Consider the following 281,139-nt stretch of genomic DNA (forward strand, 5'->3'; position numbering starts at 1 on the left):
TCCCCTCACTTTACTCCACAATGGGACAGGGGTTGTCAGCCGGCGAGGGCCAGGGCTGAGGGCCGTGGTTGCAGGTGCCCCAGGTGTACTGGAGGAGAAGCCCCTATGTCTTGGATCTGTACTGGCCTCCTGCAGCCTCCATGCTGAGGGGCTCAGAGGGCCCACAGGCGGTGGGCCCCCTGCTGATCTCAGTACCACACTTGGCATCACACTGGCAGGGATCCAGCCTGGCTGTGCTCAGTGGCCCGCAGGAGGTGACACCGGATTTCCTCCACACCTGTCTGGGGCCAGGTGCTTGCCCGCAGTTGCTGCAGAGAAGGAGTCAAGTTGGACCCCTGGGAAGCGGCTGTTTCCGTCCCTGGGATCTGAAAACAAGATACTTCCCTTTGCTAAGGCTTGGGCTCCTCATCTTGGAAAATGGGTGTGGCTGGCCTGGGCCTGTGGCATGTGGACACTTCTGGGGAGGGCTTTGAGTTGCCCCTTAGAGCTTCCTGAAGGTGGGGAGGGAGAGCTGGGCTCCTGGACCCCTCTGCTCCTAGTACCCACACACTTCAGCTGCTCCAAGGTGAGCGGAAGCTTCCATTTGAAGAAATGTCAGCAGCTTAAAAAATAAAATTGAAATGCTGAGCTAGGATTTCTCTGAAGGACCTTCTGGAGTGAGAGCCCGAGCTTCCCCACCAGCTGCAGGATTGTCCCCCATGCTTTGTCAGGGCGCCCATGGTCCTGGACTGGGCTCCCTGCAGGAGGTGGAAGGGGTGCAGATACTGCATTTCTTATCTGATCTTTCCGGGGACCACCCAGCCCCACCCTGACCCACTCCACGCAGCTCCTACCCCCTCTTCTCTGGAATCAGACAGCCAGGGGGAGCGCCCTGCCTCTGCCTGGACTCAAGGCTCTGTGACCTTGGGGAAGTTGTACAACCTCTCTGATTGGTAATACGCCTTCCTAGGGTGACGGAAGATAAAAGGGATGCTGTGTGGAAGGCTTTTTGCTTAGGGCCTCCAGCATCAGGCCTCAGACATTTACTTTAAAATGTTATGCATTAGTCCACCGCCCTGGGGCCACCACCTGCTCTCAACTGGGACGAGCACTTGGCTGCCTCCAAGCCTGTTTCGTCCTTGAAAGGTACTTCCAGCCTTGAAAGCAAACTTAGATCCAGAGCAAGTCCCAGCTTCAGGGCCTCTGCATTGGCTGTTCTCTTTGTGAGTCTCCTTTCCTGCGGCCACCTGCTGACTCCTGGCACCTTGTGTACCCTGGGATGGCAATCCCCTGAGCAGACAGTCCCCTCATGCCTTTCCTGCGGTGGTTCAGATGCCCTATCAGGGAAACATTAACACCCTGGATCCCAGGACAGCCGTCCCCACCCAGCGGGAATGCTGCGCCTGCAGTGCCGCCCAGAACCTGAGAACTCGCCGGGCCAGTGACCACGTCTGGGGCTCCAGGTCCACACACAGCCCAGGCTCCTCTGCCAGCCCCTCCTCTGGGCCTGGCACCCGCACATGCCCATGCCACCCACAGAGCTGATACCCTTTTATCAGGGTAGCCACCTCACTATGGGCGAGCCCTTATCCCCTCCACAGGGGCTAACTCCCTGCATATCTCAACCCACTTGACCCGCTCCACCCACTCCAGCCAGTCTGACCTTTGACTTGATAGGGTGGGAGGAGTCCTTGGTCTGGGAAACAGCTCTTCCCTTGTCGGGGGTGAAGGAGATGGCCAGGCAGAGTGCAGGGTGGTGAGGAGCAGGGACCCTGATGCTTGCCAGTGTCCTTTCCCACTGGCCTCAGCCTCCCCTGTGAATGGAGCTTTGGTCCTGTGATCCCTTGGGGCCTTGCATGTTAGGATGTCACGACTTTGGCAGAGGATGGGGATCAAAACCCATGATTCTGCTTTTGGGGCAAGAGCCTCAGCGGGGTATGGGGACAAGAGGGGCAATGGGCAGAGAGCAGGTATGGGTGTCCCCAGCTTCTTGCCCCAAGGGTAAGACCTCAGGACAAGGCAGGGATTTGGAGGAAGAAGTTACAGAAGATCCAGGTGCCCATTGACCTGGGGCAAGATTTACCTGGTGCCCTCATGGCCGCAGCAGAGTCTTCCTCACCCCTCTCCCCTCCACCCCCCGCCAGACTCCAGATCCTGGTTGTCACTGGTGACAAACCCTAGACTTACAGATGGCAGAGGTGCAGGGGTGTGCATGCACAGGTGCCTGCGTGCATGTGTGTCTGTGGCTGTACTGTACCATCCTGGGAGTCAGGGTGCCAGGCCCAGCCCAGGTAGGAGGCAGAACATAGGCACAGGTAAGAGGGACTGAAGGTATGTTCCACAAGATCTTCCAGGCTCAAAGGCCTCTAATGGGCATCGGGGCAAGGCCAGGGGCTCACAGCATCCTTAGAGCCCTATCGCCCAGTCCCTTCATTGTATAAATGAGAGGGCTGGGGAGGGCAAAGGACTCACCCAAGGCCACTCAGTGAGCCAGGGGTTGTCTCTACCTCCTGGTTTGGGGCTTCTGGAACCCTGGGTCCTACTCCAGAGTCCCTGTGCCCCTGGGGGGGATCAAACACACCCTACCCAGATCAGCTGGCTGTCCCTGCTGACTATCCTGAGGTCACAGGCAGAGAAAGAGGGGGGACAAGGGCCTACTCTGGTGCCCTCTCCAGCCCTGCTGTAAGATGCAAAACCAGGTGGGGGGCCCCTGAGGTGCTGGCCCCACTGAACCTCCTGGCCCTTCCCTGGCACGCCCAGCTTGACCTGCCAGCTGAGCCAGTCCAGAGGTGGGTGGTCAGAGAGCACTGTAGGGGCCACCAAGAGGCTAAGTGGCACATTCCTTTGGCCTCTCCCCAGGCTTGGGTGTCAGACAGCCCTAGGACCCGCCTCCATGCCATGGCCTACACCCGTAACACTAGGCTGGGATGGCACAGGCCCAGTTGTGGGCACCAAATGTGCCACTGCATGGGCACAGGGGCCAGAAGACAGACTGGTCTCTAGAGCTTTCCTCAGCCCCTTCTGGGGCTCTCTGTCCCTAGCACTCGGTGCACTAACCAGGGGAGTCCAGCAGAGGCCAGTCGACCTGAGCCCACATGTGCCCACAGCTGGTCCCAGGATGAAGATGAGGAGAGGGATGGAGAATGAGGATGTCCGCAAGGTGGCGTGTACCAGTCCCTTGCCCTCCAGAGACCTTCCAGAAAGCCCCACGTGGCTCCAGTGGCGGTGGGTTTTTGGGAGCTGTGGAGAGTTCCCAGGAAGAGGAAGCAGGGCCATTTATTTGGGTCACTTGCCTAAAATTCTTGGCCTGGAGTGCACTTCAGGGAAGAATAAAGGAAATTCTCTTCTGAGCAGGAGTGTAGGGGAGGGGGAAACAGTGGCACCCTCCCTGGTGCCCAGGCCCCTTCCTCCATCAACACCCAGCCTGGCATCAGGCTGGCGCTAATCAAGGAACTGAGAATAAAATTAACTTCTTTTATTTCCAAAAATGTAGGTGGGGGAAGCAACATGATAAAAATTAAGATCAGTTCCCTATGGATCCATTCCGCCTCTGGGGAGGGACAGTGGCCCTTTGGGCCAGCCAGTTCTCAGCCGGAGGGCCTCAGGCGCGTCCATGTTGCAACAGCAACTCGAAGGTCTGTCACAGGAGGGCTGGTCCCTCCTAGCTGGCCGGAGCTGGGGGAACAGACACCCTCCCCTGAAAGCCCCCACTCCGAACTGGTTCCTGTCCTATCCCGCCCCCGAGACTACATACTGGTTAGTGGGTTAATTTCCAAATGCAGCAGCGCTGGGTCCTCCCAGTGGCGCCAGGCTCCGCACCCTCCCCTCTCACTTTCCTGTCCCCTCAGCTGCCTGGCCTCCAGCCCTGACCCCTCCTTGTCCCACTTGGTCCTCATTAGGTCCCCTCCCAAGCCCCTGGATCCTCAGGGTCACCTTCTCTAGGACTTCTTCCCTCTGTGCCCCGTGGCCCTCCTGACAGTCAGGGCCACCATGGCCCCAGTGAGTGAGCCCAGCTCAGCCCACTGCAGGGCCTGGGGAGGCTTTGAGGGGCAGGTAGTCAAAGGCAGATTGTCACAGGGCCCAGTCCCACTGCCCCCATCAGAATGTACCTGTAGCAAAAGCTTAGAAAAACCAGGAAAAGACACAAGCACGTGGAAGACCACGAAAGAGCACGTCCGCTGGTAGCCGCAACCCGAGGAGGGGCTGTGATGAGCACCCCCCCACTCCAGCGCCCTCTTGCGGCCTATAGGGCCCAAATGACCAGGTTCTGGCTGGCAGTGCCTGGCAGGTAGCGGAACATTTGGGGGGAAAGTTCTGATTGCTTCGGAATCTTAGGCCTCCCAACCAGGACACACATCTGAACAGGGATAGGGAACAGGGCTGAGCCTACAACCTGGCCGCTGCTTCTCCTGAGCCCATCTGTGGCCCTGCTCCCTGGGACCCAAGGTCACAGGCTCTGGAGATGGGATGGAACTGTCCTGGAGTCCTGGGTCAGACGGCTCCAGTGGGCCCAGGAGGACATTTCCCTGGTCCCTGAGGCCTGAGCTGGCTGTGCTGCAGGCAAAGGGAGCCTGGAGTCAGGGCTAGGGCCCCAACATCTGAAGAAAAAGCGGGGCCTGCAGGGATGCCCCGAGTACTGATCTCGGCAGTGGGAAGAAGCCCTCAGGCGCAAAGTGCGCCGCCCCATGTAAGGGCAAGCGGTGGGCAGCTGGCAGAGGGCAGAGCCGGGCCTGCAGGGCCAGGGAGCCATCCTACTGGCTAGGACCCAGCCCCTTGGACCTCAAGAGCATCTGAGGGAGAAAAGAGGGTGGGGGTGAAGCCTGGAGGCCAGGCCGCAAGGGGGGGTCACAGGCAGCCCTGGTGCACCTCTGGTCTGGCAGCTGTTCAGGGGCCAAGGGTGAAGGCCGGGTTGGAGCCACCTGGCTCTCTGCTCCTGGCTGGGGAGAGCCGGGCTGACAGCACAGGCCCCATGAGGAAGGGTGAAGGCAGTGAAACCAGACAGCAAAACAGGAAAGACCAAAATCAGAGTCTGCAAGCCAGCATATCCCACAGCTTCACCATACCCCTCAGAATAAAATCCCACACTTCCCTTTGACCATCACCCCCACCAGCTCCCCCTTCCCCATGGGTGCCCTGAGGGCTGCAGCTTCATTTATGGAGATAGGCGTCCAGCCACAGCTGCCCAGACTTCTTCAGGGACCTGGGAAGAAAGGGGGAGGGACAGTAAGGGACCAGGACACAAGAGGCCAAGGCCTAGGGATCCCTGGGAAATGGGGGGTTGGGAGTGTGGGTGCCTCCTCTCAGCTCTCAACCTGCAAGGGTGTTAGCTCAGGGCTCCCCAGGGGACCCCATGTGGAAGGACCATGGGAAGGTCCTCATCCAACCCAGAGAGAGGTCAGGCAACTGACAGTGAGGGCGGGCCCTGGTGGGGACACCAATGCCAGAGGTGGCTGGACCTCTCTTGTCACCATGGTCTCCAGCAGGGATGGTCCCAGAAAGGTGCATCTCAGTCCCCTCCCTGTGCCCCAGGGACCTCAAGGGGCCCTGGCACCCAAGGGCCCCCTTACCCGGTGATGTCCTGCAGGGCCTGCAGCAGCGGCTTCTCCTGGTACTCGATGCCGTGTTTGGCGCACAAGGACCTCACCAGCGGGGCGACCTTGTGCAAGTTGTGCCGGGGCATAGTGGGGAAGAGGCTGGGGAGAGCGTGGGGGGCCCTGGTGTAAGGAAGTGCCTATCTCCTCCCCTGGCCTACACAGAGGCCAGCCAGGCCTGGGAGCCCTGTCCATCCCCCTCTCCCCATGTGCCCACTGGTTGGGGGTAGGCACACGGGACTGGCATGTGGAAGGCGGAGGGCTGGGCTCCCTGTCAATAAAGGGACTGATCACCCCAGCCTGCTAGGTTCACACAATCAAGGGAGATGCCAGGCCACACGTGAGGGGGTGGTCAGCACTATGACCACACGGCACAAGGCACGCGAGCCCCTCTCCTGGCCTCAGCAGGGCTGGCCGCAGAAACATGTTCAAGGGCCAGTGGGAGACCTCACAGGGGAAGAGAGGCAGCCCCCATCTGCCCACCTCTGCCCAGGTGGGTCTGGGGCCCACTGCCCCCCACAACAGCCCCCACGCCTGCGCTCACTGGTGCTCGATCTGGAAGTTGAGGTGCCCGCTGAACCAGTCGTTGAAGAAGGACTGCTCCACGTTGCAGGTGGCCGACAGCTGTGGTGGGGGAGGGGGGTGAGTGGGCGGGAGCAAAAGCACGAAGGGCCCGTCTCCTTCCCACAAGGCCCAGCCTTACCCGGGTCTCACTGCCCTGCCCAGATTCCCCACTAGTCGCTCCAAAAGCTTCCTGCCACCCTTTCTTGCCCAGCCCTGTGCCTCCCAGCACGACGCTGGGTCCACCGGGCAGCCAAGTTTCTGAAGGCCAAGGACATGGATCTCGGTCCAGGCTCTGCAGGGCCCCGTGGCCAGCTTTCTGGCCACCCTCACCTGGCTGCTGAACCAGTCACGATAGGCCTCGTTGTCAATATCCATGGGGATGTGGCTCATCTGCGTGACCCATACAAACCAGTGGCTCTCCAAGAACCTGGAAGCGAGCACGGCTGGCTCAGTCTTCATGGTGCCCAGGCACCTTGTGGGAACAGAGCCTCCCTCCCAACCCGAAGCAGCCCAGGGCAGGCGTGGGGGGTGAGTGCAGCCCCTGATGAGGCGCTGGGGCAGGAACTGGGGACTTCTGAGCCTTTCCTCGCAGGCCTTCACATCAAAGCCCCCATCAACGCCAGCGCTTGAGGGACCAAGGATTATTAACCAGCAAAGCTCAGGCACCTGATGAAGTTGAGGAAAAGGATGGATCCCAGGAAACCATAGAAAGGGATGTAAGTGATGAAGAAACGGGCATAGTAGCTGACGGCCCAGGCCAAGTCCTGCGGAGAGAAACACGGTTAGATGTGGGAGTGCCCCACTCTCCCTGGGATGGTGTCCTGACCACAGATGTGTACACAGCGCCTCACACTCACCGCTAGGCAAAGGTGGCCAAGAAACCCCAGTGGGCCTTCAGGGAGCTGGGCACCAGGCCCACTGAGGACGCGACACCTGCCAGCACAGAGTGTGCGCAACACTCCAACACTCTCTACGTCTAGGGAAATGCTGAGTGTTTCAGCAGACCGAGGGATGCTGTATGCTCTGCGTTTTAGGGAAACAAACAGGGATGGGGCCCAGCAGATGCGAGCCGAGGGGCAGCCACAGGGAAGGGCCGGGGGTCAGCAGCCCTTTCGTAGTCCCAGAGATTCTAAAGGTGGATTTACCATCTGCACAAAGCCCCTGACATCTGCATGCTCACAACTGCACAGCAGCATCTAGACCTCCTCCTGGCCACTCACACCAGAATGATAAAGGCCGGGGACGCCAGACGTCGCCTACCTCAAGGGCCTCCCAGCAACCTCTGACGCTACTGGCCTTCTTCCCAGACCTGATTCTCCTCTTGTCCCCTCTTCTACTCTGCCCTCACTTCCTGGGCAAGCACGTCCCCTGGCTGCCTCTGCTGCTCTGCCCGCCATCATAGCCTTGTTGGCAAGCACCCAACCTCCTAACGGCCCCTCAAGGCCATGTGCTTCTGCTGGACACAGCAGTAGCCTCCCACTGGTCTCTACAGTGACCATCTTAGCTCCAAGAAGACGATCTTCCCCTGCAAAGCCCTCCCACCCCACCCAGAATAGCTCACGGGGACTGGGAACCACTTTCTCCTCAGCCACCCCGCCCCAGCCTGTTCCCACCTCAGGGCCTTTGCACTGACTGTTTCCTCTCCCTGACCACTTCTCCTCCCCACAGACTCGGCTGGGTAGTGATCAGAGCACAGGCTCCAAGTCAGGCTGCTGGGGTTAATTACAGCTTCACCCCGATTCTGTGTAGTTGTCAGTAATCTGAGCTGTGTCTGCTCCTCCGTCCGCACAGTGGGGAAAGAACATTCCCCTGAGGTTCTACGTGGCTTGAAGTTGTTACAACGGTAAGCACAGCCCACAAGTATGAGCTCTAACAACTCCAGTCTGGTCCCTGAACTACCGTGCCACCAGAGATCTTCCTGACATGCAAACTGGATCACATTATTGCCATCCTCAAAGCTGTCACTGGCCTTCTTCTCCACTGAGTGACAAAGGATAAAAATCAGCCCCTGGGTAGGACGCACAGGACCTTTACATGCCTGCCCACTGGCATGGCCTCATCTGCAGCCAGCCAGTCTCCAGAACTCTGTGCTGCCCGGCCAGGCCGTGCTGCGGCGCCTGGGCTGTATCCGCCTGGAGGCTCTTTCTCCCCTTATCTGCTCGGCAAACTCAACTTTCAAACGAGCTCTGTCCAGTTAGGCTCCACAAAAATTCAGTGAATGCCTTCTCTGTGTCAGGGGCTGAGTTAGGTGCTGGGGGCAAAATGAAGCCCCTCAGAAGCCCCTCATCTATAAGGACAGACTTATACAGAGATCCCTCCAATGTCATACAGAAGGGGACACATTATTAAGGGGTGATGGGAGCATGGCGTGAGCTCCCAGCACAATTCTGGTTTAGGAAAGGTCTCCATCAGGAGGTGGTGCTTGAGGTGGGCCAGGATACACCAGAGGTGAGCCAAGTGAAAAACAGTAGGATGGATGTTTGCAGAATGACGACAATACAAATGAAAGCCCAGAGAGGCGATCGGGCAGGGGCTGTGTTTAATACATTTTATATGCTCCATATACTCCAGCCCAAGAAGGTAGGGCCTTGGCCACCTGCCCTCGGTGAGAGGTTGAGGCCAGGTCACGTCCATCTGGGGAGACTGATCTCTGCCTCGCTCGCAGTGAAGACTCATGGAGAGAACATGGTCCCATTTGGATCATAAAATCAATCCCAGCCAAGTGGAAGTGAGGAGATTATGTCCTTTCAGTAGCTCAGGGATGAAACGATGATGGACGCCCAAACCAGGACCCACAGCATTGATGAGGGGGTAACAGATTACAGAACTATTTAGGAAGCAGGGGCAGCTCCATCTGGCGACTGCTTGGTCATGAGGAATCTAGGCTGGTCCCTGGTGTCAGTGTCTTGTGCTGAGGAAAAGGGGTCAGGGGAGCAGGTGGGGAGGGGAACCTGAAGGGCCGGTAGCGGGCAGAGGGCAAGACCTCGGGGCTGAGGTGATCTTTAAGGGGGTAGAGGAAGCAAGTATTTTCAGTTCTGCTCCTACTTTTCATCACATTCATTTAAATTCCTTTTTTGTGTGCATGTAGTGCAGTAGTAGGTACATATGTAATTTTAAGAATATATTTTTGTTGTTGTTGATGGAGGTACTGGATGGGATTGAACCCAGGACCTTGTGCGTGCCAAGTATATGCTCTACCACTGAGCTGTACCTCCTCCTGGTTCATGTGTATTAACAGGAGTTATGCTTACTTATTTTTGTGCAGAGTGATTATGTGACCCCAGGACCACTGGCTTCAGGGGGTACGAGATGAAGGAGGTACAGGAAAACAGATGGAGGAGAACCAGCAGAGGTGGGACTTGGAAGCTGACAGGGAGAATTTCAAAAAGGAGCAGTTAGTGGTGTCAGATACAGCAGACCTCCAGGAAGCTGACGGTTAGCATGTGAGTCTGGACAATGCTCAGTTGTGGGGGGCTGTCCTGCACACAGTGGGATGTTTAGCTGCCTCCCTGGCTAGATGTCCACTAGACGCCAGTAGCTCTCCATCCCCGCCCTGAGCTGTGACCATCAAAAATGTCTCCAGATATTGCCAAGTGGCCCAAAAGAATCGCCCCTGTTGAGGAACACCACCCCATGTTACAGCTGCACGTGGCCCTGAAGCTCACTGCTACTGTAAATCAGAAAACCACAACACAGGGATGCCTCTGCCCCGTGCCAGCCCCTGAGGGGAGTGCTGGGTCTGGTGCCAGGCCTGGTTGCAATCAGCCAATGTTTTGCAGAAGGAGCCCAAGCTTGAACCTTATTCCCTGGCACGAGAGCCCTGCCCTGAGGGCCCTGATCAAATTTCCCTGGCTCTGCTGTCTGCCCCATTTGGATACATAGTCTGATTCCCTTTTCTGCTGTCCCTGTTTAATACTTCGTTCTTTAGGGAACAAACACAGTTTAAAAAAATTTTTTGAAGGATTAAAAATTCACGTCAGGAGTCACCTGCCAGAAAAACAGATGATTGTGCCCCCAGGAGCAGCACCATGATCCTTTTCAGCTGTGACCCCTTCTAGGGCCCAGGTGATCCCTGGTGGAAATACCACAGGGGTAGGAAATTAGGGTTCAAATTCCCACCTCTTAACTGATCCAGAAACCTCTTCCCTCCGGCCCATACCTACCGAAACAGGATTGGTTAAACAATATAACGTAGGCAACAGTGGTTAAACGATGTAACTGTTCCTGAAACACAGTACTAATTAAAAAGTATACCTTACAGGTTTTACTGGCACAGGGCTTGGCAGAGAGTTCAGAGTCACACCTCCTCTCCAAACACCCCTCCTCCACCTGAGCCCCAGGCTTGGCCCTCTTAACATAATTAGTCAGCACCTTTGCCCATAAAGCCAAGGAGAGAATGTAAAACAAAGTACTTGGAAGCCCTTAAACTGTTTTACAAACATGAGGTCCTGCTATTACAGAGCGGAGGCTGAGGTGTGGGAGAAGCGCCGAGGCTGCGGGACTGGGAGGCCCTTGTCACCTTGGGCAAATCTGCAACTCTCCAAGTTTCAATATCCTCATTTATGAAACTGGGTTAAAAAAAAAAAAAAAAAAAAGACCAGCTAAGTGACTATCCACTTGGTCCCAAGGGCAGGGGTCCTGTTCCTGTCCCAGTGAACCCCGCTCTGACAAAAGCAGGCTCTGCCCAGGGTGACTGTCCCACCTAGGGTGTCCACTGTGGGCGCACTGTCATCTCTGCAGAATCAGGCCTGCACACCTACATAAAGCCTGCGCCCCTTGCTGCAGGGCCGTCTCCAGGGGCCCTTGCTCTCTCTAGGGGTAGAATCCAGGGATTCCACCAAGCCTGGTGTTATGGGCTGGACCATGTCCCCTAAATACGTGTACGTTGAAGTCTTAGTCCCCAGGACCTCACTGCATGACCTTACTCAGGTCAGTGCCCATGTAATTAGTTAAATGAGCTCATTAGGACTGGCCCTGATCCACCACGACTAGTGTCCTTATACAAAGGGGGAAGTCTGGACACAGACACAGAAATGCAAAGGGAAGATAATGGATAGGGGAGACTCAGAGAAGACGATGGAGTGTCCACCCACAAGCCAAGGAGAGAGGCCTGGGCCGGACCCCTCCTCACAGCTGTCAGAATGACCAACTCTGCAGACACCTCTGTCCCAGCCTCTAGCCTCCACAACTGAGCCAATACAATTCTGTTGTTTAACAGACGTGCCCCTCACTTGGTGGCCCTTTCTTCTGCAGCCTTAGTAAACTAACACGCCTGTCATCTCACCCAGTGCCTGGCTCCTCTCCATGTGCCACCCAGAATCCGTTCACCGGGTCTTGGAGGTGGGAGTGGAGCCTTAGATGGGTGGCCTCTGCACTCAGCTCTCATCACATTGCCTTCAGAAATTTCTGAGGGGGCCATGCCAAGGCAGTGGCTTTCTCAGTGGATGCCCTGTGTTAGGGTTGGGGTGCTATGGCCTTGCTGGGTCCTGGTAGCCTCAGAGCAAGTCCCTTTCTGAGACTGAAAGCAGCCATCCCAGGAGGAGACACCTGGGGCCCCACAGGCCCCACCCGCCCCAGTCACCCTCCTCCCCCCACTCCTGGGCCCCCTGGACTCACCACCCAGTCTTTGTGAACAATCATGGTCATGATGATCTGGTACTGGAAGTATATGGGGATGAGCAGGGGCGGCCCAACTGCAGGAGAGAGAGCAGAGGTGCTTAGAGTGGCCTGTCCCACTGTCAGGGTTAGGTGACAGGGAAGAGCCAGGGGCAGAACACTGAACATGGCACCAGCTCTGCAATTCATGGGCAGAGGCAGCTGGGCCTCGGGGCCCGGGATGGGGCTGGGAGCAGACAGCACCCACTGGCACCCTGCCCAGGATCAGGGAGTGTGGGACCCGGGGCAGGTGCCTGCGCCTCTGGGTCCCTTCTGTATTACAGGCCAGGAGGGGTTTGCCCAGGATGGCTGCTGAGGTGTCTTCTCCTCTGACAGGTTTGGTGTTACTTTCTGGGTCTGGAAGGGCATCAGGTGGGAGGGGAGAGAGATGCCACAATGGGCTGAGAAGGGGGTCCGAGGTGTGGTTATGGGGGTCCAGCACTCACTCAGGTAGAAGTACTCGTGCTGGTGGTTGTAAGGCAGGTATTTCAGCTTCTTCTGGCCGTACTGAGGAGAGAGCAGAGACCATGAGCACCCAGCATCCCTCAGCCACAGGCTCCCATGCCCTCCTCCGCATGCTCTGCAGCCACGGTCCCCTCCTCCTGCTCCAGGACCTGTCTGTCTGCACCCTGAGCCCCCAAGGCTGGGCCCCTCTGGGCTCCCGGCTGCCCCGGGACTTCCTATGCCTTCGCTGCTCCTGCCCAACCTGAGCTAGGTCCCCTGCAGGCCTCAACTCACACACTCTGTGAGCTGAGGCTCAAGGTCAAGTCGCCGCCCAAGCCTGGCCCCACAAGAAGTGGCCTGACTGGGACCCGAATCCAAGAAAGCTGAGAGCCCATGGAATAGCACAAAATAAAAAGTTTGCTAAGCGAATGCACAATTCAACAACTCCTACAGCAGGCACGGGTACCCGGAGGGAGCTCCTTGGCCAGTCTTCACCCCTTTGGGAGAGAGAAAAGCTCCTGGATCCCCCTGAGGAGATCCCTGGAGCCCGCTGTGGCTGGGAGAGCTCAGGTAAGAGACTGGGAAATTGTAAACAGTCACCGGGCAGAAAGCACCAACCTCTGCAGAGCCTCCCATAATTTCCAGGCTGAGGTTTTTCACTTGGAGGATGCCAGCAGGCCAGGAGGTCACCATGTCCCACCCAGGAGACCCAGCTGCCCAGACGTTTGCATAAGGAGAGCTGGCTAGGGCATGGGCAGCCTCACTGTACAGAGCAGCACTGGCTGCACTGAGCCTGAAGCAGAGGGGAGCTGTGGCCTCACAGGATTCCTGCAGCCCTTCCACTCCAGGGACCAGCCCACCCTGCTTCTCAGAGACCGAGACCCAAAGATGCCGCTCACAGAGGGGCGCCTGCTCTGGCCTGCGATGGTGGGGGCTGTGCAGGGTGGCCTTGGGCTCTGCCTCTCCCCAGCACTTAGACCCTGCACAGGTCACTTAATCCGCCCGAGCCCTGTTTGGCATCCAAATCACTGGTCGTTAAGGGGAGCCAAGGGGCATAAATGCCACAGGCTGACCCCTGGGACACGCACCTCATCTGCCCCTCCTCGGTTCCAACGGTCAGTGGCACCCTCACCCAGTGATGTCCACGCCTGCTTATTGCAGCTGGGAGACCAAAGAAAGCTGCAGATGGAGAAACCCTGCACGTCCTCTATGCTGATGCCCCTTTCTCCAGGTGAGAACACAGAGTGGGAGCCCATTGTCAAAACCATAGGGAGGGCCCAGAGACTCCCGAACGGAGGGGCCCTGGCAGGAAGCAAAGCCAAGCCTGTCCCCAGGACATGCAGCTTGGCACCAACGACCGTGGCCACAGCACACCGGCCGAGGCATCACCAGAATCGATTCCCTTGTTCCATGTAGCCTCCTGCGCCTTGGCAGGGGTCTCACTTGTTCCCAGAAAGTTATGTCCTTTGCATGAAGACTGTCATCAAGGCCAGGACTGAGGTTGGCCTTGGAGCGGTCCTAGCCAGGTGGCTTCAGACACAGTCTCAGATGAATTTCCAGAGGAGGGAAAGACTAGAGGCACCCCCTGAGCGGCCAGTCTGGTGGTCTGGGATTCCAGGGAGCATGTGGTCTACAGAACAGGCTCCTGGTTTCTGCTCTAACCTCCTCCCAGACAGGAAACAGGCCTACCCTGTGTCTGCGGGCCTCCCGGGCTCCAGACAGGAGCCCTCCCCACCACATCTCTGCTGCAGGTCATCCCAGGGGACAGCCTCAGGCCCAGAGGACACTCTCTACTCTAGGAGTGAGCACTTAGGGTGGCCCAGGCAGGCCAGCAGAGGCCAGAGGGTCCCCAAAGAATGACTCAGGGATGGGTGCATGTGGACAGTTCGTTTGAAGCTGCATTTGCCCAGCAAACACCTTGTTTGCACTTATTTACGGTGCCCATTAGGGGGCGACGGCAATTCTGGGGCTGACGCTCCCCCAGCTGCCCCCGCCCGGTCAGCACTGCGGCTCCATGTATGTCCCTTCAAGGCCTCAGACTATCCCTCGGGAGCTGACCGGTCCCAGCCCTCGGGCTGCGGCAGGCCTCTCTGTCAGCCCGGGGCTTCCCAGCCTTCGAGAGGCGGGGGCTCCAGGCTTGGAGTTACTTCAGCAAATTGCTTCACTCCCCACTCCCCGCTCCACAAGCTTTGGGTTCCCTGTTTGTCAAGTGCAAGTACGATGGGTCCTTCACAGGGTGGTGGAGGGTCCAGACGATGGCAAGGCTATGAAAGCACTTCAGGATTGTGAAGGGAAGGCCAGTCACGGTGACACGTGCGCCGGTGGCTGGTGACACGATACGTCACGCAGCATTTGTTCCCATCTCAATGACCTCAGCTAGCGCAAGGCCGCCCGCCCGTCAAGGTACAGCTGCCCCGGGGCGCTGGCTTTCCTCTGAAAACCAGGAAGCACAGCTGTGGTCGCGGGATGCCAGACCAGGCGTGGAGCGGCCTTCTGGCTCTTGATTTCCACACGCTGAGCTCTTTGCAATGCTCAGTTGTAGGTCAGGGCGCAGGGAGGAGCAGGGAGGGATATTTTAGAATGTACCAAGCTAGCAGGACGGGCTCCTGGCTTCTTAATTCATCAGGAAGCTGGGAGGAACCAACACACACTCTCCCCTTATGTCCAGCAGATGGTGGCTTCTGGCAGGACCTGGGTGGTAACGCTGCCTTTTCTAGCTGTAACCCTGAGCAAGTTATTCCACCTCTCCCAGCCTCAGCTATTTCATCTATAAAATGGGTTTGATGATAGCTCCTTCCTCAAGCAGGATTAAGTGATGTCCCACATGAGGTACTCAACACAACCTGGGCCCAGGGACTCACTCAGCAGGAGTCAGCCTTCCTCCCCACCAGGGGCCACAGGGCCTGGAGGACCCACATGTGCCTCTGCCCTCCAGTAGGGTCGTCACACATCAGGCTCGCTTTGACATGTCCTCAAGCTGAGGCTGAAGGGGACACAGGTCAGAAGCAGAGGGAGGGAAAGCACTTCCAGCCCTGGTGGCCTGGTGTCTGGAGACCCACAACCCTGGGCCTGGGCTGGCCGACCCTCCTGGGCTCAGCCTCTCCATAGACCACAAGGCCAAGCTTGGATTATGGGCTGAGGGGCAGCCAGGGGCATGTGCAGGGGGCTTTTCAGCTTTGAAACAAAATGTCTGAGGAATGACAAGGGCCTTCATTGCCTGTTCAGGGTTGGGGGAGGGGAGCTGTTGTAAAGCCCAGACCCTGCCTCAGGGAACCTACATCTCACACACACACACACACACACACACACACACACACACACACACACACACACTCTCACACACACAGAGAAATGAGGAACATGGCCAGGCAGGCATGCGAGGAATGGCAGGACTCCAGCCCAAGGGTCCTGAGAGGAGGGCCATGGGTGCCCCAAAGGAGTACTGGCCACTTGGCCTGTTCTCAAAAATCTGCCTAAAGCAGGAAGCCTGGAGGCTCAGCTCAGACAGTCAATGGGACAGGAGAAGCCTCCCAGTTGGGTGGAAAAACAAGATCTCAGGCGGGGGGTGGAAACACTCACGGCTTCTGAGAGCCCATTAACAGAGCTACAGGGATAATGGCCTCACTGGTCCCCAACATGATATGACAAAAGGGGGGTGGGGCGCAAAACAAGATTGCCCTTGACATCACCACTATTTAACTCTGTTCTGGAAGTTCCAATAACGTCATAAAGACCAAACTAGAAGTAAGAGTGTAGAGCTACTGCAATTTAGAAAGGGTCTAAATTTTCATTATATTTTTAAAGATATGATCTACCCAGGGAATTCAGAAGAATCAACTGAAAAAAACAATTGGAATCACAGAGATTTAAGTGGACACTAGCTGCACATAACTAGGCAAATATCAAGTTTTCCTGAAAACTGGAGAAACCGCTATCATGATGACAAAGAAACAAATTATCTAGAATTCAACTGAGACACCCATGAGACACACAAAGAAAAGGTTAAAACCTTTCCCAGAGATTAATGGAGAAAGATGCCATATTCCTGGATGGAAAGGCTGAATCTATAGACATAAATCCTTTCTGGGAGGGGTAAGTCAGCCCATGAGAAGCTTACAGTGAGCTAGCGGGGGCCACAGATAGATCGGCGTGACGCCCGCATCACCCAGGCAGCGTTCCTCACAGGGACACTCAGCCCAGACCAGGCGCTGGGGTTCAGGGAAGAACAGCCTCCCACGCGGAAGAGGCGATGTGACCCAGGAGGGGGCTCCAGGGAAACTGGCTGACTTCTGAGAAAAGTGAGGCTAGGACAACTTAGTCAAACCCCATTTGGCAATAGTGAAACATTCAAAAGTGAAACCAGAAACATTGAAACGATGTGTGAAGGAAGAACTTTCTAAGCATAAAAGAAAGGTCTCTTTCAGACAGCATGGTCTGGTGGACACTGGGGTGTGGCCCCACGAGGAACCCAGAAATGGCTGGCCTTTCCCCCACCAGTGTGGGAGAGAGGGGATTTCACGGAGCACTGTGGCCCTGGCTGTGGTCTTTCAAATGCCACTGGCTACTACTGGATGACCAGATCCCCAAAACTTCCCACTGCACCCTCTGCCCAGAAGCCGGCATTCGAGAAGGGGATGTTGGTAGAGACTGCACTGGCTACCACGCAGAAAGGAAAGGCACCTTCTCGCCAGCAGAGCTGGTGAGACTAGATTTTGTTGTTAGGGACACAGAGAACATTTGTCAGGCCAGCCAACAGATCTACAACATGAAGCCTCACCCAGAAAGGGAAGCCTCTGTCTTCTTATCAGGTGGACCCAAGTTAATCAGCTCTACTACCTAGCCACCTCAAATCAAAGCCAGCAAACTGTCTCCTAGAAAGAAAACGCAAGCACGGATTTTGGCAGAGAATAAAACCCCTGCCCAGCTGGAGGCTCCATGCTTCCGAAGTGCTGAACTTTGGCTAATTCCCTCAAAATTGACTATGTCACAGAAAACCCATGTTTCTGTTCAGATATTCTGTCGGGTGGATGTGAAACGGGAGAGGGGTTGCTAATTGAAGGAACAGACTCTCTCCTCCCCGTGTTCCAAGCCTTGGATGCCAACACTGCTGGGAATATGGCCGATTCAAGACACTGCTCCTTACCGAGGGCAAAGGTGCCTCTCCTGACAAATGCTTAGACTCCCTACAAGGTCACACTTAAGATCTACATAAAAGCAGCAAGGATCTTCTAAACTTTGGTTTACATCATCAATGTATTTCTGAAAAGTAAAAAAAAATACGGTTTTTTTTTTTTACATAGAGGCTCTACTTTTTAAAGAACGTTAAACAAGGACACTGTTTAAATTCTTTAAGTGCACTGGGGGTGACTTTATTAAAAGAATTAGCAACACCAAATTTTCCTGTCTTACAAAATAGCGTGGGTTACGTTTCGGTATAGAAAATACAACAGAGCACTGGACAGCACCAGGTAGAGGCCAATGCACTTGGACTCCCGGAAAGAAGTCCACATTTGGTGAGGCCGCAAGTTGCAAAAAAAAATGCCTATGTTTAAGTTTTTATTGTTAAAAAAGATATGTGCATGTTTATACACACACAGGAAACATGTAGAAGGATTTATAGTATGTTGTCAACAGGGGTCACCCTTGGGGGTGTGACACCAGAGGCAGAAGGAAGATGGCAGAGATCATAGGAGATTCACGTCTTAGTTTTGTCTATTTCTGTATTATTTAAGTGCTTGTAACAGGTATGCTCTATATTTATAATAAAAAATAAACTAATACAAAAACAGGACAGCGTGATAGAGTGGAAGGAATGGCCTAGCTGTCAGATCTGGGGACTCATCCAAGAGTCGTCACCATGTGACCCTAAACCCGTGCCCTCCTCCCGCTGAGCCTCACTTTGCCTCTATGGTGAAACAGGTGGGACCAGACCCTGTCAAGGTCTCTCCCAGCCTCTGGTACTCTGACTCTCCAAGTAAGATTTTCTTGAGCTAGTGTTTGGGGACCAAGCTTGAGCCCTGGAATTGTGCCTTCCTGCTAAACTGGAAAGAACAAGACAGGAGATGCTCTTCATCGGCCCACAGGAGGCAGGGAGGCACCTAACACTCTGATAAGGCGTGACATCTATTATTTACACAGGAGGCCGTTCCACAGAAATTCCAGTTTGAATAATTCAGGGCATCCAGGAAAGGTTTCCATGTAAACATCAGGCAAAGATGTGTCTGATGACTCTCCTCCCTACCAGAAGCCTTTGCTGATCCCTGCTCAGGCCAAACAATTCCCATGTCGACGCCCTCCCTCCGTCCCCTTCATCGTACCTCAACGGGCTGCCGTTCTCCCAGGACAAACAAATGCAGCATGTTCACATCTGGATCCTTCTGGAAGATGTTGGGCTTGGCATGATGCTGGAAGTGGCGATGGTTCCACCAGTTGCCAGAGGCACCCTGTTGGGAGAGGAATGGGGGTGAGCAGTGCAGTCCTTGAGGGGACCACTTCCTAGCACCTTCAACATTCAGGGCCGACTCTCCGTGACACACGCCTCGGGCCCTGAATGCTGGAGGTGCTAGGAAGTGTTGCTACCATTACTGAGTCCAGAGTTGACCAGCCCCTGGACCAGGACTTCTGAACTGAGCCAGGTCACTCCATCCCCCCAGGCCTGTTCCTTCAATCATAAGATGGTGCTGAGGATGGACAGCATGGTAAGGGGCTTTAGCAGCTGTTGGGGAGTCTCAGATCTCTGTCAACCCCAGACTGAGCCTCCACACCCATTATCCTCTGTTCATCTCCTGTGTGCACGTGTTGTACAAGGAAGAACATTTCTCTCTGTTTCAGGAACATTGAGAAATGGTGCCTACCGTACGACCCAGCATTCCACTCCTAGGCATGTGCCCAAGAGAAATGAAAACACGGCCACACAAAAACTTGTGCGCACACGTTCCCAAGAGCATTATTCAAAATAACCAAACAGTGGAAACAACCCAAATGTCCATCAACTGATGGATGGATAAATACAACACGACAGACCCATACAATGGAAAACTTTGGCCTGGCCATAAGAAAGTACGAGGTACTACAACATGAGAACCTGGAAATCAATGCGAAGTGAATGAAGCCAGCCCAAAGGGCCAGGTGTTCTATGGTTCCATTTATACAAAGTGTCCAAAATAGGGAAATCCATGGAGACAGAAGGATGAGTGGTTGCCTAGTGCTTAGGTTGGGATGAGGGGGTTGGGAGGTGATGGCCAAGAGGTGTCAGTTTCTTTTTGGGGTGATGAAGATGTTCCAAACTTGATTGTGATGGTGGTTGCACAAATACACCACAAGCCGTTGCTCTGTATACTTTAAACGGGCAAATTGCATAGTATGTGAATTATACCAAGAAAGCTTTTTTCAAAAGAACAAAAAGGAGGGGGAGTGGGTATAGCTCAGTGGTAGAGCACATGCTTAGCATGCTCAAGTCCTGGGTTCAATCCCCAGTCCCTCCATTAAGATAATAAAAACAAAATAAAAAATAGAAAAATAAAAAAATCACACACACATACACCAAAGAAGACCACAAGTGGTCCTTGCTCCCAAAGGGCCCACTGAGAGGCAAGGGACAGCCCAACAGCTAGACACGCCACTGCTCTCAGGGCTGACAGGTGAGTCACATCACACACAGAAGGCCACAGGGAGGGCTCCATAAGCAGTCACTAACAGAGACAGGCAAGAGCTTCCTGGTTCTAACAGGTGAATGCAAAATGATGCTTCTCAGAGACAAGAACCATTACATGAGTATGTCTTTCAAGGCCATGAATTTCTGTCTCACTCGTTCCAGCTCTGGAAACATTTTAAGGGCAAGTCTCTCCGCAAAGTCATGCAGTGATGCAGACAAGACTCTCCTGACTCTCCGGCATGAGGACTTCACTGGGGCACTGCTGCTGGATCAATCAACACTTTGGCCAAGTGTCGGGAGAGGTACAAAAAGGCCTAACTGCAAAAACAAACACTGTACTTGGAAGATGTTTTGGCACAAACCCAGTCTCTATTCACTCAGTGCCACAGGCGGGAACAGCTCTGAGCGGCTGTGGCCTTCGCGGTGACCTCAGGCCCCAGGAAGCAGGAGGGATTGAAACCCAGCAGAACAAAAGAACGTCGGCCAATGGGAGCTGAGAGGATTGAGAAATCAGATGGCACATTTACCTCTCCAGCCAAGAGGCTGAATTCCTGGCAAGAGTGCAATGGAGTCTCTGGCACAGAGAAATTAAGGGGCAAGGCAGTTATGAGTAAGGAGGTTTAGACTACACCAACCAAGAGAAGTGTGGGAATGAACAAACGGAGGAAGGACAGGCTGTGAGCCCCTTGGGGATGAGAGCCGGCGAGGTGGGGCCGTCCCTGAACTTGGCATCGGGTGTAATGATGAAACATCTTTGGATGGCACTGTTCTCTGCTGCAATTCTCTTCCACTGCTCTTCACTCGGCAAACCCTGCATATCCTCCATGAACCCTGCCTCCTGGGCACTGGGAAGTCCTGTCTACCCTGGAATGACCCAGCGCTGTGCTCTCGGAATGTGGTGCTGATGCTGCCCTGCCTGCCCTGGGGATGAAGTGGGGAAGAAGGCAAGCCCTTGTCTAGTGAGGGAGAGTAGGGTATTACCCTACCCTATGATGGGGCATCACCCCCAATATGGGGGCACCACACCTGATAATATGGGGCATCACAACAGTGTGGGCGTCGCTCCACACTGGGATGGGGGCATCACACCACAGTGAGATGTGCCAGTGGAGCTGGAGAAGTTTCAGGAGGCCACTTAGGTGAACTGTCCTTGGGCTGCAGGCTGGGCAGGAGGGAGCTGGGCACAGTGAAGGTGTCTTTTCTGACAGCGGGAAGAGTCTAGGTGAAGGCCTTGGGGAAAGGGGAGTGTAGACTGTTCCAGAAGCCAAAAGAAGGCCCTCTTGGGCCAGCAGTGCTGGGCAGAGCCATAGCAGAGCCAAAAGCAAACTCATCAACAATATTTTCAAAATCTACCCTTTGGCTCACCTTGTTTTCCACTGAGACAACCGCCAAGTTTCATTTCTCTCAACCAAGGGTCAGTCTTAAATAATTTTTAATTAATTTAAACTGAAGTAAAATAATAATAAATTGTTTTTTATAAATGATACACTTAAACTTCATGTTGGGGCTTTTAGTTTTTAAATAGTTTTCAACTACTTTAATGCTCTGGGAAGAAAAATCATCCATTAAAAAAAAAACACATACAAATACATATGTAAGGTAAAAGTTTTCCTTTTGCTTCACATTCCAATACGATTCAGCACAGCCCTGATCTTCATTTTAACTGCTGGTATTTTGTTCATTGTGGATTTCTTTTTTTACATTAATTTTGCCTTTTTTAAAAAAATATTTGCATTAAATAGTTATTTATGTCAATTACTGACTCTTTCTGGTGTCCCCTTAAAATCTGAGGCCCTGCGAAGTGCCTCACCCGCCTCACCTTAGTCCTGGCCCAGGACAAAGCTGCAAAAAGGCTGCGGGTTCCAAAGATTCCATCTCCACGTGCAGGGTCTAGATGGCACGTGCAATGCCTAACAAGTTAAAGAGTTTTAAGCAGAGGTTCGACCTCTCAGAACTGTCACTGTAGAAGATCACCCTTCAGTAGGATTGTCCACCAGAAGTGACGTGGGCTGAAGGAAAAGGGGAGGTCGGGAGTGGGGCGCTCACATGTGGACTCCTACGGCAGGGCAGGCCGGCAGTAAGAAGCGGGTCCCAGCCCTTCGGGGCTCCCGGCACCCTGTTCGCTGCCCTCACAGCTATGCTAGAGCACCCCGAGGAGCGCCCCGCAGCCAGCTCCTTCCTGCCCCAGCAAAGGGACCCGAGAACGGCTGCACCTACAAGACTTGTCTGCAGCTGTGTGGCCACGGGATGCCAGCAGGACTTCAGGAAAGCTGTGACCCTTCTGGCTCTGGGGCACCCTGGCTGAACTGCTCCGCCACGCACTAACTAAGGACACAGCCAGCAGGCGGCTGGCAAGCCCTGGGCAGAGCCCATGTCCCTGACTTCCTCTCATCTCCCTGTCACCCAGAGCTCCGATTTCACAAGCCAACATTCGACAGGGGGGCCAGTCCTCTGTCCTTGTCATATTCTGTCTGACACAAGAGCTCTGTTCCAGGGCCCCTCGAGGACTGAGAGCCATCACGCAGGAGAGGCCCTCCCGGCTCCTGCCCAGAATCTGCAAACAAGACACAGTCCATCATTGTTACACGTGTGGGGATAAAGCAGGTCGGGACTCAAATGTTACTTTCCAATTCTGAGGAGGGTTTTCTCCGACAGAAAAGAATATAAAATGAAACAAAGCATTCTACTATGTGCATCTTCTCCCTTCACCCCTGAAATTCTGGAAAGAAACCAGGTTCTCAGACAGCTCCAGGCTCAGGGCCAGGCAAACTGCTCCCTGTGGAAATGGTTACTAGTTCAATGGTGGTTCACCCCCAACCTGATCCAGAGCCGGCAAGCCAAAGGCTAGAGGCATCCTAGGTCACAGGGGGATAAGCTTAACCCAGACATCCAGCTCTTCCCAAGCCAGGGTGGAGAGAAATGGAAGTCTCCAGGACAACGCCTTTCTTAGGAAGCAGCTGGATGCTGTTGGGGTACGTCTGGGGTGGAGGGTAATACGCTTCAAAAAGAGAGTTGGCAAGAACTTATGTCCAAAACCAAGGAGAAAAAGTCCATCAGATCAGCCCAAGGTCACTGGCAAGTCCAGCTAGTCTTTTTTTTTCTTTTTTACAAACTTGGCCAACCTATTAACACTTTTGCAGGTCTGCCTCCTTATCTTCTGAGTTTTAAACAGCTCTTGTCTTTTGGCTGAGTTGATCATTACATTGTTTGATGTCCCTTATCTAAAGACTTATATGATGGCAATATTTCCTCTCCAGCCCCATGTACTTCCAAAGTGTATTTGAGATGGCTTCTGATAAAGGATTCATATATAACAGAATGGTTATAATAAAGATAAAAGCGTCAGTGACATAGACTGGGAGGGGAGGATATGGATAACGGGAAGATGTAGATTAGGGACAGTGCTCTTCCACATTTTGCTTTGCGTTTCCTGGCACCCAAGGAGGGAAAAAATAGAAAAGAAGAGGAACACAATGTATTAAACAGCAAACACTACCCTGTGAAGGAAAGTATACCAATTCATCAAGAGAGACTGCTTCTGTACTGGCCTCAAACTGAAAGGGGATTATTAGTAAGTCCTTGCTTAGGTAAGAAACGAATATCATCAACGGAGAAGCGTGTGCCTGTTTTTATAATTAGTACACTGGTTCTGTGTGTCTAATGTGACAAGGCTTGGAAGGTCAGAGAAGCGGGGGATTGGTAGGTCCTGGTTTCAGAGTAAAGTGAGATAGTGCTGCATCAAACGCTAACTGACGGGACGGACACCCATGGTGGCTGACAGTTACCTTTAAGTGGCCTATGGTGAACTTGTGGACGATGTGGTTCCACGTGGACTTCTTGTAAACAGAGAGGTGGCCAAAATCGTGTTGCAGCCATCCAGCTTGGGCCTGGGGAGAGAGGGCCATGGATGCTTTCACAGCATCAGCACCCAGACACCAGGCCTCTGGGAGTTGGGGGAGTCGGGGGTGGGGGGAGGAGGCAGGGGCTTCAAGTGACAGGTGATGGTGTCACACCTCACCTGAGAGGCAGCAAGAATAATGGCCGTAATGATGGTTGGAATCCAGCCATTGCCAAAGTAGAAGACGGTGAACCACGCAATGGTCTCCATGACGAAGATGTGGGCCAGGAGGAGGAGGAAGAACAGGTGGTTGGCCTTGAACAGGTTCATCTGCTCAGCAGTCTTCCTCAGGGCCCGGAAGTCCTCAGTGATCTGCGACTGTGAAGCAAGAACACAGGAAAGGACTCAGCCACCCAGCCGCTTGGGAGAGGACCAAGCCCAAGTCCCGCAGGAGCCCAGCCGCCGTGCATGACCACAACAGCGGCCGCTACCATGTGTCTGTCGGGGCCTGGCACAGCTCTGGGACTGTCCGTTTGTCCACAGCCAGTTAAGATGCAGAGAAAGGATTTAACTCAAATTATAAAAGCTTGCATTTTGCACACCCATATTCACAGCAGCATTATTTGTAGGAGGCAAAAGGTGAAAACAACCCGAATATCCATTGATGGATGAATGCCTAAACAAACTGTGGTCTATACATGCAATGGAATACTATTCAGCCTTAAAAAGGAAGAAAACTCTAGGAGGGGAGTGTATAGCTCAGTGGTGGTGTGCTTAACATGCACGAGGTCCTGGGTTCAATTCCCAGTACCTCCATTATAAATAAATAAATGAAAACCCAGTTACCTCCCCCCTAAAAAAACCTGAAATAAAAAATATTTTTTTTAAAAAAAAGGAAGAAAATTCTAAAAAAAAAAAAAAGAGAAAATGCTAAAAAAAGAGACACATGCTATTAATGAACAAGCCCTGAAGACATTAAGCTAAGTGAAATTAAGCCAGACACAAAAAGACAAACACTTATGAGTCCCCTTATATGAGGTACCTAGAATAGACAAATTCACCAACAAAAAGTAGAATAGTGTTTACCAGGGGCTGGGGAGTTAGTCTTTAATGGGGACAGAATCTCAGTTTGGAGTGATAAAAAAGTTCTGGAGGTGGATAGTGGTGACGGTCACAAAACAATGTGAATGTACTCAATGCCACTGAAAACTGTGCACTTAAAAATGGTTAAAATGATAAAATTTACGTTATGTCTGTTTTACCACATTTTTTTTTTAAAAGGGGTCTATTTCCCACTATCTGACACGCATTCCTTGCTCTGGACACCACAGGCAGGGGGCACTGAGTGGGTACTGGGCATGTGGTGCCAGGTGTCAGAGGCAGAGTCGAGGGTGGCTCTGGGGAACTAAGGGCATCACTTGGAGAAAGAAAGAACCTGGGAGGCAGGGCAGGGCAGGAGGGGGGAGAAAGTGGAGGCCAGGGGGCTCAAGCCATCCACTGGGATATGCCCAGGGTACTCTGAAGGGCAGACAGGCATACGTGGAGGAAGCCAGACCTGGGAGCCTAGGTGCTAAGTGGTGGAGGATCTGAAGAGGGCTATAAGCCCAAGTGAAATGTGGGGAGCAAGATCAGGAAGGGAAGCCTGCAGGAGGGGAGAGGAGGAGCCTGCAGGAGGGGAGAGGAGCTGCCTGCCTGGAAGGGATGGAAAATACAGTTAGGATGGAATCCCGGGTCAGCTCCAGGGAGGGGGAAGCCAAATACAACAGCGGGGAACCAGAAAAGAGGGAAAGACCCTGTGCCCAGCCTGGCTCCACTGAGGCCCCAGAGGTGGAGAGGTTGGGAATGAGTTACTCCAAGGTGGGGGCCAGCAGAAGGGGTGGCCCACAGGGCCCGCAGAGGCTCCAAGTCCTCCCTGACCCTAGGAGATGGGCAGTGGCTCCCCTTGGTCTGGCATAAAGGCTCCTTTGCCCCATGCCCTGCACTCTCCGTGTCTGAGTGGGGACCTGACCCCCTATGCCAGCAAACCCTCCCTTCCTTTATCCCTCCGACTCACGTTCTTGCTGTGGTCCTGGCTGGGCTCCTCCGGGGCCAGCTCACCGATCAGCAAGGGCTTCATGAACTTGCGCACGAAATCAAGGTTGCGGTGGAAGGCGAAGAAGGCATCCTGGGGAGCAGGGGTGCAGGTAGTGAGTAGCAGACCCCGACCACCGCCAGCGCTTCTGCCCTGGGGAGGGCAGGGCTCACCAGCAGAAACTCTGTCCCACTCAGACACCAGGACACTGAACGATACGGGGCCTCCCATGATCCAGCCCCAAATGCTCTCTCAGCCTCATCCCAGCAGGTGGCAGGGTCCCTCTGTGCCCAACTCAAATTGGAGGTGCCATCTGGGGCTCCGCCCTGACAAGAGACCCCAGAGCTTGACAAAGGTTAGGTATAAACACCGCATAGTCCTGCAGCGAGTCAGAAAAATGCGCCCCTCTAAGGACGGGCACCACAGAGGCCAGAAGCCACAGTCTTTTGCAGGCTGCCTGGTTCCCTGCGAACTTCACCACCTGCTGCCCCCACACACTGCTGTCAACAAAAAGAACAACAAGAACAATGCACCTAGATCATGTTAAATCAAAAGCAGATGCAGAATGAGGTAAAAAGCATTTCTGGGGGAAAACGTTTTTTCCACAATTTAAAAAGGTATGCAAATAATTACAAACATTATGAAAGTATTTTAAACTATTATGTGTTAAGGTGGTGGCGCTATGCCTTGCTTTATCTTCATTACTTTCCACACGTTCTCTGACATTGCAGTATTGCTTTTTTTTTAAACGTTGGGCTTTTTAATCTTTTTATTTGGATTATAAATAATGTGCATTCGGCAAATTTAGAACATGTACACAATAAAGAGGAAAATGAATACCACCGTTGTTTCCAGTCTTTTTTCTATACATGTTATATATAATATAAAACAAATACAGCAGCTCCATTAGAGATGAGGCGACACTAGGTCCCCCTGATGGGACATAGTGTGATGTCCCAGTGATGAACAATGTTTACCTTGCATCAAACCAAGTTTCAAGGTACATCAACTATATTTCAATTTAAAAAAAATTTTTTTTGAAGCTCTGAGACTTTGCTAGGAGAGAGTAACAAGTCTAACTACACCATGAGAAACTATTAGAAAAATCAAAGTAGTGGAGAAAAGTGAGGGTGCGTGTCTGTGCTGGGGATGGGGGAAGGTGGGGAGGATTAAAGAGACAGAAGAAAAAGTTATTAAAAACTGCAATGCTTGATTTGAAAGACTCATTTGGAAGGAAAAAAAAAAAAACCCAGCTCAGCCCCTAGCGAAGTATCTCACAAGAGTACTTGCCAGTCTTCTCCCGTTTCCTTACTTCATCCCTGGCATGAAGTCCTTTTGCCTGATCTTTATTCTATTTGTGTCTAGAACAGACTTACAAAGCAACACTTTGTGCAGAGGAAAACTGGGCCCAGAGTCTTTAAAAAAAAATGTCTGCACCCCACTCCCCCCACTCCCCAAGAGCTGAACAGAAAGGGATGGTAGCAGAGGATCAGAGCAAGGGTATCTTCAGAGGAGAGATGGGCTGCTATTCTGGAGGCCCTGAGTGGGCAGTGAAGAGCCTGGGGTCCACTCTGGGCCAGCAGCCCCACTCCAGCCTGTCTCCTCTGCACATGAGGACCCTCCTAGCTCCAGTGCTCGAAGGTCCTGGGAAAGGCCCCGTCAGGAGCCAAAGTCAGGGCCCAGGCATTGGTGTATGGTGGCGAGCACAGCTGCCTTCCAAAGTCAGCCTAAAAAGGTCCTTTCGTTGGTCCTTACATTAGATCATGGCTTTTGAGAAACCAACTGCAAGTCCCTGGTAAGGTAGTTTCCTGAGGAATAGCTGTTTCTGATAATGAAACTCCCCAGTCTTCACCGGGGGGCAGTCTGCAAGTGCGCCCATCGCTCATCCAGATCCCGCTGCCCCTACCACGTCCAGGTCACACCTCCAAGTCCCTGCCTGGGCTGAGGAACCTGCTAGAGCCAGGCAGATTCTTGTCCTGACTGAGGCCTTGCCTGGGCCGTTTCCAGAGAGCTCTCAGGTGGCCTCAATTCCACGCGCCAGGCAGGGAGCCAGGAAGGTTCTTCTATTACCTCCCAGAACCCTCAAAGCCCCATTTGACAGATGAAGGTACCACAGTGCGGGGAGGTGACGGTCAAGTGGCAGAGCCAGGGTCAAATCCAGGTTCACCTGACCCAGGGTCTGTGTCCCCTCATGCCACACAACCACACACAGGTCTAAAAAGCCAGACGCTGCTGAATTGCCTCATTGTCTGTAGTAGATCTGGCAGCTTTCCGAGCAGGCCTGGTGGAAACCACCCTTGCTTGAATCCACCGAGCTCGTTCCCACTCCAGGGCCTGCGGCTCTTCCTTCTGCCGGGAGCCCTGCTCCAGCGGGATCCCTTGGCGGGCTCGCAGCCCACCACCCTACCTGAATGGGCCATCTCCCAGCCTCACGCTTTCTGGGACATTGCCTGGCTTTATCTTCTTCATAACAGCTTCAAAATTACAAGCTGTATTATGCGCTCACTTCTTTGTCATCCTGATTCATTCTTTATTGAATATAAGCTCCATGACAGGGCCAAGCCTGTCTCGTCCGCTGCAATAACCCCAGTGGCTACAGCACTGCCCAACTGGGGCTTCCAGGACTCGACAGCTGTGCACTCTCTAAGCCCAGGGGCCTTTCCTACTGTGAAAGCATGTTCAGACCCTTTGGCCATTTTGCACAACCTGGCTTCTGCTTCGGCCTCTGGGACATCTTCGCCTCCTCCAGCACCCACATATCAGTGGTGGCGGAGCTGCCACGTGCTGAGATTACACAGGTCAGCTTCTGACCTCCGGGTTTTGTGTACATAAGCCACTAATTTTTCACTAATCACCAAACTCTGTGAGGCGGGTCTCATTTTAGAGATGAGAAGAGAGGCTGACGGAGGCGAAGTTATTCATCCATGGTCACACTCCAGGTATGCCTAACTCTGCTGTTAGTACAAAGGCCTCGATCAAAATGAGCTTCCGCCTCCTGAGAGCTGATCATCTTTTGGGTCTCCCCCTTCAAAGTGTCACAGATGTGCCTGACGAACTTGCAGAAGGTTCCCAACAGCTGCTTAGTTACAAAAGTGTCTGGCTGGTGCAAGGTAGACCAAGGGGCAAGGCAAGACAGGGTCAACCCAAACTGACTTTTGAACAAGAACTGCAACCAGGCTCTATCCTCATCTGACTGAGAGATTGAAGCCAAACACTTTCCAGAAAGAAGGTTGGGGATGCAGGTGAAGGGGAGGGAGTGACCAACGGTTGGGAGCGGAGCAGAACCACCATCAAGGAGGCAGGCGTGTGTGTTTGGGGGTGGGGAGGTCAGGCTGAGGACACTTAAAGAATCCCAAATGAAAGATCTTCACGTGTTCCTGCTCCTGCAGGATCACCCAGCTCCCATGCCAGCCGACTTCTGCAGGAAGAAATCTCCCTGCCTGACCCCACCCTGAGTAGAACTCACAGCAACTCCTCCTGCACCGGGCAGCAAGAGCTAACTCTTGTTTCTGGCTACATCCACCTTCTCTGCAGAGCAAGGCTAATCCTTAATCCAGCTTCCCACATCCTGGTACTTGGCCAGGGATTGGGGAAGTACAGGAGGAGCAAGCTCAGGTCATACAAGGCTGCAGGTAGCAGCTCTGGGAACCAGGACTCTGGAGCAAGAGGTTAGAGAAGGAGAGGCAGAGGAGGGACCCTGAGTTCTCAGCTGGAAACAGGGACGCTGACTTCCTTTCCACTGCAGAGATGCAGGCAGGGCGGGAAAGTGCCTTGTCCTCTGCAAGGGAAAGAAGAGATGGAGGCTGGTGGAGTGGTGCTCTGTGGCCAAAGGGACCTTGACGAGAGCGTCCTTGCAGATGCCAAGGACAGGCAACCTGGGCGTGAAGGTATTACAACAGGAAACACATCTCACCAAAGTTACCAGGGATGCTGGGGCTGGGTACTGGATCCTTCCTGAGGCTGCAGACCGCAGGAACTGGACTGCTCCTAGCTGAGGGGGTGGAGCTGCCTCCAGGCAAAACCACAGAAGGGATTTCATGTGCAACCAATGCCTTTTACCTTTGGCATAAATGAGGTCACCAAGGTTCCTGTTTCAAGGGCTTGCTCTTTTGCTGCTTATGGAACTCCCTCCTCTGCATGCTGAATATGCACACTTGTGCACAGGAGGCAAAGGGACCCGCAGCAATGATCCCTCACACCTGTAAAGTGTTCTGAAATTTAAAGAATGATCTCACTCACAGCCAATTTGAGCCTAATAATAACCTTCCCATTTCATAGACCTGGAAAGTGAAGTTCAGGCTAAATGTCCTGCCTAGAATTCCTAAAACTGGGACTCAGAATCAGGTCCTCTGCCTCCAAATACCATGGTCTTCCTGCCCTAAGGAGGCTGGAGATTTGTTCCATTTTCAACCTGTTGCCTTTTCTCAGGAACAGCAGAGGAGCAGGTTAAAATATGGAATGAATCCTGACCTCTTCTTGCCTTCCCTGGGTTCTAAGAGGCAACTGATGCAGACAGGGCAGGAAAAGTTGCCAAGGCAATGGGTGGAGGAGCTGGTGTCTAGAGGCAGAGGGTCCAGATTCAAGTCTCAGTTTGAAAGGAGAGAAGCAAACCCAGCAGATATGCTGACTATCTGTGCTCAGGGCCAGCTCGGAGCCATAGAGACACTGGAAGAAATGTGCCATGAATCTTTGTTAAAAGATTAAAAGTTCTGCAGCGGTGGAACTCTAAAAGATGAGAGACATCCCTGGACACAGGTGAGGGCTCCTTCTGCCCACAGCAAGGCAAAGACCAGAGATGTGCCAGAGGACCAGAGCGGAAGAGACCCGGGGTGGAAATAGGAAGGAAGGAAGGGGGTTGGGGGAGGAAGGAAGGGAAAGTGGGCTGGGAGGTCTCTGTGATGGCAGATCCTGAGTCTAGGTCCAAGGGCTGCCAATAGGTCAAGGTTTTTAAATCCAAGAGCAATAAGGGCTACCACCTACAGGGCTGATCTGAGCACTAAATGATGTGATACTTACAAACGTGCTTTGAGAGTTGTAAAAATTTAGTTTTATTTTTTATTCTTGCAGGCAAGGCCAAGTTCTAACCTCTCTAGAAAGACCAGATGACAACAGCACTTCACTAGGCTGTCCTGACTTCTGAGGTCTTTTCTTTAGTAACAGGAAAATCCCCCACTGAGGCCCCAGATTATCTGGCTTCCTTGGTTGCCAATCTCTTGTGAGGATATTACTTCATTGCAATTGGCTCTTAACAGTGCATTTGAATGCTCCTGGGTATCAGACCTCTATCTCCTGATCAGTCCTTCCCAAACTTCACATGATCCATAAATACTCTCCTTCAACCCAGGCTCTGAGGTTGAAGTCCCTGCCCCAAGGGTAAAGCCACCTGCTCAACAGCTGGAAAACAACGAGTCAAAGAGCCTCTCAATTCCTAGCCTGTTTCAGCCTCTCTCAAGTCCCCTGCCCATAGACCCCAGACTTCCTGTGGCCTTTTCCCTACCTGGTTCCAGATAGTAAAGAGAGAGGGAGAAAAAAATCCAGTTGTCCACCATTATCCAGTTATATCCCCAGTTAGTACATTTCATGCTCAGAAAGTTTTATCTTGGGCCGCCCCTCTCTCTCCCTCTTCGGTCACTCTGTCTATGGAGTGTGTACCTACTTTTAATCTGAACGCCCAATCCCCATACCTTGTGGCCTTTCTCTTGCCTTTCAATGTATCTCTCTGAATAACTCTACCTTCACTCAAAAAAAAAAAAAAAGTATCTTGGAAGGCAGCAAGCTTTGAGCATAGAGATTGTCTTTACGTCTTACTACACGAAATAGAGCTGGCATAGAGTTTTTGAAATTTCCTCCAAACCCCTCTTTGCTTAAGTTACATTCTAGCTAATAATCTTCACCCCGAGGCTCACCTGTCTGATAACACTCTGTCGCATTTATCTAGTTCTTACAGTTTATGAAATGCCTTGCCACATAACAAAATATATTTATTTAACACTACTAAATAATCAGACTAATCCGTTGGATTTGACTTTTTGGTGAAGGCCCAACCAGGGCAGGAATCTTTAGATTTTACCCATGAAATCGTGAACAGACTAGCACAAGTCCAGCAACATGGAATAGCGGAAAGACCCAACCAGGAGTCAAGTCTTTTTCTGGGTAATTGTTCTTACTCCACCTCCTTACAGAGTTATGGAAAAGTCTCAGTGAGCTAATACACTGAGGATGCTTGAAAATCGTATACCCATCTAAGTTATGATCAGTATCACCAGCCCTAAGGGCTCAAGCCATGTTCGCAAGCAGGTAAAACAGGATGGGGCCAGAAGCTGTAGGCACTATCAGTGACCTACTTCATCAAAGCGGCGAGCCAAGGGACCACTAAGATTATAGCTGCCCGGTTTGCCCCCCACCCCTAGGGTATGCCTGTCCCAATGTGAAAGACAAAGTAGCAAGATCAAGAGTTCCACCAACTGACAGGGGCCCATACTACTTGGACAGCAAAAGCCAAACAGCTGAGCATGCCAGACCTCCAGGTGGAATGAGCCTTGTCAAGCTGATCCCTCCCTATTCGCCTTTGCGGAGCTCTCCATCCCACCAGACTTTTCTGCCACCAGGAGAGCCCCCTTTCTTTCCTCCCTGCCTCTGTTCTTTTCCCGCTAGCTAATTTGAATCCACAGAGATCCTGCTGCACCTTAAGGAAATGCAAGATTTCGGATTGGGGGTTGGGGTGGTGTCGTGGGGGTGCTGTGTAAACACAGAGCTGCACCTTTGGAGCATAAAGGTGAAGGGAAGATGGGCAGCCCTGGCTTCGGGAATATCCCGGAGCCCTACTACCGTTAAGAGTCCAAAAGGAGGTAAGAGCATTCCTGGCAGGATTTAGGAACAGAGGGCCATTTAGTTGAAGTCCCAGAGTAACCTCGGGTGCAGCTTGACCTGCTGCCAAGCCAGTCTAATGCTGCCAAATCGTCGCGTCTCACGGTCCCTCTCTACCTGGGCTTTGCAAACTCCAGCCCTTTTTCTTTTCCACCATTTCCCACCCAGGTCCCCCAAGAAGGCCAACCCTTGCAGTGGGCACTGGTAGTCTTTTGAGAGCGTGGAAACAAGAGATACCAGGCGGTGTCTCCGAGGCAGCCATTGCGGATCTTCTGAGACTGGAATTCAAGCAGGAGCGAACCCAGGCTGGGTCGAGCTTTCCTTCCCGGCTCTCTAGTCTGGCTGGAGCCTGGGGGACGCGCGCGGGGTCCCACACCTGGCTCCTCTCTCGCGCCTTTTCGCGGAAACCAGGGGCGGCCATCTTTCGCGCTGGGGGCGCCAAAGCCCTAAGGTCCCAGCACCCTCTTTGGGGATTTCCTGGCTTGGGCTGAACCCTGAGTAAGGAACGGACGCACGGTCCCAATGCGCATCCGGTAGGTCTTACGCGCTTCTCCTCCCGGGCTCCAAAATCCGACCCCACAGCACGTTGGCCCAGCTGTCTTGGAGGACGAGGATTCCAGGAGGGAGAGGAGCGCAGTAGGCACTTCCCATCCCTCCAGGACGCCCCAAATCCACTCAGCGCTGGAGGCCTTGTTTGGCGCCCTGTTGACTCCCTCCTGCAAAGAAAGGTGGCGAGAGAGGCCCCAGATCCTTACCGTAGCATCTTCCCCTGCGTAGTGCCCGATGACCCGAAAGCCCCCCGGATGCCGTCTGGACCATTTGGTGATGTTGTAGACTTTGCGGTCGATGACGAGCCACCTGTCCGTTCGCAGGTTGTGCTTCTGAATCTCCTCCCAGCTGAAGGTAGGCATCGGCGCCTCGCGCTCGGTAGCCCCTTCGCCCTGGTTCCCCCCCTTCCCCATGCTGCTTGTCTACTAGTTGTCCAGTTCACAGCATTGGGTGCGCCCAGGGCCCTCCTAGCTTTCGGCTTTTGTCTTCTCCTACTCCTCCTCCCACCGCGCCCCCTCCCCCAGCCTCCTCTCCTTCGCCCAGGAGTATCCCTGCCTACCCCCAGGTCTCCCAGTGCCCCTAAGCGGTCCCCTCCCTCCTCCCCTCCCTCCGCCCACCAGCCCCTAGTGGACTTTTGCCTCTACTAAAAACTCCCGGGTAGCTCAGGGAATGGAAGCCTCCTCCAACCGACCCTCTGGCTCCCCCCGCCCAGGGCTCTGCATCCTCCCGCGTTCCCCTCCGCCTGGGTTTCCACAGTGATCAGCAGAGCGCCTGCACCAATCCGGGCGCATCGCCCCGCCTGCCATTGGCCCAGGAAGATCTTTCGAAGGCCAGAGGGCTGGAGCGGCGGTCCCCCGCTCCCCCGCCTGCCCGCCCACGCGGAGTTGAGCCCAGCCAGAAGACCAATTGTGTGTCCGAACTCCTCCCGCCGCCGATCGAGCCCCCGGAGCCCGAGGAGATCCCAGGGGAGCCTGGAGATTTTGCAGGGGGTATGGAGGCTGGGTTCGGAGCGCCGCGGAAGCGTGGGCGCACGCCCACGCCCGGTGCTCCAGGGCGCTTGCACCTGATGCCGGCACAAAGAGGGCCTTGCTGCCTGGCGCGCCCGCGGTGAGGACCCCCCAGAGGCCAACTCGGCTGGCTCCCCCGCACGAAGGCGGCGCCCTGCCTCTAGGCTGGCGAGTCCCATCCTGCACATTGTCTGCGCTTTCCAGATTGGTGTCCTCCTACAGCTTCCCTGAGGGAATGTGCCCGCCTCTGGCTGGCCCAGGGCTCTGAGCCCTGTAATCAGTGGCTCTTACAAAAGAATTACAGAACCTCTGCTGTGCTTTCCCATGCTAGGCTCCATGGTTGGGGGAGTGGGGACGCCAGGTTGAACAGGACGCGGTTCTAATGCAGGAAAAACGGATGTGGGGTGTGAGAAGGTCCATGTCTCAGGCTCCGGTTGAGCCCCTGGGACGTGCCCCGCCAAGTGTGGGTCCTTGGCTTCCTGCAGGAAAGAATTCAAGAGCGAGTCACAGTTGAGTAAAGGTAGATTTATTTAGAGAGATTCTGCATGGTGTGTAAGGCAAGAGAAAGACAAGGAAAGAAGTATGGGAATTGGGTGCTTAGGTTAAAGTAAAAGTAGTTACTCCATAGACAGCGTGCAGGCCGTCTCCAAAGAGGAGGGAGCAATAAAAGGCCGCTAGGCATGGTGTTCCAAGATTTTATGGGCTCAGTAGCTTCACACACCTACAAGTGGGACCATTCCAACTACCCCGTGGAAAGGGCTGGGATTCCCAGGAACTGGGCCACCACCCATTCTTTGGCCTATTGCGGTCTGCCTTGGGACTGTCATGGCGCCTGTGGGCATGTTATTTATCCCTCTGTTATAATGAGCATATAATGAAGCTCAAGGTCTACTAGAAATCAAACCTCTTAATCCTCAAGGCCAACTAGGAGTTGAATCTTCCACCATTTCGGTGAATCTTCCCCCATTTTGGTGTTAAATTGCTGTCATTCCTTGAGTGGCTGTGCCCTGCCCCCTTCCCTCCTGTCTCATTCCTGTCTCAGATTTTACTCCCATAATCTTACGGGTTTGCAGAGGGGTGATGGTCCGTCTTCTGAAACTACTTCCAGGCTGAGTAGGGGCATTGACCCTGCCTGTCAGAGAGTTAAAAATCTCTGAATGCCTAATCTTGGGGCCCCAGGGGCAGGACAACCTTTTGTTTTTGCATCTGAGTGCCCTATGAGCTGGAATCCTGATGTAGAACTGTTGTAACTGCTTTCATAACCTTCTTATGAATCTTCTTGAAGATGGTGTACCTTTGTAACAGCAGTTTAACTTTCTATAATGACAAAAGACTTAAAAGACATTGTTAAATACCTGCAATTGATAGAAATTTCTTTACAATTATTAAAATCATGATTGATTACATTTGACAACATACCACATAATTTTAATTAATTTAATATCTAAGATGCCTCAGGGCTCCTTTAAAGCATCTCAAAGTTAGCTAGGGCTACAAAGACCTTTTAGAAATTGTTAAAAACTTAAATTCCTGATTGTACATGAAACTTTTATTTATTTAATTATTATTATTATTTTTTGGCATACCGAAATGTTTTAGGAGCTTTAATTGGATATATTCAAGCAATTGTGAACTGTGGTAATCACCACTACATGATATTATTTGTTTTTCTTACACAGGTACCTGAGGTCTTGCATTGCCTCGCAAGTGTAGGTCTCTCCTGGCTCCTGTTGGGGCTTATAATGTTATGGAAATGACAGGCCAGCCAAGAAACAAGCACCATTCGGAAGGTTGGAGTACTCAGATGTATTACGCTGGCGGGCTCAGAGGGGCTTCTGCTCTGAGGCTCTGAGCACCTCCAAGACGTGTGCATGAGGTTTTATAGGGTTAATTACAAGCTTGGGGTATTCGGCCAATAGGCATGGAACAGCTTTAGCAGCATTATCATCACAAAAGTAGAAGCAGGGAGGCAGCAAACCAACATTTCAAGGCCAGATATGTCTCTTTGAAAATCCAGCTGGCTAGCAAAAAAAAAAAAAAAAAAAAAAAAAAAAAAAACCATGAACAGGGACTCAGCAAACTGACACTTGTTAACTTAGATTTACAAATTAGCCCAGCAGAACTCAGATCAGTAATCTGACACTTGTTACACTTAGATTTGTGAGTTAGCTTGTTAGCCAAGCCCGGCTTTTCCTTCACGTTCTCCCCTCTTGATGCCTTCACAACCGTTCTTGGAGTAAGCATCATCACTTATCTGTTGCAAGGGCTCATAGTTGGAGGCTAATATCTGAAGTTTTATAGCCTCTATTTGCTCACTGACAAAGCAGGTCAGGAAGTTTAGGACACAGGGCCCAAATAGCAGAACTGCAAAAATCAGGAGCAAGGGACTTATGAATGGTGCCAGCCAGGAGGTCCAGCCCCACGGGCCTGTCCATCGGCTCTTGTCTAAAATATGTTTTTTATTTTTCACTTGGTCTTGTAACTTTTGAAACATCCCTCTGACAATTCCTGATTGATTGGCATAAAAAAACAGCACTCTTCCTTTAGGAAGAGGCATAGTCCCCCCTCGTTGGCCGTGAGTAGGTCCAGGCCCCTCCTGTTTTGTAAGACCACCTTGGCCAGAGAGACAATCTGATTTTGCAGAGCTCCCAGGGTTTTTGTTATTTGTTGGAGATCCTGGCTGAACTCACCTGTAAGCTGATAATAGTAATAAGAGGATGAGGCTATGCCACCAATTCCTGTGCCCACCCCTGCTGTCATTCTGAGCCCCACTAGTAAGGGGAATGAGGGCATTAGCACCAATAACATCAGCCTTATGATTATCTTAGACATGATGCTGCAGTGATGGCATTAGTTATAACAAGGTATAAAATAGCTATCAGGATCCTATGGCCTATGTTTCAGTCAGGTGGGGTGGTGCTGGCCAGCCCCACTGCTAATATGCATGCTAGTATAGTAAACAAGGAAAGAGGCAAGGGAGCACAAAAGGAATACATTTAACAGTTCTGTTGAGCTATTCTCAAGCTTTGGCCGAGCGTTGACTAGCCAGCTTCCGGGTGTGCCTAGAGCAGGGCTCGTCGATCTTTTTCTGGCCCTTCTTGATCTTGAGCTTGATCTTGAGTGGGTCTCCTGGGACACTCTCAATTTTTTAGGGACCCTCTGTCTGATGTGTAGGCCCCTGTCTGAAGGCTCTAGAGAATAAGCCATGGGCTAAACTGATAAACAAGCTGTGAGGAATGTCGCGTATCCAGGCTGGATAAGAAATGGCCTTCTTAATGTATCCAGTATGGACGGCTGGATAGCCAATGACGGGTAAGATCCTCAGAGGAGGACAACCTAAGACAGGCAGAGCTGGCTGGATAAGAGATGGCCTATTTAATGAAGTTTCATGATGAACTTTCAAACAATCTGTCCTTGATCATGTAGCATCCTGTGCTTACTGCAGGAGCTTGGGGACCTAAATAGCTAAGATTATTAACATTGTTATAACTTAGATGATATGTGAGGCATCGTGCATGTCCTATGTAAACCCTTTTCTAAGAAATAATAAACAGAGAACTGCTTTGCTTCTCTCCGCACAGTGTTCGTGTGTACATGATATTGTGCCACCGACATGAGGTGAAGTTGCTCTCTTAACCCTGGAGTGGTGGATCCAAGGGATGATTACTGCAACTTTAACAGGTTCCCTGAGCTTTGAGGCCAGTATGTTATGTGTAGGTTTCAGCAGATGCTCAGTGTCTTTGCCACTTGTACAATTTCTGCCATGAAGGCGGCTCCATTGTCGGACCTGATGGAGGTAGGCATTTTAAACCGAGGGATGGCATCCTGAGGAGAGCCTTTGTTATCTCTCTTGCTTTCTCTGTCCTGGTGGGGTAGGCTTTACCCACCCTGTGAAGATACAGACGAAAACCAGCAGGTACTTATATCCCTTACTGGGCCCAAGTTCAGTAAAGTCCACTTTTAGATTTTTGAAGGGAGCCAATCCACATCATTGTATTTTCATTGGCCCAGTGGGCTCTTGCTTTGGATTGTTGTGAGCACAGAGCAAGCAGCATTAGGAGACTGATGCGCACAGAGTAGGGAGACGAGAAATTAGGAAATATCGCTTTAGGAGGGCCTCCAAAGCCATTTTTCCCATATGTGTGGCTTTGTGTTGTTGTTGGACTAGACGATAAGCTAGTCGTTCTGGGATGAAAACCCTTCCATCTGTCATGATCCACCATCCGTCCTTTCCTTTCTCTCCTTGTTCGGCCTGTGCCCACTTGTTTTCATCGTGGCTATATTCTGGGGCAGTGGGTAGCTCTGGCGCTGCCATAATTTTAATTACTGGGTGTTCCCGGGTGGCTGCCTCTCGCCTTTTGATCAGCCAGTCTGTTCCCCTGGCTCACAGAGTCATTTCCTTTTTGGTGTCCCTTACAGTGAGTAACAGCCACTTTCTTTGGATCCCATACTGCCTCCAGTAACTGTAAAATTTTTTCTTTGTTTTTGATTTTCTTTTCCCAACAGTCAAAAGTCCTCTCTCCTTATAGATGGCTCCATGTACATGCAAGGTTGCAAATGTGTATTTGGAATCAGTGTATATATTGACTCATTTTCTTTTCCCTTCCCTTAGTGCCTGGACCAGCGCCCAAATCTCTGCTCGCTGAGCAGACCATCCTGGGGGAAGGGATTTTGCCTTTACAACCTCTTGGGTTGTTGTTACAGCATAACCTGTTCACCATTATCCATCCTGCATGTAACTTGCTGCCATCTGTGAAGAGTTCCAGTTCTGGGTTTTGCAGGGGCTTTTCGGTTATATCAGGCCTACTCACGTACACTTTTTGATGATTTTTTTTTTACAGTCGTGGCAGGCTGCCCTTCCTCCTCAGGCAAATATGTGGTTGGGTTTAAGCTTCACACAGTCTCTAGACGGACTCTTGGATTTTTACATAGAAGCCCCTGGTAGTGAGTCATCCTTGTGTTAGTTATCCATTTGTAACCTGGGCTGTTCATCAGGGCCACCATTGAATGGGGCAATTTTACATTTAAAGTCTGTCCCAGTGTGAGTTTGTTTGCCTCGCTGACCAGGAGGGCTGTGGCAGTGAGGGCCCATATAGAGGGTGGCCATCCTGATGCCACAGGGTCCAGTCTTTCAGACAAATAGGCCATAGCGCGCTGCCACATTCTGAGTCAGGACTCCAAGAGAAAGTCCCAGTCTGGTCTGGTGTCAGGGGCCGTGTCATGGCCCACCCCTCAACATCCAATCTGTCCCTGGGGACTCGGCCCTGCAGCCATTTTCATACTTCATTGATAATGTGTCTCTTTTTCTCCGTGTTGAAAAGTCGGAAGCAGCTGGCGAACATCTTCCCAGGTGGGCCAGTGAGAATGAAAGACAGACTCTACGAGGTCAATCAGCCTGCGGTTTGACAGCCTAATTACAGTCTTCACATAGCACCAAGGAGAAATCATCGTTTGTTGGACAGAGACCAAATATTGGCATGTCTTCACGACAGAGCCCCGAGACTGTTCCAGCATCGCTTTGGGACTGAGCAGGGGCTGGCGCTCCCCGACAGTTGCCATTGCGGCTGCGGCAGTGGCCAAGGTGGAGGCGGGGCCGGGGCTGCAGGGACTGCCGCCGCCGCCGCCGCCGCCGCCGCTGCCGCCGCCGGGCAGCCGTTGCCGCTGCTCCACCCGCTGCCGCCGCTCGGCGTGGCCCTCCCCCAACCCCGACGTCTTCCGCGGCCGGCTCCGACAATATTTGTTCCTTTTCTTCGGAGGACAGGCCAAAAATCCTGACCAGTTTACCTGTGGCTCTTCATCTGCTATTATTGTGGAAGCTCTTCTTTTTAATTTTGTTTAGACCATGATGTGGTTGAAATGCCTGCGGTTTTTCAGAGTAGGAAGGAGTATGATGGCGCCAGTTGAGAAGGGCTGTCATGCTAAAGGGTTGATAGCAGAGTACGGGGTGCCCAGGCTGAACAGGCCCATCTTCCCCAGCTTGCTGCGGCCTTTGTGTCTCCCACAGCAGCATTTGGAGGGCCGGCGGTGCTGGTCTCCTGGCTTGTGCTGAGCGTAGTCTCCTTCCTACCAGCTCAGGCTGGGGGCTGGCCGGGCTCTGCCTCTGGGTCCTCAGGTTGAGGAGGTGGTGACACAGAGGGTGGCGGCGTCTCCAGTGGGACTGGAGGTGTTGGTGCCCCAGGGGCAGGCACATATTGTCCTCTGTGTCTCCCTGGAAAATAGGCTTTTCTCTATCTGTCCTTTTTTTTTTTTTTTTTTTTTTTGGCCTGGACCGGCTGAGCTGCTAATATCTTGCATTGTCCAGGTCCATTTGAGCAGAACCAAATCCATGGGGGTAGATTCTGGGTGATATTTAGCCAGGAGTCAATTTAAGGGAATTGATCTGGGTGGCCTGGGGTTCTGGTAATTATTCAATAGCTTACTTGCATTGTTGCTAGGTCCAAAGTTTCTCATGAGGGCCACCCAACTCCAAAGGTCTGCCATTCAAGTTCACACAAAGTACAGAGCCTGCCAGGGGTTATTTAAACTCCATAGTTTCCTGAGAACTCCTTTTTGAAATTTTTAATCATGAAGTTCAGAACTGTCAGCTTTGATTTAGAGGCTCCCATTATTATTAATTGACAGATTTTATGGCCTATTGGTGTGGGTCTGCTCCTGGCACCAAGGACTGTGACCCCAGTATTTCTGTTTTGTTTTTTTTTTTTTTTCTTTTTCTTTTTTCCTACTCCTCAAAATAGTGGAGTTTTTTTTTTTTTTTTTTTTTTTTTTTAACTCTGCTGCCTCGCTGGGCCTACTATCTATCTGCTTGGCTGCAAGTGCTGCCAGTGAGTTAGGGTTTCACGACAGGCACTTGTCCCTGAGGCTCCCCTGGGCCTGGATGAGCTCTAGGGGGTCCCTGCACAAAGCCTTCTCTATAGCCTAAATTGACAAAATATGAGGCTGGGATAGCTAGCTGGTGGCAGAATAAATGGACCAAAAGGGGACCTCAAAAGAGGGTTCCAGCCAGTCCTGGGGTAGCTCCCTCTGGCTCAGGTCTTGCCAGCTTTATTTTAGACAGAGGGGTAGTATTGAGGCTGGTTTATTAATCACAACTGGATATTCCGGGGGACTGGTGACAAGGTCGCATCTGAAACTTTTTAAAGTAGCCTCGTTTTAGTCCCCAAGGGCACAGGCATCATTTACTTCTACCCTGTTTTATGTCCCTTTCCTCCCAGTGTAGCCACCCTGTGCCGGTGTCGCAGACAAGACAAGGGACGGTTTTTGCTGCGTCTGCCTGGCTGTTCCCCTCACAGGGACGAAGGTGCCTCTTAGCTTTGGCGGGTCAGTATAAGCCTCTGACTCCGATCGGGACCCTGAGGGACCGATACCGCCCTGAGCCATATGAGGTCACCATGGAACCACAGGTTGGGACTCATTCGAACTCTGTAGCAGAATGCCGTGGAGCTACAAACTCGAGCCTGATCGCATGCTTCACAGGCCACACCTTCGTTCACACACACAGAAGTTAACAACAGTCCTCCCACCAATCCCAATATCCTGTTTCCTGTAGGAGGGGATCCGCCTCCTCTTCTGTCCACTGGGACAGGACCTTATTCCTGACCTGATTACCCCATCTGGAATACTGTCAGATGGAAAACCTGTAAGAGGGTATCAGCCTCTTCTTCTGTCCAATGGGACATGACCTGATTCCTCCCGGGGGTTCCTACCTTGTCTGGACAGCCACTTGGTGAGTCTGTCCATCCCTCCATTGAGTCTAGCTCTGGCTGTAGCCCAGCCACCCAGGGGGGCCGAGTCACGGTCATGAAAGAGAACCCGGAATACCGTCGGGCGGCGCCACTTCGTTCGCTGCCGGAGTCCCGTCCCCCGGTTGGCAGGAGCCACCAGTCCAGCGGCTCAAGGGGCTGGCGTGGTTGAATCTCGCTGGGGCCTCCAGAAATGTTGTGGAAATGACAGGCCAGCCAAGAAACAAGCACCACTCGGAGGGTTGGAGTACTCAGATGTATTACACCAGCGGGCTCAGAGGGGCTTCTGCTCTGAAGCTCTGAGCACCTCCAAGATGTGCGCATGAGGTTTTACAGGGTTAATTACAAGCTTGGGGTGTTCGGCCAATAGGCATGGAACAGCTTTAGCAGCATCATTATCACAAAAGTAGAGGCAGGGAGGCAGCAAACCAACACTTCAAGGCCAGATATGTCTCTGAAAATCCAGCTGGCTAGAAAAAAAAAAAAAAAAGACCCAGGAATCAGCAAGCTGACACTTATGAACTTAGATTTACGAGTTAGCCCAGCAGAACTCAGATCAGTAATCTGACACTTGTTACACTTAGATTTGTGAGTTAGCTTGTTAGCCCAGCCCGGCTTTTCCTTCACAATAAGTTACAGGTTTTATTCTGGACAGATGTACCCAACTAGCAACTCCTCGTAGCTTAAAGGCAGTTGAGGTGCTTAGTAATATCTGATATGGTCCCTTCCATTTTGGCTGCAGCTGGTCTTCAGGGGACCCCCTCCTTCCAAGTTTTTAGTAAAACAAAGTTCCCTAACTGGACAGGGACTTCAGCCTTTTCCTCTGTGGGAAAGGGCAACGTTGTTTCCATATTTTTAATGGTCTCTTTGAACGTGGCTTAAGCTAACAAGATAGGAAGCTATTTTATGGGTCTCCACATCAAACAAGGAACCTGAAGTTCAAAAGAGCCTCCCATAAATCATTTCAAATGGGCTAAGTTTTAAAATTCCCTTAGAGGCCGTTCTTATTCTTAGAAGGGCTATAGGCAGGAGGGGCACCGAGGTTTCTAGAGTCTCTGGGCATAGCTTAGCAAGTGTTCTTTTCAGAACGTGATTTGCTTTTTCTACCTTGCCTAAAGACTGGGGCCTCCAGAAAGAGTGGAGGCAAAAGTTAATACCTAGAGCTGAAGAAACCTGTTGAGTCACCTTGGCAATGAAGGAGGGTCGATTATAATTCGGTAAGCTTTTTGTTAGCCCAAATCTTGGGATTATTTCTTTGAGCAGAAATTTTGACACTTCTATTGCTTTTTCCATTCTGGTAGGGAAAGCTTCTACCCATCCTGCAAAGGTGTCTATGAATCCCAACAGGTATTTCTATCACTTACAAGAGGGCAGCCCATTTGCCAGTCTTCCCTTGGGTAAGTTCCCCGATGTTGTGTGGGCCAGAGTAGGGGTGAGGGTATAGGGTGGCTCCCTGGGTCATTGCGGGCACAGAGTTCACAGGCCCTAGTGACCTTTTTAACCATTTGGGACAGTCCCTTACCTGGGAACACTTGAGAAATTAGTCTGAGCATGGAGTCCCACCCTAGGTTGGTGGACTCGTGGAGATGCTTAATTATTTTCCATTGTTTGTCCCCAGGAATGAGAAGCTTATTATCTTTCATCAGCCTCCCTGAGAAATTCTTCTCTAGCCCTCTGAGTTTAGCCTATTCGACCTCTTCAGGTGTATAGGACGGTGCCGTTGGGAGAGGCTGGTCCTCAGGTGGGAGACCTGCAGCTTGTGAGACCGGCTATTCTCTGGCTACAGCTTTGGCAGCCTTGCCTGCGAGGGCGTTTCCCTTCATAAGGGAAGATTCACCCTTTTGGTGACCCCTGCAGTGTGTAACTGCAACCTCTTTGGGAAGCTGGACTGCTTCTAGGAGTTTTAGAATTTCTGCCTGGTGTTTCATAGGGGACCCAATGGCTGTTAGCAGTCCCCTTTCTTTCCATACGGCAGCATGGGCAAGTGACATGAGGAATCCATATTTAGAGTCAGTATAGGTATTGATTCTTTTTTTTTTTTTTTTTTCTTGAGGGGGTGTAGTAACTAGGCTTACTTATTTATGTATGCTAGAAGGGGGTTGATTCTTAAACCTTTTCCTAATTGGAGTGCTCTTAGTTCAGCCTTTTGCGCAGAAGTCTGGGAGGGTAGAGCTCCAGACTCAACGACTGTTTATAGGTTTACTATAGCGTAACCAGCTCGCCTTGTTCCGTTATGTATAAAGCTGCTTCCATCTGTAAACCATTCTGCTTCGGGACTGGACAGGGGCTCACCCCTGAGATCTGGCCAGCTGGAGTAAACTTGTTCAATAGTCTCCACACAGGAGTGAATAAGGGATTCCTGGGATGGGGATCCGGCACTAGAGTGGCTGGACTAAAAACCTGACAAACTTTAAGAGTTCTGTCTGGGGAATCAAGTAGGAGGGCTTGGTATTTAAGTAGTCACCCACCTGTCAGCCAGGGGTGTCCTTCAGTCTCTAAGACTCCTTGTACCTAGTGGGTGGTTAGAACTTCCAGTGGCTGCCCCAGGGTAAGCTTATTGGCCTCATCTACTAACAGAGCAGTGGCAGCTACTGCCCTAAGACATCCTGGCCACCCTGTGGCCACCTGATGAAGTTGTTTTGAGAAATAAGCTATTAGTCTAGGCAGGCCCCAGAGCTTCTGGGTGAGGATGCCCAAAGCTCCTCCTTGCCTCTCAGCTACATAGAGCATAAAAGGTTTTTCTAAGTTTGGAAGACCCAGTGCAGGCACAGTTCCTAGTTTCTGTTTTAAAGGTAGAAATGCCTGTTGACAATTTTTGTCCCAATTTAGGGGTCCGTGGTCACCCCTTTTTAGGGCCTCATAAAGAGGCTTTGCAATAAGCCCAAATCCAGGAATCCAGGTCCTGCCAGATCCCGCCACCCCCAGAAAGGCCCTCAGTTGCTTCTTAGTCTGGGGGTTGAAGGGTCCTAATAGCTTCCTCTCCGTCTTGGGCTAGAGCTCTGGTCCCAGGGCAGAGCATATATCCCGGGTACTTAACCTGCTGCATGGAAACCTGGGCCATGTGGGGAGAGACTCGATATCCTCCTTCCCCTAGGAAGCTGAGAACCTGAGTAGTGTTTTTATTTGAATCCTCTCTAGTGGGGCTACAAATTAAGAGATCATTCACATACTGTAAGAGAGAGCCATTGGTCAATCTTAATTCTCTCAACTCTTTTTCTGATGCATTTCTGAACAAGTGAGGGCTGTCCCTGAAGCCTTGGGGCAGCACAGTCCAGGTTAGCTGAGAAACACTACGAGTGTCTGGATCTGTCCCCTCAAAGGCAAAGACGTATTGGGAGTCTGGATGCAGAGGAATGCAAAAGAAACCATCCTTTAGATCTAGCACTGTGAACCAAGTTGCATTTTCTGGGACCTGGGTCAATAAAGTATGGATTAGGGACTATTGGGTGAATTGGTACCACTGCCTCATTAACTGCCCTGAGGTCTTGAACAAACCAGTATTCTCCATTTTGCTTTTTGATGGGCAGGATAGGAGTATTACATGGAGATTGGCAGGGTGGTAACAGCCCATATTTTAAGAACCTGGTTATCAAAGGCTGGATACCTCATTGGGTCTCAGGCCTCAAGGGATACTATCTCCTCCATGGGTAATTAGTATTTGGCTTTAATGAGATCTGAACTGGGGGCACGTTAGTAGCCTTGCCAGGGACCTCTGTGTCCCAGACAGCAGGGTTTACTTGAGAAACAATATGAGGTGGAAGGGAGATCTCCCCTGATTTAGTATTGAAGTGGGTTCCCAAGGCCCAGAGCAGTCCTTTTTCTTGGTGAGTGCCTTCTTCATGAGGGTGTCCAAATTGTATTACTGTCTGGAATTTAGTGAGTAAATCCCTTCCCAACAAGGGGATGGGGCACTTAGGCATGAGCAGAAACTGATGTGCAAAGGTAAAATTTTCTAGCAGGCAGCTAAGCGGTGTGTGTGTGTGTGAATCGCTTGGTTTGGGGCTTCCCATTGATCCTCATTATTACACAGGACTGGGGGACAAAGGTCCAGGGAAATCAGTTAGCACAGAGTAGGTGACTCCCATATCTAATAAGAAAACAACCTTTCTACCTGCATGTCAAGGGTTACCCGAGGCTCCTCCAGAGAAGTGACCAGGTGTCCTGTGAGAGACACTGAGGGCCTCGGGCCCCATCAGTCTTCAGTCATCTCGGCCATCATTGGTTTGGGAGCCCCAAGCCCCCTTCAGGACTGGGGGCAGTCCCATTTCCAGTGGCCTTTTTGTTTGCATATCGGGCAGGGTCCCCGTGGACCTTTTTCAAACATAGGGCATTCATTCCTCCAGTGGCCCTCCTGGCCACACTTAAAACAGGTCCCTTTTTGGCAAGACAGTGGATCTGATCCAGGCATCCTGGATCCTGTCTTTGCCATGGGTCTTCTTGAAAGAGGGTAACCCTGAGGTGGCGCATGGCTTAGGGCAGCCGCTAGGAATTGTGCCTTTCGCTGTTGTCCCTGGATCCTTCTTGCCTCCCCATCCCTGTCTCTATTGTTAAATACTCCGAATGCCAGCTCCACGAGCTGATCCCTGAGGGCCTGTGGTCCCAGAGCTGCCTTCTGTAATTGTCTCCTGATGTCTGGGGCCCGACTGAGTGATAAAATGGGTGTTTACCAGGACTTCCCCCTCAGGGGTTTGGGGGTTAACATTAGCATACTTTTTAAGGGCCTCCACTAAGCGGCCCTGGAAGAGGGCTGGATTCTCATCTTTTCCCTGTGTTACTTCCCTGACTTTGTCATAATTGACAGGCTTAACAACACATTTTTTCATCCCCTCTATGAGGCAAGTTACCATACGGTTTCTGCATTCAAGCCCTCTACCTCCCTGGTGGTAGTTCCAGTGGGGGTCTTGGTCAGGGATTGCATCCCCCCAGTAAGGGAGATTATACATCCCTGGTCACAGGCAGCCAGTTCATTGGCATACACCCAAGCTGCACCGAGGATCCAGCTTTTTTCCTCGAAAGTGCAGCAGGTTGAAGGAGGACCTGTAGGTCCCCCCAGGTAAGCGCAGAGGCCATTGTCAGCCTGGCAAATTCCTCCATGAACCTACTGGGGTCCTTGGAGAAATGCCCAAATTTCTCTTTGCAAGTAGCCCAATCAGTCATAGAAAAGGGGAAGTGAACTCTGATTGTTCCTCCAACACCAGCTGGCACTTCCCTCAAGGGGCAGAGTTTGGTAGCAGGAGGTTGGCAGGTGGCCCCACTTGGAGTAGCACTGGCAGGACTTTCCTCTGGTGAGGGAGATGCTGGGGAAGACTGTTCCCCCTCAGAGTTGGGGGAAGTAGGAACTTCTGGCTGTGGACCTTGAGGAACTGGATGCATAAGAGGGTCATCTAGAACACTGAGCTCCTGTGGTGTTATGGAAATGACAGGCCAGCCAAGAAACAAGCACCATTCGGAAGGTTGGAGTACTCAGATGTATTATGCTGGTGGGCTCAGAGGGGCTTCTGCTCTGAAGCTCTGAGCACCTCCAAGACGTGCGCATGAGGTTTTATAGGGTAAAGTACAAGCTTGGGGTATTTGGCCAATAGGCATGGAACAGCTTTAGCAGCATCATTATCACAAAAGTGGAGGCAGGGAGGCAGCAAACCAACATTCCAAAGCCAGATATATATCTTTGAAAATCCAGCTGGCTAGCAAAAAACATGAACAGCAAACCAACACTAATTAACCTAGATTTACAAGTTAGTCCAGCAGAACTCAGATCAGTATTCCAATACTTAGATTTGTGAGTTATCCTGCCAGCCCAGCCCAGCATCCCCTTCACTTTCCTAGACTTGTGAGTTACCTTGTTAGACCAGCCCAGCTTTTCCTTCACAGTGGGAGATGCTTTGAGGGGACACGGGCCAGGAATATCCAGCAGGAGTTCCTTAGACCAGGGTTTTTGGTATAGGATCAGGAACATTTGGATGTATGGGATTTCCCCCTGTTTACCTCCTCTGGGACATGCCCCACCAGGTGTGGGTCCTTGGCTTTGCCCAGGAAAGAATTCAAGTGTGAGCCACAATTGAGTAAAGGTAGATATATTTAGAGAGATACATGCTGCATAGAGCGTAAGGCAAGAGAAAGACAAGGAAAGAGGTGTGGGAATTGGGTGCTCAGGTTAAAGTAAAAGTAGGTACACACTCCATAGACAGAGTGCGGACTGTCTCCAAACTGGGAGAGAGAAAGAGATGGCAGCCACGAGGCACCATGTTGCCAGTTTTTATGGGCTCAGTGACTTCATATGCTAGTAAGTGGAAGGACTAGTCTAACTATCCTAGGGAGGGGGCTGTGATTCCTAGAAATTTGGCCACTTCCCACTCTGTAACCTTTTATGGCTAGCCTTGGGACTGTCGGCATGTTATTCACCATGTTAATCTATTACAGTGGGCATATAATGAAGCTCAGGGTCTACCAGAAGTCATATCTCCCACCATCTTGAGCCTCAAGGCCTGCTGGGGATTGAATCTTCCACCATTTTGATGTTAATTGCTGTATTATTCCTTGAATGGCTGTGCACTGCCCCCTTCCTGTCTCAGTTCTTGCCCTGGACTCAGGAATTTCACAGCCTAGTTGGGAAAGGTGACATGGCAGCAATATAGGACCTCCTGTGGTTAACTGTTCAGTGGTGTTGTACAGACTCTAGGAAATAAAGATGGGGAAATCTAAAGGCTAGAGCTGTGCAAGAGCCCAGACCAAGGGGGATGGAGCTGCTTAGGAACAGCGACCTAGCCAAGGGACTGCCTGAAATCCTGCATTCAGAAGGCTGAATTTCTCTACTTGCCTAGGTTTTTGGCTGGTCTAGTGATTAAACTGATAGAAGACATTAACCGGTGGAAAAAACAAACATTTAATAGCATGTATACCTCCTGTTTGCATGGGAGACACCCAGAAAAACTGAGTAACTACCTGTCCCACCAAATTGCAAAATGGCAGAAGCCTTTCCATTTAAATACCATTTTCAGTTAAAAACAAAAGATGTTGGGGATAGAGAGCCAGGGAGGTTGCCTGGAAAACTGCAGTAAACTGTTAGGGAAATGACAGGCCAGCCAAGAAACAAGCACCACTCGGAGGGTTGGAGTACTCAGATTTATTACGCCGGCGGGCTCAGAGGGGCTTTTGCTCCAAAGCTCTGAGCACCTCCGAGACGTGTGCATGGGGTTTTAGAGGGTTAATTACAAGCTTGGGGCTATTAGCCAATAAGGCTTGAACAGCAAAACCAAGGAATCAGTACACTGGAACTTATCTATTAGGAACAGATCACGTTACTGACACTTGTTGAGCTTGGATTTACGAGTTAGTTTGTTAGCCCAGTAAACTGACACTAAACTTCAGATTTATGAGTTAGCCCAGCAGAACTTAGATCAGTAAACTGTCACTTGCTACACTTAGATTTATGAGTTATCTTGTTAGCCCAGCCCAGCTTTTCCTTCTCAAACAAGGTTAGGTTTTTGTGCAGTAACTCCTTGTCTCATGCGTTGATAAGTGTTTCTAGGGTAGAGGGTATAGCTCAGTGGTAGAGTGCATGCTTAGCATGCACGAAGTCCTAGATTCAATTCCCAGTACTTCCACTGGAAAAAAAAAAAGAATTTCTAGAGATAAGGCCTCTTCCTGGTACAAATGGAGATTTCCCCTATATATGTGAATACCTCTTACAAAAGGGTAATGTCTACTCAGTTTTCAGGGCTTCTCACTGCCTGCAGTTTCTTAAAAATCATCAGCCTAAAATAACCCTTATGCCAAAGATTTATTTTGTGGTGGTAAGTTCTGCTCCTCTACAGTGCCGCCTTTGAAAATTCCCCAAGATGTTTCACAATCCAGATAGATTGCTCCATATCTCATTGAACCAGTTTCCCAATGGTGAGGCTTGGCGAGGTCCATTAACACCGCTGTCTCATTTCAGGAGGCAGGTGATGCAGCTGGGCTTCCAAAGTTAGACCATATTATGCAGGAAATCAGGTATTTAATAAGAGGAATTTCTATAGAAGCAAAACAAAAACAAAGGTGGTTGAAGCAAATTATAAACCCAGCATCTGAGTCCTGAGAGCTGCCAGTGGGAGCTCACATGGCTTCTAGATGTCAGACTCAAAGCTTCAGATGGAGTGAGGGCAGGCAGTGGCAGTCTGAAAGATTTTCCTGATTTGCAGTTTGAATGTCTCTGATGATGTCATTGGGCGTACTGGTGGCCCATGGAGCATTTCTGAGTGGCCAGATAGGCAACAAGCACAAAGAAGATTGTCTAAACATGAGCTGCTGTGATTTCTCTGAAATTTATATCAAGTCATTCACATTCTGTTTGTAGGGCTTTCGGGATAAGAGCAGCTTTTGTTCTCAGTGTTCCAAGTCAAAAGGGTAGGGGAAAGTTGAAAATGTTACTTTGGAGAGGCATAACCAGATACTGGAGGAAACTAGAAGAATTCAGAATCTAGTTCAGTTTACAAGTAAATAAAATTTCAAAGACAGTGAACACCACTAGAATCTAATATCCACTAAGATGTGCTATTGAAACATAGCTTTCCTCTTTAAAATCACACTAATTTCTACCAAAGACAGCCAAATTAACACTAATTTGTTTGCAAAACAAGTCTAATCTTATTAAATTTGGCCAGGTTATTTATATAAATGCAGCAAGAATAGCAATTGATAATATAGGCTCTTTAAAATCTGCTTTGCTGGAACTTTTAGAAGGAATCTTCAGATTGAACTTTTAACGGCCTCTAGAGGTCAAGAAGCCAAGCCAAGCCAAGGGCCTGCCATTTTGAAATTAATAAACAGAAACCTCACTTAAAATGGAATTGGCCCCAATGTTCATAGCAGCACTATTGACACTAGCCAAGACATGGAAGCAACCTAAATGTCCATCAACAGACTATTGGATAAAGAAGTTGTGGTGTTTATATATAATAGAATACTACTCAGCCATAAAAAAGAATGAAATAATGCCATTTGCAGCAACATGAATGGATTTAGAAAGTCTCATACTAAGTGAAGTAAGTCAGACAGAGAAACACAAATATCATGATATCACTTATATGTGGAATCTACAAAAATGACACAAATGAACTTATTTACAAAACAGAAACAGACTCACAGACATAGAAACACACTTATGGTTACCAAAGGGGAAAAGGGTAGGGGGGAGGGATAAACTAGGAGTTCAGGATTAGCAGATACATACTACTGTATATACAATAGATAAACACCAAGGTCCTACTATATAGCACAGGGAACTATATTCAATAGCTTATAATAACTTATAGTGAAAAAAGATATCTATATCTACACCTATATATATCTATAGATATATCTGAATCACTATGCTGTGCACCAGAAACTAACACAACATTGTAAATAAACTATACTTAAATTAAGGAAAAAAAAGTTTAAAAAATTGGGAGTTGGGAGGCCAGAAGAGAGAGCTGTCATGTCTCACCAATGAATGTCAATTGCAGATGCAACAGGAAGTGCTTTTGTTTCTCCAACATAAAGAAAGTTACTACTTACTCCCCAGCAGGAGGAAGGAAGAATTTCTCCTTGCTGGGCAATGATAGACTCATAACTCAGCCAATAAAAAGCCACTACCCTCAAATTCCCAGTTTCCTTCAATAAACTTTCTATTTTAATAGCCTTTCCCAACTCCTCCTTCTCCTCTATAGAAGAATGGTCCTCTCTCTCCTTTGTTCTCCTGACTTACTTGTGATTTGCCATTGGTTTTATGTCCCAAATTAAAATTCTTTGCTCTTCCCATACTAACCCATTTTGCTGGTAAAATAACTGACTGTTTTGTCATTTTAGCTCAACCCCATCAGACTCAGACTCATTTGCAATATCTGTAGGTTTGAGTGAATTACTCTTTTCAAGGTCCCCAAAACATCCTGAGATTCCTGTACCTGCCAGGAAGTGACCTTTCCTATTCACCTGGTAAGTTTGCTGGTAATCTTGTAAACAAGGTACCAAGCCGATTTTCCCAAGAGGCTTTTTTCACTCCGTAAAGCCAACCTTAGTTCCTTGAAGATGTCTAGTCACATCTCTCTCAAATATGACATTCAAGTCAAAGCTTTGGAATATACTCAACATTTCCTGTTATGTCCTGTTACAAGGAGAATAGATTCTTACTGAACTTATGCAAATAACTATATTGTCATGAAAATAATACTCCTAAGAGTTTCTGAGTTCTGGAGGGATCAAGTAGGGAGAAAAAGATAAATGTTTCATCTTTGTTCACAAAGATATATTTTACCAAATTGCTATAACCATAGATAGCTTAAGAGAAAAAATTTTTCCTTAAATCTGGAAAAACAAAATATTAGAGAATCAGCAATAAAACAAATCACAAAAATTATAATCATTCTTATCAGTTCATTCAGTTCCATGCTATTACTTCTTATTGATTTCAATCTTTTGTTAGAAGTTTTATGAATCCAGTTTTTCCTTAGAGTTCTGTAAATTCCTACCCAGGTCAGTTTTATGATCTTAAGGTTATCATGAACTTGTATTTGTCAAAAATCCTTTCCATGAGTCTCCTTGAAAATGATATACCTCTGCAGGAACATTTTTGTTAAAGCATCTGGGTAAAATGATAACTCTGTAAATGACAAAAGACTTTAAAATGTCAATTATTAAAGATCTGATGAGAGTTTGTTATAATAGAATTGACAAGAAAATTTGGTTATTTCTATAACATACAACATTTTAAGATAATAGCTGCAATTATGACTGATAACACACCAGGATATATCAGATTTCCAGAAATTCCACATAATTTCTAGAATACTTATTATATATACCTATACAGACACACCATAAAGAAGGCTTCGTATTACTTACTTAACAAATCTTTTGAGATATTCCAGGGACCCTCTGGAAAATTTCAGATTTAGCCTTTATTTAGAATTTGATTTTTGGAAAGTTTGTCAAAAATATCAAAAATGTTTGAAAACACGTGGTCAAATAGGATTATAGGTCACTGTGAAACAATACTTAGTTATCCATTTAACCAGAGTGACAATTAAAGACTTCATAGGCAAACATAGATGGTTAGCGTAGTTCTAAGCAAAACTTAGCTATTTTAATATCAAGGGGACTAGGTTTACTTAAGTAAACAAAGACCTGATAACACAGGAAAATATTTTGGCTAACTACAGAATTCTTGTTTTCTAGGCAGATTACTTTTAAAGATAAACAAAACCTTTTACCATCTCTTATCAAAAGCAGACCAATAGTCCAAGAAAACAATCGTTCAAGAAAACTTTGTCCTTTCAACAAAGAGAAAATCAAATTTCACTTTTACATCAGTGTAGTTTTGATATTGAAACTCATTTACTTAATTCAGTTTACTCGATTCCTAGCTAGTCCTGAGCACACGTAAAATTCCTTTTCAAATATTCCTTTTCCATAAACCTTCTACAACTTTCTTTTTTACATTCAGATTTTGTCCTAAGTTTTCCCTCTTTCCAAGCCTCTCTTTAGGACAAGATTACTTTCTTTGCCCTTAACAAACTACACTTTAATTCTTTGTGTCTTCTTTCACTGAAAACACACATCTTACTTTCCTTGCATACAGAGATGTTGCCCTTGTTATTTCTAGCAGCTTCAATCACATATATTAGATTTTGTTTTACCTCTTAGAAACCCTTAATTTCTAATGAAGGCTAAGAAGTAAGCAATTGTGAACTGGATGTTACACCAGTATTTTTTAGATTGACAAACTTATGATTACATTTTATAATTTCTAGAGACATATGCTTCCACATAGTTCAAGTCTTCAGTGTTTGAAATATGTTTACTAATGGACCCAAATATTTTTAGTTTTTCTGAAAAAAGAAAACAAAAGTTAGTAAGCCTATGTTCAGTAATTAATGCTCAATACTTTATTGTATTAGAAATGATCTAGATATTTGAAAATTTTCCACTATTTAACTCAACTTAGCAAAACTCCAAAGCTTCAAGTTACCAAAAAAATTTTGGAAGCCATTTTTAAGTACACATACTATACAAATATAATGCTCAAGAATTCATCTCAAAACCTTTTTATCCAACTTTCATCTATTTGATTTACTTGTTCTTAAGAATGATGAAAACTTCATGAGACATTAGACAGTCAACTATCATCCCAATTTATTTTTCTAGCTGACAAATTTTGTAACAGAAATAACATGAACTTATTTAACTAATAAACCCACAACCTTATTTGACTAACAAACCCAGGTAGTATAAAAGTTGTTTATCTTCATTATATTCCATGCTGATAACTCTGAAGGCATTCCAATTTTAATTAAGCCACAAACTTAAATTTGCTTTAATACTATTTTCTCAAATCACATGAACCTGAAATTAATATGGGTTAGTTTCTATATTTCTGAGAATTTTAGAATACCTGATCCTTAGTGAGTGTTTGCCTTCAAGCCAACTAAAATGAGCTTTTTTACACATTAATTTTGGCATTGTCATCTGAAGTTAGAAATATGTCACACATCTACAACATAGGAATATAGACACACATAAACGTATAGTCAGACACAAAGGCCTCATAGTTATGAATATTTGTGAGGATGTTTCATTTGCCTAATTTCCAAATACTTCTTTTTCTTTTTTAACTTTTGATAAGAAACATCTCTTTAAAGTATGCATTTCAAAGAATATTCTCTCTGAGGTCTGAGAGAATGGGGTGGGGGGTGTGTAGAAATCCACATCACAAAGGCACAGAAAACAAACAAACAAACAAAAAACAAAGGCACAGAAAAAGAACACAAGTTTTCTGTAAGATGGAATTTGGGGGCCATATTTGCTTATTATCAGAGCTTTAGTGTTGTTACTATGTCGATTTAGGTTTTTCCTTTATCTTTTTTGGGGGGAGGGCATGGTAATTAGGTTTATATATTTGTTTGTTTATTTATTTATTTGTTTGTATGTTTAATGGAGGTACTGAGGATCAAACCCAGGACCTTATGCATGCTAAGCATGTGCTCTACCACTGAGCTAGCTATAGCCTCCCCTCTTCTTTATCTTAAGTGCAGGACAATTCAGTTTCCAGTGTCCCAATATCTGCAGGCATTTTGAGATGAAAAGGGAGGTTGTGAGCTTGTAGGGTTTTGAATTACCTCTAGACTTACCTCTCTAGCCTCATAGAGGTTTGCTTGGCAAAGACAGTTGTTTCCAGTTCCTCAAAGAATTGTGTTGTTGCCTAAGCGACATGAGAGGACTGTTACACCCATCCACCTCTCTGTGTTGGAGTGTTATTTCTTTTCCTCTAGGTATATTTAGTTTAGGGGAGAAGGCCTAAAAGAAATCCCCATCAGGGTCTGAATATCATCTATCATCATGAGTTCAGCCTCCCATCTTATTTTTTTCCTCATTTTTATTTAATGGCTAATCTCAGGAGGTAATCCACTTAAAAATTTTTTTCAGGATTCTTCAGGGGTTTAAGAAATTCTTTAACTATGGCCCTTAGTTCAGCCCTTGACCAAGGAGTGAAAGGTATCTGAGGAAGGTCACCTGCAACCTCAAATGGCTTTGAACAGGATGGAAGGGGACAGGGCACAGCCACTCAATGAATGACAGCAATTAAAACCAAAATGGTGGAAGATTCAACTCCTAGTTGGCCTTGAGGATTAAGTTGGTGGGAGGTTTGGCTTCTAGTAGATCTTGAGCGTATCTGCTCATTGTAACATGCCCGCGGCCTCCATGACAGCCCAAGGCAGACCACAATAGGCCAAAGAATGGGTGGTGACCCAATTCCTGAGAATCCCAGCCCCTTCTCCAGGGCCGTTGGAATGGTCCCAACTGTGTGTGAAGCATGTGAAGCTACCAATCCCATAAAAACTGACAACACCACGCCTAATGGCCCTTTTCACTCCCTCCTCTTTGGAGATTGCCCGCACTCTGTCTATGGAGTGTGTACCTACTTTTACTTTAACCTAAGCACCCAATTCCCACACCTCTTCCCTTGTCTTTCTCTTGCCTTACGCTCTATGCAGTATGTATCTCTCTAAATAAATCTACCTTTACTCAACTGTAGCTTGCACTTGAATTCTTTCCTGAATGAAGCCAAGGATCCACACCTGACAGGGCACATCCCAGGGGCTCCACCAAGACCTGGGACACAGCCCTCGTCACGCCCCACATCTGTTTACCTGCATTGGTTTTGTTTTAAAAGCTAATTGTTTAATAGTCTCTTCAGAGTGGAAAGGCATTTCAGACAAAAGATGACTAGAATGAGTACTCAAATAAAGGAGGGTAGAGAAGAGCAGTAGGAATTGTCAATCTTACAGACTTTTGCTTTAGGTACCTCTTATCTTTACTTTTTTCCTTAGCCTTTTACAACAAATCTTTCAGTGAAGCTATTTTGGGAGGCTTCCACATACCAATTAAAATGGATATCCCATTCTGTTTGATTTGGAAGCCCTTGCTTTTAAGTGCACTTCCCAGATGATCTGATCTTATTGGGATAATGGCCATTGTAATTCTAGGCTATAATTTCCCTGAGGGCTAGCAGCAATTTGGTAGGACTCTAGCCACAGATAGGGTTTAACCTACAATTTCTGTGCAGCCATTTCTAGCTGCAAATGTGGTGCAACCCACATTTCTGTCCAGCCCTATTTTGGAGCTCCCAACCTGAAAGTTAGCCAAGTCCCTAGGACATACACAAGCTTAGTAAGATTTCCCCATTTTTGTAGATATCTACAACTTCTAGGACCACAGTTCTTAGACACAAAACAAGCAGGTGTGCCAGAAGATGGCATGCTCTTTGGATGTGGAGATTAATTTGTGTTCCAAGTGTAATTTTTGTCCTGTCATTTTGTTAAGGGAGTCACTAAGGCTAGTCATTATATTTATTTGTATCCATTTTTTAACTTGGTCTTTCCAGAGGTACTAATGAGAACTGTTTAGGATGAGAGCCCTCTAAAATAGTTTTTTCTTTCTTTTAAATAGCGCCAATTCAAATAGCAACTCAAAGCAATAAGCCTTTTTATGGCTTAACCAAGGATGCAAGAGACGTTCTATAAGAGAGTGAAGAAAAGAAAAATGCAGCCCTCACACAATCCAGAAGGTTCACTCTCAAAGATAGTCTAAGAAGTCAAAGGCCTTTTTTGCTACAGCTGGTAAGAACGGTGTGGTGAAAACTGTACCTCCAGTTGCCCAAGAGAAAGTGGGGTGCCCCTAGTTAAAGAACTGCTAATCTGTGACATCAGGCAGGCACTACTGGAAGGGGATTTTTCCAGCACTAACAAAGCAACAAAGGTTGAGAGGACAAAATCCTCATATAGACCAGGACCCTGTATGACAAAATCCCCTGAGAGCTGGTACAGTGGACAAAGAATATTGCGAGGTCAGCTGCAAGCCTAGGTTGTTACCTGAGCTTCTGACCAACTGGCTTATTGGCTCCATAGCATATATGGCCGCCCACTAGGTGCATGGCGGTCCGTGCACCCTCCTGTTGGCAGAGTCCTGAGAGAATATTCTCACTGATCAAAAAGCCAAGCTCTCAGGACATAGATGATGGAGACAAAAGAAAACAATGATCATCTCTGGGAGGAAAGGGGTCAACAGGAAATGAGTATTCATAACAAATTTTTACCAAACTCATTAGCGCCAAGGATTTAATTCCAAAAATATTTTCTCTTGCTAACCTAAAGTTACATAAAGAAAAGGACCCTCACCATGCTCACTTCCATCAGACCCTGCAGGCAGAGAAGAGATCTTCAAGACTGATGTGGTAAGAATTCTTACATTCTGCCAGCTTTTTTTTTTTTCTTTTTAAAGCTTGAAAGTTATTTTTTATTTACTCTCTTCCTCTGTCTCCAACAAAGCCTGTTAACAATTCTCAGGAAATAAAACTAGAACCTGGGTAACAAAATAAAGTCTAATTTTTTTTTTTCCTTTTCCTTTTTGCTTAGTCTAGTGTCACTTGCTCACAGGGTACCGTGTGCAGAGGCCTTGTCCCCAGAGCTTCAGACCAGACTTCCTGGTGCCAGATGGCTGCACCGACACCTCAGCTCAGCGGGGGTTCTAGAACACAAGCTAACACCTCTCCATTCTTTGATCAAAGAATAAAACTTTCCTTTATGTTCTGCCAGCTTTTGATGGCAGTCTTAGGTCTGTCCCAGAAATCCTGGAGCAAGCAGTGTTCACCCAGTGAGGTTTAACCTGCCAAGTATGCCTACTGTTGGGGAGGAAAAGCTTTTCCTCTACCCTTCTATAGTCTTCGGCTGATCTAACAATTAAATTGATATAAGACAGAGTAACAGGAGAAAAACAAACAAACAAAATTTAATAATATGAATACCTCCTATATACATGGGCGACACCCAGGAAAACTGAGCATTCCCAACATGGCGGAAGCCCTCACCTTAAACATCATTCTTAGCTTAGAAGACAAAAGATGTTGAGGGTGGAGAGTTAGTTTTGGGAGGTTACGAGGAAAAGCACAGTAATCAAAGGTAAGATTGTTATGCAGACTTAAGTCTTTGCCTGCTGTACAAGAGTTTCTAGAGGTAAGGTCATCCTTCCTTTCCTAGTACATTGAGGGAGATAACCCTTATACACGGAGATTTCCCTTAAACGTTTGAATGTCTCTTATGAAAGAGTAAATTTGCTCAGTTTTCTGAGCTTTTCCTGTGTCTGCAGTTGCTTAAAAATAATCAGCTTAAAATGATCCTTATGCCAGAGACATTTCGGGGTGGCAAATTCTGCTCCCCTTTAGTAGTGAAGATGAACAGAGGGAGGTAGAGGGTGAGGACGGCTGTGGGGCTGAGTTAGGAGTGAATAAGGGGCCCTCACATTTCAGTGGGATGATTTCCAGGTCCCTGAGTTGTGATACACCCTGCTCACTAGCTTCTCACCCCAACCCTGTGAGATGAACAGGATTCACACTGTCTAACTTAAACATGGAGAGACGGCGGTTTAAGAAAGATGAAACAGCCAAATACGCATGGTTAGCAAGTGGCGCAGACATCGTACTGCCTCTCTCCTAATGAGGTCAGTGGGAAGGAAGCATTGTAGAAACTGCTGGAGAGCAGCTTGACGCAGCAGGGGGGTAGGAATGTTGTGGGAGAATAGGTTCTTGCCTAGCACAAGAAAGCATTCAAGAGCAAGGCATGGTAAAGTGAAAGCAAGTTTATTTAGAGAGATACACACTCTACAGACAGAGTGCAGTTGGTCTCACTCCGAAGGGAAAACAGCTTAGGAGATACACACTCCAAAGGCAGAATGTGGGCCATCTCAGAAAGGTGAGAGGGAGAGAGACAGAGAGGTGTGGAGATATTTAGTTTAAAGTAAAGAAGGCAATAGAGAGCGACCATGAGGTGCAGAGCTGTTAGGTTTTATGGACTCAGTAATTTTGTATACTCGTGAGTAGGGGGGTTATTCCAACTACTTTTGGGAAGGGGAGAGGATTTCCAGGAATCTGCCCCCTCTACCTATTTACTTTTTATGGTCAGCCTAGGAACTGTCACGGCATGTGTGAGTGTGCCTGAGCCCCAAGGTCTACTGATAGTCAAATCTTCTGCCATCTTTGTTCTAACCAGTTTGTCCTGTCCTCAATTGGCTGTGTCATTCCTTCAAGGGTTGTACCTGCCCCCTTCACTCCTGTGTCAGGAAGATCTCTGGCCAACTGGTTGCAGGGAGCAGGGCAGTGGAGGGCCACACTGGGTCTCCTTCATGCCATCCCCACAGTGGTCAGCCTCCTCTCTAGGACTGTCATATCATGCTGGTATTGATACAGGAAAATGTAGGGCACGTGAGAGGATGGTCAAGTCCCAGGTCTCGGTCGAGTCCCTGGGAAGCACCCTGCCAGGTGAAGGTTTCTGGCTTTGCATAGGAAATGAAACTAACAAGATGAAAACTAACAAGATGGCTATTGAGTTGTTCAAGCCTGTATTTCTACTTAAACTGATCTTATGATGAACATGTTCTCCTCCCTGTGCATTCTTTTCTTAGAATAACTTATCCTTTCACCCTAGAGTTCTTTAAAGAAGGTCATGGACTGAACCTCAAGAAAATGGGCAGACCCTCCTCAGGCCCTCCATAACAACAGCAAGCTCTTATCAAGACGAAAAGAAGGTAACATCTTATAAAATAGCCTGATTGTTATCACCTTTTCTATTCCAACCGGTTTTTCTATAAAACTTCAAGACCCCAACCTCAAGAGGGGCTCACAGTCTTAAAGGCATTAGCCTGCTGTGACTCCCTTTGACAGGCAAAGCAATAAAGCTGTTCTTTTCTATCCTCCCAAAACTCTGCCTCTGACTCTCAGTTCGGCTATCAGGGTACAGAGGCCAGTTCTTTGGCAACAGAAAGAATTCAAGAGCAAGTGAGTTATTGAGTGAAAGTAGATTTGTTTACAGAGGTGCACACTAGAGTGTAGGCCATCTCAGAAGGCAAGAGAAAGGCCAAGAGGTGGAGTGGAGGGGGGTGGTTAGAGTATAAGGAGATACACATTCCATAGACAGAGTGCGGGCGGTCTCACAAGGTGAGAGAGAGAGAGAGAGAGACCTCCAGCCACAGTGCACTAGTTTTTATATGCTAACAAGTGAGAGGATTATTCCAACTGCTTTGGGGAAGGGGTTGGGGATTCCCAGCAATTGGGCCACAGCCCTCTTTTTGACCTTTCATGGTAGCCTCAGAACTGTCATGGTGCCTGTGGGTGCCATTCATCATGCTAATACATTACAATGTGTACAGTGTAGTTCAAGGTCCACTGGATGTCCAACCTCCCGCCATCTTTGATCTCCAGGTCTATTGGGAGTTGATTTTTTCGCCATCTTGTGCTAATTGCTGTGTCATTCCTTTAATGGCTGTGTCCTGCCCCCTTCCTTTCTGTCTCAGTATCAGTTCCAGATGGAGAGAAGGAGGCCTCTCTAGCTTTGAAGACTGGGAACAGACACCCACACTGAAAAGCCTCGCTCATCAGATAAGAGAGGATGAAGCAAGCACCTGGGAGAGTACACTGAGATTTATGCCTGTTGGAAGTTTACTGAAATGGTAACCAAGATTGTTATTTTTCTAAAAGGGGGACTAACACAATACATAGATAACTTTAATGAAAATTTGTAAAAAAAAGTCATGGAGCTCAGAGGAAGGAGTGATATCTGAAAGGAAGATCCAGGAACTATCTCATGGAGGAGCCTCCCAGGCTGAGAAAAGGGCATGTGAGAAGCCCTAAAAGGCAGTGAGTGTGTTTAGGGTGAGCAAGAAGTGTGGACTGCCCAGGGGGTGGGGCTCCCAGCAATCCCAGCTTAGCACTACTCAGAGTAGACCCTGAGAATCATCTTATGAAGACACAAATGAATGAATGAATGAATGAATACAAGAACAATGTGGAATGGCTGCAGGATGGTTCTGGTGAGAACTGCCCTGGGCAGGATTCAAATCAGGAAAAGCCTCGCATGCTATGCTAAGGATGGAGGATTTTGTTCAGGAGGAGGCAGGGAACCTCATAAAGCAGGAATGTGTGAGGACCAGATCTAGGGTGTAGAAAGAGATGTTGGGGACAAGTTGGGGCTGGGATAGAATGTCAGGGACAGAGCCTGGCAACAGCAAGTTCAGCTCAGAGGTGCTGCAGTGCCTCAGCAGAGAGACAAGAGGGAGCCTGGATGGAGGGAGAACTTTAGAAGGCTGGAGCCCGCAGGAGCACTGCCTGGCTCCCCTGCCCTCTTCCTCCTCTATTATTCATTACTCTCACTATTTGGATGGACTGATAAGACTGCTGCCTTGGAGAAAATCCCAAACTATCTGACCACAGAGTCACTTTGGAAATGGGGTGATCGCAGAGAGGGAGGAGCTTCCCATGGCTTCCTCCTACCCCACGGGACCTGACAGCCCCCCCACCAGCCCAAAACAGTACCAAGAACTACAGCTTTCTGGGGATCTTGCCAGGACCTCGTGATCCTTGCATTTTATCAGGGACAAAACAGACCAGTGTGGGTGGCTTGGAACCCAGGTCCTCCCAGCCAGCCAAGTGGGTGAAAGCTGGGCAGAGCAGGGAGGTGCCCAGGGAGACAGAGCCTGGAAGGATAGAGCCCATGCCCCCGCGTCCCTACAGAAGCTGGCGAGCAAGGTTTTCCATCTTGTCCTCACAAGGAGTCTCTGACGTCTCCTGTAGACTGGTAGCATCACAGAAGTAGAGACTGGTTAATCAGAGGGAGAGTGAAAGGAAAAAACACCCAACGGGAGCAGTCACTGGGGCAATGAGAGAGAATATGATTCTGACACAGAGCACCTCCCAGGTACAGGACCAGAATCGAAAGTTCTTCCTGGCTACTTCTGTCTCTTCCTTTCTTTGGTTGATAAATATGGCCAACTCACCCCTTATCTTTAAAAAATCTTCACAGTTGTATTTTTCTCAAGCCATCACTCCTTTTTCACAGCCCATTTATTGTTGAATTTTGTGAACAGTCAGTCCTTTCTGGGTCTACTTTCTGTCTTCCATTTATTTCTTGGACTGTTACAATCTTCTCCAATTCTGTTAGCACCGATAGGAATCCCTCCCTTTGGTCTATTAGGTTAGGGTGTGCGAGGGGCTCTCAAACAGTGGATGAAAGCCCTTGGCACAATGTCTTCCCCCTCTTCATCTCATTCCTAAGGTAGACCTTATTACTCCATCTCTGCAAATGAGGACACGGACACTCAGACCCCTGAGAGGCATCTGGTGGGTTGACATGACTTGCCCCTGGCAATGCCACATCCCTTGGCTCTTTGACAATACACAGTCTTGATTCTACTGTTAGATTGCCCCTTCTTTTATCTCCTCCATTTATTTCCCTTCTTCTCCCTTCCCCCTAAATGTTCTTGGTCCTTGGCTATTACTCAATATTTTGTCCTTTAGGGACCACATCTAGGATAACTCTGCATCTCAAACCACATCCACTTACCTCCTATGCATACAAAACTAACTGTCCCACTAACTCAACGTAACTCCCTGAGTCAAGGGACAGGCCTCACCAGATGTGCTCTTTGGGACTATCTAGGTCTAACCTTCCCTGCTTCCGATATAAAACTGAATTTGTCATCTTCCCTTCCAAAAGCCCTTCCTTTTAACATTATCATTTCTATTAACGTTTCCACTCTTCTGCCTGTCACTTCGTCTCAGAATTCTAGAACATCTTCTACTTCTCTTGCCTCCCATCTTTGCAAAAAAGTTGTGTTCGACAGATTCTACCTCCATCAGTGTTTCCTATCAGCCTCTTTTATTCCGATGCCATTGCTACTGCCCTGATTGAGGGTCCCCAACATTCAGCCACTGTGTGCCCTGCTGAAGTGCCATTTTCCTGGGCCCAGCTCTTACTAGGACTTCTGCCCTCATACCTTCCATGATTTCTTGTTGTCCAGTCAATTAAGTAGGGATAGTGTGAGAAAGGAAAGCACACAAATATTAATAGTTTCCCTGAAGACACTGGCTTTGCCTGGAGATCCAACCCAAAAGGCTAAAAAATATATATAGGATGTCATCAAAGAGGACGATAGGGGAGGTGGTGGGGATTCTCTTATCTTTGTGCAAAATCATGGTAGGAACATCCCCTGTCATTCTGATCATGAGACCAACTAGTGACTAAGGAGATGGATGTCCTACTGCAAAAGAGATGCTCCTCATTAGTCTGCAGAGTGAAAGAGGATCAAAAAATAAAAAAGGATGGGCTAAGGGGAGATCACTAAATCCTAGAATACCAAAATAAGAAGCCTCCTGGAGACCTGAAGAGGAGAAGGAACACAACGATACATATAAAGAAAAGGCTGACATTACCTGGTGGGGAACCAGTGTGAGAATGAATGGGTGATGCTCATTTTAGAATCCTTGGAAAACCCAATATGCTTATCTTTGATTCTCACATCAGATAAAACTAACATGCATTTTTTTTTTGAGGGGGGAGGTAACTAGACTGGCATGCATTTTTACAAAGCATTTGGGTCAGGGGAGGACAATGGCATGGACTATGGGCCAGACCCCAGAGAATACTAGTATTACAATGTCCAGATTTTAGCCCAAGCTCTGGCCCCTGTTGGCTATGTGACTTTCCTTGACCAGGTCACTTTATTTCTCTGAGCCTCAGTCAACTCATCTGTAAAATGGAGGTAATACCTATCTCACAGGATTATGAAGGTAAAATCAGACAAATACAATAAAAACTAAAAACACTTGAACAGCCTACACCCAATATAAGGAATGTATTATTCTTACTGTTTTACTGTTATGATATCAGTAGTGCCAGGGTTGTAGTGCTGTGGCCACTGTTTGTTTCTTTGGCTGTCAGTGCTGATAATGAACACTTCTTGAGCATTCCTAAGCCTATGTTAAATCCTTTAAATCCATTATCCATTTTAATCCTCATAATAGTCCTATAAGGACCACTAAGGACATTAAGGCTCAGAGAGGTTAAGTAGCTTGCCCAAGGTCCCACAGTTTATAAGCAGAGAAAGAATTTGTCTGATTCTGTAGCCCACACTCTTTCCACCAAATGGCACTCATCAATGAGAGTAGTGTCTAAATGGTAAGTGGTAAAACCTAAAACCATTCATTCATTCATGCAACAGCTATTGACTGAGTGCCCGTTCATGCCAGGCTCAACCGGAACAAGGCGGCCAAAGTCAGAGGATGGAGCCATCCTCCACTGGGAGGAAGAACTTCACTGGGGACCTTTGGTTCGGCTGTGAAGTTTACTAAGTTCAAGCGCATTTGCTTATTTCATAATGTTTCCATAGTTTTTAGATCTGGAAGGACCTCATCACACCACCAAGATGACGAAGTCCCAGTGGGGATGAAGGACTTGACCAGGGCTGTGTGGCAAATTAAGCGGCAGAACAAGGACTAGAAACTCAAGTTTTCTGAATCAAAGGTCAGAGCTCTTTCATCTGTGATCTATTTGCCGACAACAAACAAGACAAACACACATGGCAAGATCCAACACCACAAAGCTGTCCTCGGCCACCTCTAACTGGAGGCCGAGTGAAGCAGACTGGAGCACTGCAGTGAGAAAAAACAGCAAATGAGGGCTGTATAGGCCTAAGTTCATTGTCCTCACTTTGCATCTTGGGGCTCTCTCCTTCCTTATAAATAAACAAAATGGTTTTGAACAGATAATCTCTAAATTCCCCAAATCACAGAAAATCACAAAAATCTGTGATTCTGCTTTAGAGAGATAGGTTGCTTCCTGGTGAAGGTACCACTTCCCCTGTTTCAAGGTGGCCGACCCAAGGAGGCAGTCGGGGCAGTGTAAGCAGGGGCCATGAGCAGGGGCCAGCCCAGCCCCCGTGCTGGCCACTGAGAGGAATCACCTGCCAGCTTCTGAGTCATCTGGGAGTCCTGTTTAGACTAGCAGCGCTAAGGGCATACACGCCTATAGGAGATGTCTGTCCCAAGACCAAACAGGTTGCCAGCCTCATATCTCCTTATCTCCTTACCTTCTGCCCTAGTCCCTGACAGGAAGGGGAGGTGTCTTCCTTAGAGGCCATTGCTCTGAGCCCCCACATTCAAACCTACACCCTCTCAAGCCCTCAGAGAGATCCCACTTCCACCCAACTCCACCTCTAATTACCTCTGAAGTGTATTTCCTCCCTCCTCCCCAAGGCACTGCCCAAACCCTGGCATCTTCATCTTTCTGCAAGAGTTCTGCAGCCAGCAGGTAAGATCTTTTGTGGTCTGGTGCCTACCTCACTTTCTTGGCCCTTTTCTCTCTTCTAGTCGTCCTGTCCTGCAGCCATGGAAAGTAGTGTGTTCCCCAAGCACAGCCGTGACCTCAGTCCTCCTGGCTTTTGGTCCGTGCTCATCTCCTGGCCAAAGTGCCCTTCCCACCTCTTCTGCCTGCAATTCTTACTTGACCATAAGATTTAGTTCTCGAGTTGCCTCCCTGTGGCTAAGTCAGAAGCTCCCTTCTCTGTGCTCCCAAAGCACTTCTTCTATATAGCATGGAAATTATAAACGCATCTACCTCTATCACCAGACCAATAGGTTCCTGTGGGAAGAGGATTCAGAGTTGAATCCTTAGCGTGGGGCACATGCTACATGCTTGTTAAACATTTGTGAAAATGAAATAAACTATAGTTCAATGAAAAATCAAAACAAAACAATACAAAAACAAATTTTAAAAAAACCTTACTTTTCCTGAAATAAATACATACGTACATACATACATACAATCTGTAAAAGCTGGTGTGTGGGGTGCTGGATTCTGTGAAAACTCCAGGGAGAGCTTTAAGGAGAGATGAAGTCAGAGAAGTGGGACTCACACCAGAGCAGGGGGTGGCCAGCCTGTGGCCCCAGTGCCACGCTGGGCAGCCAGGTCCTCTCTGGAAGTAAGTGAACTGGGGGGAAGCCCCGCCCTTGGCCAGAAGACATTCCAGTGCAACCACTCCATTGCTTGCTGTGTGCCCCTGGACAAGTCATTTCTTTTTTTCATTAAGCATTTCTCAGCGTGGTGGTGGCTTTGGAGTGTGTCACATTAGCTAAGCTGAATGAACTACCTTTTCCAGAACTCCCCTCCCTGTGGGGTTCTGGGGTGGGGTGGCCACAGAGAGAAATGTGTGCAAGACTTGGAGAATGCAGGGGAAGCGTGGCCCTTTTATGCTCTGAAGGTGGAGCAGGGCAGATGCGGGCAGCTCATGCCCGCTTGCTGGTGTGGGGCGGCCGCTGGGCCCACAGCTCCTCCAGCTCCTCGGCCAGGTATGTGCAGCTCTGGGGTGCGGGGCCCTAGCTTGTCCTAGAGATTGCCAGTGGTGAGAGCCATTCCAGTCTGTCCCTCGTCTCCCCCAGTCCGTGTCTACCTTCCCTACCGAGCTTGCCCTGCTGAGCCACAAAGACAACACCTTACACAGACCACAGAAACAGCCCCACCAGCGCAGGAGCCCTGACCCCGAGGACAAACCCCTGACTCTCCGTGGCTCATAGGGGTTCTGCTTCTCGGCTTGAACCCTGCCAGATACTCTGTGACAGGCAACATCCTAGGCGCAGGAGATAGGAAAATAAATGTGAGCCCTCTTCTGGGTCTCGGATTCTCTATCTGTACAACGGGAGGAGGGGTACTTAAATAATTTTTAGGATTGCAACTGCTCTCCCAATTGTCTGATCAGCTTAGCACACGGAACCACACACTGCACACCCTACGGGCTTTGGGAGCCGTTCCCCTGGACAGGGCTCCATGGGTTGAGAAATCCTCCAGGAGCCAGGCTTCATGATGTTAAGGCTGTGTCTGCCTGGGGCTAAAAGGGAGACCTTTGGGATCTATCACTTCGCTCAGCCAATTAACCACAAGTTATTTTTTCCTTTCATCCTGTGATCAAAGATCCTCCCCGCAGTGGGTGGGAGGTGGGAGGCACAGTCTCTACGCTGTGCTTTTCAAACTATCAGTGGTGAAGGACTAGCTTTTTTATTTTTATTTTTATTTATGTATTTATTTTTTGTGGCAGGAGATAATTAGGCTTATTTATTTTTATTTTATTTATTTTTAATGGGAGTGCTGGGGAACCCAGGACCTTGTACATACCAAGCATGCGCTCTACCACTAAGCTATACTCCCCTGCAAGGACTAGCTCTTTTTAAAAAACTTCCAGTCTACCACAGATCCATGCTTTCATAAAATACAATAAAAATAAATGAAAGCAAAACAAAACAAAACAAAACAAAACAAAACCCCAATATCCAAGACCAGAATTATTAAGAGTTCATAGGTACAAAATTCCTCCATCAAATTGTTATAAACATTTCTAGATGCTCACTGTCACTTTCTGTACTTACCTCGGCATGTGCAGGCAGCAAGCCGCTCACGCATGGTGCGCCCATCTGAAGGTAACAGAGGTGCACAGCCAGCTCCTCAGTGTGGACGAACTTGGGGAAGCTCCTTGTTCTCCTCATGTGGAACAAAGAAAGGTGGCCTGGGAACCACTCACTCTGTAACCTTGCTTCTGGCTGGACCCCGTCCAATCTCAGGTTTCTTTTCTGTAAGAACCACAAGTGCAGACTGTGAACTCTCCACCGGGAGTGAAGACCATCTGAGCCACAGCTGGGATTTGGCTGTGGCTGCTAGTCTGTAGTTGATAAAAGGGCTTGTCAAGGGGCACGTTTCAGGAGGCTGGGAGGCAGGCATGAAGCTGGAGAGACAGTGGTGTCTTGCCCAGATCTGCCTCATTTGGCTGAAGGATATTTTCACGGGATCTCTCTGGGATGAAGGGAGCACATGCTGCCACCGGCCTGGAGGCACAGAAGGTGCGGAGAGGAGAAGGCACTTGAGACATCAGCCAGGTTTGGGGCGGCCAGGTTTGCAGGGGGTGCAGTGTGTTTAGCTCCTCAAAGTCCCTGCTATTGGGAGTGTGTGAGGGTGACCTCGTGAAGCACAAGGTCTTCTGCAGCATTAGCTAAGCAGGGGCAGCTGCAAGGCAAGTTCTTTCAGGAAGTAAAAGTGGACATGTTGGAGAGACATATGAGATATTCTCTGGGGCCCCATAATAAGTGGGGAGACTTTGATCTCCAGCTTGCGTTCTCAGCTGGACAGAATCACCCCCAAGGGGACAAAAACTGATTCTCAGGGGGTGAAAAAAATCTTGCTCTTTCTGTATATAAACACAGATATACATACAGTAAGTAAATAGACAACTATGGTATTAAACTTTTTTTCCCACTTTTAAATTGTTTTTTGTTGTATCTTTTCCTATTTTTCTTTTTTTTTTTTTGTATTAAACTTTTAAGAGGGGTTATGATTGTGGAGAGAAATGTCTAAAATGGTTCCTTAGGGGCAGGAGAATGAAAAAGGTTTACTCACAGTAACCTAGAGGGCCTGAAGTCCTGCCATTATGTATATAGATGCAATAAGCCAGTGGAATTCACTCACATCCAGGTTATCAGAAACAACAAACCCCAAATTCCTGAATATCCCACAAACAGGGACATCAAAGAAGTCTTCAGCATTCCCATACCCACTGCTTTTCAGCACTAGGCGAGCCTCTTGCAAAGCACTGACTTGTCCGCTTGTCACTTCTCGGCTCACTGGGACCTCCAAGCTGTCATAAGAAGCTGCTAGCTCATCTCAGGCACTGCATGAGAGAGTTTAGGAGGTCTGGTGCAGCCTGGTTAGGTCTAACGAGCCAAGTCTCTGCTTTTATACCAGATTCTGCATGGTGGTTCCAGACACATTAACTGAATGGGGAGCTCTTCCCCCCTCACTCCCAGATCCTGCCCCACGCAGAGTCTGTCTGCAGCAGCAGCACCTTCAGACTTCCTCTCCCTCCCCCACAGAACCCCCCACAGAGTGCTGTCTCCCAGCTCCCGCTGGCTCCGGCCCCGCTCCACTCAGCTTGAGCCATCTAAGACGTGCACTGGACCCTGTCACTCTGCTGCTTGAAACCTTTCCCATTGTACTTAGATAGTCCAAACCCCTCACTTCATGACTGTTTTCTGATTTTGAAAAGTCAAGTTCTTTCTTGTTTCATGACCTTTGCCTGAACTGCTGGCTTTGCCCCGAGATGTTCTTCCTCTCCCCCTGCCCATGTCCAGCTCCAAAGTTCTCCCTTGGAGCAGTTTTCTCCGTCTCCCAGCCATACCTTAGCCTCTACCACCCTGTTTTCTTTCCTTCGTAGCAATTGTCTCACTTTGTTTACTGGTTTGTCGACTTTCTTCCCACTAGATTGGAAACTTCCTGAGGGCAGGGACCAGGCCTTTTTGCCTCCTACTGTGTACTCCACCCCTAGCTGAACGCCCAGCACATAGTAGGCTTCAGTGGCTATTTGCTGAGTGAGTGAAAGCATGCACATGCCAACACCATGTTGTGAGAAGGAGCAGGCTGCAGTGATTTCACATGTAAATGGTCCTGAACTGGAAGACTGTCTCTCCCAGCGCCTTTCCCCCACACTCAAGCCCAGCACTGCCATTAAGGATCCCCATGGGGAGGTAACAAGAAAGGACTGAAGCCAGAGAGCCCAGTACTCTCCAGGGGATACTACCTGAGCGACCCTGGGGGACATCACGTTGTTAACCGTCCACAAAGCTTATTGATAATTAACCCAAGAGAGAAGTTTCAAACTCTTACCTCCTCCCCAGGATACTTGGTCAATGAGCTGGTAGGAAGGGTGATTCCTTCTCTGCCTGCTCCAGTGAAAATGCCCCCAAGCTGGATAGGAGGGAAGAGGGGGCTGGATAACCATGCCTACAGCACTGGCAATGTTAGCAACCTCCATGCGCTACAGTGTCCTCTTTACTTTTCAAGGCACTGGGTGACTTCCATCCAATCTCCGTGGAGAATGTCCCCCCAGCCTGATTCAGCCATGCTAATTCATTGTGCTATTAGTAACAGCCATGGGTGTCTATTTTCAAAGATTTTCCTGTCTTTGGTCTCCCTGATTCAGCCAACTTAATGCTATGATGAGCCCAACTGATCAGCTCTGCTGTGCTCTGGGGAAGAAAGTAGAAAGACTATCCGTTAACTAGTGTAGGCTGGAACTCTGCCAGTGCCTCCCATGTGTTATCTCACAGGTGAGGCACCACCTGTGAGGCAGGTTTTATTATTTCCATTTTATAGAAGAGGAAATATAGACTCAGGGACAATAAAAATGTACTCCAAACCACAAAGATACTAACTGAAAACACATTAAGAGGTCTTCATCAGGACAGGTTGTATTGTTAAGTCCTAAGTATATGTGATAAAAGATTTATATTTGGATTAAATTTAGACACCACTATGTAATCCATGATCAGACGAGATTTCACTAGAGAGGAGTCAATGTTAATAAAGTCAAGTAACATCTTTTTATCAGCCAGCAAATGCGCAATGGGGGTGGGCCTCTGCCAGGGGCCAATGAGATTAGAGGACTTTTCGGTGGCATGAATGAAAGCTGGGCGGCCTGAGTTCAGGCCCAGTCTTGTTTTTCACACATAGTGTGCCTTTAGGCCAGCTCCTCACCTCTCTGGACCTCAGTTTCCCCAGTAATAAAACAAAGAGGTAGAACAATATATCACTTAAAAAGTCCCTTCTAGCTCGAGTGTCCTATGAGTGAATCATTCATACCTGGACACACCAGCTTCTTTCCTGAATTCTTTTCTAACCAGTGTTATCATATTTCCTGGCTCCAAGTCACAAAAGCTCAAGATCCCCATTGTCCTGTCACCCCCGACCAATATTCTTTCTTTCATGATATTCAGATTTCAGGCATTCCCATCCATCCTTGCCACCCCTATCCTGCTGCAAGTTACAGTCGCTTTCCGACTAGTCTTTCCTTTAGCCTTGGTTCGTCTGTTCCAGCCTAAGGATGCTACCAGACTGATCTTAAGAGGCCATAAAACTGATCTCTCTGCTGTAAACCTTCAATGACTCCTTTGATGCTACAGCCTCTCAAGTTCCAAGGGCTGGACCCAACTCATGTCCTTGCCTCTCAACTAATCCTGTGGACACATAACATCTTGTGACATCTCCTTTTCTATAAAATACACAGAGTGGATAAGGTCCTGCTCAAAAATGCCCTAATTCTGCTAGAGCCAGAAGGATTTTTCTGCTGCCTCTGGTGTTTTCCAGCCCCCGGGCTGCCTACTGTCCATATGTCTCATGAATCACCGTAGGTCTGGCTGGTGGAGAGAGTGGGAGGTCTAGGGCCACGATCTGTGCTCATTCTATGACACTGGGTGTGATATTTCACTCCCCTGAGCCTGTTCTGCATCTGCAGGAAAGGGAAAGTCATTCTTTTCCTGCTCCCTTACAGATTTGTTGAGAAGATGAAATGGAGGAATGACTCCAAAAACAACCTTTCTTTCCTTCCTTCCTTCCTTCCTTCCTTCCTTGAATAACAATCTTATGTTCGAGGCACTTTCCTAGGCATTGGATATCATGGTAAACCAGACAGATTCAATCCCTACCCTCAGGGAGGACCTTACACTGTAGACCAGTGTTGTCCAATAGTACTTTCTGGATTGATGGAGATACAGTAGCTGCTGATCACATGTGGCGACTGAGCACCTGAAATGTAACTAATGTGACCAAGGATCTGACTCTTCAATTTTATTTAATTTTAACTCATTCAAATTTAAATAACTGCATAGGATTACTGTCCTGGGCTGTGCAGATCTAGACGTCTAGGGGTAAGGAAGACATCAAAAGTAAATTAATGATTTTTCAAAAAGTTAAACATAGAAGTCCCATATGACCCAGCAATTCACTCCCAGGTATATGCCCAAAAGACAGGTATTCAAACAAATACTTGCACAAGAATGTTCATAGTAGCAAAAGGTGGAAACAACCCAAATGTCCACGAATGGAGAATGCAGCATGTCCATATGATGGGATAGTATTCAGGTACGAAGAGGAATGAAGTACTGACGCATGCTGCCAAGCAGATGAACCTCGAAAGCATTATGCTAAGTGAAAGAAGCCAGACCCAGAGGCCACATATAGTATGATTCTGTGTATATGAAATGGCCAGAAAAGGAACTGTATAGCGCCAGAAAGCAGACTAATGGTTGCCAGGGGCTGAAGGAAGGGGAGTCCCCCCAGGGAATGACTGCTTAATGGGTATGGGGGTTCCTTTTGGGATGATGACACTGTTTGGAACTAGATGGAAGTGATGGTTGTACAACATTGTACATGTTCTAAATGACATTAAATTGTATACTTTAAAATGATTAATGTCAGGGAACAATATTCAGTAACTTGTAATAGTCTACAATGAAAAAAATATGAAAAGGAATATATATATATGTGTATAACTGAATCACTATGCTGTGTACCACAAATTAACACAACATTGTAAACCAACTATATTTAGATTTTTAAAAAATGGTTAATTGCATGTTATGTGAACTTCACCTCAATATAAATACATAAGTAAACCTAAATGAATGCATATTGTGATCAGTATTATAAAGGAAAAAACAGGATGCAGTGGTAGAGAATACAGGAGAGCAGGTTGATCAGGAAGGGGATTCAAGTGAGACCAGATGGTGACAAAGGTTTCTGAGAGGAGTGGGGAGCAGAGGGCTCTAGAGAGAGGCAGTGGTGGCAGGACTGCCTGATGGGGAGGGAGCTTGGCAGATGGGAGCTGGAAGGAAGCCAGATTGGGGGTACCACAGCCCACCCTCGGTGGGGCTGGCAAGGTAGGCAGGGCGCTCTCCTCTCCTTGCTTCTTTATTCCTTATTGCCTAGACTTTGGAGAGTGTGTCCTAAAGGGCCTCCTCTTTCCTATTCTTCTCCCAGACAAGCCTCTGGCCCTCCAACCCCTAGACACTCCCCATTGGATGGTCCTGCCCCTTTCCTCTCCAAGCACCATCTTCCCTGAAGAGCAATGAAGTCCCCAGTGCTGAAGATCCTTCCCTGCAAATTCTTCAGCCTGAGAGTCCCCTGAAAATCTGTGACTCTCTGCTCAGCTCACTTACGCTGGCCTCATGGAAGGAAAAGTGAGCCGAGGCCTTGGAATCAACTAAAAGGGATGTCCAGGTCCCTGGTTTGCGTGCCTCCCTTGATGGAGGTAGAGAAGGCTCAGAAGTAGCAGAGTTGGAGGAAAGCACGAGCTCCAGGTTTGAAGGTCCTGCACACATGCCTTCCTTACTTTCCAGGTGCTGCCCAGTGCTCCATGTGGAGAGCCGGCAGGAGCTAAAGCCCAGGACTACTGGCAGGGGTGCCAGGCAGAGGTGGTAGAACATGACTGTCAACAAGCTAGCAAGAAGGGCAGTGGTGTTCCCAGCCATCTGGACGGTGCTTCACACTTCGCAACACACTCCATTGATTCCCATTTGATTTTCACAATCACCTGTGGGTGATTCCGCCTCACTTTACAAGATAAGCCCCAGAAACTGACTGCTTCAAGGTCATCCAGCGAGGGTTAGAACCCAGGTCTCCAGACTCCCCGACCCCAAGATCTACCTGTTACCTATTCTCTGATGCCTCCTGGTGACCTCCCAAAGAGAAAAGCCCTGCTCTCTTAAAGAGCATTTGCCACTATTGCTAGGGTGGTGGAAGGGCAGGAGGAATGAACTTCTTCAGTTCTGGGAGTTCCCTAGATGAACAAGACTGTCTCTGGCCTTGTAAAGATAAGATGTCAAAGTCCTCTGCACATAGATGCTTCCTGAATTGCTCTTTCTGAGACAACAGCCAGTGTTTGGCTGGGCTGCCTCCGGCCCCACCTGACATGCTCCTGCGTCCGAGATGCCCACCAACGGTCTCGACAAGGCCAGTGGTACTTGATTCTGCCCAGAGGCTCAGGGACTGCTGTAGATCTGGACCGTTTCCTGCAACTTGTATTGCAAAGCTGCAGCCAAAGCAAGCAGATGGGTTCGCCCAAGTTTGCTGGGGTACAGCAAGTCAACAGCAAAATGATGCCATGAAATAGACACAATCTTTGACCTGAGCTATTCCAGGCTTAGCTTGGGTTCCCTGGAACGGACTCTGCAGCTGGGACTTTATCCCTGCCCGTACCTGGCACAGAAATTGCCAGCCTGGAAAGAGCACTGCCACTGTTTGCTTGTCTGAATGTTAACTAAATTTACCTAATAGGATCAGAGATGAGAGGTCGTGGGTTCATTTGGTAAGAGGCTGTAGATCCCTCTGTGGGCCACATAGCCTCCAGGAAAGAGTGTTCACCCTCTCCCCAACCCTAACTTATGCAGACTCTCAGCCAGAGTTGAGTTCAGTGGGGGGGGGGGGGTCATTTTGACAACACACTTAGGCACTAATTTGCTGTGTGACCTTAAGCAAGCTCTTCCCTCCGAGAACCTCTAGAAACTTATCTGAGCAATAAGGTCCCTAAGATCCTCTTTGCCTCTGCAGTCCTTCACATGGAGTTTCAGGGCACTTAGCGTGGTACCATCCACCAGGCTTGGACACCTGGGAAGTATGTTGACATCCCACATCCTGCAGGAACGTGGTGCCCAGGCCCCAGCATTCACACCTCTGTCTCCTTCTACAGGACACCCCTGGTAGGGGAGCAGGCATGCTACTGATGGCCCGGAGGACCCAAACCAGGTGGACTTGGCCAGAGTAACCTGGGCATCATGAGCACACACAGAGCTCATCCTGAGGCTTAGGGATCCACATGCGAGGGGCAGTCACTAACAAACACCGTCACTACGTTATCTCACTGATAACCCCATCAAAGCCGTTTTGGGGGTGTTATTGTATCTATTTTGATCACATGAAGAATTAGAGATGAATAGAAGTGTGAACTAAGCAGAGTAAGATCACACAGCTAGCGCTTCGGAGACCTAAATCTACAGCTTAGCTCTTTATCTCCTCAGTGCTCCTTATCTGTCCCCACAGCCAACAACATCTGTGCTGGCACCCATCCTGGGCTGGCTACACTGGGAATCAAGGCCTCGCTTCAAGAGATGCTGATGCAAGAATCCCGGCTTCCTGTGCCCCCAGGGGGAAGGAAGAAGCTGGGTTGAGTCACAGAGGCCTTTGAGTAGTGGGATCAACTCCCTCATTAGCTCAGGCTCATGCCACAGATCTCCCCACAGCTGGCCCTTCACCTGATCTGATTGGCTGCCCGTTCCAGGGCCAAGGCCCAGTGGGAGCAGCTGGATGTAGCTACCACACTTGCCAGGAACCCCCACGGGTGCAGCTGAGAAGGACTCCAGGAGGGCAGTGGCCTCATCCGAGAATGAGGAGAGAGGGCATGGAAAGAGAGCAGTTGATGTCACCTGATGCTACGGGTGCTGGGCCTGGGCTCTGTGAGGCTACATTCTGAGACCCTGCGCAGCCAGAATGGAATCAGGACGTCCCAAAATTCCCACGGACACAACGCTTCCTTTATGCTCAGTCTCACTGACTCCACCTCCTCCTGCCTGCAAACGGCTGGCAAGTGCACTGGAGTGTCAGTGTGACAACAACAAGGGAAGGATGGCTGTGCCCATCAGGAGTCCTCACAGTCCAGTGAAGAAGATAAAAGGCTGTCGTTTCCAGCACAATGTGATAGCACCACGGAGCTGCGGGAGCTTGAGAAGGTCCGCTCTCAGAGGAGGGCAGGAGGCTTCGGGTGAGGTGACATCTGAGCTGGCTCTTTGAGGAAGTGGATGGTTTTGTCAGCTGGAAAGGTGGGAGGGAAGAGGGCACTCTAGGCAGAGAGCATGTCGTGAGCAAGGCACAGAAAATTTCGCAAGGCCTCAAAACTACCCACAGATAGATAGAGGCCTGATGGAGGGAAAACATCTCGTTAGAAATCATTTCACACAGTGGGAGGGTAGAGCTCAGTGGTAGAGCATGTGCTTAGCATGCAGGAGGTCCTGGGTTCAATCCCCAGAACTTCCATTAAAATTAAGTAAAAATAGATAAATAAACAAACCTACTTACCTCCCCTCCATCTGAAAAAAAAAAAAAAAAAAAAAAAGAAATCACTTCACACATCCAAGGGTCATAGCCTGAGCATTGACTACATGGAAAGCTCTACAGTGGGTGCTGGGGACGGAGATTAAAGAACAAATTAGCTTCTGCCCTGAAGGACAATCGGTCTGTCAGGGGAATAAGGGGAATACAAGTAACTGAAGATTATGAAGTTTTATCTATAGGTGGAAAGTTCCAGATGACCTGGCCCAATTTCCTCTGTTTAAACATGGAGAAACAATATGTGGACTGACTCACCCAAGACAAGAAGCCAGCTAGGGAGAGAGCCTGGAGTAAACTTGGATTTTCAGATTCCCGTTCCATGCTCCTTCCCCTGCACTGGGTGTGACACACAGACACCCAACACAAATGTTGGCAAGGTTGTGGAGAAGCTGAAATCCTTGTGGGTGCCATTGCTGTGGGAAATAGTATGGCAATTCTCCCCTGACCCCGCAAAAAAAAAAAAAAAGTGAAAATAGAATTACCATATGACCCAGAAATTCCATTTCTGGGTTTGTATCAAAAAAGAAAAAATGGAAAGAAAGCAGGGAGCAGGGTCATGAAGATATATTTTACATCCACATTCATAACAGCATTATTCACAATAGCTAACACATGAGAGAACCTAAGTGTCCACAGGCAGATGGATGGATAAACAAATGTGGTAGATACACACAACGGAATATTACTTAGCCTTAAAAAGGGAGGAAATCTTGGAGGCGGCACCATTTGAGAAGGGCTCGAAGGTTGAGAAAACTGGTGGGCATGAGAGTGGGTGCAAATCAGGGAAAGGCTGGACAAGTGGCTTGGGGCTGGAACTAGCAGGCCCGGCTGAGAATGTGCGCCAGTGGACAATGGCTCAGGGATCTCTGACCCCACCCCAAGGCCTCATATGGTCTCCTGCCCCAGTCAGCCTCCATCAGGGCTGATGCTGGAAGGAGAGGCAATAGAAAGACATTGAACTTGGGAGGGCACAGGACAAGAGTGGGGTCCTGGCTCCAGCACTGCGTGATCCTGAGTACATTTCTTAACCTCTGAAGGTTTGTGTTTTTGTCTACAAATAAAAATAATAATAGTAATTGTGGAATTTGTACCTCACTGTCTCAATGGCCCCAAAGGGGACATGCTTTCCTGTGCTGATTCCCCACAGCTCTGATCCCACCAGTGCTCAGGGCTGCCCCAGGCCTCCTGGGCTTAGGCTGTGCAGCAGTCATCTGCTTTCTGCCTGGGAAGGGGGGTGACAATGACATCCCAGGGAAGGGACTTATCCTGGCTGGGCAGGCCTCAGCCAACACCACTGCACTGCTCATCCCCTCACTCCGACCATAAACAATCGCTGAGGCCTAACACAATGTTCTATATTTACAGAGCCATGTTTGTTCTTTCTGGCGAGCAATGGTCAGGTGATTTCCAAAACACTCCGGGTGGTACAGAGAAACACGTGCTGTTAGCCCACTGTACCCGTGAGTAAACCGTGGTTCGTGGGGGAAGGTGTCACCAGGAAGCCACTGGTAGGGCCTGCCTGATTGTGATTCGTTCCCACTTCATCCTGCTGTGAGTACAAGGAGTGGTGCTAGCGGCCGGCCGGGAGGCTGCCCTGCCCTGGGTGCCCCAAGACCAATGACTGTAAGTCAAACGATCTCTAAATTGTTTCTAGGCAGATTCCAATGATGTTACAATGTGTCTGTTGTAAAAAGTGCTCCCTAGGTTTCAAGTGCAGTGGAAAGTCTGCAGCACCCCAGATTGAACCCGAGGGCTATGGGGCTCTGAGCTGGCAAGGCTCTCTCTTCCTGACTTGATGGGGATCACCACCCCCTCTGCCTCTGGGCTCTGATTTGCCTGCCATGGTGGCGCCACAAGCCGAGAGCCTCAGGAGCTCAGGTCCTGCTGCGAAACAGACCCTGGCCTGAGCCCAGCTAGCCTGTCTGCAGCTGCAAGGATGTGAACTTATTCCCGTAAGTCACTCATTAAGCTGGGGGCCCAGTCACAGGCCAGATAAACAGCCAGAAAGGTCAGTGAAATGCTGACCTTGGAAAGAGCCGATCAGCCTTGCTCCAGGTTTCAGGGATTGGGCAAGATGACCTTTCTGCAGTCTTGGGGTTCTTTGGGTCATTCTCCAGCTGCTGTCCCTTCCAGAGAGAGATAACCTTGTCAGGCACATGTGCGTCTCATCATGTCAGAAATATTCTTACAGCTCCTTCTGAGGCCTCAGCCTTCACGGACAGGGCAAATCCTTGCAAAGCCTTCTAAGTGATCCCTTAAGAGACAAATCATGAGCCAGCAATTCCACTCCTAGGTAGATCCATGAGAGAAATGAGCGCAGATGCCTGTGAAAAGACACGTACAAGAACAATCAGGGCAGCTCTCTTCATGGTAGCCCAAAACTGGAATCATGCCAAAAGTCCATCCACAGTGGAAAGGATAAAGAAATTATGATGGAGTCACACAACAGAATACTACTCAGCAATGAAAAAGAACGAGCTCTTGCTAATCGCAAGCACTTGGAGAAATCTCACAGATGTATGATGAGCAAAAGAAGGCAAACATGAGCTACTACATGCTGGGTGATTCCATTTTAGATGACATTCAAGAACAGGCAAAATTAACAGATGGTGATGCGAGTCAGAAGAGTGGTTACCTTGGGGTGGGGAGATTCCTTGGAAAGGGGCCTAGAGAAATTCCAGGACATTGGAAAAGCTCTTGTCTGGGTGGTAGTTGTAGAGGTGTGTGAGTGAGTGTGTGTGTGTGTGTGTGAATTCTTCAAGTCGTATACTTAAGATTTGTGCACTTTACTAATGTGTATGTTATGCCTCAATTTAAAAAATTTAATGACCACTCTTTCTAGCCAGTGCTGAGCGATGGGCATATCTTGGGACAACTGGCACAAGTGCCACAAGACCGGGGCAAGAAAAAGCCCCATGACTTGAGGCAGAAGTATGAGCTGGGATGCCCCACAGCCAACACCAAGGCAGGCTCTCACCGCATAAACACCGTCCATGTGCGGGGAGGCAACAAAACATACAGGGCCTTGAGCCTAGATGTGGGAAACTTCACCTGGGGCTCCGAGTGTTGTACACACAAGACAAGGATTATAGATGTTGTCTACAATGCATCCAACAATGAGCTGGTCTTCACCAAGACCCTGTACCGACAGTGGTACAAGTCCCACCATGTACTGCCCTTGGGCCACAAGAAGGAGGCCAAGCTGACTCCTGAGGAGGAAGAGATTTTAAACAAAAAATGATCAAAGAAAATTCAGAAGAAATATGATAAAAGGAAAAAGAATGCCAGAATCAGCAGTCTTCTAGAGGAGCAGTTCCAGCAGTTCCAGCAGCTCCAGATAGCTGGAGTGCTATCTGAGGAAGATCAAGGCCCGGAAAGGCAAATAAATTCTCCCTTAGCCCATGTAATAAAGGTGTTTATTCTAAATAAATAAAAATAAAAAATTAAATGACCAAATACATTAAAAAATTTGTCATTTAGAGTGTACATTCTGACTCTTTTCCCACCAGTGGAAGCACCCCAGCCGCACTTGCTATCTTTGTCAACTGGATGCTGGTTTGGCCGGTTCCATAAATGGTTCTTCAGAGTTTCCTCTGAAGCAGGTGATGCTCGGACGGAAGCAGCTCCTTCTCTTGCCTTCATTTCCCTTAGCTTCTGTCTGCCAATATAAAGTGCCAAGGAGAAAGATAGAAGGGGAAGATGGGACCTGGGACATAGGAAGGTTTCATGAAGGGGTGAAAATTTGAGCAGGGCCATGGAGGAAAAAGTTCTGGGAGGATGTTTACAACCCTGGCAACTGTGATTAATTCTGCAGAATCACAAGGGGAACAATGACATTTTACCTCACATATTTCTGAAAGGGTTTTTTTTTTTAATTTTTAAAATAAATTTGATTTATTTATTACTGTATTATTTTTATTATTTTTTTGGCAGGGAAAGGTAATTAGGTTTTATTATTTATTTTTAGAGGAGGTACTGGGGATTGAACCCAGGACCCTGTGCATGCTAAGCATGTGTTCTAACACTTGAGCTATACCTTCCCTGTCAGGTTGATGTTTTTAAATAAACATGAATTTTTTCTGTATTTTAAAATAATAATAGTACATGACCACAAAACTGGTGCAATCCAACTTTCTCAGTTGGCCAGTAGAGAAAGTGGAGGCAGAGGTGGGAGTGCTTTGCTTGAAATCACACCACTGTCCGACTGCTGGCCAAGGCTGGTCATCAGGCCCTTTGGTTACTCTTGTCTTGCTCTTTGGAACTTGTTTTGTACAGGACCCGGCTTGGAGTTATAGTTGACTGCTCTTGGATGCTAAGAATTTCATTTGTTTCTCTTACTGAGATTTTCTTGGGGGAAATCTAGTGCATCTTTTAGGATATATTATATATTAAACAGCTTAGACTACCAGAACAAAATACCATAGACAGGATGGCTTAAACAGCAGAAATTTGTTTTCTCACAGTTCTGGAGTCTGGAAGTCTGAGATCTGGGTGTTGCATGGTTGGGGTTCTGGTGAGAGATCTCTTCCTGGCTTGCAGATGAGGCCACCTTCCTGCTGGTGCTTTTGATGCAGGAAAAGCGGATGTGGGGTGTGAGGAGGGCCATGTCCCAGGCTTAGGTTGAGCCTCCGGGATGTGCCCTGCCAAGTGTGGGTCCTTGGCTTCATGCAGGAAGTAATTCAAGAGCTAGCCACAGTTGAGTAAAGGTAGATTTATTTAGAGAGATATATCAAAAAGCAAGAGAAAGGCCTCAAGATGTAGGGGTTGGGTGCTCAGATTAGAGTAAAAGTAGGTACACACTCCATAGACAGAATGCTGGTGGTCTCCAAATGGGGCGGGGGTGGGGTGGGGAGAGAGAGAGAGGCACCCTGTTGCCAGTTTTTATGAGCTTCATATGCCCAGTCTAAGTAGCCTGGGGAAGGGGCTGGGATTCTCGGGAAGTTGGCCATTCCCCACTCTTTGACCTCCTGTGTCTAGATTTGGGACTCTCATGGCGCCTGAGGGCATGCTATTTACCATGCTAATATATCAAAGTGGGCATATAATAAAGCTCAAGTTCTACTAAAAGTCAAATCTCTCATCATCTTGATCCTCAAGGCCTACTGGGGGTTGAAACTTCCGCCATTCTGGTGTTAATGCTGAGTTATTCCTTGAATGGCTGTGCCCTGCCGGCTTCCTGTCTCACTTCCATGGTGATTCCTTGGTCCACGTGCACAGAGGAAAGATAAGCAAGCTCTCTAGTGTCTCTTCTTAAACGGGCACTATTCTCGTGAGACCTGGGCCCCACCTCTTTGACCTAATTACCTCCTCAAAGCCCCATCTCCAAATGAGGGGTAGGGCTTCAACACATGAATTTGGTGGTGGCGGGGACACATTCAGTCTATAACACATAATAATTCCTCCCCACTGTATGATATGGTTTTGAATCCTTTTTCCATCTTGAACTTTTTCCCCCTGAACTTTATTTAATTCAATCAACGAATATTTATGGGGGCACTTATTGTGTTCTAAGCTCTTGGGATACATCGGTAAACAAAAAAGACAAAGATCATCCCTGCCCTCATGGATTCTCCTTTAGTATTGAGGGCCCCAGGGCTCAGTCCTTTGTTCTCTTTCTCTTGTCTGAATCTGCTGTCACCCTCTTGGTGAACTCATCCAGTCGCATGACTTTAGACAACATCTTAGGATAAAGACTTCCACCTTTCTGTTGCCAGCTCTAGATATCTCTCCTAGCTCCAGACTCATTGAATTTCCTACTGACCCTACATCACTTGATTGACTAATATCTATAGAGGATCCTGTGGGATGCAGCCTAGATTTTTCCCCTTCATGTTTGAGGTACTCATTCCTCCAGCTGCCAGTAGCGTTGGCTGCTCACAACTGAGTCCTTCCTCAGGAACTGCCCTCAGCTGAAAGGAGCTGACTCACCCAAGGTTAGACTCCCTCCCCGGGACAGCCTGAATCCAGTGGCTTATTAAGTAAGACAGAGGCCCAGCCCTCTTGCTTCAATTCAACTCTTCAAATCAACTCTGAGGTGTGTGGTATGCAGCCACTGATATGGTGAATGAGTTCTTTTCTATCCTTATCTAGAGGGAGGACGGGAAATTGTCCACATTCACAAGGGATGGACAATAGCATACTGATGGTCTTGGTCCTCGGCTATGTCAACTCTTTCGTCTGTCCTGTGATAGACTGACAGGATTGGGACTATCTGGACATTCTGTAGGATGTCTCACTGATCCACTATATCAATGAACAAATGTGGAAAAATATATTGGAAGATTTGACCAGACATATTTGTTTCAAAGGATGAGAAATAAATCCCATGAAGAGTCAAAGCCCATCTCAAAATGTATGTCCAGCTGTACACCAGAAATTGACACATTGTAACTGACTATGCTTCAATTAAAAGATAAAAAACCACATATGTCCACATAGAAACCTGCACACGGATGTTTATAGCAGCTTTATTCATAATTGCCAAAGCTTGGAAGCATCCGGCATGTCTTTCTGTAGGTGAAAGGATAAATAAGCATCCAGACAGTAGAATATTATTCAGCAATAAAAAGAAATGAGATATCAAGCCATGAAAAGGCATGGAGGGAGCTTAAATGCATATCACTAAATGAAAGAAGCCAATCTGAAAGGCTGCATATTGTATGATTCCAACTATATTGTAAGCACATAGGTTAAGAGGTCCCTGGAGAGAGAACCAGGAATGGCTTTCTTGACATAAGAGAAGCCATTTTGGTCTAAGCCATTTTGTAATCTAAGCTTGGCCACAATGCTGGCCCTTGAACAGGTCTCAGTAATTAATGATCTTAAGGGAACAAAGAGATGCAGGAACAGAGAACAGGCAGGCAAACAGTAGTGCAGCAATAAAGCAGAGCCCTAGTTTCTCCTCAAGGGACATGATACATAATAATATACCTTTGAGTTCTGCAGAAACTAAGGCCCCACCCAGCAGGATGGAATGATGACTTTGACCCTCCTGACTTCAGTCAACTAAAGCTTGGACTCTGTCGACCTTTCCCCCAATTCTATGCTGAATTTTCCTCTGTCCAAGCCCCTTCATGAATATGCACGTACCCTTAGCTTAAAGCGTCCCCAGTTTTGCTGTTTGGGGAGACAACTCTGCGAAAGATCCCTGGTGTTCTCCCTACCTGCTGCAAGTGATAATAAATCCTTCCTGGGGAGGGTGTAGCTCAGTGGTAGTGTACATGCTTAGCATGCACGAGGTCCTGGGTTCAATCCCCAGTACCTCCATTAAAAAAAAAATCCTTTCTTCTCCCCATCTTTGGCTTGGTTGTGTCTATTGGCTTGACACCCACCAAGAGGGGAACCCAGTTTTCAGGTAAAAATATGACATTCTAGAAAAGGCAAAACTCCAGCTCCTCCCTGTGGACCTTCCCCAGGATCTCCTTCTCACTCTCCACAGTCTCCCTGAGGCAGCTCAGCTGCTCCTCAGCTTCACTCACCACCTAGGGGCCAACAGCCCCCAGACCTAGGTTTCTAACCAGAGCTCCCTCTCCAACTGCTGACTGGACAATCTTGCCTGGTGTCACACAAGCTTCTCAGACTCAGAATATCCAAACTTAAACTCATCATATTCCCTTGGTCTGCTCCTGTACCCCTTTCTTCCTTCTCTGCCAATGGCAGCCCTGTTTGCCCAAGACAAAAAGTCACTGTTGGTTTCTCTCTGCCTTGCTGTGTTAGGTCAGCTTCAATACTATACACATATCTCATCTCATCTCACTCCCTTGTCGTGACCCCTCTCCAGATCACCATCCACTCCCACAATGCAGCCGGGGGGGTCCCTCATGACAAATCTGATCATGCCCCTTTGCTACTTAAAACTGTTTCAGATTCCTCGATTCTATTAGAAAAAAATCCAAATCTCTGCCTTGCATACTGGCCAGGGCCCATTTGTACATTTAGCTTCCTTCTTATCAGTCCCCATCTCACCTCCATCCCTCTCTACTGAATGTCCAGTCCCAGAGTGGGCCACCTTCCCTTCTAGGTTCTCAAGTGTCCTCCCTTTTCCCACCCACATGGTTCTGTGTACCTTCCTTCACCGCCTCCTTGCTTTCCAGAAAATGAGTCTTTTTACCCAAACCCGCACAGAAAACTACCAGAACAAAGGCTGAGGCCAACCCATTCCTGGATGAATTTAGAAAAACAAAAAACCACATTTCTCCAGAAGTCTGTTGACAGAGGAGAGAGAGAGAGAGAAATGGGGAGAGAGAGAAACAAGTCCTCACTAGCAGATAGTCTAGAGCCATTTCTTCACACTGGTAGGTAAACTGAGGCCCATTGGTCATCAGGGCTCCAGGCACCCCTTTCCTTCCGGAGGCAGTCCCCAGATATCAGCCCAAGGCTTGGGAGGGGTTCCACGGTCACTGATGACATCCACCCCCTGCATTCATTGTGTAATGCCAAGAGCCTTTCAGGAAGACTAAGGTTGGTGCCTTACTCAGTCTTCTGGCTAACAAACCATCAGTGGGCCTTGGCTTACCTACCAGAAAATAGTGAGGAGGTTGTTACTGAATTTTGACAAGATTTGAGGAAACTCTAATAAAAGGAGAGCTCCAAAACACACTGGAAATGCCCTGACCTTGGATCTGGCCAAGCCTGCCACACCCCCTCTTATCCCACCCTGAAAAAACCCAGTCCTGTTCTCCCTGAACCTCTGAAGTCCAGTAAACCATGTCTTCTGAATAAGTCACAGTTTTTTTGACCCCAGAACCTTCCCCAGGGCCCAGAACTACATTTGGGGGACTTCACCAGCATTACGGAAACAGACTCCAGCTCATCCCAACTCTTGGAACCTCTCCTCCTGCTAAGATATGCTTAAGCAGGACAGGTTATGTCTAACCAATGGGACTGAAAACAATTGTTTTATCTGGATGCAGGACCAGACCCGATCACTCCCAGGAGCTCAAGGTGCCCACAGCTCCTTTGTCTGGCTCTGCAGGGCCCAGAAGGGTCTTGAAGAAAGGCCAGCTAGCTCTTCATTCATCCTGGGACTCCCGAGCTTGCTACGACTGAGTTGCTATACTTTCTCTGAAGTTGCTCACCTCCCAAGGACCCAAAGCCCCTATTGGTTTGTTCCTTCAGCCAGAGAGCCTAGACCAGATTGTCCCCAACCTTCAGAATTCACTTATGGAGTTCACAGACTACAACCCAGAAAAGCGTGGAGACCATCATGACTGGTAATGACAAGAGCCCTTCAAGACAAAGGTTTTAAGAGTTTTCCTTCGCATCAGGGAAGAGGAGCTGAGTGATTGTCTCACAGCTGTGCCTCTTAAGTTGGGGGGCCCATACCTCTGATGGTACACAAGGCCACAGGATAAATTGGCCCATGCCCAGGGTTCCAACTCACTTTCCTCTGCCATCATGATACTTCAGTGGAAGAGTCTAGACTCAATTTCCAATACATCTCCAGAATCGCTTGAGTAGATAATGAGTGCCTCATATATTTATATTCATTCTTAAGTATCTACAAGCCAAGCACAGTATTAAGTATTGCAAGTAGAGGCTGATGTCCTGAAATATACTTAACTACAAATTCCCCAGGCTTCCCTGCTGCTAAAGGCTAAAGGAAGGACATCTGAACCAAGCTTAAGCTTCGCAGGGCCCTCCGTGGAGACCCTGGAGGACAGAGAGCTACCCAAGGCCCGGCGGCCACCATACCTGAGTTTCAATTTTTAAGGAAGTATTCCCCTTCAGATATTTCAATACTAAATGCAAAGTAGATATTATTTCCAACTTGCAGCTTGGAAAGATTAAGCCCAGGTTCGCACAGATAAGTGACACAGCTGGCTTTAGAACCTAGTCTTGTCTGACACTAAACCTCATGTTTCTTCTTTCCTCTAAGCCCCAAAGCCCTTGAAAAAATAATCTTAGTGCCAACCCTGGTACTCAGAAATCTTGTGTAAAAAAGGGCTTCTCTCAGGGGCTTGGGGGGAGGTGGTGGATGAGGAGTAACTGCTTACTGGGTACGGGGTTTACTTTTGAGCTGATAAAAACGTTTCAGATGTGTTCACCTCAGCACCCTCAGCACCCACACTTCTTGGCTGCATTTGGCACATTTGAGAGGAATCATTTATGACTTTAATGTCTTCTTCCTTAGGGTCCTGCTCATCCCAGCATTCTCCAGTGCTCAGCCTCATGCCCAAGCCCCACAACTGGAAAGTGGCAGAGATAAGACTTCAGTGTCATTGCTCTCAAATTACCTCTGTTGTAACAAGCAATTCTATGGCTTCTGCCTCCCCAGCATAGAATGACTGTCTCAACTTAGTCCATGGTTGTCCTTCTAATATCTACTATCAAACACCCATCTTTTCTGTGAGCAAAATGGGCCAGGAGAGCCTTTTGAGAGGGCCAGAGATACCCTATTTGTATTAGTCAGGAATCTCCAGAGAAACATAACAGGATATATATATACATATATATGTATATATATATAAAGTCTCCAAAGTCTGCTGGAGACCCAGAGAAGAGCCAGGGTTACAGACCAAGTCTGAAGGACATCTGAATGCAGAACCCCCTCTTGCTTGGGGGAAGTAGTCTTTGGTCTATTAAGACCTTCAACTGATTACATGAGGCCCACTTACATTATGGAGGGTAATCTGCTTTTCTCAAAGCCCACTAATTTAAATGTTGATCTCATCCAAAAAAATACCCTCACAGAAACATCCAGAATATTGTTTGACCAAATATCTAGGCACCGTGGCACAGCCAAGTTGATACAAAAAATTAACATCATCATCTAAGAAGCCCTCAGACACACTCTCTCTGTGAAGCCTTCCTCATCCCTACAAATATAAGTTTGTAGGGAGGGGTTGATCTTATTCATTTCTGTGCCCCCAGGGCAGATGTACATGGTTAATAAATCTTTCCTCTTCCTCCTTTACTTACTCTTTCCCTGTTGTCTGTCTTCTTTTCCTCTCCAAGAAGAATGTTCTAGGCCTAGGTGAATGACTGACTTTGGCCCTGTGCAGGAATGGTTTGTCTTTCTCTTCCATGCTGCTGGTCTTCATCCTTGGCTGATGTTTTACACCTATTAATGAAGGCAAGGTTGGTTATTCTTGCAGTCAGTAGGCATTGCCTCTTTGCCCACAAAGCCTCTCTCCTTACTGGTTCATCTGTGTACCTGGGTAGGGCTTGTTGATTTCATGTGATGCTTTAGGGTGGATGAGTGACTGGGCAAGGAGCCAGCCTTGGGGTTGTGTGAAACTTTAAAATGGAAGAATGGAGAGGAACTCTTCTCTGGGGCACTAACATTCATATTAGCTGCAGTTCATTCAGTTTCTTTGGAGAATATTCTTCCTGGCTTTTAGGCTAGGGCTATATGGCTGGCTATCTACTGGCACAGGAGTGAGGGTGGAGGAGGGTATGGGAGTGGGGACAGCTGATGGATGCAGCTGTTCAACAGATGGACTTTCATTAACCCCTGACATGGCCTTGGCATCTCACTCCCACCCTCTGTCTGGAGGTACCCTACTTTCTGAGATTTTGCTCAGCAGGTTGGCTGTATCCTCCAGTGCTTACTCTTGCCTGTGGTTTCCTGCACTCCATTCCATCCATCAAGACATGTCTATCTACTTTATATCTTCCAGAAATTCATTGAAATTCCTTGTCCCCTGATGGCCCATCTTATTCTCCTCAGTATTATGAGTTTCATTTTCTTTTTCCTTTTCTAATTTAATGGAGTATCAGAAGGGGGAGGGGAGACAAAACGCATGTGTTTAGTTTGCTATACTGCAAAGGAAGTCCAGAGTAACCTTATAAAAAAGCTCAAAGTTCTTCTTTTTACAAAGTTTTGATACATACCAAAGTTCAAATGTCCCAAGAAATGTGTTGCTCATTGTTATGAATGTGTACGTCCTCGTATAAGTGAAAGCTTGGAGCACATTTTCTGATTAACAAAGCAGCCCAATCAACAGGAGGTCTGTCTAGATGTCATTCGTTATATGAAGCATCGTACATGCACAACGCACTTACTGTGCATGGAAACCTAATGACGGAGGTGTTAAGAGCCTCCATCTTAAAGCTGAGGTCACTGGGGCTTAGAAAGGTAACTAATGTTTACTTATTCAGTAAATATGTATCAAGGGCCTTCTGTATGTTTGCCCTTCTGGGTGCACAGGATACAGGAGTAGGCAAGAGAAAGCCCCTGCCCTTCTAAAGCTAGGCATAGATGGATAATAAACAAACCAACAAATAAATATATACCTTGTCAGATGGTGATTGTGCTATACAGAAGAATAAGGCTGGGAAAAAGGAGGGGAAAGCCAGAAGTTGAAGTAGGGTACACTCTTACACTAGGTGGGAAGGCCTTCTGGAGAAGGTGACATTTGAGACCTGAAGGAGGACAACACAAGCCCTATCTTGGGTGAAGGATGACTAAATAATGAGTCTTCTTTCGAGAAAGGAATCAGCTGTAATTGAATGGAGACCATGAAGGAAATCCTTGGACCAAAATGTACTTTGGTTATTTGGGTACTGTATAGGTACTTCTGTGAGAAGCTGACTTTTCCATCTTAGAGAATTGCACCAAGATCCTTGAGGAGCTGATGAAGTACTAAGACAAAAGTACCAAGTGAAACTAAAGTGCAGTCTGTTCTGTTCTCTATCATAAATTACAGATCTTCTGTTTTATCTGACATAAAGAGATAAGTAACTCTCTTGTCAGATTGTTTGACAACAGTCTGTCGTCAGCATCTAAAATATAATCTTTTATGTTTTGATAAACATCAAGGTTTGCAAAACCAGTTTAAAATATTTATAAAAAGCCATAAAATAGTATGCTACCATTTACGTAAAAAATAGGAAAAAGTATAAACACACACACAGAGTACATCCACTTATATTCACAAACATATGCAGTGGTAGACTGCTAAAAAGAAAAAGAAAAAAAGCCACAAATTCTTCTTATTCCTGCATGGATGCCCTTTTGCAATATGATTTTAAAGCTCTTCCCATGAAAATGTGGAGTCTATTTCTCCAGACCCCTTGAATCTGGACTTGGCCACTTGCTTTGATTTAATTTGGTTTGGCCAAAGGTCCATTAGCGAATGTGATGAAAGCAGAGGGTCCAAGCATGCTTATGCATTGGAGCATGCCCCCTTTTACTGCTGGGAACTGTTCTGTCTTCACATGAGGGACTCTGGTCTAGCCTGCTGCATAATGGGGGGGGGGGTATGTGGCTGTCACTCCAGCTGACATTGAGCCAACTTCCAGATATGTGAAGACTCCCTGGTCCAAACAGCCTGCCAACTGCCAGACATGTGACTAAGGCCATTCTAGACCACCCATCCCGCTGAGTTAGCCCAGGCAAGAACCACCCAGTTGACCCAGAGAATCTGGAGCAGATACAAATGCTCCTTGTTTTAAGCCGTTGAGTTTTGGAGTGACTTGTCATGCAGCCAAAGCCAATATATATATGTAGAGAATATCTCTGGAAAGATTTCTTTACTGGCTACACTGGTTGCCTGGAGAGAGGGAGGACTGGGTCAGGGATAGTGATGAGAGGGAGAATTTTTACCATATCCATTTTTGGACTTTGAATTTTGAACCACATGAATGTACATAATATATTCTGAAAGATAAATACAACTGTAAAATGTTAACATTATAAAGCATGACTGGTGGAGAAGAGAGTTTTTGTTCATCAGTTGCACTGTTTGTTATTCAAGAGTAAGTCAACTGAAAATGAACATACAGGGCTTGTTGTTTTGTCTCCTTTTCTCAAATAGATTTAAGACCTTTGTCCTCAAGCACAATAACAGCTTAAATGTACTATCGGGTGTTTGAGACAACAGTCTAGTCTCTTGTCCCCTCTGCAGTGGCTTAATAGAAGTGCTGCTGCCAGTTTCTAAAGTTCTAACACCATAAAGCATTGTTTTATCCACATCTTGTTAAGGATCTTACTCCAAAGCCCACATTCTTCCCACTATGATTTAGTGCTGCTTCCTTTAGGGCAAGAAGAATGAGGGCGCTGGGGTGGAGGCATACTGGTTGCATGGGATAAAACTTGGACTGGCTCAGGAAAAAAGAGGAATTTGTTGCCTCCCTAAATTCAAGGAAAGATGGGATAATCCGACCATGAAGGTGGGGGTGGAGGGGCTCAGGTACCCCATGTAGGATCTTGAAGGCTTCCAGGTCTCTCCCTCCTCTGTTCTTCCTTGATGTCATTTCCTTCTCTCTCCTGGCAGACCGCTGTCTGGTGGAGAGATGGCTGAAAACTACTGAGTCTTAGATTCTGTGGCCTGCTGCATTGGAAGGCAGTGCCTTCTAATCTCTTGAGGTGTAAACACAGGAGGAAGAACTCTGACTGGCATGCCATCCTTGGATCAAGTTCCCACACTTGGATGAATCAACTATGGCCTGGAGATTGATCTCAAGCAGTCCACATGCTGGAGTGGGGAAAGGAGCCATTTTCAGAAGAGGAGAGTGTTGCTTCCAGAAGGAAAGAGAGTGCTAGGTGGAAAACCAGAATCTGAGGGCAGGAACAATATGGGTTTGTGAGTCAAGACAGGCCTGGGTCCATGTCCTGATGCTGCCATCATTACAGCAGGACTCTGGAAGGTTACTCACTCTTTCCAAGCCTCAGTTTTGTCATCTATAATACCTATCCCATGGGGTTGTTTCAAGCATTAGCAATAATATGCTTAGTATATATAGCAGGGTTTTCACTGTTTGCTTAGGACCAGCAATGACGACATCTACTTTGGATAGTTCTGCAGCACAAAACCTACCTGTGCGTAAAGTCTCAGACTATTAGGACTGGAAGGTATCATTTACTCTGTCCAAGTGCTGGTCCACAAGCTGGTTCCAGATATGACAGAGTTTTCAGTAGTCAGTCAAAAAATTAGAAAAATAAAGGAAAGTGTAGAGTTTTCCATAAACCTAAAGGTATTCAATTTAAGTGATTGTCTTTTATTTAAAAATTATGTCCTGGGAGAGAAGCAAGATGGCGGAGTAGGACACTTGTAGCTCACCCTCTCTCATAAATACACCAAAACTCACATCTACAGACCCACTCAGCCAACCAGAGCATCTGCCGAACTCCAACAGAACATTGCCCTTTTTGAAAGACAAAGACACCAAAAATCTGGTAGGAGAAAAGGAAAAAAGAAAGAAGAAAAAACAAACAGTGTGGGACCAGTCCCGTGGGGAGGGAGCAGCAAAGGAGGACTAGCGCTTGTTCGCTGGGTCTCCCCTCTCCAACAGAGAGGCCAACAGGACAGAGGGGGAGCCTCTGAGGCTCAGATCTGCCCTGAGCAACCCTTGACCAACAGAACTAAGTTAAACGGGTGTCCCCACGACACCCAGCCCAAGATGCGAGTCGGCAGCTGGGGCCGGGGCAGGCTGCCCAAGCTGGGCAGAGGACTGAGGTGGCTGCACTGAGGCAGCTGCACTGAGGCAGCCCTGAGGGACTGCAGGGTGCTGTGCTCTGTGGCTGAGAGGGGATATGGAGCAGAACAACCTTGGTCCACAATAAATTGTGAAAAAAGTGAAGCAACAATGCTGGTGTGCCCTAGGAGGAGGGGCACTGTAGCCTTTGTCTCCTCAGACCCGCGGTGCCATTACTGGTGCTTCTCCCAAGAAAAGAGGATGGAGCAGCCACAGTCACCATCTCCTCCTGTGAGCAGCGCCTGGGCAGGGGCAGGGCTGAGCCCTGAATCCGCACCCGGGGGCTCCACAACCTCCTAGGCAGGACTGAGACTTGTTCACAGCCTGAGGCAGATAGGATCTTTCTGCCCTGGCACCTCAGAGAACTCACGCCACCAAGACAAACAAGGAGCTGAGATTTGGCACAGAGCAGGGGCGGGGCTGTTCCATGGTCTTCCCCGAGCCCATCTACGAAGTGCTGACCTGAGGCCAAGCAGGCAGCTGCACAGAGCAGTGGAGCGACTAGCGCTGGGAGAGAGCGGGTGGCCACCTGCCTTCCTGGCAGGAACGCAGCACCTGGAGGGGCGCGATCCACCCATCTGCCTCACCTGAGCGCAGCATCTGACTGGCATTGAGAGGGGGAGTGACCTGCCTGCCCACCAGCCACAGTGCCAGAGAGATATGAGCAATATGAAGAAGCAGAGGAACCATTCCCAATTGAAAGACCAAGAGAAATCCCCTGAAAGGACGATCAAGGAAATAGACATTGATGGCCTACTAGATCAAGATTTCAAAAAAGAACTGATCAAAGTACTGAAGGAACTAAAATAAATAGTGTTTAGAGATATAAAATATGTCAAAAATGAAATAGAAGCTATAAAGAAGAACCAAGTAGAATTGGTAAACTCATTTGCTGAGATAAGAGCTGATCTAAAGGCTGTACAAAGCAGATTAGATAATGCAGAGGAAGGAATAAGTGACCTAGAAGACAAGACAACAGAAAGCACCCAATCAGAACAGCTGAGAGAAAAACAAATAAAAACCAATGAAAACAATATAAGGGACTATGGGATAATATAAAGCATGCCAATCTACGCATAATAGGGGTTCCAGAAGGGGAAGAAAGAACAAAGGGAATTAAAAAGGTATTTGAAGAAATCATGACTGAAAACTTCCCAAACCTAAAGGAATCAGATATCCAAGTACAGGAGGCTCAGAGGGTCCCAAACAGGAGGAACACAAACAGAACCACACCAAGACATACCATAATCAAGATGGCCAGAGTCAAGGATAAAGAAATGATCCTAAAGGCAGCAAGAGAACAACAAAGAGTGAGTTACAAGGGAACCCCCATTAGGCTCTCAGCTGATTTCTCTACACAAACACTACAGGCCAGAAGGGAGTGGCAAGATATAGTCAAAGTCCTGAATGAAAAAAAGATGCAGCCTAAGATACTCTATCTAGCAAGGCTATCCTTTATAATAGAAGGAGAGATAAAGAACTTCACAGACAAGCAAAAACTAAAAGAGTTTAGCAACACTAATCCCATGCTTAAAGAAATATTGACAGGTCTACTCTAAATAGAAAAGAAGCAAGATGCTACAAAAATGAGAAACTCATAATTGGAAAGATGATAACCACCATGAATTACAAATAGAATAAACACAAAATTGTAAAAGAAGACATCAAAATCATTAAGAGTGGGAGAGGGAAGCAAGGAAAGCCACTGTGGAAAACAGTATGGATATTCCTCAAAAGACTAGGAATAGACTTACCATATGACCCAGGGATCCTGCTCCTGGGCATACATCCAGAAGGAGTCCTACTTCAAAAAGACACCTGCACCCCAATGTTCACAGCAGCACTATTTACAATAGCCAAGACAGGGAAACAGCCTAAATGTTCATCAACAGACGACTGGATAAAGAAGAAGTGGTATGTTTATACAATGGAATACTATGCAGCCACAAAACCCGACAACATAATGCCATTTGCAGCAACATGGGTGTTCCTGGAGAATGTCATTCTAAGTGAAGTAAGCCAGAAAGAGAAAGAAAAGTGCCATATGATATCACTCATATGTGGAATCTAAAAAAACCCAAAAAACCCATAAAACATAAATACAAAACAGAAACTGACTCATAGACATAGAATACAAACTTGTGGTTGCCAAGGGAGCGGGGGGTTTGAAGGGACAGGCTGGAATTTTAAAATGTAGAATAGATAAACAAGATTATACTGTATAGCACAGGGAAATATATACAAGATCTTGTGGTAGCTCACAGTGAGAAAAATAATGTGACAATGAATATATGTATGTTCATGTATAACTGAAAAATTGTGCTCTACGCTGGAATTTGACACAACATTGTAAAGTGACTATTACTCAATAAAAAAATGTTTAAAAAATAAAAATAAAAATAAATAAAAATTATGTCCTAACATTTTGTACTAAAATATTTTTATAATGAAATGGTAACAGTAGATGGTGGAATTTTAAAAATGTTTATTTGACAAAATGAAAAGTTGGCAACCCTATACTGATTTCCATTTTTAATTTACTTCTTCATGAAACACTAAAAAGCACAAGACCTACTGATCTAGCCCAATTCTTCATTTTCAAGCAGAAAGTAAATCCAGTCCTGGAGTGGTCACATGACTTGCTTAAGCCCCAGTGTTAGAAAGTGGGTACTACAGAGATCACCTAGCATTTTGACTCAAAGTGGGATTACATCTGACAGCTGTTTTTTGACTTTTAAGGTCTCTTTCTTTCTTTCTTTTTTTTTTTTTTTAAAGTAAGCTTTATTATTTAGGGCAGTTTTAGGTTGAACACAAAACTGAACAGAAAGTATATGGAGTTCCCATATACCCCCAATATTTCCACACACACACGGAGCTTCCCCCAATATCAACATCCCAAATCATTTGTTACAACTGACTAACCAATATTGACACACTAATTTTACCCAAAGTCCATAGCTTACATTAGGGGCCACACTCTTACTGCTACATACTCTATAGGTTTTGGTGTGTATCTACCATTACAGTATCACACAAAAGAGATTCACTGCCCCAAAAACCCTCTGGGCCCCACCTTTTCATCCCTCCCTCCCCTCTAACTCCTGGCATCCACTGATCTTTTTACTGTCTCCATAATTTTGCCTTTTCCAAAATGTCCTATAATTGGAATCACACAGTATACTATGGACTGAGTATCTGTGTCTCCTGGCAGATTAATATGTTGAGATCTAATCCCCAATGTGAAGTGTTTGGAGATGGGGCCTTCGGGAGGTGATTAGATCATGAGGGTGGAGCCCTCATAAATGGGATTAGTGTCCTATAAAAGAAATCCTTGGCCGTCCCACCACACGAGGTTAAAGTAAAAAGACAGCAGTCTAGGAAGTGAATCCTCTCACCAGACACCCAGTCTGTCAGCACCCTGATCTTGGACTTTCCAGCCTCAAGAACCATAAGAAATAAATTTCTGTAGTTTATAAGCCACTCAATCTATGGTATTTCTGTTACAGCAGCCCAAATGGACCAAGATGCATCCATCCTCTCACACATCCACCCTCTCACCCTTCTGCGTGGGTATATGGTGAGAACATTTAAGATCAACTCCTTTAGCAATTTTCAAATATACAATCCAGTACTGTTAACTGTAGTCACCAGGCTGTACATCAGATCCTGGAACTTATTCATCTTACAACTGGAAGTTCGTACACTTTGATCACCATTTCTCTCCCCACCACATCCTCCCCACCTCTCTCACTACCACCATTCTACTCTCATTGAGGTTGGTTTTTTCAGATTCCACATATAAGTGAGATCATACAGTATTTGTCTTTCTCTGACTGACTTACTTCACTTAGCATAATGCCCTCAGGGTTCATCCATATCACAAACGGCAGGCTTTCCTTCTTTTTTATGGCTGAATAATATTTATGGCTGAATAATATTACATTTTATATATATATATATATAGCATTGGAGGGTTTTAAGTGGAAGAGAGAAATGGTATGGGTTTTTTTTTTAAGGCTATTTTGGCTTATGTATAAAGAAGGAGTTGTAAAGAGGCAAGAGTGGGAACATGGAGTCTAGTTAGGAGACTACTGTGGGCAAAAGAAGTGGCTTCAGTCAGGACAGAAGCGATGGCGGTGTTGAGAAGTAGATAAATTCAGGGTCTTGGAGGGAGAATCAAGACCTACTGATGAGTTAAATGTACCAGGTCAGGGTGGTGATGAAGGAATGAAAGAAAGCAAGGAAGACTCCTAGCCTTTGGCTTGAACAATTGGGTAGATGGTGATGCGAGTTATCAATGTGGGGGAATGGAGTGGATGTAGGGATGGAAAATTCTGTTTTTAGCTTTAGGTTTGTAATACCCATCAGACACTCACATGGAACCACCAAATAGTTTTCAGTACAGAGACTTTGTGTATCTTTCTTTAAAATAGATCCCTAACTATTTCACATCTCGTAGGCACTGATGTAAATGGTAGTTTTAAATTTCATTTTTTCATTGCTAGTATATAGAACTACATTGATTTTTACACATTGACCTTGTATTCTGTGACCTTGTTCAATTCACTTATTAGTTCTAGCTCAGTTTTTCGCTATTTATTTTGGTAGATCCTATAGAATTTTCTATATACACACCCCATTGTCTGTGAATAATGTTTCATTTCTTTTTCAGTCTGTATTCCTTTTTCTTGCCTGTGGAACTGGCTAGGCTGTCCAGTACAATGTTGAACAGTAGTGAGAACAGATATTCTTGTCTTCTCTCTCAGAGGGAAAGCATTTAGCCTTTCACCATTAAGTATGATGTTAGCTGTACGATTTTCATAGATGTCTTTATCAGTTTAAAGAAGTTCCCTTCTATTCCCAACTTGGGGCTTTTTATCACCAAGGTTGTTGAATTTTGTCAAATGCTTTTATTGGATCTATTGTGAAAAGATCATAAGGTATTTTTTTTCCCTTATACTGCTAATGTGGTGAATTGCACTGATTTTCAAATTTGAACTAGCCTTGCATTCTTGAGATAAACTCTACTTGTTCATACCCTTTTTGTATATTGCTAATTTGACTTCCTAATATTTAAATAGGGAATCTATGCCTATGTTCGTAAGGGATATTGGTCTATCATTTTATTATCTTGTAATGTCTTTGTCAGGTTTTGGTCAGAGTTATGCTGTCTTTGTGAAATGATTGAAGTTTTCCCTTTTACTCAATCTTTTGAGAGAGCTCGCATAGGATTGCTAATACTTCTTTAAATACTGGACAGAATTAATCAGTGAAGAACCTAGGCTTGGAGTTTTGTAGAAAGATTAGGAATTTGATTATTTAATAGGTAAGGGGATATTTAGATTTTTAAAAATTGTTTCCTATACCCATTTTATCAAGCTGTATTTTTTAAGGAATTTGTCCATTTCATCTAAGCTGTTGAATTTATTGACAAAGTTATTTACAGTATTACCTTTTTATTTTTTTTAAGTCTTTAAGATCTGTAGTAATATTTCCTTTTTCATTTCCATTTTGACAATTAAATTTCTAATATTTGGTAATTTTGTTTTCTTTTTTAATTCATTATTCTTGTTAGAGATTTATCAATTTTGTTTCACTTTTTCAAAGAACTAATTTTTTATTGTATTTACTTTCTCTACTTGTATTTTATATTTCATTGATTTTATACCTTTTCTAAAATAAGCATTTAAATCTATAAATTCCCCTTTAAGCACTGTTAGCTGTATCCCACAACTTATGTTATGTTTTCATCATCACTCATTTAAAAATATTTTCTAATTCCTTGTGATTTTTTTTGACCTATGGGTTATCTGGTGATATGTTAATTTCAAAATATTTGGGGATTTTCCCGGATATTCCATTGTAATCAACTCCTAATTTAACATAGTTGTCAGAGAATATTCTGCATGATTTCAATTATTTTACATTTAGTGATATATATTTATTTTATGACTAGCATATAATCTATCTTGAAGAATGTTCAGTGTACTCTTGCAAAGAATGTGTATTCAGTAGTTGGATGCAATGTTTGAGAAATGTCAACACGTCAAGCTGGTTGATGATATTGTTCAAATATACTATATCTTTTTTTGTTGTTGTTGTTTAGTTTATAAATTGCTGAAGGAAGGTGTTAAAACCTCCAACTATGATTATGGGTTTGTCAATTTCTTTTTTTAGTTCTGTCAAATTTTGCTTCACATATTTTAAAGCTCTGTTATTAGGTACATACAAATTTTGGATTTTTATGTCTTCTTAATGAATTAGTCATTTTCTTATTATGAAATTCCCTCTGATAATAGTCTATCTCAGAGTCTATTTTATCTGATATTAATTAATTTAGCCACTCCAGTTTTTAAATAATTAGCATTACATTGTATATATTTTCCATTCTTCTACTTTTACTTACTTGTGTCAGTAGATTTAAAGTGCAACTCTTGTATATAATTGAGTATTGCTCTTTTATTCAATTTGACAATCTGGAATATATGGTCCATTTACATTTAGTGTAATTATTGATATGATTGATTTAAGTCTGTCATTCTGCTATTTGTTTTCTCTTTGCCTCACCTATATCTTGTTCCTTTATCTCTCCTTTCTTGATTTTTTTGAGCTTTTTTTTTTTCACTTTATCTCCTCCACTAGCTTTTTAGATGTACCTTTCTTTTAATAGTTGCTCTGGGAAATAGAATACACATCCATTATTCATCACAGTCTACCATGAGTAATATATCATTTTACATAAAACCTAAGAACCTTACATGATGTTATAAACCTCACAATATAGTGTTATTATTTCTTCTTAACAGTTAATTAATTCTAAATAAATTTAATAATGAGGAAAAAAGTACTTTTATTTACTCACAAATGCAACATTTCTGATACTTATCATTCCTTTGTATAAATCCCAGTTTCTATCTCGTATCATTTTTCTTTGACCTGGAGAACTTGCTTTAACGTTTCATTTCTTGTAGTGCAGATCTGGTGAATTTTCTCTGCCTTTTTGTCTGGAAATATTTTTATTTTGCCTTTTTCTTTTAAAAATAGAGCAGTTTTAGATTCACAGCAAAACTGAGTGAAAGGTACAAAGAGTTCCCTAAATCCTTTTGAACCACCCCTCCCTCCTACACCAGCCCCCACAGCTCTTCATTTTTCAAGAATATTTTCACTGGACAGATTCCCAGGTGAACAGTATTTTTTCATTGTCTTCTAGATAGCATTATTTCTGGTGAAAACTCAGTGTTTCTTCTTATTGTTGTACTCCTGCTTATAATGTATGTTTCTCCTCCAGGTACTTGCAAGATTTACTCTCTATTTTTCATTTTTAGCAATTTGACTGCTATGCCTAGGTGTGATATTCCTTGTATTTTTTTCCTGTTTGGTGATCATTGAGATTCTAGGATCTATGAATTGATATTTTTCTTCAAATTTCAAAACATTTTGGCCACTATTTCTTTAAATATTTTTTTTCTACACCAATCTTTCTCTCCTTTTATCCTAGAACTGCAATCATACATATGTTAGACCATTTGATATTGTCTGGTGGTCACTGTTCTTTTTTCTTTTTTCCAGCCTTTTCTCCCTCTGTGAGTATCACTCTGGAGAATTCCTATGTTCCTATCTTCAATTTCATTGACCTTTCCTTCTGTAGTTTCCAGTGTGTTCTTAATTCCACCCAGTGAATTTATATTTCACATGCTATACTTTTTTCAGTTCTAGAATTTCTTTTTTTTTTTTTTTTTTTTTTTTGCTGTTTCTATTTTTTTCAGTGAGCTTTTCTGTCAACTTACACAGCATGTTAATCTTTTCCTTTAAATACTTAAGTATATTCAGAATAGCTGTTTAAAACTACCTGTCTGCTCTTTTAACATCTCTGTCACCTATGGGTCAATTTCTATTGTCTTTTTTTAAAATCTGGTTATGAGTCACATTTTCATGATTTTTTTTTTTTTCATGCTTAGCTATTCTACATTTTATGCTGGACACTGCAATGCTAAATTTTTTGAGTGTCAGGATTTTGTTGTGTCTTGTTCTGGCCAACAGTTCATTTACCAGCAGATGTGTTAATCCTTTTGAGGCTTATTTTTAAGCTTTATGAGAAAGGTCTAGAGTGGTACATAGTCTAGGGCTAGAGTAGCCTTACTCATAATGCATGACCTTTCTAGGGCCTCAATTGAATGCTCTGAGTATTTAATGAGGCCTCTTGATTCTCGCTAATGAAAACTCCTGTGTCTCCTAGTGCTGTGAAAGCCTATAGCTATCCTCTGCCAGGCCTCTGAGGTCTCATCCTGCACATACTTTAGTCTTTGGCTGAAGACTTAAGAAGATCCATATGCAAATTTCTGGACCTCCTTTTCTGTACACCCTTCTCTCTAATACCCTGATCCACAACTCCCAGCTGCCTTAACAGCTTCAACTGTTAAATTAATCTCTGCTGTGTCCTGCTTGAATTCCACCTCATTACAGAATCAGAAAGTGCCATCAGGCAGAAAGCCAGGGAGACCTTGGGTTTCATGTGGTGGTCACACTGCCTATTTTGTAATGTCCAAAAATAGTTGCTTCATGTATTTTGTTCAGTTTTATAGTTGTTTAGATGGGAGGGCCATACAATGTAGGATTTCCAGTATCAAATTTATGTAACTTGTTCCCTACTTGGCTAGACATTTAGATGGTTCTAAATGACAGTATAGCATGATTAAGTGTGTAGTTCTGGGGTAAATTCCTAGCTCTGCCACTTACTCACCGAGGGTCCTTAGGGAAGTTACCAGCTAATTACCCCAAATGCAAAATGAAATATAATGATAATAACCACTTCGTAGAGTTGCTCTGTGAAGTATGTGAAATGCTTAGAACAGTTCCTGGAATACAGTGAGTACTCAAAAATATTAGGTGTTATTATTCCATATTCTTACTATTACAAAAAATGGTACAATAAGCACTCGAACATATTTATTTGCCTTCTTATGCAAGTCTGTCTCTGGACTTCTTGGGTCAATGAATATATGCCTTTTATAATTTAATACTACCAAAAGCTTTCAAAAAACACTGCACTAATTTATTGTCCCACAACCTATTTTTCCAAATTCTTGCCAAGTCCAGGAAGTATGGCCAAACCTTGAGATCTGGGCAATCTGATATATAAAAAGGGCAATTACCCTCCTTTTAAATTATGGGACAGAGACTGAGCATCCTCTTGTATTATTTTTTCTTATGACTTCCTGTTGGTATGACTTATTTGGGTTTATTTTTTCTTATTGACTTTATTCATTCATACAACTAATTGTTTTGTGTATATATTAGGGATACAATAGTGAACAAGAGAAAGCCTCTCCCTCATGAAGCTTATAATCCAGTCAGGGAGACAGAAAATTACCAAAGAAAGAATAAAACAATTACAATTCCTGTGAGAAAAAAATCAAAGCGAATGTCAAAACCATGAGTAAACAGCAGTAGGGAGAATCTTCCTTAGAAAGAGTGGTAGTCATGGAAAGAGCATTTGAAGAAATGAAATTTAAGTTGGGAACAGATGGTTGAGAAGGAGAGAATCATGTGAGGAGCAGGGAATCATATTTCAAACAAAAGGAACAGCCATATGCAAAAGCTCTAACTCAGGAATGAGCTTAATGTGTTTCAGGAACAGAAAACTGCTGTGTCCTTGGTAAAGGGAAGAGAGCCACCAGATGAGACTGGAGAGGTAGGCAGGTGCCACAGGAGTATGAATTTTATTTCCAGTGCTATTGGAAACCAATGACAGGTTTTAAGCTGGAAACTGACGTGATCTTAAATTCTCAAAGACCGCTCTAGCTGTTCTGTGAATGGATCGGAGGGCGTCAAATATGGATAAAGGCAGGAAGGCTACTTAGGAGACTAATGTAGGAATCCAAGCAAGTGACAACAGCTTGGATAGAGTACAGACACTGGAGACTAAGAAAAGGGAGGGCATTTATGATATTTCTGGAGGTATAACTGGCAGGACTTGGTAATCAATCAGCCATAGGGGCTTGTGGAAAATGAAGTTTCAAAAATGACTTCCAGGCCTTTAGCTTGTCCCACTGAATGAACAGAGCATTTATAATGATGGGAAAGACAACAGAAGGGGAGGTTTGGGAGGTGAAGTAGGAGGGGGATAGCTCAGGCTTGGGCACGATGATTTGGATATGATGGTAAGACACCCCAATGGAAGTGGCAACAAGGCATTGGATATGTGAGTAAAAAGCTCAAGAGTCATCGGGACTAAACATACAAATTTAATGGGAGGGATTTCTGGTCAAGCTGGCAGAGTGGTAGGACCACGAGCTCACCTTTCCTCATGACTACAACAAATCCACGACTGACTGCTAAACGGCCATCAAAAAAAAAAGACTGGAACCCAGCAAAAAAGATCTTCTGCAACTGGCAACATAAAGAGGGAACTACAGCAGGATGGTAGAAGGGGTGTGCTTGCGATGATTGGGCCCCATACCCCTGGGGTGGGCAACCCATAAGCTGAAGAATAGTTAAGTTGCAGAGCCCCTCCCACAGGAGTGAGAGCTCTAAGCCCCACGTCAGGCTCCCCAGCTTGGGTTCTGGCATTGGGAGAAAAGGAGACCCCAGGACATCTGGTTTTGAAGGCCAGTGGGCCTTGGTGCCAGGAACCCCACGTGACTTGGGGAAATGGAAACTCCATTTGCTTGGGAAGCATACACGGAATCTCATGTGTGCCAGGTCCAAGGGCAGAGGCAGTGATTACACAGGACCTGAGCCTGGCATGCCTGCTAGATTCGGAGGGTCTTCTGGGGACGTGGAGGACGGCTGAGGCTCACCCAGGGGACATAAAAGCTGGTGGCAGACACTGTGGGAGTGTTCATCTACATGAGCTTTCCTGGAGGCTGACATCTTGATTGGATCATTAGCACCAAGACCTAGCCCCACACAACAGCCTGTAGGGAAGCCTCAGGCCAAACATACGGGGGAGGGGGGCACACAGCCCCCCCCATCAGCAGACTTCCTAAGCCACAAAGGCCTCTAGACACAGCCCTACCCACCAGAGGTCCAGGACCAAGCCTCAGTCAGCAGTGGGCAGGCACGGAACCCTGAATAAGCCTCTAGTCCAGCCTCATCCATCAGGGGGAGATACTAGAAATAAGAAAACAATCCCAAAGCCTGTGGAAGGAATCCACAAACATATAGAAAGATGGATGATATGAGGCAGCAAAGGAATATCTCCCAGGCCAAGGCACAAGATAAAATCCCAGAAGAAATAAGCGGTAAGATAAGCAATTTATCTGAGAAAGAGTTTAAAGTAATGATGGTGAAGATGTTCAGAGAACTCAAGAGGCGTACAGATGCACAGAGTGAAGTTTTTAGCAAAGAGTTGGAAAATATAAAAAATACCCAAACAGAGTTGAAGAATAAGATCACTGAAATGAATCACACACTAGAAGGAACCAAGAACAGACTAAATGAGGCAGAAGAAAAGATCAGTGAGCTAGAAGACAGATTAGTGGAAATCACTACTTCAGAACAGAAAACAGGAAAAAGAATGAAAAGGAATGAGGGTAGTGTAAGAGAACTCTGGGACAACATGAACTGCTCTAATATTCGCATTATAGGGGCCCCAGAGAGAGCAGAGAGAGAGAAAGGACCTGAGAAAATTTTTTGAGAGATAATCACTGAAAACTTTCCCAACTTGGGAAAGGAAACATTCACCCAAGTCCGGGAAGCACAGAGAGTACCACACAGGATCAACCCAAAGAGGAGCACACCAAGGCACACGGTCATCAAACTGCCAACAATTAAGGATAAGGAGAAAATATTAAAATTAGCAAGAGAAAAGCAACAAAGAACATACAAGGGACTCCTATAAGGTTATCAGCTGATTTTTCAGCAGAAACTCTACAGGCCAGAAGGGAGTGGCAAGATATATTAAAGTGATGAAAGGGGAAATTTTACAACCAAGAATACTCTATCCAGCAAGGCTCTCATTCAGACTTGGAGAAATCAAAAGCTTCACAGGTAAACAAAAGCTAAAAGATTTCAGCACCACCAAACCGTCTTTACAACAAATGTTAAAGGAACTTCTCTAGTCATCAAACCATAAAAAAAGAGAACAAAAAGAAGAAAGAGAGAAAAAAGGACCTACAAAAGATTGCTTTGGCTGTTCGGAGTCTTTTGTGGTTCCTTATAAATTTTGGAATTGTTTTTTCTAGCTCTGTGAGGAATGCATTGTTGCATTGGATCTGTGGATTGCTTTGGGTAGTGTGGCCATTTTGACAGTGTTGATTCTTCCAATCCAAGAGCACAAGAAATCTTTCCATTTCTTTGTGTCATTTCAGCTTTTGGAGTATAGGTAACCTCCTTGGTTAAGTTTATTTCTAGGTATTTTGATGTTTTTGATGTAGTGGAAAAGTTTATACCAGTTATAAAAATTCTGGTTTTTGAAGTGAAAAAAAAAAAAAGTGAATGAAGGGCTGCAAATGGCAAAGTATGGCAAAGTATCCTTCTTTCTTATGGGTGAGTTGTACTCCATTACATATATGTGTGCTGCATCTTCATTATCTATTCAACTATTGATGTGCACTTAGGATGCTTCCATATCTTGGCAATTATAAATAATGGTCATTCCAAACTACTTTAAACAAGCACACTAGGCTAACTATTAATTCATAATGAAACTCATAACTATTCTTTAAAAATATTCAATAATTTTCAACAATAAAAATGGCATAAACTTAACAAGGGTGTCGAATTTAGTTGCCTAAAATGACAGGAAGGGTAATCTAAGAAACAGATCTGTTATCAAAAACATTATCTCTAAGTGAACACCGACCAGAGATATGGTATCTGGAGTAAAACTTTCATCAAAAAGGCATAGACAGCAACTGCTGGAAGGAATCTGACCTCTTTACCTTAGATATGGAATCTGAGATCAGAGAGGTTGACATGATGCCCAACATTACACAGCAGCACGTGGATAGCAGGACTAGGTCCCAGGTCCCTCAAATACCTATCCTCATTCTTTCTATCACATTGCCTCCCTTCCTTGCTTCATCTTGTTGGAACTTGCATTTAGAAATGCATTTAGAATAGAATTTACTTGTAGGCTGATATTATAATTATTTGGATAGAAAGTGGGGAGATTGGGAGACTCCCAGAAGAGACCTCAAGTGGTTGTGCTTCATTCCTGTATGTTTAGAACTCATAGTATTGGTGGGGAGGCAGTTTGTCAGGGGAGGCAGATCAGCATTCTTTCTTGTTCCGGTGACAGCAGCTGCCACGAAACTAAACAACGTATAGTAAGTGCTCAATAAATAAACTTTGCTGAGAAGCAACTGACAGCACAGGAGCCTAAAAATATCTCTATCATTTAATGCATTAATTACATATGTAGAACTTATCCTAAGAAAATGCTCAAATATAAACAATACGGTTTAAAATTTCTCATCACTGCGATATTTATACAAGCAAAAACCTCTAAACAAACATCCAATAGTAGGGAAAAGGTTAAATATATTAGTATATATATGTGTGTGTGTGTATATATATATATGTCTACTTGCTATAGTGAAGTACACAATCTTCTCATTATAAGTGTTCTAAGATTAACCTTTTTGCTTTACATAGAGATCCTTTGTACTGTGAAGTTGCATTAAAAGATCAGAAAAAAGGCTGACAATCAATGCCTGGGGCACTGCAGAACTATTTTCTGGGGAAATCTGAAGGTCTGGGACCTATCTGTTCAGGCCTGCCTTCTCCCACTTTACAGAGGCAGGTCTAAGGGCCTGGGAGGAAGAAGGTGCCGCAGAGAAGCAAGGACAGCAACACTGACCCTGACACCTTTTTTGAACCAGGGTGTCTTTATATCAAACACGCTGATTGAACCCGCTGTTTAGGAACTCCTGCAGAGAGGAACTAAAAGGTATACATGAGTCCTAGGGTAAATTCCAGCCCCAGATATCCAATTTTTTTTAATAGACTTTATTTTTTTAGAGCAATTTCAGGTTCACAGCAGAACTGATCAGAAAATAGAGTTTGCACATAGCCCTCCCCACCCACACATATATACTCCCCTACCCTCAACATCCCTCATCAGTGCGGCATATTTGGTACAATGAACCAACATGGACACATTATTATCAGCCGAAGTCCATAGTTTAATTTAGGGTTCACTCTTGATGTTGTACATTCTGTGGGCTTTGACAAATGCATAATGACATGTAGCCACCACTATAGTATCACACAGAATAATTTCATCACCCTAAAAATCCCTTGTGTTCCATCTATTCATTCTTCCTCCCTCCCTTTCCCCCAAACCCTGGAAACCACGATCTTTTTATTATTTCTGTAGCTGTGCCTTTTCCAGAATGTCATTTGGTTGGAATCATACAGTTTGTAACCTTTTCAGACTGGCTTCTTTCATTTAGTAATATGTATTTTAAGTTTCTTCCATAGCTTTCATGGCTTTTATTGGTGGAGCGGCGGGGAGGAGGCTGGAGTTCAACCGGCGGATATCTGAGGTTTCGGGGTCTGAAGACTGAGGAGGACGCCTCTAGGCCAAAGACGAGGCCCCTGGGACTGCCTCTCTTCCATACCCTCACCGAGCACCCGCCCTGCCCCAACTCCGCAGGCCCGGCCGACCTCCCTAGCCCCGAGGCCGGCCCTCCTCCATCCACCCATTCAAGGCTCGGCCACTGCCCACAGCCCCCAGCCCGGCCGACGTAGAAGCACAGGGCGCCCGCGCATTCGGTGCTGCTGCTCCAGCAACCACCCCACCCCGAGCCCGGCCCCGCACTCAGGAGCCTCTTCCGTTATCCGGTCTGCGGAGCCCCCTGGGAGCGAAAGCCAACAGTCGGGAAGTGGGATCCCTCAGCGATCCCGCGAGGGGGCGCGCGTCCGTGCCAGACGCCGGCCTGCCACGACCCTCTCGCAGCTCCTGTCCTCCCCCGGCCGGCGGGAAGGCGGGGACTTGCTCCCCGCGCCACGCGGCTCGACCAATAGGAGCGCGCGCAGCAGGGCTCAGCGCTCAGCGCCCACCGCCTTGGTTACTGGAAACACGGCGCGCGGGTGGCGGGGTCTGGCCGCTCGCCAGCGGACCCACTCCTTAAGAACTCCAGGTCGGCGCGTGCTATCCCGCGTGTCCCTTGCGCACGTCTGACCACCCCAGTCCCGCTGGCTCACGGCACAGTCCGGCCCCGATGGCTCCCGAGACCCAGGCCCATGGGCCGACCCCGCGCTACTTCACCTGGGAGGAGGTGGCGCAGCGCTCGGGACGCGACAAAGAGCGATGGCTTGTGATTGACCGGAAGGTATACAACATCAGCGAGTTCACCAGACGGCACCCGGGAGGTTCCCGGGTCCTCAGCCACTACGCGGGGCAGGATGCCACGGTGAGCGCTGCCAGATAGGGACACAGGGTGAGGCCGGGCCGGGCGGCCAGGGCCGGAGCTCAGTGCGCGAGACAGGAAGTTTGGCATCCACGGCCGAACACTCACTTATTTGGGGAAAAGCCGGGAGGCGTCGGAGCATACCTGTTGCCGGGTGACTGAATGTGCTGCGTAGGCGGGATGCAAGGGCAGGAGAGAGGCTGTGAAAAGTGCAGTCTGGGGAGTAGGGATGGAGGCTGGCAACGTGCACACACAAAGGGCCGCGCCGTCCGTCCCTGGGCTCCGTCTGCGACCCCAAGTCTGAGGTCTCCTGGCGTCGGCAGGCCCTAGAGCAAGGCTGAGGGAGGAGAGGAAGGAGATCGGGGATACTGGGTCCAGGGGACGACCGTACTGACGAGACCTCGAGAGGAGGGGTCAGTGACAGGGAGAGGGATTCTTGACCTGTCTTGGTGGCCAGGAGGGGAGCGCTGTCACTTCTGGACCGAGCGTGCTGAGCTATACTGGCTAGCGCGGGCAGGACAGAGAACGAGGGAACTCGGGGGGGTATATCTGAGGCGTACCCGCTGTACCAGGTGAAGACGGGAGGGCGGGGAAGGGGCTGCACCGGCTGGAGAGGGCTAGCTCCTGCTCGTGCACGGCAGGGAACTGGTGCTGAAGTTTGGGGACTGCATAAGCATGCGCTTAGAGAGGACCCCCTGAGCGAGCCTGGAATTCTGTGGGGAGGTTACTCAGCCTCAGGCCAGTGGAGTCTCCAGCTATTAACCTCGCAAACAGCTGTTTGCACTCCAGGGCTGTAGGCTGGGTGCGGGGTCACATCTCTCCTCCCTCGGGCAGCACTGCCGAGACAGCGCGCGCCCCAGCCGCGATCCTGCTGCTTGCCTCTTTAGGTAACCAGCTCTCGGAATTAAGGCACTTGGCACCTCCTTTCTGGGTTCGAGAGCTGAGGGTCTTTCCTTGGGACCGATAGGTTGGAGCGTTCGCTCCGCAGCGTCCCCTCCGCCTGTAGCCTAATCCCATTCTTCGGGTTAGCGACGTGACCTCTTCCGTTGTCCCTACCCTTCGCCCTGCCATCCCAGAGCGTACCTTGGGTTCCCATTATGTCACGGAGGAACCTAACAGGGTGGGGACCCACCCTTCCCTCCCAGGCCCTTCCACTCATCAGGCATGGGAGTCGATGCCGGAGCCTACACTCGTCTCCGGAGTGACCACTGGGGAGCTCAGGAGGTGGCTGAAGGCGAAGGTGTGGATTGGCTCATGCGTAGACGGAGCACCAACCCCAGGTCTTCCTGCAGTGTGACTTGGGGCCGGGTCGGCCGCGGCGCCGACCACGATTGGTCCGGGTGTGTGGTGCCACCGGCTGGGAGCTCCGCCCCGGATCCCTCCTTGCTGCTTCTCCTTAGGGCCTGGGACTGTTTGACCTCCCGGGTTAATTTTGTTCATCTCCTCACTGAGGACCTTACCTTGCATAACCCAAATTAGTGCCCTAGAGCAGGAGATGTTCAGAGTGGGAGGGGAAATATGGAACCTCACCCAAAATAGCAGCAAGAGGGAAGGAAGGGGGAGAAATGCAAAAGTTCCCTGGTTCCGACACATGGAGTCTCCCTCATCACATTTTATGAGACCAGAGGAAAGGTCCTTCTGTGGTCCCCCTACCTGTGTTTCCTATTCCTTGGTGTGGTGCCCCTCTTACTAGAACACTGATGATGAGTGATCCTAAGCTGTGGACACCAGGGACAGGTCTGAGCATCCTCAAAGGGCAGCCGGCTGGAGGGAGGTGGTATCTGAACTTGACTACAGCCTCCTTGCTGAATCAGGAGGATGGCCTTTGGTGTGAACTTGCCTTCCACAAGTTCACAGGGGCAGGGCTGGCTTCCTCACTGTTCTACCTTCTCCTCATCCTTGCAGGATCCCTTTGTGGCATTCCACATCAACAAGGGCCTCGTGAAGAAGTATATGAACTCTCTCCTGATTGGAGAACTGTCTCCAGAGCAGCCCAGCTTTGAGCCCACTAAGAATGTGAGAGTCTGTTTGCTGTTTGGAGACCCTGTGGTTTTTGAGGGACAGAGGGTAGAAGGAAGGCATAGGTATGATCACAGGTAACCACAATCAGTAGTTTTGGGGTATCTCAAGATCCCTGCTTCTGGCTTTGGAACCTGTGGTTTTTACAAGGCCACCACCACTACCATCACCATCCTCAACATGAGACCTATCTACCGAACACACATTATGTGCAAAGCGTAACACTATACAATCCTCACACATTTACAGATGAGAAAACTAAGGCTCAGAGAGCTTAAGCAACATTGTCAAGGATGACACCATTAGTAAATGGCAGAGCAGGAGCTTGAATTAATTCTGCTTAACTCCAAAGACCACATGCTCTTAGACATGATCCCATAGCACTGCCTCCTGTCATCCTTCCTCAGTGCTGTGGTATCTTTACCTAGGACTGTGGGCTCCCCACAGCTACCTTGGTGGGAGGTCTTTGAGCTTAAAAGAGTCCTTGTCTCCAGCAGGGTTGGGTTGCATCAGGGAAGAATAACACCCCCTCCCTCTCCACTCTTCTACAGAAAGAGCTGACTGATGAGTTCCGGGAGCTGCGGGCCACAGTGGAGCAAATGGGGCTCATGAAGGCCAACCATGTCTTCTTCCTGCTACACCTGCTACACATCCTGCTACTGGATGTCGTTGCCTGGCTCACTCTTTGGATCTTTGGGACATCCTTCATGCCCCTCCTCCTCTGTACAGTGCTGCTCACCACAGTTCAAGTGAGAGCCCTGGGCTTTTCAAGAGCACAGCTATGCTCAGCATCTGTGGGGAAAGTTCTTTGTACCTTTCAGGAGGCCAAGGAACCCTCTGACCAGGGCAGAGCTGAGGGCATGTGGGAGAGTTGGTGCAGAAAGAGAACACATTCCTTTGTCTGTGGCTTTTACCTGCTCATCATCACTACATGTGATTCATTTCTCTCACTGCCTCTCTAGCTGCTCCTCCAGGGTCCCCTTCTTCCTGTGGAATTTCTCTTGTGAAACTTCATGTTCAGATTCTGCCACAGTCCAGGTGTGCCAAGAACCAAGATTCTGGTTTCTCAGCAAAGCCTGGCTTCCTCCCCACCACAACACAGCCCAACATGCCAATAATGCGTGGGTCCTAATACCTGGCTGTCAAAATCCATTCGCTAAGCTTTCTACTTGCTTGAGTTTGTCCCTGTTTTCTGTAGTCTGGATGTTCAGTCCATCGTAAGTTGCAGAACTCCAGGGCTGGGGACACTGAAGAAAAGGGAAGGGATAGATTTGCCCTGGTTCTCATGTGAGTTAGTTAGACCCAGGCTTCCTGAATCCTTTCCTGATGTGCTCAGTTAGGGTACTGCAGCTAGCACAGGCCTAGGTAGATGAAAGAAGAGGGAGAGGCTGAGCAGCTGAGGTCAGTAAGAGGGATGCTGGACTGGTGGGCCGCTCTCAGCACTAACCTTTCTCGCCCAGGTCCAGGCTGGCTGGCTGCAGCATGACTTCGGACACCTATCCGTCTTCAGCAGCTCTATGTGGAACCACCTGCTACATCATTTCGTGATTGGCCACCTGAAGGTCAATGGGACGGGGAGGGGCTCTCTGAAACTCCAGTCAATGAGGGGCTGCGCCGAGGAAGAGGGACACCAGGCTTTCATACTCAAGTCCCTGCTTTTCCATAGGGGGTCCCTGCCAGTTGGTGGAACCACCTACACTTCCAGCACCATGCCAAGCCCAACTGCTTCCGCAAAGACCCAGACATCAACATGCACCCCATCTTCTTTTCCTTGGGGAAGATCCTCTCTGTAGAGGTGAGCAGAGGTATCATCGAAGGTCTTGGAGAATAGGGACCAGCTGGCACAGAGGGCTTGGGGGGAAGTGTTCACAATGCTGTCAGTGTGGATAAGACACTGTGGGCTGGGCTGGCTGGCTATTTGGAAGTTATGGGAGGCAACAGGCAGTCAACGGGCTGCCCAGAACAGTGTTACTTGCCATCCCTAGTGAGTTCAAGCCAGCAGACAGTTATTGCAGAAGGGTACCGCATGCTGCTAAGGATCCAAAGGTTGACAAGATTGTTGGGCAAACCCTGCTCAGGCTTGAAGGTGATGGGTGGCCCTCCTTGCAGATACTTTTTTTAGACATTCCTACCCCAAGCAGTCAACCCCCCGCTCTTTGTATTCCTCTGTCTTACACTGACATCCGACCATGTCTTCCCCACAAATAGCTACACTGTCTTACTCTTCTCTGACATCCATTACCTAGGATGTTCATTCACTGAGTAATTCTTCCCACCTGCCTAATCCTAGTCTGACTTCCTGGGTGGTCAGCACTGAATTTGAGTTGTCATCTAAGGTTGTGAACAAAAATCATAATGCAGCTGCTAAAGGATGAATGCCTGGGGGTGGATGGAGATCTGGTGAACCCTGAGTGAGCATAAGGCAATGGAAGGCTGTGGATGACCAGTGGAGTTCTTTGAAAAGTTAATTTAAAACTCGTCCCAAGGCTCTAGGCTGTAGTCAGAGTTCTGCCAGGCCCTCCTCCCCAACTTTATGACATTTCAGCATGCCAAGAGTTAAACTGTCATCAACTACATTTCAGTTCTAGGCATGAGTTCAAGATAGCCTGGCTCTCTTCTCCTCTCTAGCCATAAGAAGAACTCTGTGGAAAGGCTTTGGCAGCTCTGGCTGTCCCAGCATCAGCAGCCCTTAACTTGAGGCTTGTGCCTCCTCACCTGGCCACAAGGTCTTAATTTTCCCACTTCCTAAAAAGGGATTTAGTTGGTTTGCTGTATGTCCAACACTGCAGATGATGAACCGGCCCTTTGGTGGCTCCTTGGAGGGTAGTGTGGGTTATTTATTGGGCAGAGCACGGGGCTCTTTTCTGTTGTCACACTATAGAGGATTAAAGAAAAAGATGGGAGTCTTAAGTGGAAGACAACCTTCTCACACCACTGCCTCTGTTGCTTTTTGGTACTGGGGTTTTCAGGAAACTCCCATCTGTGGACACTAAAAATAGAGAATGATCTGGGACCAAAATAACTTTAGGGGGGTGGGCATCTAGTTATGAGACTGAGGATAGGCTAGTCTGTTAGTAAATAGGGCTACAGGCTGCTCGGTGCTTGGTTCCGCCTTGCTGGGTCCGGTCTGAGTGTTGATCCCTGGGCTGACCGACCCAGTAGCATCCACCTCAGTGTTTCCCAACTCTCCTGGAGAACAAGTGTAGGGGACACTTTACCCTAAATACAACCTTCCTGGCCTCTGAGAGTTGAAACAGTGGGGCAGTTATTAGGATCATAATGGCATTTGACTGCCATTCAAGGAGGCAGCCAGTGGTCAAGGCTCCCTTCCATAACAGTCTCGAAAGGAGGCTGGAGTTCTGCTCACCTACCCACCAAATAAGACAGATGTTCTCTACTGGCCTCCTCCTCTCGGTTAATGTTGCATGGGGATGAACTTCACCCCCATCTCCAGTTCATCAGCAAGCCTTGCTGCCTCCAAAGCATATCCCAATCCATTGACTTATACATCTCCCCTGCCTCCCATCCCCAGGTCTGGTCCGTCTCAGGTCTGGATTGTTGTTCCAAACTCTTCACTGGTCTTCCTTCCACTATACCTGCCCCTTACAGTTCATTTTCCCCACCACTAGCCAGAGTGAGCCTTTAAAGCACAAAGCAGGTAATGCCACACCTGTTGAAAGGCCTCCAGGGTTTCCTATCATTGGAATAAACTCCTTACATAGCCTTACCAGGGCTTCTTAAGGCCCAACATGATTTGGCCGTCCTTAGTTTTCTGGCTGTATCAACCATTCTCCCATTGCCTATATTCCCAGCCTTACTGGTCTTTCCATCCCTTGAACATCCCAAACCTTTGTTTACCCTGCTTTAACTGCTCTTACCCCCAGTGTCTACTCTGCTGGCTTCTTTTCATCATTCAGGTCAGCTCCCATGTCAGGACCCCAGGGAAGCCATATGTGACTACCCTCCCTCACTTTCTATCATACTTTCTCGTTTTTAATCTGTAATTACTTTGAGCTCTGTTTACAAATTTATCACCAGCTTCCTCTCCTCAGATTATAAGCTCCACAAGGGTAGGAATTTTGTGTTTTTCACCTCTGTGTATCCTCATACCTAGAACAGTGCCCCACACTTAGCAGATGTTCAATAAATATTTGTGCTATGAATCAGTTAATGTAGAAAGAATGCTTCATTTAGCAGAAGTAGCTTGCACAGAATACGGGCTCAATAAATGACCTGTCAGAACAGAGAGTGGAATCTTGAAAAAAGGATGAGCCAGCATTCTACTCTGGGGTAGAGTTCCTCCTGTGCTCTGTGGTCACCTGGTCACCAGAACCAACCGGGGCATAAGGAGCAGAAGGAGCCATCAAATGAGACCACAGAGCTTTGCTGTCATGGTTCTGTGTACTCACACCAGGGGTTCCAGGCTGACTGGCTGACCTGGTGGCCCCAGCCTGCCTCTACAGCAGCTCAGCTTACAAAATCACCACCACCAAGGGAAGACCTTGCCAGAACCTTCAGATTGCCAAGTTGTTCTTTCCCCAAATATTTGCCAAACATTGATTAGCTTTCAAGGGATTTTAAAAGGTTCATGCTGACATTTGAAGAGACTAAAAGACTTTGGAGAAGATCAGGGGCTGGATGTAGAGGAATACTGGCCAGTATAGGGGTAAAAATGGTTGTAGAGACCCTGATGTCAAAAAAAGTAGCAGATGGAGAAAGGAAGGGGGAGGGGGCTGGAAACCTGATGGGTGTCTCTGGACGAGCACAAGGATTCCTGAGGACCCACAGACTGTTGTGCTCCCGCCTTGTGTGGGTGCAGGCCCCCAAGCCCCCTGCCATGGTGTGGTGCATTTGGCAAATGGCAGCCCGGGCCTCATGTGCCAGGTGCTGGAGGTAAGGCTGGGCCTATTGGAGCCTTCCAATGACACCAACAAGCCAACACCTTCCAATGACACCAACACCCCTGCAGTAGGCGTCAGCACCTAAGGGGAGAAAGCCGAGGTCACAAGGGGAGAGGCATGAGTGACTGGTCTGTAAGTGCTGACTTTTGTTTGCTTTGCTTCACAGCTTGGGAAACAGAAGAAAAAGTACATGCCATACAACCACCAGCACAAATACTTTTTCCTGAGTGAGTGTCCTCATCCAACATGCCGGGCTGCCTTGGCAGGGGCTGCTGAAGGGGTGTGAGGAAGAAATGGCTCTCCAGGGATCATGGTATTTGAAGTGAAGGCCGGAGGAAGTTCTCCACCTCTAACAGGGACCCTGCAAAGGAGCAGCTACCTTCTCAAGGAGCAAAATCAAGAGTTAGGCTAATGTTTGGTCAAAGGTCACTTGTATGGGGGACAAACTAGCTTCTCCGGCCCCACCCTGGCATCTACAAGAGAACTGAGTGGTAGGAGGCCATCCCAATTAAATCTAAGACCTCACTTTAAACTTTGTTAGACAGAGACCAGGGCCAAGGTGACTCAGTGGGGCACAGTCTAACCCCCAGGGGAACAAAGGCAGGCTAGCTATGGGAGGACCCAAAGAGGGAGCTGAGGAGGAGAAAACACTTCGGTGGTTGTCTTAAGCTCTTTCTGAAGACTGCTATAAATTCCCTGCTTTAAAAGTCTGCTCTATAATGCCTCAAAATTTCTTAAGCTCCTTTAAAAATTCACATTTTGAAAAGGAAAGGAGGAATTTATCTTAACTGCCTATTACCAACCATCCCTACTGGAGAAAGTGGGATGGGATAGAAGGGTGGAACAGAAATGTTTGGACAGGGCAACTCTGGGAGTATCAGCAGTGCCTTTTTAAAGGCAGGGGAAGGGGGAGGGTATAGCTCAGTGATAGAGTGCATGCTTAGCATGCACAAGGTCCCAGGTTTGATCTCTAGCACCTCCATTAAATAAATAAACCTAATTACCACTACCTCCCCCCAAAAAATAATTTAAAAAAAAAGTTAAAGGCATGGGAGCAGAGCACTTTCCACTGGTGGAGCTTGTTTCCCCAACTGTCCTCTTCCACTGAAAATGCCAGGCTGCCCCCCAACCCCTGGGCTGGCATCCTCTTGGGAGACTTTGCTTTCTTCAAGCTTGCCTTCATGCCCGCCTTCCGTGCTGTCAGTCCTGTTGGACTGAGGAGTGCAAGGCAGCTAGAGGGCAATAGGAGGAGATGGCAGAGGGGGCAGCCCGTGCTGGAAGCCATCTGTCCAGCACCAGCTGGCCCTTAAATGACCCTCATGCTGCTCACACCTCCTCCCTTGTCTCCATTTCATTCCTAGTTGGGCCCCCAGCCTTGGTGCCTTTCTTCTTCCAGTGGTATGTTTTCTATTTTGTTTTCAAGAGGAAGAAGTGGGTGGTAAGTATCCATGGCTCTAAAATCCCACATCCTTTGTCTCCAGTACCCTGAGGGATGGGAAAGGGGGTCCCCGGGGGAAATCCCACCGAGATTTTTCTCCAGGCTTAATTTAGAGCAAAGTAGAGCCAGGTATAGACGCTCCTTCTCTCTGGGTGAGGGATTTGGGCTCAGCAGGCAGCCTGGCTCCTAATGCCCTATTTCACTAAGTCAGTATCTCCTGAGGTTATTGTACTGGACTTAATAAAGCCAGGGGCTAGGCTGGGGAGGGGGAAGATGAATAAGAGATGGCACCTACTCTCAGGAAACTTCTGATGAAGCAGGATGTAGTTGACACCAGAGAAGAGGTACAGGCAGAATGTTCTGGGGTTCCAAAAGGGACCTGACTGCATCTGGCTGGATGGCAGGCATCAGAAAAGACTTTGTGAAGTCACTTTTCTAGCCAGACTTGGAGGACAGGCAGAGGTGGAGGAATGGGGATGGACTCTGAGCAGAGAAGCTGGGACTTAAGGGGCAAATGGCCACTAGACATGTTGTGGAGGACTTGGTTGTCAGGGGAGGAGTGTGGTGCAGAAAACTGATTGGAGATTTGACCAGGGCACTGGCACAGACTGAGCCATGGTCCTGGAAGATTCATTTGGCAGCATGATGAAGGGATGAAGGACGGAGATGGGTTGAGAGGAACTGGAGGCAGGGCGACCTGACAACTGTGAAGGAAACAGGCAAGGAGGGCTGGGGGACACCACTAGGAATGGAAGGAAGGCACAGTGGCCCCGGATGGTGCAGGACTGGGCAGCTGAGAGAGGCTGCCGTTGACTGCTCCATTCTGAGGACCTGGGAGAAGGGCTGCACCATGCGAAGAAGTAGGTGCCGTGAGAGGAGGTGCTGTGTGCCAGTCGCAGTGCTCTCTGCCTCTCACTGCAGGACCTGGCCTGGATGACCTCCTTCTACGCCCGCGTTTTCCTCACTTATGTGCCACTGCTGGGACTGAAAGGCTTCCTGGGCCTTTTCTTCATTGTCAGGTAGTGTTTGATAGGGGAGGAGGGACTGGCGCAGAGAAGCAGATGTTTGGGAGTAACCAGTCTGGTCTGGGGGCTGTGCTGGGGCTTCAGACAGCAGGAGCTGTTTCAGGTGTTGGCTCAGAAGGGTGGCCTGGCTGAGGGAGGGTAAGAATCTGAGCTCTGCTTGTAGTGGTTTCATGTGTGTGCCATATCCACCAGGCTCCTGGAAAGCAACTGGTTTGTGTGGGTGACACAGATGAACCATATCCCCATGCATATGGATCACGACCAGAATGTGGACTGGGTCTCCACTCAGGTGAGGGACAGTCACTTGGAATACCTGGGCGTAACACAACTAATTAAAAGGGTGGGTGTGCACAGATGCACGGTAGAGAGTAGGGGGCAGTAACAACAGAAGTTCCCAAACCCTGCCTCATTGGCTTGAAACTTCTCTCCTGCCACCATGTGGAGAAGAGGACCAAGGACAGTCCAGCTTTGCCTGGAGAAGGCTGGGCTTGGGCTGGCCCTTCCATCCGGTCCCAGAGCCCTGCTCCCACTAACCTTTTGCTCCAGATCCAGGCAACATGCAATGTCCACAAGTCAGCCTTCAATGACTGGTTCACTGGCCACCTCAACTTCCAGATTGAGCACCAGTGAGTAAGGAGGCCTGGGAGGCAGGGACCTGGGGAGGGTCCATGTAGGAGGGGAACAGGGGGAGCAGGGGAGTCGGAGACACTTGACTGTTCCTTGTTCTCCCTGAAGTCTTTTTCCCATGATGCCTCGACACAATTACCACAAAGTGGCTCCCCTGGTGAAGTCTCTGTGTGCCAAGCATGGCATAGAGTACCAGTCCAAGCCCCTGCTCTCAGCCTTCGCTGACATTATCCAGTGAGTATCTGAACCTGGGAAGAGGGCTGGGAGGGCAGGGAGAGGGCAGGGCAGTGGGAGCAGTGGTGAAGTGCGGGGTGGGAGCAACAAGCAGGTTTCCTTGGTTGTTGGGAATGGAGGGCACCAAGGTAAGGGCAGGGCGCTCTACTGGCCTTGTGGCCAGTTCAGGCCTTTGCTCTCAGTGCCATGGCCCAAGGTCTTTCTCAGAAGTGAAGGGGGCCTTACACCAGGGAGAGCAGCCTCCATACCTCTCTAAGAACCACACTGCTACCTTTCTGGTGGGTAGCTTGGTTTGTAGGCTTCGCCCTGTCTCCCTCACTGCTTGCTCCCATCTTGCCCCCACAGCTCACTGAAGGACTATGGGCAGATCTGGCTAGATGCCTATCTTCACCAATAAAAACAGCCTCCCATCTGGAAGAAGAGCCTCTGGAGCCAAAGCAGAGGGGAGCTTGGAGACAATGCCACTACAATCCTAACATTCAGGGTGTGGGTGGGTGGGTGGGTGGGGTGGGTTTGAGGAGATAAAGACTCTGGCTCAAACCCTTCCCCTTTATCTTCTAGGCACAGATCTGAGACCCAAAGAGGGGTAGAGGGAACATGCAAGCGCCCTCGAAGGAGGGATGTGGCTGTTGGCACAGGGATGTGAGAGTTTTGTTTCCTTTTTCAGTTGGCAGATGCAGGTGGTTGTTGTGCAAGAGGGAGTCCAGAGGGTGTTAAAATGGTGGTAGGGGAGGGGAGCAGTCTACTGAGCCCAGGAATCAGGAAGAGATTTAACACTAAAATCCCACCCAGGAAAGGGGTGTGCTCATCCCCTTGGTTGACTTCTCAGTGCCTTCTCTACCCTCACTTACAAACCTGAGGTTTGCAGGCTGGAGGAAGACAGCCGCTAAACTTTTTGAGCAAGATTTAGACAGGAAGCGTCAGTACTTAGAATTCTGAGGCCTGGCATAACACAGTGCCTGGGAGCTCAGCTCACTCCAGGACTAGGTGTGACCTATGTCTGCCTTGAGAAGCAAATCTTCCACTTTTAGAAGTGGGGAGAGCAAAGGCCAGGACTGTGGTATTGGAGGCAGCTGGCCCTGAAGGATCCTGTCACTACTGAATTTGGTCTCATGTTCCCTCCAGGGTACCAAGGGAGCATGAGGTCCCAGGTCTTGCCAAAACAGCCTGCAGAGAGAGTTGCTGACCACTAAAATCCTTTCAGTTTTTGATTCACCTCTTGTAACCACCACCCAAGGAACACTCCTAGGAAAAGGAATCTGCTTCTTGCTCCATAAGTGAGCAGACAGGGCACTTAAGTCATCACTCCCATAGAAACAAACAGAGGCTCCCCGTGGTTTCTCTTTACTCCCCTACCTGTAATTCCAAGTTTTATAAAATAGCAATCAGCACAGGTGGGCCATAGTCAATTACCAGTCATGAGGAAGACACAAGTTTCAGTCATAAGGAACATAAGGGCTAAGAAATTTTCTATAACCCAAATTACATTATAGCACTACTTGTGAGCAGGAGCAGTGTCATAGTTCTAACCAGAAATAGGAAGATAGAAACACAGAAGTTAGTGATCATCATTGCTGTCATTCAGCATGGCACAGCTCTGGCAACCCTGTTCAAGTATCTTTCTCTTCTGGAGACCAAGTAGGAACTAAGAAGAATCTCTTAAAAGTTTATCAGTTTAATACTGAAATTTCTAAATCTGGTTTTTAAAAGAAACACTTTAACTCACCTCTACAAAGTGATCATAGGAATGTGCCATGGAGGTCTTGCCTTAACTGCTAGGGCTTATCAACAGCCACATTCTCTTCCCTCCTCACACCCACTGCCTTCCAGTTCAGGAGAGGGGATTATCCACCTGTTCAACAGCATCTAGTCTAAGCATATTGAGCATTTTGGACACTGGTAAGAGAGAACGTCAAACTGGAAGGAAAAACAGCACTGGGAAAGTTCACATTTAGTTTTGGCAGAGGATGGAAATTAGGGAGATGAAGGTCCTAAGGCATGTTGGGGTGGGGGTCCCCCCTATGGAAGGGCTATTGTGATTAGAGATTGTCAAAACCAAGATTAAAACACATACACGTGGGGGAGAATGAGTTACACATTTGGGGCAGGACCTGTTTTTAAACATTCTGGGTGGAAAAATTAGAAGCAGAAACACTCCAGAAACAAGTGCTGATCCCAGCATATCCAGCCATCTTGCTTTAGGCCCAGGCTGCCCAATCTGAGCAAAGCTAGTGAGGCTTATAGAGCCAAGTCCAGGTCCTCAAAGCCCCTCAACTACTGTGGCCTTCTCTACTCAGCCCAGACCAGTGTGGTCTCACACAGCCACAAAAGGACAGACCAGTGACAAAAAGCTCAGGCTGTTACCTCAAATCCAAACTGGCATGAGAAAAAAAGATTTGAGAGATTAAGTCGCCTCAGGTAACAGACAGTGGCAGAACTAACATTTGAACTCACTTTTTTAAAAACTCCATCTTTGTTCCTTTCATGTTCCTACCACTTTGCCATAGGCATTTAAATTAGATCCACTATCAGTATCCTCTTTGTATGTGGCAACTTGATTACCACATCCCAATGAAGTAAAACTAAGAAATAAAGTTAATTTTGACCAAATGAAGGCTATTCGCTTATAATCCATAATGTTCTCCGGACCTGTTGACAGGACCCCCTGTACCTCCGCTCTAAGTTACTGTCTACCTCTATGGCTCGAACTTCTTCCCGAACGTAAGTCCTCATATAGACTCCCCTTTGTAAACCCCTTGTGCAGACAGAGGATCATCAGGACCCTCTGGAAAACATCAAGGCACAGGTGGACTATGGCAAGGAAAAGCCTAGCCCTTTCCTTGACACCCATATGTTCAAATGCTAGATTGTCTATGTACACTAGCCAGGTTTTAAGCATTGTTTCTTCCTGTCATAAAGCAATGCCCTCACCTTTTAAATTCATACCTAGTCTTAGTGCTAGTAGTCTCCATAGGTTTCCTTTTTGCCTAAATCTTTCTTTGCAGGCACAGTACCTCAGAGCCAGGCTGTCAATCAAAGCCCTTTTAACTTATACCCTACTAGAACAGCACTCTTCTTTGAGCAAGAGTATTAGAACATGATAAATAAAATCTGTAGGACTGATTTCCCTTGCAGTGTGCAGTAGTTAATAACTCCTAGAAAAGATATGGCAACTCAACTTCAAAAAACAAGGAAAACAAACCACTCTACCTGCTACCATAGGGGACAAGCCCTTAACTAGAACTACTGCACTGAGGCAGTAAGTCCTAAGAAAACTTACCTCTGGCCCCCATCACCATTACTGCAGGCTTAGAATTAAGAAAACAGAGCTCAAATTAGTTGAGTGGCTTGGCTCAATCTGGGAGAACTGGTTTCATGTTGTCAATTGTTAGATAGCAGTGAACAAATAGATCCCTGCCCTCAGGGGAGGACTTTCTGTCTACAGTGGTTTTCAGAGTCCCCTAAGTATGAGGTGTTGCTGGGGTGGAGTGGGGGACCTATATCCCATTCCTGTATCAACCAGAGGAGCTCTGATATCCTGAGATTCTATATAAGATTTCACTTGAAAGATAGGTTGCTCCATTGAAAAACTACTGGTCTTTAGTCTTCTTGCTTAATTTGTCAAAACGCTGTCAAATTTCAGACCGCTTAAGTGTCCTGGTTAACTTTAAATGGCAGTTAAGTGACAGGAATGCTAAAAAAAAATTACAAACTCAAACAGCCCCTACCAAGTTTCATCAGGATTATAAAACTTTCAATGTACCAAAAAAAAAAAAAAAAAAACCATCTCTATGAGAAATAGCAACCTGAAGTTGATGTCACAAAAAGAACAAGAAAGTGATTTTTGAATGGCAGCTTTCATAATTTATAAACTAGATGCTATGAAGTAGTTGATCGAAGTTGTGAGGATTTCTCAAAAGAGCTCTTTATCTCATACAGTAGATGGAAAAACTAGAAAGCCATTCAATTTATCAAAACTCCTTTGCCAGCAAGATAAACTAGGAGCATCCTCTAAATGGCTGAAGTACCGCCAAAGCTGCTTTGGCCTGTCTGTTGAGCATGGCGCCATCTTGTGGCCACTCAGACCACTTGTTATTACAGTGCAATTCCAGCATGTTATCTTGGAGTGAAAAGGAGAACATTTTATACTGTCTGAAGCCTGGAGCACTTAAGAGATCTTCAAACGTTCTCAAAGAACATGACATTCTGGTTACTTCTATAATTTTATTGACTCTTTTCTCCTCATACCTTTAAAACAAAAACTGCACGTGAAAACAGCATCTTATGCCAAAGTTTCAACTTAATTACCAGAGAGGCCATGAGAGGAATGCCACCACCTCATGCCTCTGAATAACCACTATAAAGACTGGAGTTATGTAGCAAGTTCAAGTTTCTGTCCACCCCAGGAAACACAGCTGGTAATCAAACCCTTGTTGCCATCTCCAGGGACTCAAACTGTCTGCCTGTCTGAATTCTCTGTAGCTCTTCCCATCTGTTTAAGGCTGAGTCTTCCTGACAGCTGTCCCTCAGTCAAGGCTGAGCCAGAGAAGCCAGTCTGGTTCCATGGTTACTGCCCACCAGCCGGCCAGGCAGGAAATCATTTCCAGTCTTTTGTCTCCACCTTTTATCTCCTTTTCCCTTCTTCAAAACTTGCTGCTAAGGCTTTCATGTAACAATGGATTCAGTGTCCATTAAATTGCCTGAGAGGCGGTTTGAGCCTGACATACTTTCCTGAGCTAAAAACAAAAAAACAAAAACAAAAAAAGAAAAGAAAAAACAAAGTACCTTTGGCCTTCCTGCCATGAGGTCAAATAACAAAGGGAAAAGCACTACTGAGAAGGGTGGTGCCTGGGAAGCAATCTGCACCCCCCAACCGCACGGAGGTTCCTCTAGAGCGAGTTCTTGCGGGTACAGCAAGGCAGATATCCTGGGGTCAAGGAGGTATAATGAAGGGAACCCTGTTTATTTCCCCCTTTTGAACTTCCCTGCTGCCCCAGTCTTTGCCTTCTTCTTAGAGGATCCTTTGGGTTCTGGCTCCTTGCGCTTAGCTGAAGAGAGAGAGCCGGTCACCTTGAAGAAATCATCCAGGCGGCCCTGGGTGCTGCCCTGGCGGCTCTTGCTCAGCCGCCTGACTCCACTGCGGATTCTGTCCTCAGAGAACTGCTTTTCACCACACATGAACTTGACAAGCTCTTCTTCATCTGGCTCGCTCCACTTCAGCTCCACAGACTCTGGGTCCAGCACCTCAGGCTCAAGGAAGAGCTGCTGGGCCTCTTTGTGGAGCCAATTCTCCGGCACAGGGTACTTGTTGGGGTCGAGCCGACGCACGATCTCCTCAATGCTCTTGTGCTTCTGGATGAGGTCCACCGCCCGCTTGGGCCCAATGCCCCGAATGCTCTCACAGTAGTCACTGCCCAGCAGGATGCACAGATCCACAAACTGCTCCTGGTTCAGGCCCAGCTCCTGCAGAATTCGGCTAAGGTGGAATTCCTGGATGGGCAGCTTCTTGGCCTCGCTAGCAGTCAGGTGCCGCATGAGCACAGGGCTGCCAAAGGTCAGGCAATCCATGTCCTCTGTGGCTGCGGCGTAGACTTTGCCAGCCTTCACCAGGGCCGCACAGCTAGCTTCTGCCTCACTGGGCGCGTCGAGGTACGGGATGCCCATGAGGCTCAGGAGATGCTTGCACTCATCATTGTGTTGCTTGGTGACCTTCACCAGCCGCTTGGTAAACTTCTCCACCTCCTCCTCGGCGCCGGCAGCCTGGGCCTGCTGCAGCTGCTTCTCTGCCTCAGCCCGCCGCTCGCTGCGTTTGGCCAGCTCACCTGACTTGAGCTGCGGCGGCTTGCCATCAAAGACATACACAGGCTTGATGCCGTTCTCCATCATGCGGATGGTGCGGTAGAACATGCCCATCAGGTGACTGGTGGTCTCACCCTCCTCATTCTGCAACACATCCCCACCCTGGCGAACAGCAATCAGGAACTGATAAATGCTCATGGAGGCATCAATGGCCACCTTGCGGCCAAAGTAGCTCTTGATGTCATTCTCCCGGATGGCACCAGGGGCCACATCAGCAATCAGTTTGGCCAGTCCTTGAATCCCCATAGCAACACAGAAAAGGGATGGCTGAAAAAGAAAGTCAAGTAAGACAAGGAGGAACTTAAAGGATGAAAAAGAAGCAAAGGTTACAATGGGTGCTATCTCACCAACTTCACTTGCCTTCCGCTAAACAAATTTAGCACAACAAAAGGACACCAAGTCAGCACTAAAGAAGAACAAGACCAAGTTATCATCGTCAAGAAACTTACAGTCTAGTAAGGAAGTCCGCTCAGTTAATACTAAGGCTTCCTGAGTATCAGAAACTGAACCGGGTGCTAAGTGGGATAAAAATGCTGAAGTCCTTGAGGGACTGAAAAGTTCTGTGGCTACAGCAGCAACACGGCAAGTGTGAAGAAAGGGCTACAGCAGATCTAGGATCAGCAAGTCCAGAGGGCCTGGCCAGCTTGAGGAGTCCAGGGATCACAATGGCAGAACTGGGCCCTGAAGGACAGGCAAATCCCAGTTAGACAAAGGTCAGGAGAGACAGATATAGAACAACCAAAATACATGGCTGAATGTGTAAAGTAGTAAAATAAACTTATGAGTATCTGTCTTCTTGCTAATTCATGAACAATGCATTCGTTCCTCCTCCGTAGCTTTTTACCATTCATTGAACATCCCCAAAGTATTCCTTCAGCTCAACTCCTCTTAGCAGCTCTGATGGTTAGTTTTGTGTGTTAACTCGTCAAGGCCATAGAATCCAGTTATTTCATCAAACGCTAAGCCAGGTGTTGCTGTGAAGATATTTCATAGATGTGGTTAACATCTGTCTTAGTTTTCATTAAGTAAAGGAGAGTGCGCTCTATAACGTGGGTGGGCCGCATCAAATCAGGTGAAAGGCCTTACGAGCAAAAACAAGTTTCACTGCAGAAATCATGCCTCAAGACTGCAGCATCAACTCCTACCTGAATTTCCAGCCTGCCCACCGTCGTATGATTTTTCCAACCACTACAATCACCTGAACCAATTCCTTAAAGTAAGTCTCTTTTACTATGTTAATATTCTATATCCTATTTCATTCTGTTTCTCTGGAGGATACAGCAGCTTTGAAGGACTGGCAAAAATAACATCTGAATGGGAGTAATGTGGCTTTCTCAACACTGCTCTCACCTCTCTTCAACATCCTCTTAGCGCTTAAGAGTTTCTACTTCTATCATGATGTTGTTTTTGTTTTAACTCTTTCCCTTTGTATTTTCTTTCCACCACTAAGTCCGAAATGTGAACTCCATAGCTCCTACCTCACCCCAAGTCCTGATCTAGGGACCTGGCATGCTGTACTCACTCAGCCCAGTACTGCATTTCTGTGGTTCAGGCCCCTTAACCAAGTATTTCCTAGGGCAGTATTTCCCAAACTTCAGTCAGGCCCAAACCACTCTCACAATTTTTTGCCACTTCCAACTAAAACTTGTACTTTCATTCATTTAATATTTTCTTTATACGGACACCATTTTCTAAAAACTAATTTGAAAAAGAGAACTCCTCCTAAGCAATAATACCTATATTGTATCAGTTACATTTTAACATGTGTTACATGAAAAACTATTAAAAAAGACTTTTGGGGGTGCCACTTAAAGTCATCATGTACCCACTGGCGGGGTGTGTCCAACACTCTAAGAAATATTACATTAGGCCTTCTAATCGTTCCCACTCTTCCTTCACAGGGCTCTTTCTATTTATTATTATTTTTTGATGGGGGAGGTAATTATGTTTATTTATTTATTATTTTATTTAATGGAGGGACTGGGGATTGAACCCAGGACCTTGTGCATACTAAGCACACGCTCTACCACTGAGCTACACCCTCCTCCACAACAGGACTCTTTCTAAAGTGTAAGGGACCCTGGTACATTCCTCTTCCCAGTTAAGTCCTCAACATGGCATCAAGACCTTTCATGCTCTGGTTCCCAACTTACAGTCTGGGAACCCAAGAGAAAGGCTGGCATAAGGCCTGCCCTTTCTCACTTTTGCTCAGCCGTGCCCCTCCTCCCACCATCCTGCAGCCCTTTCTTCAAGGTCCATCTCATTGTAGTTCCCCCGTGAACGACAGCAGCCTTGAACCTAGGCATCAGCATTTACCACCTGGGTAAGATCACTAAGTCACTTCGTGGGTGACAGTACTGAGTCATATGGGATTGGTCTTCTCATCTACCAAACAGGATGATAACCGTGCCTGCCTTGCAGAGTTACTGCCAGGGTTAACTGAGATAACAGACTTTGAAAACCCCCGACATATACTAGGTGCTCTGTAAAAGTTCCCTCTCCAGAACTCACTCGTTTTTTTGGTTTGTGCCTCAAGCTGGCTGCTTTGCTAGAACGTGTACCGCGGGGACAATGCCTTGTTAGCCGGATATCCTCCCACTGTCCGACAAAGGCAGACAGGAAAGAGATTTGAACAAGTGCAGTTCACATAATGTCTCTCCTCCAGGATCTCAGTCACAATACACAACGACCCCGTGAGGTGGCAGTTATCCTCCTTCTATACATGAAGAAACGGGCTCGGACATTAAGCAACTGGCCCCCAGCTCGCAGCGAAAAGTGGCGGGACCGCCAGCCAGCGAATCCCGCGCTCGCTCCATCCTGCGCGCGGCAGCCGCCCGTCTTCCCCAGTCCCCCGCGCAAAGCGGGCCCGCAGCTATCGGAGACGCTTCCCGCGGGTCTCACCTGGCCTCTGGAGTGCTAGGCCTCGTCAGCTAACGCGTGCCCCCGCGAGACCCAGGACAGACCTCACGCCGACTCCTCCTCAGTCCCGCTGTTCGCTCACCACTAGCAGCCGGTAGGCTCTCGCACCGCCGCCTTCCAAAGCCCGCGCTCGCGCCACGTGACCTGCCGCGGCGCACAGCCTCCTGGGAAGTGTAGTACAGGCCCCGGCCCCCTCGGCCAGTTTCTCTCACGGCAAACAGTCCCGCCAGGGTTAACTGACTCGCTCAGCGACCCGACCGTACTCTTCTCCATCGCTTGCCCCTACTCTACCCAAGGGCCCCGCAGGCCCCAGATCCCGCCACACCGGCAACCAGAGGACTACAAGCCCCACAATTATACTTGCGCGGCTGCACTTCCTCTTCCGGCTGAACAGAGCGCCTGCTCCTGCCGACGTGTTGTTCCGGTGGCTGAGCGGCGGATTACCTTGTGCCCGGCAAAATGGTGAGAGGGCTGAGGGGAGTTCCGGATAGGGCTCCAGGGACCCCTAGGTGCCTGTCCCACACCCGATTTCTCTCGTAGAGGCCTCAGACGCCCGCGGTCCGGAGGACAGGAGGCTCTTGGATCCTCTGGCTTGGGCTGAGGGGCGGGGAAGAGAAGCGCCTTGCCGTGAAATTCTTAGGCTGAAGTTTTGATTTACTCGGCTTCTGTTCTCTATTGATACGGACGAGGGGCGTGGGGTGCACTTTTAATACCTTCGAGTTTTTAATCTGTTACCTTTGATCAAGCTGTTGTCTCTGTCTGGAAAGTTTCTCCCCCCTGCCGAACTCGTACTCATCCTACAAGGCCCTGGGTAAACGTCACCTTCTTGGTGAAGCACTTCCAGCTGTCTCGGGCACTTGTCCACTCTCCTGGGAGCTCCCACAACCTATGTACAGACCTCTTGCCACGGGTCATAGACTTCTTTGTTATCTGCCATGCCTCCTAGTGACCACCAGCTGACGTGCCTCTAGCCCTGAAATGATGGTTTATTCATCTTTGTAGTCCCGGTGCCAAACACGGGGCCTGCTCAATCAATGGCAGCGATTGTTTTTATCATTTTCAGGGGGGCATAAATGTTTACTGAATTGAATTCCAGTGTCTCTCAGAACAATGGGGTCAGTTTACTTCTCTAGAGTTGTTATGTTCTGGATTATAGAAGCGTTGGCTGGTGGGTGACAATGGAAGTTAACATTTGTACAGAACTTTACGTTAACAGCCCTCTTTCACAAGCATTATCTCATAATTTTCCGTATAACCTTGGGAAGGAAACAAACACCTATTGAGCAACTGCTCTATGCCAGGCATTGAGTTAGATGCCATGATGTTAGTCATCTTTCTTACATCATACATCAACTTTGTGAATGAGATATTATTGTAATCACTTAACTGAGACACATACTATTCTATAGAGCCAGAATTTTAACTTATGTCTTTTTCCTGTAGTTTCTGAGATGCCTTAATAGTGTAGTGAGAAGAATACAGAATTAGACGTTGAGATCTGGGTATCAGTCCAGATTCTGTCTTTCAGCAGGGATTCTTAGCTTGGTGTCTACAGACATGAGTCCATAAAGCTCCTAAAATTATAAAGCGAACTTTTTTTGTACGTGGTTTTTCCGTGGCAGAGAGTCCATACCTTTCATCACATTTTTTTCATGGTGGTCAGAGGCCTTAGAAAATGTTAAGAACCGTTGGTCTGTAGCTCTCAGTCACCTTCTGTGTCTCAGCCTCCTTGTCTCATATTGAAAAGACAAAGTGCCCCCTTAGTTTAAGATATAATTGTAATTGTTGTCATTCCCAAACTGAATCATTTGATGGTGGGTCTGAAGGATTTCCACATTTTCCAGGCCGAAATAAGCTTCTAGCAGTCACAGCAGCACAAGACTCCTTGATAATCCCATAGTCCCTCCAGGTTGAAGTCTTGGGGTTCTTTGACAGCTCTGACCTCATGCCTTCCCATAGGAGCTTGAGGCCATGAGCAGATACACCAGCCCAGTGAACCCGGCTGTCTTTCCCCATCTGACCGTGGTGCTGTTGGCCATTGGCATGTTTTTCACTGCCTGGTTCTTCGTGTATCCTTTTACTGAGCATCCCGTGAGCCAAAATTAGTGATGTGGGAAACTGAAGGAGAAACCAGGGCAGGTATATGTACCCTGCCAGTTTTGTTCTGGTGTGGGGATGGGGGAAGGTAAGGAGACTGAGGGAAGGCTGTTGATGTCCGAAGTCAGGTTGTGGCCTTATTTTCCAAGTTCAAGTGAGCTCAGTTTGCCCTTCAGATTTCCAGGACAGTAAGCAGAGGGCCTGGACTGAAGGCTAGGGATGGGGGACCTGAAGTTGGAAAAATGGTATAAGGAATGGTGTGCTCAGGTGTCAGCAGATCTGAGGGCAAGTCCCAGCTCTGCCACTCAACAGCTGGCCCAGGGAAAGTGACCTAACCCTGCTGGGCTTCATTTTCTTCATGGGTGGTGGAAGGGTGGTAGGAGAACCAGAGTCTAGGCCATCTCTTGGGCCCCTTTTCCTGGCTACACCGAGGCAGACAAGCTTCTCAGAAAGCCTTTAGCCCATATTTTTCTCCCAGTGATGCCCTGCCCAGGTTCCCTGACCTGTACAGTCCGTCTCTTGGCTTCTCCTTAATTGCCCTGCCAGATATGAGGTCACCTCCACTAAGTACACTCGGGACATCTACAAAGAGCTCCTCATCTCATTGGTGGCTTCACTCTTCATGGGCTTTGGAGTCCTCTTTCTGCTGCTCTGGGTTGGCATCTACGTATGAGCTCCCAAGGGTAAGTGTGGTGGCGATGGGGACACCAGAGAAGCCTCCCCACACTCACATCAACAGGGACCTCAGGCCTGCGTGACCCCTTGGTTAATGGAGACAGACTCAGCAGAATGGATAGGGATATTAGACACATATGCCTCTTTCCCTGTCCCTAATGGGGATTTAAGCCAAGTGGGACGGACTTTGTCAGTTTGGAGTTCTCCACGCTGCCCGAGGCCTCAGTCTGTGGCTTTGGGATGTTCTATGCGGGGCTGTGGGCACAGGCATTGCGTGGTTACACACCTGCGTTCTTTCAAGTCACACGCCAGTGACTTGGAGAACTGCTGGAGAGTGGTCCAACACAGGACCAGGATCCGGGGGTGGCCATAAGGAGAACCATTTGAGTTTGTTTCAGTGTTTTCAGTCCTTGAAATAAATCTTGACTAAGTAACTGAAAAACAAAACAAAACTTTGTCACAGATAAGCCACCGAATTGGTCACTGAGAATCAATCAGCTCTGGTGGCTCTGCTTCCAGGGACTACCTGTCAGCCCTTGCCCTGGGAGCATAGGGTCTCAGTAAGAAAAGTTGATGGAGAAATGGGTCACTGGTCTCATTTTCATACCCTTCTCTTTCAGGTTCCAACTTGGCGTCACTGAATTCTTGCTTTTGTAAATTAATTTTTTTTTTTTTTTTTACTCTTGCTGGAAGTATCCCACCTGCTGCTCACAATAAAGATGTGTGACAGCCCTGTCTGGTGCCCGTTCTGCGGGGTGGGAGTGGTGCTGGGGCTGGGACCTCTGACTTTCCCAGTCCCACCCCTTCCCACCCCTTCCCGTTTCTCTTCTGCCTTTCAGGTGGTTCCTGCTGCTGGGAAGCCCTGCCCTCCACCTGCAAGGGGTGAGGGAGGAATGGCGGGGGGTGTCTTGTCCTTGGAATTGAAGGCTCACCTGTGGATAGGAAGGGGCTGGGCCTACCCGATTCTGTTGCTTCTAGGGCAAACTTCTCTAGAAACCTGCACCAGTCAAGTCTGCCCTGGGCTGGTCCCCTCCTCTAAATAAAAGGCTCAGCTTTTCCCAAAGGTGGCTACTTTTAACCCAGGCAGGGCAGCGGTAGGTCTGTGGGGTGTGGCTAGGGGAAGGGGCTGCTGTATCCTGTTCCCAAGCTAGGCACAAAGCTAAGAAAGATAATGGAGTACAAAGCATCCCTCGGGCTCAGGGGCCCCCATTGGTCCTAGCCTCGTAGGCAGCCTTGTCTCGCATCAGAAGAATCTCAAGAAAAGACAGGGAGGCAAGCTTAGATACAAAGCAGTATTTATACATTTATTTATATACGTATATTTACTTCAGAAAAGAACAGTTCAGGGGACAGGAAGCAAGCAGGCCTGGGGCTGCTTGCCTCTGCCCACTCCAGAGTCAGAGTTGGTGCATGATAAATATGAGTCAAAGCTCAGGGGCAGGAACGGGGAGTTAAATGGGAGGGAGGGGGCGCTCTATGCACACGCAGGCTTTCTGGGGGATATAATGTGGGCAGGGGCACTTATGCATTGAGAGGCCCTATGTACAGCTTGAAGCTTGAGGGGAGATTAGCCCAGTGGCTACAGGAATAAATGCCGAAGGGGAGAGAGGAAGGGAGGGATAGGCTGCTGGACCCCAGGATGGAGCCAAGATACCCACTCACCAGCACCTGCCAGGCAGCTTTCAGTCTCCAGCAGGTGGCCTGCTGGCCTTCCCCAAAGCCCTTTTTCCTTACTGGGCTTTAAGGCAACTTTGGTCCAAGGTTGACCCCACCTTGAGCAGCTTGGAGACCTAGCTTGGCCCCAACCTCTGCACTGAGGACCCCCTCCCCAGGCAAGGAAACAGCCAGCTGCTAACCAGATTGGGGCGATGCTGTGTCCATATGGCTCCAGGAGACAGTGGAGGGTCACTTTCCAGTTAAACACAGAGGGGATGCAGTCCAAGAATATGCACCCCCACTGAGGAAGCCCCAGAATCCTATTAGAAGGGGCAGGGCTTGGCATCTTTAAGGCATTTAGGGAGGCTTCCCCCAATGGAAGGAAGGAGAACAGAGTAGTCCTAAGTAAGGCTCAGCCCGCTGCGTGGTATGGGAGCCATATGATTCCTATGTCAGAATGAGGGCGTAGAGCCACGCTGGGGAGGGGCCTGGGAGGCCAGGCAGCCTTGCTCTCCCCCAGTTCCTGCAGTTTCCCCGCCCTGAGGACAAGTGCTTTGACATCCATGGCAGAAGGGGGCCCAGGCTTCTTCAAGGTTCAGCTTTCCCACAGAAAGGCCTCCCATTCAAAGCTGAGAATGAGAGGTAGGAGGAGCAAGGCCTGGTTCCCAAAGAGGTGGCCGAATGTCACAGGGCAAGGATGGCAATTCCCTTCTCCCCTTGTGAACCTATGGCAGACATGGCTGAATGATTTCCACTCTCCTTCCATGAGCCTGGATGTGGCCTCTGAATGCTCCAGATATCCACTAAGAAAGGTTAATGTTGGCACTTGAGATAAGACTTCTGCCATCACAAAAGCCCACCATTCTGCTCCTGGAGGAGTGGGCAGAATTGGGGCCTGCTGCTGAGCATGGGACCCCAGTGTGGCTGTCCAAGCCCATCACAGAAGCCCCTGATCTGGGGAGATGAGGCCACCCACGGACAAGAGTGGAGAGGCCAGTCTCGGTGGCTGGGAATGGGATGGGTGTCTCGAGGCTCCTGGGGACAGATCAGAGCCAGGCCCTGCCTCTGCAAGTGTCCCCCCAGGGTTCTGGCCCACTCTGGCTTTCCATCTCCATCCTTTCACTCCTGCCCTGGTTTAAGTGCATTTTAGTAATTACTTCATTAATAACAGCAAAAGCAATTTGTATCCACCCACCAGCTAAGACCGGCCTGCTGCCTTGCAGGGATTCCTGCTCCTCTGCTCAGAGAAAAAGATGGGTCACCAACACCACTGTGAGCTCTGGAAGCTCCTAGGAACCTTGGCCATAGGGCCACAATACCATCTGGGGGCTCACAAGGAACTTCCCTTCGGGATCCTCCAGGTTCAAAAGTCCAAGGCTTACCTGGCCCACTGGCCCCCCTGGTTCAGCCAGGCACCTAAGTGTACACAAGGCACATGGTTAGTCACCAGCCCATCCAGGGCTGGCTTCAGCGGCCCGGGTAGCTCTTGAGCCAAGCTCTCCCAGCAGGAAGAGACCGAGACCTCCTGGGCCACGTTTAAAGCTTAGAAGTCCAAGTCCAGTAACAGTCAAACCCTAAGAAGTCCACTACCTGGCCCTCCCCAGGGAGCAGTTTGGAGGGTGAGGACCATGTGCCCTCCACTGACTCATGGGTCCAGCCAAGTCTGAGGGCTCGAGCCAAGCCCCGCTGATCTCAAAGGTGGGCAGGTCCTCTCCAAAAGAGGGGTGGCTCCCAGTCTCAAAAGGGGAGGCACGGAGGGTAGGCTCTGGACAGAATCACAGGCTTCCCCCGCCTCCAGGGCACCTGAAGCCAGCTCTCCAATGGCCATATCTGCACTGATGTGAATTGGGCCTGGCCTGGGCCCAGCAGGTCTCTCTCCAGCTCCCTCCATGGTATAAGGCGGGGGCCATCAGCAGGAACAGCAGCTCCAGTGTGAGGACTTCCAGTTTCACCAGTCACGGGGAGGGCCGAGCCGACTCAGCCTCTCAGAGGGAGTGCCAGTGGACGGCTGAGTGCGGGCAGGCGGCAGGCTCCAGTGTAACACCATTGCATCCAGTGTGGGAGAGGCGCCGGGGGACCCCCGGGCCCTGGGGCGGTGCTGCCTCTCAGAGGGCAGCTCAGTCACACAGGCGGTAGAAGTGGAAGTAGTAGTCTGTGGCCGGCTGGGCCAGGGCCTCCGTGCTGCAGTTGGCCTGACCCTGGGTGGAAGGGCAGTGGGAACTGGTGAGGTGGCTCTGGGGGTGCAGGGTGGCAGGCACTCCCCGTGCTGACATTGCCTGACACTGCCCCAAGCCCCACTCTATGCCCTTCAACACCCCCCTCTCCGAGCCCCACACGGTACCATTGGGGGCAGATGGGGTGCCCGTGCTCACCAGCAATGCCACCCGGAAGTGGTAGGTGAATTCGCGGAAGGACAGGATGGTTACTGACCACTGGTGGGAGATGCCCTGGGGAGAGGAAAGGGGTCAGGACAGCGCCCCACCCCATCCAGACCAGCATCCCTCTCACCATGGCCATCACAGCCCTGGGCTCTGTAGCAAGTTTTACAAAGGGAAGAAGCAGAAATTCGAAGAGATCAGAGCACATACGGCCTGCTTCGGGGAGCAACAGCAGCCACCCTCTGTCTGCTCTGTGCCAGGTACCTAGGGGTCCGCAGCCATTTGTCTCTTACTGCCTTACCTCAGGCGCATCACAGTATTTCATTAACTCCACCCTCACTACAGCCCAGTGAGGTGGTGGCTTATACATGTGGACACTACTAAGTTATTTGCCTAAAATCACACAGCAATGTGTGGCACAGCTGGGATGCAAACCCACGTCTGTCCTGCTCTCTCCCTCTCAGGGTGGCATGAGGCCTGGCTGCAGGCCACTTGTGTGTCTAGTTTGAGGCTTGGCTTCGCCTTCTGTGGGTTCAGGCCCAAGCTCCATGTACTGTGCATCTGGCCAGGCCCTCCCTCCACTTCCCTGTGCTCTCACCTCTGCGGAGACCAGCGCCTGGGCCTCTGTAGGACTCTCACCCACTCTGTCCTCTACTCAAGCTACTTTTGGCACATCTTTTCTCCCTGGCTAGACAGTGTGTTCTTGGAAAGCAAGTCCTGTTTCTCCCCTACCTCTGTCTCCCTTCAGCTGGGCCCAGCACAGGGCCTGGGTCAGAGGAGGCCCCAGTGAATATTTGTTGAGTGAACACATGAGTGTTTAGAAGAAATTGCCTTAACTTGTGCTGAGAGGCACAATTCCAGGTCACGTGGCCAGTGACAGGGTCCCAGCCATTTGGTTCCCAGACCAGGAGGCAGCCCTCTCCATGCACCCAAGAGATCCTCCAAAGTCACAGATGGAACCCCGCCGCCCCTCCCATCTCCGCCTGAGCTTGAGGTCCAGCCTCCTTCCCGTCTCCCCTGGCACACAGCCCTCGCCATGTTTCCAGCTTTGCCAGTGTGCCACGCTCTCCCTGGCCACCAGGTCTCAGCATGCGCTGCTCCCCTACTCCCGGGACGCTGTCCCCTTTTCTTTCCCCAGCTGATGCCAAATTGTCCTTCAGGTCTCTTAAACGTGACTGTTTGGGGCAGCTGTCTTGACCCTGAGACCAGACAAGGTTAGTTTTCCCCTGCCACTGGCTCCCAGGATGCCCTCCCTGTCTCCACCAATGCACTCATCCCGGATTAGGCCTTGTGGGACTGTTTTCTTCCCCAGGGCTTTGTCAGGGCAGGGACAGAGAGGGGAGATGCTCAGCAGTGAAAGGTGCACGCACACGCCCCTCCCCAGGGTGCGGAGGCCCAGGCCCCAAAGTGTCCATTGTGGAGATGCCTTCACTCTGACTCCCGGCTCCCTCTCCTGGCCCATTTGGGGGCCCAGGGAGAGGGAGCTCTGGGGACTATCCGGCCCCCAGCTTCCCAACTGCTTCCTACCTGGGTGTCCTGATGGGTGTGGAGTGTCTCTGGGAAGCCCCCCTCCTCACATGGCTCCTCCTTTGACATCAGGCTGCACAGCACCACGGACACGGGGGACGAGGAGCTGGGGAAGGCCCAGTTAGCAGGGAAGTTGGGCTCCGAGCTCCTCCACCCCAGCCCCCTCCCAGCCAGCCCTCCAGTCTCCTGCCCTTGCCCTGCTGAAACAAGGGACTGAAAATGATGTATAACAGTCAAGGTCCTAGACGGCTGCAAACCCTTTCCCACCTACTGTCCCACATGGTCTTCACAGCCCCAGGGAGGCAGCAGCCTTTTCACATACGAGGAACTGAAGCCCGGAGATTGTCAGGCCACACAGTTAAGCACAGAGCAGGCAGTAAAGCTAGCATCCCTCTTCTGCCGCCTCCCCCAGGGCGTCTGGGAACACTGCGTCTCCATCCCCCACGCCAGCACTTACTTCATTTGCAAGGTCAGTCTGAGGTGCAGTGGGGTGCTGCTGCTGACAGGGATGTGGTAGGTGAAGTTTCCAGGCCTGGAAGGGCAAAGCTGGCTCCTCAACCCAAGGCCACCCCGTGATGCCCCCTTCAACTTCAGCCCACCCCCATCACCCACCTATAGTGGAGCCCCCTAGAAAGGGGCTGCCCCTCCTTTTGCGGGAACTTCCTCCCTGAGGAGAGCAAGATCTGAACACCCGTACTGCCTGGGCTCATGTCACCCAAGTACACCTGTCCTAGAGGTGAAGGGAGGGACCAAGCCCACCTGCAGGCATCCTCTGAAGTGCAGTACTGGGAGGTGATGGGCATTGAATTCTCCAGCACCTGGATGGAGGTCAGGGATGGCACTGGGTCTGCAAGGAGAGAGATCATTAGGGCAGGAAGGAGGGTAACAAGGCAGGACACAAATGAGAAGCAGCCAAACCTTTCCTTGCCAGACTTGGATCAGTCATTCACACCTTAGTATGAATAAGTTTCAGGTTATTCTTTCTAGATTCCCACAATGGCTGGAGTCACACCACCAACTTCCCCAGCAGCCCTAGGCCTACCCAGTTCCTGTGAGCCTGAGGTCTCTCTCCTTGATGGAACCAGAACACCCAGAAGCAGGAATAGGTCTTCCATATCTCATGCCAGGGGTGTACTGGAGCCTGTTCTTCAGGCCTTTGTTCCTGATTGCACACACCTCTGCCCTACTCAGGGTTCTGTGACGTCAAGTTGATAGCTTGCAATCAGCCATGGTGGAAGTATTCACACACACGAATCAGGGCTTCTGCCCCCAGAGAACACCTACAGCACACCACTGCTTGTGCCCTCTGTGAACAAACGCACGACAGATGGCCTGGCTAGGTGGGAGTGGGACTGAAGTGTGACACGGGGGGTGGGGGAGACAAGGCTTTCTCATTCATTTCATTTCACCTGAGCATCCCACCCAGGAAGGGGAAGCTGGGGCCAGTGGCCACTGAACATCTGCTGGACCCGGTACATCTCCAGCTCTGTGAGGCACCTGAGGACCCAAGCAGGAACCACAATGTCCCATGGGGCCAAGGACACGTATCAGATACAGACAAGAGAGACAGTGCCCTTCCCACTTCTCTTCTGGCCAAACTCCCATTGTCCTTCAGAGAATCAGCTTCAGTGTCACCTCCTCCAGGGAAGCCTCCCTGATCACCTCCCCACCTCAGCCTAGCTTCTGTGCCTTCCCCAGTTGCCAAGCTGTTTGAGTGTCCCCTCAGAGCCTCACCGCACTGCTGTTTTCGTGTCTGTGAGTGCTTGTGGGCAGGGCACATCCGCCTTCATCACCCTCAGTGCTCTTTGCAGAGCCGGCCACAGAGCAGAGGCCCAGGAAACGGCTGCCTGGAGCGCATCTACCCCCTGGGGTTTCCCCATCACTTTGAACTTCAATCTCAGCAAGCCACAGTTTCTAAGCTTTTTTTTTTTTTTAACTTTTTTAAACTTTAAACCACAAAACCCATGACATGAAAGTTGACGAGGAAGCCCAATACCTAGAGCAGAGCCACTGGTTGAAGCCAGGAAGGTGCTCAGCCTCCCTTTCAACCTCTGAAGCAGCCCCTGGGGCACTCTGGAGGAACCTGGTTTGAAAACTTCTGTATTAAGGGTTCTCTAGCTTTGTTAAAACTGATGGTTTGAGGTTTGGAGAGTTGAGGGGGCCCTGAACAGCACCCTCCTTGCCCTGGCGTGATGATATAGAAGGAGCCAGGCCCTGGAGTCAGGCAGACTGGGGATCAAATTCCAGCCTGGCCGCCAACAGGCTGTACAACCCTGGACAAATCACTTCACTTAAGTCTCCATTTCCTCATCTAAACAATGGAGACAATGCCTTTCTTACAGGAGTGTTGTGAGGATTAATTGAGGCAATCTATACAAGGCTCCTGGCCTGAATCCTGGGATTTAGGAATGCTCAGCGAACATCTGTCGACTGACAGTTCTGCGCCCAGGTGTTCTGGTGATGGGCTGAAATGGGCCCCGGCCAGTGAGCCTGGCTGGGCTGGGCTGAGCAGGGCGGGGTTAGGACAGATACCTGGCTGGCCCCGAGCCTGAGTGGGCTGAGCAGGGCTCAGGCCAGGCTGGGGGGCCCCTCGGCGGCCCCGGCCATGGAGACCGAGGCTGGGGCTGTTCTTGGCTTTGCTGTGGCCCCCAGGAAAGGGGACTGCAGGACTAGCCACAGGGTCCGAGTTCTTTAGATGCTTGAAGTAGCCAATGCCATTGGCTGACAGGCCCCAGGACTTGGCTCTGATGTTGGTGACTGGCAGCAGGGCCATCTGGCTGGGGCCTGTGGGTAGAGCCAGGCACAGGCTGAGAAGAGGGCATGGGATGCCTCCTGCCCAGCTGTCCCTAGGGCCCCACTGGACTCTGGGGGTCTCCCATCTATCTCTTGGTTTCCTCGGGGGAGCCCTCAGTTTTTCTCCAGAGCCTCATTCTGGGCTCCAGAGCACCAGACCCTCCCACCAACGAGTCTCTGGGGCCACGAGCCTTTCTCAGGACTCATGTAAAAATCCCTCAACCCAAACTCCGGCCCCAAGTCAGCCATACCTGAGCGGTTGGCGGAGGGGCTGGTACTGGGGCTAAGACCGTGGCCAGGATTAAAGCTGGGGCCAAGACTAGCGCCAGTGGTGGGGCTGGGGCTGGGTGAGGAGCAGCAGACAGCTGGGCAGGGGTGGCTGGAGCAGAGGTCCAGGGTGCGGAGGGCTGGAGCTGGGGCCAAGTTGGTCAGGCCGGTAGTAACTGAGGAAGCCAGAGGCTGTATGAGCCGGAGGGGGACAGCACAGCACCCCAACCAAAACACAGCCACCTTTCCCCATTCCATCCCTCCAAAGCCACCCCAGCACGCACCCAGCAGCAAAGAGGGCTGTGTGCCTGGCAGCCCAGTGGTCACAGGGGACTGTCGGAGCTGAGTGGTCCCAAAGCTCTGGCTGGACCTGCTGGGGAAGGGTGGGCTGAGCTCAGAGGGGCTGGGAGACCCTAGGAGGGGAGGCCTGGGAGTCTGGGAGAGGCAGGAGGGACGCAAGGAGGTGGACAACGCAAGCAGAAAGGAGGCAGGAGGCAGGGGGCTTGGTCCAGACACGTACCATGGGCACATGGCCTCACTCCCCCCAGGGTGCTGGGGCCGGAGCAGGGCCAGAAGACAGGAAGTGGACACGGCAAAAGAGCTGAGGGGCAGCAGAGAGGAAAAGGGGAGGACAGGCACACGGGAGGAGAGAGAGAAGACACAGTCAGACATGGCCCAAGGGCTGAGGGTGACAGTGGGCAGAAGAGCCCAAGGCCCCACCCTGGCCCTCCTTCCTCCACCCCCTCTTCTAACTTATGCCCTTCAGAGGCCCCCTGGCTCTCAGAGGCCCAGCTACCTGGAGGAGCACTGAGTAGGCCAGGGAGAAACATCGGCTTCAGCAAAGACTGGGAAGCGGCTGATCCCCCTTCCAGGGAGAACTTCCCAACCGGCCCACAGACCCACAGCAGGCTGAGAGCCTGAGGTGGAACCCCCTTTAGAGGAGACAGCTGCCAGGGTCCCTCTGACCGGGGCTGCCCACCAAAGCCCCGCCTGGCCTGGTGACTTGGCTGGCAGCCAGGTCTCCCGGGACATACCCATCAGTTTCTACCAGGTCCTCCTCAGTGCGCAGGCTCAGGACATACAGTGTGGACATGGACACCACGCTGGAGCCAGAGGAAAGGGCCACTGTTAGAACTGGAGCCGCTGTCCAGCGCCTTCTCTCCAGGGCAGGGCTTGTGGTTTTGGGCCCCAGGGGCTGGGCTCCCAAATGATGCCTATAAGTAGGTCTCCCCAGCCCAGGGGAATAAGACAGAATGAGGCTGTCCCCTTCCTTCCCCAAGACCCCAGCCACTTGCTCTCCCAGGCCACGCCTTCCTCTTCCCCCAGGCCTGGGCCCGGGGACAGCCTGACTCCCCCAGCCAGCCAACCTGAGTCTAGGGGCAAGTCACCTGAAGGCCATGACCACCACCAGGGCAATGATGGTTCCCTGCAGGAAGCGCTGGCTGATGCAGGTCTGGTCTGGGACCACAGATGATGACTGAGGACCAAGAGGAAAGGGGGAGAAGCAGAAATGGTCTGGCTTATGGAGCCCATGGTCTTACCCACCATGGGCTCTGCTAGAGGTGGGGTATGAAGGCCTACTCATCCCCTCAGAGGGGGAGAGGGAGACGAAGGAGAAACTGGGGGCTGGGAAGGCTAGAGGGTCATGAGGTGAGGGGCAGGGAAGCGCTTGGAGTCAGTGAGCTGGGAGAAATGCAAGCTGGAAAGGGAGGCCATGAGGATGGGGAGGCCCTGGCCCAACCTGGGCCCCATCCCTGCCCACCCTCACCTTGCTGGCCATCTTGGGGGGCCTCTTCTTGTGGGGGACGCTGCCTGCCCGGCTGAACTGGCTCCCTGCGTGGCTGCAGCAAGAGGGCTAGGGTCAGAGGTGCCTCTAGAAAAGGGGTCTTGCCCTCCCCAACCCCGCGCCCCTACCTGAAGGCGCCCGAGCTGCCGGTGGACTTGAGGCTGTCGAGGCGCCGCAGCTTGGCCAGCTTGTGGCTCCAGCGCTCCAGCTCGTCAATGCGTGTCTCCAGGTTGTCTGTCAGCTTGCACAGCTCCTTCACGGCGCCCACGTTCTCCATGAAGATGCGCTCCTGCCATGGGCCATAGGCCAGTGTAGAGGGCACAGTCAGCCCCCGAGGGCCCCAGGCTTCTGGTCCATCGGGGAGCAGGAGGGGAGACCTGGAAGCCTTCCAACCCAGGCCAGCCTCTCCTCCAGTCCAGCCTCAGTTCCTACCGCTCCTTTTGCCTGCCTCCAAACAGCATCCCGCCTCTGCACCTTTTCCCACCTGCAGTCACAACCCGTTCTCCCTCAGAGTCTCCCCCCTCCGTCTCTCCCTCTGATGAACATGGTGTCTCAGACTTCAGCAGTCTACTGCTCAACAGAGGCCAAAACATATGACATGCTCATTGGCGCCCAGCCTTACGCCAGGTTAAGTTACAAACATCATCTTCACAAGAAGCTGCATGTTTAAGCTTTGCGATAACCAGATGAGAACGTCTTAGAGGTAACTATGGTTACCCTCCTATTGCAGCAGAGGAAGGTGATCCTCTGCAAGGTTCCTCTTGCTCTTGCTCACATGGCCATACAGTGGTCAGGTCCCCACATCCCACCTCCACCTCTCCCTGTGGGGTGGGGAGGGGGCTCTGGAAGCAGCACGAGAGAAGACTGGGGAGGGATGCTCCTGCCCTCTGCACTGCAGTGCCCCCAGTCTCTATGGAGGGGGTGAACGCCCTCCAGCTGGCCTGCCCCTCTGTCCCTTGGGCTCCCTCCAGTTCCTTCACTCCACAGACCTTGTTCACCACCAGGAAGTTCTCTATGGTTTTCCCATTGGCAAAGACCACGTCTCCAGTGTCCTTCACAGCCTCAGGCAGGATCTCCTTCACCTCCTGGGCGATTACACCTGGGGAGGGACAAGCCAAGTATGAGAGGGGGGATGTGAGGGCTGCCCACAGCATCACAATGTAAGCAGAGGCTGGAATTGGAGAGGGTGAAATTCTGGGAGCTAGAGATTTGGTATCCAGGGATCCCTGGAGCAGGGGGTTCTAGGGACAGATTCCTGCGGGTAAGGATCCCAGGAGAAAGGGGCAGGGATCCAGGTGAATAAAGGCAGGATTCACCTAGGGAACAGGATCCTGGGGCCACAATTCATGGACTTTCAGTGTCAAGGGGTGAGGGACCCAGGTCTGAAGGGCAGGTCTTCCAGAGGGCGGGGATTTCCGGGGTCAGGGTTCCAGGAGTCAAGGGAAAGGGTTCCTGAGAGTAGGATTTCTAGAAGACAGGAAACCCTGTCTAGAGGACAGGGACGAGGGCAGGGTTACTGAGGGCTGAGGTTACTGTGTTCCCAGATCCCAGCCCAGTCCGCACAGGCAGGTCCTTACCCGTTTCTGGTGCCGCAGCCTCAATGCCGGCAGTGGCAGCAAACTCTGGTTTGTATCTGTAGTGCACCAGCCGCATGCGCGAAATCCTCTTCAGCTGCTCCGTGGTGTCCACCTGCGCGGGAACCAGTGCCGAGACTGAACCCCTCCCCTCCTGGGCCCGTGTGGAGGCAGCACTGTGGAGGGTAGACCCTGCTACTAGGGTCCCGTGATCCAGAGATAGAGGGCCAACCTCCCCCAACTCCTTCCCCTGCAGCCCCGCCCCTGCAGAGCCCGCCCACACGAGCAACCCCGCCTCCCACGGCCCATCCCTGCCACCAGCCCCTCGGACTAGCTCAGTTGTCTCCGCCCTAGCCCCAACCCTCCTCCCGAGCCCCGCCCCCACCTCCTGCACGTGCTCCTTGGCCCGCAGGTCTGAGGGGTGCATCAGCGAGCCCATGACCTTGACATTGCCGTGCACCACCAGCGCCTCGTCGGGCCGGTCGGTGTTGATGCCCACACGGCCATGGTGGAAGACGGTGTCGGGCACCTGCGCGCGCTGCCACAGGACGTCGCTGTCACTCTCAAACTGGCCTGGATTGGAGGCCTAACACAAGTTGGGGTTGGATCAGTCCTGGGAGATGGGCCCCCCCATCCAGCACCCTGGGAAAGGTGGAAACCCCGAAGCCAGCCCTCCAGCTCCCAGCAGTGCTCCTCACCTCACCATGCCCAACTTAAACTGTCCCTTCCACTGTGGCAGCTTTCAGTCACTTGTGGGATCTCAGAAAGCCACAAGGTCCTGGCCACCTCCACACTCTACTGTGAAGGAGACCCTGTGGCCCAGAGGGTGAGAGCCTTGCCCAAGGCCACACAGAGAGTGCCAGAGGGATCAGCAATCCAGCTCCCAACTCCTGAGAACCCCTATATTTCTCCTGGGTGCTGTTTCTCCCAGGTCTGGGGAAGACTGTCAACCCCCAGGGGGAGGTGGCCCTCACCCTAACGATGATGCGTTCTGAGATCTGGGCGGCCAGCGTGTAGTTCTGGTTCTGTGCGTGGGCCTGGAGGGCCACCACCAGCATGAAGTACCTGAGGCACACAGAGGTCTTAGAGGTGCCCAGGGTCCTGCCCCACCTGCCCCCACCTCCTGCCACCCCTCCTGGGTCAGATGTACAGGGCACAAAACTTCCCACTAGGTCATTCCTCCCAGGCTCCCAGCACTCCAGGAGGAGGGCATTAACACCCCATCCTACAGAAGAGGAACCTGAGTGTCCACTAGGGGGCAGTAATTCCCCAGGGCCCACAGCTAAGAAGCCAGGCTGCTGCTCTCCCATCCTTAAGTCAATTAGGTGCTCTGAGTCCCAGGTCCATCATCTGAAAAATGGGTCAGGCTGTGGGACTCTGTGCCTGGCTCACTACATGGGGTGGCATCTTCCTGCCCTTCATCCTCAGAAATGGAGGGGCTCAGGGGCAGGGGCCCAGCCTGCTCACCTCTGGTCAGGATTGGGCTTGCCCTTTTTGCGCATGTTGTTGGCGGTGGTCTCGCTGAAGTGCAGCCTCCCCACAGTCACCTTCGTGACCTGCTCAGGGGGCAAATTGACCCTGCAGAGGAGGGGCAGGATACTCAGGAGGCAGGAAAGGGGGCTGCGGAGAGCCAGGCGGCAGTGGGCACTGAGGTCAGGAGTGTGTGGGAGACGGACATTGTGGATGCCTTCCCCGGCCCCCATCAGCTCTGAGGCCAGGACCAGGGTACCACCCCCAACGGGGCAGACACTCACGTGACGGGGTTGAAGGGCCGCTTGCTTCGGTCTGACTGCGACTGCTCGATGTTGATGGACTGGTTCAGGGCCTCCAGCTGGGGGAGGAACAGAGCCCAGTGGCACCGCAGGGCCCAGACTCCCTACCTGGTCCTGCCTCTCGGCTCAGGCCTGGCCCAGCTGGAGCTCATGAGGAAACAGAGGCCCTGCCCTCCCCTCAGCCTCACCTGCCCACAAACTCAGGTGCCTTTCTGACCTAGCCACGCACCCCTACGAACTCACACCCACACCACTCCCCCCACCTCTGTGCGTGCGCATGCGCGCACACACACACACACAGTCACCCTCACAGCCCCCACACGCCCCCAGTTCACACCCCTACACTCCTCCCACCTCCAAACCATACCCCAACCGGCCTCCACAAACACCTGCTCACACCCAAACCCACCGACTTCCCAGAACCCATCCCACACCCACGTCCCCTCAACCCCTCCATGAGCACTGACTGAGCCCTGCCAATGCCAGGCCCTGCTCACAACACTGAAGGAGACACCTCCGGCCGAGCTCCCCAGGAGCTCAGGGACTCAAAATCACCCACCATTGCAGTGGTGCTGGGGGGTCACAGGGGAGGGGCCTCAAATCAAGATGGGACTCAAGGCAGGTGTCCTGAGGACCCAGCAGAGTGAACGGTGAAGGTCAAGGAGCAGTCAGCCAGGAGAGGAGGCATAGAATGGGATTCAGAGGGCAGCCCAGAGAAAGGGAGCTGCCTGAGGGGAGGTAGGGGCTGTGACTGGGCACAGCAAACAGCGGGGCTGGGGTGAAGGGTGGGGTCCTGAAGGCCTCTTCAGGCCCAGCTCAGAAGTCAGGGCTTTGCTAGGGTCAGGGAGATGGGTCCTGGGGGCCTTGGAAGAGTGGGGAGTATTGGGCCCACCCAAGTCTCATGGAGCATGAGTCGGGAGCCAGAGTGGAAGCTGCTGTGGACGTTCAGACAAGGAGGGGGACAGCTTGGTCCAGGCAGAGGCAGAGGGGAGGAGAAGGGGGACCGTCAAGGGGAGTTCCTGGTGGGATAGCAGGGCCCAGTGCATCGCGAGGGATGGGCAAGTGGGCCCTGGAGCCCCATTCCCAAAGAGGGGAGGCTGGGGAAGGGGTCAGTTTTCAGGGAGTTCATTCTGGGATGTGGCGCTGAGGCGGCCGACAGAAGGGTCAGGAGAGGGGTCCTGGCTGGGGATGCAGACTTGGGGTCACAAAGTAGAGAAGGAAACAAGAAATGTCCCTGAGAAGAGGGCTGAGGAGCCTGACAACTACGGGGGCAGGCACTGGAGGAAAGGTGGAAAGTTGGGGGCTGGACTGAGCACTGAGTTTCCTCATATCACACTCACCTGGCCTTGGGGCCTGTCAGCACCCCCAGCCTTCCTGCCCACCTGCCCTCTGCTCCGAGCCGAGCCCCCAGACCTGCCTTCACTCCATGCAGCTTCAGGTAGAAGCAGTCCAGGGGCTTGAGGCCTTCGGGCGTCTTGACGTACTTGGGCTCACCCAGCATGCCGATGTACACCGTCACCTGGAAGTGGTTCTTCTTCTGGCACACGAAGGCGTCGTCACCCACCGAAAAGTTGAAGCCCTTGTCGGCGTCCACGCGATAGGTAAGCATGGGCCTGGGGGGGAGGTAAGGGCACTTACGGTGAGCCTGCAGTGCCCAGCCCTCCCACATGCCTGCGATTCCTATCTGGTCCCCCATCCTTGCATGTCTCAGGGCTGCCCCTACTTCGCAGGAATGGAAACTGAGGCCCCAGGAAGATTTGAGCTCAGGTCTGCCAACCCCTCAGCCAAGACTCTTTCCTCTACATGCCTGGGACCACTCCGCTCCAGTGATGGGGGAGGCTGGGCAAGACCCTTGAGGACCACCAGACGGCAGGGAACTCCCAGGGAGGGGGTCTGACGGCCCCTTACCACACTTGGCTCCTTCCCAGAAGGATGCCTGAAGCCCCCTCCCTCACAGGAGATGGGGTGAGAGGGGATGCGTCTGTGGAGCTTCACTGTGCCTGACAGCTGGTTGCCATGGAAACGGTGGAACCAGGCGCCGGCTCTGCACTGGCCCAGCCCCAGCCCACCAGCTTGCTCAAGCCCCCAAAGGTCCTCATTCTAACTTCTCTGTCTGCCCGAGTGAGGAGAAGGGCTCTCTGGGCAGCCCAGACTCAGCCTCGGTTTACTCATCTGTTGCTGGGAAGATGTTCCTATTCTGGACCCTTGGAGGGAACTCCAGGTGGCAGAAAAGGGAGCAACTGTTGGCCCGCCCTCACCCAGGTCCCCAGCCACAAGGAGTGCCCCTGATGCCCAGGACCTGCCTGGAGGAAACTGGGCAGGGAGAATGTTTCCAAACTTATGCAGAAAGGCCTTTGGGCTGGGCTAACATCTACAGGAAGGCCTGGGGCTCGCTACTTCTCCCTCCCCGGGCTCCACCCACCTGCCTGACCCAGGAGTACACCCAGGAAGTGCCTGGGCCACACTGGGGGCCTCAGCTGCCAACTTCCTTGCCGTGGGACCTGGGGTGGCAGATCTGGCCTGAGAAGGGTGGGAATAAGAATGGGGGTCCTCACCAGACCATATGGCTGGACATCCAGACCTCCCCCTGCCTCCCTAACATGGCCTCGAAGGACCCTTTAGCCACTACATCAGCTGGACCCTCCCCCCACCCCCCGCCCAGTCCTGAACTCTATCTAACCACCCCACATAGCCTGGGATGCCCAACTCCAGGAGGCTGGTCTCAGCTGCAAGAGGGCCCAAGTCTCAGATGCCCTGCCCAGGCCTGGCGATGTTCAAAATGAGTTGATGGTGAGCCATGCTATCAACCCTCACTGGCCTTCTGGGGGAGTGAGGGGAGTGGCCCCAGAGTGCTCCTGGCCAGGTCCCAGGAAGCTGAGTCCACATGGGTGGGTGCTGCAGGAGAGCTAGGAATGCCCGGGCAGCCTCTGATCCAGTCCTCCCCCACCCACACATCCCTCCCCTCCAGGGAGGGGGCTGCTGGAAGGGCCTTGCTGACACTCAGTTTCCGGCTACCTTCCTGGAATGCCGAGGGAGGAGAGGGAGGGGGAGGAGGAGCCAAAAACACCTCTCCACCCACTTCTCCCTGACTTGGCCCCCACTGGCCCTTCCCTGGCAGACACTACCTTCTTAAGGAGGCCTCAGGCTGGCTCAGGAGTCAGAACCCTGAGTGCCAGTCCCACCTCTGCCCTGAGCCTGTCTGCTCTTCTGGGAGACGAGACCATCCTGTACCCTGTATGCTCCCAGCCCTGCTCTAGGGTTGGGATGCCAGGGCTGGGGGTCCCCTCAGGGGGTGACCAGGAGCAGTGGGGAGTGGCCCAGATCACTCACAGCTCCTTGTAGTTGGCATCGTACAGTGTCGCCCACTTGTTCTGCTGATGTGGTTGCCACTTGATGGACTGATAGTTGGGGTCCAGGTAGGAGCCACTGAGGCTGTCATTGTCCTGCAGGAGACCTGAAGAGAGGCAAAGGCCATGGGCCCTAGACCCCAGGCCCCACTCCCCAACTTGAAAGGTGGAGCAGGCCAGCCATGTACCTGGGGAGGGTGCACCTGGTGGGTGCCAAGGTGGCGTCTGGACCCGGGCAATGCTGAGGGGCAAGGAGCCAGGGCCTGGTGAGAGTGGACCCTGGGGAGGCCAGGGTGGGGATGGGGCTCGAGCTGGGTGCGCGGGCAGGGCCGTCGTGGTTCCGGGCTCCTGTTTGATCATTCCATTCAGCATCTGGGCGTTGAGGGTGTTGGGGGGTGATTCAGAGTGCTTCCTCTTCTTGGAGGGGTGTGTGGGGAGCCTGGGGGGGACACAGGTGTGCACCATGGGGGGCTGGCTCTCCCTGAGACCCTCCCCACTGGGCAGGACACCCCCTGCCCTCTCCACCCTGTTTCAGCAGGATACCCCCAGTCCATGGACACCTCCTGCAGGGAGTCCCCCTCTTTCTGTGTTACTATTCTGTTTCTCTCCCTCCTCCCTACCCCCCCAGACTATGGGATCCAGGAGGGCAAGACTCACACCTGACATGTCTGTGTGTCCCCATCATGCCTAGTAACTGGCCTGGTACACAGAGAGCTCAGAACTGTTTGTGGAATGAATAAGCCTGTCCCTTTCCTGTGGTGTCATTCTCACCATCACCCTTTATAGTAGGGGGGCTCTTTGAAAAGCAGCCTGCCTCGTTAGAAACGAGTCACAGAGGGCCTGGGACACAAAGGCTGGGAAGGAGGGTTTCTTGGGAAGGGAGCTTAAGATTTGGGGGCCTACACAGCACCCCTTCCCCTCCTGGTTTACAAAAAGCTTTGGCAGTGGAATCTTTCCTTGAATGAAATCTTTCATGAAATCTCAATGTGCAAAAAAGACAATTCTGCAGGTTGGAGTCAGAGCAGGAAGCTTGAGTCTACACCTTGAACCTCCTCAGGAGCCCGAGCGCTCCGTGATGGTTGGAAAGTCACCAATGTCTGGGCAGTTCAAGTCCTGGCTCTGCCCCTTCCTACCTCCATGACCTGGGTAAGCATTTCCTCCCACCCATCCCCACCCTGGGAACCTCAGTTTACCTATCTGGGCAACGGGTGTGGCCATGCCCATTAAATAAGGTAGTCACGAGCACTTGGCCATCGCTATAAATCCCCAATGCATTGCTGAGCACACACATATGCATATGCTGACCCCCATCTCCTGGGCTCATAGCCTTCTGCCCCTCCTGGGTTCATCCCTGCCCCTATCTCCATCTCTATCCTGCCTGCTGCTGCCCTGAGCAACCCCCCCACCACCAGCCCACCTTCCTGCCCTGGAGGGAGGCTGCCCAACTCTTACTCGGCTCCGTGTTGCTGCAGCAGCTGGTGCAGCATCTGGGACTGCTGGGTGTGGTGGAGATCGCTGGGCACCAGCCCCTGCCCCATGGCAGCGTAGGGGGGCATTGGGGGTTCGGCCTTCATGTACAGGTCCCGCTGCAGGACAGGGTAATGAGGTGGCGGTGGTGGTGGCGGCGGCGGGGGGCCTGGCAGGTGGGCTGGAGGTGGGGGCGGGTGCTCCAGGCGGGAGGTCACCCCCACGTGGCAGAGGGTCTCAGGGGTTATGGTGCGCAGGAGATGGGGGTCTGTGGGAGAGATGGGAGCAGACATCAGAGACCTACCTCAGTCACTCACTCTTGGGCACCAGCTCTCCCCTGAGCAGGGTCTCCTGATGCCCACCCTATCCTGAGCCAAGCCTGGGGGCTGCCCTCCTACCAATCCCACGTGGAAGAAGGGCTGGGCAGCCTAGAGGCAGGGAGGCCAGACCCTGTCCAGGGGGTGGGCAGCCTTTCACGCCATCCAAGCCAGCTCCTTCCCCAAGGCCGGGCCTGGCCCAGCTCCCTGGGGGAGGTCCCGCATCCCAAGGTTCTCTCCCAGTTCCTCTCAGGCCCGCTCCTCCTCTGGACCACAGGAAGGAGTCTCCCAGGACCCTCAATGCAGGCCTGCGGGGGCCCTCCTCCCTCCAGCAGCCCCTCTACGGGGCTCCCAGGGGCCAGCCCCCCAGCCTGAGGGGGGAGGCCCCAGCTCCCTTTGTTCCCCAGGAGGCATTCCAGAGATGTTTTTGGTAAGATAAACAGAACTCTTGACCCCTCTCTGAGCTATGGGGAGACGGCTGCCCGTGCTCCTTCTGCTCTTGGCCACCTGGGGGCCGCTGCACCCCTGAGCACCCCCAGAGGTGAGGTGGGCCCGGCTGGCCAGCGAGGCCTGTGCTCAGGCTGCACCCAGCCTTCCCCAGCCGTCCACTTACCGCTGAAGGGCGCGTCCATGATGGCGCAGGCGGGCAGGCGGGTGGCATCACCGGCAGGGACACTTGCTCAGAGGCAGGGCCAGGCTCCCCACCCGCCCATGGGGAAACAATAGCCAGCGCCGGGGAGTATTTGACCAGCGATAATCTGGGCCTGTTGGGCAGCTGCTGGCCCCCTCCCTCCCTCGCTCCCTCCCTCCCGATAAGGCCGCCCCAACCACTTGCCCAAACCCCAGAGGGGGAGGGCAGTGCCCGCTGGACTCACCATTCACCTGCTGGGGGGAGTAGGCCTCGGAGCCCGAGTCTGGGGGAGAGTCTGGCAGCGTGCTGTGGAGCAAGAGGAAGGGGCGGTTGGGTGGGCAGCTGAGCCCCTGCCTTCCAGCCAGGCAGCTCCTCTGCGGGGCAGGGTCCCAGAGACCCCAGAGGCCGGAGGCATCGAGGTGTCCCCACACCCACCCTTATGGGCTTTTCACTGTACCAGCCATCTCGGGGTGCCCAGCAGGGCCTGGGGCTGAGTTGTGTGCAGGGGGACTTGGACTCCTGCCTAGGATCCCCTCAGACTTACAAGGCATTTGGGGGCCTGTCACCAGTGTCCCTGATGATGGCACAGGGATTCAAGGACTCCCTCCCCAGACTGAAAGGCCAAGCCAGCTCCTCCCTCCTGTACTAGCAGAAGCCCCATTTCCTGGAAACTCTAGGGAGCCCCGGGGGGGCGGGCCTGGGAAACTTCAGTGGGTCACCAGAGGGGCTGCCCTGCCACGGGCAGGTGTGGTCTGGGCAGGGAGCCAGCTCCACCAGACTTGAGCTTATTTTTTTCTTGCAGGTTTTGTTTTATCAGTGGTTCAGGCAAAGGAACAAACTCATTTCTGAGAGGTCAACACGTCCTGCATGAACCCTGTGTTCACCCAGAGGAGGCTGCGGCCACTCAAGGAGCTGGTTCTTTGGCCATCCCGGTCCCCACTTCTGCAGACGCTGACCACTATTGTGCCCAGGAAGCTTCCCAAGGCAGCCGAACCGTCGTGGACACAGCCTGGGCCTGATTCCAGGGTCCCCAAGCTCCCTGGATAAGCCACCACCCCAGCCCTACAGGCCATGTGAGAATGACAGGAAAAAGTGATGGGGACTCGGCCCTTGCTGGGACCCGCCAGGTGCAACAGGTTAACTGGGGCCCCAGCTCCGCATCCACCATGTCCCGCCTGCTCCCTAAACTACCCTGTCAGTGGCCTTGTGTAAAGGTCTTTCACACCCCTGGTCCCTGCAAGCAAATGCGCCAAGTCCACAGGATCTTGTGATCTTTCTCATAACTCCTCACAGTGCTCATGAGTCCCTGATTTGGTGATTTATTAATAACTCCTTCCCCAACTAGACAACAGGACCTGCTGCAGGAGGGATGCGTGCCTTTTTTTACCACGTAGAACAGGGCCTGGCAGAGGTAGGGGCAGTGGGAGGCCCTGGGTCCCTCCCAGGAATGGCCTGGGGGCCCCAGGGTACCTGTGTGGTCTGGACAAGCACTTTCTCTCTCTGGGAAATGGCCTCAGTGTCCCAGCCACATCCTGCTGTGAGGGGGGTGGGGCTTTACCTGCAGGCTGGCTGGTTTTGGGGTCCCCCAGGAGCTGGTTACTAGGGACAGTTGATGAGCTCACACGGAAGCATGGGGTTTAGAGCGGGCACCCAGCAGGTGCTTATTACGCGTTAGTCCTCTTCCCTACCTGCCCTTCAGAGTCTGTGGCTTAGGGACAGCCTCCTGGTCTCAAGCAGACAGCTGCCCTCTTCAGCAATGAATGGCTCACTCTGGCACCCCAGCTGGCCTCCACTGCCCTCCCCCAGTAAGCCAGGAAACAGCCACGGTCCCCCCCAGGACTTCCTCTGTGCTTCCTCCTCTGATTTCCACAATCACTTGGAGGTGGAAGCATTTTGGGCTCACTTTACAGCAGGGGGTCACTGAGGCCCTAACCAAGGTTGTGGATTTCCATGCCAGAAGGCTGGAAATGGTGCAACCGGAGATGGAGCCAGGCTGCCTGACCAGTGTCGTGCTCCCAGTGCTCTGTCACCCTTCCACCCAGAGGTAGGGTCCCCTGCCCCTGCCCCAGGCTGGGGAACCCAGAATTTTCTCCAAGCCCCTCTGCAGGGCCCAGAAGATCCAAGCTCCCTGCCTCTTCCCGTAGTTGCCCTGCAGTCTGGCTGGGCTGGTGGCCACCTGGAAACCAGGGTCATAGCCGGTCTCCGGCCAAGCCCCTGGGTCAGGAGTTGACGTCGACTCCTCAGACAGGAGCCGGAGAGGACCTGGGGGGCTGGCTTGGATAGAGTCCCAACATCTGCACCAACTTCAGGTCCCACATCTGCGCCTTTGGCCAACTCCCTAGGACCACGGGAAATAGTAGCTAAATGCACAAGTGATGGGTGGGGCTGGTGCAGTGCGGCTTTGGGTGCCCTGGGTGCCTGCATGTGTGTGGAGGTGTTCCCCTGAGTGTAAACAGTCATGCCTCCAGTCTCACCTGCTCCCGGCCTCTCTCCACACAGCTCTTGGGGATTTTTCTAGCACTTACATCAGCCCTCATCACTCCTCTGCTCAGAATCCTCCAGGGCTGCCCCCTGCCTCACAACAAAGCCATGAGTCCCTCCTCAGCTTGGCCCTGGTCCTCCCCACTGCCTTACCTACCCACAGGGCAGCCCGATCCCCACTGCCAGGCCTTGGCCAGCACCTCCCAGACCGCAGTCACTGGCCCCACACCTGGCCTGCCCTGGGCCCCTGCACATTACCCCCGCCCCCCACACTCCCTGCCCTCACTCACCCTGGGGCATAGGGAGCCTTGGGCTCTGCCTTGATGGGGGGCCCAGAGCCCCCTAGGAAGGGCTTGGTAGCGGCACCCATGCCGTTGTTGTTGTTGCAGTTGAGCGGGGCACTGTAGCTTGGGGGTGGGAGGGGGCCATGGCGCCCTGGGGAGGGTCCCCCCCCAGGGGGGCTCAGGTGGTGGACCCCGCTGGAGCCGGGAATCGCTGGCTGCCCGTGGGGGTAGGAGGCCGCGCTGGCTGGAGCAGAGATGTCAGGGAAGCACCTGTGGAGAAGGAAGGAAGCTCAGCGCCAGCCAGGCCCCCAGCCCGTCCCCGGTCCCCCACCAGCAGGGCAGCGTGGAGAGGCAGAGGGGTCAGTGGCTGGGAAAGGAGAGGAGCAGCTTTCAGAGATGGGGCCATGTCACAGCTCCCCAGTGGATGCAGAGGGGCTGGGGTCAGGGCCGAGGCTGCGGGTGGGGTCGGGGGGGCACTCACAGGTCGGAGGCATCCTCCTTGCTGATGTACTCCTCCAGGATGCTGGTGTCTATGTTGGAGGGCTCCAGGGCGCCATTGATGTCGTGGCCTGTGGAGGAGGGAGCGGATGTGAGTGAGGGGACAGATCCAACTCCCCACGGCTCCTGGGCCTCTGGGCCTAGCCCTCCAGCTATCCCCAGGCTGGGCCCTTCAAAACAGATGGCCCCAGCCTCCTTCTGACCTGAGTATCCACATGGAGGGAGTCCTTCATCGACCATCACTTGACCCCCTCCAGCAGGCAATGATGGAGCCGTCCCCAGCCCACAAGGCCACCTGGGGCCTCCAAGGAGGGGAGGGGCCCAGAGTGCAGATCTGGACAGACCTGCTTCCTGCCCCTCCATACCCCTTTCCAGCTTCATGACATGAGCAAGACCCTCATCTGTAAAATGGGGGTAACCATGCCCCCGTCTTATGGAGGAGCTGCTGTGAGGAGCAAACAAGGTGCTTTATGTAGCTTGAGTGCCCAGTGGATGCCGCCACCCTCACTGACTCAGACCCAGACTCACTGACTCTGTCCTGCCCTGTCCTCCAGGAGTCAGTGCCAGATGGCCTAGTTGTGGGCAGCTGGGAGCTTGAGGCCTGGCTGGGCTGGACCATACATCCTGGGGGGGCATGGGGCTGGGGGAGATTCCTATACCCCAGGCCCCAGCTGCAGATGGAGAGGGAGTAGGGATCAGAGTCAGAAGTGCCCAGCCCACTCTCACTGCATATGCCCATCATCAGCCCCATAACCAGGACTGGGGTGCTTAGCCCTGGTTTTCCAGAGGAGTAAACAGGCCCAGAGAGGTTCAGCGGGGAATGACGGTGGCCTGAGTGCTGCTCCTCCACCTGCCCTCTCCTGGGCCCTCCTGCTGGCCCTGGCCCCACAAAGGGGAGGGACTCACAGAAAAGGCAGTCTGGTGCTCTTGGGCATCAGCAGGGGAGGAGAGGGGGAGGCGCTGGCCTTTCCCCTCCCGGGGTCACCTTGCAGAGGGAGCTGGAGGGCGGGGTGATAAGGGGGCTGACGTGAGAGATGCGTCAACCCCGATAGTGGGTGAAGGCCCCACCCACACCCACACTGCTGACCTGGGCTGCAGCCCCACGAAGGCAGGAGGTGCCCCTCCCACAGGCCCCTAGGCCTTGAGTCTGGGGTCTGCACCTCATGCCCTCTTCCCTGGTAAACCCTGGGAACAGAGCTCAGGTCCAGGAACTAATACTAGCTCCCTTGCTCTGTGCTGTGTGACCTTGGGCAGGTCACCTACCTTCTCTGAGCCTCAATCCCCTCAGTAAAATGGGGACATGAACGGCTTTACAACTGGACAACTTTACAGGGTTGTTCTGAATATGAAACAAGTTAAGGCATATATGGTGCTGGCACACAGTGGGTGCTCAGCAAACAGTCGCTGTCCTCGCTCCCCAGTCCCCAGAGCCCTGGGGTCCCCAGAAGCCCCCAGCCCAGGCCCCTCCCTGGCCCCAGCCGGCATTTCAAGAATGCTGAGCCCCGCTTAGGTGATTAATGAGTGGCTAAGCCCTCCTAGGAGTCACGCGCTGCCTGGGACAGGCCCTCCTGCTGGCCCCTACACCAGGCTCACCCAGCCGGGAACAAGGGACACCCACCAAGCACCGCCCATGGCCGTCCAGGGCCCTGTGTGGCCAGGGCAAGGGGAGCTTCTCAAGCTGGGAATGACCAGCTGGCATGCAGAGGTACTAAGACGCCCGTCTGCACTCTGGCCCCCATCCGATCCTTCCCTGTTAACTGAAGGTCCTATTTATTGAGCGCTTGCTGTGTGCCAGGCAATTTTTGAGCCAAGTACACTAATAATCATAGTTTATTATAGGCAAGGCATCCTGCAGGCTCTTCCTGTGCATGATACTTAACCCTCCCAACCTGTAATGGTGAGGATGATGACATGACGATGAGGGTGACAGTGGCTGATACTGGTGCCTGCCAGGCCCCAGCACTATTCTAAGTACTTTAATGATTTACCTCCCAATGGCCCCTGCAGACTTGGTGTTTGTTATTAGCATCATCCCCTTTGTTCAGAGTAGGCAATTCTCTTGCCCACCGCAACACAAGGAGGAGAAGCCAAACCCAGGTGCAGGGGACTGACTCCAAGAGGGAAGGTGTGGCTGGTGGTCGCTAAGACTACCCAGCCCTCTTGGGCTGCCCCACTTGATAGGCAGGGATCGAGCACGGGGGATGGGGAGGGAGGGGCTACTGGAGCGTCACGCCCACCCTGGCCTGCAGGTTTTTGAGAGTGAACTTGGAATCTACAGTGAATGATGGGGTGATGGAGTCATGGTGTTGCTATTTATAACAGGCCAGGCCCCTCCTCCCCCACTCCTCCCCTGGCCGGGAGCACTCCTAATCACCCCTAATCCTCCTGCCCACCTCCCCCAGGATCGGGGGGCCTCAGACAGAGGCATCTTGGGAGACCCTAACGAGAACCAGATGTGGCTTGGGGGAGGAGAGACCCTCCGGTGCCAGGGGCCGGGCGGACGGGAGGAAGGTGGAGGGAGGGAGGAGGGAGTGACTGGGGCAGGGTAGGGGTGGGCCAATGGGTGGGAGAGACGGATGAGGTTTGGGGGGTTAGCTAGCCTCCTGAGGAGCATTGACCCCACATCTTCTCTTTCTCTGGGAACCCTCGAGGCCTGCCTGGTCTCCCCACACCACCCGTCCTAAACGGTCCAGCCACCAAGCAGATGCCCCCAGCCTATGAGCCAAACTGGAGATCTCTAACCCAACATTCCAGCAGGAAAGGGTGAAGCGGGGACATGCAAAAGCCCAGGGGCTCTGGAGGCTGGAGTAGAGCCCCCAGAAACCCAGGAGAAAAGCAGCGCCCCTGGGCACACCCTTGGGGATGCCCCTCCCACACTGCTCCCCAAAGAACCCTGGAACATCGTTGAGCCAGCAACAGATACTTGTCAGGCAGGAAGCTAAGAATGTCCCATGCTGATCCTTAAGACCTCGCTGGGAGGTGGGGAGGCTGCCCAAGGTCCCACAGCCTGAAGGTGGCACCACCAGGTCACAAACCAGCATCCCTGCCCTCCCTCTCTCCAGTCTGTCAACTTCCCATTGCTCGGGATGTCAGGAACCCTCGACCAAGGCCCCCTGCCTGCCCCCACGGCCTCTCCTGCCCTAGTGCCCCTCCTTGCAACTCTCCATAGTCCAGTCCCCACCTCATTCCATCCTGGGACAAGCATCCCCCTTGCACTTTGGGGCCTTTGCACATGCTGTTCCTATTCCTCATCACTCTTTAGGTTTTGGTTTCAATGTAAGTTCCTTCAGGAGGCCATGTCTGACTTTCCATTCTCATGAGTGGCAGCCTCCTTTCTACTTTGTCCGCAGGCTCTTTACTCTGCTGCTTTGCACACATCTCGGGTGGAGAGACTGTACTCTGCCTGCTCACTGCCCACAGTTCACACTCACCAAGCAATCACTCTGCCCATCCCCATGCCACACACTTTCTATGGCTCATATTTAATTCTCTTAACAACCCTACAGGGTAAGTGGTTTTCTTGTTTCCTGTTTTACAGATGAGGAAACTGAGGCTCAGAAAAAAAAAATGCCTTGCCCACAGCTTAGTGGTGTGGGAGCCAGGCTGTGAGTCCTGCCCTGTTCTGCCTCTCTGGGGTGTAAGCATCCAAGTATACTGTAGGCACGCAATAAATGTTCAAGGAATAAATGAGCAAAGGGGCAAGTGGGGCACTGGAACCAGGCCTGCCTGGGTCTGGGGACCTCCGCCCGGCAGTGCTGTGGTCAGGGTCCAGGGCTAGACAGGGCCCCTCCAGGCACTGCCGCTGCCCTGCTGAGCTATGCACCCCAGCTGCTCCTCATTAATTAGGCCCTTTATTACCTGCTTTTAACAGGAGCCAGACACTGCTTCTTCCCAGGCAGGCTGGGATCTGGGCTGTGGGAAGGAAGCCCCCTCCCCTCCCCTCTCCTCCTCCCTTTAAGGCCACCCAGCTGGGCAGAAGAACCAAGGGGACACAAGCCAGGTGCAGGATGAGGGCGGGTGGGGGCCCAGGTGGTCCTCCACCCTGGACCCTTCTCTTCCTCCTGCCTCGTGCTCATGCCCCACCCCCCTGCCAACCAGCTGTGGCCACTGGCTGAGTCTCGACCATTGTCCCAGGGAACGGGGGAGGGTGGGGACCCAGCACAGTGGGAGGCTTGTGCCCTGCCCACACCCTCCCCCCCACCCGTCAATGGGGCACTTGTCAATTCATGCCCCAAACATGGCGGAAATCCCGTCGGCCACGTGGCTGTGGGCAGGGCAGGCTGGGGCCTAAGGATGCTGGCCAGGCCAAGCTGATCTGAACCTGGGGCTAACAGGGCACAGGCCTGTCCCCCCACTGTTGAGTGTCCACTCTGGGCATCTGAATCTGAGGGGCATCCTGCCTACAGGCAATGGCTGGGGTCAGGGTAGTAGTGGTTAGGGGACTGCCAACCTTGGGACCCCCATAATGCCCTAAGGGAGCCCTGGGCTCAAAGAGACTGGGTCGCTACCGTGGGCCCCCTCTTCATTGTTGTGTGACCCTTGGCAAGTGACTTGACCTCCCTGTGCTTCAGCTTCCCTCCCTCTGAACTGGAGGAGATCCCTGCATCATGGGGTGGTCGTGAGTCTCCAACAAGATGGAGTCTCCTTATCCGGGAAGGCCATTCCTCAATCAGTGTTAATTGCTCTGTTTCCATCTCTCTTGGAACTTCCATCTCCTTTCCTGCCCAGGCATGACCAGTACCATGCTGTCATCCTGGCACATGCATGTCATCGTCCAGGCGCCAGGCCTTGGCTCTCGCCATCCCCCCTCCAGTGGGTAAGCCTCTGTGACTGCCTGCCTGTCCCAGCCACCCCTCCTCAGTCACCCCAGTCACAGAGGACTCAGTGCTGTGGCTTATCTCCCAATACTGACTGAGCTAATTGGCCTGCTCCAAACTAGCTCACAATGGGACAGGGTAAGGTGGGCTCTCGCCTCCCTTTGGACTTTCTATCTTTATTAATATGATCTGTGATTAATATGATAACTACTTGAGGCTTCAACTTGTGACCAGAGTCTTCTCACTAAAATGCCTTCAGGTCAAATGCTTGGTTCTGCAAGTTATGCTTTGCTTCTCTGCCTCAAATACCCAATGACAAGGTTGTGGCTCTTGAGTCACTACCATCAGATCCTTGTATCTGAGCTATGGTTGTCACTGTTTCCTCTCACTTCTTGCCAAAAATGCAGAGGAGCCCTGCATCTTGCCTGCAGAGACCCATCGCTTCCAGGGGACCTGATATCTTTAGCCACCCCTGGGCTATAGCTGTGTCCTCCCCTAGTCCCCTCACAGCTGCCACCCCGTCCTCAGGTCGACACAGGGCTGAATTCACAGCCCTAAGTTACTCCCAGGCTGGGTCCAACAGAGCTGAGCCCAACAGCTGCGAGCTGTTCTTAGAGAACCCACATTGGTCCCCAGGCATCTCCACTTTTCTCTGGGGGCCCCCAGCCCTCTTCCACAGGGACCAGTGCAGGCAGGCTGGGGAAGGCCCTTCCCCACAGAGGTGGAGTAGAGACCCTGCAGCTTGGGGTGGGGGCAGGGCTCTATCGGGATTCCCCGTGCCCGTCTGTGTTCACACACCAGAAAGCTCCACCCCATCTGTGTTCACTCCCACACACGTGCATGGTGATGTACATCTGAACATACACAGATACAGAAACAAACTGCTCCCACACTGACACACACACGTGCCCCACCAGCATGCCCCAGTGTGTGCATTTGTTCAGTCACGCAATTATTTACTGAGCATCCTCTATGGATCAGGGCAATGCTGGTTCCGGAGATAAAATAGTAAACAGACAAAATCTCTTGCCTACATGGAGCTGACATTCTGGAGGCAGAGTCAGATGACAAGATAGATGGATAAAATCCACAGCCTTTTAGAAGGTGACGAATGCTATGGAGACAATAAAGGAGGGGGGCTGGTGTGCTAGGAGAGCAGGGAGGTGTTGTCATTTTACACAGGATAGCAGGGAGGACTTCAATGAGCAAAGATACAACGGAGGTGAGCCACGTGGATACATGGGAAAAGCATTCCAGGCAGCGGGGAGCCAGTGCAAAGGCCCTGAGGCATGTTCACATCTCAGCACACCTCACAGACTTGTATACGCGTGTCTACAAATGCTCACTGACCCCACAGCAGGCCCGGGGCCAACATACCTCCCCATCAGTTCTAGCCAGAGCCAGATCTAACTGAGTGAACTCAGTGTCACAGATCCCCAACTCCGCTGCCAAAGGCAGTTCCCTCCAAGTCAGCAAGGCAGAGGATGAGGATCCCCCCATCCTCAAGGCCACAGACCCCAGGAGGGAGAACCACAGTGGGAGAAGAGAGCACAGGGGGCTGAGAGGATTAAGAGAGGAGTGAGGGAAGACCCTGAGGGAGGGAGAGTCCCCCAACTCCTCAGAAACAGAGGCTGTGGTTGTGCATTAGGGGGACCGGAGGGATCCAGGTCAGATGGAGGGAAAACTTTGCCACTGATGCAGCCTCAGGTTGGTGGGGAGGAAAGGAAGCTTGAATTCCCCCATCCAGTGGGGGCTCTGGACCCAACTGCCCCCCAACCCAGGGTTTTCCCATCCTTCCTTTCTTCTCTAGGCCTTGGCACTCTTGGGGTCTCACTGCTTACATCACACAACCTTGACATCTGAGTGAGGGCTCTGAGGCCCAGAGAGGACAAGGGGCTGGACAGCAGTCACCCAGCAAAGCCATTGGTAGTGGGTCAGGTCCCTCAGCACGCGAAGAGAGGCCCCTCCCACCCCGCTCCAAGATGGCACCCACCTGTGACTGGCCACAGTTCAGGAGACCCAGGCCACCGGGAGTGAGCCTGAGACATCGGCCTCCCCTCCTGCCTCAGCACTCCCTCTTGGAAATGAGGGGACCCCCCCCACCCTGCACTTCCATGGAGCCCTTGGCCCCTGGGAGACAACATATGCAAAAACCCCTGGCCTGGGTGCGGCTGGCAAAGACAAAGGACAGTCAAGCCCCTTCCCCCAACCCTCCCACCTACGCCTCCGGCCCAAGGCCCAAGTTCCGCATCTCTGAGGTGGAGGGTGGGGCAGGCCCAGCTGGAGGTACCAGCTGGCACAGGAGCAGGCATCAGGACCCAGAAGGGCGGATCCGTGTTGGAGTGGGGACCCTGCGTACACAGTGTGGTCCACAAGGCGGATGGTTTCCCCTCATCTCTGGAGTAAGTAGCCCAGAGAGGGTGAGGGGCTTTCCCAAGGTACACAGCACCAGCCACAGGCCCCTGCCCAAGCTTGGGGGCATGACCTATCCGTGGACCAGTACACCCTCAAAGTGGAGAGCATAATATCTGCCATGAACCTGTCAAACTGCGCTGTGCCAGCCCAGGGCCGGGTGGGGGGCATCGCCATCCAGGCTCACACTGATGGAGCAGTACTGCACCAGGGACTGCACTAGGCTCTGCGCAGGCCCCCTTGACCTAATCCCCACAGAAACCGTGACAGGCAGGTGCTCTGACTCCAGCTGTATGCCCATTCCACAGAGAGGAAAATGGAGGCACAAAGAGGCACAGTGATGGGCCCAGGAGAAAGACTGTGGGTAAGCAGCAGAGCTAGGAACAGATCCACAGCCCACCCCAGAGAGCACATAAGACCATGACATCACCCACCCCAGTCCCCAGCCGAGGGGCTGCCCAACACAGAGACATCAGGGGCTGGAGACTTTGACTCAGGAGAGGAGGCCCCCCACACACACACCCAGGCTGTAAGGGAAACTGAGGCCCTGAGGAGGGGGCTGTGAGGAGGAAGAAGGTGGAAAGGAAGGGCAGGCGGCCTGGGTGGGGCGGGGCTGCCCCCGGTTAATAATTCAGTTAATGATTTCTTCTCCCCGTCCTTATCGGGTGGGCAAAGTCCAAGGGCAGCAGCCAATCAGCAGCCCCGCTGGGCTGTTACCCAGCAGCCTCTGCTGCCAGCGCCCCTCAGTCCTGCCGGCCCCTGGGAGTCAGGGAGTGGGGGCCAGGTCCCCAGGAGGAGGCCGCTCTGCCCAGACACCCTGCTTGGCTCTGCCTAAGACCCCAAAGGGCACTCTGCCCAGGCCCCCAGACTCAGGAGAGGCCCTGAGGCCAGCAGGTTGGAAGCAGCCTGTTCTCTCCCCTGTACTGAGCCAGGCCCTCCCAATCAGCTTCCTGGGGTGCGCCCCCTACCAGCCTCTGTTCACATAGCTTCCTGCCCCCTCCCACCCCCTGTGACCCTGTGCTGGGTGTTAGGGACAGGGGGATGAGTCAGACTCCCCCATACCACTTCCCCTCCAGCTGGACCTAGGGAGGTGGGGCTGGGACAGGAGCCCTCTGGGGGAGCTCTGGGTGGACCCAGGAGACACTCCATCTCATCTCCTTGAGAGTAAGGGGTCTGGCCATTTCCCCCATCCACCTACTCCCTGGGTGCTCTATAGACAGGCGAACACGGGGCACAGGGCTACCCCGTCACACACTGCAGCCCAACCCCAGCCTCCGGGTCCGTCCAGGGTGGGCGTCCTCTCCCACAAGTCTCTGCCAGGGGCCTCCTCCTGCCCTCTGGAGGCAGAGATGCTGGCCCCTGTAGGAAGGCCGCCCTCCCTCCCCCAAAGCCCTGGTGGCAGAGGGGAGTGCTGAGGCCCAGGTGTTGGCTCTGGCTAATGCTGGCTAACTCTCTTCTCCCAGAGCAGCAGTCTTGGGCCCTGGGCAAGGGGGCCAATGCCACCCCTCCCTTCCTCCATCTTAGAGCTGAGGGGAAGGGTATCTTTCAAACCAGGATCTGGTGCTCTGGGGTCTGTGGGGAGCCCAGTCCCTCTGTGTCCAGTGCATATGTCCTATTAGGAGGCCATAGGGTCGGTGGCTAAAAAGAATCACATTGGAAACCCCTGCTCTGGTCCGGCCCACCTGTCTACTCTAGGACATGAGGCCAGAGAAGGGAAGTCACCAGCCCAAGCCACCCATCAGGCCTGAAAGGAGTGAAAACCAGGCTTCCCACCTCCAGCCCTGATGGGGCTCTAGAGGCCGAGGGAGGTCCCCCAAACTCTCAGTGGCCTCTCCAGCACGTGCTAGTACCCCAGTTCCCCTCAGTCACTTCTTCCACATCCGCCTGCTTTCTGAGGGGTGACTGCTGCTCACTCATGCCCCATGTGCCCCTGGAGCCAGGGACCAGCACCCTCCCCCTTCTATGCTCCAAAGCATCTCTCCTCCCTGGGGCTAGAGGTCAAGACTCATCAGAGCTGAAGGCATCATCAAGACCTTCTCTGCTACCCACTCCTGTCTTGCAGCTGAGGAAAAGCAGCCCAGAGAGGGCAAGAGTTCCGCACAGGGCCACACAGCACTCAGTGGCTGAGCCTGCACCAGAACCTCTAAGGTCCTATAGGGATCCTCTGATGCTGCCTTCCCCTGTCCCTGACCTGCTCTGGGAGTCCAAGGCCCCAGCCAGTCAAGGTGAGGAGGAGTACACCTGCCATTGCGTGCCGGTTACCTGCTGGGAGCCAGTGCATCCTGCCTGGAGGGTCCCCTCTCTGCAGGCCCTGTGCCCGTCGATCTGGGCGGCAGTAGCCTCCCTCTAGGGGATTAGCAGGGCGGTCACGGGGGCCCGGCTGTACCAGCCTCGAGGGGGCCGCCCTGTCCCAGCCTCCCACCTGAGGCCCAAAGCGCCTTAGCCTCCAGCCCACCACCCTGGGGCAGGGTACAGCCTGGCCCACCCGCACAGGATCCAGCAGGACCCAGGACATAACGCCTGGTGTGCCTGGAGAGTGGGCCATGTCACACAAGGGGCCTGGGTATGCCCTGCCCCCTTCAGCCAAGCCCTTCCCCACCTCCAAGCCCAGAGCTGGAAGCACAGACCCTCCCCCCGCCGGGTACCCACTGTCCCCGGGAGTGACCAAGGCCAAGCAGGGCCCAGGATGAGAACTCAGGTGTCCCCAGCCCCAAGTGCGAAGCACGCATTGCTTTCCCCTCCACCCCCCCCCCAAACAACACATCCACACGCACAAAAGCATCGCTGCCCACCCCTTGCACTTTCACATTTACACTCACGAGCACACTCGGCAGCCCCCCACCCCGGCCCTACTGGCTCTCTAACACCCACACTGGGCCCCCACATGCCACCGCCCACCTGGTTCCTCGCCAGGCCTTCCCCTCTCAAGTGGCCCGGGAGACCCCAGCCCTCAGCACCCGCCCCACCTTCCCCCCATCGCAGGCTCTGGGAACACTTCTCCAGCCCCTGGCTCCCTCCACAGACATTCTTGAGTCTCCTCTTATCTCTCTGGAGGGAGCAGCACAGCCTCCCCGCCAGGCCAGGCGCATGGCTGAGCTGTGGCGTCAGCCCCCACCCCCACCCACGGCCAGGAGGGAAAGTTTGGCTCAGGAGACAGGGAGCCTGGGCCAGCCAGGCCCACCCCTCTGCATGGGCCCAGGGTCCCGGGGGAGGAGGCACCGGGATAATTGCAGGAAGCATGGGGTCTTGGCCCATGAGTCATCTGGGGTATCTGGCAGGCTCAGGGCACCCCCAAAATAGTACCTCCCAAGCAAGAATGAGTGTCCCCTTCCTACTTCCCCAGGGGTCCCCAGCCCCCTTAAGGCCCCTTAAGGGCTCCTAAAGGATGAATAGGATCTGGGGAGAGAAGAGCCCCTGGGACTGATGGGGAAACTGCCTAGGACCATCAAATTGCCCAAACGCCTCAGGACCAATCATTGAATCTAGTTCAAGCCTGATTTCTTGTATCTGGGTCTGCTGGGGTGTCCAGAATCCTGGAGTGGGGAGGCCTGAGGCTTGGGGATGCCCTTATCTGGACTGTTCAGCAAGCAGGAGTGGACAAAGTCTCCCGCCACCCAGCCCCACTCCTACCCGGAAGTCATAGGGAGAAACTGAGGTGAAAAAAGGCCTTCCTCACTCCCTCATGGGACTCCAAAGGGATGTGGGTGCTGGGCATGAAACTTGGGCCCAAATTCCCTGCCCTGTGGCCTAGCACATGGGCCACACATACACCCCCTCCCCAGGGGCAGGTTCACACTAATGGAAGGTTCTGAATCATTGAGTTCTGGGTTTTGAATGCACTGTGATGCTGGATGTGGGCTTAGGGACTGGAGAGAGAGAGGGGACAGAGGCTGGGCTACCCAGGTTGGTGGAGAGAGTCTGGCTCGATGTTCCAGCGAAGGTCTGAGAAGCTGGGTGATATCAGCCTGTCCTCCGCCTCCCCCTCCCACACTCTGCCCCATCCCTCCTGAATCCAGCACCCAGGATGGGGACAGCCCTGAAGATGGGGCAGAGGCCACTCAGGAAAAGGAGAGGGGAGTTAGTTAGATGTAGGAGCAGATCTCCTAAACCACTGGCAGGGGGAGGGGAGGGGAAAGGGTAAAAGAAAATATTGTAGGGTATGTGTAGACCCCAGAGGGGAGAGTCCTATCAGGGTCAAGGTGAGGGGATGAGGTCACTCCTGGGATGGGAGCACAGCCAGAGGAGGCATAGTTCCAGGGACAGGTGTGGGCAACACAGCTCTGAGGAGCCTCAGAGGGCGGGCAGCATGCAGTTCGAAGCTCTGGGAGGGTCTCAGAGTGCAGAGATGGCAGGCAGCAGAGATGCCAACTTCAAGAAGGTTCTAGCCCAAAGAGAGCATTCGAGGGTTGGGGGTGGGGGAATCCAGCCCACAGAGGAATGCCGGGAGGGGTTCCCAACCCCAAGTAGCTGCTTCAAGGGGAAGTTCAGCCTTGGGGGAAGGAGCAACCTTTGGAAGGTGGGTGACAGTCTTGAAAGGGGTTCTCATCTTGATGGGGGTTCTAGTCTCAGAGAAGCACGGTGGGGAGGTCCCAGCCCCTAGGAGTCAGGCTTGGGGGGAAGGTGCCAACCTGAAAGGCACACACAGTGCCTGAGTCTCTAGGTAGGGATCCCAGGCTCTGGGAGGCGTGCTGAGGTGCCAGCCTAAGAAGCATGGAAGAACCTGGGGGTCCCAGCCTGGATGGGGTTCTGGGCAAGCACAGTAAAGGGTCCCCGGAGTGGGGAAGTGCGCTGGGGGTGGGGAAGTGCGCTGGGGGTGGGAGGTGGTCAGAACTTAGGGAGGACTGAAGGTCCTGGAAGGCATGAAGTAGACCGAGCAGGGAAGGGGACACAGCTCCAAGGAAGGTGTGTGTTAGGGGACGGGGACAGAGGAGCCCAACTTCAGCGTAGTGGATAGTGATCTCCAGGAGACAGGAGGGCCCCAGCCCAGAGGAAGCGTTCCTGGGGGGCTCTCAGTGTAGTGAAAGCATAGTCGGGGGTCCCAGTCCCCGGGGAGATCGGCTGGGGGTTCCCAGCACAGAGGGTCGCTGCCCTCATCGGCCCGCAATCTCTCACCTTCGAAGAAGCGCTGTAGCGCCTCCGTCTCGTCCACCACCTCCATGTCCAGCCTGCCCGGTGCGCACTCCGCCCCGGCCCCGCTACAGCCCGGCCCGGGGGCGCGGCGTCGCCGGCGCGGCCCGCGCGACAGTCCCGGCTCGGCTCCGGCTGCAGTCCCGCCCGACCGGCCGCGGCGCTCGCCCCCCGCGCGTCCCTGGCCCGGCCCCGGCCCGCCCCACGCGCCCCGCCCGCCGCGCGCAGCGCCCCCTGCCGGTCGGCCCCGCGCGACAGCCCCTCGGCGGGCAGGACGTGCTCGGCTCCTCCAGGGGGCGCTCGGCGCGGGGTCCTAAGGAGCTGGGGGTCGCGGGGCAGCCCGGCCTCTGTGCCCGGAGGGCAGGGCCTCCGCAGTCCTCGGCCACCCTTTGGACAGGGGAAGACAGCAGGATTCGGAATCTTAGATTTTCAGAACCAAACCTCAGAGACATCCCCGCTTCCTCTCCTTACCCACCCTTCATCTCAGAAGTGACAATAATAACCTGCATTTCTCGAACATCTGTTATGTGCCAGGCCCACACTGAGCGCCCCACTGGGGTTATCTCATTTGGTCCTCTCTGGTACCTTACCAAGGTACAGATTTTTTTTTTCTGTAAAAATTGCATTTTACAGATGAGGAAACTGAAGCTCAATGAAGTTCAGTACTATCTGAGGAGGTGTGTCTTGTATAACCTTCCATGATGATGATGTCCTCTGTGTTGGCCAGCATGGTCACCACTTGCCACAAGTGACTACTGAACACTCGAAATGTGGCTGTTGAGACTGAGGAACTGACTTCTCAATTTTATTTAATTTGAATTCATTTAAATTTAAATAGCTGTGTGTGGCTGAGGTATTAGACAGTACTGGTTGAAGGATTTCATAGTAATTAGGGTCAAAGGCAGCATTCAGAGCTGACCTGGGAAACTGCTCTCTCAATCACTGCTCCCCTGCGGGGTAGTGAGAAACCCCAAGGCTTTGGAGGTAGCTCCGAGTGTCTTGAGTGAATCCACCAGCCCCCTCCCTCTGCCTCTACCCTTGTGAGCACCTCCACATCTCTTTTCTGCCCAGCTGCAAGCCTCTCTCCTCACTGACCTCCTCTACAATCCTCCCAAATCACTCTTTTCAAACATAAATCAGATCATGTCGCTTCTTTGCTAAAACCTGTGGTTTCCCTTTACACTCAAAACAATATGTAAACATCCTGCCCTGGTTCCCAAGGCCTTCTACGACCTGCTCCTGCCTATGTCGCTGACCGTAGCTCCTACTTTTCTCTCCATTGATCACCAAGTCACAGCCATTTCCTTGCCATGACTAAAACATGCCAGGTCCACACCTGCCACAGGACCTTAGCACATGCTGTTCCATCTGTCTACAATGTTGGTCCCTAAATGGCTGGTTCCTTTGGACTAGTCAGGTCTCAGCTCATTTGTCAACCCTCTGACCATCTTATTGAAAGCAATTCCTCCTGCTTAGGCCTTTCTTTCTCACCACATAAAAGACTTGTATCTAGTTTTTGTTATTATCCTTCTCCTCGTTCAACAATGGGAGCTCTATGAGGGTAAGGGATTTTTCTGGCTTGGTCACTGCAATAGCTTCAACACTAAGAATGCTACCCGGCACACAGTAGGTGCTCAATATATGTGTTGAATGAATGGAAGGTGGCATCGTCAAACTGCAGAATCCTAGATCTCTGAAACCTCAGAAGCAGAGAATTCTGGGATCTCTAATCCAGCGTATCGTCTCACTATGGAGTAGCTCAACTCACAGCCTCTCTGGATCCTCAGACACAGCAAGTCAGGGCTGGAAAAACCTATCCCACCCCACCATTCATTGCCTGACAGACGACAAAACTGAAACTGAAGCTCAAAGGCAGATCAAGATGCCAGTCTAGCCAGCCCAGAACTCTCAACTCCTCCCTCTGGCGGCACCACAGAGTTGGGGGGTGAGCTGGGCTGCCTGGTGGGGATGGAGTGAGAGCCTGCAAAATTGCTCGCACCCAGACCACCCTCCCCACCAAGTGGCCAGCCATGGGAGAGGGATGATGAGTCCCTAAGCCCCAGATGTGGCCCAGTCAGCAGGCCCATGGTGGCCCGCCGAGGAGGGTCAATGCCACGACAGTTCTGGGGCTGGGGGAGGGGGTGCCCAGGCCGGCGGGTGTCTCACAATGAGGTTTTGTCCCTCCGGGGGCCGCTCTCTGAGCTGTTGCTCTTAGATATATAGAATGAGATTTTGCTGGAGGCCCCAGCTGTGTGTGCTGACCAGTGCTCCCCCCGCAGGGGCCGGGCTGAGAGGGGGGAGAGGGCCACACTGAGATGCCTATTCTTTTCCAGCTGATACACCCCAGAGGTTTTGCTCCCTCCGCAGCCTCCCTTAAGACAATTGTTATTCTCTGCTCTGCCCCCTCCCCAACCCGGGCCAGGCCTGCCTGCGGACAAAGTAGACGCCCGCCTATGCCGTATGATTTTTAAAAATGAATTGATTTTAGGAGTGGCCCAGGACCAGCTGGAAAATCAGCTTCTTTATAAGCCTCCTCCACCCCCAGGTCTTTCCGCCATATCCCCTGTAGTGCCAAAAAGTCCACCGTTGGAAGGCCATCCAGGTGAGCTAAGCATGTCCCTTGGTTGTCAAAGGTTAGGTGGGATATGCATATTTTGTCCCCAACACACAACTCCTCTGGCTGGATGATTGAGTCTCTGCATTAGCCTTGAAGTTGGCTGGGATGGGATGGAGCCTCCTCTTAATCCTGTGGGAGCTGGCCTCGCTCAGGGGGTTCTGTCCTTACCATCTCTCCTGACTCCACTAGGCCACTGAGCAAAGGAGCAACTGTCCCCAGGGGTTTTCATCTCTGGGCTGGGGGAGAAGGGTGGTTGAAAGGTCCCAGACTCTAGGGCTCGGCTTAGAGTCCAGGCTGCCCCCAACCCCTGCCCCGGCTGGCCCAGCTCCATAATGAAGGAGGCTAAGGTTGGTGAGGGAGCCCCAGGAAGCCTTGCATAACCAGGACCTTGAAGGGCCCATCCATGCGGAGGAGCTCCCATTGGTACCCCTGCCCAACCAAGTCAAAAAGAGTGAGGGACCAAGATTTCAGCCCTGGCCCAGCAGACATGGCTGTCCCTGTGGCTGGCTCAGCTGTTCTCCAAGGCCTGTCCTCTGATCCATGCCTCATCTCTACATCAACCTGTTATTCCCACCTCACCGTGCAAGTAAAGTGCCAGGAAAGTGACGGATAAATGGTGCTTTCTCTGATTCCAGGTCAGTTCCCCATGCCCAGTGCTGGCCCTTGGATGGCGGTAGGAGGAGCCGGCGGCTTAGAAGGCAGCCCTGGGGAAAGGGAGGCTGGGGCATGAGGGTTAATGAGTAACGGGCTGGAGGCTAGCCCAGGAGAGGGTGGGGTTCTGTGGGCAGAACCCTCCCTACCGCAGGGCTCTGGGTCTCCCGTGGGCCAACACCGTCCTGGCATCTGCCCATTTTGCAGAGGAAGAGAGGAAGGCCCAGCAGGTGTTGAGTGTGAACCCAGGGAGTAAGTGAGGCTGGGGCCCTGCAGGGTAACCTCTCTCCCACCTCCCTCCCGGCTGAGATGGAAGGGCCATCTGAGGGTCCAAGTAGGGCCTGGGAGGCAGAGCACTGCTCCGACCCTTCCCAGCATTGCTCCTCATTGAGAGGTCTTCCGCATGCCATGCTGTGTGACCTTAGGCAAGTCACAGAAACTCTCTGGCCCGCAGCTGCTTCTGCTTCTGCTCCCTAATTGGATGGAATAATTTGCAAACCAAATGAGACTACAGGGTGTGAAGAACCTCTGAAAACCATTAGGCGATGGTGGAGGCCAGAGTCCTGGGATGAGAGGCCTGGTTCTGGTCCTAGACCTGTCCCCAGGCCTGAGTGACCTCAAGCAGGTTTCCACCCTTATGAACCTCAGTTTCTTCTGTTCAGAGAGGCCTGGGTGTCTTTAGCGAAGTTTAGGCTCTTGGTGTGCTGCCAGTCACAGATTCCTTTTTGTGTTAATTTACCCTTCAGTGACAGTATATAAAAATATGTAAATTTGCAACAACAACAACAAAAAGAGGCCTGGGTGAAGACAGCACTGTTCTATCATCCTTCCAACCCCTCAGCAGGTAGGGTCACTCTGGACTTGGGGGTGGGGGAGGGTGGGCAGTATGAGCGGGGAAGGTCAAGGTCTGGTCAAAGCTTGGCTGGGTCATTGCCTGGGCTGCACTCGGCAGGTCCTGTTGGGACTGGCTGGAGGAACAGCGCCACCTGCTGTGTGGATGGGCCAGGTCTGGGCATGGGGCTGGCGGGAGGCCAGGCTGCCAGCCCACCCTGGCTCTACAGCCTTTCCCCTGGCCTCTCTGTTCTGGGGCCAGGCTGGGCTGGGGTCCCTGGGGTGTCCTGAGCCTGGCTGGGTCCTTTGCACCCTTCTACGGTAGCCCTCAGCAAAGACTTCCTGTGTCCCTTGCATTTCCGTGCTACCCAGCTGGGGAGTTTTAGTGCCCTCCCCCTTCCCTAGCTCTCAGGACTTGTGGAGGAGGCGGGCACTGTCAGACCAGCCTGGTACCCCATGGCTAGCTCTGTGGTCCTGGGAGCTTACTAACCCTCCCTGAGCCCCAGACCCCTCAGAGAGAAGGGGCTAAGGAGGTCCATTTTTCAAGGCCCTAATGAGGTCAGATGGGTCCCCGGGCACATCTCACAGAGGCAGGGAGCTGACCCCATTCAAATGGGGCTTCGAGGGTCTTCTGGTCTCTCACTGTGACTCCAAGTGTGGTCCTGGACCAGGGCATCGACAGCAGTGAGAGCTAGCCTCTGAAGTCCCCTCCCGGCCAACCACCCCAACTCCACCTGCTGGGAAGAGAGGTCACTCAAGGCGGCCAGCGTGCTTCTACATCCAGTTTATACACAGCTCTATACAATATACAGAAACCTTTATATACAGATATATTTATAGAATAAGCTATATTAATTTGTCTCTCCTTTTTACAGCAATATTAGTTTGGATCTTTCATACATTAAGTACAAAAAGAGTCATGGGAGAATGGCACGTACAGTGCATGAGTGTCTGTGGGGCCCAGCTGCTCACTACCGATTGCATATGGAGGTCACCCAGGCCCCCGGGAGGACAGGCCAGTGTATGGCAGGAGACCTTGTGCTGCGGGTCTGGGGGACAGAGTAGGGGTCAGTCTGAGCCGAGCTGGGCTGAGGAGGGTGGCTCAGACTCCCCAAGTGTGGTGTGCAGAGGAAGGGGGAGACCCGCGGCAGGCCCATCCTCCAGAGGCAAGGTGGGGAGGGTGGGTGAGGGGTGGGCTGACCCGGGGCGTCCAGGGCTGAGTCTGAGCCTGCCCCGGCCCCAAGCCTGTAACCCTGTGTGGCTGCAGCCTTGGGGGTGGGGAGTCTGTCCCTGATGGCTCAGTCCTGGGCATGGGTGGGCACCACGCCCCCTCAGAGGTCCCAGGGCCACCCTAGCAGAGGAGGAATTAAAAGGCCAGACCCCAAGTCTCCCTGCTATCGGCTGGGGTGATTGTTGGAACTTTACTCTGATTTATGATTTGTCTTTTTTTTTTTTAAACTCTAAGAGCTATTGATTTCATTTTGCTTCTGTGTGGGACCCTCAGCGGGGGCAGGAGCCTGATGGACCCTGATGAGGGATGGGAGTCATGGAGGGTGAGGGAGGCCTAGCTCCCAGGTCTCTGTCCCATCTGTCAGGGTGATCATGAGATGGGTGTCTTGGTCAGGGAAACCTAGCCGACCCAGGGAGGCCATGGGCCGGTCCAGAGTCGGGGGACCATGCCTCCGAGGAGACGAAGGCACAAGCGGGCGGGCGGTCAACGCCTCAGCACACACCAGTTTTCCAAACTAGGGGTCGGAGCAGCAGGCAAGACAAGGGGAACAGGTCGGGTCTGAAGCCGGGCTTGTCCTGTAGCCCCCGCTGCCCTGGCGCCCATCACGTTTGGTGCCTGTTTCCTGGCCAGCTCGGAGGGGTAGCAGGCAGGCAGGGCGGGGAGGGTGGGGAGGGCGCTCCAGCAGCCCCTTCCTCAGGAACGGCGCTCGCTCATGCACATGCACACACACGCCCCACGCCAGCATGCACCACCTCCCCGCTCTGCCGCTGGGGGCTGGCAGGGTCTCCACCTCCCGACTGCTTTCCCAACCCAGCAGGGAAGGAACCCCTCAAGTCGGGGCTGAGGAGGCCTCAGGCTAAGCCAGGATGGCCCCAGGACCCTCGGCCCTCCTGGCCCCTCCAGTCAGGTCCTCCCGTACCCCATTCTTGGCCCCACTTCCTGCCAACAGGACATTGGGGGTAGGAGAGAAGAAAGCCCCGCTCTCAGGAGAGCCCGGGCCAGGTGAGGACGGGAGCTGAGGGCAGTGGAGGCATGTGTGGTCCCAGACCCCAGGGCTTGGGGTGCCGAGGCCTGGGGGGAGGTGACAAAAAGGGGTTTGGTGGGCCCTCCTTCCTCCCAGGGCACTGACTTTGCAGCCAGGGGCGGTCACATCTGTGCCCTCCACCCTTTGAGTGGCCAGGACCCCTGGGGGTAGAAGGCAGGCTGGAAAGTAATGGGCTGGCAGAGCAGGCCTGGGTACCCAGGGCCCGTCGACAGGTGTCAGCACGAGGGACATAAAGCAGAGAAGGGGAGGTCCTGACCCCACCCTCCTGCGGGCCCCTGCAGGCCCCATGACTGCCTTGGGCTCCATGGAGGGTGACCCCTACCTGCTCAGAGGGGGGCTACTGAACACATGATTGCAGGATAGGGGGGCTTGCAAGCTCAGGACACATCCTGAGCCCAGCCCAGCAGCTTCTGTAAACATACACAGCACTGCGGGCCACCTTGGTGGAGGGGTCACCCCAGGAGACTGGTCAGCAGGCACCAGATTTTGGGGTGGCCTGGGCAGATGCCAGCCTGGACCACAGATGAGAACACGTGGGGAGGGGGCTGCTGCTTTCCATGTCAGCCCAAGGGAACAGCCAGAGGGCAGTGATGGGGAGTCAGCATATTCATGGCCTGGCTCAGGCTGAGAGGGCGGAGTATTGCCCTGCCCACCTGGTAGGTGGGCCCCAGGCTCCTCCTCTCTCCACGCTCCTCCCCGTCATTCCCTATCTGGAGGCCCAGATTCCAGCTGCCTTGGCTCTGGCGGGGGGGGGGGGGGTCCTAAGCTGAGGTAGGGATACGGACCCCCAGCTCAGCAGCAGTGCCCAATGCCTGAGGCTATGCTGGCCCCAGAGACCTTTCCTCAAAGATGCCCGGCCCAGGGACGGCCACCAGGAGCCCGAGGCGCTCTGGCCTGGGCCTCAGCTGGCAGCCACCCCTGGGGTGCTAGCGTGCCGAGATGACCAGGTCGTCCTGCTTGGCGGGGCTGGCCCCGTGGCCGGTGGGGGTAGAAGTCCGGATCTTGTCCACTGCCAGGCACTCCTGGCTGCTGAGGCCCGTGGGCGTCAGGTCCATGAGCTCGCCTGAGGAGCTGAGAGGGAAGGAGGGTGACAGCGAGATGCCCGATGAGGGGTCGGCCGAGCCGGCAAAAAGCCTCGGGGGCTTGGGCACCAAGTTGGGCTCGAACTGGGCGCGGAGCAGGATCTCTTGCTGGCTGGGGGTCTTGGGGCCCTCAGCATAGTCGCTAGTGGGGCTCTCGGGCACCACCATGCAGTAGAGGTCCTGGAAGGAGCTGCTCTTGCTGTCCAGGTTGAAGAGGCTGTCGATGAACTCGGCGAACTCCAGCACCTGAGGGCTGGGCGAGTCCCCCAGGCGCCCATCATGCAGAGCCAGCTCTCCGCTGCGGGGGGCCGCCCCGCCACCCCCTTCTTCCAACTCCTCATTGGCTGCAGCGCTGGGGGGTCGCTCAGGGGTGACGCCCCCACTGCCCAGGGCGGCCTCCAGGGGCTGCGTGTCCTGCGAGTGCTTGGACAGGCTGTCGGCCGCCAGCAGCTCAGTGCGCGAGCTCAGGGACGGGTTCTCCTCGGGGATGGCGGGGTCGATGTAGAAGAGGTGGCCCTCGTCACGCTCCAACACGGCGTGGAGGCTGGGCGAGCCACGGATGCTGCGGAAGCCAGAGGAGCGGCGCGAGTCGAAGCTGTACAGCGACTCCGTGTCCGAGAGGCTCTCCATGGTGGCCAGTGGCGCCCTCCGCGCCTGCAGCTCAGCCGCCAGCCGCTCCTGGGTGGACAGCAGCAGCAGCTCCACTGGGTCCTGGCGGGCTGCCGAGGCTGCGGCCACTGGGGACAGCAGCCGCCCCTCCGAGAAGCCCTCTAGGCTCATCTCCGACTGGGACTTACTCCTATGGGGGGGTGGGCAGAGAGGGGTGAGACTCAGAGGCGCAGGAAGACCCACTCCCAGCTCCCTGGCCGGAGGGAACTTGGGGATGGTGAGGAGGGGAAGGTTGTTGACTGGATTAGGAGCAGGGAACCCTTATTGAAAAAAAAAAAAAAAACAAAACAGCTCACAAGAACCTAAGGTAGAAGACAAGAGGGTGGATGCTGGGTTGAGCTAGGATGGGGGCCTTGCACAGGTGCCCTGTCACTGCACCTACGGGAGACTGAGGCCCAGAGAGACTGAGAGGGAGGAAGAGAGAGCGGCCCTGCCTCTCCCATGGGGTGTAGCCCTCTGCTGGACAGGGAGCCCTGGAGCCCCTGGGTTCCGCACACCAGCCTGCAGGGAGTGAATGAAGGACGGGAGTGGAGGAGGGAGGGACGCAGCAGTACATGGCAGCGAACGGACACTGGCTCCCCCACCTGGTCACAGGAAATGCACGTAAGATAGGGAGAGAGGTGCCCGGGTGCCCCACCAAGGGCCAGGAAGCATTGACCACCCTTCTCAGCAGCCTGTTGGTCAGATCTGTAACCAAGACTCAGGACCTGGGTGGGAAGGGTCCCAAAGAGGTGGGAGGATCCCCACCCACCCCAGGAGCCACCACCTCAGAGCCTGATCCCCAAGAGCACATGCAAATGTGGGGGGTGTGTGCACCTGGGAGCTTGCGCACACCTCTGTGTTTCTGTGTGCAACGTGCATGTGTCAGCCGGCCAGCTGACATATGGGTCTGGGAGCCTGGGTCTGAGCACAGGCACACCCATCATGGGCTGCTGGTCCAAGCGTGTCCTTGTGTCCAAGTGCCTTGGCCTCTGTCTTGGTGTATGTCCTATCCGTGAGTCTGTCTGTAGGGGGCTCTGCGCACTCAGAGCTACTATCTGTGAACACGTATACGCAAGCATAAGCTTCAATACATATGTGTGCATGTGTGTAAGTGCACCTGTGTCCATCTGTGCGGGTCTAAATGGCTATGAGTGAATCTACGTATTTGTGGCTGGGAGTCTGTGCATCCCTACATGCCCCCTAGCTCACGTGGGCTTCCGTGGTGGCAGGCTGGGGGCAGTGGGGGCAGAGTGGGAGAGGCCATAAGCAGGGGGGCAAGTTCAATCCCTCCTCTGCGTGTGTGTGTGTGTGCGCGCTCACGCGCACGTGCAGAGCTGCGTGAACATGCCCAGTGTGTATACAGAATGCACACGCACACAAGCATTCGTGCTGTGAAACCACGCTCATGGCCCTGCTTGCGCTCCCTGGGGCGGGGCTGGGGTGGGCAGGGCTCACCTGACGCTGCTGTTTCGGTGGTCTGCGGTGGGCAGCTCCAGGGCCAGGCCAGCGGGCACGGGTGGCCCCGTGGGCAGCGGCTGCTGCTGGAAGATGAGCTCCGGAGTCAGGTCTACCTCAGTGGGGCTCACCATGACCTTCGCGGCAGAGAGCAGGGCCGTCTTCCCCTTGTTGTAGTTCTCCAGCACCTGGGGACAGGACGGGGCAGCTGGTGGTGGTGGTGGAGGGGTGACAATCACGTGTAGGGGTAGGGTGGCAGGCCAAGCCTCTCAGGCCCAGCAGAGCTTCATGGGGTCAGCTGGGCCCAACTCTCCTCCCCCCTACAGGTCCCTGCTCCTCCAGAAAGGTGGGGGATGAGCCCTGCAGTCGTGCCTTACCCCACAGATGGGCAAGGTTGGAGCTTTCCTTCCCGGTGGCCAGCCTTTCCATGGCCGGGTGATGGCCAAGGCTGCCTCTGCTTGGCTGTGCATCTGCCAAGTGCCAAGGGAGCCTTCAGGACTGAGGGACAGGTGCATGGGAGTCTCCTAGCTCCTCCCCACCTGGGCCCAAGAGGCAGTGTGGACAGAGCGGCTGGGACACGACGCTCACCTTGTTGAGCCCCTCCATGACCACGTAGGGGAGGTGCTCATGCAGCATGGCCGGCGAGATGATCACCTCGTTGAAGGCCTTGTTGTCGCCCCAGATGGCGAAGTACGTGGGCTCCTCCTGTTCACAGCAGCTGAGGGGCACAGGGGCCAAGGGGGAGCAGGGGATAGGTGGCAGCCTGGCCTCGGCCCCCAGGCCCCTGGCTCCGTTCTCTGCCCTTGCTAAGCAGGCCAGGCCAATGTCCCTGGGTTCCCTGCTTCTGCCTCACCCCAGCTGGGAACATTTACACCACAGAGAGCTAGAAAGGCTGCCCTTGAAGCTCAGCCCTGATATCGACACAGCCTTCTACCTGCTGGTGGCCTGGGCCACACCTGCTCCACCCCAGGCAGAGTCCCAGCTCACAAGCCTTTTGTCTGGGGAGGCAGCCCGACCCACTGAAAGCAGCAGCGGGGAGAAGTCTCTGTACCCGCCCTCTCCATTTCTCTCTCCTGCCCCCGCCAGCTGTCAACTGATCCCAGCAGTGATGCCAAGTGACAACTGAGATGTGAGCTGGCCAGGGCCTTAGGGTGACCCTCTAGCGTGATCTGCTTTTAAACAGACTGCAAGTGGGAAGGGACTATCAAGAGAGGAGCCTAGAGTCCTGCTCTCGGCTGGCCTGTTCCACTTCCAGGGCCCAAGGCTAGGGCAACCCCACCTCGGGGGCCCTGAGCCATCATCTCTCAGTCTCCACTCCCAGCCCCATCCCCCACTTCCCTGGAGAACACACCCCTGCCCTGGATGCTGCCACCTCCCAGCTGACCACGGCTGCGGGTGACACCTACCAGCACTGCTCTGCTGGGTGGTTGTGGACAACGTGGATGATGCGGCCAGGAGGGTAGAGAGGGGTGCTGGCCGACAGGGCAATGGTCAGGTCACTGGGGTGGGTCCAGAGCCGCATGCTGGCCAGGGTGGTCACTTCTACCTCCTCGGGCAGCTCCGACTTGGGAATGCATTTGGTGGCCCCCACAATGATTCGCCACTGTTGGGGCAGGGGAAAGAGGGGGACGGAGCTGAGCAGCGTGGGCCGGGTGGGCAGGGGCAGGGGGTGCCCAGAAGGAGGGCTCACAGGTAATAGGGGAGCTGGGATGGCCACAGGGCAGAGTGAAAGGCAGAGCCCAGTGAAGAGGCCGGGGTGGAGGGGTACCTCGGCCACAGTGGCCAAACAGGGGCCTAGGACGGATGACGTGGAATGGCTGAACCTCAGGGCTGGAAGAAGGGTCAACCCCTTAACTAGTAGAGCGGAAAGAGGCACAGAGAAGGGAGAGGAGTGGCTCTAGGTCATTTCATAAGTCGGAGGCAGAACAGACCCCAAAGCTCAGTCCAGCTGCACCTACCAGGCCCAGCCACATCTGAGTTGGTTCCCCGCCACCTCCTCCTGGGCCTGGCGAGGGCCCAGGACTGGGCCCGAGGGGAGCAGTCCTAAAGCTGGAACCAGGCTCCTCCAGACAGACGTGGTCCCATAAGGCTCTACTGACTGCCCACCCCTGGCACATGGTACCTAGCCCAGGGCCCTGCTTGCCAGAGGGTTACGAGCACCAAGGCCCAACTGGGCTGACATGGTGAGTGGGGCACAGAGGCCCCGCTGGTCTGGGTTGGCCGCCTCCTGCCTGTCTCATAGTGCTTGGCCACAGCACGCCCACCTCCGGCCTGGCACACTGAGGGCTAGTTTGCTACAGGAAGAGGTCTCCTCCCAACCCGGTATCCTCTGCAGGCCTGATGAGGGATTACAGAGGGCTGGGTCTCTCCTCCCAGCTGCAGGGAAAACCAGAACAAACTGCCCTCAGATCCCCTCCACAGGCAGCAACCAGCCTCCTGAGTCTAGGGAATCACCGCGGGCTTGGGCTTTGGAGGAGGCCTTGCTGTCACACTCGGAGCACTGAGCCTTGGGGCCTGCTCTGACCTGACTGTAGGCAGCTCTGTGTGACAAGAGCCAGGACTCAGGAGCCCTCGGTTCCAGTCCTGACTCCGTTCCAACTTGCTGTGTGCGCAAAAGAAAGTCCCTTGCCCACCCAGGGCCTCAGTTTCCCCATCTGGACAAGGACAGGCAAGGCGCAGATGGGATGAGCTTGGGGATGCTGAGGGTCTGGTGGCCTGAGGTGCCTGTGACACCACCCACACCCCAGCATGGCCTCACATGGCGGGGGCCTCGTGTGCTTTGCACCAAGGGACAGGCAGGGCACAAGACAGATGGGGACCCGATACCCCAGGGGCACCCAGGCAGGAGGGAGGGGAGTGAGCTCACTTTGGGTTTGGTGCTTCGCTGCAGGACGTCTAGGAGCTGCCTGCGGAAGCCTTCCAGCTGGGAGAGGCCGATCCTGGGGGAAGGAGCAAGGCGGGGTGTCAGCCTGGGCTGGCCAGGGACCGGGAGAGGGGCTGGGGGAGGGGGCAGCAGGGCCACCAGGAACAAGGAGACCAGACCATCAGGGGCACGGGGTGGGTGGAGGAGAGTCTGCCACCGGGCAGGGCCCAGCCAGGAAGAGGAGGCCAGGCAGGGGGGTCCACCTTGTCCTCTCACCCTGGACACCTGAGAGGGGCACTCTGGGGTCCCTCGAGGAGGTGGGAATCTGAGTGGAGAGATGGGGCACCAGGGTGAGGCCCTGCGGCGGGAGGGGCAGCCCAGGCCAGGACAGTGGCAGGGGCGACTTGCCTGGGGACAAGGTCTTTGCCCAGAACCACAGCCGTCACAAACTCCTTGGAGTACTCCATGGCGTCCTCACTGCAAGGGAAGCCAAGGGGTTGCGAAGGTAGGGGAGGGGCTGCGGTGTTCCTGAGGGGACCCTGGGCTGCCTGCTCCCTGCCCCGCCTTTCCTATCAGAAAGGCTTTGCTGGGGCTAGATCCCAGGGGCTGCCTGGCATCTGACAGAGCCCCCCTCCACTTACCAGCTACTCCCAGGTTCCCTGGTGCCAGGAAGCCAGACTGCCCGGTCCAGCCCCAGCCCCAGCCAGCTCCCAGCCCTGTCCAGCCCTTAGCCCCCACCCGCCCCAGGCAACTCTGAGGCCCCAGACTGCTCACCTCAGCAGGCCCCCTGGTGGGGAGTAGGCAAAGCACTTGAGGGTCGGGTACTGGGGGCGCAGGAGGAAGGAGAGGATGGCAGCGGTGCCTGCACCCAGGGAGTGGCCCACCACAATCAGGCCATAGTGTTTGGTTCCACGGCCCTGGGGACCGAGAGAAGCCCTGAGAGCCCTGCCCCACTGCCTGCCAAGCTGACTGTCTCAGCTGATACCAGGGAGGCAGAGGGGTCTCCCCCAGAGTCCTGGGATCATGTCATGCTGTGTGGCTGCTGGGGCAGAGGAAGAGCCAAGCTAGGCCCCCACAGAGCAACTTCTTGGGGAGACTAACAAACTCTTACTCATCCTTCAAAACCCTACTCAGAGGTTACCTCCTTGGAGAAGCCTTCCTGATTTTTCAGGAGAGGCTCGCTTCCTCCTAGATACTGCATCTGTACCTGGGATAGACCTTTTTTCTTTTTCTTTTCCCTTTTTTTTTTTTTTTTAATGGAGGTACTGGAGACTGAACCCAGGACCTCGCACATGCTAGGTACACTACCACTGAGCTATACCCACCCCCCTGGGATAGACCTTTATATATAGTGATTACACTTTATTACAATCATTTGGTCACCTGCTCTCATTCCTGTTCCCCAACTAGACTGGGGTCTCCTGAGGCCAGGAACTGCTTGGCTTTGGGAAGGGCATTTGGCAGCACCTCAGGAGCCGCCTGCTGGCCCAGGGAGGAGTGTGCAGTGGGCAGGGCCCAGATCACCCCCAACCAGAGCAGCACCCCTTCTATCTGCTCTGCTATCATCCTCTTTGTTCATTCAGCTCTACATTTTGGAAGCCCCTGGCCCAAGCCATCTTTGTGCTCCCAGTGCCTGGCACAGAGCGGGTGCTCATAGCTGGGTGGGGTGGAGCAGAGGTGTCCAAGAAGAGCTAGTACAAGAGAAGAAAGGGTCAGAGGGGTGGGAGGGACTGAGCAAGTGAGGAGGGGGCTGGGAGCCAGGGATCACAGGAGAGTGTAGCGGCTCCATCATCACCAGTCCTGTCCTCAGTCTGCTGCCCTGGGGGAGGGAGAGCTGGGCTGGGCGAGGGCTTATGGCGCGGAACATGCTTTACCAGGTCTCGCCCGAAGGCCTGGGATAGGACCATTTCCTGCTCCAGCTTCTTCTTGATGTACTCAGCCGAGAGGACCATTCCCTGGGTGGGGAGGAACAGAGACGGGTATCACAGGGAGCGAGGGTGGGGCCTCTCAGGGACCAGAAAAACCACGGTGACACGAAGCTCACCAATCCTGCCCTGCTCATTTCCCACATTGGTTCTCAGAACAACCTGGCTGTGGGGGTCGGTGGACACTTTATCACATCATCTCCATTTCACAGATGAGAAAACTGAGGCTCAGAAAGATTATGTGTCTAATAGAAACCAGTGAGAGCTCTTCCCAGTTGCTTTCTCAAGCTCTTGGTGGGACAGGATCTGGGCCAGGCAGGGCTGTCAGGGTTCTGGCAGGTGGGGGGCAGTGGCTCTTCCAGACAAATCCATGCCTCTCTGACCAATCTCTCCCGGTGAGCCCAGGGAACCCAGAGGATCCCCCACCCCAACAACAGGACTGGCCTGCATCCTGGCAGGGGAGGAAAAGCCAGGGGCCATCAGGGGCCCATGAGGAGGGGTACCTTGTGTCCTAGCCAGGTGCCATGGTGCCCCTCCACAGGGAGGCGCTCGGCATCACCAGTCAGGTCTGTCAGGGCATCCTGGTGGGGAGAAAGGATGGTGAGGAGCGGGGCTGAGAACAGGAAAGGGAGGTGGGCGCCCCTCGGGGGCTGTGAGCGGGCCCATGGGGTGGGCTGGGAACACTAGGCAGCATACCTTGGGGGACAGGGTTCCCCGGATACTGATCACCACCTTCTTCTTGTCATGGTCCACTGCCACATAGAAGGGGGTTTCATAGACCTAGGAGAAGGGTGGCTCATGAACCTGAATGGCCCCTGGGATGGGGCCAGACTCAGGGAAGGGACCTAAGCAGGTCTTCTTTACGGCCAGGGATTCTAGCTCTACTGGCCACTGGGCCCCTGATGCCTGCTAGGCTGCTGGGGCTCCCGGTGGTCACAGTAGGTCCCTCCCAACCCAGCACACAGCCTACCCGCCCCTCCAACTCTTCTGAACGGGGCAGTCCTGAGTGCTGCCATCCTGCCTGCTGAATCGAGAGGGGCTGCCCCCTCCCTAGTGCCTCACTGCTTCTTCCCTCAATTCCTTCCCCAGAAGGCTGGGGCCAGGAAGCCTCAACACTGGGTGTGGGGTTGGGGTCCACTTCCTAGCCCCAGAGGGGGTGCAGGCCAGGATGTGGGGATGAGGGAGCCCATCTCTGGTCTGCCCAGCCAGGGAAGGCCTGGAGGCTGTCACCGGCCATGCCAGCCAAGCACCAGCTCATGCTGCTGGGGGACAGCATGGACACCACAGGCCCCAGCCCTGCCTGCCCCCTGCAGCCTGCAAGGCTGGGGGATGCCACATACCAGCCTGGCCCAGCCCGCCCTGGCCCCTCACCGCATCATGGCAGGAGGTATAGACGATGTCCACCGCGGTCATGTTCTCGTCCAAGAAGTGGCGCCGGATGGCAATGGCATTGCAGCCACAGCAGTTGTCTTCCTCAATGGTAACTCCAGGAGCAAACCGGGGCCTTGCGGGGCACAAGCAGCACCTGGAGGGGTGGCCAAGGGTTCAGAGCCAGGGACCCCAACAGAGCAATGGTTTCTGTGCCCCCTTTCTCTCTAGAACCTGCCCCGCCCCCTCTCAAAGCCTCCCTTGCAAAGCCCCACCAGCCTGTTCTCAGCCATCACCTCACTCAGCTTCTTGGTAGCAGGTGACCCAAGGGGTCTCTCCCTCCCCCTTGAAAGTCTCTCTCCATTCAGCCGGAGGCACCCTCTCTCCTGGATTGCTTCTCCCACATGGGCAGCTCCTCAGCCTCATCCTCTCCCTGAACCTCCTCTTCTCTGTAGTGACACCCACTCCTGTGGGACCCTCACCCAGTCTTGGGCTTTACATATCACCTATGTGCTAATAAGCCCCCCAGACCTACTCTCATCCAACCACCTGTGCAACACCTCCTCCCAGATGTCCCACAGGACTGCAACCTCTCCAGGACCCAGTCCCTGAGGCCCTGCCCCTGGGCCCCAGCAGTCGCCCACACCCGGCCACTCACTGCTCAGCCCCATGTTTGGAGCCATCGGGTCCAACCCACCTCACATGCCACACCCAGCTGATCAGCACATCCATTAACTCTGCCTTCAAATTCAAATCTGGACTGGGACCCCTTCCCCACCTCTACGCCCAGCCCAGCTCCAAGTCACGTTATCCCTGCTTTGGAGGCCGGTCTGATTGGTCTCCTGGTTTATACTTGCCTCCTATGTTCTCAACTTGGCAGCTACAGTGACCCTTTAAGATATGTCAGGCCATGTGACTGCACTCAAAACCCTATGATGCAGACACGACACTGTAAACTGACTATAACTCAATAAAAAGAAATGTTCAAAAAAAAAACCCAAAAAACCCTATGATGCCACCCTTCCTGCCCAGTGTAAAAGCCAGAGTCCTTGCAAGGGCCCAGGCCCAACCTCCCCAACATCTGGCCCTGGTTCTCTGGCCTGTTGCCTCCACTTCCCCTCGGATGCGTTGGCCATATTCCTGCCTCAGCGTCTGCATCAAGGTTCCCTCTGCCTGGAATGCTCTTCTCCCGGGTACCGTGTGGCCAGATTTCTCACTTCCTTCAGGCCTCTGCTCAAATGTTCTAACTTATGGTGAGGTCCGCCCTGGCCACCTCATCTGACACAGCCAGCCCCTGCCCGTGTTTCCCAGCCTGACAACACAGCCAGCCTAATTTTTCTCCAAAATGCCCATGTGCTCCAATGGGTATCTTTCCTTGTCTCTGCCGCCCCACCAGGTGGTGGGCTCCATGGGGCAGGGTTTGCTCTGCTTGGTTCAGTTATGTCCCCAACACCAAAAACAGTGCCAGGCACATAGTAGGTTTCCCAGAAATGAATGGGTGCAGCTGCTGCTCATGCCACCAGAGGGAGCCAGCACCCAACAAATGGGGCCCTGGAGCCCGGAGAGCACGTGACTGCACTTCTGCCAGCTTTCTTGACTTGACAGCCAAGATTTCACTAAGAATCCTAGATTTCCGTGATGCTGAGAGGTTTGTCTTCGTTCGAGCAGTACCTTAGGGACTGTTAACACCTCCCAATGGGGAGAGGCCTCTCTGAGAAAACCCAGGGTTGAGCCAAGTCTCAGAAACAACTGGGCCTGGGGTGGGCAACCACTTCCATTTACACTGGGAGCCCCCTCCACCCACCACCCCCACCGCTGCCAGGCCAAGTGAGGACAGTCTGGATCAGCAGGCCAGGCTTCCGTTTCTAGGCAGCTGTGTCCCCTCTCCAGCCTCAGCCCCAGCCTCTAGGACTGAGCACGTGGCTGCCACAGTGTGGCCTTCGTGGAGAGACCTGGGCTTGAATCCTTGCTCTGGTGTCCCTTCCTATTTGCAAGGCCCTGGGGGGCAGGTGCTGACAGCTACTCCACAAGGCTGGTGTGAGATCAAAGGCCCAAGATGCAGAAAGCTCCTGGCATACAACAGGCTCCCAATGAACAGTGCTCCCTCTCTCCAGGGAGAGGGCTGCCTCTGAGCCAGTGGTCTGAGGGCCTGAGGAACCTACAGCCGCAGCAGGGCCAGCAGCCTGGAGGGGAGGGGCCCACGGCACCTTCGAGGCCAGCCTTCCTGCTGAGAGGAGGCTGGGGTGGCGAGGGGCTCAGAGGCCATGGGAGCTTGAGTATCCTCCTGGACTATGGCAGGGCCTCTCTTGCCCACAGGAGACCAACCACACGTCCAGAGCGGGGCTGGAGCCGAGTGAGGTCACCCCAGGGTGGTGGGGCCTTGGGCAGGCCCAGCTTGCCATGCTCTATGTGGGGCTGGAGAAGCACTGTAGGTGAAGGGCTCGGGCCTGAGGCGGGTGGGCAGCCCTCCTTCCTCCAGCCAGTCCTGGGAGCCTGGGCTGCTGCGGACAGGCTGGGATTTGGAAACGGGGGCCCAGCCCTCTGGCCTCCACCCTTAGCTGCAGGCCGGGACTTCAGGCCTGCCTCCTCGCTGCCCTCCAAGCACCTGACTCTTCTAGGCAGGGAGCTGGCTGGGCCCTCACAGGGTCTAAGGTCCTACAAATGCAGCCTCCCTCTGGTCTGCAGAGTGTCTTCAATGCCCAGGCTGCCAGTGATTCCCTGGTTTCTGAAGTAACCCACAGGCAGGCAGGACAGACACTATCTGTACAAATGGCATCCCCAGTGAGTGGTGGAGCAGGACTGTCAGAGCCCAGGTCTCAGGACTCCTGAGCCAGTACTCCTGGGAGAAGCCTCTCAGCTGCTGCAGGGGCTCCCAAGGATGCTGGGGGAAGCCAGCTGCGTGCAGGCTGGCAGAGATGGGGTGGGGCATGGGGTGCCCTGCTCAGCTCTGTCGGTCACTGAGGGGTGGTGAAAACGGGCCCGAGAGCCCCCCAGCTTTCTGTGGAAAGGACGCTGCAGGAGTGGGTGGCTACTTTGGGCCCCAAGGGCGGGGGTGTCACGGACAGAAGCTGCCCACTCAGAGTGCCAGCCTTTCCGGAACTGGGAGCCCAGGGAGCTGTCCTCCTGCTGCTCGGTCTGGGCAGATGGTGGAGACACCAAAGATAGCGAGGGGCCCTCCTGGAGCGGGCCCCACTCTGGCCCACTCAGGAAAGCTGATTCCATCCCGGCCCCGGCAGCGGGCTGAGAGCGGCATCCGGCTGAGGCCTTGCCAACTCCCTGCAAAGAGGGTTGGAGCCTTGCACAAAGGGCCTTCTTACTGCCCTTCTTGAGGCTTCTATGGATTGAGCCTCTACTAGGAAAGGCCTTTCTTCCAGAAAGGCAGAGCCCCAGAGGGAAGCTGGGAGAAGGGAAGATGTGGGCAGAGGGGAGCGGTTGAGAGGGGTGGGGAGAGAGACGGGAAGGGAAGGGGACCTGCACAGTCAGATGCTGGGCAATATTCCCTTCAGTCCTCTCCAAACAGCTCTGGGAGGGATGTTTCACCACCCCCATTTTACAGATAAGGAAACGGAGGCTGGCAGAGGTAGACTGAATTTCCCAAGTGACAAAGTATGGATTCAAACCTAATATTGTGTGATTCCAAAGCCCACGCTCTTCCCTGCCTGGGGATAACACAGAGCTAGAAAGGTCGAGGCCCAGAGATGGTGCAGAAGAGAAGCAAGGCAGGCCACAGGGAGGCGGGGGCAGGGCAGCAGGCACAATCCCTTTACGGAGAGCCCCCCTGGGCAGGCCCTCTGCACAGCTGGCCTGCGGGGGGACAGGACGGGGTACTCACGAGCAGGACCGGGCCAGCTGGCAGAGGCCGCAGGCTGGCTTCCGCATCAGGTACATGGGCCACCCGTAGGCGGCCAGGGCGAAGAGCATGTAGTAGCAGACCTCTTTGTAGCGGAGCATCTCTTGCTGGAAGAGAGGAGGCAGAGGGTCACCTCTTGCCCTTCCCACCTGCAGCCGCAGGCCCACAGGCTGCCCTGGGTGGAGGAGGGAGCTGCCCTTCTCCCAGGCTTCCGGCCACCCCGCACCCCAAGCCCTGGAGGACGGGCCACTCCTCCAGATGATAACTCCATTTTCCTAATTATCTCCATGCAACCAGGGCACGAATCCTCCCGAGACCTGTCCTGTTGCTCCGATCTCAGAATTAATGATTTGAGGACAGAAAAACACTCAGAGCACTGGATCGATTTCCCTGCCCGTTTTCCCCAGAAGGGAAGAGGAGGGAGGGGGGAGCAACAGTCACCCACCAACCTCAGCAATCAGGTCCTGGGAAGGGCATTTAACCCTGAGAGGACCGGACCCTCTGGAGGGGGTGCCCAGGCCACCAGCAGCAGGGCCAGCCTGGAGACACTGATACGCTGGGGGACCAGACAGGTAAGCTGCCTACCCTCAAGAAGGCCTAAGCGAGACTCGGGGAGTCACAGGCTCACAAGGGCATCTGGGGGAGATTGGGATCTCTCTGGGAAAGGCGCCAGTTTGAAACCCTGTGTCTCAGGCCAGTGACTGTTATCAGCCAGATGGCTGGAAGGAGGTGGGAGAAACAGGCATCCCAGCAAAGCCGCTTCCAGAGTCCCAGGTGCCCCAGGCACCGGGGGACTCCTGCACTTAGAGGAAATTAGTCACCTTGTAAAAGTTAAAGAGGGCGATTAGTCATCTTGTGAAGTGAAGTAAGTAGCACCTTAATCAGGGCCCAGAGGGCTGAACGTCCCTGGGTCTGCTCTTCAGGAACGAGCCAGAGAAGGTAATTATCCGCTCTGGCTCAGGGCGGAGGGTGGGGTGCTGGCAGCCTCTGCCAGGTGGCAGGCGGGGACCCCAGGCCCTCGAGGCACGGCTCCTCCCCTGCCCCCTCCCCCAGGCAAGGGAGGAGGTGGTGAGAGCTAGCTGGGCAGCCCTAGGCAACTGGGATGGACCTGCTATGGATGGGCTGTTTTAAGAGGAGATATAAACACCTGCTGTGGGGAGTGGGGGCAGGCGGAGAACAGGCTTTTCCAGGGGATTCAGATGTGAAGGATGAATCGTTTCTAGCAGTATCTGACTGGCACCACTGTTGGCTAGCACTCTGCTGGGAACTGGGCTCGGGATGGCTCCCCCCCTTCCACCAGCGCTCTGGGTGGAATGTGTGCCCAGCACCATTTATACTGCGGGAACAGGCTCTGAGGGGTCAGGGACTTGCTCAAGGTGACAGTCACAGGCGTGGAGCTGATGCACACGAAATCGGTTTGCTCCCAAGCAGGGCTGGCTCTCCGGGCTGCAGACTGCAACTGCAGCCCTGGGTGAGGGGCTCCCCTGGCCCCAGGACCGGCCCCTCCTTTACCTGGGACATACACACTGGAGAAGAGGTTCTGCCATTCAAAAGAGCTCGGAAACCACAGTGCTGGTCCCGCTGCGGTTTACAACAGCAACTTGGTAAAAACAATAGCAGCTCACCCCTGCGAAGCCCTCTGTGATCTCAGGAGGCCAGGACCAAATATTCTGAGCACAGTGAAGCAGATTCAGGGATTTTTGTCTGGAGAACTAGTGAGATGTGGGGGAGGGGCTTCGGGAGGAAGAGTGTGTGGACTGAGAAGAGGGGCCGCCTGGAGAGCCGAGGGGGGACCCACTGCGAAGAAGGTGCTGCTGACACCGTGAGGGCAGCGGGTAGGGAGTTGGCTTGGGTCATCCTGGCAGAGGGTGAGAGGGACCACGGGCAGAGTTGGGGGGTGGCCCCGACTCACCGAGTTCTTCAGGTCTAGGTACTTGGTGTTTCTGGTCACTGGCATCCCAGACAGGAAGGCCAAGATGTCGTTGTTGGCCTATAAAACAGGTGCGTGAGGGTGGCTGCCTGAGGCCCAGCTGCATGGCTGAGAACGAGGTCCAGGCCCCCGGCTCTGCACTCTGCCTGCTTCCCCAGGGCCTGAGAGCCCAAAGGCGCATGTGGCTTCCAGCTCCTCCACAGCCTGGCCAGTCTTCCAAAATCTGAGGTCTCCTCATATTTCCAGTTGCTCCCCTTCCACCCAAAGCATCAACTCTTGGTGGGCGATGCTTGCCCAGGCCAGGAGAAAACATTTTGTGTGTAATGCTGGGAGACCCCAACTAGGACTGGTGTGTCGGCGGGGTGGGGTGGAGTGACAAGAGCGGAGGCTGGAGCTTGGAGCTGGATGGTTCATTAGGTCCCTGTGATTAGAAGTCCCTTGTGGTCCTGGAGGCAGCCGCAGGCGGCCCAGCAGAAGGAAGAACCATGGACTGCTGGCTGAAGGGATGTGCTGGGGAAGGGAGGGGAGGGGGCATCAAAGGGTGACCTACTGGGCCTGAGGGGTTGTGTGGGACCTGGGGGGGCAGCAGGGAGGGCCTGGGAGGAGGATGGTGCAGGAGGTTGCCCGAGGGCAGCTGATGCTCACCTCATCCAGCACAGCGTTGCGCTTGGCCCGCTGCCGCTGCCGGAGCAGCACCAGGCCCGCGATGATGTCAGATGGCACAATGTCGAGGTCTCGGAAAAACTCGGCAAAGAGGTAGGCGATTTCCGAGTAGGCATCCTATGAGGTCCAGGGAGGCAGGAGGCAGTGGCAGGGGAACAGGAGAGAGGACGAGAGACCAGGCGTGAAGGCCCCGGGGCTGGGTGTGTGCTCTGGGTCCCGTGTGTAGATTCACCCCTCTCCTTCATGACCCTGAGGGCCCTGTCCTAGGCTCTGGGCCCCGGCAGACCTGGCAGGAGCTGTCTGGGACAGCACCGACCCTTCTCCGTCCTCCATCTCCCAGCCCTCCTGTCCCTGGAGTTCCGAAGGCACTCATACCATCTGTCTACCATGTGCAGAGGCCACTGCGAGCCATTTCCTGTTCCTTCCCCAATCAAGGCCTGCACGGCCAGCCTGTTTCTCCTCCAGACTTTTTCTCTAGCAGAGAAGCCAAAACCAAGCTCCTGGCTACTTCTTCCCCATGTTGCGTCTCTTTCCACTTCCCACCAGCTGTGACCTTGAACAGCCTCCAAGGACTTTACAGAGCCCTAGGTCTCAGACCCCTTCCCCAACCTGACTTTGGTGGCCGACTCAGGACCCCCACCATGTGCCTGGAGAAGGGTGCAACACTGGGTCAGTGGTCCTCCTGGCTACCCTGCAAGCTCTGTCCTCAGGACAGCCGTGCCTGGGGCCTGGGGGCAGGAGGCAAGGCAGACAGAGGCAGCCCCGCCAGCCGGCGTGCAGTCCTTCCTGCCTCGCAACAAGCTGAAGTCTGGAAACTCTTCCCTAACCTGTCAGGAGAGGCTGTGGTGGGAACAAACTCATAGCAACTGGTTCCCTCTTGCTGGGTTTCACCCCTGAGTGTCTGGCACTTGTAAGAGCAGAAAAATCCAGGGCTGCAAACTCAAACACTTAATGGGGCCAAACAGAGCCAGCCACTGCTGCGAGCGGCCCACCCGGGCCAAACTGAGATATACTGAACTTTGCATAAATGTCCCTGATTTTTAAATGTTAGCATCCAATTCAAGTTTTTAAAGCAACACAGCACAAGCTGATCAGGGTGTGCTCTGGATGGGACCTGGCCCGACCACCCTTTCCCTCCCTGGCCACCAGTGTTTGCTGAGGCCCCCTTGCCTTTCAGGAAAAGATGCCAACACCAGCCCCAACACCACGTGCAGGAAGGTGGGTGTGCCCTCAGCAGGCCCTGGGCTGAGACCCCTCAGGCCCCCCAGAGAGCCCCATGAGGGTGCTCCCCACCCACCAGGGAACCTCCAGGGGTTGGGGGAGGCTGTCTCACACTTGATTACTCACTCTACAGCTCACCAGGGACTTCTGGTGGGAAGGGGCCACTCAAGGCTTCCAGTGGCTTCCATGGAGGGCACTTGCTGTCTGGCTCAGGGAGGAGTGGTCTCCTGACCTCACTGCCACTAACTAGCTGTGGGGCGCGGAGCAAGTCACTCCACCTCTCTGGGCCTCAGCTGCCTGATCTGCAAAACGAGGGGTGGGACTCGATGATCTCTAAGGGCCCTGCCTCCCCTCCCCCCACTCGGGGGCCACCCACTGCTGACCCCGCCTTCCCTCCAAGGTGCCCTGGCACCAAGTCCAGCCCCTCTAGTTACTCCCCAGAGCGCCTGGTGTGGAGAGCTGCCTGTCACATCGAGGGCCACGTGGTTCCAACAGATCTTCCAGAGTGACCTGCAGCTGGTGACACTGCTTTCCTTTGTCTTCAGGTGACCCTGATGTTTGAGTTTCTCTTCTCCTAAACTAAACTCTCAGTTCCAAGGGGGTTGATAAAAGGCCTTCATATTTTTCTGTTGATGAAGCAAAGGGTTGGCTGTTTCACATGCTGGAGGGAGTCGTTCAGTGAATAATAATAGGTCCTCATAGGAGCAGGCTGTCACCTTGCTCCTGCTCAAAACCCAGCCCTGCCCCACCTGGCTCTGCCAGGGAGCAAATGCTCCTGAGTCACCAACAGCAAGACGTGAGCCCAAGGACAGCGGCTTGCCAGTACTTACTGACTGGGAGTCCTTTGTCCGTGTGCAGCAGAGGAACACTTTGAGCCGGCGTGACCAGCTGGTGGCCTGACCCTCTTCTAAGCGGTGCCTGCAGTGGGGAAGAATTGGTATGTGTGAGGTCAGAGGGCTGGACCAGAAGAGCTGGGCCAAGACGTTATGGAAACAGGGCAGCCTGTTCCCAGGACCCCACCAAAGGGCTCCCGAGCAGGGGGAGTCTTGGGGAGAATAGGCCTGGGCCCAGCCTATTCTGGGTGGCCAGTGACCTGGCTGTCAGCCAGCAGGTCTCTCCTGGGCACTCCTGCTGGCCTAAGGTGGCACACTGTTGGCTAAGGCCAGGGCCTGTACTCCCGGCTTCTGGGAGACTGACACCAGCATGACCTGGGGGCTTCAGACCTGGGAGCCCAAACTGAAGGCTGTTCTGAGTGCGGCCCATGTGTCCACAGGCTCAAACCAAGAGCCCTAGGAGATGGCAGCCAGGTGCGGGGCCTCTCTTCCAGCTTGTTCCAAGGCCTGGAGCAGACCTGTCAGACAGACCTGTTTCCCCTGAAAGGATTTCAGACGCTCACATTCCCTGTACTTGGGGAAGTTTAAGGGGCTGAATGAGGCTCTGCATTTCGAAACTCCCTGGATCTGTTCCTCTGTCCAGAGGGGAGAGGGCCCCTGCCCTTCATCTTCATGGCTGGCCCCTGTCTGTTCCCACCCCTATCCCCAGCCCCAGTGGGTCTGGCTGTTCTGAGGGTGTCAGGGTATCCAGGAATCTACACCCAAAGGGAGAGCAATTGGCCAGTTATCCACAGAGGCCCTTCCAGTGGTGGGTGTCCAGAAGCCGGTCTGTTTGAGCATAAAGATAGCAGATCCAACATTAAAAATGTAAACTTACAGAAAAAGCAAGAAGGAGCTGGCTTGCTTTTCTGACATGTACCCTCCCACCAGCCCCTTCAGATCCTGGTGATGGGTGGTGAGGAAGTGCAGGCACGGGTGACCCTGAATGCCTGCAAGGCACTTAGCATCCATCAGGAGTGACAGGCCAGGCCCTCCTCCCAAGCCTTTTGGCTCCTCTCTGCAGCTAAGGGCTGCTTCCTGCTCCCAACCCTGGTCCCACAGGCTGTGGGCCACAAGGACAGGGAAAACCACAGGGCCTTCCAGGGCTACAGGAGGGGCTTAGGGAAGGATGCGCGGGAATTCTGTTTCTGGGACCAGCCAGCCCTGAGGGACTTAGGCAGCCTTGCATCCTAAACCAATGTCCCACCTACTGGAGGCTTAACAAAGGCCAAGCTGGGTTCCCAGAGCATTATGTTCTTTAACCCTTTCTAACCAAATTGGCTATCAAACATTCAAAGAGAATTTCCTCCCTTCCCTGTGGCTGATGGAAGAGCTGACAGTATACCCTACTGCAGTACCCTTTGTGCCCACCAGGGGGCGTATGGCACTGATGACACGTTTAGCCTAATGCATTGGTTAGGCTATAGAGACCAAGACAGGGAGAGACATTAAATGTAGACAGGAAGTTCATGGACTCGGCACCCCACTACCCTGGGGCTCCCGCAAAGATCCAAGGTCAAGGCTTCCAAGGCGTAGTGGTGGGACTAACCCATTTCCAAACCCTATCAGATTTGACTGGAAGGAGAAAGGGCCAAGGACTTAAATGGCTCCCTGACTCCCAGAAACTGAAATAACCCGTCAGTGTGACAGAAGGGCTTGTGCGCATCCCCAAACCTGGAGGCGGATAAAGGGTCGGTAGGCTTAAAATTCCCTGGTTAGAAGAACTGTGGTTTCAGAGCAGAGGGAGGCCGAGTGGGGAACAGCCGAGAGGTGGTCACAGTGGCCCAGCCTACCCTCCCAAGCCCACCTGAGAGCTGGAGAAACCACAGCAGGTGGGGACGTGTGAGCTCTGAGGCTTCTTAACTACCCGTACAGGGCCCGGAACTGCTGGAAAACTTTCTAATTCAGATGACAGCCACCACCAACTCCCAACTGCAAAGGCACTGGCTGCCCTGGGCCCCAAAGGCAATTACCCAGAGTTGAAGAGGGAAGATTTTTCTCCAGGGCCCCAGGAGCCCAGAAACTGGGTCGGGGGGGCATGTGCTCAGAATGTGCAAAATGGGACGGGTGGTGGCGGCCAGCTGCACTGGGGGGAACAATGGGCTCTGGGGTCTGGCATTTGGGGTGGGGAGGTGGCCAGCCTTGGCCCAGGTGTGGCTCTGGCTGCACTGCCAAGCTGACATGGGGGGCCCAGAGGAACCAGTCAGAGGGGTACAGGAGGATGGGGTGGGGCCCTGGGCAAGTCACTGCCCTGGCTGAGAGCTCCCGACCCCACTGCCCTGGGCTGGAGATGGAGTGCCAGATGAGCTTGCACTCCTCGGGCAGGGTGGCCTCTCCAGGACTTGGACTCCTCAGCTGTGGAATGGGTCTCACAACCACACCAGGGTTAACAAAAGGATTAAACAGACAGATCATGGAAAGGGCTCAGGGCAGGGTCTAACCCAGAACAGAAGCTTGATTAACAGGAGTCATGGTGACCCACCCTGGAAGCTCCCCCTCTCTTTTTTCAATATACAGGAACTCTGTGCCCATGCCTGGTCTCATTTTCTCTACCAGGGCATAGCCTTTCCCCTTCTCCAAAACACTGTGCAAACCTCCTCCCTCCAAGAAGCCCTCCTTGATTAACCTCCTCCAGCCCCTTAATCCTAGAGGCAGCCTCACCTAGTGGTTAAAAGCAAGGGCTCTAAAGCCAGACTGCCTGGGCTTGATCCCAGCCCCACCATTTCCCAGCTGTGTGACCTCAGGCAAGTCACAGAGCCTCTCTGTGCTCCAGTTTCTTCATCTGTATTATGGGGATGATATTAACAGCTACTTTAGGGAGTTACTGCAAGTTAATAAATGCACTTCCGGCTCGCTGTACACATGCGTCCTACTGTTACTATCATTGTGCTGTTATTGGCACTGAAGATGATGATGACAATGACAAAGGCTACCACTGGCTGAGCACGAACCTCATGTGAGTACCATGTTAACCACCCTGTTAAGTCTCACAGTGGCAGCATGAGGCAGAAACCATGGTGGTCCCGTTTATAGACCAGGAAACTTGAGGTCAGCCTTTGGCCAATGCCTGTGGTTCACACAGGTTGAGACGCAGTGAGGGAGGCACAGAGCCGGCCTCCACCCGCCAGTCAGCGAACCCCGCCAGGGGACGGCCCACCTGCCCGGCCGACTGACCGCAGGTTGTAGGTCCGCAGGTTGCGCTGCCTCCTCTTGGTGGCCCTCAGCTTGACGAAGGTGCGGCCCGTGGGGTCGAAGACGCAGAGGACAGTGATGCAGACACTAAGGATGACCACCCAATTGCAGACGACCATCCCTGTGGGGGCAGTGTTGGGAAGTGAAGGGTCATGGTCCTGGGGACACCTCCCTGGCTCTGAAGAAAGGGGCACTGGGGCCTCCCTACCCCCAACTGCTTCTGGGGCCCAAGAGCAAAGCCCCAAAGCCCCTAGCTCCAGCCTTTGGCTGCAAGGCCTGGGGTCCCCTGGCTGAGCTGTGACCCCAAGGTCCATCCCTGGCACAGAGAAGATGGCTCTGTGGGTTTCCAGAGCCCTGGGCAGCTCTGTGCCTGCTGCTGCCCCCCAGACCAGGGTCCCCCAATGAGGGATGGCAGACCACAGGATGAAGGCTGCAGCCTCACCCTACCAACCTACCGGCACCCTCACAGAAACTGTTTCCCTCTCTCAGGGCCTGAGCGTCTGCCCTCTCTAACCTGACCCACCCTCTCCACCCCAGGGCTGACCAACATACCAAGCGTGACGTTCTTGGCAGTGAGGTCGTTGCAGGAGGTGTAGTACTGAGTGAGCCAGACGATGCCCACGATGGCGTAGATAAACTCGATCACCAGGATGGCTGCGAGGAGAGCAGAGCCCTGGCTGAAGGACAGCTGCCGGCTGCCCAGGAAAGGCCCTAGAGCCTTGGCCTGGCCCCTCCTGCCACAGGGCCCCTGGCCAGCTCGGCAGCAGGGTCACCAGACCCCTCACGGAACCCCTCACGGGCTTCCTGGTACAGAGGGCCCAGAGGGCATGGCTGTCCCACCACCACTCTGTTCTGCTGTAAGGTGCCCACCACCTGTTCTGGCTCATGTACCTTCAAGCCCCTGATGCCTCCCCAAGAAGGTGACTGCAAAGGCGATGGCGAAGAGGCATTTCTGTTCTTTCAGGAATTAGAATTAGTTATATCCACGAACTCTGGAATCGGATGTATCTTAGGCAAGTTACCTAATCTGTCTGAGCCTCCGTTTCCTCATCTGTAAAATGGGAGTGACAAGGTCCGTGGTACAGGGCTGTGCAAGAATAGGGTGACAGAGTGTTCATTTCAGGAGGAGGCCTCCGGCACAAGGCAGGAAGAGGAAGGGGTCCCAGCAGCCAGCTGCCCACGATGCCCTACTCAGGCTGAGATGGGGCTTGGGGAAGTGGGTGGGAGAACTGATGGCCCCCCTCAGGGGACAGCATTAAAAGTCCCAGCTCCACAGGCCCCGTGTGGCAGGTGAGAGCCCAGGCTTTGAAGCCAGACAACCTGAGTTCAAATCTCAGCTCTGACATTTGCACACTTACCAGCTGTGTGACTTTAAGGGAGCTAATTAACCTCCCTGGGCCCCAAATTCTTCATCTGCAATATGAGACCAATAAAGACTCCTCCCTGAGTTAACATGGGAAAAGGGCTCAGCACAGGAGGAGTGCTCACTGGGAGTGCCCAGGAGGATGGGCTGAACCCGAGCCCAGGAAGAAAACACAGGCCGGCCCTCCAGGAGCTGGTTGAGGCCCCTGGGGAGCTTCCCAGGGAAGGTGAGGGGCTGTTTGGGGAAGGATTACAAGCAGCCAAAGATGTGCACGGCCTAGAGCAGGGGTCAGCAAACTCCTTCTGTAAAGGGCCAGAGAATAAACGTTTTAGATTCTGTGGGTCATACTCTCTGTCCCTACTCTGCTCTGCCGTGGTCGTTCAAAAGCAGCCAGAGGTGGTAAGTGCATAAACGAATGAGTATGGCTGGGTTCCAATAAAACTTTATTTACACAAACAGATGGCAGGCTGGACTTGGCTCTCAGGCCTCAGTCCGCCCACCCCTGGTCCAGAAGTGAGCCCAATAAACCTGCCTGTTCCGTGCTGGACCTGGGTGCTGGTGCTGGGCCCGGCCCATCACATGACATGTGGCTAAGTGAATGCTGGGCACAGGAGGAGGGTGAGGGTTGGAGTAGGCCAGAGCAGCCCCTCACCCGTGGTGGGTGGCCCTTACCCAGGCGCACGTAGAGCACATACTGCATGGATTCTCGGGGCTCCGTGTAGAGGATGCCCCCGCGCATGCTCAGCCAGATGATGGCCATCTCTGCAATCATGCAGCTCAGCAAAATGCCCAGGTAGCCGCGGCCGTGGTCCACCAGGTTCAGGGAGCAGGCCTCGTTCGGGTTGTAGACCAGGCCGAAGAGCACCACGGACAGGATCACAAACCTGGGGGAATGCACACGTGAGCGGAGCCAGGCAGCCTGTGCACCTCCCACGGCCCACCTCCCGGCGGGGGAGGTGAGGGCCTCACTGCTCCGGGCACAGGACCACTGTCCACCTGGCAGTGAGTCCCTCTGAGGACACAGGTGTCCAGGGACAGGGTAGCAAGGGCAGGGAGTCCAGCCACCAGCCGTGGGCAGGCAGCACAGCAGCTCCACCCAGCGCTGGCGTCAGGTCCAGCAGTGGCCGGGTGGGGTCTCCATGTGGGTATCGCCCTAAGCGGTGGATGGTTCAACACCGACTCCTGGGAGCTGGGCACATGATGGGGTTGGGACAGATGATCAGAAGGCCTTCTTCCAGGCCTGTGACATGGGCATAAGACTCACCATGTGGTGTGCAGGAGGAAGAGGAAGATGGCTGGCAGGACGAGGTCATCGCTGCCCACTGACCAGCGTCGCCGGAACACCACAATCCCGGGCATGGCTGGCAGCTCTGCGGAGGCTCAGCGGGCCTGGCGCTCACCTCCTGAGACAGAGCAGACCCTGTGGCTGCCTAGGCCACTGCGGCACCCAGGGTCGCCACATGCCTTGCTGGGTGTGCCCAGCGGCACAGGCGTCTCCCCCAGGCCCTACAGCCCAGGGGCTTCCTGACCCTTTCTGGGCAGACCCACCTCCCACGGGATCCACCCCCAGAGCCAACATCAAAAACTGTAGCAGCCAGACACTGGCTTCAGCCCTACCCGAGGACTCTCCTGTCCCCCATACTGGCACATGCCCCTTGGGATCAGCTCTGCCAGGGGCTACCCCAACAGGAACTTCTCAGCATCATTAAAGACCTGGGTTCATCCTTGCCTCGCCCTCCATGGGATCAGGGGAGCCCCTGCCCAGTGCATGCAGTCCTTGGGGTGAGGTGGGGGCTTCCCAGACCAAGCCTGAGTCATCCCCTGCTGTGAGGCCAGCAGGGCAGGTGTAAGGCTGAAGGCCTTGGGGAGGGTGGGGATAAGGGCGTGCCTGGGGCTGGAAAATATGGGGGATGGGAGTTCCCAGCACATAGTAGGTACTCAGTAAATATATGTTGCATGAGGTCTTCCACTGCTTGCTTTGCTGGAATGCTGGAAATCAAGTCACTCTATGACTTGATTTTGCACCCATCAGACAGAATTCCCAACCACAGCAATGCCTCTTGGTAAGGAAGGACATAGCTGAGACACAAGTTCAAGAGCATGGCTGGGGTGCTCAGCCCCTCTGCCGGAAGGGCAGCAGGCAAGCCCTGGGGGTATCCCATCCTCTCGGCAACCATCCCTCCCACACCCACCCTGAGCCATGCAGCCTTCACTGCCCCGATCCCAACTCTCTGAAGTAGCTGAATTCAAATTAGCCACAGGCAAGCTCAGGGAGGAGGGCCCAGGAATCCCCCGGTCCCCACACCCTAGAGTCCCAGGAACAACGGCAGTGGTGTTGGCCGGGGGTAGACACCCATGAGGGGCTCTAGAGTAGCTCTGAGCTGAACTGTGTAGAGGAACCCCTGCTGCAGGAGGCTGGGCACTGGTGGGCAGCTGCCCCCAGGCTGGCAGAGGCTTACATGGCACCTGGTCCAAGGGTAGACAGCAAGTCCTCCTCTCCCCGGTGACGGCTCCAGGGAAAAAGAGTGTCTGCGGAGACCGGCATCACTTGGGAAGTGGCCAAGTCTCCCCCGACCGGTGGGATGGCCCTCAGGGTGGGCGAGGGGGTTTGGGGTCTGGTGGCCAGCCGGCACGTCCAGTCCAGCCCGTCTCTGTCGCCCTTTCCCTGGTGCAGCCACTTCATCCAGCCGCTGCCAGGCTGCTCCCAGCGAGGTGGCGGCCTGGCGGGCGGGCTGGCGGGCTAGCCTGCTGGGGTCGTGCCTACTCTTCCCCCCACCCTCAGGAAGTGACATCATCCCACTCTTTCCAAGGAGGAGTCGGAGCACGGATTCTGGGAAGCGGGAGAAGGATGGAGCGCGCAGAGCTGCATGGTGGGGTGTCCGGGGGTGGGGGTCTGGGACTACAGGGGGCTAGGGATCCAGCTGTATGTCTGTGACAAGTGGCTGACGGCACTGGCTATGTTTGAAAGGACGGAGGGGAAGGGAGGGGCTGGGGCTCCGTGGGTGGCAGCAGGGCTGCGGAAGGACAGAGCTGCCAACAGCTGGTATGTCAGCCGCCAGCTCCTACAGCCCCTCCCCATCTCCAGGTGGCCCACGGAGGTTGCCTCAAAATGCTGGGTTGGGCTTGGGGGCCCCTCACACAAATGAAATGACTGCAAGGTCCCAGAAGGTGCTGTAGCTCCGCATCCCACTCTAATCAGGCCAGACCCCGGCAGAGGAAGGGGAGGGCCGTCCCAGAGGAGCCCAGAAGAGCTTGTTCTCAGGGATGCTCCACAGACAGCCCTTCCCAACCACCTCCTCTCCCTCTGCCCTTCACCTCTTGGAGTCTAGAATGGCTAAAACTCTCACAGTTCACACGTACCATCCACCTCACAATATCACACAAAGCACCACGTGTGCACACGGCCCCACCCTCCCTGCTCTCAGGTGGGAGAAGTAGGGGGAACCTGGCACCTGGCCCTGCAGAGGTGGCTGAAGGTCTGTCAAGACACCAGAGTGAAACGGCCAGTGGCAGCCTCTGCCCCCCAGCTCAGGGAGTGACCAGCCAACAGCCATGGTCAGTGTCAGTCCCACCTCGATCATGTGGCAGGGTAATCCCTTGGGCTGACCCCACCAGGTGCTCCGTTACAGGCCTGGACAAAGCCAGTGACAGTCTTAGCTCTGGTGGGCTAAGCAGAGGGAGAGCATATGAACCCGGCAGATCAGCTGCCCCTCCCTGGTCTGGGCTGGAGGACTCTCCAGCTGGTCACTACCAGGTCACGGTGTGGGATGGGGGTGACAGGGCCTGTGCTGCTGCTGGGGGAGTGGGCCACTCTATTCCATGTAGATTCATAAATCTCAGGGCTGCTATTTTTAAGGGCCTGAAAGACGCCCTTTCTCTCGAGACCCCAGCCCTTCACAATGGGGGCCTGTTCCCGTGCTGGGGATGTGATTTCATCTGGAGGAAATGTCTCAGGATGGGGGAGGGCAGAGGCTATTTCCTGGTCTGGGGCTGCCACAAAGCACCTCCTCTGGCTCTCCTCCCCCAGGGCACAGGGTCTGTGCCCTCCAACAACCTCAGTGGGGGCGCACATAGCTTCCCTACCCAGATCAGTGGCACTCCCAGGGGAGGTGTGGCATCCCTCTTCAGTAGGGGAGAACAGGGGCACTGCTGGGCGCTCCCTATGCCCTGGCTGGGCCGCCAGCCCAGGCAGGTGTGACTGGGGTGCCAGGACACCCCCCAACATGGATGGGGTGACTTGAGTGGTACTACAGGGCCCCTTTCTTCCTCTATCCACAAAGCCCAGTATCCTTGATGGTGATTCAGGCCCTTGAGTTAAGCATTAACCATTCTCAGAGTTCCACTTCCCAAAAATGCAAAATTGTTTTCTAAAATGCACATGCTGATTCCTACTTTAAAAACCTTTCATGGCTCCCGTGGTCTGCAGGGTAAAGTCCAGACCTCTCAGGCAGTAGCTAAGGGCCTCAGTAACTGGTAGGCGGGCTGTGCAACCTTGGGCAAGTGCCTTGCCCTCTCTGAGTCTGGGAGCAGGAAGACCCTCCCCATCCCCTGGGGATCCCGGGCACAGACAGGCTCAGGGCCTTCTTCTGGCTAGAGAAGTACTCCAGCCCCTTCTCACACTGCCCCATCCTCCTCCCGACCCTACCAAACTGCTGCTCCCTAAAACACCTCACTGGAATCTGTGCTCTGTCTACCACAGTTCCTCTGCCACTCATCTTTCGAGGCCAACCAAAAGTCATCACCTATTTGAAACCCTCCTTGACAGCACCCCCTACCCTTCTCATGCAGAACTGGCTTTTCCCTTATGGGCCCCCTGGATGCCTCCCCCAGGGCAGCCTTGGGCACATTGTATTAGTGTAAACTTACTGATTCTTTGCTGCCCATCCCTGCCCCAGCTCAGCCGAGAGTCCTGGAGGGCCGGGGTCTTGCAGTGCTGCTGATCTTCACACCCACTCTCTTGCCCTGGAGTGTAAGCATAGGGCCCCCCCCCCCGCCCCCACAGCAGCCCCGGTCCCCACAAACCACCACTCCATCCCCCTGAAGCAGCTGTCATAAGACTGGAGACATGGTTCCTTCCTCTCCTAGCTCAAATCCTTCCCTCTTGGGGAAATGTTCCCCACCCCGCCCCCACGCTCCCTGGCCGCTCTCAGAGGACCAGCTTCTCTGGCTATCTTAAGTACTCTAGGGCTTTTTCCTCAGCTGCAAAATGGGGACAACACCACTCCCTCAGAAGGCTGCAGCAAGAGCTGACTGGGATGATGTCACAGAGATCTGCATAGGTCCCGGCGGACCCCAGGCCTCTCCTCGTGGGGGCCATCATATCAACGGGGCTTCTGCGGACTTCATGGCAGGGTGATCTGGGATGGGCGCTGGGGTTTGGGCAGGTGTTGCTGATTGCATGATTGGCTCCAGCTAATCAGAAAGGGCTGGCCTGGGCAGATCAAAGCCCTGACAGGGTAACCTTCCCCTGCCATGGGCCTTGGGGGGCTGCTATTTAAAGAGCCAGGGCTGGGCCTTCTCCCCCTGATCCTAAGGTCCCCTTGGGCTTGGCCCTGGGAGCAGGCTTCAGGGAGAAGTGCCCTTGGCAGTAGGTCCCAGCAGGTCAGTGCTGAGAGCTTTCAGGGAAGGGAGGTCACAGAGAGTTCCAGCTCAGGGCTAGTGGGAGACAGGAGGTCACCCTGCTTGCTGGCAGTGGGGCCAGGGCACCAGAATCAGGCTGAATCACAGGGAAAGGATGACGTGATATAGGAGGCCCATCCAGTGTCACCTCCAGCCTCTAGGTCAGTTCATGAGGTGTCCCACCTGGCAGGGGTGGCCTTGTGCATCCAGGCCCAAGGATGGGCTGGAAGTTGAGCCTGGAGGAAGGGATGACAACCAGACCCAGGCCACAGGGATACATCTGACATTGGCGAGCACCTCCCTTGTTCCAAGTCCACCTGCCAGCCTCACAGCAACGATGCAGGGTGACAGCGTCACCCTCAATCCACATGCTCTAAAAATCAGGCTGTGTCTAGGTCCTAGCCCTGCACTTACTGGCTGTGTGACCTTGGACAAGTTATTTAACCTCTCTGTGCCGCTCAGTTCCTTATTTCTAAAATGGGCTTAAGAACAGTACCTAGCTCAGAATTGTCACAGGGTTAAATGAGTCACACACTTAAGCCCACACCTATCACAGAGTAGGTACTCGGTGAATGTAGCTCTTCCACTATGATTTCTATTGAAGAATGAGGAGGCTGGGGCTCAGAGACTCTGCCCCGCAGCTTCCAAGGAGCAGGAGGCTGAGCAGGCAGGAGTCCAGTGCTATCCAAAGCCCACACTTAATGCAGGAATGTCAGGGTTAGAAGGGGCCATGCAAACAGTCCTGGAGCCCCCTTTTATGGGTAAGAAAACTGAGGTTCAGAAAGGCCCCAGAGACTCCAGCTTTCCCTATCTGTCCATCCCAGCAGGTGCTAGACACACTGTCCCAGAGTTCCCAAGCCAGCGCATCCCTTCTCCCACCTCACAACATGCCCTTCTTGAACTCCCCAAGAGACAGTCCCATTAGCAGAGTGTATCCCCGGGGAGCCTGGGCTGAGATCTTCTCTTTCACACTCTTGATGCATAACCCCCTTGGAAGATGGCAAAATCCACATGACCTCCCTCACTGGCAACCAATCCACAAGAAGGCATCAATCACCTGAACGGTTTCAGGCAGAGTCATCTGTGGCTACCTCTCCACCTCCCAGTGGGTGGGGGCCCCACTGCTCCGCAGCCGGGCTGGCAAAGGAGAGGAGACCTCAGCCCCAGGCCCACCTTCCCTGGACCCCGTTTAGCCCTGCCTGTTGAGGCTGGTGACCAGGCCAGGTCCAGCCACATCCTCAAGCTGCCAGTCCCAGACCCAGGGCAGCATCCCCAGGCCAGAAATTCACCACCCCTTCAGGCCTTGGTTGCCTCTCCTGAAGAATGAGGAACCTGGACTAAGGGGAGGCTAGTATTTTTGTATTTGTTAATATTTACTTGTATCAGCAACAGCTGCATGTGCCTATACGGGAACCACAAACAATGAAAAGGTGGAATATAAATGTAAAATCTTCAGAACAAAAACTAAGTACATTAAAATAGAAGATTGGGGAAATGGTTGCACATGTGCAAGACACAACGGCCCCCACAGGAGCTACATGTAAAACTATCAGTACACTCCATGCTTCCTGGTGGCCAAAGTAAAAAGGGAAATCAGGCAGTCTGTAAGGACTCTTTTAGTTCCCCAAGGTGCTGTGGTCTTTGGGGTCCTGAGGAGAGGGCCCAGGACTCCCTTTCCTATAATGAGTGGGATTCCCTGCGTGAAAGGGTTTTGAAATTAGAATGTGTTCCAAACACAGTGAGAGGAAACTGCTGCTAGCTAGGCCCTTGGGGTCTGTCTGGTTCCAAGTGTTTCTGTGTTGGGCACTGGAGCTTGTCTTCCTGAGGTGGGTATCTGACTTGGGGGCCTGACTGCAGTGAGGCTGGGCCCCAGGCAGCCTGCAGGGCGAGTGCTGGCCCCAGACACTCCGTCTCAGCTGGGGTGGGCTCACGAACGGGCTCCCTTCTGGCCTAAGTGGGCTGGCAGACAGCGCCCGCCCTCTTAAGTCATGCCCAGAGCACTGGCTCCAGGGGTGGTCAAATCCTGGCCCCTCCACTTCTCAGCTGTGTGGCTACAGAGCTAGTTAGCCTCCCTGCTGGCTGGTGAGGCTTATATGAGGGAGCACCCACAGAGGGAGGGGATCAACACATAGTAACCAGAATCACTTCAAGAGGCTGCAGGGCGGTCCCAGCTCAGCCCACCTTAAGTCCTCTAGCACCTGTCAGTTACCTACCACATCCTGGGCCTCATCTGAGCCCTTTGCAAACATAACTCACTTAATCCTTATAATAACTCTGTGAGGCAGGCACTGCTATTACTATATTTTACAGATGAGGTGAAGTGAATTGCCCCAGGTCACACAGCCTAGTTCCAGGGCCTGTGTCTTAACCACTGCTTCTGAGGAGCAGGATTCAGCTAAATGCCTGTCTTTGAACCCAGGAGCAGGCTTCTGATGCCCCCTATGGAATGAAGAGCCATGGCGTTAGGGATCACAAAGAGCTCTGTGGGTCTTCCTCTGGCTCCAGGCTTGTGGCCACGCCACCACGGGGAGACTGCGGATATCGACCCCACTCTGCAGATGAGGAAGACTGAGCCCAGGGGAGTACCACGGGCTGCCTGAAAGTGAGGGGGCTGTGGGCCCAGAGCTAGAAGCCTCATTAGGTCATAGGGGCATTACCCCAGCTTTACAGATGAAGAGACCAAGGTCAGAGAGGCACAATGCCCGAAGATCCCACGACAAGGACAGGGCAGGGCTGGGATTTCAAAGCAGCCTCCTTGAGTTACTTGAAAAGAAAAAATCTCTGCCCGTCAGTCCGGGTCCTCATTCCCACGCACACAGACACAAAGACCCACATGTTCCTTCCACCGGGCAAGTCCCTTCTCCTTCCCTGGCCTGTGGCCCCACACAGAGGCTGGTCTTCAGGACCACAGGAAGGGGAAGGGCGGCGAGGGAGGCGACAGAGAGAGCACGCGCGTGGGTTGGGGGCCACGTGCACTGCCAGCCTGTGCCCGGGTGTGCACAACCCAAGCTAGGGGCCTGAAAGCTGTTGCTTTTCACATGTCAGCTGTGCAGGAGCAGAAGGCAGAGCTGAATCTGCCCAGGGCTGAGGCTGGGTTCCTCATGCACCCAGGCCCAGGGACTGAAACAGTGTGCCTGATGTGGCCGGGGGCAGGAGGGGGACGCCACGGCCACTCCCCTCCGCCCCCAGGGTCTCAGACTCACAAGCACCTTCCCCGCCCTCCCAGCCAGGGCCACTTTGAAGGACCAGGGGAGGTGCCTCCTACGCCCCTCACTACAAGCCTGAAGGTGGGTACAGCTGGTCTCATGTCACAGATGGGGAAACTGAGGCTCTGAGGTTAAACAACCCAATGAGTGAGATGCCAAGTCTGGCTCTGAAGCCACAACTTTCTGCTGTGTTCTCTCCACATCGACAGGCTTGATGGCCAGAGCCCCTCCCCATGGAAGAGCAATCTCAGGGCCAGGCAGAGAGTTTGAGGAAGAGGATGAAAAGGAATGGCTCCAACTGCTGGATGCCATGCTGGGCTGGACGCAGAAACAGCTCCAACAATTATTCTATCACCTGTTATTTTTTAAAAAATTCTTACATAGCATTTATTACATATAGTAAAGAGCAATTCTCAGATGTTACCCACTTTAACGTCATTCTTTTAACAACCCTATGAGGTAAATGTTATCATTTTACGGATGAGGAAACAGGCCCGGAGAAGTAAAGTAACTTTCCCTAAGTCACTCAGCTAGTGAGCGACAGAGCCAGGCCGCGAGGCTCCAGTCTGTGCTCTCAGCCCCTCCCAACGAGCCCTTGTCAGGGCTCCATTTATCACAGAGGCTCCAGCTTCTCGTTCTCAAGCTAATTATTTTCCACTCGTCTACAACAAGCAAAACTTGCCATCTGCCACGGGCCCTGTCACTGACACCAGCCCAACTCCCTGGGAATCAATTGAGGCCTTTCGTTTCCTGCTAGTTGTTTTGGGAGGGCGGCTGGCTGCTGGGAGACGAGGTGGGAGGGCCCAGGAAGTGGCAGGACCCTCACGAGCAGTCAGGCCAGGCCCTCCTCCCACCCTACTGCCCTCCCTGGTCCTCTCCTCCAGGGGGTTGACGCCAGGGCTCACTGGGCTGGAACGGACCTGCTTCCAATAGCGGAAGAAGTTCCCCTCTGGTCAGGTCAAGTTTTATTTCTGAATTCTTCCTTGGAGGCTGTTTATTTTTCTGAAACTAAGGATGGGCCCTTGTCCCACACTCATTCTGGTGCCTGGGGCAGAGGTGCCCCGGAGCAGCCCAGAGAGGCGGGCTCTGCTGGCTGCCTGATGGGCACTGCCTGGTGCCCGGGTCTCCCAGGCCCTGGCCCTTTCCTCCTGTCTGTCTGTGGATGGATGCAGGCACCCATCCCAGGGCTGTTTCTATTCAGGCCCTGTGGTCTTCTCACATCCCCCCTTTGTGCTCTGTAATATCTTTACCCCTTCCCTCCAGCCCTGGAGGACAGCCCCGAATCTGAATCTCAGATCTGTCACTTCTAGCTGTCTGTGACCTTCACTTTTCTGAGTGTCAGTCTCCTCATCTGCAAAAGAGGATAATGGAGGTACCCGCTTCACAGGGAGTCGTGAGAAGTAAATGGGACAACACATATAAAGCCCTCGGCTCATGGAAAGTAACAGTGGCTGTCATTATTATCTATCCAGCATCTCTCCTGAGGGTGCTTAGACTCCTCACTGCCTGAGTCCCTACCCTCGAGGCGTGGCAGGGCCCAGATCTCCCTGTGAGCTAATTCAAGCCTCCCATACAGAAAGACCCTGCTCCCTACCCCTGGCCACTGGGCTGACCCACGCCTGCCGTCACCCTTGTCGACCTACCTAATACCCTGACCTACCTTTTCCAGCAGGAATGGCAGCATCTCCTAGGAGCCCCACTTGCCCAGGCTGAGGCTTCACTGGCCCTGCCTCCTTAACCCACAACGAACCACTGAGACGGACTCATGATCCCATGGATCAGCTGGGAATGAGGAGCTCTGGCTCAAGGACACATCTGTGCTCCTGCGGAATGCCCCCGTCTGCCTATGTCTTAAGTTTCGGGGAGTCCCACTGTAGGCCCCTTCCCAGCTCAAACTCTGGATGTCCCGAGGGGCAGAGGCCCACCACTCATGTCCATTTGCCCAGTCCAGCAACCTACTGGCAGTCCTCCCAGGCCCCCCACCCCTTATCTCCCCCAGGGCCTCTGCTCTCCCACAAGCCATTTACCGGGAGCCTCCCCCACTACTGCTCCCGCCCCGCGCAGCTCACCTGCAATGTTTTAGCTGGGCTTCCCAGAGCTTCCGAGAAGAGACTCCCTGTCCCGGGTGCTGGCAACACCTCTGAGAGGAATTAGCACCTTCCACTTCATTCGGGGCCCCCTAGTGAGGCTGCTAATGAGGATGCTAAGTGGGCACACCTAGCCTGACACCTCCCCTCTGGGAACCCCCGCGCCCAGCATACCCTGTGCCACCACGGTTCTATCGCACCTCCTCAGGCCTGCTCAGGGGGAGAGGCTCCCCAGACTCCAGGAGGCTGCATGGGCCACGGAGGATGGGCGGAGGGGCCACCTCCCTGGGCAGCACGGCCATCTAGGGCACAGGCCCTCACTCGGGCTATTGAGTTTCGCTTCAACCATTCCCTGGGCATCGCAGAAGCAGGAAGGGATCGAGTGACTTCATAACATGAGCTCTTTCCCAGGGGAGGAGGTCTGCAGAGTTCCTGTGCGGCCGGAGGGCCAGCATCCCTTGCCCCTCAGAGCACTGCTGGCAGCAGGAGGTGCTACTCCCCACGGCGCCCAGGCTGTGGTCCAGACCCCGGCCCTCGGTGGCCCTCCTCTCCCGTGCCCAGTGAGTGGATGGCAGTGCTCTCCCAAGTGGGTTTCTGGAAACCCTCAGGCACCTCCAGCTGAGGGGAGGTGGTCACAGCAGGCTGGGGCTTGCAGGCTATGCTGGTCAGAGTACTTTAAGCTGTTTTACACATTGGGGCTCCTTGTAACATTGTATTTGAACTAAACAATCTCAGTGCTTAAAAATGTTTGAGAGGTCCTGGACAGAAGGAACTCTCAGGTCCTTTCTGGCCCTGACTTTTAGTTCTACTTGCTGTTTCAGTGCAGGATGGCTGAGAGCCGGGGAGGTCCATCCAGGAGCCCAAGCTAACTGGACCATCCTATGTGTCTGCCTGGACTAAGCCACAAAAAACACTGACCAGGTGCTCGGAGACTTCTACAGTCCCCCTCACTCCCTAGAAACCGCCCTGGGCACGACAAGCTGGACCAAGCACGTGCCCACAGGCCTCCGGGTGGGGGTGGGGGCTCCGAAGGCCCCCTGCCACTGGATGAGAGCAGGGCTACACCCAGCTTTTGTCCTAGTGCCTCTGTCCACGCAGACGTGCACTGAGCCATGATCTTCAAAGTCAAGCGCAGGAGCCACCGCCCGGGACAAATCAACCACCACTTCCTCCTCCTCAGTGAAACGGGGATGGTGATGACAGCGCCTCCCTCGTGGGGCTGCTGTGAAGACAAAGTGAGTTCAAAGTTGTGAAGTGCTGAGCGCCGGGTCCAGCACAGACGGGTTGCTTGGTGGCATTAGCTACACACACACCTGCTTAGTTTTAATTAAATCAACCCCCTCCTCAAAAGTGCATTATGGCTCCTAAATGCTCTTTATGTAAGATTAAAACTCCCAACCATTAGCTATAAAGCTCTCGACCAACCGCCCACCTCCGTCGCTGTCAGTGGGCAAGCCCGTCTCCTGCTCATCAAAGGAATGGCCCTCTCCCTGGCGGAGCTCGGGCCCGTCCCAGTTGGCCTTGAGCCCCAGTCCTGGTTGGTCGGCCCATGACTGATCCGTCTCGGCCCACCTTCCTGCAGGCTCTTGGTGCTTTGCCTCGCCTTCTCTGTTACACTGAGGCTCCTAGGAAGGAAACCCTGGACTCCCCAGGCTTTGCTTCAGGTCTGGGGGATGGGCCCAGAGGCTCAGGGCAACACAGACTAGAAATGGGGAGCACTGGCCTCCACAGTGGGGGCAACCTCACCAGGCACCTCGTAAACATCAGCCTTCTCACTCTTCATGCCCAGACGGGACCAAAGGGCTGGCTTTGGATCTGGGTAGGTAAAGGCTCGGAGAGGGCAGGGCCCGACCTTGGACTCCGGACTTTGGTATCACTTTCCCTCCCAGAGGACTCATCCTCAGGGCCAGGGCCCCAGCCTCAACACACCAACACTTCTGTGGCCTCTGCTTCCTGGCCAGCTCCCGGGGTGTGGCAGCTCCCTGGTGACTGTGGGCTAGACTGCTGCCTGACCTTCCAGCCCTGAGTGGTACTCCATGACCACTTAAAAGGTCACAGAAGGGAGGTAATGGACATTTGGCAGGACCTCCTCCCAGTCGACCTGGGGCAGGTGCCTGCGGCTTCATTAACTGCCTGCTACCAGGAGGGATGAGGCAGGCCTTCCATGGACCCTGCCAGCCCTGGGGAGGTCGGCAAAGCTGTGTCTGACTCCAGGGGATGAACCTTTCAACAGGAGCTGACAGCGCCATCGAGAGAGACTAGCAGTGCCGGGCACTGAGTGCTAATGGGATGCCCACCTGGGGCCCAGGAGACAGGCAGGGTCCTGGCCAGACCGGGTGAGGCCGAGGCTTCTGCCAGGCAGAAAGTGGCACCTTATCTCCTCTGGGGCTTGGGAAGGAGAGTGTCAATGCCTGCTCCCTCAGCAGGCCCAGCCCTTCACTGCTTGTCCAGGAAGGCTCTGGAGTGGGGGGTGGCGGTGAGGGAGTCGGCAAGAGCAGGGGACCTGAGGGGGGCAGCCTGCGTCATAGCTCCTGCTGACTGCCCCACCCTTGGTGGCCACTGGCTGCTATAAATACCTCTCCTGCCTCTGGATGTTGCAGGAGGTGACCTAGAATTGTGGGCTCTGGGGCCTCCTGGGTGCCCCTCCCTGCCAGTGTCAGATGCAGCCTGCCTGACCAGAATGTCCTTGTGGCCTGAGAGCCCACCCCCACCATGAGCAGGGCCCTGGCCAGGGCTGGGAAGACCCTGACACTGAGGGAGACAGTTGAGGCTGCCAAACCCTGGGTGTCCCACCACCGTCCTCTCTACCATCTTGGCGGCAGCACTGAGGACGTCAAGTCCTTGGAGAGCAAAGGTCTGGCCGGCCTGCAGAGGAGACACGGTGTGCGGCCCAGGACCACCCACCACAGCCTCGAGCCTCAAGCTTAGACGCAAGGGCTCCAAAGCCCCCCTCCTCAGTCCACGGTTCCTTGGCAATTCCACCTGACCTCCAAGCTGGCCGAGCATACTCCTTTCTTCCAGTCGGTGGCACGTGTCTGAGTCAGCCCTTCAGTCCTCGAGAGACCCCAGGCAGGCCCAGGCCCCAAACCCCAGGTCTGGCTGACCTAGGGGCCCAGGGCACGAGGTGGCCCCGGGCCTGGCAGTTGTGAGGACACCATCCCTCACACGGGGCCAGGGTTTGGTTCCAGACTCTGGCTTAGGGCGGCACCAGGGCGTGAGGGGAGAGAAGGCTGGGAACAGCTCCAGGGGTGGGGCCTGGGGTGTGAACACAGGTGAAACCAAGTAGAAATTAAATTCACACATGCAGCCATTCTCCACCTGTCCAACACATAATCAGAGTACCTACTGTGTGCCAGAGGGCCCCAGCAATAAATAAAACTCAGGTCGGGCCAGCCCTCAAGGAACCCACAGGCCAGAAGGAAAAAGAGGCTTCAAACCAATCTTCACATATGACGGCATAAATTTCTCCAACGTGTGCTCCGAAGAGGGGTCCTGTCAGAGCCTGAGCAGGGAGGTGAGGGGCAGCTGCCTTAAGAACTGAGGTCTGAAAAATAAGCTGGAGTAACAAGGCCACAAAAAGAGGGCAGCGAGGGGAAGAACTTGGAAGAGGCCTGTGTGAGCACCACAGAGGACAGAGAAAAGACCAGACTAGCCAGACAGGAGCAGAGGTGAGGGCCGAGGAGGAGGGGCTGGTGGGGTCGGTGAGCCAGGCCCAGGAGTCTGAGCTTTATCCTGGGAAACTCTGGGCCAAGGCGGGCACAAGGGTAGAAAGGAGTGGGGGCCAGATTGAGGTGCAGCAGACAACGGTGACAGATAGGATGGGGCGCTGGCATTGGAGGATGACCCAGCCTGATGGCCGTGTAACCAGACAGGCAGAGGGAAGGGCACTGCATCTGCCCCTGGAGCCCCAAGACACCCAGTGATCTTGGCTCCGGGGCCAGCAGGCTCTGGAGCACTTCCTGCTCAGTGTCTGCCTGCAGGCGGGGAGTCTTCCTGCAGGCGGGGAAGGATGGACTACGCCCTGGTTCCTACAATCCTGGAGGAACACCGAGAGAATGGAGGCCTGGGGCAGCCTGTCCCACTCGAACAGCAACGCACACCCCAAAGTTTCAGCTCGGCCCAGGTGTGCAGCAGGCACCCATTCAAGGGCAGTCCTTGGGCTTTGCTCCACAGCTGAGGGTTCCCCACGATGAGCCTGAGGTTGGAGGCATTGCCCCCTGAATGCTGAACTCCTTACTTTTCCTGTCACCAGCTCTGGCCACAAATACAGCCATGCAGAGGGGGCCTTAACCTGGATGGACGAGAGCTCAGACCTGATGCAAACCCCACACAGAAGGAGAGATGGAGGCTCAGAGAGAGGCGGTCTCTGTCGGCTGGTCACCCACCCACCCGCCATTTCCAGTCACTCCACAGAGCTCATTATACTTAGAAAATGTACTTCTTTTTCTGCCGGCCAGCTGGCCCGCCCTCACCACCCTTGCTCACTATCCCCAGGCACTCGGCCATGTCTCTGTCCCTCAAATACCCGAGTGTGTCCTGGCTCAAAGCCCAAGCTCTTGCCTGGACACGATCCTTGCTCCCCATCTCTGCATGGCCCCCCACCTCCATCATTCAGATCCTAGCTCCATCCCTCCTCTGGGACTCCTGTCCAATCCCAGGAAGCCCCAGAGCCTCTCCATCACATTATTATTTTATTTTCATCTCATCGCTTTCCACCACCTAACCCTCTCTAGTTTATTCATCTGTTAACTTATTTACTCTCTGTCCCCTCCTACCCCCTCAGGGAGTGGCTCTCCGGCAGGGCCCTCGCCTGTCTTCTTCCCTGCTATGTCCCCAGCACCCAGCAAAGGGCCTGGCAGTGGCAGGAGCCATGTGTGAGCACAGCCTGTGGCAGCCGGTGCAGAGACAAGCCCAGAACCCAGGCTCCTGACTCCCAGCCCCGACTCTTTCCGCACCACACTGGCTGCGTGCTCGGGATCCCAGCTCGGGCCCAGACTGCTCTCCTGCAGCAGCAACCACAGGCAGGCTCCACTGGTGCCCGACGACCACGCTGTGGGTGAGGCAGGGGAGAAAAGTGGCAACTTTCACTGATGCATAAACTGGTGGGAGGGGGTGTTGGTGATTTGCCTTGGGTGACCCGGCGAGCAGCAGGGCCAGGACCATGGCCAGTTATCCCAGAGGTCCTTCTGCCTGGGAGGCTCTACAGCACTGACGAGCCTGCTCCCCTGGGCATCCGTGGGAGGGAGGCTTGTGGTGTCCACCTCCACAAAGCCTGTGCCTGGAGGCAGGATGCACATCCACAGGGAGGGCACCGCAGGCCATGCTCTCAGGATGCAGTGGGTACTCGAGTCCCCTCCCAGCAACATCCTGAGGGGCTAACCAGGATCCCGGGGCCGCTGTTAACAAGAAGGAAAGGGAGCACCAGGGGAATGACTTCCCTCTTAGAGCCTAGTGTCTCACCCAAATGTACGGGGCTGGACTGGATGTCTTCCGTTTCCCCAGGACTTGTATTTTTACTCCTCCTGAACACTCAGCTGCCAAGGGGCTTCAGCCCCCGGATGGGGAACACAATCCCATGGAAGATGCAGAAATACCGATAACACTACATCATGGCCACCCTGGGAGGGAGATGGACCAGGAATGACCATTCTACACCCAGGGTTTTAAGTCAGTCAAAACCAAGGACAAAACCTAAGCCGTCAGTGACTTGCCTGTGACCTCGGAGCTGCAAAGCCTCATCCCTCTCCAGACAATGGACACGGGAACAGTGGCTGCCCCCTGGCTGCTGGGGGAACACAAACGACTTGGTAAAGGGCCTACCCTCAGATCCTTGTCCCGCCTCCTCCCTGTGACCCTGATCTGCTCTCTGCCAACTTCCTGGGAATGTGAGGAGAACACACAAGACATAGCGGAGGCTTCTTAGAAGGAAAGCACTATAAAAAGCTTCACAATATGATTACTTCCCTTGAAGACACAGCCCTGGGCTTTGACATCCCCGCCCCCGTGGGGCCTCGTCAGGATTCTCCCAGCGTCCTCCTCCTGGCTCACACCTGCACAGCTGGGAGACCGGAGGCAGTGGGCAGGCCCACCCGGAGACACACCCCCGGCCCCAGCATCTCCCCACCAGAGGCAGAGGGCGGAGGGAAGGTGGGAGGGCTGGTTTCGAGGGCTATGGTCCACTCTGGATGGCCCTTTCCCCACCCTCTGCACCCAGCCTCCTCTCAGCTCTTCTGGGCCTTGGGAGGACACGAGAGCACGTCTGGGAGGTGCTCAGAGCTCCTCAGAGAAAGAGTCAGACCCAACGTGGGATGAATTAGGTATCAATGTGCTCATTTATGCGTACTTCGGTTTGGGTCAGGGGCAGAGTAGGAGATGCATGGGGCTCAGTGTCACAGAATCCAGACTTGGTACTGGGCTCGGCCGCTAATAAGTGTGGGCAAGTCACAACCTCTTGGAGCCCTGATTCCTGTCAAATGGGGAGAAATGAGATCTGAGTGACACTGGTTAAAGTACGACCTGCAAATGGGGACTGCGAGGGTACCGGCCTTATGGCGTTACCATGGGGGTGATGGTCGAGCGCTCGGCACTGGGCCTTGCGGGCTCGACGTGCTTCATGGCTCGTCATTCTCCTGGGGGAGCAGAGTTGTGGACAAAAGACCTGAGGATGGGGTTGTTTGCAATGCCGCCTGAGCTTGCAGACTCTGTGTCTGTCTCCAGGCGGGCACCCATCCCTGACCAGCAGCAGGAGAGAGGGCTGTTCAGGGCCTGGTGCCCACTGGACTCAGGAGACTAGCACTCCCCCTTCCACGTCAGTCCTGCTCCCCAGCTAAGAGGCAGTGGTGGAGGGACCAGGCTGCCTCCCCAGCCCCAGCACATGGCCAGCTCCCAAAGGGCTGGCTGCCCTCTGTGGACAGAGCTCTGCCAGTGGAGGGTGCAGCACAGTCTCTTGGTGACGGCCTGCTTGTCCTCACAGCTTGTCTGATAGGACCAAGTGCTGGGAGGACCACAGGCCAGAGCAGTGGGCTTGCTAAAGGCCACAGCCCAAAGCAAGTGGACACCCTGGGGTGGCGCGAGGCTGGCCACAGGCAGGACTGCAGGGAGGGAGGCATGGACTCCCTGCCCAGCTAATGCAGGCCTCTCCCTGGGGTCTCAGCTTCAGAGAGACACCAGACCCACCCAGCCTCTGTTTACCTAATCTATTCCCTTTGGAACCAAGGACCAGGCCTGTGGCCTCAAGAAGCCGCCAGCACATTCCCTGGTCAATGACTGCCCATGCAGGGGTGAGCTCAGGCAGACCAGGAAGAGGATGCTGGAAGGCCACTCTCAGGAGGGCAGGCAGAGGGGCGGGCCCAGGGCCGGGGAAGAAATCATCAAGTTCCTGGGGCTGATTCATCTGAAAGGAGGTGAGAGCAGGGCAGAGACTGGCTGAATCAAGGCAGGCTCTCTCCTTGCTGGGAGGGAGGGCGGGAGCTGCAGGCAGGCATGGCAACCCCAGGAAAGAAAGGGGCAGATGTGTCTGGCAGGATACTCCTGGCTTGGGCCACGTGCTCCTCTGCCCCTGGCCACACAAAGTCCCATTGATGCTGCCCTTCGCCTCCACACCCTGGGGCCAGCACCCTGATGCCAGGGCTCTGGGGACCTCTCCTGCTCCCTGCTGACCATCCAGCTGCTGCTGCCACTGCAGCCCTGGCATGCCAGGCATGCCAGGGCCAGCTCTGTAAAGTCACATGCTCTGCGTGGGCGAGGCCAGGCACTGCAGAGCGTGGCACTTATGGGCAATGTGGCCCTTCTCAGTTACACAAAAGCTGGAAGCCCAGAAGCAGTGGACCACTTGCTTGCCACCCTTGCCCGGCCTCACCCATCTTCCTGGAGGGCAAATCCTTGGGCAAACAGTCAGCCAGGTGCTGGCGGCACAGCAAACGCAGGGCTGGGAAAAGTAAACACTGTAGGCCACCCCCACCCTACCCCACACACCGAGCCTTCTCCAGGGGACAAGGTACATAACCTAGCAGGCGGTGTGCTGGGAGGGTCAGGCTGCCTTGGGCCTGGAGCTTCTGCTTGGCTGGGTTACTCTGAACAAGTCTCAGGACCTTGGAGTGATGGCCACGTGTGGCTCTTGTAAAGGTTAAATGGGAGGAGGCCCGAGTGGGAGCACTTAACACAGAGTTTAGCGTAGACGAGGGTCTAGATTCATGGATGCTCTATCCAGTGCCATGTAGATGTGGGGTGGAGCCGAGGCTGTCACAGAATAAGGGACAGCACCGTGGAAGTTCAGGCACCACAACCTTCAGCAGTATATTCGTCGGTGTTCCCCTGGCCTAGGCCCCCTGTGGAGACTTCTGACCTGTGGCTCCACCAGCAGGGGATGCTCCTTCCTGCTGGCCCCAAGCCCAGGGCAGCCATAAGCCAGATTCCAGAATCCCCTCCAGCTGCCTAGGGCCCCCTGGCCCCTACACAGGGCTTCTGTTCCAGGCTGGCCCCACCCCACAAGTGGCCAGAGGGGTACTGTTTACTCCTCCTCGCAGACCACACCCTGGGGTTGCAGAGCACATGCCGATGAGGCAGCCTGGCCTTTATCTGCTCTACTACTTGCCATGGTTGAGCGCTCTGCAGAGTCAGAGCTTTTCCTGCCCCTGTGCCTTTGCATAGCCTGTTCTCACTGCACAAGTTGTCTTTTCTAGTCCTGTTCTCCTGGGAATTCCTCAGCCTGCCAGGACTTAGCCTGAACACCACCTCCTCTGTGAAACCTGCCGACCTGAGCAGCGCCCTTCCATCCACCCCAGCCAGGTGCCCTGGTTCCCCACTAGACTAGGAGCTCCTAGAGGGCAGGACTGAACCTTCTGCCTGTGTCCTTGGCACCCAGACAGTGCCACCCCGGTGCCTAGCAGCTGCTCCAAAAATGTTAAACCAGGCCTAGGCCCTGGTTCCTCTGAGATCGCTGTTGGCCTGATTGGCCAAAGAGACTTAGACAGCTTCCCTTACAAAGCAGATGGGGGCTGGTGGTATCTTCTCCCTTGGACACTGTCCACGCTCTGAGCACTGAGCTTCACCACAGTCAGAGGCGGCTTTGGGGGCTGTAGGCTGCCTCCCCATCTCCAAAAGCAGAAACCAAAGTTAACAGGAGGGTGAGCCCAGGGAAGGGAAGTGCAACCGGAACTGCAGGGAGAAAGGGAGTTGTGGCTGCCATCTGCCATGAACAAGATGTTTGGAGAACACGCACTCCTCGGCTCCAAGGTCTCCCAGCCAACTCACGGAGGGCGGGCCGCCCCTCTGCAGATGGGAGCCGGCAGCTCTGCCAAGCCCGAGAGGTGACAGGCCCCCTCCCAGCCGCCTGGACCCTCTAGCTGCCCCCATCTGACCTCCCACTTCTCGGGCAGACTGGGGGCCCGGATGCCAGCCCAGGACATGGGCCACATCACCTCTTCCAGGGAGCACCCCCGCAGGCTCTGGGGAGCCAACTCCACAATAATAATAACAACTCAAACGTAATGATAATAAGGGTAACAACACCAACTACTGTTCAGTGAAAACCCAACTACCTGCCAGAAGGCCTGTGCTAGGAGCTTGCAGCCATCATCTCACTTCACCCCACCACCCCAGGGAGGAGGGAGGAGACACAGAGAGTCCAAGAGGAGACCGACACCCCGCTCCTCAGTGCAGGGTCTCCTGGCCACTTAGGCCCATCAGGAGAAGGTCCTGGGGCCCTCCGTTATTCTCTAAGCTGGGGGCTTAGTGAAAAACAGAACAACCGGATGGGAAGGGACTTTCAGCGCCACTGAGTCACACACACCCATTTCAGGGAGGAAAGTGAGGGCTAAGAATGCCCCAGGCCACAACGAGGTTGGTAGCAAAATACGGCCTGCAGCCCAGCTTCTGGGGCCTCAGCAGGCTCCCATGCAGGGCTGCCTTCTGATCTTTAAGGAGAGCCGCCCTTGGAGGGCTCAGGGGTGCTGGCTCTGCCTTGACGGCCCATCACACTTCGGGTCAGGCCTCCCTTGTGCCCTGCCCGTTCACGCTGCCTGCTCAGGTCGCTGCCAGTCAGCCTCCATGCCCCTGATCGCAGCAGTGGGCTGAGCCGGAAGCTGCGCAGGGAGAGCCCTGCCCTCTTGGCTGTGCCCCCAGCCCCACGGCTCAGGAGGCAGGACCCACAGGCCACATGCCTTCCAGGGACTTCCTTGCCCTGAGCCTGCTCACAGGGGGATTAACGTGGCCAACAAGGCTGGACATGCTTGTAGGGGGCTAGGCAGCCTGTTCATTAGAGACACTGGAGCTGCCACGTGGCACGCAGTCAGCAGAAACTGTTGTATCTCTCACCAGACCAGGAGGGTGCGTAGGGGGCTGAGAAGTCTGCCTGCCTAGACTGAACTATACCAAGGTCCCGAATGTCCCCTGTGAACTTCAGCCTTGGCAGTTTGGCCCCCGGGGTTGGGGGCTGCCAGCCCCTGCTATTGCAGTCTGGAGACGTCAGGGGGTGATTCTCCGTCCCTTCAGCAAACAGAAGGCAGGATTTCTGGGGCAATCACCCAGAACTGTGCATCCCATCCCCCTTCCAACCCAGCTCGCCCCACACGGCCCTGCTGCTACCGCCCCCACAGGCCTGCTCTCCACAGTTCTGTCTGCTCGGTCCTCCCCCAGTCCCCCACACACGGTAATTGCGACACCTCCACCCCACTGCCGCTCTCCCCAAGGGTGGCACAGGCAGCTGGCGGCTGGGAGGGCCTGAAGATGTGCTCCAGGGCATCTGTGGGCCCGGAAATTGCACACAGGCTTGTGTGAATTCTAGAGGGGAGCCTACAGTTTCACCCTTTCTCCAGGGGTCCTTGGCCCCTGGCAGGGTCACTGTGCTGGCCCCACTTCCTGCCTCTAACAGTCCCCCACCCGGCTGCCCTGTCTATGAAATGCCTGGGGACCAAGGGAATCAATGGCTTCTCTGTCCTCTGCAGGGAAGGCATTTCATCACCCTTGGGGGAATCTTTTAGGGAGGCAGGGAGCAGGCAGGGAGCAGCCAGGCCTGTTCGCAAGACCTTGGAGGCCTTGCAGCTACTCCTGTGTTGGGAAGTGGGGGTGCTGTGCTGGATGGAGATGTGGGGGGTAGGCAGCAGGGTTGGGGGGCACTGGGGCAGGAGGGAGGCCCCAGGGCTCTGTGGGGGGATCTGTCCCTGCTCCCAGCTCCTCGGTTCCCGGGACTCCCTCCATGTGGGTCGCTGTCACTATGCAGACACCTTCACAAACAACTCCTGCCTGGGCTGAGGCACAGCCAGGCCGGGGTGAGTCAGCGAGGGAAATCCCGGCACCAGCGCCCGCCGCTGGGTGACAGTTCCGCTGACACCTACAGAGCGAGGGGGCCCAGCCCCTCCCAGCAGAGGGTGGGAGGAACACCCGGGATCCCCCACCCCCATTTCCTGCTCCCTGAGAGGGGAGCCTGGCCAGGGGGGCCAGGAGGAGTCCTGGCTTGGAAAAGCCCTATGAGTGAGGGCTCTGCTCCTGGGCCTTGCTCTGTGGCCTCTTTGGGGCTCCAGTTCCTTATCCCCGAAGCATCAGCTGAGGAGAAGGTGGGAGCCTGGTCATCATGGCCATGGCCAGCAACTGCCTGGGGCCTGCCACCCCAGCCACTGGGTATCCTGCTTTCCAGGGTCTCAGTACCTCCAGGGCCTCATGTGGTGGGGCAGGGACACCCTACCTCGTTCCTGTGGGGCCCTGTCCTGTCCTGGACCCCAGGAAGGGCAGGGTCAAGGCTCTGCCTGAGAGGAGGGAGGTGGGGCAGAGAGGAAAGCAAGGCCGGGAGGGGAGCAGCCTGGACGCCTGAAAGGGTAAGGACAGAAAGGACAGGCACAAAGCCTGCTCCCAGCAGGACATCCTATCCCTTGAGAGAAACCCGGCCAGGTCCACACAAACCCGCCAGACCGGTTGGCAGTTGGCGTTAGCAGACATTTCTTTGCTGCTGGCTGCCTAAGGGTGCAAGGGGCCCAGCGGGCGGTGGGCAAGATCCTGCCTGGCTGGTGCTTCCCAGTTGAGTGTCACCCGTTCCCTTCCAGCCTGACACCTGCCCAGGCAGGGCTACTTTCCGCATAGGTGAGGGGAGGGTGATGTTCTGAGCATGCCCCTCTCACTGCCTCAGGTGGGCTCCATGACCAGGGCGGGAAAGCAGACCTGCCAGCTGAAGCTTCAGATGCACTCAGCAGCATCTTAAGAAGGAGCTTCTGGGGCTGTGAACATGAAAAGGACAAGCCCCAACCTCAAGCAGCTCGCAGTGCAGAATGATGAGGAAAACCACAGGCAGGTCAGTGAGTACAGGGCTATGATGCCAGAAATCCCACAGCAAGGACTGCTGCTTAGCCCAAGGCAGACAGAGAAGGCTTCGTAGCCGGTGCTGACGGCTGAACAGGAGTTCACCACCTGGGAGAAAGGTGAGGGGAGAAGCAAGGCTCACTCATTCTTGTCCCCCCTACCCTCCACACACACCCTCCCAGAACCTCTGGGCAAATGCACCTTGTGCAGGAGCTAAGCCCCAGCCAGCACAGAGGCCTGCCTCCTCCTCCTGGAGCACCATCGTTAGCACCCAATTCCTGCCTCTGGGTTGCTGCCAGGCAGGGAAGTTGGTGGTGGGGGAGACCCAGAAACCCAACCATTTATTTGAAAGAAAACCGAAAAGAAGTGACCACAAATCCCACGAGTTTACTGAAATGTCTTTAAAACAAATGGCTTGAATGGATTTCCACTCCCTCACCCCATTGAGCCACTCACTGGAAAACAGCAGCTCAAAGGGCTAGAGACTCCGGCCGCTGGGGCCTGATGGAAACGGGGTCTCAGCCACAAAGCCAGGCAAGAGGTACTGGGATAAAGGCAGCTCTGGCCAGAAGATGATGAAAAGTGACACCTGATCACAGGCAGGACAAAAGCTACGAAGGGTTCCTGGGAGGCCAATGTCAGATCCAGAAATGCTCAGGTGCCCTTAAGTACTCTGCTATTGGCAGCTGGCTTACTCTCGTTTCCCAGCATCATGGGTCTCCCTTCCTCCCGCTCCTCCCTTTGCCCTTGCCTCGAGTGCCCTGCCCTGAACAGCTGCTTCTGCACACCATCTCACTGGGCAGCTGCAGTAGACAGGTGGGGTCTTCCTGGACAGTACAAACTGCTTAGAAAACCAGGCAAAGGAGCAGGAGTGGGAAGGTATGAGATTCACCAGAGCTGAGAGCTGGAGGGGCCTGAGGAAATCAAGAGTACAAGATTTGCTGACTCCCTGAATCTTAGAGATGAAGACTCTAAGCCCAGAGAGGTACACTGATGTGCCTGAGGTCACACAGCTATGGGTCCTTGCTATGTCATTGGCTGCATTCCAAGTCCCATTCATTCACCCATTACTTCCAGAGCCATCCTATGTGCCTAGACTCTGGAATGTAGGCTTAGGCTCCTAGGTGATGCCCTGATGAAAACTGAACTCAGCCCCAGAGACTTGCAAGCCAGGGTCGCCTCCCATCCCTTGGCTCTTCCCTCCCCACTCTTTCCTCTCATACAAAGTGGAGCAGATGCCCTGCCATCACTAGGGAAGACTCAAAAGCAGAGAGGAAAGGGAAAAGTGGGAGAGGACTGGGGAACACCAGGCACAGCCTGGGGACGACGGACACCAAGGTGAAGGCTGAGCAAGAGGAACACTGTCCTGGGACCTGTGATGGAGGACCCTGGACCAGACATGTTTAGCTGTGCCTACTTTTCCCTTCTTATCACAATATACACGTTCTCCATAGAAAACAGAAACAAAAAAAGAGAGGGAGAGAGAAAGGGAAAGAAAAAAAAGAAAATAGCAATCATCCATGATCCATCTAGGAAAAGTATTACCTATCAACATCTGTCTAGTCTTTTTTCCCCGTCCAAATATGAGATCAATCTGTACCTACTTTTTTTCACTGAGCTAGTGAAGGCGAACATTTCTCTTCATTAAACGTTTTTCCAGCCCAATCTTCCCTCATCACTGTATAGCAATCCATGCAAGGCATATGTGAATTTATACAACCCATTCCCTACTGGTGGCCATTAGGCTGTTTTCCTCTTCTCGCTGTGAGAAAAGCCCCACCGCTGGGCCCAAGGCAGAGCAGCTCCCGGACCCCAGGCATGAGGTGCTGGAGCCCCCAGCTCCTGTCTCCCATTTAGGGCTTATTCTCCCCCAGCAGAAGCGAAGGTGGGAGGGGAGGGAGGCATGGGGGGGTCCTGCCCTGCTCCACAGCTCTCAGACAGTGGGTGACATCCACTGACTCTCAAACTTGAATGAGCAGCGAGGAGATGTGTAAATGCAGATTTCCTGGCCCCATCCAGAAATTCTGTGTAGTTGGTCTGAGGTAGGGCCCAGGAACCTGGAGTTGAGCAAGCCCCACCATGGCTGACCCCACGAGACTCTGATGCCAGGGTTAACTTCCCTGCACCCAGAGGAGCCCTGCTCCAGAGGCGAGCAGAGGCAGTGCATCTGAGCTGGTTAAGCTGCAGAGTCCTGGGCCCCTCTCCAGAGATTCTGATTCAGTACGGGCAGTGGGGCGCAGTGAGATTCTGCTTTTCTAACCTGTTTTCAGGTGCTGCTGCCAACTCATGGGCCACACTCAGGCGTGTTCAACTAAGCCCATGTGGGAACCATGTGCAGGTGCTGGGCAGATGCAGGCAATGGACACTGTGCCTGGAGGGGCAATCACAGCTGGCACTTAGGAAGCATTTCCTATGGGTTGAACACCATGCCCTGGCCGCTCAAGGTGTGGTCCATGAACCACGTCCTGAGGACCAGGTCTGGGCCCCAACCAGCCTCACCAGGGATCTGCACTGGCAAGCTCCCCAGGGGATCTGCGTGCCCAATAAAGCAGCACTTTGCTGAGTCTTTAACCCCGTCATCCTCCTAACAATCCTCAGAGGCAGGTCAATTACTCCCCTGATTTTACAGCTGAGATTCTGCAGCTGCAAGGTTAAAGGACTCGTTTAAGGTCTCACAAGGGCCACTAGCAGGAGCTGAGACAGAAAGCCAGATGGTCTAGCTCCAGAGCGTGAGCTCCTAACCCAGATCATAACACTCCCTGCAGTTTCCCATTCCATCCCCAAACTCTCTGTGAGAGGTGGCCTCCAATTCTGCACTTTACAGACAAGACCTCAGAGACCAGGGGAAGGCTGACCAACCGCTCTGGGGGCTCTCCAGGAAACGGACCTGATCCTACCCCGTCTGCCACATCCACACCGGGGTCCCTTCCCTTGGGGCCCACTCCGGCTGCGGCCCAGGCCTGGGTGGGGGTCCCGCCTCCAAAGCCCGCAGGCTCTGCAGACACAGTTGGGGGCAGGAAGTGGGAACTGGGGCGGAGGAACCAGGAGCTCAGTTTGGTCTGAGGACGTCCTTTCTTCGCAGCCAGGCTCAGTTCTGTGTGCCTTTTGAAAGGAAGTAGAGAATAGCTGTGCTCAGCCCAATGAGGCTGGCCCCTTTCAACCTTCCAGTTGCTGCCATTTCCAATTACAACTTCAGAGGGCTCCTATAATTTATACATCCCAGGATGCACTGTTCCAGCTGCTTTGTGATGGGAGTTCATTACACCATTAAGGTTAAACTTTTATAAAGTACTGAGCAGGTGGTGGGCTGGGCGCCCGGCTTAGTTACCACTGCCGGAAGCCTGCTGAAAGGGGTTCACCTGGGGCGAGGAGGGGGGTCAGGCTCTCTAAAGGGGCTGAGAAATGAAGAAGGCGGCTCCGGGGAACAGGGGCTGCCCATTAGCCATTTATTAAACTGTACAGTAGAGCAGGCAGGCAGCAAGGAGAACAATCTGCAGCCGCTCAACACTGCTGGCAGGGGGCGTGCGAGGCGAGAGGATTCCTGCATTGCCTGCCAAGGCCAGCGAGGTGCCGGATCTGAGCCACGGACAGGCCCACATGTGGGGAATGACCCAGACTCCCGGGCGGGGGAGGCTGGTCCTCTCAGCACCAGGGGGGCCAATGGGGGCCTACCTTCTGTAGGAACGAATCCCTCCTGTGGCTCATGGGGTCCCGGAACTCAACACAAGGTAGTGGAGCAAGAAGGAACACCCCGAGAGCAGGAGCCAGACTAATGGGGGTCTCAGCTGGCCAGCTGCAGATACATGGCCTCAAGCTGCAGATACTGGAGGTTCCTTCAATTCTCCAAGGAAACTGAGATCCTCGACTTGTCCCTCAGCTGTCAAACACATGTGCCTCCCTCCCAGGGCAGTGGCACCCACTGCCCAAGAATCATCACTATTCTTTGCATTAAGTTGTTACACACACAGAGCCCTCAGGATGGTGCCTGGCTGAGAGGACTCTCCAGGAAGGCTTTGCTATTGTTGCTGTTATTCTGTTTGTCTGTTTAGGTGTCAGTCCCAAACCTGAGGACACCCTGAGGACGAGGTGGTGACTTTCCTCTTCCAATTCCCAGCTCCGGGCACAGAACTTAGCACGCAGTAGCTGTTGACAAGTATCCCTGAGAATGGGTGGACAGGAGGTTACAAGCGGCAGAACTATTCTGTGCTCCGCAGTCTGGCCCCAGGCCCAGGAACAGGGTCGGCGGAAGACCAAGTTCTTTCAAAGGTATGAAGCTGAAATCACCTCTTGAGAAAAATTCCTTGTCTTCCCAGGAGGAAAGAGACTCCAGATGCGGCCAGTTTTTCTGGATACCGGGGTTGACTCTGGCCTTTTCCTTCTACACGTCCCTAAGATCAAGGAGGGTTTGCTGTGACAGGAAACTCCAGCCTCAGGTGGGGCTCTGTGGCCCCACAAGCTGGCCTCCTTGTCGAGTCTCCAAGAGAGGCTGCCCCAACCGACAGGCTCCCACACTGGAGAGGACCGGGTGGGATTCTGGACTTGTCAAGGTGGCCAGTGTTCTTAGCTGTCAGGCCAAGTCGTGACCCCCATGCTTGAGAGGCACAGTCTGACCCATCGGCCATCATTCCTACAGCCCAGGGGAATGGGAGGGCCTGAGGGGCCACTGCTTGGCACAGGCGGTCAGAGAGTCTCTGAGAAAAGACACTGGCTTCCCCTAAAGGTCTCAGGGGAGGAAAAGGTGGACAAACAAAGGGCAGCCACATGGAAGAGGTGCTAAAGGGAAGGAAACCAAATTAGGAGAGGAAAGAAAGGGGGAAAGGCCACCTTGGAGAGGGTTGGGGTGGGAACAGGGTCAGATGCCAGAGGGACGGTGGGACACTGCCAGCTCTGAGAAGCAGCCTAGAAGGGCCAGGTGGTGCCAGGGTTGCCTGGCTGCAGGAATGCATCCTCAGGAAAGGGAGGGTCCTCTCAACTTAGCACCGTCTGGGTGGATAGAAGAGCAGAAGGAACAGGCACTGGTGATAACAACAGGTGACATTTATTACCTCCAATGCTCTTGGCACTGGGTGGAACTTCCGAGGTGGCATCTCATTAGCTCCCAACAGTTGCCCAGTGTGCCTTTTTCTACTAGGTCCTTTATTTTAGAGATGAGGAAATTGAGGCTCAGAGAGGTTAAGTGACACGCCCAAGTAGAAGTGGACTCAAACGGAGCTCCGTCTTTATGCTAAAGCCCACGTTCACAGGCCTATGTTAGGCTGAATTTAAAGAGAGAATCAGAAGTGGGTGACTGGAGGAATGAACAGGCGGCGTGGTCTGGGAGCCGAGGCAGTCCTGAGCAGGCGAGCAGGCAGAGCCAAGCTGGAGGCAGCACATCTGGCAAGGCTGCAGGGGCCAGGACAGTCCCCTCAGCTGCTGGGCCCAGGGCTGCGCGGAGGTGCTGCAGCCAGCCTGACACTGCAGCGGGGCGGCAGTCCTGGGGCAGCCCCGGAGCTTGGATGAAGCGGGAGCCTGCTGTAATCCCCGCCAGCGGAGGGCGGAAACTTGGGAAGTGAAACAAGCCGTCACCTCACTGCAACCCGGCCACAGATTTCCAACAGCCATACCAGGCGGGCCTCACCCCTACCCACAGTCTGAGGCCTCCACACTCCCCTTCGGGGCCCAGGGTAGGGGGAACCCGGGAAGTACACACTGGGCTCCCCAGGCCCAGCCTGGTGCAGAAACTGTGCTCGAGTAAAGCCGATGAGAAAGCAGAGGGTTTCTAGCCAACGCCCTGGGAAGCCTGCCATCGAGAGGCTGACAGTCTCACCGCTTTCCGGAACAGACAGACGCAGGGCTCACCTCTTCACTAGGCTTTCCGCATATTTTGAGGGGTGAGGAGAGGTTCTGGCGGCTGTGTGGTGAACCCTCCCCCTTCCTCACCAAACCCTGCCTGAATCCACCTAGTCAGGCTGCCCAGGCATGTGGGAGACAAGAGGGGTGGGGGAGGCCCAGAACTCCAGGCGGGCCCCCTGTGCTCCTACACAATCCGAGGCCCCAGAGCAGCAGGGGTGGCCTTCAAGGGACACTAGACTGGGGCCTGTCCCCCCTCTAAGGACCTCCTGTCCAGTGGCTAGCTGATCAGAGTCCTTGAGCAAGGCCTTGCCACCTGACAAACCATGGAATTCACTAGCCCAACTGGGCAGCTTAGAGGGTGGGGGCAGAGGCCCTGGCCTGGCCTTAAGCATTCCTGGCCTTCATGCCAGCTCCTAAATCTTTGACTCTCACACACAAGCAATTCTAACCCATGATCAGCCTTGTCGCTTTCCCATCCAGCATCGCCTCTAAGCACAGGAACAGCCAATGCAGGAGAGAGAGTAAATATCACTGTTGCTATTATACAAATGGGGCAACTGAAGCTCAGGAAGACTGACTGATTCATCTGAAGTTTCCCAGCAGAGCCGGGGGCAGAATCCAGGCCCGACACCCTTCACCTGCCTTGCTGTCTCACTAAAATCACCCAAACCAGAATCCCAGGAGTGGGGACTCCTGGTCCCCATGGCAAAGGAGGAGGCTTGACACAGAAGGTTTGACTTCAGGCCAGACATGCAAAAGGTTTGAGGCTGTTGGATAAATATACAGATATCTGATAAACAGGCCAGAGGAGCTGGAGAGAGAAGAGAATTACAGGGAGAATGAGACCATCACTCTGTATCTCAAGGCTGCTGGAGCCCAGGATGCCCTGCCATCTATCAGCTGAGTGCCTAGAGCACATTTAACCTCACCTATAAAACAGGTTAATACCACCTGCCTCGCGGGTGGTTATGGGGATTAAACGAGCTAACGCATGAAAAGTGCTTAGCATGGCGCCTGGCGTGTGTGCTCAGTAAGTGCTCTTTGCCGTCATTGTTAGTCTTCAATGAGGACATGGATTAGCAAGGGGAACAAGCCACGAACATTTAACAACATGCGCTCAGAGGGGCGCCAGCGCTTGGCCACCTGATCATGACAGACAGGACAGTCCCAGGGTGCAGTGGGGCAGGAAGAAAGGCGTCACGGGGGAGGGGGCCATGTGGGCCTGAAGGAGAAGCAAGGCTCAGAGAGGAGAGTAGGGTCTTGGCTTCAAACCCTGGCCCCCCACCTACTTGCTGTGTGTCCTTGGGTAGGTAACTCACCCTCTCTGCACCTCCTGTAAGACTCGGGTAGATGGGTGGGGGAGTGGAGGGAGTACCTATCACAAGAAATAAATGAGATCCTCTCTATACTATATGTTGTGCCAGGTTTAGTTCCCTGCTTTACAGAATGGAAACTATTGTTATTATTACTGTTACTTTGTGGCTGAGCAAAGATGCCGGAGACAGAGGCCCTGAGGCTTCCTGACCCTCAAATCTGCAGGGCTTTGGCAAAAGCCAAGTGCAGGGCTCAGTCCCTGGGGTAGGGGTAGGGCCAGCAGCCCCACAGAGCTCACCCCACTGTGCAGCTGGCAGCGGAAGCAGCCATGTGCTGGGAGGTGCAGGGTGGATGTATATAACGAAGGGACATCAATAATAAATTAACCTCAACTAAGTCCAGGAACATCAATCATAAATTAATTAAATGGCTCCAGGAGAGGTAACGATAAGGGGCCTCTTTGGGATGAATTAGAGGCAGTGTCCTGCCTCACGTATGGCCCACCTGCCCCAGCCCCGGCCAGCAGCCTCTGCAGCCAGGAGCAACTCCCAAAACACAGGTGAAGATATGCCCTGCTCCCCTCCTCCCCCCAGCACCCCCACCCCACCCCCGACCCCAGCTCAGAGAACTTTCAAACACCGAGAGGATTTTGATGAAAATTCCCAGAATAGTAACCTCCTGGGCCGAACTCAGGCAGGCGAAATTTCTAGGGGTAATTTGCTGAGAATATGATCAAACACCTGGAAATAAGCGCTAAGAATACTGGAACCCCCTTGGTCGGTCCTCAGGGACTAGAACAGCCCCCTTCAGGGGATCGTGACAACCTCCTGCTCACACTCCAGCCTGGAAACCACCGGAGTCAAAACAGCTGAAAGTCAAGTGTGGGAGCCGCATCTGAGGCTGGGATTTCGACGCCCCACCTCTTACTGACCAAAGTGACAAACCTCATGGCTTCCACCCGTCTCCGTGATCAATCAGGTTGGCCTCTCCCCCTCCCGCCCCTCCCCAACCCAGGGCAGCCACTGCCCAGGTTCAAGCCCTCCAACCTGGCACCTGCCCTAGTTGCCAGCTGGTCTCCCCTCTCCTGTTCCCCAGGCCCCCTGGCACCTGCTCCCAGCCAGCTCTTCCCGGCACACACTCTTGTTCAGAACACTTTAGTGACCGCCCATGCTCACTTTTCAACCTTTCATCGCTTACGTTTCCTGCACACTACAGTCATACCAGACCATGGCAACTCGCTTTCCCAGCCACGTCCCCTGTTGCTGCTGTTTCCTCTACAATCACCTGGATGGCCCAGGTGAAAGGCCATTGCTACTTAAGTCTCCCCTGATCTCCCTGGTTTGAGTTACTCTCTCTCCTTTGACCCCTGGTAGCACCTACCTCTTGAAATTACAGCGTAGACCTCTATGTCCATCTTTTATCTTCTCAACAGATTGTGAACACCAGAATTTATACCTTGTAGGCTCTGGTATGTCCAATTCATCTCCATGGCCCTCACTGACCCCAACCTTCAGTAGATGTTCAAGAAATCACTATCAACTCAATCAGAGTGGAAACATTCCCCAGGCACCAAACTTTATCTTGTGTATGATTCTGCTGACAGATACACCAGATTCCATCCATGCCAAGGGCAAGGTGGAGCTAATTTCTCCTTATCAAGAAAAGGGACATGACCTATTACATCTTTCCTGGTGCCAGTGTATGCAGATCATGATGTAACCATTTTTTCTATGGAAAAGATCTTGACAGCAGGAACAAAACATTTACTGAGTGTGTTTGCCTCTATCAGGGTCTGTCCACTGACCAGCCATCTGTGTGGGATTCTTACAACCACCTGGTGGGAGGTTTTACTGTCCCCACCTTACAGATGAGGAAACTGAGGTGTAGAGAGGTACCAGAATTCAAACTCGGGTCTGTTTGACTCCAGAGTCTCAAGTTGTCAGGCCCATGGGCTATATTGCTCTCCTCTGTCACCCAGGTAGACTGTCCCCGGGTGACTTCCCAGTGGGCTTGGGGAAGAGGTGGAAGCAGGCGTGTGCGAGCACATATGGGCATCAGAGAGCCACACCCCCAGCCCTGGCTTCCTTCTAAGGAAAACTGAGAAAGCAGAGAGGCTCTTCTTGTAAGATCACGCGGAGATGTTAAACTCACCCTCCTGGAGCTGGAAGGAGACCTACCCACTACTCCCACTGTTCTCTCCTGCTTCGTGGAGCCCGGCAAGACCCCACTGCACACACCCACTGACACTGGGCCAGCCAGACACAGAAGCCCACAAGTTCCCACGCCACCAGGCGCTCCACACCCCCTCAGCCCTCACTTCCCACGGAAACGCTGGCTTACCGGCACACGCGGCTTTGCATACATGCAATCCCTGGGCAGCCCTGCAGCGGGATCGGCTCCACCCTTGGTCTCCCCACCTTGATCCTGTGGAGGACTTGGGCATCCCTGCCCGACGCCCTTTCCCTTGGCCACACTACTCCCCTCCACATCACCTCCCTGGTCCCCCTCCCCTGACCCTTCAGTAGCTAAGAGGTTCCCATTGGGAAGGCAGTTTCCTGGGTCCTCCTCACCTGCACACCCAGTCCCCCGTCCACCCAGAGAGATCCAGCCCAGCCAAAGTCAGTATCAGAAAGGAAAAAGGAAAATCAAGATAAGCAGTCTTCAGCTCTGCCCACTGGGGAGGTAACCACATCCCACAATGTCCTAGGCTCCACTGTTCTAAAAGATTTATCATCCTCTGACCGCATGCTCATTGATACTTCCCCCAGCGCCACTTGCCCACTCCGGTAGAGTATAATGCAAAGCTATTCCAGGGAGAAACTGAACACAGATGGAGTGCTGGGCCAACAGGTGATTACACCCAGAGCTGTCCTTCTAGGCCCCGGGAGACGGGCCGAGGGAAAGGTGGCTCCACCAATAGGCCATGCCTTCAGCTGTGGCTGGCTGGCCTGGTGCTCTCAGCTCTGGCCCAGAAGCCTCTGTCCAGAGATGCCCGATTCCCTGGCACCCCTGAAGCTGAGCAACTGGGCACCATGATTTATGAGGCAGCTGAGGAAGGAAAGGTTGCCAAGAGCTGAGTTAAGCAACTTTTGGAGAAACATGGACAAAGAAATGGGAAGAGGACTGAGGACCAGATCTGAAAAACAGCGTAGCTCCAGAGAGCCACTTGCACCTCAATGGCCGCTCCGATGCTACCGCCACCTGCCCCAGCTGGAATTTGCTTCAAATCAGCACCACAACAGGGGGTGGCGGTGACCTGGCTGGGCTCCCCAAGGCCTGCAACCTCCGAAGAAAGCTCTGCTCTGCTTTTGGGAAACAGAGGCCAACTCCTCCGGTCGGCGTCTCTGATCTGCCCCGCCCGCCACCCAGCTCGGCTATGCAGAGTCCCAGCATCCCAAGCAGATGGCAAGGGGTGGCTGCAAAGGGCTCCTGGAGCCCAAAAACATAAGGCTGAGCTGCAAATCAGAACAAACAGGCGGAGGTGTGGAGGGTGAGCTGAGGGGACGCGAATGCTGAATATTCACATCAGGGAGGCCTGAGGCTCCCTCTTTATGGACTGCTTTCCAAGCAGGAGCTGAAGTGCTGGTAACTCATGGGGAGGCAGCGAAAAGGGGCTGCAGGGAGCGTGTGGGACAGGCCTCAGGCACCTTGAGCCAACCCGGGAACAAGCAGCCGAGGGAGATCTTGCTGAGCCAGGCAGTGTTCAGGTGGCATGGCCTTGGGCAGGGCAAGTGCCTCGGCTTGGAAAAGTCAGCTCACCACCCTGGGCCTGGCAGGGCCGTGTCCTCCTTCACCCCACGTGGCTGTACACTGCAGCATGGATGCAGGGCAAAAACTTTCTGCCTCGGGGACCAAGCTTGTGCAATGAATTGCTGGCTAAGACAGACGCCCACATGGAATGCTGCAGAAGTGGGCCTGGGTTCACCAGAAACAGATCTTCCCGTGCAAAGGCTTCTAGCTGTGGGGTATGTAATTCAGGCTCTGCTGACCATTATTAGGAACTAGGCCTCACTGGCAGAAAGCAAAGCAATTGGCAGCCACCCTCATCTTCTCCACCTGGGAAGGCCCTTTAGACAGAAGGGGGCCCACATCCTGGGGAATTCCTACTACACCTATCTACCCTCAGAGGACCTCTCTGAGGGTGTCCGTTGCCCTCTTCTTGCCCCACATATCCAAGTGCATCCTCCATGGGCCCCAGCCTCCTGCCATCCATCTTCAACCTCATGGGACCTCAGACCTCACAGACCACCCAGCCCTATATATGCCACAGCCCCCAAAAAGCTGATACGGCTGCTCCCTACCCGCATCCTCTGAACCCAGAGCCAGAGGAAATTCTCAAGAGAAAACACACACACTTCCAAGTCTCCTTCCCACACAGGTACCCCTGATCTGTAAGCCACCGCCACCTCCCAGCCCTGCACAGCCAGGAACATGTCTGCAGCCTCAGCGAAGGGCCCCCTCTTGCTTGGGCCCCTCCTGCCGGACTCTACAGTTGCTGCGGCCATGCTGGGGACCATCCTCGGGAGACCTGGGGCCTGGTTCCAGCTCAGCAGCTGACTCACAATGTCAACAGATCCCACTTTTCCCCACCAGGAGCCTTTACACTCACGGCCTCTAATTCCCTATGACAGGCCCTAGACCTTCCGGCGGCCTTCCTCCCCAATCACATTCCATGCCTCCATTTCCTCTCGCCTCCTGTCCTGGTCTCTTTACCTGGTGATAATCCCCAACCTTTGTACAGCTTTTCACAAAGGGTTTCCACATGCACCACCAGTCCTCCTCTGTGGCTATCTTCTGATGTGGCTCTGAGAGGTAAAGTCACCTGCTCAAGGTCACATGGGCAAGACTGGAATTCACGTTTTCTGGTTCCAAATGCATGGGACAACACTCCAGCTTTAAGGAACCTCAGCAGCATCCCTAAGCACCTAGTTTAGCAAATGAGCTGCCACCCCCACCCTAGTCTCCCACACCCTCAGTTTTTCTTTCTGGACTCCTAATGGCCTTCCCCAGGCCCAGCCTCATTTATTCTTCTATCCTCCGATTCCACTTCCCCAAGAGATCCACAAAGACCTAACAATTTCCCCCACATCCTAAGACTTCTCTGGGGGGTCTGTAAATTGCCCCTCTATGAAGTAGAGCACATGTGACGCTGAGTGGGCCCCTCACCCAAAGCTTTCCAAAGGGCTCGTGAGGCCAGACGCCAGCCTAGCACACTCCTGGTGGCTGTAGACTCATCTTTAGAACATCCCCCTAATGATCCTCTAGACCCAAAGGCTTCCCATTATCAAAGAAGAGAGGCAACTCCCAGACTCTGAGGGGAGAACCATCAACTCAAGGAAAAGGCAGGGCCCGGGGACTACAGATGGCCAGAGCACCGCACCTCCCCTGGCCCAAAGACATGACCCACCTCGCGGCCCTGCACATGTCTCAGGACACAAGTTCAGGGACAGCGAGCAGAGCTGAGAACAAGCCACCTCTCCCCTCCTCCCCAAAGCTGGATGAATTCAAGAGCCCAGGACAACGCCAGTACCTGGACAGGTCTCTGTCTGGGTCACCATCAGGGTCCTCATACTAGAAGCATCACCTGGCATCTCTCTTTCCTGTCCATTAGAAAGGACACCAACCTTCTCCCAGCTTCTGCTTTCCTCAGTCCAGTGTACACAACAGATATTAAAAGTGTGACAGTGGCCCCTGTGACAGAGGCCATGCCCCTCATCATCACCAGAGTGGGAGGATGGGCGTTTACCCTTCCCATCCACCAGGGTCTGAGGGCCATGGATTCTCCCCTCACAGGGCCAGGCTGCCCCGGGCATCACGCTGGGCCATTGCCATTTCTCACAGTCATGCCAGGAACTCCTGCCATGATGAGGACACCGATTCTTCAAGCCCTGGATGCCACTGCTCCAGACCATGTCAAGGCCAGAACCATCCAACACCTTACTAATGACAGCACTTCCTCACCACCCATGCCAGGGGCACCACCATGCGCCCACGAGCCGGCCACCGCCACCCTAGAACCAGTCCGAATGCTGTGCCCAACCCCTACCTGCACAGAGGGCTGCACCCGCCTCACACCTGGGCAGCCACCACCACACCAAGGTGGGGGTGAGTCTTCTGACACCCGTGACAGTAAAACCACGCTGCCTGTGCCAGACCTATGCTGCCCACGCCCGCGCCACGGGTGTCACCATACCCACGCCAGTGCCAGGGGCTCCACGGATCTCACACCTGCCACGGGCTCGAGTGGCAGCCGCACCTCCGCCTGCAGACCCATCGGGCGGGCCACCGCGCGCCCTGGACACTGCCCAGCTGCCGCGCCGCTCGCACCGCGCCCGCGCCCGGGGCCCGGCCCGCGGCTCCTGCCTTTCCCCGTACCTCCAGCCCGCCGCAGGGCTCGGCCCGCCGCCGCCGCCGCCGCCGCCGCGACCGCCACCTCCATCCTGGGCTCCCCAAGGCCCCAATTCACTAACGCCGCTTCCGCAGGGCGCCGGCGCCGGCGCGAAGGCCGCCTCCGCCCCCCGGGGGACGCTGCGTCCTTTACGTAAACCCCACTCCGCCGCCAGCGGTGACCATGGCGACGGCCGTGGGGCGGCAGCGCCCCCTGGTGCCAGGGAGGGGAGCGGCTCCGAGGCCAGAGCGAGCAGAGTCTTTCGCGGGCTCGCGCCCAGGGCGTGGGGGGCGGTGGGCGCCCGGCTCTGGCCGCGGCTGGGGTTGCGTGGGCGGCCGGGAGGGGCAGGACCTGCCGCGCTGCATGCGGGGAAGGGAGATGCCTGGGTCCTTCTCCCTCAGGCCCCGCGTGACCGGGTTTAGCGTGGGAGAGGCAAGAAAGCGTGTAGGATCAGTGGAGAACTGGTTCATTGGGGAGGAGGAAAGGGAAAGATGAGTTCCACCTCCTCCGGGTGCTGAGCGCTCCTGGGAGGTCAAAGCACATATTCATCATCTGTGTCCTCCCCTCACTCCTCACCCCTATAGTGCCCAGCATCGTGCCTAGTATCCAAAAGGGCGCTTGGTCAAATGTGAATTCCCGGCAAAGAAAGAAAATCACCCATTCTAATCTGCCTCACGCTCTCCCATTCATTCACTTAACACACTTTCCCTGAGAGTTAGCCTTGAGCCTTTGAGCCGAGCACCACTGTCCGCGTGCCACGTCCCTTGTGCTAAGTTTCGGGAGTGGGTGGGCACAGACAAGCAGAACCCAGGCCCTGCCCTCAAGGAGCTCAGCCTAGTGGGTATTATTAGATCGTCACAATACAGGGTGCTTGTGGTGCAGAAGCTCAGCAGGGAGGGCGGGTAGAGCTCTTAGAAGGGGCAGTTAAGTAAGCCTTGGGGGAGGGAGTGGGTCTGGAGGATGTGATGACACAGCTGAATCTCAAAGATGGAGTAGAATTCAGAAGGGAAAGAGGAGTAGCATGTTTCAGGAGGGAGAGTGCCTCTAAAGTGTTCTCTGCGCCCTTTGTCATCCCAAGAAAACAGGGTGATGTGCAGCAGTTTGGTGTAAGTGGGACCATAAGGAGCTATGTGTAAGGGGGGCTAAGATGGAGTATCAGCCTGAAAATTATCTAGACTTCTGGGTTTAAAGTGAAACTCTAAGTCCAGGGCAGCCTTCCCTTCTGTCATGAAGCAGGTGGGAACTACTTCTCAAAAGAGTTCTTTATTACTTGTAATTGTTTTGAAGGCAAACTCCAGCTTATTAAAAAAAAAAAATGGGGGTGGAGAGGACAAATACTGAGTGGGATGCCTCAGGGAATTCAAAAAAAAGTTGGACCCTCCCAACCTCAGGAAGGGCAGGGATCAGAGAGACTTTAAGGACTGACTGTAGCAAAGTAGTTTAGGATCCTTCTGTCTAGATCACTGCAATAAATCAGAATCAAAACTGCCAAACTTAATGCCCCTTGGTTCAAAGTTCTAGATTCCCAATAGAAAGAATCTTGGTCCAGCTTGGGGCATGGTCAATTATAGCAGCTACATTCCATCCCCTTAGCTGCCCAGGGCTCACTAATTCACACGTGTACACACACACACACACACACACACACACACACACACACTCATGCATCCTCCGTTCATTCATCCAAAGTCATCTTCACCAAACAATATTGTGTTCCAGTATTCCCTGGTCAGCCACCTCCAGACTTGATGTCACGATGAGCATCAGAGTCAAGATCTTCAAGGAGATGTCCATGTCCATTTCTCCTCAAGGCTGATGGTGATCCCATCTGGGCACTTAGCAACTGAATTAAACGTTACATTTAACTACCACCAACCTGTCCTTTGAATTCTTGCTGCTCAAAGTGTGGCATTAGCACCATCAGGGAAGCTTTTGAGAAATGCAGAATCTCCAGCCCCCAAATCTCAGCAGGTTAACAGGATTCCCCTGGTGATTTGTATGTACGTTAAACTTTGACAAGCACTGCTATTATATATATGGATGGAAAGGAAAAGTACATGTATGAAAAATGGTTTTTAATGGTGATCGTTGCTGTTTAAAAAGAAAAGGGGAAGGGGTTAATTATGAAATCTTTAGCAACTCCAGTAACCAGCAAGGAAATAAATACAGGTAGTGGCTGTAGGTTTTATTTTTGCAAGTGGTTGCAAACTCCTAAAAGACATTTGTTACTTTCTTCCTCTAACTCTTTATTCCACGGTCCACCTGCCTCCAGCCTGCATCTCATTTGCCTGGTGGACTGACCTGAGTCTCCATCCTTGAGAGCTGGAGCTGTTGGTGATCCTGGCTGTAAAGCATTGTAGCAGGCTTCTGTCTGCAGGTGGAGGAGGTGCTCCCCAGGGACCCTGCGTTCCACTCATACCCTTCTTGTGTGTGTGTGTGTGTGTTTGATGATGATCCCCAAATGGCCAGATGGCAGTCCCAGTTTCCAGTTCAGCAAAACCATTATTGTGCCTCCTGGTGGTGCCTTCCTCCCTTCAGTTCTAAAACCACTAAATGATCAAAACTCAGAATTGCCTGAACAAGAGGCAGACAGCAGACATTCTGACCATGGTGCAAGTCACCATCACCACCTCCACCCCTAGTTCCAAGACCCTCCGGAAGAAACATATCATAACAGATGTCTGGTTCAGAGCATGTATATATACCCTGGGGAACTTACCTGGTCAGTCACCAGGCTGCTCCCTCTCCACTCCAGCATCATGTTTGCCTTTCCCTCTGAATGCCTTCAGGCTTTTTTTTTTTTTTTTAACGGAGGTACTGTACTGGGGATTGAACCCAGGACCTGGTACATTCTAAGCATGCGCTGTACCACTGAGCTATACCCCCAGCCCCTCAGGCCTTTTTCTGACAGAGTTTGCCCAGGTGTTTTTGGAGTGAGGTACCAACGTTGTAAGCAGACTGGAGCAGGGGAGGAGGACCAGAGTGAGTCCACCAGAATGGGCAGCAAGCCATAGATTGGTCCTGGTTCAGCTGCCAGGCTGTGTTCCCTCAGCTCAGTGCCAAATTCCCACTCTGGCCTCAGTTTCCCCCTGGGTCCCAGTGGAGATAATAACATGGCTCCTCCTCCCAGGGGGGCTGTGCAGATTAACTAATTAATGAGTGTGACATCGTCTGCTTCCACAAAGGGGCTGATTAAATGCTGAGTGTTGTTATTAGAGCGATGGAGGGAGTGTGACAGGCAGAGTCGGCTGGAGACAGATCTGCCCCCCTCGCCTCCTCCCCACCCCCTTCCTCCGTCTGCCCCACATTCTGCAAGCTGAACATCTTGCAAGACAAAACCAAGACGATTTTTGGCATCCCAAAGACAGTGTATAACTTTTGCGATTTCCCCTGTGTTGGAATGTGAGTCACGGCCCAGCTTCGTCGCATAATCTGTCTCCAACAGCTGGCACAGCTGTGCCCTGCCCCAGACTCTCAGCTCCCAGCAGCTGCATAATGGGATGGCTTGGCCAGTGATTGCATCAGGTTAGAGCTGCCTGCAGAAAGACAACTGCAGAATTCCATAGCTGGGCACCAAACCTTACTGTACTGCCCCATGGTCCCAGTGATTAAGGGACCGCCTTTCCTCACAGCCCAAGGGAGGGAAAGCCAGCCTGGCATACTGGCTTAAGGCTGGGGGAATTCAAAGCACGCAAGGTTTTAAAGTATAAAGTATCTGCTCAGGGCTGCAGGAGATTCAATGACTACATTTTAGCTTGGATGCAAGGTATAGGATAACTGGATGAAATCACAGCTCAGGATATGGTGACTTTAGCCTAGCTTGTTCCCAGATGCAAAAATCCAGAGAGGCCCCTGAGTGAAATAGTAAATGTGACTTTCTCAGTAGCCTGTGTGAGATCATTACCCACCGCCCGATGCTGGGCCCCCTGTCCCTGAGTGTTGGAGGGTACAGTCTCCCATCCAGAATCCTGGCATCCATGGTGGGATAGATGGCAAGGAATCACTCAGTCCCACCACCAGGTAAATAACTCTGTATCTGACAACAAAGGGGAATGTTGTTTACCCAGATAGCACAAACTCAGCCTGCCTGGGGAGGAGGAAGAAAAGCTCTGGAGGCTGAGCTGTCAGACTTCCACAGGGAGAGAAATTAGCCAGGTGCGAGGTCTAGGAAATGCATGTGAATTGGGCTTTGGGGCACCTGGAGCCAGCTCAGGGTCATCCCGGATATCATGGAAGGGCAGGAGTTCAGCCTTATTTCCCTCTAAAAACTGCTGCTCTCCTGCCTTCTTATTCCTTCTACTGTGAGATACAGGAATGGGTCCTGGGGGCAAATAGCCTGGAAGTGGGGGCTGGACCACCCAGGGATTGAAAGATCAGCCACCATTGGGATGTGCTGAGGTCCTGTGCGAGAAGTAAGTTGTTCTCTGCCACCAGAGGGGAGCCCACAAGCCATACCTTTCAGCTGAGTAAACATAATTCACAATCAGAGTCTCAACAAATCTATGTGGTGACGGAGCGATAATGGTGAAGATGCTGGAGGATGTGAGAGTAATGGGTGGTGGTGAGGGTAGGGGGAGAAAGAAGGCTGGTGGCTTCCAAGGGGAAGATGTTCTGGGAGGTGTTTCCATTTTTATCTCATCCCCCTTTCACTTGGGCATCACGAGCACTTTCACTGTAATGCCCAGAGGATTGGGGGATCCTTGTATCTCATTAACCAACCTATTTGTAAGTGTCTGTTCCCTAATGGGCATTGTAGTAACTAGTTTTTCTCCTTGGGGCACTGGGGAGCCATGAGAGTGTAAACACAGATGTCTCAAGGGAAAGCTTGCGAGCTTACTGACTAGTGTGATTCATTTGCACTTTCTGGACAACAATAACAAGAGTAGCTGGTCCTCTTGAGGGTGTTCATCCATTTACCCATTCACCCATCTACCCATCCATTCATCCAATCACTCACTCTTCCACCCAGTCTGTCCATGGTCCACCTACACCCATCCTCCCACTCCTCCATCCACCCACCCCCATCCATCCCCTCATCCACACATCCATCAAGCTGTCCATCCATCCATCCACCTATCTATCCATCACCTCTTCCATCCATCCAGCCATCCATCTGTCCAGCTATATCCTAAAACATGTCCTGTTGATTCTTCCTCCTAAATATCTTTGGAACTACCCACTTTTGTCCATTTCCACCAGTACCACTCAAGTCCAGGACACCCTTGCCTCTCTTCAGTGTCACTGCAACAGGCTCCTACCTGCTTTCACATCTCATCTATTTTCCACCCAACAGATAGACTGACCTTTTATAAATGAACATCAGATTATATCATGTGACTGCTTAAAACCTTGCTGGGGTTTCTTACCACTCTTCAAGTACAGACCCCATTTTTTGGTTAGGTATACAATGAAGTGTACACCTTGGTGGATTCCTACAAATGTATATACCTGTGACCACACCCAGGTGAAGATGTGGAAATATTTCCAGTTCTTTGTGTCCTTAATAGTCCACCCCTTAGAAGTAAACAGTTGTACTTCTATGCCGTAGATTTGTCTGTTCTTGAACTCCCTACAAATGGAATCAAATAATATGTACTCTTGTGTATGACTTCTTTTGCTCAATATTATGTCTGTGAGATTCATCCATGTTATTATGTGTATCAGTAGTTCATTCTTTTTTTTTTTTTTTTGCTGTATCATATTTCATTAGATCAATATACCAAGATTTGTTTGTCTATTCTGCTGTTGATGGATATGTGGCTTTTTCTGGTTTGGGGCTGTAATGAAAAAGGCAGCTATGAACATTCTTGTACAAGTCTTTTGGTGGCCATTACACTTATTTTTCTTGGGTTGAGTAGTTGGCAAAATAATGGACCCCTAGTGATGTCTACGTCTTAATCCCCAGAATCTGTGAATGTGTTTGAGTACATGGCAAAGGAAAATTAAAGTTGCAGGTGGAATTAAGGTTGCTAATTAGTTGGCCCTGAGTTGGGGGTGCTATCCTGGATTATCTGGATGGGCCCAGTATGACTACAAGTGTCCTTACAAGTAGGGGAGGGAAGCTGGGTGAGAGAACCAGGCAGGTGACAGCATGAGAAAGACTTGACCAGCCACTGCTGGCTTTGATGATGAGCCAAGGAGCTAGAAAAGGCAAGGAAATGGATCCTCTTCTAGAACCTCCAGAAGGAACACAGTCCTGCTGACACCTTGATTTTAGGGCAGTGAGACCCATTTTGGACTTTTGACCTTCAGAACTATAAGATATAGATTAGATTCATTTTAAGCCACCAAGTTTGTGGCAATTTGTTACAGCAGCAACCAGAAACTAATACAAGCAGATGTGGAATTAGGAGTGGAATTCCTGGGTTATAAGTTGGGTGAAAGACTCACATTCTTCTGGTCTCCACTGCTCAGCTTGTCTGATCCTGTCAACGTGTCCACTCCCATCTTGGCCACCCTCTGCTCTTCCCTCCACCTCTAGCCACGCCAAGCAAGCCAGCCACCGTGCTCCTTGGAGATCTCCTGTGCATGTGCTGTTTCCTCTGCTGGATGGCCCTTCCCCTCCCCACTCTTCAGATTTCGTTTCCCAGGATACTTCCTCAAGGAAGGGAGGCCAGTTTCCTTGTCACTGATGTGCTCTCCAAGCACTCTGTTCTTTGCCTCTGGGGCTCCTGTCAAAGTTTGCCATGACATATACATGTAAGTGGTTGCATTTACCCGCCACACCGCAACACCCCTACACCCCATTCCCAGACCAGAAGCTCCATGTAAGTAGGGACTGTGTCCTTAGCATTGAGGCCTAGAGCCTGGCACATAGTAGGCCCACACCAGCTACCTGCTGCTTCTGTTTGGTAGGGAGGAGGAGTTGTCTAGGTGTAGTGAGGATGTCAGAGGAAGTAAGAAGCCGAGGAAGGAGGAGGAAGGAAGGAGACAGAGGAGAAAGAAAAACACACACCCCGGAAAGCTCCATTGCCCAAGATCTGCCCTCAGTTTCAGTCTCATTTCACCAGCATCCCCAAGGCAAGAAAACTCTGGAAAACCATTCATGTGGATCAAACCCACAAGAGGGAAATACTGATCTCTTAGTGAGAAAGGCCCTGTATTCCTTTACAGACAGCTCAATGCCTTTCCAGGGACCTGTGACTCATACTTACTGCCTTGGAAACAGTCAGCCTGGCCCCAGAGATGGCAAGGGTGTTACATTCAAGTCTGGAAGTGACCAAGACTCAGAGAGGGGCAGTGGGTTTCCCAAGCCCCGCCACCGCCCCCCCCCCCTCCGCGTGTTAGAAACAGAGCTGGGAACTGAGTCTGGGGCTTCTGACTCCCAGCTCAGTGATGGAATGGAATATGGTTGGCAGATTTAGCAAACTGAAAAACCAGATGCCCAATTAAATTTGAATTTCAGATGAACAACAGATCATTTTTTAGTATAAGTATGTCCCAAGTATTATACGGGACATACTTAAACCAAATAATTATTGCCATTCGTCTGAAATTCAAATTTAAGTGGGCATCCTGTATGTCATCTGGCAATCCTGGGGACGGGGTGGGGGGAACTGCAGGTGGCAGGGGGATGAGTCCCCTCCTTACTACCATACAGGCCTATCTGGGGACCCAAATCCCCATACTGTCTGGAACACACAGCCTGTTTGTCCCCTGGACAGAGCTGGTCCCCCTCTGACCTCTCTGATCTCCTAGAATCACCTTCTTTGGCCCTGAGCAGACCCCAGCCTTCTGCCAGGTCACTGGTTCTCGGCTCAACACACTAGGATCGCCTGCCCAGGCTGCACCCGGGCCAGTTAGAGCAGAGTCTCTAGGGGTTAGACCCTGGCGTCAGGAATTTTCAAACCTCCCCAGGCGACTCCAGCAGGCAGACGAGGCTGAGAACCACCGTGCTAGTGGCGCCTGCTTCTCTGCCGCTAAGGGCGCGTTAGTTCTGCTTTTGCCTCCTGGCAGGGCCTTGGGAACTGGGCAGCCTCCGCTGCTCTACTTTGCAAACCACTCCGCCGCAAGCCCTTCTGCCCTGGGCTCCTCTCTGCCCTTTCTGGTTGATTCTAGGAGTTCCTGTTTCAGAGAATAGCAGTTCCCATCGTCCTCGGACTCATCAGGAGAGCAGGGGTGGAGGACCCCCTTACGGGGTCCGTGTGCCCTTGCTGTGATCTGGAGTGCCTGGGGAGCCGCTTGGGGTTCCAGGGTAAAGGCCAGACAGAAAGCAAGTTGTTCTTTAAGCTGATTCTTTGTTCTTTGAGCCCAATCCTTGAGGCTGGGTTGGATCTGCCAACTGTGGGTGTCGGTAGCCCTTCCCCTGTACTTCTCCCCCCGGGAGCACATCGTGCGCTTGTGATCACTTGCCAAGCTGTGTCTGTCTTCCCCACTAGACTCAACTCCAGGAGGGCAGGGGGCGGGTCTGTCTTCTGCGTCCCCGGCCCTTGGCTGGTGGCTGGAGCAGGGGCTCAATTAATATTTGTATAACTGGCAGATGAACCCTTAGCAATTATGAATTTTAACCTTGCCTTGTACAGAAACATAAACAGAGGCACAGAGAGGGGAAGGGACCTCCCCCAGTTTGCACAGCATGAGGGAGGCTGAATTAGGACTAAAACTCAAGATTTTGATTCCCATTCCAGGGCTCTTGTCACTTAGGAGTGTACCCACCTCCTCCACTCCCACCTGTGCCACCCCTCCTAGCCTTATTCTGAGCCATCAGCTTCTCCTCCAGTCTCCCCCTACACACACAGAGGACACTCACACAGACACACACACACACAGACACACACACACACACACACGCACACACATCCATTCATTCTCTCTCTCTTCCTCCCTTTCCAAGGCTTCCCTTTCTGGGAAGGGTCAGGGTGACCCTGGCAGTGGGTGAGGAGACAGGCAAATGCGGTCCGGAAGTCTTCACTGGAAGTCTGCTTGGCAGAGGAGTCTTCAGGCTAGACAGAGGAGTCTTCTGGCGCCTTCCACAGAGCTGGCTGAACACTCCCCCACCTCTTTCCTGGCTGTGAGGCCCTCACTGAAGCTCAGTTTCCTAATCAGGAAAATGAGTCTAATAATCTTGTCCTGATTGGGCAATGGGGAAGATTCCACGCTTGGCACTGGGAACTTGGTAGGTGCTAAGCCAACGTGCTTTCCTGGAGCCTTTGCCCTGGGGTCTTGTGACGTTCTAGGATGAACATGAGCATAGTTAACAGGAACTCGAGGCTGGTCCCCTGATTGGACAAACTGCTGTCATCCATCCCCTCCTGAGCTATGAGTCAGAATATGGCCTTTTGGGTAAATTCATGAATAACAGTGGTTTCCCGACGGTCTCCAAGGGGACCAAACACCTTTCCGAGACCTCCCTGCCTTTTGAAGTCACATCAAAAAGGGTAAGCAAGCACTTGCGTCGCAGGGCACTGGAGGCAGGTTTGCGATGGGTCTTCCTGGGAGGGCAGGTATCAGAGGGACAGAATCAGAGAGGCTGCGGCTGGCAGGATGATTCCAGGAAGCCTCAGGGCCAGCCTTCGATCTCACACACTCTTTTCTTAGCAGTTTAAAAAATGTGTGTGTGTGTGTGGTAAAATATACATAATATAAAATTCACCATTTTAATCATTTTTAAGTGTATGGTTCCGTGTCATCAAGTACGTTCACATTGTTATGCAACCATTTCCAGAACTTTTTCATCATCCCATTCTGAAACTCTGTATCCATTAAACAAGATCTTCCTACCGCCTCGCTCCCCAGCCCCTCATAACTGCTGTTCTACTTCTGTCTGGATGAATTTGACAACACTAAGTACCTCCCATAAGTGGCATCGTACAATATGTTCTTTTGTGTCTGGCTTATTTCACTCAGCATAATATAATACCTTCAAGGATCATCCATGTTGTAGCATGAGTCAGAATTCCCTTCCTTTTTAAGGCCGAATAATATTCCATTGTCTGTATAGACTGCATTTCACCCATCAATGAGCACTTGGGTTGTTTCTATCTTTTGGTAATACTGCTACTACTACTACTACTAATAATAATATTGCTATGAACATGGATGTACAAATACCTGGTGAAGTCCCTGCTTTCAGTTCTTTGGGGCATATACCCATGTCAAAAGATAAACTGAACCACATTAAAAATGTTAAGAATTTGGACAGAAATTGATTCAAATCAGGCAGCATCCAATCTAGCAGTAGAAGGGAGCTCGAGGAACTGAACAGAATGAAAGACTTTTGCAGGCAGAAGGGAGTGGGAACAAGTAAGTTACACTAAGCAAAAGAGCAGCTTGGTTATTGCGAAATTACTTTCCTTTAGTGGGGACGTCAGGGACCTATCAGGCAGATGACCTAACTAGTGCTGATCAGGTGACCCCTGATTGATAGGTTTAAAATTCCATTTCTGGGAGAGCCCAAACCATAACTGAATCTCAGTTTGGTGACATGAGTTTTAGCATAAGCAACTTCATTAGGGGCCTGTTATCTTGTTTTTAACACCCTGAAGTGGAATTGTGGGATTATATGGTAATTTTATGTTTAATTTTTTGAGAAGCTGCCATGCTGTTTTCCGCAGTGGCTGCACATTTTACATCCCCCCCAGTAATGCATAAGGGTTCCGATTTCTCCACATCCATGCTAACACTTGCTGTTTTCTGTTTGTTGGCTTATTTTTTTTATCACAGCCATCTTAATGGATGTGAAGAGGTATCTCATTGTGGCTTTGATTTGCATTTCCCTGGTGATGAGCAATGTTAAGCATCTTCTCATGTGTTTATTGGCCATTCTAAGTAAGTTTTTTTTTTTCTTTTTTATTGAGGTAAAAGTTACATACAAATCCTAAATGTGTACAGCTTGATTAAGTTATTAAACAATTGGGTAACCATCATCCAGATCAAAATTTAGAACAGTCTAGCATCCCAGAAGAGTCCCTGATGCCCCTTCCTGGTCAGTACTCCATGAAGGAAACCACCATTCTGACTCTTATCACCATGGATAGTGTTAACCTGTTCTAGCAGTTCAAAGAAATGGAATCATAGAGTGTGTTTATTTTTGTGACCAGCTTCTTTCACCCATTGTTGTATCTGTGAGATTCACCAATATTATGGCATGTAGTAAGAGCCCATCTTTTTCATTGCTGTGTAGTATTCCATCTCATGGCTCTACCAAACCTATTAGGATTAATCATATGAAATTGCTAATCCTCAACCTTTTAATCTACAATAAAAAGACCATTTCATAAGGCTCAATCTATATTTATCCACACTATAGTCAGTGGATATTTGCTGCTGTGGACGTTTGTTTATATGTCTTGGTGAGCATCTGCATGCACCCATTTCTGTTGAGTATGTTTCTAGGGGTAGATTTGCTAGGTCATGGATTATATGTATGTTAAGTTTGGTCAGTTCTCCCAGTTTCACAAAGTGGTTTTTTGGGTTTTTGGTTTTTTGTTTTTTTTTTTACCAGTTTACACTCCTACCAACCAGGTATGAGAGTTCCAGTTGCTCCATATCCTTGCCAACATTTGATATGGTCCCTCCTTTAACTTTTAACCAACTTTCCAGCCACCGTTTGAGGAACATGACCCAACTTGTTCCCTTTCCCACCCACTGCAGTGGCTCCATTGGCCACAGCTGACAGCCCTGGGCTGGTCCCCAGTCTGAAGTCATCTCTATATGGGTTTGGCCAAAGGTCAGTTAACCCCCTGGTGGGAGTTGATCTAAGCTCCACCCCATGGAGTCATTCTATAAAGTGTATTCGATACTGTGATTCATAAGAAATATAGAAAAATTGGTCATTCAGATGACCAAAATATATTTCTCATATATTTGGTCTTTGTCCTTGGTTCCTGGCTCACAGCTCCCCAAACCCTTGGAATTTCCTTTGCAATAAGAGCAATGGGAGCATCTTTTATAATAATATTGGTCTCTTGTTCTCAGCTCCTGAAAGCTCTTCAGAGACATAAAGGTGAAATGAGTGTCTTGTTATTCATAAAAAACCCCTTTCCAGCACAACTGGGTTTATGTTAATGTGGTGACTTAAGAAAAGCGCCTAAAGATGAGGGCTGGTTGCTAGGGAAACCAACCACAAAGACAGGAGTGGGATTGATTTCCAGGTTGGAGAGGGGTGCTGGAGGTTGAATCAGTCACCAATGGCCAATGAGTTAATCAATTATGCCAAAGTAATGAAGCCTCCATTAAAACAAAAAAGGTGGGGGTTTTGAGAGTTTCCAGGCTAGGGAACCAGCGTGCTTCCTGGTGCCACCAGGTCCAGCCCCATACTCCACCAGGACAGAAGCTCCTTTGCTGACACCTCGCCCTATGTATACCTTCACCTGGATGTTGACTTGTGTCCTTAAACATCCTTTGTAATAAAGCGGTAATCTAGTGAGTAAATTGGCTCCCTGAGTTCTGCGAGCCTCTCTAGAAAGTTGACTGACCTGAGGAGGAAGCTTTGATTTATAGCCAGTAGGTCAGAAGCAGAGGTGACAATCTGGGCTGATGACTGGCATGTGAAGCAGAGTGTGGTCTGGTGGGACCGAGCCCTTAACCTGTGGAATCCAATGCTATCTCTGTGTAGATAGTGTCAGAATTGAGTTGACCTCTCAGACACCCCGCTGGTGTAGGAAAATTGCTTGTTGATGTGGGGAAGCCCCCCATGTTGAAACTGGGTCCACGGACCCCCAAAACTGTGGCATTAGGACCACCCAGTCAAAGCCTTTCTTCAGGACATACAGCACCAAAAGGGAGCAGATGATATGGGTCAGGACTGTTGTGACCCTGAGCTCCCCCCACAGTGGGGTGATCTGAGGCCTGGGGGATTGTGTGACTGATGCATCTCTGCCCCTAATATGCCTTCTAGTTCCCACCTGTGCCCTTCACCCAATTTGTCTGTAGATTCCTCAAGCATTGTAGCCGGAAAGCATTTGGCTTCTGCATATATAATGTTTTCCAATGTATGTGGATGCCATTGTGATTAGTAACTCTCACTGAAAGCTTTTCAGAATTCACAGCAGTCTTTTGTGCTGCATTTTCTCAGCCGTGAATTCACAGAAATATAACTATTAATAAATGGGGTGGGAATAGGTGAAACTGTTGAAATGTAAGAGCTCAAAAAACAAAAGAGATCAGATGGCCCAGGGTATAAGCCAATATGGCTACTTTAGGGTTAACAAAATGTGGGGGTGGGGGGCGGGACGCTTCAAGTCTTCCATCTCCTTGGAGTTATCTTTCCCTGAAAGATCCCTCTTCCTTGTACCAGGGAAGTCTGGCATCCTTCTCCATGTCTCTGAGAATCTCCATTGGATGCTTATGGCTGCTCTTCTTTTACCTCCCAGTCCAGATTTCTTTTTTTCTTTTCTTTTTGATTTTTTTTTTTTTTGGAGGGTGATTATGTGTTTGTTTGTTTGTTTGCTTGCTTTAATGGAAATACTGGGGTTTGAATTCAGGACCTTGTGCATCCTAAGCATGCACTCTGCCACTGAGCTATACCCACCACCCCCGGCTCCTGGTCCAGATTTCTGTAACGTTGCCCCAGCACCACCCTCTGCTGCTGCTATTTCTCTCCATTGTGCTTCACCCAGACTCAGGTCTGGCCCTTGCTGATGGGTGAGCAGGCTGGACCGCAGAAGCAGACCGCCCGGGTTCAAAGCCCAGCTCTGCCACTGATGGACAGCTCACTGGCCTTGTTCAAGGTTCTCTGTCTCTCTGGGCTCTGGTTTTCTCATTATCAAATAGGGACAAGTGTGGCCCCTCCTCTTTGGGCTGGTGAAGGTCACATGAGTTGCCTGGCAGTTAGGGGGCATGAGCCATCATTTAAGTTTACCTTCCCGCCAAGTGCTACTTTGTGTAACTGATTTTATGGCAAGTTTGGGGACAGAAGAGGGGGACTGCAGCCCAGCGTCAGAACAACTTACAGCTGAACCACGTGCCTCACCATGCGTAGCATCTCTGGTCCGTGCCCATCTCAGGAAGTGTCTCACCAGCCAGCCGTCTCTTGTGGCCCAGACCTGATGTTATTTCTTGGGGCCTCCTCTCCATCGCCTTCTCTAGACCTACCGCTAGTTCTCTAGGCTTCCACTTTCCTCTCAGCCACAGAAGACGCAAAATTGCTTTAGCACGCCATCTACATTTTGGTCTCACTTGCTATCATGTAGAAGAGGCTCTAAGACAATAATGCTCAATGAAGCCAAGACAGCCCCCCTTAGGAGGGGTCTGGGAAATCTGTAGGGGCATTTTTCTTCGTCATAATTGGGGTATGTGTGTGTGTGTGTGTGTAACCTGTTTATATATAAACACAAAGTAATTTTGCATGTTTTTAATACACACAGAGTTTTCTGGGAATGTGACTATTATGTACACGGAAAGAGAAGATTGTCCTTTGTTTTGTTCGGAATTCTGCCAAATCTTGTTGCCCATTTCACGTCACCAGGCACAGCATCGCTCGCAGTGTCTGAGTCACCATCAGGACCACCTGGATCCGTCTGCCTCTGTGGCTGCCGTGTTCCAGGTGGCCCCACTTCTAGGAGCAAGTGTCAGGGCCACATCATCCTGTCTCCTGTCGAAGGTTATTTTAAATTAAATGCAGTCGGCTTGTACATTTTCATCCTGAAATTATTTTGCTATAAATTACTTTCCTTTGATTTCTGCTTCATATTATGGTTAGGATATTAAACTGATTTTTTTTAAAGCATGTGTGAGGGTACATGTGTGATTCCTGATGAATTTCATTTCAGCTTGGTGACCAGGGAGTTACAAAATATTTGTCATCCACAGGGAACTTGGGTCTGATGGGATTGCCAGCCACTGCTCCAAGGGCCACCTTTGCACAATTTAAGAACCCATTCCTGAGTTCTCACCACCTGGGAGTGATTTTGTTTCTGAAAAAAGTTCTCAGCTCACTTGAGTGTGGGTGCTGCCCTGTTCCCTCTCCTGTGTGAACGTTCCTGGTCTCCTGGCTCCTGGGCTGCTTCCTCTTTGATCTGTCCTCACAGAGTGGCCCCAAGAGATGGTCCGCAATGTACAAAGGTGACTCTGCCACATCTGGACTTAAAACCCTCCTGTGCCCCATATTCCCCATGGTTCAAGTCAGAGGCCCTCAGCCTGGCCCTCGGGGCACCCATGGAACCCGTGCTCAGGGCACTGTCACATCTCTGCTCACTCCTCCCCCCGTTTTGCCACCCAGCCTCAGTGCCTGTGCCCATGCTGCTTCCTCTGTCTGGATGCCTGACCCACTCCATCACCTCCCCACCCCCACTTTCCCGGGGACATCCTAGTCTCCTCTTCAGTAGAAACTCACTCCTGAAGTGCCACCTCTAGAAGGTGGGCCTGGAGTTGAGCATGGGAGTAATGGCCATTAGGGGGAGGAGAGAAAGATGTTGGATTTTAGAGAATCCAGTAAAGAACACTCCTCTTTCCCATCCCAGCCTGGAACCCACTGAGAGAGCCACACAACAGCCACACAGACAGAGGGCACAGCGTTTCCCTCCGGCTGTGACTTCAGATTGGTGACCAAGGCGGCTTCCTACTCTCCCACCCCTGAACTTGACATTCACCCACCAAAACCACCCAGTCCCTGGCCCATGTAGGGACGCAATAAAGGCTTCCAAAACTGAAGGGGCTGGGCCGGCTGGAGGAGGATGGAGTGAGATTTATGAGAAAGAGTGGACTGTCACTATAATTCAACAGACACTTCTCCATGAGGAAACAGTGGTAAGGAGGCCGTGACCCAGACCTCAACCCATCAGTGCCAGGTCGGTGTTGATGGCAGGTCCCTGATGAGGCAGGAGCTGGGAGAGGAGACTAGGGCCAGAGAGGGACCATCAGAGTTAGGGACTGCAGAGAACTTCTCTAATTTAACATAACCTTTGATTATCACCAAAGCTACGTACAAAGTTGGAACACATAGATAAGCAAAAATAAGAAAACAAAACCACTTAATTCCTATCATCTGGGGAGTATCACTGTAAATACCTTATTATCTGTCTCCCCAGATCTCTTTTTATGCGTATACAATTTTTAAAATCAAAACAAGATCGCAATGTCTTTGTTGCATTGTCATCTGCTTTTTTTTTTTCCAGCTAATAATCTTAGCCTATCCGTCAATACATTTTTATCTTACCTAGTGCCCAGCACCAATTCAAACTCCCTCATTGTGCCCCAGATGTCCTTTAAGTTGATTTGTGTAAACTAAGGTGCCAGCAGGACCCTCTGGTTGGCTGCACTTGGGTCTCTTTTGTTTGGGCAGGTCCCTTTTTTATGACCATGACTTGTGAAGACTAGACTGTGTGTCTTGCAGAATGCTCCAGCTTGAGGATTTGTCTCCTTATTTCCCTCTTGCCTTGTTAAGTTCAGTCCTCTGTCTCCTGTATTGCCAGAAAAATCCCGTTATGAGGCATTTTGGACGAGGATGTATGGCGGGTGGTGGTGGCCCTTCACGATGCATCACGCCAGAAGCCGCAGAACATCTCCTGAATGATGCTGACTTCGGGTGATCATTTCTTACCAGCTGTGCAGAGGACTTCCTGGGAGAAGCATCCTTCCAGCTCCTGGCTCTCATTTTTAAACACGAAAACCAAGGTCGAAAAAAGCAGCCACCTGGAGCACAAGCCCTTACAATTTCCAGAGGGCCTTTTCCCTCCAGGGACCCCCTTTGGAGCTTCAGCACAGCCCCGAGATGCAGGAATTCTGATTCCCATTCCAAAGAAACTGAGGCTCCGCATGACTAAGTGACCAGAGCTGGGATGCGATCCCTGGTCTCTGCCTCCGCGTCCTTTATCTTTCCCCTACACCAGGCCACAGGGCTCTGCCTTCCTTCCTCCATCAGGAGACACCTTGGTATATCTGGCCCTGGAGCCCTCCGGGCCCAGGCTATGAGTCCAGCCCAGGGCACACTGCTCCCCCAGGAAGGCCCCATCCTGTCCTTGAATTTTGGAGGCACAGGCCTTCGTTCTGGGCTGGGGAGGGGCGAGGGGACATAGCTGTCTGGACCCCAGAATGTGCCAGCTCAGCAAAGCTCAGATTTCCCTCCGAGAAGAAGAGAGCATTTTTGTAGGCAGCAGAGGACAGAGGGGAGACCTCGGCTCTGGCTGCCCTGCCGCTCCCCAGCTCTCTGTCCTGCAGGATCCTGCTTTAACCTGGGAGTAAATTGAGTCTCAAAGAGTTTGGAGAGCAGCTGGCCTTGGGATATGCAGCTGGATGTGGCAGAGCCAGGACTTGAACTTGAGATCCTGCCACCCAAACCACGGCAGCTTCCATTACACCCCATGCCCCCTAACCATCCTGGGGGAGATCCCCACTCACCAACCAGTCCCCAGCCCAATTAAAAGCTGGGTGAAGTAAAGGGAGCACTGGAAAAGGAGTCCAGCCTGCTGTCCACCCAGCTGTGCCTGTTCATTGATTCATCAGCTTTCACTGTTGCCCGATAGGTACCAAGTTGCACTAAATGTGGGTAATACAGAGATAAAAAATGTTTTGGAATCAGATGGAATTGTTTTCATACCTTGGCTCAGTGACTCACATGTTATGTAACCTTGGACAAGTTATTTGACCTCTCTTAACCTCAGTTCCTTTATCCACAAAACAGTGATAAGACTCTCTGGTTGCTTTGTTGAGAGAATTAAATGCCTGGAGAGTGCTTAATAATACGAGCTCACACTTATATAATGTCTACTATGTGCCAGACACTGCTCTACACATTTTATACAAATTAACTTGTTAAATCGGCACAACAAAGGTAGGTACTCTTGTTAACATCTTCATTTTATAGATGAGGTACCTGAGGCCCAGAGAAGTTAAGTGACCTGTTCAAGGGCACAGAGCATGTCAGTGGTGGAGCTGGGCTGCAAACCCAGCAGGCAATATGGTTCCAAAATAACATATGCTTGCAATTGCTCTGCTTAGACTAAACCCTGGCCATAACCTTCATAAACATTAGAGGCTATTACTGGACCGCAGAAGGGAAATGCTCTCTGTTCAGATATTCCTTGCCATCGTACTTGGCCCCTAATGTCCTCTGGGACCAAAAGAGCTTGGCGCTGGTATGTCTGTTGACGGCAGAGTCTGAGAAGATGTATCAGGCAGTGAATGTGACAATAGTGCTGTATACCAAAACATGCCAAAACGCTGGCTGAAAATGACAATCACCTATTCTCAGGCTCATGGGTCTGCAGCTGAGCTGGGCTTGGCTGTGTGGCTTTGCTGCAGCCAGCAGGTCCAGATGAATGTCTCATGCTGGGGCCCAGACTGGTGGGGCAGCAGCCCTTTGGGACATGCTCTTCCAGCGCTTATGGTGGATGTGGGGGATGTGGGTTGGGGGAAAGCACATTTTAAACCTCTGTTCACCTCATCCCCCACCAGTCAAAGCAAGTCACCTGATCAAGATCACAGTCAAGAACAGGGTGGGTACCCCACCCACCACAGCCAGAGGGAAATATTTTAATCTCTGTCTGTGTGGCTGGTCGTGTGGCTCTCTTAGTGGGTTCCAGGCTGGGATGGGGAAGAGAAGTGTTCTCTACTGGATTCTCTAAAACTCAACATCTTTCTCTCCCTCCTCCTGTGGCCACTGCTCCCCTGTGTGAAGGGGGAAATGCACAATGCCACTACAGGGCAATGAAGAATTGGGATCAAAATTTCCAACGTCCACAGAAGGAAAAGGGTGACTCAGCCTGGGACCAGACATCAGGTTGGGAATCGTTCAAAAGCCCAGAGGCCTGGGCTACTTCCCTTTTTGGAAGCTCCCAGCTTATTAAAAAACCAAGACATGCGAACACAGCTTACGATAATTGTGGCATATTTTAGATATTTACATTGAACAAATTAATGCTTTGAGCACACACACAAATTGCTAAGCAATATAATTATGCTGTTCACAAGAAAATCACAGGATTTATTAAAATTATTAATTGCTTGTATACTATGGGCAGCAGGGTCCAGCAAGGGGCCACAGGTGCAAAGTTTTCTGGTTCATCAGGCCAAGCTCTCTGTCACTGGATAGATAACTTCTTTGGGAGACAAAGCCCCAAGCTTAACCCCGAGGCCCTCATTGTGCATTAGAAGCACCGGGAAGCTTTGCTACAACGCTGATCCCTGGGCCCCTCCCACAAAGTTTCTGATTTAACAGGACTAGGGTAGTAGGGCTTGGGCACCAGATTTTTTTTCAAAAATTCTCTTGTGATTCTGATGTGCAGCTGGGGTGGGATGGTCTAAGCCAATTCGTGTTAATGGGTTGTGAGGTTAGGCTTACTTGAAGCTTTCAGGAAAGACTCTTACTTACTCTTGAGAGAGAGCCCTGAAAAGCTCAGTCTCTCTTCTGATGGACACAGACAAAGAAATACACTGCCCCCTGCTATGGGTGGCCGTCTTGCAGCCATGAGGGAAGTCAACACTGAGAGCAAAGGGGACATGGGGGAAAACAGAAACAGACAGAGCCTTGATCTCACCATACCTGAAACCTACCCACCTTCCGAGCTGTACGAGCCAATAACAATCTTCTCTTGCTTAAGTGAGTTGGAGTCTGGTTTGTGTCACTTGCACTTCCAGGCATTGAATAATGAGAGCACTTCCCATGCAGGGCTATGGAGAGGACCAAGGGAGAGGCTACGTGAAAGTGCTCCGTGGGTGTTAGCTGCAGAATGGATACACAGAGAACAGCTGCCCCGAGAGAGGAAGTCCAAGGGCATGTTGCGTCGCAGAACCTACGTCTGGGGCCCATGCATGGCAAGTGCTTCATAAACACCAGCCCGATGGGTTGGACGCTTTATGCTTTCATCTCCCTTTCTGTAATGCACTGGTCGCTGCCAGATGCCAGGGAAAAGGGTAATCTGATTATCTGATTAAAGTAATATGTCCCCAAGTACCAGCAACTCACAGCTTAAGCCACGGGGCAGATCCGCGTAGGTAAGAGGCTTACCACCCCGAGGGTGGAATAATCAGGTCGGCAGGGGAGCAATTAATTAAACAAACGCTTACTAAGAGCCTACTATGTGCCAAGCCCAGGCAAATGAGAAAGCCTCAAAGCCTTTGCCCTCACCAGAAAGCCCGAAGAGTCTCTGAGGAGGGAAGTAACACATCTGCCCCTTACTTATGTCATCTTCTGCATATCTGGGCCAGTACCATGGGGGTTGCTCCGCGATTCAGCGCTTCTGCAATCCACAAAATCCTCTCCCCTCGGAGACTTCCCTACATCCCTGGGGTGGGGGAAGCAGAGACTGGAAGCAATTTTGTGTGTGGTGTTTTCAAAAGTTATTATTATTTTGACCAGGTAATACAGTTCCATGGTTCAAAAACTAAAACGGTATAAAAAAGCAGAGGCTGAGAAATCAACCTCATTCCCACGCTTGTCCCGTTCAGCCCATTTCCCTGTCCCTGTAGGCAGCCACATCTAGTTTCTTGAGTTTCCCTTCTACAGTGGTTACAGAGCAAGCTGCTGTCTGTTATTTCTTGGCTGTTAAATATTCTGATGATCACCCTTGCCTTCCAGCATCATTATGATAAAGTATAAGCAGACATGAAATACATTTTCTCTCTTCTTTTCTTTCTTACCCCAGAAGTAACATTATGAGTACACTGTTCTCAGTCTTGCCCTTTTCATGAAAAATACCCCAGTTCCCTTTCCCTAGCAGTATAGAAATCTTCCTTATTCTTTTTTATGGCTGTAGAGTATTCCTTCCAAAGATTATTTAACCAGACCCCCATACAATGCATGTTTAAGTTGTTTCCAATCATTTGCTATAATAAGCAATCCTGCAGTGAGTTGCCTCATTCGTCATCCACGCACAGCTCTACCTACAGGATGAAATGTAGATTCAGGATTGCTGAGTCAAAGGGCAAATGCATTTGCAGCTTTGGTAAACAGTACAAAACTGTCCTTCACAGGGAGTGTACCATGTGGAATTCCCACCAGCAATGTATGAAAGTTGTTTATTTTTTTTAAGTGAGCCAAATAAAATACTTTTCTTCCTGAAAACAAAAACATGCTTCTTGTACAAGATTGATAAAATGCAAACACAAGGCAGAAATAATTATTCTTAATCCAACTGTGCAGAAATCTCTCTGATCCACAGTCTGGCGGATCTCCTTCAAGGCTTGGTTCATACCCCTGTGTACTATTCCATAATCTGATTTATTCATTGAACCAATATTTTGTGAATGGTTTCTCATGTTGGTAAATATTTTTCTACCTTCTGAGAGGTGGTAGAGCAGAGATACTAAGTAAGTGGACCCTGGTTTGTTTCTCAGCCCCACTGCTTCCTAACTGCACAGCATTGGGTAAGTTGCCTAAACGCTCCCCATTTTCGTCTCCTTATTTTAAATGGGAATCATAAAATCACCTACTTCATGAGGTTGCCATCAGTCAGCACACATCAGATGCACAAGCAGGACTTGGCACCGTGATAAAAGGGAGCTGATATTGTGTCATTTTTGACTGCAGGGTATCCCCTTGGATAGGAGTGGCATTGCTTGCTTAACAAGTTCCCTATTGTTGGGCATCTAGGTTATTTCTGCTTTTTGTTTTTGTTTTTTTGTTTTTTACTGTTTAGCAATGCCTCAATGATGCAGCTTTGTGACTGTTTTGCCCAGGTCCTTGGTTATCTTCATGGAAGGAGGTGAGGGGGCAGTGATGACCCACCTCTCACAGTTGCTCAGGATCTACCCCACTGTGCCCCCTGGAGCTTTCCAGGGTTGATTTTCACACCCCGGCCCTTTCCGCTTTCCTTCACGCAGGCTTGAGAGGCAGTGTCCACGCTCTCTGGTGTCTCTCTCAGCCTGGGTAAACCAGGTCACCCACCACCTGGGTAAACCAGGTCACCTCTCTCGGCCAAGAGAACGTCAGAGCCTTAAAACCATCTGTCAACTGATGAATTGATTTTTCAAGTGTGATATAGCCATGCAATGGAGTATTATTCAGCCATAAAAATGAGTGGAGAACTGGTACAGGTTACAACACAGTTGAACCTTGAACACATAAATGGAAATGAAAGAATCTGGACACATAGAGCCATGTATTGTATGACTCCATTGACATGAAATTTCCAGAAGAGGCAAATCTGCAGAGACAGAAAGTAGATTAGTATTGCTGGCGGCTAGCGGGAGAGGTGATGGGGAGGGACCACTAACAGGTACAGGGTTTCTTTTTGGGGTGATGAAAATGTTCTGCAATCTGATACGGTGATGGTTGCACCACCTGGTCTACACTCTCAAGCCCACTGAACTGTACACTTTAAAGGAAGGAATTTTATAGACTACACAAATAAATAAATAATAAAAGGCAATCGAGAAGACCTGGGCACAGGGAGAGGGAGGGAACCCCACTGTCTTACCACCTAGCAGAATAAAGTTTAATTTCTGCTTCGTGGCCAGCAAGGCCCTCCCCAGTCCTCCATGCACCTTAGAACCACCGGGGAAGTTTTAAAGTCCCAATGCCTGGGATGTACCCAGAGCAAGGAAATCCACCGAATCCAATGTGCAGCCAAGACTGGGAACCAGTGCCCGCAGGGTCTTCAACAACACCAAACGAAACATCTGGCCTGACTGAGGAGGGCTCTGAGGCCCAGGAAGGTGAGTCAATGTTATTGGAAAGTCACAGGCTGCCCCACTTGGCAGAAACATTGCCTCTTGCATAAAGAACATGAGCCCTGGAGTCAGGTCAACCTCGGTTCAAATCCCAACTCTTAATGACCTAAACCTCCCTGAGCACCAGCTTTCTCAGCCACAGGCTTGGAGTGTCTGCTCCCCAGAGATCAGACAAGATGCCACATGCAGAGGGCATCTCCCAGTATCTGGCACATTATAAACGCTTGTTTTAAGCAAATATCTAGCAGTTTCCAACGTGCTTGGAGAAGAGCAAGGGAGCACGACCCCTAACCCAACACATCTGCCCTTTTATACCTTCAATAATCATAATAATTTTTAAGTCTTGCTCATTCCAGGTACTTTGTGGCAGAGGGGCTGTCTTGCCACAGGTCCCCTGACTGAACCCTGTTTTCTCTTTCTTGTGGGTGAATGTAGGGGTAGAAGTGGGTGGCCCAGCCTCTGCAGCTCTCCTGGTGGTGGGCTTCTCTGGAGTGACAGACTTCTCTCTTCCCTGCTTCCCCAGCACCTAGCACAAGCTCTGGCACTTAATAGGGGCTCAAGAATGTTGGCTGAGAGGGGAGGGTATAGCCCAAGTGGTAGAGCACATGCTCAGCATAACAAGGTCCTAGGTTCAATCCCCAGTACCTCCTCTAAAAATAAATGAATGAATAAGCCTAATTACCTCCCCCAACTGAAAAAAAAAAAAAATCGTTTGCTGAGCCACAGAGGGAAGTCCAAGGACCGAGCAGCCCGGCTCCTGGTGGGAGATTTCATGTGGATACATGCAGTCCCCCATGGGGCCACTAGGGGTCTCCATGCTCCGCCAAATGGCTCCTCCAGGGTCCTGCCAAGGGTTCCACCAGCTTCAGCTAATGTGGAAGGAGGGTCTGTCCCCCTGAGCACAGGTTGGATGGCAACAGTGCCCTGGTCTCCAGGATGCCACCGTCCCCCCTGCTCCCCTCTGGGGTCATATCACAGATGACAGTGAGGACCAGCTTGTGAAGCTGTCCAGCACAGTGTCAGTGAAAGGGAGATGGGTCCTTGTTTGGGGGGCGGTTCATGGCTGAACACCTGCTCCGTGCTAACTCTTTGTGCCAGCTTATTTTCTTTAATCCCCACAGCTACAGCCCTGTGAAACAGACGTTGTTTTCTCCATTTTATAAATGAGGAAACTGCAGCTCAGAGAAGTAAAGTGCCAGTCACTGATGGGGCTCAATTCCAGCTCTACTGTGCCTGGTTCCAAAGTCTGTGTTCTTTCCCGGCAGATCTGCCTCCCTCATCACCCCTGGGGCACCTCAGGCCTGGCTTCTGGAGGGACTGACTGTCCCTCACCTCACATACTCTGTTACTCAAACACACACACACACACACACACACACACACACACACACACGGATGCCCCTATGCGGAATCTCAGAGCCCAGCTGACATGTCTCAGTCCCTCAAACCAGGGTTCTCATTAAGGCGGAGAGCATTGAGGAGTTATTACAACAAGATCAGTTGCTCTAATCTAACCATCTCTCCTTTTTAAAAAAAATTTCTTCCCTCTGAATATACTTTACATCAAGGGCTTGTCTTCTTGGTTCCTAGGAGAACTCTGTGCTTTTCCTTAAATGAAGGCTCATTTATGGTCTTTTCCTGTTATTACAAAAGCAGTTTGTTCCATTGCAGAAAACACAGAGAGGCCAAGAGAACAGAAATTCCCCCATCCTGAAACTCCTCCCTCCCTCACTGGAGAATGTCTGTCCCTCTCCCCCACCACAGAGCCCCAAAATCCCCTGTTGTGTCTGAGTAGTTTCCCCAAGACAGAACTCCCAGTCAGAAGCTGAATCCTCATCCTGTCCTTCCACTGGGTCCTGGAGTCCTTGGGCAGGACCTTCCTGTCTTGAGGTAGGCACAGGGATGATCTCAGAGGGCCATTTGCCCTGATGGTTGAGGACTCTGGGTCTGTCTGGAAAGGTTCAAAGCCCAGGGCAGACCCAAAGGCTTCCTCTCATACAGGAAAAATGAATCTGGGCCTGGGGTAAATAAGAGAGGGCTGTCTGGAGCTCCCGGTCACAAGGGGGTCTTCTGGAATAATCTGGAGACTAGGGAAGGCAGGGTAGGAGAAGCCCTCACCCAGCTCCAGCACTGAGCAGACGGACAGCCTTCCTGAGGACAGACCGCTGAGCCACTGTAAGGACCTGGTCAGGCCCAGCTTTACGGGGTATAACCTCTGCCGTCACTCAGGGCCGCAGGCTTGGTTTAATGTTCTACTGTTTCTGTCTTGAAATTCTTAACAATTTTTGAACAGGGGCCCCATGTTTTCATTTTGTACTGGGCTCTGCAAATTATGTAGCCTGCCCTGCTTCTAATAATAAGAACTTTTACTGGTATAGAGCTTGCTGTATGCCAGGTACTACGTGCTTCTCCTATTTATAATTCTTCAGTCCCCCACAGCAGCCGCGTGTGAATCGTCTCTCTTAGACTCGGTCAGTCCACATGACAATGTTTACTGGGTGCTGGCTGGCACTTTATATATGCTGACACCCCTAAGGCTCTTAGCAATGCCGGAGGTACTGTTACTGTCCACATTTTATACAGGAGGCACTGAGGCCCAGAGAGGCTAAGCAACTTGCCTGCAGTTGCAGAGCTGGTGAGGGCTCACCTGCTATTTGAATTGAGGCTTCTAGCCCCTAGTCATCCTGCCATTGTATGGGGAACCAGCTGAAACTCCTGCCCCTTCCTGCCTGGGGAGCCAGGGGAGCCAGGGGCCCCGCCCCGCCTCAGCCCCAGCTGTGGTGGGTGCCCAGCGGTGCCCAGCAGTCCCTGTGGGTGAGCTGTCAGTTTCCATTCCCTCTGCCTCCTGATTCTCTGACAGCTGCTGCGCTCTGCCACCTCCTGTGCCCAGGTGCACGATCTGCTCCCCGCGCTTAGGCGGGGGGCTGCGGGGCCAGGAAGTGTCACTTTCCATTTCTCCCCCAGCACTGAGCTCCCCATGCACTCTGGGCCGCAGCTGTGGCTCCAGGGACCCTGGTCCATTGGTGCCGGTTACCACTGACATGACAGCCCAGGCGGAAGGCTCTGAGGCAGCTGGAAATGGGGTGGGCAGACCAGCATTCAGAGATGTTCACAGGCTCAGGCTGACTCGCTCAGCTTCTGAATCTCAACTCCCACATCTGTAAAATGGGGTTAAGGAAGCAGGCCCACCAGTTAAGAATTCAGGGTCTGGGAGTACACAGTCCTGAGTTCAAGTCCCAGGTCCAGCATTTACCAGCCATATGACCTTGAGGAAGTTGCAAAATCACAAATCCCATCCTACGCAGCTCCAGTGAAGCCGTGGCACGGCCTCCTCTGGCCCTTAGAAAAGCACAGCTTTCTCACAGAGTCAAGGAGTGAGGTGCGTCCACGGAGCATTACACTGGGAAGCCTTGGGAGCTATGGGTGTGCAGGGGCCCCGGGGCATGAGAAGGCAGGGGTTAACCTGCCTCAGGGAGGAGGTGGGAGGAAAGCTTCTCAGAGCAGCCTGGGCCTTGGAGGAGGTACTGGTGCCAGGCAAGGACTGCTGTAAATGGCAGAAGGATGACCCCGAGGGGAGGGGAGGATGTGGGGGAGCGGGAGGAACAGGGAAAGGGGAGAGGAGGAGGAGATCTGTGAGAGGCTGAGCAGGGAGGAAGTAAAAGCCATTCAGCCGGGATAGGGTCGGGGAGAGCTTCCAGGGCTGGCTTTCCCCTGGCTTCCTGGAGCCATCAGATCCCCCATGTGGATCAGTTTCCTAGCGTCACACCTAAGTGTGTCCTCACTGCCCCGCACGCTCATGGTAAAGGCCTCCCTCCTCAAGGTCGCCTGCCTGGAAGGAGGCACAGCTCTGTTCCCCGACAGCCTCCCAACTATGCACTCACACCCCGGCTCAGCCCACTTCCCAAGGGCCTGACTCTATCCTTTGGACCCTTTTCCTTTCCTTTCACGTGTGTGTGTGTGTGTGTGTGTGTGTGTGTGTGTGTGTGTGTGCGCGTGTGCATGAGTCTATTCAGGGTTGTGTGATCACACAGTCTCTGTCTTTGCCTGTCTGTGCATCTGTGTACTTGTGGATGTTTCTTAAAAGCTGGTGTGTCACAGCATGTACAAGTGTGTGAGTGTAACCCCTTCAGATGCTCAGTGAGGGGGCAGCAGGGGGAGCTCCAGCCGCCCCCAGATAAGCACACAGCCCAGGTGAAAGGTGAGAGCCTACTGGGCAGACACAGCCTCGGGCTGGGCCCAGTTCCCCTCTGGTCTAGTCCATGCCCCCAGGGTCACCCCACCAGCACCGTGGAGGAATTCAGGAAGAACCCTTTTCATTAGAGACCAAATAAACTGACCCTCTGGGGCTGGGGCTGGGAACCCACCTTCCACATCCTCCTTCTCCACTGGGGGAGGCCTCATTCTTCTGCCACCCTGCCCCCAGCACACATATGCAGTTTCCCACCCAGAGCAGGAGCAAGGTCCCACCTGGGGCTTGGATAAGCAGGACCTGGGGCCTGTGTGCTGTGGGCTAGCGTTGCATGGCCCCAGCTTAAGGGACAGCACAGCCACCCCAGGGCTCACGTGGGGCTTCTGTCTTTGGGGAAAGAGATGGGAACAGAGATATCACTGCAAGCACTGGAAAAGAAATCACATCCCATGTTGTTTGGCAGGAAGGTTAATTGGATGCGATCGTAAGCTTGTTCCTGGGACAGGTGTGTTAATAGCGCTAAAAGATCTGAAAATGCCCAGAGCCACATGGAGGAATTAATAAGCCTGGAAAGTCCAAGGTCACATGGCACAGCACCCAGGAGTGGAAGGAGCAGTGGACCAGGAGTCTGAAACCTGGCTCCTCCCCCCAGCTCATCCACTAGCTTGCTGTGGCCCTCAAGCAAACTACTACCTCTCTGGACCTTGAAAACACATTCAAGGCGATGTCTGTGTGCATGGCAGGGTCACCTGGCCACCCGACTGAAGCCTCCACTGAAGTGGTCCTGTGCGTGGTATTATTATCATCATCTCCGTTTGGGGAATGAGGAAACTGAGGTTCCCTGAGGAGAGGTGACTTTTGCCAGAGCTGGCCGTGATGCGTCAGTACTGGACCCCGATTCCAAGCTGAGAGCCTTACATTAAGGGACTAGACTGGAAGGCTGATTATCCTCTGCCCGAGCAGACATTCCCTTGGTGCCCACTAGGAGGCACCCCAGACTGTCTCTCCTCATTGGCACCATCATCTTCCTCCTCAGGCAGGTGGTCTCTGAGCTAGGTAGGGCTGGGTCCTGAGGCAAGGTCGGAAGGCACACTGGTCCTTCCTCGCCCTCCCAACCTACTCCCCACAGAAAAGCCTCCTGCCCTCACCTTCTAAAAGGGAGGGAGGGAAGAGAGGGGTCTCAAACCCACATGGCCCATTGGATCCCCTCCTCAGGCCCCTTGGGAGCCCCAGGGGCCAGATTGGAGTTAGTTACAAATGTCAGAGGCTCAGAGAGGGTTAGGAACTTGTCTGAGGTTGTGCAGCCAGGTCTGTCTGATTCTAAATTCCAGAGCCCAGTCTTGGTTCAGCTGGGGCTCAGGGCAGGCACACTGGAGCCAGCCTGTCACGTGAACCACAGGAGGCAGGAAGGTCCTGGGCAGCTGGGCCTATGAGCCGTGGTGGTGACAGAAAGGCTGAGCCTTCCATCAAGTGTCCCTCTAGTCACTCAAGGGTCAAGGGCTCCATCCGCCCAGTCAGGGCTGGGCACGGAGGCTTGTGAAAGGGCGGGGGAGGTACTCAGCTGGCAGCTGGTGGGTGTCCTTGACACTGGGGTGGATGTCTTTATCTGAAAATGGGTGTGTGCGTGAGGGGGAGCAGAAAGGGTGGGGATTGGGCTCAGGACCCCCAGGTCATTCTGGCTCAGAATCCAGATTTGTCAGCATTTGGGAGGAATGAGGGTGGTGCCGACGGGGGTAACTGGGTGGGGAGAGGTCTTCGGGGATGGGGGTGGGAAGGTTGTTATTTGGAGGGGTGGGTTGAGCAATGGCTTGGAGTCACTGAAGGATCCAGTGTGAGTTGGTACAGAGCTGACAGGAGGGGCCAGGCTGGGTGAGGGGAGGTGACAATGACACTGAGTGGGGGACTACAGGGCCCTCTCCCCTTGCTTGGCTTTCTGAAGCGTGGATGTTTCTCCACCTCCTGTGGTGAGCACCTGGACCTGCCAGGGAAGCAGGAGGGAAGCTGAGTGTCCGGGGAGGGAGCTTCCTTGCCTCCCCAGAGTTACAGCAGCTCCCGCCCTCTTACCCAGTCAGGCCACCCCGGCCAGGACCCCCCCAGCATGGAGACATCTAACTCCACTGCTTTACTCATGTCAGCATGCAGTGATGGAGGCAGGGTCAGGTCCTGGGCTGGGCTCTGGGCTCTGGGGATGGAGATGAGCTCAGCCCAGGCGCCAGGGCATGTGGCAAAGCTGGGGAGACAGGTGACCACCCAGGTGCATTGTGATGAGCCTGCTCCAGGTGTGGGAGCTCCATCTCCCCCATAGACAGAAGCACGAGGGGAACATGGGGCTAGAGGAGCTGTCCTGGAAACTCCCAGCCCTTCCCCAGGCAGGTCACAGGACATGCTCTCCCAGCCTGTGGCCCCTCCCTCCTCCCGGCAGTGTGTCCGGGGGCACCTGACTTGAACAGGCTATAAATAGAGGGATGACGGAAGGCTCCGGAAGCCCAAGGGAGGACAGGAGAGAAGGATTCTGATTCTTCCCAGAGGGGCCCAGTGAGGCTGCACTGACAAGGTGGTGAGTCTTCAGGGTTGAGTTAGGAGTCCCTCTGGCAGAGGAGACCTGGGAGAAGGCCTTCAGGTGGAGGGAATAGCCTCCAAGCAAGAAGTGCAAGAGGCAAGAGGCTCAGAGGGGCTGGGCCAAGCAAGGCTGCAGGGGGTTGCGGCAGGTGATAAAACCTAACTGCCAAAGGGCCTTGAATGCCAGGGTAAGGCCTTTGTTCTGGGGTCTGGGTCTTACTCTCAGAGTAGTTCTGGTTTTGTGGTGGGGAGTCCAGACTAACACACAAGATCAAGTTGAAGGCAGTCCCAGGCTGCCTGGAGCACGGTGCCAGAAAGTACATGGCCATCCCTCTCCAGTGGAATGGAAGAGCATTAAGATGTGCTAGAGACTGCTAACTTCTCCCCAATATTTGTGCTCCCTGTTTCCTTTGCCATAGAACCCCTAATTTTTCAGCTGGGCATATAACTGCTTGAAATAAAGACATTTCCCAGCCTCCCTTATACCTAACTAGGGCCATGTGAATAAGCTCTGTAACTGGGATGTAAGAAACGTCATTTAAAGGCAGGGGTTTGCAACTTTTTTGCTGCTTCTTTCTTTCCATTGGCTGGAATATGCATGTGATTGCTGGAGCTGGAGCAGCCATCTTGGATCATGAGGTAGATGCCATGCGTTAAATGCGACCAAGCAACAAGAGGGAAGTGATTTGGGTTCTGATGTTCATGAAGCTGCCACATCAGTTGTGGACTAGATACCTCCAGATATTGTTTACCTGGGAGTAAAAGAGACTTCTTTATTGTTTGACACACTATTTCTTTGGGGTTTTCTATCTCCTTCTGATGAACATAATCCTAAACAACACACAGGTCAGAAGTGAACCTCAAGAATCCTTATAACTGATTGTTCTGCCACTGAAATAAATCCATAAACAAAACAAAACAAAAGAGGAAAACCCCAGGGGTATTTACATCTGTTAAGTGGTAACAACAGGCACGCTACAATTCCATTCCATTCCAGGTACCATCTCTTACTCACTGGACCCTTTCCAGAGTCTCCCTTCCTTGTAGTTTCAATAGGGTGCTGTGCTTGGAAATGTGCTGTCTTTATTGCAGATAATATAAAACATCTTGAGAGAGCTTGGTTCCCCTGAGGAGTAAATACACGAGAGAAACTTTAGTTAGCCCCCTTGGCATTCCTGGATGGATCCTTTTAACCCCTGTCCCAATACCCAGGGTTCTGGGGTCTTATCTCTGCCATGATGACATGATAGTGATAATAATACTTAATAATAATAATAATGAAGACCCTATAGTGACTGACTCTCTCTGAGAGGACTGGTCAAGTGGCCTTTCCCCCTTGGCTGAGATGGAGATGGAGAAGAATACAGCCCTTGGCTAAGGATTTAATGGAGCCCTTTATGGGAACAAACCTTCTCCTTGCATGACTGAGGGAGCAGTTGTTAAGGCCTGGGCACTACTCTGCATGGTCATGCCACTTATTGGATGCTGGCGGGAGCTGTGTCGAGAAAGGGAAGCAGCTGGGAAAACATTTCCCTCCTTCTTATGCAGCTTGGGCCCTTCTGTCTCTGAATCTTCTGTTTGCCTGCAGTAGCGGCTTGTGACGCTCCCAGAGCACATCAGCTGGGCCAGGCTTGCAGAGGGTGGCTGGGGTGGACCAGCAGGGGCTCTCCCAGGGCTGCCACCAGGGCCAAGCCTACCCCTCCTTCCTGTGCTGGGTTGGGGGTTGGAGGGCACCTGGGCCATTCCTCGTTATCCTGGCTCCTGGGGGAAGGTCCCTTCTGGTGGCAGGGAGGCAGCTTCCCAACAAGGAGGGGCGGGGTGGGATTTGCACCAGGTGTGGTGGGAGGAGGCAGGAGGCTGGGTTAATGGGCTGTGCGATGAATGAGTGATTGGAGCCAGGCAGCCTGGCTCCACCACCAGCTCTGGGATGTGCCCTGTGATTTAAGCTCTCTAAGCCTCAGTTTTGTCATCTGGACGATGAGAAAATTCACAATACTTCCATCTGAGGGCTGTCCTAAGGGTTCACTGAGGTAACATGTCAGGTTTTAGGATGGGCACGTGGTGCATAAAACAGGCTGGAAGAATATGAGCTACTAGTTGTTGTTGTTGTTGTTGTTGTTGTTGTTGTTATTATTATTATTAATTATTTATTGCAAGAGAGAAGCTCAAACTCAGTGAGCCTTCTCAATGAGGGGAACATCCGGTGAAGAATTTAACTTCAGAGGTGTTACCTCGGCACACACCTTGAAGCATTACCTCCCACTTTGTAAAGCTAATTAATTACTCCAACCCATCAGGGGTTCGGGGAGGCAGAGGAGTGCAGCAGTTTCCAGCACAGACTCTGAGGCCAGACTGTCTGGATCTGAACCTAAGTTCTGTCCTTCTGGAACATTCCTTAACCCCTCTGTGCCACCCCCCCCCAACGCCGTTTCCTCACTGGTGACATAGGGTAATGAAAGGGACTCATCAATGCGGTAATGAGCGCCATCTGAGCCTGGTGCTGGTGGTGTGGGGAGGCCAGGGGCCAGTGCAGTGGGGGCGGGGGGCTGTCCCAGGCCACCCACCACTGGTGCCCCTGAAGGCTTGTGTCCCAGAGCTCCAGGGTGGCCAAGAAGCAGGGTGTGGCGTGTGTGTGTGCATGTGTGTTTGTTTGAGAGAGAGCTGTACTCAGGGAAGTTGCCCAGAGAGACCACACCTGCCTCAGGTGAGTAGGACATTCAGGCTTCATCTGGCTTCCCTACCCAGCTGGAGGTCCCACCCATGACGGACGTGGGGTGGGGCTCACTGCCCAATCAACAGCCCCACTTTATCCTCTCTCCAGACCTAGGAGGAAGGTGGCATTTATTGCCCCAATCTGCAGATGAGGAACCAAGGCTCAGAGGCCCAGAAATGGGGGTGTCAATCCCAGTCTTGACTGACCTTGGAGGCCCCAACTCTGGCGAGGACATTCCGGCCTCCCAGCTCTGGGGTGAAACCACTGCCACCTGTCTCTGGGGTGCAGAGTGGGCGAGGCACACTTTCCCTCGGCTGACTCTCTCTCTCTAGGCCCAACCTTCTACCCCAACTCAGTAGAAAACTATTTCCTCCTCTGGCTCCCCCTTTGTCTATTTTATCCCAAAGAGCAGTGGTGTAGCTCACAGCAACTTTGTCCTGCAACCTTAAAGACTCACAGAAGCAACAAACAAGCCCTCCCCTTCTAGAAATAGTCCTGGAGCCTGGGAGGGGGTCATGGTCTACAGCAGACACACTCTGCCCCTAGGGGACATGGGGGCACCTGCACTGGAGCCAGCCAGGAAGGCTTCCCGGAGGAGGTGGATCTTGAGACTGCCTGTTGGGCACCCACTTGGTGCTACGTGCTTTACTTGAATCATCGTGTTTCAATTTCATGACAATCTTACTTGGGGGATCCTATGATTGTCCCATTTTTCAGATGAAGAAACACGCCCAAAGAGGTTTGTTGACTTGCCTAATGTCACACAGTTGGCAGGTGGCAGAGAGGAAGCTGAGAACCCAGGTCTGTCTGATTTTGGACCTTGTCCCCAACACTCTAATCATTTTCTCCGACCCTCCCTCCCAGTCTTCCCCATCATTAAGGGCAGGGGGTGGGCAAGTGGCACTCTTCTCAGTCATGACTCGTAGTCCCACCTGCCAGCTGCAGCAGGAAGGGCCCCCACTGGAGCCTAATGCCCCCAGCTGGCCTCTTAGCAGTGTCCCTGACCCACCCCCAGGGCGGTGAAGAGGAGGTGCTGGGTGAGAAGTCCTGTCCCTGGGCTCATTTTCCTGCCTTTGCCAAAGGTTGGGGGCTTGTGGGGGGAAGAGCCGAGTCCCCAGTGCCCGGGCTCTGTTGGCTAAATTTAGGTGCTCGGATATAGAAGGAACAAGGGTAATTAAGGGGTGTTGTGTCGCTTTCCAGTTTGCCTCTCACCTCCCCTGAGCAGTCACACGCCACTCGGGAAGGAGGGAGGAGGCTTGGGTGACACAGGGAGGAGTGGATGGATGGTTGAGGCCAGAGGAGGTGGGGGAACCCACAGCCTTTGCCCCAGACTTGCGGACTCAGGAAGCAGAGGCTGCTGCCCTGGGACCCTGCAGGGGGCGGTCACAGGGAGGAGACTTTCAGCCAGACATCCCAAGGGCATCCTCCAATTAACATTATCCATAAAGGGCAAGTCTTGCCCTGAAAATAGTGACCCTCTTGTCATTGGCAGTGCTCTGCCAGGGAGATGTCCACCAAGTACCGATCACGCACAATATGCAGTAGCATTTACGTGCATGTTCCCGGCAAGTCCTTCTAACACGGCCGTAAGGAAGGCATTCCAATCCCATCTCACAGAGGAGAACAAGCAGAAGTTAGCTGCATGGCTAAGACTTGGGGTCAGGGCTCCAGAGCTTGGCCACGGGCCACAGCCGATGCTGGTCCACTGCAGACTGTTGCGGTATTTCTGCAACTATTAAAACCAGACCTGAATCACCCGGTTCAAAAGCAGGCAAAGGAATTGAATAAGCATTTCTCCAAAGAAGATCTGCAAATAGCCAATAAGCACAGGAAAGATTCTCAACACCATTCATCATCAGGGAAATGCAAATCCAAACCACAAAGGGAGCCACTTCACAGCCACTAGGATGGCTCCAACCAAAAACACGGACAAACAGAGGTGCCGGCAAGGATGTGAAGAAATCGGAACCCCTGTGCATTGCGGGTGGGAATGCAAAGAATGGTGCAGCCGCTTTGGAAGACAGTCTGGCAGTTACTCAAGAAGTTAAACATGGATTACCGTGTGACCCAGGGGTGTATACCCGAGAGCATTGAAAACCTATGTCCACAAAACAGTTGTACATATGACAACTGCCAAAATGTGCAAACAATCCCAATGCCAATCAGTTGATAAACAGATAAACAAAATGTGGTATATCCATTGGATGGAATGTTGTTCAGCCTTTAAAAGGGATGAAGTTCTGACATAGGCTTCAACGTGATGATCCTTGAAGACATTACACTAAGTGAGAGCCAGACACAAAGGCCACATATATGATTCCATTTATTTGAAATATCCAGAATAGGTAAATTCATAGAAACACAAAGTAGATTAAAGACTTCCAGGAGCTTGGGGGTGGGGGGAGGATGGGCAATAACTGCTAATGGGTGCAGGGTTTTTTGAGGGGGTGATGTTCCGGGATTAGATGGTGGTGGTAGGTGCACAACTGTATGAATATACTAAAAACTACTCAATATGCACTTTAAAAAGTTGAACTTCATGGTATGTGAATTATATATCAATAAAACCATCTGTCTCTAATATTTGCAGGAGCATAATTGGAGACCCACATACCATATGCCTAAATATTTAAAAATCAAGCAAACAAGCTGTTAAATAAAATATATTCCCTTACCTTACCTTGACAAATATACCTCCAAAGTGGCAAAATTGACAAGTATGTATAAAGCTATGGTTTGTATATGCCTTAAAGCTGGAGTGTTTTGGTATTCGGTTGATGGAATGGCTGTGTTTGGACAAATGATAAAATAAAGACATACATAATTCATAAATTATTATAGTTTTATTCCACAAAAATGTGCATGCCTTCACTGCACCAAAATTACTAATTAGTGTTCTAGTAAAAGGAGTGATTTTAAAAGACTAAAGAATGGCAGGGGGAGAGATAAATTAGGGGTTTGGGATGAACATACACACATTGCTATATATAAAATAGATAAACAAGGACCTACTGGATAGCACAAGGAACTAAATTCATCATCTTGTAATAACCTATAATGAAAAATAAACTGAAAAAGCATATAAAAATGTATGTGAATGCATAATTGAATCACTTTGTTGTACACCTGAAACTAACACGACATTGTAAATCAACTATACTTCAAAAATATTTTTTAAAAAGACTAAAGAAATAAGAGTTCTCACCAAAAAGATAAATTACAGTAAATGTAATTGTTTTAAAATGTTTTTCAAAAAGATATATTTCTAACATATTCAAAATCATGTATTGAAATTAAATAGAATATTGAAATTAGATGGAATACAAATTCTAGTTAATAAAACATTTTCAGTCAAGTCTAAATTTCTGATAATTTTTTGAAATTTTAATGAAATCTTTTTTGAAAAGATAAACCCTCTTAGCAATCTGAGCACTCAACGCCGGTCTTGTGGCAATGTCAAGAGTCAGTATCACCCTCCATGCACGTTATGTCTAAATTTATACGTACAGATTTAAGAGTAACATAGATTGTTTAAACATTGCAAGATAAATGTTCCCCAGCCACCGTGGGCATCATTGTGGATATTGCATTAATTCACAGGAACCGCTGGAACCAAGAGTTAGTACATGAAGAAGAACCAGAGATGACTCACCCCTGGTCTGAGGGTGGGACTGAGGGAAACTGCAGACCTTTCCTGGGGCCCCCGTTCCAGTGGGCTCATTCTCATGAATTCTTCCACTCAGCTGGCATCCATTCTGTGTGGTTTTTTGTATTTTCTTAAAACTATGGCCTCAGAGACTCAGAACATCTAAGCCAGGAGAGACCTGGGGGATGCCTCAAACCTTAGGCCAATGCCTGTTCCCTCTGGCTTGTTGTTCACCCTTCCTCACCCCAACCCCTCTGTGTAGCACAGTGTGGCTTCTCAAGCCCCAGGGCCTGCCCTCACTGCCCCCCCAGCCTCCTGTCTCCCCTCTGCCCCTCGCGCTGCTGTTCTAACCCCTCTCTCTGCCCAGCCAGCAGCCCTTGGCTGTGCGGGTCCTGCTCCCTGGAACACTCCTTCCCCTCTCTCCTACTCTGGCCTTGGCTCTCCCCTGCTCTGGCCTTGGCTCTCCCCTTTCCCTGGCCTCCTCTTCTGGGACAGGAGCTCTCTGGGTTTACCTGGAGTATAAGCTCTGGGAGGGCAGGGACCTGTTGCCTGGCTCGGGGCTCCTTTCCAGAACAGGGCCTCGGCCAGGTTGGCTGAGCAAGGAGGCCTCATTAGAGCCTCCTGGGTGTGTCCGCCATAAAGGGCCAGGAAAGAGGCTGGGCCTGCTTCCTCCATAGCCTTGTCCTCTGTGGTAATACCTCTGGGGAACAAGTGGGTTCCTCCCAGTGGAGTCTGGGGCGGGGTGGCCCCCTCATGATCTGGGTCGCTGAGGCCAGAGGCCCTGGGGACAGACTCCTCATTGCCTGCTCTACCATGAGCCCTCTGACTGTCTCCCTCCCAGGTCCTCTCTCTCAGCCTCCCCTGACTTCCTTCAGCCCTCACCCAGCCCTCACCCAGCCCTCACCCCAGCCCTCACCCCAGCCCTCAGCACCCAAGCTCAGCACAGTTGCTCTCACATAGCAAGGAATCTAGAGGTAAGTTGCCCAGGGCTGGCCTCATGATGTCTTCCACCATTCTTAGAAGTTCACTTTCAATCTCTTGGTGCCATAGTGGCTGCCACACCTCCAAGCATCATATCTAGATTCCTTGTAAGAAAAAGAGAGGTTAGAATCAAAAGGAACCCTACCAGCTTAGTCTGCCTCTTATTAAAAAGAGCAAAAACTCTCCTGAAATCCCATACAGTCAGCTTCTGTTTATGCCTCACTGGTTAGCCATAGACTCAGGGGAAGTTGAGAAATTGGGGAGCATAATTAGCTCAGGTGGGGATGGGTGACAAGACAACCCTGAACAAAACTGGAGTGTGGCTAGCCAGGGGGATGGGTATTAGGTGGACAGTCAGTGTTGCCACAGTCACACAATGGAGGGGGCTTGAAGCTCATCCTCTCTCACTTGTATATTAGGGCACTGGGGTTCAGAGAGGGGATGTGGCTTGCCCAAGGTCACACAGCAAAGCAAAGGAGTTCTGGAACCCAGGCCTTCGAAAGCCACAAGCAGAAGTCTTTTCACTCTCCCACCCTGCCACCAAGATGACATGACTTCATTGTCAAGCCCTGCTTAGAGGACTCAGAAGCTGGAGATCCCAAGGCTCTGGCACCCAGAATCCTCCTGGAAGAGGGTAGACATTGGCCATACTGGGAGGTGAAGGAGGCCTTCCCTACTGTCACCCACCCCCAGGAGCAGAACTGGCTACTTGGGGTGGCTAGCTGGCAGGCGGTGAATTACCCTTGTCACCCACTCTTCTCTGGGCAAGACAGCTATATAATTTGCCTGTCAGCTGGAGAGGAGGGGCCCTTCCTTCACCCCCTCCTGAAGCTGACACTTGGCAGATGGGATGGTGGACAGGGTAGTCAGTGAGGGAGGGGGTGATGTGGGGTCAGTTGAGAGGCAGATGGACAAGTAAGAGAAGACAGTGGGACCCAGGGCAGAGCAAGGATGCCAGGTGCCACAGCAATGTCAGGATGGGTAAATTGAGACAAGACCGAGGTCCGACACCCGTCCGAGGGCTAGAGTGAGCTAACAGGTAGGACTTCTCCTGTGACTGGGTCTCCAAGCTCCCTGGGAGATGTCTGCCAGGTGGGGACAGAGGGCAGGGCAAGGGATGCTCCAAGTTAAAGAAAGCCAAGAAGGGAGGGACAGGCATCCCAGGCAGAGGGAACAGCATGAGCAAAGGCACAGGGGACTGCCAGTATGTCAGGGAGGGTTTTGTGACAACTAACAATGAGGAGCAGTGAGAGGCTCACAGTGGGGGTGGGGGGACATGCAGCGCCTGCTGTGAGCGGGTGCGTTTCACTATTTCACAGAACTCTCCAGCAACCACGGGGTCCTCTGCTCATTCCCATTTTACAGGGGAAGGGGCTGAGGCTCAGAAGCCACAGCACTAGTCAGCGGCAGAACGGAGATTCAAGCTCAGATCTGCCTCCCTTCTGAGTCTGTGCTGTTAGCCTCCACATGGCTGGGCTGCCTGCAGCTGGAAGGGTTGACAGTGAAGCCTGGACTTCGAAAAAGAGGAGCCACTGAAGGTCTGAGCAAGAGGAGGGTGATAAGGTCCCATTTGTATTTAAAAGGATCTTTAGTTGTCTTTCTAAATGCCACCCCACCCGCAACACACAGACCAACATCATTGGTTTTCCCACCTAGTTCCTACGTCAGGGTGTAGAGCAGTGGTTAAGTGTGTGGGACCCAGAACTGAACTGCCTGGGTTCAAATCCCATCTCTGAAATATGCCAGGTGTGTGACCTCTGGCTAGTTATCCAGCCTTTCATGTCAGTTTTCCTTATGTGTAAAATGAACATCCTAAGAGCACCTACTTCATGGTTTGGGTGTAGAGATTAAAAGAGTTATATAAAAAGCCTTGTAACAGTGCCAGGCAGGTAGCGAACACTCAGTAAAGGTCAGCTCCTGTTACCAGAGTGCCGCCTTCGATTAGACACTTGTTCAAGTTCCGTGTCACACGTTGTATCCATTCCTAGAGCTGCCCTAACGAAGTACCACCAACTGGGTACCTTACCACAAAACCACAAAAATGTATTGTCTCACAACTCTGGGGGCCAGAAGTCTGAAATCACCATGGTGTCAGCAGGGCCCCGCTGCCACCGACACCCAAAGGGGAGAATCCTCTCTCATCCCCTCCCAGCTTCAGGTGGTTACCAGCAATTCTTGGTGTCCTGTGCTCGGAGGTGCATGTTTCCAATCCCTGCCTCTGTCCTCACACCATGTTCTCTTTTTGTGTCTGAATTCACATGGCCGTCTTCCCTCTTCTTATAAGGATACCACCATAATGGCCACCTTACTTTAGTACCACCCCTTCTTAACTTGATCGCATCTGCAATGACCCTATTTCCAAATAAAGTCATATTCTGAGTTACTGGGAGTTAGGACTTCAACATATCCTCTGGGGGGCGGGGGGGATCCACAACACTCATAGGAACATCCCCAGCATGTGGTCCTAGGGAAGTCTGTGGGGTGGACAACAAAAATGAATAGATGGGGTCTTCTGATGACAAGTCCCAGGGGCAGGACTTAGTATCCACGTCACCATGTTCTTGGAGCTCAGGGCAGAGCCTGCTCTCCTGGAGGGCATTGGATGGATTTTAATTTAGATACATCTTGGGGAATTTTCCCAGCCAGCTGGTGGACCAGGCCATCCATGACAAGAGCCCTCTGGGGCCAGGAGTGGGTGGGTGGGCCCAGGAGGGGTTTCTGCCCTTCAGAGGGGCAGGCCTGACTGCTGAGCCCAGAACAACTGACAGAGTGCTCAGCATTGCCGTCACTCAACACAGACGGGGGTAATCCCCAGGGAGACATCAGCTGGGGGCGACTGAGAGCTCAGTGATGTTGCTAATGTGGGGACCAAGCTGCCTGTGAGTCAGGCAGTGACTGGCTGGAAGTGGGTGGGTGGCTGATGCTGAGTCAGGGGACAGTGGGCTCCCCCTGCCTGGGTGAAGAGGCAGGGTCCACCTCCCAGGCCCCCTGCCCAGCAGCTCCTGGCCCCCTGGCGGGCCCTGCCCCTCCTGCTGTTCTGCAAGACTCCAGCATCCCACAGCCAGCCAGGCTGAGCCCAGAGGCCTGGAAGGGGAAGGAGGACCGAGGCAGTAGCTGTAAAGGTCAGCAGCCCTTCGGGCCAGGAACATCCACGATGCAAATGTGGAATTTACACTCCTGAGTGCCCGCTGGCCAGCCTGCCTGCTTGTCTGTATGCCAACCAGCAGCTTGGGCAGCAGGGGCACAGCAGATGTCCGGGCCATGCCTGGAAACGGTAGCTCTGGGATTCCCCTCTGCTGTGGGTACCTCCCCGAAGAGGGCCCTGGGATGTGACGGGGGAGGGGCCCCAGCAGGGTCAGGGCAGAGTTGCTCTGGCTGGCAGGGTGGGGCCCCTCCTGCTGGACCCTGGCTGTCTGCCTGGGATTTCCAACCACCAGCTCTCCTGGCTCCAAGGCTGAGAGATTTTAAGGAGCAGACAAGAACATCTGGACACCAACCAGCCCTCCTTGCTGCTTATCTGGCCTCCCCCAGATTCTGTCCAGGGCAATTTCCATTCATTGAGACTTCATTGACCTTTCTAGGCAGAATCATGGATGCTGCTACAGGCCAGGGGCTTTCCTTTAAATCTGCTAACATCCTTTTATTATCTTGCTGTCCCTGGAGAGAGGAAACTGAGGTTCCAAGAAGAAAGTCCCCCAAGATCATGCACCCATGGAATGGCGGGGCTGGGACCCAAAACTCATGTCTCCATCACCTCCGACACACAGGGAGCAGGTTTCCACACTTTACTCAGCCCCCACCATTTCTGGCCACCTTCATTCAATCTGCTTAGCCTATCAGGCCTGAAAAGATGGGCCCGCCACCCCACACCAGGCACAGAGAGTCTGTGCGTGGGTCCCACTCAGCTGTGTGGTAGGCGGTGCTCTGCAGTGAGCACTGGGCCAGGAGTCCCAGGCTCAGGACCCAATCTGTGCCCGGCTGGCTTAGTGACCTCAAGGGCTTCGCCTAGCCTCTCAGGGCCTCAGGCTCGGCAGTGACTCAAGGGAGTTGGTCAGGGACCTTTCCAAGTTGGCCCCCTGCCCACTCCTCCGTGTGTCTGGAACCCCCAGGGCTTCTTCTTTCTTTGCTCTTCCAGTTCCCACCTGCCCCCAGCAACCAGCGCAGAGCTCGACACCTCGTGGGTGCTGGATACAGCTCATCCTTGCCTGAGTGACAAACCTGTCACTCCGAGTCCCCCGTGATGCTGTCCACAGCCTCCTCCTCCAAAGGCTTTGCAGGCAGAACACTTCTCAGGGCTCAATCTTCGTTTGCAAACTTATTCTCTCTTTCCCTACCCTCACACACACACACACACACACACACACGCACACACACACACACCCCCACACACAGCCCTGCCCCAGGGAGCCCTTCCCCTCCCTCCCTCACGTCATTCACATCACACTCAGCTACTGGACCATCAGAGCCTCTAATCCTATTGACATTCGGTTACCAGGTTTCTGCCGCTGTTGACAGAACCCCCACCCCACTGTGCTGGACAGGTCTGGCCCAAAGCTCAGAGCTGTTGTTGGGCCACTGGGGCCTGAGTGGAGGGGAGCAGGGGAAAGGTCTCAGTAGTGAAGTCCTCACAGTCTCCGAAGAGCTGCCTGGTAGGTGGTATAAGGGAAGCGACCCTTCTGGCTGCTGGAGTCTCAGCCTTCTTTGGAGAGAGGCCAGCCTGGAAGAGGGGCAGATCAGGGAGGCACCTGATCCTTGCAGGAGACATTGGTGAAACAAAGCCAGGGAGGCAGAGAGACTGGCCCAGGGCCACAAAATGAGGTGGGCTCCTTACCCCTGGCCCAGTGACTGCCTCTCTCCACCTCTGGGCTCGCCAGGGTGAACCCAGAAACACTCACTAGCTGATTGTTGGTTGTGCCAGAGAGATCTGGGGGCATGGACTCAGAAAGCAGAGGGGAAGGCCCGAGGGACCCAGCACTAAATGTGGACAGGCCACTGGGGCTGTGGGTTGCCTGGGGAGGGCAGGAGGGGAGCGCTCCGGAAAGGGAGAGGCCTGGGGGAGCAGCCTGCAGAAGCTGCTGTTGGGCCAGGGGAGCTGGCGTCGGCTCTGCCCTCAGGGGATGCCAAGCTGCCTGGAGCTTCAGACCAGCGGAGCCCACTGCCTGCTGAGCCTCCGCCCTTGGAGGGCAGCGCTGGGGCCCTGGGAGAGCCCCACCCGGAGGCAGGGTTTGGAGTCTTTAGCCATCGCCCACTTCTGGGAAGCAATATTGCTGGGCGGGGCAGAGCCCAGGTGGGGTTGGGGAGCGCAAGGAGGGGGTGGTCCTCACCCTGGGGAATCTGCAGCAGCCCAGCACTGAATGGCAGCCAGAAATGAGGAAGGAGAATGGGCTCCAGGCAGACAATCTGGGTTCAAATCTCCCCTCTGCCTCTTTGAAGCTGTGGGATCTTAGGGAAGTACCTAACCTCTCTGGGTTTCTGTTTTCTCCCTCTAAAATGGAAAGACTGCTATCTGCTTCCGATGGTTCTTAGTGAGAAATGAGCATGATACCACGTGCAACATGTGCCTGGCGTGGCGCCTTCCTGCTCAGTCAACAGCCACTGATATAATTGCTGTTTCAAAAATTTCTAACCACAGTGACATACCATTATTCAAATATCAGATTGGCAAAGCTCGCAGAGTTTGATAAAACATTGTGCTGGCAAAACTGTGGGAGAAGAGGCAAATGCGAACAAGGCTGGTGGGAAGGTAGCAGGATGCAGCCTCGGCGAGGGCAGTCTGACCCTCTCCATTCCTCTGTGGCTGTGTGGCTACATCCCACCCCGCCGTTCCACTCACGGGGATTTCTCTAGCATGCTTTTGAAGTGGCATCCATATAGTTATTTCTTACAATGTTTAATGTAATTGCCCAAGACTGGAAATAAGCAAAACATGTACCAATAGGAGATCAGTTAAATAATTTGTGGTCCCTCTATACAATGAAGTAATACACAGCCATAAAATAAGAATGGGGAACGGTTTTCCAGCTGACATACAACAATAAATAAGATGCATTTTGTAAGGGAAGAAAGCCAGGTGCAGAGAAGGATGTGTATGCGTTTGAAAAGGATGACAAATGAAGGTGATGGTTGATACACAGAATATATTTGGAAGAACACATGAGAGCTGGCAACAGGACTCCTTTCTGAAGAGGGGAGCTGGGTGGCCGGGCCAGAGTGGAGGAATGACCTTTCACTGTACGCTCCTTTTGAATTTTGAATCACGTGATTGCACTACCCTTTCAAAATATCAAGGTAAATTATTTTTAAAATTCATTTTTGTAAATGATTTTTTAAATGTCCCTTCTCATTTTTATTAGACTCTCCTAGCTGAGACTGAGCTTCAGATGCATTTTGGCTCCGTGTTTCCAGGGATGGAAATGGCAACCGGGGAGCCTCAGAAGCTGGGCCCAGGGGTCTAGGCAGGGAGGTGGGACCCGCAGGCACTGGGTGGGCCAGGCCCAGGACCTCAAGTCCATCCCAAAGACAGGAAAAGTTTGGGGTTGAGGAGTGGTGTCGGCACCTGCCCGGTTGTGGCCCCAGAGCTGGTGGAAAAGTCTCAGAGGACAGGGAAGCCCTCCTTACATTCTGCCCGAGTCTGATTGAGGCTGGCACAGGGCAGGCACACCGAGGAGGGAGTAGGTGAGTGTGAAGGGGTGCGGGAGGGTCCTGGGGTTGAGGTCCTCACTGCCCCTCATGTGAGGAAGCTTTGGCCATGCTACATCTTCCCAGGTCATTGTCAAATGCCCACTCCTCCTCTGGGGATTCTGGCCCTGCTGGTACCAAAGTACTCAGAATCCCATCAGGGGAAGGTTCTCCCTGCCCACCAAGCACCTGCCATGTACCTGTGCCAGGTGCTCTCCCTCACAGTGGAACAGGCCTAGGGCAGCCAGGACTGCTGCCTCACCTGCCCATACTCCTGGGGGAGGGGGGGGTGCCATGTTAGCACCTGCCCCTGGCAGGGGGGCACCTGGGCTGGCCCTGTCTCCAGCCTCCCTGGCCGGACCCTTGGCCCACTTCCAGGGTCTAGTCAGCTCTGATGCTGGAGTGCCTGCTGCCCCCCCCGGGCGTGCCAGCGTCACAGACACCCGTGCAGGGCGAGCGGCAGGAGCTGTGCTGCCAGGAGACCGTCTCCCTGGATTCTGACTCTGAGGAGGCAGCGATGTGGAGGAGGGAGGGTGCCGCCCACCTCCTCCCAGAGTGGGAGGATGGTTGGCACTGGGCTCTTAGAGATGGGCCCTCCACCAGGACTGGTCACGGGGGCTGCCTGATGTACAGAACTCCTTCCCAGTCCTGCTGTGAGTGGTGGGACCACAGAGGAGAGGTGCTGAGGGTAAGTGGCTCCCTCGGGACAAGGACCTCAGGTGATGCTTTTCTGCATTGCCAACACCAGGGGGTCTTTGCTGGACTCCAGAAATGGAGGCAGGATCGCCCTACACCTGTCACACAGGTGGTTATGGACCTACTGTGTCGGGACCCTCACATACATCATCACTACACCTCATGAGAAGCTGGGGTGAATATTCCCATTTTGCAGAAACTGAAGCTCAGAGAAATGGAGACTTGCCCTGAAGTCACATACCTGTCCCCAGAGCCCTGATCTCTTTTCTGCCTCCCCCCGACTGCCTCCTCCCACCGGGCCTCTGGGCTTAGATGTCCTGAGTCAGTTCAGACATACAGGCCAGGGGCATTGGAGCCAGGCAGAACCTACAGGAGTGAGCCTTCTGGGAAGAGGACACAGCCTACACAAAAGCATGTTGGGGTGGGGCTGGTCAGACAGTGGACAAGAGGTGTGAGACATGAGCTTGTCCTTGGCAGTGTGGAATGGAGGGAGGCCGGAGGCTGGTCAGGAAGGATGGGGTTTAAAAGCCAAGACAGAAGCATGGGGGCACCACCAGAGGTTTCTGAGTGAGGGAGAGCTAGAATGAGAAGTGTCTTTCCAGAAGTTGATTCCCAGAGGGGACAATCAGGGCAGCGGTGAGGGACCAACTCAAGAAGAGAGGCCCTGGGGTGGGTGCAGTGCCAAGCAGAACATGGCAGTTGAAAGAGAGGCTTCTGGAGTGGGGATGCTTGTTTGAAGCCCAGCTGTACTGCTCACCAGCTGTGTGACCTGGGGCCAGTTACTTAACCCCTCTGGGCCTAAGTCATCTCATCTATAAAATGGGCTTGATGATAATACACCACTTTGGACTATTGTGAAGACAAAGTTAATTAAAACACTTCCAGCACTCAAAGCAGAGCCTGTGAGTACAGAGCCAGCACTAAGGCTCAGCTGTTGTTATCACTGTCACCCTGGTACTCAGCCCTAAGCTACGTGACATGTCGGTCCTATGTTCCTGCTCTGGGGGGGAAGCAGATGGGAAGATATGAAGCCTGGTTCAAAAGGAGGAGCTGCCCTCCACTGCAGAGGGTGGTGTCCCTGACCCAGAGCTAGGTGGCCCCCACTGTTTTCAGACCCCTGGTCGAGGTGACCAGACAGGCAAGGACTGGCCCTGGTGGCTGGGTCCCTGCCACTTGCCCCTATCCCACGTGGATGGTGGGGGGCACTTTATGCCACTCCCCCTGGACAGTGCTCACTTACCAACGCTCCCAGCCAGGTCCCAGGGTCCCCCCACCAAGCCTGGGGAAATGGAGGAAGGGTGATGTCTGGACAGTGAGCTGGCGGACACGCCCAGGAGGCTGTAATGAGGCGTTTGAAGTCCACAGAGGCTGCCTTGGAGTCACAGGTCCATGGAGGGGCAGGGGCGAGGCGGGCCTGGCATGACAGCCACTGTGATTAGCCCTTTGCTGGAGGTTGCTGGGGTGAGCAAGTGCTCTCTGAGCCGTTCGGCTGTAATAACTCTAATCCGCTCATTACCACTCCCGGGTTGCCAAGGGTCCCTGCCTTTCTAACCCCCATTCCACCCTCCCTCCGCCTCTCACATCTGTGCAACAGCTGGGCTCCAGGCCACGTTCTCAGCAGGCCCGGCACCATCTGCTTCCCTGGAGAGGAGGCTCGGGGTTGGTTGGGCCCTTGGAAGGGCAGGGTGGAGCTGGGGTTCACCTGGTCTAGTGTTAGGGCCTCTGAGCATCGCTCCACGGCCCAGGCTGGGGGCTCAGGAGGCTGGAGTCTCTCTCTGACCCCTGATGGATGTTCCCTGACACTTGAACCTCAGGGTCTCCATCTGCACGATGGAATGGCTGTCGGGTTCCCTCCTGTCTTCCCCAGCCAACCGGACCTAGTGTGTAATGTTTTCCTGATGTGTTGGTCCAGTAGAGGACACAGAACTGCTGATTCCTCTGGGGTGTGGATAGGGTGCAGTGGAGAGGGATGAGGGCAGAGGCACGCTCCCCAGTACCCGTTAGTTCCCCCAATCCCAGGCTGCCCACCAACCTTGGGGTCCTCAAACCCCTCTGTCCTCTCCTGCTTGGATCACGGGACCTGTTCTTCATGGCCGCCAATTCCCAGAATGGGAGGAGCCATCAGGACCTCAGGAAGAACAATGCACCGACCCTGCATCCTTTGAAGGCTTTACACCAGGTCGTCTCACAGATGGGGTGTTCTCATCCGCAGGTAAGGGGCCTGGCTTGCAAGGGCCCTGGAAGGTCACATGGCAAGGCTAGCAAGTGGTAGCCCTGGGGTGTGAACCATGGCTTGTGTGACTCTGGAGCCGCCTCAGAGAGTCATAGAGCCACATCTGGCCCCTGTGTAGGCTCTGGGAGCAGGGGCTCCCCTTCTCAAGCGGAAACTCAGCCAGGCTGTCCCAGTAGACTTTGTATTCACCTGGCACGGAGGAGGCGCTCTGCATCCATTCAGTGCAAGTGGTAGAGTCAAAACTAGACCCATGTGTTGGGACCTCCCCAGTGGAGCAAGGTGGAGACTCAGGGCTCTCTCCTTGCTCTCTGGCCCCTTTCTTGGGCTGAGCCAGAGCCCGAGGAAGAGAGCTGGAGACCCAGCCTGGGACACATTCTCTGAGCACCTCGATTAACCGGTGTATTGGGCTCTGAGGGTGTATCAAGCATCACACGCTCCTGCCAGGCAACGCCCTGCGTGGTGCCCTCCATGTCTCACTCTAGGGACAGCCCAGATGTGTGTGTGGTTCAGGGCCACCTCATCCCCTACTGTTGACACACTCAACTCCTTTATTCCATCAGCAAACACTGGGCCTAGAGAGACTGTCTAATTGGCCAGCAGTGTCCTACTCCCAGCTCCACTCCTTGCCCAAACACACAGCCCTGTGTGTCCTGTCTGCTCAGCCACCAGGACCTCACTGTCACCCAGATCCCTGCACCATCAGAAACTCACCACCCCCTCACTCCCTTGCTCTTATAGAGTCCCTGTCAGAGCACGAGAAGCCCACGGAAAACTCAGGACAACCCCTAACCACCTACCCAAGCAACACCACCTCTGCTTACCAGTGAAACAACCCAAGAAGGGAGGGAGTGGCCCGAGGTCACAGCCCAGAAGGGCAGGGCCAGCTTCCAACCGCTCCCTGTTGCTTGAGCACCGCCTCTGTGTCTTTGCATGTGCTGGTCCTTTTGCCAGGAAACCCTTTCCTTGGTGAGGCCTCAGTCCACCGGATGAAAGACGACCCCATGGGCACCCCCACATCACCCCGTGGCTGCCTCCGTTACAGCACAAAATATCCACTACCTTCTATATTACTTTGCAAGTTCCTGAAGATCAAGACCTGGGGGCTTCATATCAGGGCCCCCCAGGCCAGCCCAGGGTGCCCAGAGGGAGGCCCTGAAGAAGGATTGACAGTGAAAGAATCAGTGAGCTTGAGCCACTGAGTCTCAATCCTGGCCCATCCATGGCCCCTCCAATCCCCGTGCCTGCTCCCCTGGCCAGGACTAGTCTAGGATCCCTTTTGTGCCCCGCTCCCCTCCACTCCCCACCCCTCCTTGTTCCAGGATCCTGGTGGGCTTTTCAGACCACGTCCCCCTCGCTTCCCCAAGCCTGGGCCCAGCCTGGGCAGAGCCTTCTCTGGGCTGTTGTGGGTGAGTCATGGGCAGACAGTAAACAATTCTACCGAGCACTGGCTGTACCACTGAGGCCCTGGAACTCATCCTAGCCGTGCCAGGGGGATCTAAAAGAAGACATGGCTGGCTCCCACGCACCCACTATGGAAAGGAGAAGGTGGAAGAGAAAGAGGGTGGCTTCCAGATTTGCACATCAACCTGTGCACAGTGGTCTGCCAAGCAGCCTCACTCAGGAGGGACTAAACAGAACCTGGAGAGTGGGAGGGGGCAGTTAATCAGGAAGGGACATGCCCGCCGGGAGTTCCAACTTTTCTGAGCAGTTACTACATGACAGGTACTGCAGTGCTGGGGATGCCATTGTGAACAAAATAAGACCCTGTGGTTTGGAGAACAGGAAAAGCAGAGCAGGGTAAGGGAGGGTGCCGGGCAGTTGCCTTATTTGTCAGTTGTAAAATATTGTAGAAAAATGAGATCTGGGGGCGTTTTCCAGCCACTTGACAGATGGGGAGACTGAGGCCCAGGAGGGCTAAGGATTTGCCTGAGATTGCACAGGGAGACAAGGCAGAGGCAGGTCCTAAGGTGGGCTGTGGGCTCAGAGGTGAGGTGGACCCCAATGTGGTCCATGTTGGGTCTCATTTCTACAGTCCTGAGGGTGGGGGCTGGATAAGCGCAGGACTCCTCTCCTCTGCCTCTTGGGGGAGGGCCTCCCAGGCACTCAGCAGCCGCAGAGTCTCATGGGTAAAACCAGGCTCTGAAGTCACTCAGTGGTGGGTTCCCACGGCCAGCCTCCCCCATCTCCCCATCTGTAAATGGGCGGCTCTGACTCCATGCTCCTGAATGGCCTCTCCAGGACCAAAAAAAGATGCTTCTTTACTTCCCGGGGAGCAGCCAGCTAAGGCTGCCAGGATGGTCTGGCGTCTGAAAACTTCCCCACCTACACCGCAGCCCCGGCTCAGAGCTCTAGGAATGCTGAGTGACTCCGTTTCCCTGCCTTCAACAGCCTTGGCCGCCGGAGGGTCAGACAGCGAGCACTGACATTTCAGAGGTTTGTGCTCTGCTAAGTGAACATTAGACACAGATTACTTAGCCGCTGAAATCTGTGGCTGCCTCCTACATGCTGTTTGAAAAGCTTTTATTGTCACTTCCCTCTGTGCTACATCCCTGGGGCCTGGGGCAGCTTGTCTGCCCGGAGCCAGGAGGCTGCCAGGTCAGGGGGCAAGGCCACAGGTGGCACAGAGCCCTGCCTAGGAGGCACTGCCCAGCTGTGTTACCTTGAGCACAACGCTTGCCCTTTCTAGTCTCACCTGGAAACAGCTCTCCATAATGTGACCCCGCTTCTCTGTCTAGTGGCCCTTTCACCAGTCCACCCCTGGGTGCAGTCCCAAGATTGGGACAAAGCAACCTATTCTTGGGTCACTAAACCAGTCCCCCATCCCCAGCCCTAACCCCTGGCCCAAACTATTTGTCATTCTAGGCCCCTCACATCTCTTCTAGGCAGAGTTTTCTAGGATCCCTTCTCCAACATTGCCCCTCCCTTCTCTGAGCTCCCAGCACATCCTGTCCAGACTCACTCTGGACAGTGTCCTGGACTGTCCACTGTGCATGTGTGTTTCCCATGGGGCTGGGTCTGGGTCTTATTAACCACTGGATGCCCTGCACAGGCCTAGGACATAGTTGATCTCTATAGATGTCCATTCAGTCATTCAGTCACTCAATCATTCAACAAACAGCTCTCAGGGCAAACTGCGTACCCCACTCCATGCTGGGTAGTGGGATACAGATATTAGAGGCTAATAAGGCACAGCTTTATCTTCAAAGAGCCCCCAGTCTGCTAAAGAGAAACACAACTACATAGCAGGTCATTAGTGCCCTAGTGGGGGAAGCCCAGGGAGCAGCAGGCACACACATCAGTGCTAATTGACTCTGGGAAAACCAGGGAAGGCTCCCTGGAGGAGGCAACATCTAAACTATGACTTGAAGGATCAGTAGGAGTTAGCCAAGTGGAGGGAAGAGTTCCAAGAAGACCAAACATCCCAGACAAAGGTCTGGAGCGTAGAGGAAGTGTATTCTGCAACTCTCAGTAGTTGGGCTAGCCTCTAGGTCCTCCGTCTTATCTGGCTCCTTCCCACCCCTCTAATAAAAGAAGGGGCGATCATTCCCTCCCACTGAGTGAGCCTCCCAAACTCCTTTCCCTGCCTGAAGGGACCAGAGGACTCCCAGGAGGCAGAGCATTTTCCCCATGCCTCCTGATCTGTCCATCACTTCTCCACTCAGAGACGCAGTCGCCTCATCTGTTACATGGGGTGGGGACCTCAGGCCCACGTGGTTAATATTTTGAGAGACTCAAAAAAGAAGAGAGCAGGCTCAGGCCTTCCCCTTCCTGGTCAGGCAGAGCAGCCTGGGCTGGGGTCTGGGTCCACAGGGATGGGATTCAGGGAGATCACGGATGCTAGGGTCCGCCAGTCTGAGCCCAGGCCATGGACCGCTGTCTCAGGAGCCTCTCTTCCTCAGCACCCTCCTTCCTCCCAGCCACTTTGGATGTGGATAAAAAAGGAAAAGAAATGGTCCTCCCACCACCCAGCAGGCACGCCCACGATGAGCAATGCCTTTCTGCGGAGCCCTTGTTACCACCAGCCCTACCTGTCGTGAGCTTCTGGCTGCCTCCTCGCTCCACCCCCTTATGGACTGGGGGTGGGGGGGTGGGAAAGCCATCCTTCATGGCAGGGCTGGGGACTCGGAACCTAGGTGTGGGGCCAAGGAGGATGGAGGGTCAAGAGGGGAGCCCTACAACCACCTTGAGACAGGTCATTCTTCTCTCCCTGATTTTTATAGGGAGAGTGTGGGGAGGGGATGCAGTCCACGACCAGCAGGCACACTGAGCCTGGCCCCATTCCCGGAGTGGCTGGACCCCCATGAAGGACTCAACAAGCTTATGGAATCAGATTGGCAGAGTCAGGGGGGCATCAGAAATGGTCTCATCCAATAAACGTGAAAACTGAGGCCCAGAAAGGGGCCTGGGCTTCCTCAAGGTAACACAGCAAGTTAAAAGGAGGCAGAGTCAGGACTAGAATTTGGGTCTCTAAGTCCAGTCTTAGAAGGGGACCCTTCCGCTTGGCTGGGACCAGTGAAGGGGAAGGAAATCAGAGTCACCTTGAGGACTGTGGCGAAGCCAGGCCAGGCTGCTACGCTTGGGTTAGGATCCAAGCCTGACCGTGACTTCTCTTCCTCCCCTACCCTGCAAAAATTTGTCCGTGGGTGGGTTGGGTTCCTGTCTCACCAACAGGGGTGCAACAGCAGGGAGAAAAATCATTCCTGCCTGGCTCTTCCAGGAAGCCAGACTTTCAGGTCTTTTGACATTCCAGAATTATAGAAATGCTGGAAGGAAACTTCTGGATCACCTATGGATGAGGGAACTGAGGCCCAGGAAAGGGAAGACTGTCCCAAAGCCCAGACCCCAGTGAATGGCCAATGCTCCTCTGACTCCCAGTCCAGCCTCTCCCTGGTATATCCGTGCTCAATAGGCCAGGCTGTGGATGGAGTCTGACAGACCTGGGCTTAAATGTCTGCTCTGCCCCTCATTGCTTATGGGACCTCACTTTACTCTCTAGTTTCTCTGAGCTTCAGTTTCTCTATCTGTAAACTGGGCACAGCAATACTGACCACATAGGGTGTTACAAGGATTTAACGCAATACATGAGTCCCACAAGGGTAGACTTGGCTTCATTCACCACTGTGTTCCCAGCACCGAGAACAATGCCTGACACACAGCAGGCCCTCAATAAAAGAGAACAGTTATTATCACTCTGTGCCATGCTACTTCTGGTTTGACATCACTGGTGGAAGAAGAATAGGGTGACTTCTTTAACTCTCAAGACCCCTGAAGGAAAGTGAAGTCTGTCCAGTACAGAGGGAAGCAGCCACTATCCTAGAAAGAATGGCTGTGCATCTTTAGGTGAGCCCCATGCCCTTTCTGTTTGGTTTCTCCC

General features: G+C 52.3%; 6 protein-coding genes, 2 long non-coding RNA genes, 1 other non-coding gene and 1 pseudogene across 29 annotated transcripts; 4 read left to right on the forward strand and 6 right to left on the reverse strand.

The window, feature by feature from the left end:
- Positions 1-3,439: 3,439 nt before the first annotated feature.
- FADS2 (fatty acid desaturase 2) lies at positions 3,440-33,804 on the reverse strand. Of its 2 annotated transcripts, XM_074371906.1 has the most exons (12): positions 33,419-33,799; positions 25,779-25,889; positions 23,906-24,103; positions 23,673-23,774; positions 18,551-18,676; positions 12,236-12,296; positions 11,751-11,827; positions 6,801-6,898; positions 6,465-6,561; positions 6,115-6,194; positions 5,547-5,672; positions 3,440-5,179 (listed from the first exon to the last, which is right to left on the reverse strand). In XM_074371906.1, exons 1-12 carry the CDS (start codon positions 33,623-33,625, stop codon positions 5,128-5,130), a joined length of 1,335 nt encoding a protein of 444 aa, XP_074228007.1. In that variant the 5' UTR covers positions 33,626-33,799; the 3' UTR covers positions 3,440-5,127. The 2 variants fall into 2 exon arrangements, with proteins under 2 accessions (XP_074228007.1, XP_074228008.1); XM_074371907.1 differs by lacking the exons at positions 11,751-11,827; positions 12,236-12,296 and having other exon boundaries at positions 33,419-33,804.
- Positions 33,805-37,122: 3,318 nt separating this feature from the next.
- LOC105070111 (uncharacterized) lies at positions 37,123-108,949 on the reverse strand. Of its 5 annotated transcripts, none has more exons than XR_012509571.1 (7): positions 108,134-108,949; positions 107,195-107,387; positions 87,192-87,333; positions 78,297-78,595; positions 76,527-76,712; positions 67,715-67,915; positions 37,123-42,428 (listed from the first exon to the last, which is right to left on the reverse strand). It is a non-coding gene; the product is annotated as an uncharacterized LOC105070111 (long non-coding RNA). The 5 variants fall into 5 exon arrangements; XR_012509567.1 differs by lacking the exon at positions 37,123-42,428 and adding an exon at positions 49,067-49,970; XR_012509568.1 differs by lacking the exons at positions 37,123-42,428; positions 76,527-76,712 and adding an exon at positions 49,067-49,970.
- LOC123617245 (uncharacterized) lies at positions 55,209-67,862 on the forward strand. Its single transcript, XR_006725380.2, has 7 exons — positions 55,209-57,092; positions 57,627-57,706; positions 59,952-60,051; positions 60,817-60,972; positions 64,687-64,820; positions 65,552-65,606; positions 67,729-67,862. It is a non-coding gene; the product is annotated as an uncharacterized LOC123617245 (long non-coding RNA).
- On the forward strand, positions 78,732-82,569 carry LOC141578826 (small ribosomal subunit protein eS8 pseudogene; annotated as a pseudogene).
- Positions 106,706-119,904, forward strand: FADS1 (fatty acid desaturase 1). Its single transcript, XM_010956404.3, has 12 exons — positions 106,706-107,053; positions 108,956-109,066; positions 109,621-109,818; positions 110,530-110,631; positions 110,736-110,864; positions 114,137-114,197; positions 115,332-115,408; positions 116,330-116,427; positions 116,626-116,722; positions 116,980-117,059; positions 117,169-117,294; positions 117,640-119,904. Exons 1-12 carry the CDS (start codon positions 106,862-106,864, stop codon positions 117,689-117,691), a joined length of 1,323 nt encoding a protein of 440 aa, XP_010954706.1. The 5' UTR covers positions 106,706-106,861; the 3' UTR covers positions 117,692-119,904.
- A 1,600-nt stretch (positions 119,905-121,504) lies between these two features.
- Positions 121,505-126,222, reverse strand: FEN1 (flap structure-specific endonuclease 1). The gene is made up of 2 exons (XM_010956403.3): positions 126,055-126,222; positions 121,505-123,420 (listed from the first exon to the last, which is right to left on the reverse strand). The coding sequence occupies exon 2, from the start codon at positions 123,397-123,399 to the stop codon at positions 122,257-122,259; it is 1,143 nt and encodes a 380-aa protein (XP_010954705.1). The 5' UTR covers positions 123,400-123,420; positions 126,055-126,222; the 3' UTR covers positions 121,505-122,256.
- On the reverse strand, positions 125,126-125,198 carry TRNAT-AGU (transfer RNA threonine (anticodon AGU)). Its single transcript has one exon. It is a non-coding gene; the product is annotated as a tRNA-Thr (tRNA).
- Positions 126,223-126,382: 160 nt separating the features above from the next.
- TMEM258 (transmembrane protein 258) lies at positions 126,383-129,870 on the forward strand. Of its 2 annotated transcripts, none has more exons than XM_074371914.1 (4): positions 126,383-126,534; positions 128,032-128,141; positions 128,716-128,852; positions 129,684-129,870. In XM_074371914.1, the coding sequence occupies exons 1-3, from the start codon at positions 126,532-126,534 to the stop codon at positions 128,840-128,842; spliced, it is 240 nt and encodes a 79-aa protein (XP_074228015.1). In that variant the 5' UTR covers positions 126,383-126,531; the 3' UTR covers positions 128,843-128,852; positions 129,684-129,870. The 2 variants fall into 2 exon arrangements, with proteins under 2 accessions (XP_074228015.1, XP_010954704.1); XM_010956402.3 differs by lacking the exon at positions 129,684-129,870 and adding an exon at positions 129,465-129,579 and having other exon boundaries at positions 126,384-126,534.
- A 252-nt stretch (positions 129,871-130,122) lies between these two features.
- MYRF (myelin regulatory factor) lies at positions 130,123-164,142 on the reverse strand. Of its 9 annotated transcripts, XM_074371905.1 has the most exons (27): positions 163,964-164,142; positions 151,606-151,693; positions 151,131-151,394; positions 148,604-148,665; positions 147,397-147,679; positions 146,133-146,383; positions 145,928-146,051; positions 144,015-144,210; positions 142,580-142,656; positions 142,293-142,403; positions 141,800-141,890; positions 141,211-141,411; positions 140,829-140,940; positions 140,241-140,350; positions 139,380-139,540; positions 139,234-139,306; positions 138,854-138,942; positions 138,500-138,568; positions 137,986-138,066; positions 137,750-137,835; positions 137,450-137,641; positions 136,938-137,189; positions 135,165-135,252; positions 134,863-134,937; positions 134,406-134,511; positions 132,873-132,947; positions 130,123-132,698 (listed from the first exon to the last, which is right to left on the reverse strand). In XM_074371905.1, exons 1-27 carry the CDS (start codon positions 164,007-164,009, stop codon positions 132,618-132,620), a joined length of 3,444 nt encoding a protein of 1,147 aa, XP_074228006.1. In that variant the 5' UTR covers positions 164,010-164,142; the 3' UTR covers positions 130,123-132,617. The 9 variants fall into 9 exon arrangements, with proteins under 9 accessions (XP_074228006.1, XP_074228000.1, XP_074227999.1 ...); XM_074371899.1 differs by lacking the exon at positions 137,986-138,066; XM_074371898.1 differs by lacking the exon at positions 137,986-138,066 and having other exon boundaries at positions 137,750-137,838.
- A 4,703-nt stretch (positions 164,143-168,845) lies between these two features.
- On the reverse strand, positions 168,846-229,668 carry DAGLA (diacylglycerol lipase alpha). 7 transcript variants are annotated; one of them, XM_074371918.1, is made up of 22 exons: positions 229,510-229,658; positions 215,851-216,096; positions 194,053-194,191; positions 193,461-193,672; positions 191,978-192,079; positions 191,408-191,546; positions 188,192-188,279; positions 186,123-186,257; positions 185,460-185,537; positions 183,530-183,654; positions 179,701-179,854; positions 179,026-179,109; positions 178,833-178,910; positions 178,279-178,359; positions 177,179-177,321; positions 176,813-176,881; positions 176,408-176,480; positions 174,948-175,144; positions 174,130-174,259; positions 173,919-174,011; positions 173,542-173,729; positions 168,846-172,234 (listed from the first exon to the last, which is right to left on the reverse strand). In XM_074371918.1, exons 3-22 carry the CDS (start codon positions 194,145-194,147, stop codon positions 171,280-171,282), a joined length of 3,219 nt encoding a protein of 1,072 aa, XP_074228019.1. In that variant the 5' UTR covers positions 194,148-194,191; positions 215,851-216,096; positions 229,510-229,658; the 3' UTR covers positions 168,846-171,279. The 7 variants fall into 7 exon arrangements, with proteins under 7 accessions (XP_074228019.1, XP_074228017.1, XP_074228020.1 ...); XM_074371916.1 differs by lacking the exon at positions 215,851-216,096 and having other exon boundaries at positions 229,510-229,668; XM_074371919.1 differs by lacking the exon at positions 215,851-216,096 and having other exon boundaries at positions 194,053-194,188; positions 229,510-229,659.
- Between the last annotated feature and the right edge of the window lie 51,471 nt (positions 229,669-281,139).

This window comes from Camelus bactrianus, chromosome 10, assembly GCF_048773025.1.
Source record: "Camelus bactrianus isolate YW-2024 breed Bactrian camel chromosome 10, ASM4877302v1, whole genome shotgun sequence".
NCBI classification, from domain to species: Eukaryota; Metazoa; Chordata; class Mammalia; order Artiodactyla; family Camelidae; genus Camelus; species Camelus bactrianus.

What these genes read in the sequence shown, in the direction of transcription:
- FADS1 (XM_010956404.3), top strand. Translation starts at nt 106,862, where the DNA reads ATGGCTCCCGAGACCCAGGCCCATGGGCCGACCCCGCGCTACTTCACC. An exon ending in GCTTTGAGCCCACTAAGAAT is followed by an intron (nt 109,067 to 109,620) that starts GTGAGAGTCTGT and finishes ACTCTTCTACAG; the next exon opens with AAAGAGCTGACTGATGAGTT. An exon ending in TCAAGAGGAAGAAGTGGGTG is followed by an intron (nt 115,409 to 116,329) that starts GTAAGTATCCAT and finishes CTCTCACTGCAG; the next exon opens with GACCTGGCCTGGATGACCTC.
- TMEM258 (XM_074371914.1), top strand. An exon ending in TTCACTGCCTGGTTCTTCGT is followed by an intron (nt 128,142 to 128,715) that starts GTATCCTTTTAC and finishes TTGCCCTGCCAG; the next exon opens with ATATGAGGTCACCTCCACTA.
- FEN1 (XM_010956403.3), bottom strand. Translation starts at nt 123,399, where the DNA reads ATGGGGATTCAAGGACTGGCCAAACTGATTGCTGATGTGGCCCCTGGT.
- MYRF (XM_074371896.1), bottom strand. Translation starts at nt 164,009, where the DNA reads ATGGAGGTGGTGGACGAGACGGAGGCGCTACAGCGCTTCTTCGAAG. An exon ending in ACAGCCCTCTTTGCTGCTGG is followed by an intron (nt 137,642 to 137,749) that starts GTGCGTGCTGGG and finishes TGGCTTCCTCAG; the next exon opens with TTACTACCGGCCTGACCAAC. An exon ending in ACACCCATCAGGACACCCAG is followed by an intron (nt 132,948 to 134,405) that starts GTAGGAAGCAGT and finishes TCCTCTCCCCAG; the next exon opens with GGCATCTCCCACCAGTGGTC.
- DAGLA (XM_074371916.1), bottom strand. Translation starts at nt 194,147, where the DNA reads ATGCCCGGGATTGTGGTGTTCCGGCGACGCTGGTCAGTGGGCAGCGAT. An exon ending in GCAACGCTGTGCTGGATGAG is followed by an intron (nt 185,538 to 186,122) that starts GTGAGCATCAGC and finishes CCTGTTTTATAG; the next exon opens with GCCAACAACGACATCTTGGC. An exon ending in AGGCCTTCGGGCGAGACCTG is followed by an intron (nt 177,322 to 178,278) that starts GTAAAGCATGTT and finishes CTCGGTCCCCAG; the next exon opens with GGCCGTGGAACCAAACACTA.
- FADS2 (XM_074371906.1), bottom strand. Translation starts at nt 33,625, where the DNA reads ATGGGGAAGGGGGGGAACCAGGGCGAAGGGGCTACCGAGCGCGAGGCG. An exon ending in AACTTCCAGATCGAGCACCA is followed by an intron (nt 5,673 to 6,114) that starts GTGAGCGCAGGC and finishes CGCTCTCCCCAG; the next exon opens with CCTCTTCCCCACTATGCCCC. An exon ending in GCCCTGCAGGACATCACCGG is followed by an intron (nt 5,180 to 5,546) that starts GTAAGGGGGCCC and finishes CTTTCTTCCCAG; the next exon opens with GTCCCTGAAGAAGTCTGGGC.